The sequence below is a fragment of the Martes martes genome (genome assembly GCF_963455335.1).
Source record: "Martes martes genome assembly, chromosome: 1".
NCBI classification, from domain to species: domain Eukaryota; kingdom Metazoa; phylum Chordata; class Mammalia; order Carnivora; family Mustelidae; genus Martes; species Martes martes.
In genome coordinates this window covers 119,001,060-119,241,241 of record NC_137888.1, presented here as the reverse complement: position 1 = coordinate 119,241,241, position 240,182 = coordinate 119,001,060, and the positions used below count along the sequence as shown (strand labels likewise).

Here is a 240,182-nt window from a genome sequence, read left to right as displayed (position 1 = left end):
GTTTTCATATTCTTGGGTAAATAGCCAGCAGTGGAATAACTGAATCATATAGTATTTCTACTTTTGATTTTTTTGAGGAATCTCCATTCTGTTTTCCGCAGTGGTTGTACCAGTTTGTATTCCCACCAACAGTGCACAAGGGTTCATTTCACATCCTTGCCAACATTTGTTTCTTGTGTTACTGATTTTGGCCATTCTGACAGATGTAAGGTGTTATCTCATTGTGGTTTTGATTTGCATTTCCCTGATGTTAGTGCTGTTGAGCATCTTTTCTTGTGTCTGTTGGCCATCTGTATGTCTTCTTTGGGAAAATGTCTGTACAAGTCTTCTACCCATTTTTTAGATTTCTCTCTATGTGTGTAGAGCTGTAGAAGTTTTTCTTATATTTTACATACTAACACTTTATCAGATATGTCATTTACAAATATCTTTTCCCATTGAGTAAGCCATCTTTTAGTTGATTATTTCCTTTGCTGTGCAGAAGCTTTTAATTTTGATGTAGTCCCAGTAGTTTATTATTGCTTTTGTTTGCCCTGCCTCAGGAGACATATCTAGAAAAATGTTGCTAGGGCTGATAGAAAAATTACTGCCTGTTCTCTCTTGTAAGGGTTTTGTGGTTTCAGGTACTTAATTTATTTTGAATGTATTTTTGTGTTTGGTATAAGAAAGTGGTCCAGTTTCATTTTGCTATAAGCTGTCCAGTTTTCCCACCACCATTTGTTGAAGAGATTTTTTCACATTGTATATTCTTGCCCCCTTTGTCAAAGAGCAAGAGATCATAACACTGAGGGTTTATTTCTGGGGTTTCTATACTGTTTCATTGATCTATGTGTCTATTTTTGTGCCAGTACCACACTGTTTTTATTATGACACATTTGTAACATAACTTGAAATCCGGAATTGTGATACTTCTAGCTTTGTTTTGGGGGGTTTTGGGCTTTTTTTTTTTTAAGATTTTATTTATTTATTTGACAGAGATCACAAGTAGGCAGAGAGGCAGGCAGAGAGAGAGAGGAAAGCAGGCACCCCGCTGAGCAGAGAGCCCGACGTGAGGCTCGATCCCAGGACCCCGGGATCATGACTGGAGCCGAAAGCAGAGGCTTTAACCCACTGAGCCACGCAGGTGCCCCTGGGTTGTTGTTGTGTTTTTGTTGTTGTTGTTGTTGTTGTTTTGAGATGCTTTGGCTCTTCAGGTTATTTTGTGGTTTTATACAAGTTTTAGGATGTTTTTTCAAGTTCTTTGAAAAATGATGCTGGTACTTTGATGGGGATTGCATTAAATCTGTAGATTGTTTTGGGAAGTGTGGCCATTTTAATAACATTTGTTCTACTAATCTATGAGCATGGAATGTCTTTCCATTTCTTTGTGTCATCTTAAATTTCTTTCAGTAGTGTTTTATAGTTTTCAGAGTACAGGACTTTCACCTCCTTGGCTACGTTTGTTTCTAGGTATTTTCTTATTTTTGGTGCAATTGTAAATGGGGTTGGTTTCTTCATTTTGCTTTCTGTAGCTTTCTTATTAGTGTATAGAAATACAACAGCTTCTGTACTTTAATTTTGTATCCTGCAACCTTACTGAATTCATTTATCAATTCTAGCAGTTTTTTGGTGGAATCTTTAAAGATTTCTATATATAGTATATCAACTGCAAATAGTGGAAGTTTTACTTCTTCCCTACCAATTTGGGGACCTTTAATTTCTTTCTGTTGTCCGATTGATGTAGCTAAGACTTTTGGTATATGTTGAATAAAATTGTTGAAGATTTTTGCATCTATGTTTATCAGAGATACTGGCCTGTAGTCTCTTTTTTGAAAGCATCTTAATCTGCTTTTCATATCAGGGCAAAGCTGGCCTCATAGAATGAATTTGGATGCTTTCCTTCCTCTTCCATTTTTTGGGATGGTTTGAGAAGAATTTTAAAATATTTTGTGCAATTCACCTGTGAAGCCATCTGGTCCTGTACTTTCATTTGTTGGGAGTTTTTTGATTATTGATTCAATTTTATTGCTGGTAATTCAGTTTTTGGAGGCTTCTCTGTTTCTAGGAATTTTTGCCCCCCCCCCTTTTTTTTTTGGATGAGTCTGGTTAAAGGTTTACCAATTTTGTTATCTTTTCGAAGAATTGGCTCCTGGTTTCATTGATCTGTTCTGTAGTTTCTATTTTGTTTATTTCTGCTCTAATCTTTATTATTTCCTTACTTCCGCTGGTTTTGGGTTTTGTTTGTTCTTTTCCTAGTTCCTTTAGGTATAAGGTTAGGTTTTTATCTGGGATTTTTCTTGCTTCTTGAGGTAGGCTTGTATTGCTATAAACTTCCCTCTTAGAACCACTTTTGCTGCATTCCAAAGATTTTAGACTATTGTGTTTTCATTTTAATTTGTCTCCATGTATATTTTTTATTTCCTCTTTTATTTCTTGTTTGACCCACTCGTTGTTTAGTAGCATGAATTTAATTTCCATGTATTTGTAGGCTTTCCAGATTTTTTTTCTTAAGTTTGATTTCCAGTGTCATAGTGTTGTGATCAGAAAGGATGCATGATATGACCGCAGTCTTTTTGATTTTGTTAAGACTTGTTCTGTGGTCTAATATGTGATCAATTCTGGAAAATGTTCCATGTGCACTTGCAAAGAATGTTTTCTGCTCTTTTAGGATGGAATGTTCTGAATATATCTGTTAAGTCCATCTGGTCCAGTGTGTCATTCAAAGACACTGTTTTCTTGCTGATTTTCTGTTTGGGTGATCTATCCACTGATGTAAGTGGGGGTGTTAAACTCCCCTCCTATTATATTACTACTAATTACTTCCTTTTTGTTATTAGCTGCTTTATGTATTTGGATGCTCCTATGTTGGGTGCCTAAGTAGTTAAAATTGTTATATTTTCTTGTTGGATTTTTCCCTTTGTGATTATATAGTGTCTTTTTTTGTCTCTTGTTACAGTCTTTGTATTAAAGTGTATTTTGTCTGATATAAGCATTGCTATCCCATCTTTCTTTTCATTCCATTTGCATAATAAATGCTTTTCCATCCCTTCACTTTCAATCCTCATGTGTCTTTAGGTCTCAAATGAGACTCTTGTAAGCAGAATATAAATGGGTCTTGCTTTCTTAATCCATGTTGTCACCCTGTGTCTTTTGATTGGAACTTTTAGTCCATTTATATTCAAAGTAATTATTGATAGGTATGTACTTAATTGTCATTTGTTATTTGGTTTTTGGTTGTTTTTGTGTTTTTCTCTGTATTTTTCTTCTCTTGCTCTCTTCTCTCATGGTTTGCTGGCTTTCTTTATTCTAAATATCACTATTTTTATTTTATTCTTTGTTCTAAATATCACTATTTTTAGAATAAAAATATTATTCTTTATTCTAAATATCACTATATTTTTATATATTTATATTTATATAAATATTTACATTATATATTATATTTATATAAATATAATATATAATATAAATATTTTTATATTTTTATATATTTATATAAATATATTTATATTTGTATATTTATATTTATATAAATATATTTATATATTATGTATTATATAAGTATATATTTATACTATATTTATATTTATTCTAAATATCACTAATTGCTTTATGTGATATTATAAATAATATTTCTTTAGTGATATCCTATTGTATTCCTTTCTCTCTTTCATTTTGTTTTGTTTGTTTGCATATTGCTGGTCTTTGTTTAGTGATTACCATTAGGTTGATATGTAACTTCTCATGTGTATAGCAATCTATATTAAGTTGATGGTTATTTAAGTTTGAACCCGTGCTAAAAGCACTAAATTTTTGGCGATGTTCCTAGGAAGAAGTTGCTGCGGTTGAGGTCAAAGAGGTTGCTGCCTGCATTGTCCTCAAGGATTTTGATAGATTCCTTTCTCACATTGAGGTCCTTCATCCATTTTGAGTCTATTTTCGTGTGTGGTGTAAGGAAGTAGTCCAATTTCATTTTTCTGCATGTGGCTGTCCAATTTTCCCAGCACCATTTGTTGAAGAGGCTGTCTTTTTTCCATTGGATATTCTTTCCTGCTTTGTCGAAGATTAGTTGACCATAGAGTTGAGGGTCTATTTCTGGGCTCTCTATTCTGTTCCATTGGTCTATATGTCTGTTTTTGTGCCAGTACCATACTGTCTTGATGATGACAGCTTTGTAATAGAGCTTGAAGTCTGGAATTGTGATGCCACCGACTTTGGCTTTCTTTTTCAATATTCCTTTGGCTATTCGAGGTCTTTTCTGGTTCCATATAAATTTTAGGATTATTTGTTCTATTTCTTTAAAAAAAATGGATGGGATTTTGATAGGGATTGCATTAAATGTGTAGATCGCTTTAGGTAGAATAGACATTTTCACAATATTTGTTCTTCCAATCCATGAGCATGGAATATTTTTCCATTTCTTTGTGTCTTCCTCAATTTCTTTCATGAGTACTTTATAGTTTTCTGAGTATAGATTCTTTGCCTCTTTGGTTAGATTTATAAGCAAGGGCAAAAATGAACTATTGGGATTTCATCAAGATCAAAAGCTTTTGCACAGCAAAGGAAACAGTTAACAAAACCAAAAGACAACTGACAGAATGGGAGAAGATATTTGCAAACGACATATCAGATAAAGGGCTAGTATCCAAAATCTATAAAGAGCTTATCAACCTCAATACCCAAAGAACAAATAATCCAGTCAAGAAATGGGCAGAGGACATGAACAGACATTTCTGCAAAGAAGACATCCAGATGGCCAACAGACACATGAAAAAATGCTCCACATCACTCGGCATCAGGGAAATACAAATCAAAACCACAATGAGATACCACCTCACACCAGTCAGAATGGCTAAAATTAACAAGTCAAGAAATGACAGATGCTGGCGAGGATGCGGAGAGAGGGGAACCCTCCTACACTGCTGGTGGGAATGCAAGCTGGTGCAACCACTCTGGAAAACAGTGTGGAGGTTCCTCAAAAAACTGAAAATAGAGCTACCCTACGACCCAGCAATTGCACTCCTGGGTATATATCCTAAAGATACAAACGTGGTGTTCCGAAGGGGCACGTGCACCCGAATGTTTATAGCAGCAATGTCCACAATAGCCGAACTGTGGAAAGAGCCTAGATGTCCATCAACAGATGAATGGATAAAGAAGGAGTGGTATATATACACAATGGAATACTATGCAGCCATCAAAAGACATGAAATCTTGCCATTTGCGACGACGTGGATGGAACTAGAGGGTATCATGCTTAGCGAAATAAGTCAATCGGAGAAAGACAACTATCATATGATCTCTTTGATATGAGGAAGTGGAGATGCAAGGCGGGGGGGTTGGGGGGAGGTAAGAAAAGAAAAAATGAAAAGATGGGATTGGGAGGGAGACAAACCATAAAAGACTCAATCTCAAAAAACAGACTGAGGGTTGCGGGGGGGAGGGGGGACGGGAGAGGGTGGTGGGGAAATGGACATTGGGGAGGGTATGGGCTATGATGAGTGCTGTGAAATGTGTAAACCTGACGATTCACAGACCTGTACCCCTGGGGATAAAAATACATTATATGTTTATTAAAATAAAAAAAATTTTAAAAAAAAAGCACTAAATTTTTACTCCTCTCCTTTCCCTGTTTTGGGTATATTCTGTCATATTTTACCTCCTCTTATTTTGTGAATCCCTTGACTGGTTTTATAGGTATACTTAATTTTACTTCTTTTGTGCTTCCTACTTTTTTTTTTTTTACTCTTATTGTCTTTCCTTTCCACTCAGTAAATCCCATTTAACATTGCATATAAGGCTGGTTTAGTGGTCTTTTGTTTGTCTGGGGAACTCTTTATCTTGCCTTCTATTCTGAGTGATAGCCTTGCTGGGTAGAGTATTCTTGGATGTGGGTTTTTTTTCTTTCAGCTCTTTGAATATATCATGTGACTCCCTTTTGGCCTGTGAGGTTTCTGCTGAAAAATTAGCTGATAACTTTGTGGGGTTTCCCTTGTATGTAACTGTTTTATTTTGCTTTTAAAATTCTCTCTTTATCACTACTGTTTTGCTGTTTTAATTACTGTGTGTTTTGGTGTGGACCTCCTTGGGTTGACTTTGTTGGGGGCTCTCTGTATCTCCTGGATCTGGATTCCTGTTTCCTTCCCCCAGATTCAGGAAGTTTTCAGCGATTATTTCTTCATATAAACTTTCTTCCCTTGGTGGGAATGCAGGCTGGTGCAGCCACTCTGGAAAACAGCACAGAGGTTCCTCAGAAAGTTGAAAAGAGAGCTACCCTATGACCCAGCATTCACACTACTGGGTATTTATCCTAAAGATACAAAGGTAGTGATCCAAAGGGGCACATGCACCCAAATGTTTATAGCAGCAATGTCCACAATAGGCAAACTATGGAAAGAACCTAGATGCCCATCAACAGATGAATGGATTAAGAAGATGTGGTATATATATACAATGGAATACTATGCAGCCATCAAAAGAAATGAAATCTCGCCTTTTGCGATGATGTGGATGGAACTAGAGGGTATTATGCTGAGCGAAATAAGTCAGTCAGAGAAAAACAATTATCATTTGAGCTCCCTGATATGAGGAAGTTGAGAGGCAACGTGGGGGGTTTGGGGGGTAGGGAAGGAAAAGATGAAACAAGATGGGATCAGGAGGGAGACAAACCATAAGAGACTCTTAATCTCACAAAACAAACTGAGGGTTGCCGGGGGGAGGGGGGTAGGGAGAGGGTGGTTGGGTTATGGACATTAGGGAAGGTATGTGCTATGGTGAGTGCTATGAAGTGTGTAAACCTGGCAATTCACAGACCTGTACCCCTGGGGCTAATAATACATTCTATGTTAGTAAAAAATAAAAAAATAAAAACTTTCTTCCTCCTCCCTGTAATGCAAATATTATTACACCTGGTGGTGTCACTTGGTTCCCTAAGTCTATTTCATTTTTTTATTATTATTTTTTCTCTCTCCTGTTCAGCTTGATTGCTTCCCATTACTCTGTCCTCCAGATTGCTAATCTGTCCTGCTTCCTCTAGTCTACTATTTATTCCGTCTAGTGTTTTTTAATTTCAATTAAATTAAATTTCATCTCTGATTGGGTCTTTACATTCTCTCTTTGTTGAGGTTCTCACTGAGGTCCTCCACTCTTTTCTTAAGTCCAGTGAATATCTTTATGACCATTACTTTAAAATCTCTATCACACATATTACTTATCTCCATTTTGTTTAGCTCTTTTGCCATGATTTTGTTCTCTTCTTTCATTTGGAACATATTCCTCTGTATCCTCTTTTTTTCCAACTTTGTTTCTGTGTGTTAGGAAAGTCAGCTATGTTTCCTGCACTCGAAAATAGTAGCCTTGTGAACAAGAGGTCTTACAGTACCCTACAGTGCAATGTCCTGTATTCAACAGAACCTGGAGCTTCAGGGGTGTCTCCTATGTATGTTATGTGCACCCTGCTGTTGTGGCTGAGCTACTTTGGCCTTCAGTCCCATCCTCAGTGATGTCTCTCTTTGCCTGTTGTAGGCAGGATTTGGTTCCTGTGTTGTTAGTGGGCCAATACAGGGTGCCTTGGGCTTGAATTGAATCAGATCATTTGTTTGCCAGAGATGTGGTAGCCATGAACTGCAGGGTGCCTTCTCTTTGTTGTTCCTTGAGAAGCTTTCTTTGGTGGGCAGGGCCGGTAATCAGACCAGATGTCTTCCTTCAGCTCACTGCTGGGGCTACAGTCAGACTTTTCTGTGTGGTTATCTGCCCCTGTCCCTGGGGCAGGAGTCACTTTGGAGTGGTGCTAGCCCCTATCAGAGCTACTTGCATAATGCTGGGCTTGTGGCACTGTTTTTGATGGGCTCCAGCCAAGGGCATATTGGAAGGGACAGGTCTGCAGGAGAATGCCAGGGCTGTGTGTCTGTGCAGTGTTAGCAAGGTTTGTTGGGTCTCTTGTGGGAGGAGTCCTGGAGCTGAGGCCTGACTATAGGGGGACCTGTCCACAGAGAATATGGGGGAAGGAGCACTGTTAGCCAGTTAGGTGGAGAGCCAGTTAGGTGGAGAGCATTGGTTCCTGAAGGTTTCTGTGTCTAGGCTGGGAGTTGATGGTGGGGGGAAATGGCACCCACCACCTATTTTGTTCCTGGAGAATTCTCCTAAGGATCCCTGCCCCTCCACCATGTGCTCTGAGATTATTAAATAAGTCTCCTCCCCATACACCCCAGGCATTTTTCAAACTGCTCTTTCTCTGCTCTGTCTCCTTAGGGCTGTTTGTTATGCTATCTCTTTAAGAATGAGGACTCAGTTTCCTATAGCCCTCCAGGGTTTCCCAAAGCTGATTTTTATAGTTCTAAGTATTAAGCTGATTGTAAGAACTTGCAAAATTAGGCCCTCTGATTTTCAAAGCCAAATGTTATGGGGAGTTGTCTTGCCTGTGCAGTTTATCCATGTATGGGGTTCTTGGTGTGAAGGTCTGTTTCTTTCCCCTCTCCAGTTGGTGGCATACCTCCCTTCCATGGATACTGCCAAGGGTTATTTAGCTCCTGACCATGTCTTCATCCTTCCTACCCTCTTCAGTGTGACCTTTTCTCTACATTTAGTTGTGGAGAGTCAGTTCTGTCAGTTCTTGGGTAATTTTCTGGGTTATTTATACTGATCTTGATGTTACCTGGTTGTATCCATGGGACAAGGTGAGCCAGGATTTTCCTACTCCATCATCTTACCTAGATGTCTTAATTTTTTAAAAAATATTAATAGCATCCTGTCTTTGTGCCTTGGATATAATGTTTTCTTCTATTTCTTTGATGATATTAATTAACGCTTTTTCTCTTCCTGTATAGTCTTTTTTTTTTTTTAAGTCCTTTTTAATGTTTGTTGCCCTCTGTCTTTTGTGTTAGAGACTTGCCTCAGATGGTTGCTGGTATTTAGTTGTTTGTCTGTATTTAAGAGTGAGGTACTAAAAACAAGTTTGTGTCTCGGTGGGGCGTGTTTAATGTGGGCCTTCCTGTAAAGTGCTTAGTCACTAAAATGACCTGAGAATGATCAGACAAGTCCATGATATGCAGAATTCAGTAGGATATAGTTTTAATATCTATAGCAATGTGGTCCTACCAGAAAGAAAGCATTTTGGGATTCTACCAAATCAAGAAAGGTTTCAATACCCTGAAGACTCCTAAGGATTAAAAAAAACTGACTTTGAGTATCCATATAGGTAGATGGGAAAGATTTAGATATCTAAGGAAAAGTAAAGAATGTTAAACCAGTGAAGTCATGAAAGAAGTAAGATACAATCTTTCAGGTGGTACAGACTTTCAGGAATAAAGGAACATTTAGGACTTAAGCCCAAGAACTGGATTTTAGAGTTGGGAACATAGTGACTATAGAAAGGGACTTAACTTGATCATCAGAGTCACAAGAAATATCACCAGGGTGTCTTAGAGTTCCAGGTCTTATGACCCATTGAAGTCTAGTTAAAAAGTGCACTCAGTTGAGAGGCAGGGCAGGGGGTTTGGGGAGTAAGGAAGGAAAAAATGAAACAAGATGGGATCGGGAGGGAGACAAACCATAAGAGACTCTTAATCTCACAAAACAAACTGAGGGTTGCTGGGGGGTGGAGAGATAGGGATAGGGTGGTTGGGTTATGGATATTGGGGAAGGTATGTGATATGGTGAGTGCTATAAAATGTGTAAGCCTAACGATTCACAGACATGTACCCCTGAGGCAAATAATACATTATATGTTAATAAAAATAATTAATTAAAAAATGGAAATAGCATATTGTGAATTAAAAAAAAAAAAAAAGCACACTCAGTCAACGGAGAAGGTAGTGTTCTCCTCACCTCGGCTTTGTTCAGGGCTGTAAGCCTGGTTCAATATCCACAAATCAGTCAGTGTAATACACCATATCAATAAAATGCAGGGTAAAATTCATGATCGTTTCAATGGATGCAGAAAAAACATTTAATGAACTTCAATATCCCTTTATGATAACTCAAAGAAGTGGGTATAGGAGAAGTTACCTCAATATAATAAAGCCAAATATGACAAGCCACAGCTAAAATCATTCGCAACAGCGAAAAGCTGAAAGCTTTTTCTGTAAGATTGAGAACAAGACAAGGATGCCCACTCTCTCCCTTTGTATTCATCATAATTTTGAAAGTTCTTGTCAGAGCAATAGGCACGAAAAAGAAATAAAAGTCAATAAATGGTGTTGGGAAAATTGGACAGCCACAGACAAAGAATAAAATTAGAACACTGTCTCCTGAAACCATAAAACTAGAAGAAAACATAGGCCATAAGCTCCTTGATATAGGTATTACCAAAACAGTAATTTTGAATCTGACACCAAAACAAAAACAAAAAATAAATAAATGGGTTTACATTAAACTAAAGAGCTTCTGCATAACCAAGGAAAGCATCAATTAAATAAGAAGGCAGTCTACTAAATGAGAGAAAATATTTGCCAATCATATATCTGGTAGGGGGTTAATATCCAAAAAATATAAAGAACTCATGTAACTCAATAGCAAAAATCCAAATAATCTGATTAGAAAATGGGCAGAAAATCTAAATAGACATTTTTCCGAAAAAGACGTACAGATAGCCAATAAGTACATGAAAAGATGCTCAACATCATGAATCATCAGGTAAATGCAAAGCAAAACCATGGTGAGATTTCACTTCATAACTGTTAGAATAGCTGTTATCAAAAAGACAAGAGCTATGTTGGGAAGGATGTGGAGAGAAGGGAACGCTTGTGTACTACTGGTGGAATGGAAACTGGCATAGCCGGTATGGAAGAGTTTTTTGAGATTCCTCAAAAAATTTAAATTATATGATCTAGCAATTCCAATTCTGGGTATTTATCTGAAGAAAATAAAAACACTAACTCGAAAAGATCTATGCACTCTATGTTCATTGCAACACTGTTTATGATAGCCACGCTGTGAAAACAACCTAAGTGTCCATTGATGGATGAATGGATGAAGAAATTATCTTATAGTTAAATAACGGAATATTATTCAGTCATAAAAATGCATGAATTCTTGCTATTTGCAACAAATGGATGGACCACAAGGGCATTATGCTAAGTGAAATAAGTCAGATGGAGAAAGGCAAATAATGTATGACTTCTCTTATATGTGGAATCTTGAAGAAGAAAAAAAAAAACCCTCATAGATAAGGAGAACAGATTGATTGTTGCCAGAGGAGAGGGTGGGCAATGGGGGAAATGTGTAAAGGAGGTCAAATGTTAAAAAAAAAAAAAGTGAGGGGGCGCCTGGGTGGATCAGTGGGTTAAAGCCTCTGCCTTTGGCTCAGGTCATGATCCCGGGGTCCTGGGATCGAGCCCCGCATCGGGCTCTCTGCTCAGTGGGGAGCCTGCTTCCCCACTCTCTGTCTCTGCCTGCTCTCTGCCTACTTGTGATCTCTGTCTGACAAATAAATAAATAAAATCTTTTTTTAAAAAAAGTGAGTATTACATCTTGGTAAATTTATAAATCTACCAAATCAGATCTGGAAACTGAGTTTAATAGTTTAAGGAAGAACTAGGTTTTAAAATTTGCCACACGAATAGGTAAAATATTAATTGGAAAAAAACAAAAAAACCCAGAATGAGGTGCCTGGTTGGTTCAGTGGGTGGAGCATGCAACTCTTGATCTTGGGTCCAAGAGTTCAGGCCCCACACTGGTCATAGAGCTTACTTAAGAAACAAAAACAAAAAACCCAGAATGGTTTCTAAGTAATCTTTTTTGTGCACAAAAATCACCCTGAATCATTAAATACCAACACTGATAATCTGATGAAAATTGAGCTGTTTTATTTTATGAAATTCCTGCATGACAGCATGTGTGGGTCATCTCCCCAGGCTATCCAATTTTTCAAGAAAAATGCTCCAACCTCTCGCCTGTGCAGGAGTACCCTGCAGCAGGGCTGACTTCATAGGTGCACACTTGTGTAGTCACACAGGGCCCCACACTTAAAGGAACTCATGCTTGTTTTAATGCCCTGCTGTCACTGTCTTGAAATTCTTAATACTTTTTTTTTTCCCCCTGAACAAAGGCCCCGCATTTTCATTTTGCACTGGGCCCTGCAGATTACGTAGCTGGTCCTGCCTGGCAGCCACACAGGGGAGAGGGCTGGAGTTCTGGGGTTCAGTGTGTAGCTTTTCCTTGAGACTTCTGTTTTCTGAGTTGCTTCACTCCCATCTCAGTTGGACCTGTTGTCCACCATTCCATGGCCCCTCTAGTCTAAGTTCAGAAGATCCCCTTTTCTGCCAGAGTTGGGAAAGGGACTGTAAGAGGGCCATATGGGCTAGAGGAGATAGAAGAGAGTCAGTCTAATCCCTCTACTTTTGCCTAGTTCTGTGGTAGGACTCAGCTTGCTCTTTGAGGCTTTCTCTCCTGCATCCACTTGCAGAGCGGAAAAAGGACAAAATTAATTACCAGTTAGTCTATCCCCCAATTTTGTCAACACTCAAATCTACCATATCACCTCTCTCATTTTTTGTCCATGTAGGTTCATGCCATTGTCCTTTTACTTTCATTTCAGTGAGGTTTTGGGAGACAGGAAATAAATGCCAAGTGTTCAATCTGCCATTAGCCACTAGTCTTCATTCAGTTTCCATAGAAACAACCGTTTTTCCCTTTATCAACCAATTTTTGTTGGCTTATATAATAATTAAATTATGTTATTACAGTTACAACTGGAATAAATAAGTTTAAGAACAAACTCAGTTGACTACACTCAGAAGTATGTGGGCATCAGTTTATTTTACAAAGGAGTGAAAATTGCGGTTAAGTTGGGCAAGTATGAAAGTTAACTGAGCTTTTTTTTTTTAAATTTCTTTTCAGCATAACAGAATTCATTGTTTTTGCACCACACCCAATCCATGCCCTCCATTATACCCACCACCTGGCTCCCCCAACCTCCCACCCCCCGCCCCTTCAAAACCCTCAGGTAGTTTTTCAGAGTCCATAGTCTCTCATGTTTCATCTCCCCTTCCAATTTCCCTCAACTCCCTTCTCCTCTCCATCTCCCCATGGCCTCCGTGTTATTTGTTATGCTCTGCAAATAAGTAAAACCATATGATAATTGACTCTCTCTGCTTGACTTATTTCACTCAGTATAATCTCTTCCAGTCCTGTCCATGTTGATACAAAACTTGCGTATTCATCCTTTCTGATGGAGGCATAATACTCCATAGTGTATAGGAACCACATCTTCCTTATCCATTCGTCTGTTGAAGGGCATCTTGGTTCTTTCCACAGTTTGGTGACCGTGGCCATTGCTGCTATAAACATTGGGGTACAGATGGCCCTTCTTTTCACAACATCTGTATCTTTGGGGTAAATACCCAGTAGTGCAATTGCAGGGTCATAGGGAAGCTCTATTTTTAATTTCTTGAGGAATCTCCACACTGTTCTCCAAAGTGGCTGCACCAACTTGCATTCCCACCGACAGTGTAAGAGGGTTCCCCTTTCTCCACATCTTCTCCAACACACGTTGTTTCCTGTCTTGCTAATTTTGGCCATTCTAACTGGTGTAAGGTGGTATCTCAATGTGGTTTTAATTTGAATCTCCCTGATGGCTAAAAACAGACACATAAACCAGTGGAACAGAGTAGAGAGCCCAGATATGGACCCTCAACTCTATGGTCAAATAATCTTCGACAAAGCAGGAAAAAATATACAGTGGAAAAAAGACAGTCACTTCAATAAATGGTGCTGGGAAAATTGGACAGCTATATGTAGAAGAGTGAAACTCGACCATTCGCTTATACCGTACACAAAGATAAACTCGAAATGGATAAAAGACCTCAACGTGAGACAGGAATCCATCAGAATCCTAGAGGAGAACATAGGCAGTAACCTCTTCGATATCAGCCACAGCAACTTCTTTCAAGATATGTCTCCAAAGGCAAAGGAAACAAAAGTGAAAATGAACTTTTGGGACTTCATCAAGATCAAAAGCTTCTGCACAGCAAAGGAAACAGTCAACAAAACAAAGAGGCAACCCACGGAATGGAAGAAGGTATTTACAAATGACAGTACAGACAAAAGGTTGATATCCAGGATCTATAAGAACTTCTCAAACTCAACACACACAAAATAGATAATCATATCAAAAAATGGGCAGAAGATATGAACAGACACTTCTCCAATGAAGACATACAAATGGCTATCAGATACATGAAAAAATGTTCATCATCACTAGCCATCAGGGAGATTCAAATTAAAACCACATTGAGATACCACCTCACACCAGTTAGAATGGCCAAAATTAGCAAGACAGTTAACTGAGCTTCTATTTTAAATAAAGATGTAAGACATCCATTAAGAAGGTTCATTATTGAAAGTCTAAACAATTTGACTTCTTGGACAACCAGTGTGAAGGAGCTTATCTGTCTTTAAAACTGCTTGAGCGGGGGGCACCTGGGTGGTTCAGTGGGTTAAGCCTCTGCCTTCAGCTCAGGTCATGATCTCAGGGTCCTGGGATCAAGCCCTGAATCGGACTCTCTGCTCAGCAGGGAGCCTGCTTCCCCCTCTTTCTCTCTCTCTGCCTGCCTCTCTGCCTACTTGTGATCTTTGTCTGTCAAATAAATAAAATCTTTAAAAAAAAAAAACTGCTTGAGCGGGTCACCTGTGCGGTTCAGTCAGTTAAGTGGCTGCCTTTGGCTCAGGTCATGACCCCAGGGGCCTTTGGCTCAGGTCATGACCCCAGGGTCCTGGGATCAAGTCCCATGTTGAGCCCCATGTCAGGCTCCCTGCTCAGTGGGGAGCCTGCTTCTCCCTCTCCCTCTGCCTGCCACTCTGCCTGCTTGTGCTCTCTCTATCTCTCTGTCAAATTAAAAAAGGAAAAAAAGTCTTAAAACTGCTTGAGCAAGCAAATGCCTTTCTAGGACCAGGCTGTTTTCTGCACTTTCTGGGTATTATGAATGTGTTCAGACTGACTTCCTGGACTCTGGACCTTGGTCTGTTCTAATTCCTAGCTATTCCAACTACCTCTGTCTTGATCTTCTAGTTGGACTTTTGACCTGCTTTGACCTAAATGACCTTGGTTGGCATCTGTGAGTTGATACCTTACATTCCCTTTAAGGATCCCCTTCATACATACCTGGTTCTACCAGTCTCTAGCCTTTTAGGGATTCTTCAGGGCAAAGCTGACCTGCCTCCTATAGCTTCCTTCTCTGCAGGAAGTCTGGTTTCAGCTTCTGTGCTCTAAGTCAGTTACCCACTCATTTGTTTGATTTCTGTCTTCCAAAAATCTGGTATTTTTCATTTGTCTTCTCCCATATTTATCTCTGAAGGGTTTACGGCTTTTAAAAAATTATTATTCCTTTACTCCCAGTTTAGCATGGTTTCCAAAGAGAGCAGAGTGACTGCTTATTTTCAGTATGTCCTCTTTGGCCTCCACTCCTGCCATAATAGCTTCTCATTTTCTAAGTCCTTGGTATTCTGCTTCTCCAGAAAATAGGCCCCTCTAGACAATTGAGCTCTCTAGACAATTTTTAAAAAGGTACCTACCCAGCCATTTCCCGGGACTGCTTAACAAAGCACTCTTTGTTCTGTGGCTAATATGGAGTCAGGTACAAGTCAATGGGAATTAGCTTTTGTAAGTATCAATTAAAAATTGGGAGTTTATCCATCTTTTCTGAGTTATCCAATTTGTTGGCATATAGATCTTCATAATATTCAGTTACAATTGTTTGTATTTCTGATGTTGTTTATTTTTTAAAAGATTTTATTTATTTATTTGACAGAGAGACAGCAAGAGAGGGAACACAAGCAGGGGGAGTGAGAGTGGGAGAAGCAGGCTCCCCACCGAGCAGGGAGCCTGACCTGGGGCTGGATTCCAGGACCCTGGGATCATGACCTGAGCCAAAGGCAGCCGCTTAACGACTGAGCCACCCAGACACCCCTCTGGTATTGGTTGTTATTTCTCCTCTTTCATTAGTAATTTATTTGGTTTCTCTCTCTCTCTCTCTCTTTTTTTAAAGAATATTGCTAGAGGTTTATCAATTTCATTGATCTTTTCAAAGAACCAGCTCCTGGTTTCATTGATCTGTTCTGTTGGTTTTTGTTTTTCTTTTTTAGTTTCTATGTCATTTTTTTTCTATGTCATTTATTACTGCTCTAAGCTTTATTTCCTTCCTTCTACCGTGTTTGGATTTTGTTTGTTCTTTTTCTAGCTCCTTTAGATGTAAAGTTAGGTTGTTTATTTGATATTTTTCTTCTTGAGGTACAAAGCTTTGCTACAAACTTAGCTCTAAGAACCACCTTTGCACATCCCAAAGATTTTGGACCGTTGTGTTTTCATTTCCATTTGTTTTCATGTAATTTTTAAATTTCTTTTTTAATTTTTTGATTGACCCATTCATTGTTTAATAACATGTTATTTAACCTCCTTGTGTTTATGCTCTTTAGAGATTTTTTTCTTGTGGTTGATTTCTAGTTTCATAGTGTGTGGTCAGAAAAGATGCATGGAATGACTTCAGTTTTTTTGAATTTGCTGAGACTTGTTTTGTGGCCTAATATGTGATCTGTTCTGGAGAATGTTCCCTGTGCACTTGAAAAGAATGTGTATTCTGCTGTTTTAGGATGGAATGTTCTGAATATGTCTGTTAAATCCATCTGGTCTAGGGTGTCATTCAAAGACACTATTTTCTTGTTTATTTTCTGTTTGGATTATCTGTCCATCAATGTAAGTGGGTGTTAAAGTCTCCCATTATTATATTAATAATGATTATTTCTCTTGTGTTTGTTATTAACTGTTTTGTGTATTTAGGTGCTCCTATCTTGGGTGCATAAATATTTACAAATATTATATCCTATTGTTGGATTATCCCCTTTATTATTATGTATTATCCTTCCTAGAAGGAAGCATTGGCAAGAATGTGGAGAAAAAGGAACCCTCTTGCACTGATGATGAGAATGTAAATTGGTACAGCCACTGTGAAAAATAGTACAGAGGTTCCTCAAAGAATTAAAAATAGAACTACCCTACAATCCAGGAATTGCACTACTGGATATTTACACCCAAAATACAAAAACACTAATTCAAAGGGATACATGCACCTATGTATATTACGGGATTATTTCCAAAGGCCAAACTAGAGAAGCAGCCCAAGTGTCCATCGACAGATGAATGGATAAAGAAGATATTTTATAGACACACACACAATGGAATATTACTCAGCCATAAAAAGAATGAAATCTTGCCATTTGCAACAACATGGAGAGAGCTAGAGAGTATAACGCTAAGCGAAATAAGAGAAAGTCAAATACCATACGATGTCACTCATATGTAGTTTAAGAAACAAAACAAATGAGCAAAGAAAAAAAAAAAAGAAACAACCAAGAAACAGGCCATTAACCATAGAGAACAAACTGATGGTAACCAGAGGGGAGGTGGGTGGAGGGATAAGGGATATAGGGGATGGAGATTAGAGTATACTTACCATGATGAAAAAAAAATCAAATGAGCTATTATTGTAGGAATGCTTTATAAACTGAAAGTTACCACCAAAAATAAAAATTATTATTACATGAAAAAAAGAAAATGAAGTTAAGATTTTTTTGGTAATTATGAATCTGTGTGTATATATCCATAATACACTCCTCATTTAGTAAATTAGATTTTAGTTATTTTGCCACATGTTACCCCCCTCCAACTGTACCTGTGTATAGAACTGTTGATCTTCACAATGTTTTTTTCATGGAAGTTAATGTTACTTAAATGGCAAATAGATCGAAGATAAAGAAAATGGGGAACTAGGGCACCTGGGTGGCGCCTCTACTTCTGCTAGGGTGGGATCTCAGGGTCCTGGGATCGAGCTCTGCATCGGGTTCTCTGCTCAGGGGGAAGCCTGCTTCCCTCCCTCTTTCTGCCTGCCTCTCTGCCTACTTGTGATCGCTCTCTCTCTGCCAAAATAAATAAATAAAATCTTTTTTTTAAAACGGGGAACTCTTTAGAATAAAGGTATAGTGCATTTAAAGTCAAGCTGAGTCAGAAATTTCCTCTTAATTGCAAAATAAGTCTCATAAGGTCAGATGAGCTTTTCTCTTGTGACTATGAAGAGGAGAGTAGTATTAGGAGTTAAAACTTTGCCTTAGAACAAGTGGGCAGTTGTAGCATTTCCTAAACTCACAGCAATTATTTTTTGTACAATTGCATGGGCGCTTTCAGATTCAAAGATCCTTTTCTGGGACGTGGGTGAGCTTAAATAGTTCTTTTCATCTTTCATTAGTATATAACTTTTTCACATGTGTATTTTGTTTCTGCAGGAGTATAATCAGTTCCTTGAGAGAGGATATTTCTGACACATCTTAGCATCTCTGACTATCAGAGGAATAGGGGCTTACTTTCAGGAGCAGGTAATGTGCATGAGCTTATTTATTTTTATTTTTATTTTTTAGGGGTGCCTGGGTGGCTCAGTCAGTTAAACATCTCTTGATTTTAGCTCAGGTCTTGACTCTTGATTTCAGCTCAGGTCTTGACATCGGGGTCATGAGTTCAAGCCCCGCACTGGGCTTCACATTAGGCGGGGAGCCCGCATTAAAAAAAAAAAAATGCATCTTTTTTTATTTTTGAGAGCGAGCAAGCATGTGTGCACATGCTAGCATGAGCAGTGGGGTGGGAAGAGGCAGAGAGAGAATTCTAAGCATGCCCAACAGGGGGCTTGATCTCATGACCCTGAGATCATGACCTGAGCTGAAATCAAGAGTCACGTACTTAATGGACTGAGCCACCCAAACACCCTGAGCTCATTTAATTTTTATAACAACCATGAGGGAGGGGCTATTGCTCTAATTTTATAAACGAGAAAACTGAAGCACAAACTACACAGCTCCAGTAGGAGGTGCAGCTGGAACTGACTCCCCTTGGCTGATTAACCCGGTTTGCTAAGCCCTACCCTAGTCTCCTGTAGCGTTTGTCTTCAGTGAACAGGTCAGGTGCTTTCTGGAGAGAGATCTGGGACTTCATGGACCTTACAGAATAGGTTGTATGTCTACTTGCTAATAAGTGCTTGACGAACCTGGCCTGAGGCTCTCTTTCATTTTAACATAGCACCTGAAATAAGGTTGTGGAGGAGCCGTGTAACTCCACCTCTCTTAACTACTGGAGGCTGCTAACGTCTGCTCAAAAGAAGCTAGTAAGTGTGAACGACCAAACCGACAGGTTACTTTATAATTTTCTTCTTTCTTAGTTATCTCCAACTAGAAGAACTCTAGTCCCAGAGTCCAATAATGTGAGGATTTATTACACACTTCCACATGGTCACCACTGGGGCAACAACAGTCTCTGACATGAAGCCCTCCCTGCAGAATGTCAGCATTTGGAACACAGCAAGGTCTGTGGGCTAAGATTTCAAACAAGCAGCGGTTAGAAATTTTAAGGTTGTCTCCAAACATTGTAGGTCTCCTGGCTGTCTCCAGTTCCAGTGATCAAAGCCACTGAAGGTAAATGATTGTAGCTGTCAGAATGGCCCCTCCCACTTCCCTTTTGGGTCACTGTCAAGGAAATCCTACCCTAGTGACCCTGTCTCTCCTCTGCACCTATCTCAGATGGCCCCATTGGATTCTCTCCTAACTCAGGTAGCTCCAGGTTCCAAAAACACCCGAGATTGTTGTCCTGGCTGGTTGTTTCGTATCACAAGTAATCTGGTAATTGCTTCTGAATTGCAGGTCTACTTAGATTTGGTGGTGAGGAGCATAGAACTGGTACTTTTAAAATGTCTTAAAAAGTGGAAAATATGTGTGAATATAAATGGCTAATCACAAACTATAACGTAGGTATTGAGTTTATAGTATCAATGTAATTGGTGAAACTATGAACCGTGCCCTCCAGACTGATTTCACAACATTTGTGAAACTTAAACAAACATTTAAGTTTTAATTTCAAACATTTAAGTTTTAATTTCACTGTAATTTGAAAAGTAATATGCATGGTTCAGGTAAAATTTGGAGTTCTTGTTTTTCCTTAGTGCATCTGGAACAGCGCTGATAGAACTTTACAAAAAGTTTTAACCTGTGCTGTCTGATCAGGTAGCCACTAGTCACATGTGACTACTGAATGCTTGAAATGTGGCTAGCACAACTGAGGAATTGAATTTGAAAATCTATTTATTTTAATTGATTTAAGCTTAAATAGTCACTTGTGACCATGGCTACCATATTAGTCATAATGGACGTAGAATTTGATGATGACCTTATAACAGGATAGTCTCTTACATTGCAGCCACAAAGTAACCTAAAATCTTGGTGATTTATAAGAACCAAGGTTTATTTCTTACTTGTGTTATGTACCCATTGGGGGTTTACTGGGGGCCCAGGCCGATAAAGCAGTCACCATCTTACATGTTGCCAGTCATAGGGGAGAGCCTTACACTAGCACTTAAGTGCTCTGGCCCAGAGGAGACACCCATCACTTCTACTCACAGCTCACTGACCGGCATAAGTCACAGCCCCATCGAGCCAAGGACCCATAATGCTGTGCCAGGGGGAAAAGAGCCTCCTTGATGACTAGCAAGGATGTTAGCCTCCCTTTCAAAAGACAGTGAAGAGTTCCTACAGGGTAAAGACAGTAGTATTACTTGTATTTTCTTGAAAATTGGAGAATTGAGTTTCTTTAGAATTCAATTATCCTTAATCTCCTTGATACTTATTAGCATTGATTTATTAATAACCAGTAAGATGTGAAAAGCAAAATTCAAAACACTTTGATTAAAAAGTAAAAGAGACTATATAAAGTTAGAGCTGACAATAGTCATCGTGTCTTTTTAATTATATATAGAAATATCATTTAATATGAAGTTCTGCAATGTAAACAGCAACTAATGAATTTTTATGTGTTTGGAATGCAAATGGAATGGGAGAAAATGTCTTTTTTCTCCTGGTGCAGAATATGTATAGTCAGTTTTTCCCTAGCAAAGAATAAAAAGTCCTTTTCTTTAAAAATAGTAATTTCCTGGGCGCCTGGGTGGCTCAGTGGGTTAAGCCACTGCTTTCGGCTCAGGTCATGATCTCAGGGTCCTGGGATCGAGTCCCGCATCGGGCTCTCTGCTCAGCGGGGAGCCTGCTTCCCTCGCTCTCTGTCTGCCTGCCTCTCTGCCTCCTTGTGATCTCTCTCTGTCAAATAAATAAATAAAATCTTTAAAAAAAATAGTAATTTCCTCACTAGGAACACTTGTAGATTGTGGTTGCCTAAAAAAAAAAAAGAAAAAAATTAAATATTTATTAATTGGACAATGGATTATTTCCCTCCAGACTACATTGTAGAATCATAGAATCATCTAACCAACATTAATTAGTATGCCTTGATTCTTTCTAGAGTATCTATAATACCGTTTGAATACTCAAGACATACGGGCTCACCATCTGATAACAGATTTCCGATAGAGCAGGAGGGTTATCAGGAATTTCCTCCTAACAAATGTTTCAATATCAAGACACAGAAAGATAGCACTTGATTGCCAATAACAAACCGTAGCAAAATTACAAATGAAAGCCAAGCCCTAGTTAATAACATTAATGATGATGATGTTTTTGTCACATGCCATAAATGTCATATAGATCTCAGCATTATGAAGATTTGTTAGATGTTGAATGTATGCAACTTATCTGTAGAATTGAACCAAACTGATGCTCAAGAGAGATTTTGCACAAAATTTGCAAATTAGGCTACCCAGTGTGAACAAGATCTCTGTAAGTTGTTCTGTTCCGTAGTGAAACATAACCATCTCAGCCATTCATACAGCACAGCTTTTGTTTGTCGTAGCCAGGAGCGCTCTGGGTAGTCTCCAGCTGGTGGTATAGAAAGAAAGAGAAGGCTGCAGAGACTGAACAAACAGCATGCACTGTGGTATCCTTTATTTAAAAACTGTGAGCTAACTACAGTCGTAGTGTTCTCATTTACCATTCCAATGGCATAATAAACTGGGAGAACATTAACACAATTTCAAGACATTAAAAACCTGTAGCAAAAACACACACCACACATGCGCACGCACGACAACACACATGCACACAAAGATTATAGTCTAGACACAGCTAAGTGAAGAAAAGCTTCAAATGCTCTAAATCAAATTTTAAAACCCTTTATTATAAACTGTGGCAATACTGTGGCTATTATGAAAAAAATTATTTAACTGCTTAAAAAGCAAAAAAAAATACTGGCAAATTTGAAACTAGCAGCAAAAAGCAGATAAAAATAGAATGGAAGGTAACATAAGACTAATATCAAAGTTCTAAAGATGATATTGTGTAGGGTTGCACTGAAGTCATTTCAGATTGGTTCTTGAGGAACTATTAAAAAGTCCCTTGAAACATGAAATTGCTGCACTTTACAAACAGTGGAAAAGAAAAAAGTATTTGGAATGTTACACACACACGCAGAGAAATGTATTAGGCATATCGGCTTATAGTCTTTGTTTATGACCTTCAAAAAGTTTATAAAGAAAAATTTAAGTGCCGATGTAGTGAAAGAAAAATTCCTAAAGATGCAAGTCTGAGTGCATTTATCAGGTCTAAGGATACATTTGAAGGTTGGGGGCAAGGCCTGACTGATACACGTTCAAGAAGAGAACATCGTGGAACCCATAAGGTAGGTAGGGTTCTCTGGCGATTGTGTAGCATGGAGGGTGTGTTAAACTCAGACTACCCTGAAGGAGATTCCAAAGTACGTGCAGTTCTACAGCCCTTCATCAGTTGAAATCTGTTTCATAGTGGCCAATAAATAATTCAGACTAACTTTTCACAAACTGATTTTTCATACATTCAAACACAGGAATCCTTACCACACATGCAGAGCTGATATTCTGTAACCGCACAAATACGAATCCTGGTTTCAGAAGAAAAGCACATTAGCAAGGATTTTTTTTTTCACGGGTTCTTACAAAAATGTCTGAAGCTGCTAGACATCTGCAAAGAGGGGATAAGTTTAGATTTCCTACTGATTTTGGAAGAAAAGAGATTCTATTTGCCTAAGGAAGCCAGCCATCCCGGAGCAGGGGACCAGTCTTTCAGCACCTAAGAAGCATCACGTCCTTAGGGCTTAAACTCCTGGCAAGTTCAGGGCCAGCAAAACTGGCAGGTGGAACAGGGGAGAGAAACGAAAAGTTTGCGTGTCTACAGTATACTTTGGAATCAAATGGGCCTCATAAGTTAGAATGGCTCAACTGCTTTCAGGATGAAGTGCTGCAGGACTGGAGGAGATACCGTTCTCTGGAGTGCGGAGCTGGGACAGACACATCTCCATCTCCAGGGACCTTCTGGGCTGAGCTGTGAGCGCAGGGCCTTATTTTTCACAAGCACTTTCAGCTAGGGAATTTATGACTTTGCCCAGATAAAGATTTCTTTTGGGTACTTTCTAACATCAACTGATCAGGCAAGTTACTGGTAATTTCCCAAAATGAAATCTGGCTGTGCTAGTATCTTAAGGGGCCAGCTAATTCACATTAATGCCCATCATTAGCTGCTGCTAGGTACCAACTGCTGTTGCTGAACAGTCAACCCTCAAATGACCTAACTAGAGAATCTATCACACTAGGTGCTTTTACTATCTTGGATTTTTTGAGCTTTAGAGAAATAGTCTTTGTAAAACGACTTAGAAGCTGCTACTCTCTGGCTTTGTTTCACTCTTCCTCTTCTTCCCCTTCTCCTTCTCCTTCCTCCATGGTCTCCACAATGAGCTCCGCTGTGCAGGTGGCTTCTCCCAGACTGTTGACGGCCTTGCAGGTGTACTTGGCATCGTCATCCCCGCAAACATCGCTAATGATTAAAGAGCAGTTCCCATCCTCGTCGTAGTCTATCTGGAAGTGGCGGGACTCCCGGATTGACTGGTCATCTTTGAACCAGACAACTTCAGGGTCTGGGTATCCTGCAGCACAGGGTGAGGACACAAATTGCAGAAACCGTTACTCAAAGTTTCATATCAATTCATGCAAGCAGCTCCTAAGCAGCCTCTGTTGATTAAAGGGGACAGGAAAAAAGTCATGATGTTGGCTTTTGGCATCTCTTTTTGAGATTTACATTTGGACATGGGCATATATTGTAAACAGTAATATGTGAAACCCCGACAAAAGGTACTTTACAGGCATGCCATTTGCCATTCATGTGGGGGCTGTACTGTGTCCCACATTTACACTGATCTAGAGTACAACCTGCAACACAGCGCTGACTCTACGCCTACAGTAAACCTCTCCTTGGATGAACAGAAAATTTATCTTGTATAAAAGCTGAACTTAAATAAGTTTAAGTAAAAAATAAGAGAACAAATGGGCACAAGAGATTTTTTTTTTAAAGATTTTATTTATTTGACACAGAGAGTTCACAAGTAGGCAGAGAGGCAGGCAGGGGTGGGGGGGAAGCAGGCTCCCTGCTGAGCAAAGAGCCTGATATGGGGCTCGATCCCAGGACCCTGAGATCATGACCTGGGCTGAAGACAGAGGCTTAACCCACTGAGCCACCCAGAAACCCCCAGGCACAAGAGATCTTTTGGGGGTGATGGAAATGTTCTAAATTGGATTGTGGTGATTGTAAAATTCTGTAAATTTACTGAAGATCACTGAATTATACACTTAAAATGGATAAATTTTATGTTATGTAAATTATAACTCAAAGCTGATGATAAGCTCTATAATACATAAGTTAGAGGAGCTGGTAATATTGCTAAAAAAAAAAAGGCAGTATTTATCTTTGTCTGATCTGAAGATGGATAATCTGCCAACTGTAAATAACTGGAAATTTACCACATTGGTCAGTGTCATTTTATGTTATTAATCATGTTTCTGGAAAGTTCAACATGTAAAAATGTATTTTATGTATATATATATGCATCATATGTATTATGTATAGGATATATTTTTATAGGAAAAAAAGTTACAGCCCCATCCAGAATAAAAATTACACTTAAAAATTTAAGAATTCAGGGGCGCCTGGGTGGCTCAGTGGGTTAAAGCCTCTGCCTTCGGCTCAGGTCATGATCCCAGGGTCCTGGGATCGAGCCCCGCATCGGGCTCTCTGCTCAGCGGGGAGCCTGCTTCCCCCTCTCTCTCTCTGCCTACTTGTGATCTGTCTGTCAAATAAATAAATAAAATCTTTTAAAAAAATTTAAGAATTCAAACATTCTTTTCAAGTAGATTTTGTTTTTATCAAAATTGCAGCCATATGCCTTAATTCCTCCTTAGTACTTTACTCAGTTATGCAAATAATGAAGGAAATAATCCCAAAGAGAAAAGTACAAAAATGATAAACAGTATGCTATAATAATTTTTAAAAAGGAAAAAGAACTTCAGAAGACCCAAAGACAGTGGTGATGGTGACAATTCTGAGCACTGACCCCAGAGCTTTCAGCAGTGTCCCCAAGCGGTGCACTTTCACACTAGCAAAGGCAACACATCTACCTTTCTTTAACTTAATATAAAAAGGAAAGATGATTATAGGCACTGCATTTACAAGGCAATTCGAGATATAATGAGGCGGGAGAAAACTTTTTTTCATTCCTCACTTTGGGTTACTTTACCTCAAAGTCATTATCTAGTCACATTGCTGGAGAATCTTACTTAGAACATGGGAGGCATGATTTGTTCTGACTGCTGTCCTGTGCTATGCAGCCTTGAGAAAGTTGCTTAATGAACTCTTGTGCTTTATTTGGTCAGACTGAAATGGGAGCTAACCCTCCACTTGGGTTGGCACACAATAGTCACAGACTTGAGACAAAGAGCCCTGCCTTTTCTTGTCCTTATCTTTCTGGAATGTTGCCATCTGGAAGCTGAAATGCTTTGTGTCACCAACATTGCTCACTTCTCAGGTGCTATGCTAAGATCCCTTAAGTTCCCTTGAGCACTAACAACTCACAATTCTACGGCCACATTATTCTTGGCAGGCAGAGAAGCATGGGGAAGGTGGCATAGGCACCTGGAGCCCGGCTTCCCTCCATCTGGAGTAACATGGCGTTCTCACTCTCTGCACTTACCAGTCCCACAGCTTTTCCCTTGACTTCATGACATTTTGAAAGGATTTAAAGGTTCCCCCTTTTCACATACGTCCTCTCACTGCATCCCCAGAGCTATGCAGGCATTAGATGTCATCTTAAGGTTAAAGGCCTAAGGCTCAGAAGAGTTAGATCACCAGCCAAGGTCACACAGCTTGAGGATGAGCAACAGGGCCACCGGCTCCCCATCCCATACTCTTCCTTTGAAGACTCTTGTGGACAGTTCACACACTTCCCAGAAGCTTGCAAAGCTCATTGCATTAAGTGTGTTCCATAGCCAAATAGGTCCATGATAAACCACTTTTAACTTGAGTCTAGTGGCTGATGTAAGGATGTGAAATGGCAAAGGTGTCCTAGGTGAGTCACTGAATGGCACCAACCTTCAGGAGGGGAAGTGGGAGCAGTAGGCCAACTCCTCGCCCACTTGTCCTCACAGCCTGGCTGCCCAGAATGGACATTTTGCCTGGGGCACGCAGCAGGGCTCACCAGTCCACCACACCCCTTTCATAGTCAAGGGAAGAAAAAGCTACAACTTACCTTCAATCTTGCAGTCAAATCTAGCAGCGCTTCCCTCCACAACTTCTAAATCACGGATGGTCTTAGAGAAATAGGGTTTTACATGGGGCTTTTCCTCAGCAACAGCTTCAAGGAAAGCTTGAGACACATCTTCTAGGAGACAGGGAAGGAAATGCGATCAGTTCTTCCTTCCCCGTTCTCTCTTCTTCCCTCGTTTATAAAAGCTTTTTGGGAGGAGCCTGGGTGGCCCAGTGGGTTAAGCCTCTGCCTTTGGCTCAGATCATGATCTCGGGGTCCTGGGATCCAGCCCTGGGTCAGGCTCTCTGCTCAGCAGGGAGCTTGCTTCCCCCTCCCCCTCTGCCTGCCTCTCTGTCTACTTGTAATCTCTCTCTCTCTGTCAAATAAATTTAAAAAAGTAATAAAATAAAAAATAAGCTTTTTTTTTTTTAAGTTGCTAAAATTCAGCAAATAATGCGGCTTAGGGGACTGAATCAAACACACCTTTCTCCTGGGGACAGGTTGGCCTGCTGCCAAAAGCTTTTGGCAGCAGAGAGAACTGTGACCAAACTGCGGAAATGTTTGAACTCCCCCCTTCCCTTATGCTGACACATTGAAAAAGGAAATAATCTTTAAAAAGGATCTTTGGCTGCATTCCATGCTGTTTCAGGATTCAGTGGAGGGTATTTAAGAAGGACAAACCACACCAGCCTTCCCGTTCTCTGTCACCCCTTTGCCCTCCTCCTGCAGCAGCAGGCCTGCTCCTTGGGAAGGAGGAGCTGGGTCCTGGACGCATCTTCAACCCGCCCGGATTTCTGTCCTCCACACTTACACTGCCTTCCTATTGTATGACCATGGACCAGGGACTTAGGATTGGTCCAGGGAAAAGCTGTACTTGGGTGGGGGGGCTCCTGTATCCTCTCTCTTCCCTTCAAGCTATTTCTGGATCATCTGGGGAGCGTGGGTCAGGAGGAACCAGGCCCGTGTGTTGCACACTGTATCCCTGACTCCCTCAGAGCAGCCCAGCAAGCAGCCTCACCAGTTACCCTGCTTTTACACACAGAAGGGATCTAGACTCAGCTTCTCAACTTTGGATACCAAAAACACCAGGCAGCAGGAGGTAGGGGGTGTCTTTGGCAAAATGAGGCACCTCAAGAAGATGAGGGCCAGACCCTACATGCTTCTGGAACAGGAAGAGGCTGATCTCCAGGAGGAGCCCCATCATGCACAGTCTACCCTGTTCAAATGACATGTTTCAGCATCCTGAAAAATGCCAAAGGAATGTGGACTATAGTTCATTTGTTAAAAGAAAAACCCAAAGTAAGAATATGGAAGAATATTTTTTAAAAAGATACTATATGTGTTTTTTTATGTTTACCTATCAATATACAAATATCACTTTTGTAATGAGAAAAAAGAAAGCTTTTAATGAAGTCTTCACTAATTCTTACGTAAAATATAGGGAGGAGAATAGCAGAGGTCATCTCGTTCTATTAGACAAATAACTTTCCCTCTGAAAATAGTTAAACTTAAGGTGGAACAATTAAAGAATAACTAGTAGACTTAGTAATTGTTGTCAGGGCAACCTAAAATTAGTTCAGACTTTAATCCTTGTAGTTTATATTATATTATTTAAAAAAAACAACAAACCAACCCCCCCTCCCGACCAAAACCTCAAAATGTCCCTCCAGCCCCCAACCCTTCCTTTCTCACCAGCTGGCTGGAGAAAAATCCTCCTGGAGCTCCTTACCTTCAGATTCTAATTTTTCTGCATTGAGCGGGCTGGTTGGTGACCCTGTTGAGGATTTCCTGCCACTGAGCCCTGAGATCATTGCCATAGAGGACAGTCTTCCAATGGCTCTCACAGCATTGCCCGTTTTCTAGAAAACAGACACCGGGGTTGGACTCGGGCGGTGTCCCCGGTTCCAGCTGAGCAGCGGGGTTCGGGGAGAAGAGCCTAGCCCAGGAGAGGCAGCTGTCCCTGAAACGAGGGCCTCCCAAGTGCCGAGGATCTGCCGGAGGAGTGAGCCCAACCTTGCTCTGCTCAGCACTATCAGCGTGTCAGAAGATGTTCGGAGAATGGAATGGGGCCTGGAACCAATGTGTGCGTTAATGTGACTAAACAAGGTCAACATGAGACAAAAACCCTTTTCATACTGTGCTTCAACTCCCATAAAAGGGATAGTTTATATAAAGCAACTGCAGGCTGAGACAGCTCCAAAGACTTATTGCTGATGGGGCCCAGTGGGCTGTTTCTCGTAAAACAATACTAGTGATAGGAATTTAATTGGTCAAGAGAAAGTTACTACAGATCCCACAGGTCCTGATGTGAAGGGGAAAAAAGAAAAAAAAAAAAAAGCCTTCTATTGACCTTGGGCAAGTTCCTTAACCTCTCTGGGCTTCAGTTTCCTTCTCTGTATAAGGAGGGGGTTGGACAAGATGATCTCCGAGGTCTCTTTAGTTCTGTTTATGATTCAGATACTTGAGAGATTTTGAGAAACACTCTGACTGGCCTGTGAGTCTGTGAATGCACAGTGAGGTTCTAGAGGGCTGTTCCTCCCTGATGTACTCCCAGGCATCAAAAAGAAGGACCCAAAGAAATGAAAGGCAGAAGCACTTTGCTTTTCTGAGATGAGAGACTTTGAGAGAGGACAGAATTTCTGTTGAAAAGGATGCCAGAACTTGAGATGAAAACCTCCTTTGCATTGTGAAAATTCTGCCAAGCATAAGAATTTAAGTCAGGAAATCCCCGATAATATACAATAGTGTCTATGCCTCTCCTTCACCGGCCTATTCCACGGGTCCTTGAAGGTTTCACCTCCAGGTGAAGTTTCTTGTCCTTTTTCTAAGGTCAGTGGAATGACAATGTAAGAAATGAAGGCATAAGCAACTCTTCCCATCTCTGTACCCAAAACATCTTTTCAGGCATCCAGATGCTGTGTGCTCAGGGGGCAGACGCCACCGCAGACTGGCTCCTGAGAGAGGAAACAGTCTGCACACAGGCCAGTGGCTAGCACTCACCCTCTGGGCCATAAACTGCACCGGCAAAGCCATTCCCTCCTGAACCAACTTCACACGCTCAAGCATTTCAGTAAAGCCTCACGATTTTGGACTTTCTGGAAAGCCAAGATATTTCCATAAAAAGATCATTTTGGAAAGTAAAGAATCACAGTGCACTAAGGACTCATAAGGGTGTGTGTGTGTGGTTTAAGCTGAGATCTGCTATGACCACCGCCACTTTTCTGTTTGTCACATGCCATCCTTGTGGCTCTCTTCATGCACTTTGGACAGACATTCCATCCTGCTCTGTCCCCTGGCCACCGGCCCTCTTGCATACATCACTGTGGTGTCGTTATGTTTCTGGCCCTCTGTCAGCATGGTGAAGCTGCGTCCCTCTGAACAGAGTTCTGGAAGCCCCAGGTGGAGATGAAGTGGGGGTGGAGGAAGAATGTGAGAGAGGACAGTGGACCAACTTAGCTGTGTGCAGAGGCCCCGTGGCTCTGCAGGCTCCAATGTACGTGCAGACTGAGCCCACGTGGCAGTCTTGCATGCTCTGCTGGGAAAGGCTATTCCTGGTGACATCATTGACCTATTTGTTGTGCTAGCTGGGGAGACCCAGCTCGTCCCATGGGAGGTCATCCTGACCTCAGGAATGGGCAGAAAGAGGAGGCACCAGCCACAGCAGCCCTCCCTATGGAGTCAATGTCAGACCAGACTATTCCCAGGTCCACCAAACTCTCAGACCCAGTCCTTCTGGCTCTCGATTCCCTTTATCCAACACAGATCGGTTTGCCTGGGCCAGGAATCACTGGACTCAAGAGAGTTCGTTCTCAACAAAGGGACGTTACTATGTAAATCAGTTCCCCTCTGTGGACCTCATGTTCTTGAACCAGAAGATTCGAATCTCCCTATAGCTCCAGTCTTCTGCAGAGAGACTCTGATTCATACATGTGACTGTGTAGCAGGAAACACTCCCCGTGAGCCCATGGGTTCCCTAATTACAAATGCCTGGATTGTGACTGATCACGACTATCTTCACTTGTGTGGTGTCGAATAAGGAAGTCTCTCCTCTTCTATTAACAAAGTGACTAATATGAAGTTGCCAGAACAAGGCAGATAAAGAGTATTTTAGAGAAGGGAGCCAATACACATTAACACACATATAGGCTACCCATAGGGGGAAATTTTTTATCAGAGTATTACGGCATAGAATTTCTAAAAACAGGGAGAAAAGAAGTGCTTAATAGGGAAAATCTCAAAAATAATCTATGTCAGATTCAATCTTTGGGAACTGATTTATGAAAAAAAATCAGCAGAGAAATTGTCACAACTGAAAAAGAAATATATCTGTACATTCGAGTCTTCCGGTTTCATGCCTTTGAGCTAAAAATTGGTTGCTGTTTTACTAAGACTTTTAGAAATTTTTGGAACATCAAGAAAGAAAGTTTCAATTCCCTAAGTTCCATCCTTGCTTTGAGGAAGTCTTTTTCTCGTCTGAGGGCAATTTCCAAGTCTGGGTTCCTGTGCTCCAGTAGGGCACTGTTTGTACTGGTCTCCCTAATGCTGCACAGACTCCCTTCTTGAGAGAGCCAGTGAGGGTGACTGACCCTCCTGGGTTTCCCTAGAACTGAGGGCTTTCCCAGGATGAGAGTCTTTCAGGGGGCTAAAGCTGGGAGGTCCGTGGCACAGTGGGGCAAGTTGGTCACCCTAGAGCCAGCCAGCCATCACAGACCATATATATATATATATATATATATATATATATATATATATATATATATATATCTCAACAGCTCTGAGACTCCAGTGTCCCCTGACAAGTACATAATATCCAAATGTGATGGCCAAGAGTACTCTCTGCTATCCAGAGTCAAAACTTTCTTCTCTATGGGCCTATGGACCATACTGATGGAGTCTTTGTGGGTCTCAGAAAATAAAGATGGCTGCCCACAGGCCTCTAATTCCCAGTCCTTCACTTCCAGTTTTACAAGCAGCAGCCCCGTTACCCTGTTCAACTCATCCTCAGTGCTACTGCTCACCATGTCTTTTTAAGATTCTTTTTCATTTAAATAAAAAACGTACCTTCTTCCAGAATAACTTCCTTCTAAGATCAATGACATGAGTAGTCATCTACAGGTTGCCTTACTTATAGGGATTTGCTCTCATGTTACTTCCTTCTTCCTGGGCCCTTTATGGAAACCACACCAGAACGATAGCAAGGAACCTTCTCTTGTGCAGCCATAGAGATTTCTGGGCCATCCATGTCTGCCCTGGCCCTTCCTTTCCACCACAGCCCACCCCATTTTATTCCACTGCACTTTGCTCTGCCCACCCCTCCCTCCCCCCAACACAACCTCAGCTGCCTGAGAAGGCCCTGTTCGGGGTGTGCTAAGGTCCTTGTATCTGGGATAAAAAATGTGCATGCATAGATGCAACTGAGCCATTATCAGAGAGTTTACGCTTCAGGGACATCTTGAACCGTGTGGGATTTTCTAGACTACTTTTGTGTGTATGTTTGTGAGACCTAACCGCTATTTTTGTGGAAAACCCATTTCCAAACGCTGCTACCTATATGAAGATATGAAATTAAGATTCCTCCTCTGAATTCTATCCTTTTCTGTCCCTTCTCACTTCTGGAAAACCTTACGGTTAGCTACACTGTTAACAAGTAGAAAAAAATTTAAGTGATTTAAAATATCAGCACAGACCGTTTCTCTGACCCATCGGACTAAAAAATTCCATTTATTTCCTCTCCCATTTCCTTTTCTCTGCCCCTGTCCCCTGGGTTCAGATCCTTCCTGGCTTTGGTTCATCAACAGATGTGTCGATGCTCCCAGAGAGCCTGAAGTGATAAGGTTGCCTCTTAACCCCACACTGTTGTCCAAGTGAAACCCAATGGGACTCCCTGCACGTAGGACCACCCCACCCCCACACCAGCCATAGGATCGTTAATAAAGCCAACTTTGATTTTGTGGACTCCTTTTTGTTTTAAGAACATTAGTTACTCTGATTTCACGGGATCCTAATGATACCGGAAGGTAAGTTAAACAACACAGGTGTTCCAAGTCACCTGGCACTTGAGGGAGCCAAGAGGTCCCCCTAAACCTTCACCGGGGGCTAACCAGGAACTGACTCTCATTGTGGGGGGAGTCCTGGCTGAGCCACTCAGGGGGGCAGTGGTCCCTTAAACCCGCATACCCTAAGCGCCGCCCCCTTCGCCTCTGCTCCTTTCCACCTGTGTGTGAAGTTGTACTTTTTGAGGGTTTAGTGACCACGGTTTAATCATGCTGTATGGCAAATTACAGATCTCTGAGTTGTCCCTAAAACAGAGATTTCCTTCTCCGCCACGCAGACCAGTTTTAAATGCCCCAGTTCCCCCGGCTGCCCAACTAAAGGACACTGCTCCTATCAGGGTGAGGACCTCTGCACCTTCTCTCCCATCTATGCTGTATCCCCTCTTCTCTTGTTGGAGCCCAAGTTCCATGACCACTTTCAAAGTCCTGCCCCTGGCAGCATTTCCTCACAACCACATCCAACACTGGGGTGACGGGCTCCCTTCTCCCATCTACACTCACGTATATGGCCATGGGAGGCTATACTGATAGTTTATGATTCTTGGTGTGCATTATGTCCTTTTATGTCCATTTGCTTCAGTGCCCCATTACACTAACATTCCTTGAGTATAGAAACCGTGCACCGGAGTATGGAAACCATAGCCCAGAAATTTTGTAATGCTAATAGTGATAATAAAAATAACATAGCTGATGACAAGTTCTCTGTGGTTTGGATGACAATTTCATCCAGCTGCTATTAATCAGAGGCAATTTTGTGCCATTGCTAAGACAGTACTTTGGAGCCAGGTTCTGTGTTTGAATCCTCTCCCATTTACTAGCCACGTGATCCTTGGTGACTTTCCTAACCTTTCTCTGCCTCAGCTTGTCTGTAAAGTGGGGAAAATAATAGTACCTGCCTCCCAGGATTAAAAGACTGTATAGAAAGTGTTCTGAATGTTCCCTGACATGGCCAGCCCTTCATATGAGCTACTGGTATCATTTTTGAACACTTAACTACGTGCCATGCAATATTCTCAAGGCCAGATGAAGATTACTTCATGTAATTCTCCCAACAATGCTATGATGTTGCTACCACTATTATCCCCCATTTTACAGGCGAGAATACGAAGGCATGGGAAGGTAGTCACTCACCCAAGGACACATAGTATCACACAATCTCCCTAGGTGGTGGGGACCTTATCTCTCTTTGTAGATCCTGTGCCCTCCTCCTTCACTACAAAGAAATGTAAGGCCATCATACTGTCTTTAAGGAGGTCACATCCTCCAGGCTTGCCATATAGTCTTCAAGGTGATGTTGCTCAACCCTAGCCACAAAGACATGAAATGTCAGTCTTGGTCCCAGACTATTTCAGAAACAGATGTAAATATTTTTGGATTGCGGGTAGCTCCAATAAAGCAAATGTGAGGGGCAACATTCGAGTCCAAAGCGACACCCTCATTACCTGCCATTTCCTTCTTGCCATGTACTTCTTCATCCGGTCCTTGGAGAGTTTCTTGGCCTCCATGTTCTTGGTGTCTTTCATTAGCCATGGATGCTGAAGGCACTGGGTGCAGTCCAGGCGGTTTCTGATGGAGGCAGAGATCAGAGGATTTCTGAGCAGGAGGGGACCTTAGAGACTGCTGGTCAGATCAGAAATGGGAGGTCACCTGTCCTTGGTCACACTGGGCAGAGCCCGGGGCTCTCTCTGTTCCCAGTTCATCCACCACGATCAAGGTCACTGTGCTCCTGGCCTTTTTCCTCTCTTGGTCTGGGCTACACTGACTAGACCCAGAACAGGTAAGTGTTAAGGCCTAACCACCAAATAAGCAACTGGAGTCTCATGACCTGCCCTTGGGGTCTAAGAAGGGTAAGGGCAGACACATCTGAGAATGATATTCTAGGGTGGGGTCATTCTACTGGTCACAGGGGGTCAGGGGGCTGTGGACTCTAATCTTTCTGTCTCCTTGTCTGGTGGAGGGAAGAGTGAAACGTTAGAACAAAATCGCTGAGAATCACTGAGCTCTCATGTCTTATGGTGTGGTTGAATATCAGGTTTTTCTTGTTAAAACTCAGAAGTATGTCCTACATACAACCTATGACTTACAACAACCTTAGAAACTGCACTCAAACTCATTTAATCTTTCTGAAAGCTCTGGGATTCTAGAAATAATTCAGGGCCATCACCTTAATTGTAATAGGACTAATAAAGCCCAAAGAACCAATGTTAACATACATAGAAAAATGAGTATAATTAAATTTGCTAATTACAGCAAAATGCAGTGATCTTTAGATAAAGGGATTATGGATGGTGGATTTAATTTTCCTATATTCAAATTTTCTACAATTCACAAGTATTGATTTTATAATATAAAAATATTTTTTAAAAAGTGTGGATAGGTGGAGATTTCTGGTTAAAGAGATGCTACATTTAAGAGTTTATGGGACTCGAGTATCTTGATAATTTGAAATCAGTTCTTTGGCGAATCCATTTTATGAGCACCAAGGGGCCAAAACGGGTGTGTGTGTGTGTGTGTGTGTGTGTGTGTGTGTGTATATATATATATATATATATATATATATATATATATATAATGCCCCATTTACCAAATCTTCAGAGAATGAAGCTTGATGGACAAAGGCCATCCTGGACTAGTGTTATTAGGAAGGAGGTCTGCATCTCCACGAAGTACCCTGAGAGTGAGGATCACTTCCACTGAAAGGGAATCTAGGGCCCCACGACATCCAGATTCTACCTGGGTCATGCCTACTTCTGCTACAAAGGCTGTGAAAGCAAAATGCCATGATGATCTCACAGAAGGAGTGGATGTAGCTTCTAGAGGAGTTTGGCCTGAGGTAGCCCTAAAGGACTGAGAGGTGGACACAGAACCAGAAAATCAGAGCCATCTGAGAGAGTCTCAACTCTGTTCTTTTAGCAACCGTGATCTTGGTTCCAAACGGGATTTCTTCCGGGGGGGGGGGGGAACAAGATAACTGGTAGGCTCAGGGGGTCTGTGGGCCACGCAGACAGGGTGGAACCTGCACCCCATAGTCTGTCTGTGGAGTCAGGCCACCCTTCCCCTTCTCATCCTCTGGTACCCCACCTATTCAACACCACCCTTCTAGGGCAAAGCCAGATGCTAGTGGCGGGGTGGGGGGGTGCTCCTGGAGCCAAGCCCTGCCTCATCTGGCCACCTGTTACAGAGTGGGCGAGGCACCCAGTGAGCCAGTTCTTCCCACCTGGCAGCCGCTGCTCCCTTCCCTGGGGCAGGCCAGCTTTCCCCACACACACAGCCTCCCCACCTCCCTGCTGTCATCTCACCAATTCCCTCACCTGGAGAGTCCTCACCCACGAATTCTGCTAACCACACCCGAGACCTCTGCCCTAGTCTCCCCAGCTCCACTCCTCTCCCATGGGAACATGTACAGAGCACCTGGTGTGTCTGACCTGCTCTCACGGCCTCAGGCCATCCATGTGACCGAACACACTGGCCTCCCAGTGGTCACTACGGTTTTATGTGTCCCTCCACCGACCACATGGGCAGCTCCCGGCAATCCCCATGGCAGAGGTGAGGAACTGCACAGTCTGCACATTGAGGGGGGCCAGAGGCCACGCGGGAACAAGGCTGAGCCAGCGGTCTGAAATCACAGCCTCACTCGGACCGGTGGGAGAAGTTTCCTTGTTCAGGCCTGTGGTTCTTAAGTCATTGAGATATGGAAAAAACACCAAGCCAGATTAGCCCGGGAGTATGATCAGGGGCCTCAAACAGGATATTTCCCGAGTAACCCCTGAAGAGGGGCTGAGGTTTCGGCCAGGCTACAGCCACACTTGCACACAGAAAATGAAAAGGACTGTCATTATTCACACACAGCAAGCTATTCCTCTCCCTGCAACATCTGTCAAGGGCTGCTTTTCGAGTGTGGTTTCTGTGCTTCTAAAGACCAGTGGGGTGTCTGGAACTGGGGAGCAGGGGGCCTAGGAAGACCCCTTCCCCTCCTTACTACTTGCAGTGCCTGCCCTCCCTCCCTCCTCAGGGGAGAGGGTAAAGGAAGTCCCTGTTTCCGGACCCCAGTCCAGGGAGTGGAGAAGTGGAAAAGATGGAAATGTCAACTCATTACTTCATATCTTTCTTCAGCAAATTGCTGATAAAATCCTTGGCATCATCAGAGATCTCATCGAACGCTTCATCATCGAAGTCCCAGGTGGCTGAGGTAACGTTGGCTAGGGTTTCATTATCGTTGTCACCCATGAAGGGGGAAAGTCCACTAACCCTGGAAAAGAAGAGTGGGACAGCAGGTGAATGGGTGTGGGTGTTGGCAAGGAGGGCAGGGTGGAACGATCCCCCCCAAGCGAGTGTCACTGAGGTCAAGAGAGAGGGCCCGCAAAGCTGTGCGTCCATAATACCCTTGTGTCTGCCTCTCTTCCTGCCAGAGAAAAGGAGAGAGAGTGTGGCTTCCCAGGCTTTTGTGGCCCTGACTCTCCTCAGGGCTCACTGCACTTCTGGGGTGTCAATGCCTCTTGTCACCATCTGCCAGTGAGGCTGAGGGGAAGGAATTTACTTCAGTTTACGGTTTTATCAGGACACAGCAGGGCACCTCCTCTCTGTCCTCTGTTCTTGTCCAAAGCCCAGAACCTCCGCCAAGGTTCCTGGGTAGAAGAGTCCCTTCCTCTCTGGGCTGGTGCCACCCTCACCAGGGACCAGTCACATGGTACAGCACTCATCACGCACCAGGCTGCGCCTGCTCCCTTCTACCTCTCATCTTCCTCCCTGTCAGCAGCAGTGACAGGGCCCAGCACACCCGGGGTGCTTAGCAAGCACAGACGAACAGCAGACTTCGAACCAGCAACATGGGTTTGGTGATCCGCCTATACCAGTGAGCCTGAGGCACTCAGGCCAAACCAAAAAACTTCCCTAAGAGATACTGAGGCTGAGGAAATGGCACAGTCTGTTCATTTTCTGGGTGATCTGGGACAACTTCCTCATCTCTCCGTGCCATGTTCTCCTCCTCTATATAATGGAGAACCTACCACTTAACTCTACAGTGGTCACCACTTTTACTTATCCTCCTTCTCCTCTTCCTCCTTCTCCTCCATCAACAGCACCATGGCGGCAAACATTTACTATGTGTCAGGCACTGGGCGAACAGCTTAAAGTAGATGAACGTACTCAATCCTAATACCACCCCTATCCCAGGTAACTCACTGCTTTAAAAGATGAGGAAACGGGCACAGAGTGGGGTTAAGGAACTCACCAAGGATTCGATCAGTGAGATCTGAACCCAGGCATCTGTCTCTAGAGCCTAGATCTTAACTGCTCCTTTAATCAGTATTTCTATGCCGATGAAGCGATCCTGGCGTACAGCTCTGGCACGAGGCCTGGTCCGTAGGAAGGAGCTCTGTTCATGACTGCAGATATTACACAGTTCTTCCCCACTGCCTCACCAATCTGTGACCTTGGGAATGACACATTTACCAGTAACAAATGAAATATGTCAGGCCAAGTATCTCAAAGCCAAGTAGGACAGGTTTACAGCTTACCGGCCTAATCTCTCACTTCTGTGTACCTCATCTTCATACCAACCCTCCCCCTGCCATTCACCCTGACCTAGGGTGACCTCATGGGTGGGTCAGACCTACGCAGGTGCACAGGGCCCCACCCTTAGAAGGTCTCGCTCTTGGTTTAATGATCTGCTGCTGTCATACTGAAAAAGTAACGTTTGAGCAAGTCACTCCACCATTTCATTTTGCATGGGACCCTACAAATTATGTAGCTGGTCCTGCCCTGACCTCACTTGAGTCTCAGGAGATGGATATAGGGCCTTCTTGTCATCAACCTTCCAGATGAAGCCTTCACTAATGTCCCTTTCCCCCAAATCCTTAAGAACCCATTATCATAAACAGTCACACAAATCCTTCTGGAGGCGTCTCTACGTCCAAACGGACTCAGCTTATGAAATACAACAGCACCTGCAAACTCAGTTTTGCAAAACAAAACCCACTGAAATATTGTGAGGCAGGCTTGCCACGGAAGGAACCCTTGGACGATACCTTTTGTAAAAAGAAGAACGCTTTTGCAATGTGAGTTATCTCACATGTATATTTTGTATATATACAAAATATATTTGTATTTTAGAATAACAGAGTTTTGCCGATGGCATTAAGATGTCTTAAAGCAAAACACCAATTTCCGTTCCGTTTGAAGAAGGCATGGGCTCATTATACATGACAACAAAGGTAGTGTGGTAGCAAATCACTCCCAAGTCTGCACACCTATAGGCCATTCTGCCCTGCCTCCACACACACACAAACACACACACTCTTTGGGCCTCAGTTTCCCCTTTTCCCACCAAGGGTGCTGGGTTAGAATTCCTAGGGGCTTCCAGCTCTCCTCATGTCTATGCAGCCTGATTCTTGCTTGTCGGCTGGGTGCCTCCTTCTGTCTTTACATTTTCCATTTGAAACAAAGGGGGAAAGTCCTGCAGCATTCCAAAGACTGCCAGAAGAGCAGACAACCCTGCTGTGGAATGCTGCACCGGCCCCTTCTGTAAACCTCTTTTCCTAATTAGGGACTGTAATCCTGCAAAGATAGGGCTTAATCTCTGTAAAGTCCACAGCTGGGGAGAGTGTCCTCGCCTCTGGCACTCCTCCTTTCTGGCAGCCCATCCATCTGAAATACCCCCAGCCCTGGCTGGCTCCTTGCCTGCCGAGCTCCCACAGAATTCCTGTTAAAGAGTACGTCTCTAAAATAAAACTTGCCATATATGCAGAGCATGATGACAAAGACAGTGTCGGAATTTCCGTGATGTTTTCTGGTGGTGGGATTTGGCAGGGTCTTTTTAAAAAAATTTTCTTATTTGGGCTTTTTATTGCTAAAATTTGCATAAGGATCACATACGGTTGGGTTGATCAACCCAATCAATAAACATAATAACATTAGCATTAAAAACACAACTACCCACCCCTCTTCCTAGTTTTATCTCATTTTTTTAATTGAAGGGGATCAGAGTATGTCACTCCGAAATATGCCACTTTGGTATAAAGAATGTTTTGAGCTGAAGGCAATTAGCTCTTTGCCCTCCCTTTCAATCTAAAAGCAGGACATACATTTCTCTTTATTAAGGTAACATAAATTTCCATTTGTAAATATGTTCTCTCCCCTCCCAGAAAGACGAGACTCATCTTCATAACAGACCTTGCTAAACAGCCCTTACTTACTACACATTTCCTAGTCACCTTCTCACAACTTTCCTCCTCCAGAAGCCCCAAACCTCTTTTCCTTGGTCTAGTTATTTCTCTATAATTACTTGCTTGCTCTCTTTAAAATAGTATTTAAGCCCCCAATTCTAAACACCTTCTTGAATCATTTCTTTGTGAACTCCTATGCATATATACATAATTAAATCTGGTTTTTTTCTCTTGTTAATCTGCCTTCTGTCAGTTTGATTTGCAGGCCTCCAAGAAAAGAACCCAAGAGGGTAGAGGAAAGTTTTTTCTGCCTCCCCAAAATAAACAACAGATTTATCTTTTTTTAAAATTTTATTTTATTTATTTATTTTTTAAACAAAACTGTAATCACTATGGGCAAACTTTTGGGTGTTCCACTTTTTTGTCACTTGACATTGTCTCTCACAAGTGTATACAAAGTCTTCACATTCAATTTTAATGGTCGCTGAGGAGTCACAGAGGTCATGACTGCAGGCAGTTCTTAATTATTTTTTTTAAGATTTTATTTATTTATTTGACAGAGATCACAAGTAGGCAGAGAGGCAGGCAGAGAGAGGTCGGGGGAAGCAGGCTCTCCGTAGAGCAGAGAGCCCAATGGGAGGCTCGATCCCAGGACCCTGAGATCATAACCTGAGCCGAAGGCAGAGGCTTAACCCACCGAGCCACCCAGGTGCCCCCTGTTCTTAATTCTTAATCTCTCACTGAAGCAAAACTTCAGGCAGGGAATCTTATGCAGAAGACCATTCTGCATGCAGGGCAGAACATCAGAAAAGAGAAAGATATAGAAATGCCTCTTGCACAGTACTCTCCTCCTGGTGTTTTTTGAGCAGCAGATGACCCTCCTGCAGGAATGGCCAGTGAAAGAGACCACACATCGGCCAGCAGAGCTACTGAATGCTTAGGAAGACGTTAGTTTTTTATCCCATTTGCGCCTTCAGACACACATTCCTCAGGGTGGTGGAAAGATCTGAGAGGGCTGGTTAGGTCCCAGAGGAAGAAATGGGTATAGTTTTGTGCAGTGGCCGAGAAAGTGGACTCCCTGGGTTAGTCACTCTAGCTGCAGCCCAAGTCTCTGAAGAGTGAAACCTACAGGTAGTGGCTGGGTCTGGGTCTGGGCTCAGGGCTCCTGGAGGCTACAGGAGCTGGAATCAGACAGCATGTCTGGGCTCAGCAGTAGGGAGGGCGAGGGCAGCCTTTAGTGGGGCTGTTGGATTCCTCTGAAGAACCCTGTACCAAAACCCAAGTCTGAGTAGGCACTTGACACTTGGGCACTGGGCCCTCTCCCTAGCTCACTGGGCTGATATCTCTAGATGTTAGGTTCTGGATGGGGATGGTTGTGGTGTTCTGGACTGTAGTAGATGCTCAAGAAATGAGCTGAGGGATGCCTGGGTGGCTCCGTCAGTTAAGCGTCTGACTTCAGCTTGGGCCATGATCTCTGGTCCTGGGATCAAGCCCCACATCAGGGCTCCCTTCTCCTCTCCCTTTGCCCCTCCCCTGAATCATGCTCTTTCTCTCTCTCTCAAATAAATAAGTACAATCTTGAGGAAAAAAAAGACAAATGAGCTGAAATGATGAGCTCATCTTCCTACTGTTGCTGAGCCCAGTAGGAAGATGGTAGGGAGAAGGCAGAGCAGTAATTGCCCTTTACCTTGCCTTGGAGCAGGGGAGGGAGAGCAGGAATTCTGGAGTAGGGGTGAGAGAAAGGCATAGAGAAGGGTTCTGGCGTCCCCACAGGTGGTAAGGCAACACTAAGTCCTCAGAAAACAGAGGAGAGGAAGGCAGGAAAGGAAAGGAGGTCTTAGGAGGTAAGGCTTAGGACATCATTAATGTGTGGCCTAGATCACTCCCGTCCTCTCTCCTCCTGCCTAAAACCAGACATTGCTAACACCAGAAGAATCTCCAGGAAATTCATGAAATCTACCATTTCCTTCCAGAATCAGGGATGAGAAGGTAGGGGGTCCATAATCCCACCCACTGCATCTCTCCTGTGCCTGGAAGCGAGGCCAGGACTCCAGGTCGGGACAATATCAGTCCTGATCTCCCTGAGGGGTTAGAGGAGTTGCTTCAAGAAGTTCATAACAACCTACAGGGACAGAGTTGGTCACTTAGGAGGTATTCACCAACTATGTGTTAAATAGTAAATGAGTTATTACGTATTTCTCCAACTCCCTGGCCTCCCCTTCTCTCACCGGCCCCAGAAAGGAGATGGGGGTTCCTGTGGTACAAATGTGGAAGGTGGCCTTGACAAGGATTATCAGACAGACAACGAAGCTCCAACGAGAGGGATAGAGGGTACATGAAGACTGCCACAGCACTTCTTCCAGGAACTTCCAGCAGCTGCTGCTCTAGAATTTTGCACAGCAGGGTCTGAAAGGAAGGGCCTGGCTGGCTCCCACTTTTGTTTTGGGTCGCACGTGGTCTGCTGAGAGCCCTCACTCAGGAGGGGAGCTCCCAGTCCTTTCCCCCTTGCAAGAGCCAACAGGAAAAGCCCCAGAGGGCAGAGCAGCCCGCTGCGGTATGTGCAGGAGCCTAGACATTGGGGGGATGGAGCTGACCTACGTCCATCGTGCCTGGCCCGCACCGGTCTCCCTGGCACACACACAGCTCTTCCCGCTCCATACACCCTGCTGGCCAAACACCTTCCGCATGATGGAATTATTTTCTCCCCATTTCAAAACGTCTTCCCTATTTCTTGGTCTTAGCCTTAAAAGTAATCTGGTAAAGCAATAGAACATATTATCCAGATTATTATGTTCCTCCACCTAAAAGAATTGGCATTTTAAAATAAAGTGCTCTTATGGCTCAATGATTCTAGTTCTAGAAAGTACACCCAACATGCACCAGAATACTTGGAATACCCACCACGGGCATCTGTTAAAACCCAGTAGTGCAGACGGGACAGACCGGATGAGGGTCACACAGCAGAACGCCACACAGCGCCGAGCACCAACAATCTAGCACCACACACAGTGACATCAGTGGGTCTCACCAACAGTGCTGAGCAAAGGAAGTCGGACACATCTTCCCATAGGATTTCATTTATACAAAGTTCAGGGACAGGCAAAACTGCTGCAGGGTGTTAGACCTGAGGACAATGGTTACCTCTGAAGGGACAGTTGATCTGATCTTCGTTTGGCTTGGAGGTATCAGGGCCAAGGAAGTCCACGTGGCTGCCCACTTCCCACAGTCCTGGAGGGTGACCAGCCTTCCTGGTTCACCCAGGCCTGATGGGCTGCCCAGGATACGGGACTCTCAGTGCTACACTGGGGAGAGGCTAAGGGCGCCTGGGTGGCTCAGTCGGTTAAGCTTCTGCCTTTAGCTCAGGTCATGATCCCGGGGTCCTGGGATTGAACCTGCTTCTCCCTCTGCCTGCCACTCCCTCTACTTATGCATATTCTCTCTCTCTCTCTCTATCTCTGACATATAAATAAGTAAAATCTTAAGAAAAAATAAAGTGAGGATAGTCTGGGAAACTAGGACAGCTGGTCTCCCTACTGGTTAGGGACTGCCCTTAAATTTTTACAGTGAACACACCCATGTAACCTGTCCCCAGATGCAGAATGCCCACACAGCTAGGGCCCCTGCATCCCGGGTCACCTCCAAGCCACATGAAGGTCAGATCCCTGCCACAACTCCCTCCCAGGCTTGCAGTGAGGATCAAATGGGAGCCCCTGTGAAAATCTGTGAGGGACCCAGGGATAGAGCCAGGCCACAGGACAGAGGGGTCTGAACAGAACGAACTGAGCCAGCCTGTTTCTCAAGTGCCAGGTGTCTGCCCCAGGGCCAGAGCTGCCGTGGGAGCACGTGAGCACCATGCAGACTGGGGCAGCCCCCAGAGGGGTGGCTGGGCCCACGGCTCTGCTCTAATTCCCTATCTACCAAGGGAGCCAAGAGGACAGGGTCACTGCAGCTTCCATTAGCCGTCAGCTCCCTTTCTCCTGCGGTAGGGTAGGGGAGGGGGAAACAGGCATATGCGCTCCTGGCTAGGGAGCTTCTTGTCTGCTGCTTTGGGGGAGGTGGGGGGACCCCGTGCCTGGAAGAAGAGGACTCTCTGGGCTATAGAGCCCACGACCCAGGTATTACTGAGGGAGGCTGTCCTAATAGGCCACAGTGAGAATCAAACTCCTGAGCAGGTAGAAAAGAATGAAAACTCCTGGCCCTGGGGAGGAGGTGTGTGAAAGGGGGACACATGTTACGTGAGGAGTAATCTTGGTCAGTTCATTCTGCACACACACAAAATCACTCCATCTCTGCTCAAGCTTTTGTACCAGTGATTCCTGAAGCTGGCTATGCAGCGCAATCTCCTAGAGCCGTTTGTCAGTGGGCTCGGAAGACCCCCGGGGGCAAAGAAAGCTTCCTCGGTCCTCCTCAAGTTTTCTATGAGGACATTAAACTTTTCCTTTTGCTTTAACAACAGAAATATGTTCACTTTTCGAAATGAACGCACACCTATCTGCATCTTCAGGAAACCATCCCATCACTGTGTGTTGCCCCGTAAACCCAGGGGCTGCCTCTGAGGCTAAGGACTGTCTGCAGCCTGGGGTTTCGGAGACTAAATCAGTGAGAGCCCCCCAAGGTGTGTGTTCTAGAGCCTGCTACTCAGAAAAGTGTGGTCCTTGGACCAGCACTACCGGCAGCCTGGAAGCTATTAGAAACGTGGATTCTAGGCTGTCCCAGACCTCCCGAAGCAGAATCTGCTGTCTACAGAGAGGCCTAGGTGATTCGTGTCTAGGACTGGTCCCAAAGCTCTGGTGGGCATTCTTGCCATCATTAACCAAAGTGGCTTCATATTGTCCACCTGATTCCACAATTCCGATTCCTGCGTGGCTTTCTGTTGTCTGCTGAGGGCTCTCTCATCAGAAGTGCTTATAACGGGCTCATATACTGGACTCAGGGATGAGGCTGGTTGCTGGGGTCCCCCTGCCATGAGGATGGGGTGCTGTCTTCTGAAGACAATGATGATGCCCACAGAGGTGCACCTGCGTTCCCTGCCTCCTTCTCCATGGACCTACCTACACAAGCAAGGGTAAATTACGTGGCACCAGCCCCACGCCACCCTCCTGACTGAAGACCCCAGCCTGGTCAGCATGAGGGACAGTGACAGGCCCAGAATGGGGTGTCAGCGTCAGCGCTAGCCACCCCGACAGGAGTGCAACAGGGGCTGCTGACTCCACTGGGCAAACTGGAGTGGGGCAGGCTGGTGGGAATGGGATAGGAGCTGCTGCCCTCCTGACTCTGAGGTGGGCTCTCCACCAACACCCACACTAGCCCCTTCAGTGGCAGGGCAGCCCAGGACCCTCCTGTGGGGCTCTCTGCCCCTCCCTCACGTGCCCAAGACTCACAGGATGTAGCAGATGACTCCGATGCTCCACATGTCTGTGGCATAGCCAATGGGCTCGTAGTTGATGACTTCAGGAGCCACAAACTCCGGGGTGCCAAAGAGGACCTTCAGAGACCCCGCATTCTCTGTAACCAGGATGGAGAGGGATCAATCACCAGAACATTCAGGAGCCAACCCATGATAAGTGAATGCCATCCGTGTGCACGGGAGGGACACAGACAACACCTGGCTCTTGGATGCTCTCCCCTTGAGAATGGCACGGGGACACCTGGCCTCCTTGGGAATTGGTTCGACAATGCCCTGGTGAAACTGACAGACCATGTACTCCCTGTCAGTGTCAGGGGAGGGGTGGGACGGGGAAAGGAGGCCATGGAAGCCCCTGCACCCCACATGGTTTTTCTTTCTTTTTTTTTTTTTTTAAGATTTTATTTATTTACTTGACAGAGAGAGAGAGAGAAAGTGAGCAAGCAGAGGGAGTGGCAGGCAGAAGGAGAAGGAGAAGCAGGCTCCCCGCAGAGTAGGGGAAGCCCGATATGGTACTTGATCCCAGAACCCCGGGATCCTGACCTGAGCCAAAGGCAGTGGCTTAACCAACTGAGCCACCCAGGCGCTACCAACCACCCACCCCCAGCATGGTTTTTCACATGTCTGTCTCTCCCAAGCATTCCCAGAAGGGACAGTGACTTGTGCTTGGCAATAATCTCTAACATTCTCTATGTCCTCTGTACCCTGCTGCCTGTTTCATAAGGACTTTCCTGTTCAATATTCTCAACGATCCTGAAGGCGGCATGACATCCTTGTTCCTGAGGAAGAAAGGGAGGCCCAGAGTAGGCAAGCGGTTTACCCACATTTAACAGTGGGGGTCAGGACCTAAGCCCAAGTAGTCCCACTCCTAAGCTATACTCCCTTGCCCCCACCTGTCTCTCCTCCCAGGAGCTACTAGGGGGAGAGTCAGGAAAGACCTTAACCCCAGGCTGCTGTCACTCAGCCAGAAAGGACCAGAGATGCCCAGTAGGATGTCCACTGCACAGTACCATCTCCTGGAGGATCTTGTCCACAGTGGGGGGTGGCAGACATTTAGCCTGTGGGCCACACCTGCTCTGCGTCACTACAGAGCCGCAGTAAATGCTCGAAGACAGACCACTGAACAGCTTTCAGATGCAACAGCTCTGTTCCACTCCAACCTGAACCCTTCCAGTTACACACTAGCCCTTCCCAGCTCTCCAGGCCATGGGAGACATGCTATCTCCACGTATCTCTCACCGCGGGAGCCTGCACGTTGTGTCACTGGGGCTCTAATGCTACCAGGTCCTGGGGCCAGAAGCACCCTATCTGCTCAAACTGTGAGTGGTTCCTGCCTGAAGGTGGGCCCTGTGCACCACCTGCTGCCCCCACACCACGTCTTCAGCAGGCGGAGCACAGCAAGTCAGCCTAGCAGAACCTCGCTGCCTCAGTGTCCTCTTTGTAATGGGGTGCCCTGGCACCAAGTGCCCCGGGGGTGGTGAAAGGCCAGTCTGTGCCAGCCCTCGGCTCCTTGGTGAGAGGACAGGGGTCAGGGGATAGAGGGTGAGGCTGTTTTGTCACTTAGTGGGACATCAAAGAGTGAAGCAGGCAGGGGGCACATGCGTAGGGCATGAGGCAGACATCACAGACCGAAGACAGCTGCAGGGCTGGACGCGAAGGCCCCTGGCACCTGTCCCCCAGCTGAGGCAGGAGTAGCAGTGGGGCCCCAGGGAACATTGAGCCAGGTCCGGGGTCCTTGTTCCAGCCCCAGCACCTCTCCTGGCTCGTGGTGGGACCTGCTGGGCAAAGCTACTGCTTCCTGGTCTTTAAACCAGGGCTCCGAAAATCTGCCCTGCCGCTCTTGCAGGGCTGCTGTGAGAACCCAGTGCAAGTATGTGAAAGTGCTCCGGAAATCATTGCGAAAGATACAAATGGGAGCAGGCACCATCACCAAAATGAGTGGCTGCCGCAGGCCCCAGAGTGAAAGCGCAAGAGGGGAGAGTGACAACAACAAAAGTCAACAGCGAATACCTACAGAAGGCTCACTGTGTGCCAGGCACCACTTTCATCACTGCACCTGTATGAATGCCCCTGACCCTCCCCTCTCCCACCGCTGGAGCAGGTGGGGACTACCATTAACCCATTTTACAGATAAGGGATAGAGACTCCAAGCCAAGCCTAGTGGGTGGCCGGGGCAGGACAGGAGCCTCAGCAGCCCCCACGACCTCTGACTTTAGTTCCAACCCAGCGCATTCCCTCCAATGCCCAGTGCATTGTAACACAATCACTGTCTGTGGGTGGGCACAGGACAGGTGGGTGGCCTTACCCAGCTTTCTGGCCAGACCGAAGTCGATGAGCTTGATTCTGGTGCCGGTCTTATTGACACACATGATGTTCTCGGGCTTGAGGTCCAGGTGGACGATGCCCTGCTTGTGGATGTACTCCACCCCTTCTGATATCTGCCTCATGTACTGAATGCACTCCCGCTCCGTCAGCTCGAAGTCCTCGTCGATGATGCGCTCGAACAGCTCACCCCCCGACACGCTGCAGGGGCGGGAACAACAGTTAGCTCCCAGAAGCATGGAGAGCAGGCTGGCAGGGAGTCTGGCCCAGGGCAGTCTAGGGCAGGAGCAGCGGGAGTGGGGAACAGGCAGCAAAGCCCAGGGTAGGAGGGGGGCCGGGCACTTCTGAGTTCTGGGCCCCTGCTCTGTTATGCTGATCCTGGTTTCCCCTGTATGAGGAGGGCCCGGGCCTCCTGATTTCCTGCTGGGGGTGGGGGGCACTCTTCTTGCCCACTAAGCTGCTGGGGGACTCAAGGAAGCATCCGGGCTGGGCAGTTTCAGAGGCGATCATGAGCTGAGTGAGTCAGACATAATCTCCTCGGCTTGACAAAAAGGGTAACCACCAGGCGGCCTCCTTCCCCGAATGACCACAGATGTGTAAGGGCTCGTTCTTGTGCCCCAGCTATGTCTTCTAGTCAGGGAGAATTGACGTTTGAAAGACTCACAACACTCACAGCATTTGTTCCACACATCCAGAGACAGAAAAATAGCTTCAGGGGCACCTGGGTGGCTCAGTGGGTTAAAGCCTCTGCCTTCGGCTCAGGTCATGATCCCAGGGTCCTGAGATCGAGCCCCGAAGCAGGCTCTCTGCTCAGCAGGGAGCCTGCTTCCTCCCCTCTCTCTGCCTGCCTCTCTGCCTACTTGTGATCTCTGCCTGTCAAATACATAAATAAAATCTTAAAAAAAAAAAGAAAGAAAGAAAAAAGCAAAATAGCTTCAATAATAAGGAGCCCCAGCACATTTTCTGACATTCATCGGCTGCAACCCATTACCCATTACCCTATGGCATCAGTTACTCCTTCCAGCCACAACTAACCGTCTTGCCTGCTCCCTTGCTCTGACTGCATAGACTCTGGACCCTGACCCAGGTGTTTCTGGGGCCCCCAGTGGGCATCTTCCACTAAGAACTGGCCCAGAGGCTACAGCCAGCAGCATACTGCCCTTCAGTGCAAACGAATGGCCTTGCCACCTGAGTGACATGGGTCCCTTCCGTTCCCCTGTCCCAGCCCTCTGACCCACCTTCCTTCCTTGCCGCTCAGATAATTTAAAGCATTTCCCCGGTGACTTTTACAGCATGCAGACATCAGTAAGCTCTGTTCTGCAATGGCCTGTATGTCCACCAGCTGAGCAAGGCTGGGTAGGTTTTGTTCTGGGCCCATCCTCTTCCAAGGGCCTTCTCTCTTCTAATGGGAGCCATCATGAAGAAGGGAAGAGCTGCATGTGGATCCTGTCTCTGCCTTTTACAGGCTGTGTGACCTTGGGCACAGTACTTAACCTTTCTGAGCCTTGCTTCCTTTATCTGTCCTTACCTCATAGAGTCGTTAGGATCCAAGGAACTTTTGTAATGCATCAGGCCTGACACGCAGTAGGTGCTCACCACATATTAATTACCATTTCACAACCTGTGGTGAGTCCGTGGATCTTGGCAGTGACCCTGAGGGAGGGACAAACAGGGGCGCAGCATGGGGCCCAGCACACCACAGCCTGTGTGGGCCTCCATCACCAACACTTTCCAGGAGGGCTGAGCGGGAAAGGTCAGTCTGCACCAGTGGCCGCTGGAGGCGCTAGAACGGACGCTCTCGCACCAACGGAGCGGGGGAGGGGGGGGGGTTTCCCTGGGCGGCCAGCAGGTGGCGCCTGCGTCCTCAAGCTCTCCGTTTCCACAGCTCTGCTCCAAGGCAAACTTGAATTATCCTTCTCAGGTCTCCCTCGACCCTTACCCCCTCACAGGGCTGCTGTGACGACTGAGTGAATAAATACAGGTAACGTGCTTAGAAGAGTGCCTGTGACATAGTAAGTGCTCAATAATTATCTTTAAAAAAAAACTAAATTAATTTAAAAAAATTTTTAAAGACTTTTTTTTTAAAGAGCCTGTTTTTTGTTTTTTTTGTTTTTGTTTTTTGTTTTTTTTTAAAGAGCCTATTGGGGCTTTTCTTGAAAATACAGACTCTCAAGGTCTTCCTCTCTGCAGATTATGATTTAGAAAATCTTGGGAGGGATCTGAGAATCCATATACTACATAAGCCCCCCAGGTCATTCTTAGGATTGGGACAAGCTTGGGAAATTTAACTGAGAAAGTCCTCTGAGAAATCACTCCTAATTTCCCCAGAGGAAATGATCTTTCCAGTCCTGGGTTTCGTCTGTACTTTTTTGTATCAGATCTGCCTTGGCTCAAAGTTGTTTATGAACATGTGTGGAAAAGGTCTGGCTCATCTCTAGAACTTTATTTATACCTGGCAATATGTGGCACTGACAAGGTATCTCAAAATGTGTGCTTCTAAATGCAAAATATTCTGGAAAAGTAAGCAACCATTATTTGCAGTGCCCTTGGGAATGTCTGAGGCAATGAGTAGTAGAAATCTGAGCCGTAGAGGTAATTACTACTGCCTTTCTAGAAGTAACCTATTCAGTGTAAGTTGAAATAGGTTCAATCTATTAAAAAATAGTTAATGCATTTTGAAAGCTGTTCCTGTGGTCCATCTCCTAGGATGGAAGAGGTTACAGAAACACGATTAATGGTTCTACCTAGGTTTCTCTTGAAAATACTCAAGACTATGGGTGGAAAGGAGCTGCCACCCACAGAGATGGGATCATGCCAAGGGCCAAGATTGGGCCAGAGGAAATGTATGCTTAATAAATGAACAGTGAGTGAGTGAGTGAGTGAATACCATCTAGCAAGGCTACTTAATCCCAAGGGATCAAATTCATCCACTGCCCCCCCACAAAGTGTAGACCTTGGCCAGCCCTCACTGGCAGCCAGTAGGCATGGTGTTTCAGCGGACTCCAGACCCAGACCCTCTACTCCTTGTCTCCTGGCAGCCAACTGAATAGTCTTTGATAAATTTAGCCAATGGCAACACAGAAGTGAGATGGGCAATGAAAGACCCAGCCTAAATGGTACTGCTTCAGTGCTGAGGGTCTCACCACCACTTGGAAGGGCCTGAGCGCTCCCCAAGGACAAGCCGAGATTTGAGGCCAGGAGCCCAAGGGAAACCCTGTGTCTGGGCAACAACACCCAATAAAGATGGGAGCTTGTGGCTTGTCCCATCATCAGAGGTCAGAAAGGCTGAAGACACATTGCTTCTGATTTGTCACTGTGTTGGAGGTGGCTGAACTGAAGGAGGGGACCCTGGAAGACATTTTCACTTCTCTACATCACTAGGCCTTGTCCTTCTCTTACTCTTAGTATCTCCATCAAAAAAGGGCAATGGCAAATTGTGCCACTGAATGCCAGGCTTTACCCTCTCAAGGCCAAGTCTGTTTAAGCTGGAAGGGAAGTACAGATGGAGCGTGAATGTGCTCCCACTTCTTTGGTTGAGCTCCTATCAAGGGGCAAGCTCCTTACCCCAATTGCAGAAGACTGGCATCTGTGACTGCCAGACTTGCTCCTGGCCACAGGGGAGGTGCGGGGAGGAGGGACGAAAGCCAGGCCATCTGAAGCCTTCTTATGTTTTCTCTCAACATTTTCCATCCAGCTTGCCAACTCCCAATTCCACGCTAAGTATGGTGTTCTGCCCACTGGTGCTGCTGCCCAGCCTTACCCAGGCTTGGCTGCCTCTTACCCCCTCCCCGCACCTTCTCCCAACTTGCCCAAGGCTTAACTTCTAAACACAAGACATTTCTTCCCATGTCCCCACACGCCCGCACTGGCTGCACCAAGCGACTTGTTCTGGAATAACCGTGAAGCACAGAGCCCAAGGGCTAATGTGAGGGAGTGATCGTGAGGCCACAAGACATGGGCCGGCCTTTCCTGGAAGTGGGCAGGTAAGCTCAAATTGGGGCCGAAAACAGATTCTAAGACATGAATGCAGACTTTCTTGGAGTAGTTTACAGTTCCACGGAATTGTCGAGTTTTAGAACCAAAAAGGGAGTCTAATCCCAATATGCCTCCTCACTGGAAGGATTTAATAATGACAAAATCACAGCTCAGCAGTAATAGGACCTGACTCCAGGTTTCCTGAATAGGAAGGTTTTTGTTCCACAACACCTCGGTGTGTGTTAAAATGCTCATGGAAGAATTTTAAGTGGGAAAGAGACCCCAACACGGAGAAAGTCAATGTATCATATGACTAAGAATAAGTCCCAATTAGAGAGCACTAGGCCTGAACACGTGATTCCATTTAATCCTCACGTTATTCTTGGGGCAGCTTATATCCTCCTTTTACCAATAATAACACTAAGAAATTAGCAAAGCTGAGTAACTTATTCAAGGCTACACAACAAGTAAGAGGCAGAGCTGGGATTGATGTGAGACTTATCAGACTCAAACTGTATTCTGAGTCTGTGCTTTTAAGCCCCTCTAGCTTTTCCAGATGTGCATAAGCCGGAAGGAAACACCCCAAAGCAATCAAAGAGTGAGGGGAGAAAATCACACCTTAAGCCCGGGGAGGCCTCACCTTTCCTGGGAACAAAGGTGTTGAAAGGATCCTCTCCAAAGGACTAAGATCCCTGAAGCTCAGGACAAGCAAGTAAGGAAGCTGAAGGCAGTTTCACGAGATTTCTAAAAATTTCAAATGCACATACGTGCACTTTGATCTTGCATAACCACACTTCTGGGAATGTCTCCTACAGATGTGCACAGGTATGAGTGAAGAGATGTATGGACAAGGTTACAAACACTGTTTGGAAGGGCAAAGGCCTGGAAACCCCACAACGTCTTATCCAAGGAAGACCACTCCAGGAGACTGTGGTTTCTGCATGCAAGCTAATCCCACGGAGCAGGGCGGATGGGAAGCTCAGCAGCCACGGAAACGTTCAGAGCCCTTCGCACCAAGACGAACTGCTGAACAAAAGGAAGCAAAAATATAGAATAGGGGCTAGGAGGTACCTTGGTGCTAAAAGGTGGGAAGTATTTTTTTTTTAAATCATATATGCTTGTATTTTCATAAAGAAAGTTTGGAAGGATACAAACAAAACCAGTAGAAATAGTTACCGGTGTGAGCGGTAGTGGTAGAAACAGGGTGGATGAGGGACAGGGGTCAGAATGGGAACTGATTGTTGTGTATGTTCTTACAGTCACAATTTTTTTGATCTGATGGTATCACACTGAAAAAAAACTTCTCATGAAAAATAGGAAAGAAAACTGAAAGACACAGACCCCTCTGCAGAGGACATCTGGCTGAGGGCAGAACGCGCATGTGCGTTCGTATGTGTTTATGTGTGTGTGTGTGGGTGGGTGGGTGTGAACCTGCGCATGTGTGCGTGTGCGTGCCTGCCAGCGGCTTGGGGGCTGAGGCAAGTGGAGGAAATGGCGGATTCCGGGAAAGCCTTGGCTGGAGGGCATCTGATCTGTCCCCTGTGTGTGGACAGCCCAGACCAGAAAGCACTACCTACCCTCTGGTGAGAAGTCAAAGCACAAACGAGCACACGATGGGGGACTGCAGAGCACAGGGTTGCACCCCCACACCCCAAGCCCCCCACCCTGGGTCCCTCTACTTTTGAAGGCCAGTCAGGAAATTGCTCTGTCCCTCCCTTTCTCCTCCAAAGCCACCTCCAAGTCAAAGCCCCTGAATCCAGCTGCGGAGCCTAGGAGTAACCTTGGCACGTTCACAGGGAGGTGGGGGCAAAAGGGGGGCAGGGGTCCTCAAAGATCTGCCAATCTGTTATATGGAAACAAGTGAAGGCTGCCATGGGCTGGAGGTCAGTGGGTGAGGGCCACTCCTGTGTACAGATGTGGTGTTCTAGGGGGTGCCCCCCGGCCACTGGGGGTGGGGAGGCTCTTTCAGGCTACAGCTCTACCTGCGATGCTCCCCACCTTGGGGCAGAGGGGCCTGGGTATGGACAGTGGGAGAGATGCTCGAGGGGCTCCTGGGCCCGCAGCCCACCACTCACATCTCCAGGACCATGACGATGTTGGCCTTTTCTTCGAAGGCGTCCACACACTGGACCAGCTTGGGGTGGTGGAGGCAGTTCATGATGCTGATCTCCTGCCGGATATTCTCTTTCTCTTTTGCAGAATATGCCTTGAAGAATTTCCCTGCCCAGATTTTTCCAGTTTTCTTCTCTACAAGTCGAAAGACCTGTCCAAATTTCCCACTGCGAATGAAAGGAGGAGGAGAGAAAAGGCAGATTGAGCCAAGCTTTCCACTACACTGGGGCTGACAAGTGATGGCCTGTGGGAGAAATCTAGCCCACCTCTTTTTTGAAATAAGATGTTATTGGTGCATAGCCACGCTCGTGCGTGTGCATCTTGCCCATGGCCACTTTTCTGCTTCGCCAAAACCTCACCTAGCCATTATCTGGCTCTTTATAGAAAAGTTTGGCAGTGCCTGCCCTTGATCATGGGGTGCCCCTCTAGCTCAGACAACCCTCCTCTCCTTCACCCGCAACCTCGTGGCCGGGCCCAGCCGGCATCCCCACCCAATCCCCACCCAGGCCCGCTCCTCTGTCTGGGCTGAAGCCTTCATCTTGGCTGATGGACTTCTCTCTCCTTCGCCAAAGATGGACCCGTGACTTCAGGTGGAGCGAGTCCTCCCCAGCTACAGAGAATTTCTGAGTGGCTACTTCCTTCTGCTCCAGTGTCCACGCTGGGGCCCTGGAGACAGCCCAGGAAGGTCCCTGCTGTCCACGGTGGGAGAGAGGCGTGCGGTGTTCCTCTGACCCAGGTCCCATGGGCAGGGCAGGCTCCTTGTAGGCAACTCTGATGAGGTTGGTGTCACCCTTTTATTTCCCAGAAACCTCCTGGAAATCAAACCTGAACCCCACCCCCTTGGCCTCCACTGGGCTTCTCCAGGGATAGTTAGTGGGAGACAGGCAGCTGTGGTGGCTCCTGCTGGAGGGGACGGTGTGAGGGCTCAGGGCTGGGGTGTCCATACTCCAGGGGACAGCCAGAGCAAACAGTGCAGACCAGGTTCCTAAAGTGAGCAGTGGTGAGCAGCTGTGCCTTTCAAGGCTGTGGGCTTTACAGATGCACAGCAGCTGAACAGCGAGATGGCTCAGATTTGCCTGACTCCTGCCGATGACACGGACGGCAGCCTCAGACAGTCCGACCAGACCCTGGTGGCGCCCTGTTAGCCCGTGCAGGGGATGGGGGGAGAAGGCACAGGAAAGGAAGGCCTTGCTCAAGACTCTCCTGGAGCCGAGCCAGCTGCACCAGCAGTAGCTGAGAGGGCCTAGGTGGGGATGCCCTTGTGGGTTGCTGACTGGGTCTGCACCTCCTCTTTCTGCAGGGGGTCTCGGCATGCGAGGTTGGCAAAACCCAGGAAAAGATGGGGACACGAGGCATGGAACTTAATGACGGGATCTGCACCACCCCAACCCTGGGGGCCTGAAAGACACTTCCCGTTCCACTTACGAGCCTAGTCTCTCTTCGATGTCATAGAAGTCAGACACTTTTTGTTCAGTGTTGACGGTCACATTCCGGTAGTCGATCTCAGGTTCCTTCTCATCTGCGGGGTGGGGGTGGGGTGAGTGTGAGCCGTCAGATTCCTCTCTCGCCCCCCTCCACCCATCCCTCGAGTCTACCTGAGGACAGGTGGCCTGCACTCACCATCATCTGATGCCTCCACTTCGTCCTTTGGCTCTGGAGGGAGACAGGGAGGAACACAGAGGACACAGCGATCATTTGTGAAGGACCATCAAGAATGAAACATGCTGGGGGCCTCATCAGACTTCAGGCTTCCCAGGCCCAAGACCACGAAGCCCAGAGCACTGGGAATGGCCATGGGGATGGGTCAGTCCCCATTGCACCCGGGCCATGGACACACCACAGGCCCTCCACAGCCTACCCAGCAGCTTCTTCACAAGTGCTCACCTCCATTCCTTGCTCTGTAACCTCAGGATCCCCTAGAAATACCCTCCTTCACAGTGCTCCCAGGCTCTCCGACTTTCAGAACCGACACAACTGTGACAGCCCCTTTCTGCTCGGCTCGAAAGTCAGCAACTTAAATTGCTCCGAGAATCAAATCTACTTATCCATTTAACTAGATAACGGTACCTGGAGTTCCAGCCGTGTACCAGGTATTATACAAGCTACTGTGGGTATACAAACAAAATACACAGAAGGCATGATCTCTCCTTCCTGGAGCTTACAGCTGAGTTGGGGACGGAGAACTACATCCCCCTGAAATCCCAGCACATGACATCACAGCACAAACTGAACATACAGGGCAGGATGCTGACACAAGACAGGGCAACTGTAAGTCAGAGGAATTATTTTGGGAAGAAGAAGCCCTTGAGTTGGGTCGTAAAGGAAATGCTGGAACACAACGGGAAGGTGGGTGAGGGCACACAGTGAAGCCAGCAAGGTGTTTGAGAGGTGTGGTGAGAAGGGACATAAGCAGCCCATGCTAGCTGCTCACATGGATGTGTCAGAAGTGAGTTGGGGGAGGCATGAGGGGACAGTCAGTGTCCGTCAGAACAAATCCACATCAGAGTTCCAGGCTTTCCTTTTATTTTTACTTAGTTATTTATTTATTTTTAAAGATTTTATTTATTTATTTGACAGAGAGAGAGAGAGAGACAGTGAAAGAGGGAACACAAGCAGGGGGAGGAGTGGGAGAGGGAGAAGCAGGCTTCTTGCAGAGCAGGGAGTCCAAAGTGGGTTTCGATCTCAGGACCCTGGGACCATGACCCAAGCCGAAGGCAGACGGTTAATGGACTGAGCCACCCAGGCGCCCCTCCGGGCTTTCCCTTCCCTAGGCATAGCTTTGTCCCTGTGGAGCCACTATGTTTTTTGACCTTGGCTGAGAGCCTTTTCCTTTCTGGGTCCCTGTTTCCTCTTCAGTAAAAGGAGGGAGATGTATATTTAGGTGATTTTAGTGTCACTAGCTAGCTCTAGGTGCCATATTTTGTGATGTTCTCTGTGCTCCTTAGTCATGATGTGGGCTATGTTTCACAGACAGATGGAGACAAGGCAGGTTTCCTGAGGAGACAGAACAAAGACCTGAGAGAAGTCAACGAGGGAGGACAGAGATTTTACAAGAGCGTGTGTGTGTGTGTGTGTGTGTGTGTGAACCAGACTTGGGGGAAAGGGTGTGATAAGGGACAGCACTCATCCTATGGATAAGTCTTCCAGGAGCAAGAGAGGCTGCAATTTGTTTAGAGTCTTTTTTTTTTTTTTTTTTTAGTTTTTATTTTTATTTTTTTAAAGATTTTATTTATTTGAGAGAGAGAGAGAGCATGAGCAGGGTAGAGGGGCAGTGGGAGAGGGAGAAGCAGACTCCATGCTGAGTGGGGAACCTGACTTGGGGCTCCATCCCAGGACCCCGAGATCAATGACCTGAGCTTAACGGACCAAGCCACCCAGGAGCCCCTTGTTTAGAGTCCTTAAAGTGCTGCTGAGGAAATGAAAAACTAAACATAACTGGGACAGGGAAGAATATTCTATCACAGGAAAGCAAATGCTCTGGAACCATAAAAAGGATAGGAGAGATGGGAACTCCCCGGTTAGTGGTGGGGGTTTCATAGAGAGCTGCAGGACAGCAGCCTAACCGAGCAAGTCTTCTAAATCACACACTTGCACTTGAGAGTGGAGAGTGACCTTGTCAGTTCAAAGACCATTAGAATGCCCAGGGAGCAACACCTGGAAGGCAGCAACGGAGTCACACATTTCAGGGAGAATTTAATTATTCAACCTTTAGGGGTAAGGAGCCCTAGGGCGGCTAGTTAAAACCCAAACATGGGAGCCCCATTTCTCAGCCTTCTTATTGCCCTGGCCAACAGAACGCCATCAAGGCAGGTGGAGGGGAAATGTGCACTGGCCACAAGCAGGTATTCTTACTCTGCCCCCAGCAGAGCCGGGGGTCGTCCACTGCTGGAACTGGGGCCGTAGGCACTTAAGAAGTCACAGCAGGGCTGGGGAGGCATGGAAAGCCGCTGAAAGGAAGAGCTGCCGTGGGGAGATGAGCAGACATGGTTAGGCCTCCCTGGTTGGGGAAAAAATCTAAAGTGGAGATTTTTTTTTTTTTTTAGAGGAGAGGGGCAGGGGAGAGGGAGAGAGAGAATCTCAAGCAGGATCCACGTTCAGCATAGAGCCCCATGTGGGGCTCGATCCCAGGACCCTGAATCATGACCTGAACCGAAATCAAGAGTCAGACATCCAACTGAATGACACACCCTTACTTTTTAACAATTCCAATGGCCAAGGGTGAGATTAAGGTTACTGATTTTTTTTTTAAAAGATTGTTTGATTGATTGATTTGACAGAGAGAGAAGGAGAGATCTCAAGTAGGCAGAAAAGCAGGCAGAGAGAGAGGGGGAAGCAGGCTCCCTGCTGAGCAGAGAGCCCGATGCAGGGCCCAATCCCAGGACCCTGAGACCATGACCTGAGCTGAAGGCAGAGGCTTAACCCACTGAGCCACCCAGGCGCCCCAAGGTTACCGATTTTTATCAGCTAATCAATACCGTAACTTGAGAGAATGATCTTGTGTGATTCCTCACACAGGAGGAAGGCTGTAGGCATAATAACGCACATCTCCAGATGCACCATGAGAATGATAAATAGGGTCAGCAGGAGTTTAGGGCACTTCGGATGGGGCTTTAAGGAACCAAGGGGTTCAAGTCCTTCACAACAGCTGCTGTCACTGGCTGGGCCCTGGAGACAAAATACTAACAATAATAGCGACCTTTACTGTTGGGGAGGCCTAGCGTCCTGGCCCACGGTACCCGCCTCTGAGAGAGTGTTCACCCAATGAGGCGTCCCCTTTTCTTTTCATTCCCATGCCACTCGTCCTGGTGTGGAATGAGCAGCAGGACAAGAGATAAAGGAGAAGGCGGGCTGTATAGGCCCGGCATCTTTAGTAAGAACTGTCTGTGCTTCCCTAGTGAGGGGGCAGCAGCAGTGTGTGGGGCTTTCCAACGGCCTGGCACCGGGGGGCACCCTTCGGGGAGTCCTGGAGAAGGCATGCCGTTCTAGAACTGGCCTCTTCCCAGTGTTAGAAATGACAGGGCTGGCCTTCTGGCCCTCACTGCAAACACTACATCCACCCTTCACCTCTGCCTTTCTCCCTTGGCAACTGAAACGCAGATGGCTCTCCTGATGCTATGGTTGTGGGGACCTAGAGCCTTCTCAGAGAAGTCATGCCCCACTCGGGCTCACTGTTCCACCACTTTTCCTCTGTTTGAAACAGACCAAGACTCCAGGCTGAGAGGTTTCCCTTCTTCCCTTTCCTTCTCGTTCTGCCTCTACTCTGCTTGGAGGGGGATGTGGCCCTGAGGAGAGGAGCAGGGTAGGAGTTGGGGAAAGGCCACAGTTGGATTAGCCAGGCCTTCAAGAATAAAGGGCTGTGGTAATGGGAGGGGTGACCACTCAGTTTCCATCTTTCCGCCACAGAAGAAGCTGAACCACACAGCAGGAGGGATTTCAACAAGAGGTTTCAAAAACCTTCTATTCAGAAAGAGCTAAGACATCCACGAGCTAAGCACAAGAAGTATTTGGAAGATGGTTCTGAGCTCTTTCGGCAAGCGGGTAAGTCTCATGCGCCTGGAGTAGTGTTTGGGACAGGACCAGTTGTGCCCTGGGGACTCTTATGCAGCATGCCTTAGGCAGCTCCCTGGATGGAGCTCTCCAGGGCCGAGGGCTGTCCCATGCCCAATGGGCACTAGAGGGCACCCCAGCCCCAGAGAGCCCTCTGCAGCCCCAGACAAGGCCAGCCACCCAGGGAGGCTGATCTGTAGCCCTCAGGGGCTCTGCATCTCTAACTGCCCTCAGGCTTGCAAGGAAGCCCTAACTCCTCAAGAAGCCGTCCTCCCTGCTGATTCACTAACAACTATATAGTCTAGAACAAATTAGGATGGGGCAAGGATAGAGTGGATTGAAGAGTCAGAGCAGGGGTAGGGTAGGGTGGAGATGAAGGCTTGGCTGGGACGGGAGAGATGGGTGTACTGGGCTAGTGGCTCTGTTTACCCAGGTTTGGGAAGACAGGGAGGGGAGCTAACTGGGTTAGGGATTCTAGTGTGAGGGGCGGCTGTCGCATAAGGAGGCCACTAAAGCTGGGGTGGAGGGAAGGACACCGTGCTTTGTCCTGTGCCAGCCAAACGGTGCCTGAACACAGGAGCGGTGCAGGATACATTGGGGGACTGAAAGTAGGGCGGGGTTGGGGTGCTTAGCAGGGTTAAAATGGGGAGATCAGGATGAAGAGGAAAACCCAAGCTGCTAAAGCACAGGCAGGAGGGGTCCTGGTGGCAGTGGGGAAGGTGACAGCTGACGTTAGCTGGGCTTAGTGGAGGGAGGGTGAGTTGGCACTGCTGTTTTGATGACCACCACAGACCACTGGCTCCATGGAGAGGAGCCACCAAAACCCCCCTCTCATCCCTCCTCTACCTACACACGCACCCATGCACACATGCAGTTCACATGCGTGTGCAAACATACCCCACTTCTCTGTGAGCCATTTCCCTTTTAAAGTAGACGGATGACCTACCCAGGTTATAACAAACAAGCATCTGACCCGTCCACGGGGGGCTACACTTGGAACCCCCACCTCCCTCCAGCCCACCTTCCCAATCCCTCCGTCCTCTGCCCCTCAGTCCTAATGCCCTACAACTCTTCTGCCCGCCCCTCCTCCCCGGTAATCCAGCTGGGCCTGGAGGTGGGAACAGCTTCCAGTGTGGAAGCTCTGGGTGGCCTGGACCCCTCCTTGGGCTTGCAGGCTATTTTTGCATTTCCTTTCATTTGCTCCCAGCCAGGAGGGGCCCTAGGAAGAGAGTCTGAGGACCACAGCAGGGGCTTGGCTTGGCTGCAGGGAGGACGGGGAGGGCAACCTGCCCAGAGCCCAGCAGTCCTAGCCCCTGGTCCCCACAGACTCTCCCTCCAGCCCTGGGCGCTTCTGTCTTGGCCTCCTGGGAGTCACGCCTTACAGCACTCATGGCCTTCATCTTTTGGGGTTTATCGGGAACTCTACAGTTTCTCTGGGTTTCCTCTAGAGACGACCTGGAAGAGCTCCTTTCCAGCTAAGGAACATCTTCTCACGGCCCTGTCATCTCTTTCCTTCTCACTTTTCCAGAGGTGGGGAGTACTCTTCTTGAACAAAGCAATATGCTAAAAACATAAAACTGAGTGCCTGGGGGCGCCTGGGTGGCTCAGTGGGTTAAAGCCTCTGCCTTCGGCTCAAGTCATGATCTCAGGGTCCTGGGATCGAGCCCCACATCGGGCTCTCTGCTCAGCAGGGAGCCTGCTTCCCCCTCTCTCTCTGCCTCTCTGCCTACTTGTGGTCTCTGTCTGTCAAATAAATAAATAAAATCTTAAAAAACAAAACAAAACAAAACTGAGTTCCTGATCTGGAACTCCCACTGCCCCCAAGCTAACCTGCCTATGCCAGCTCATTTTGAAGGGGGGCGTCAAAGGGCGGCAGATAGCCGTTCTGTTACCCGGTTCTCCCAGCATACATTTGCAAGCAGCTAGTGGGCAGGAGCCCAGGAGCCCAGGACAGCTGCAGGGAGGCCCAGTGGGCCTGTCCCAGGGGCTGGGATCCATGCCTCCATATTCCCTGGCTTGCCAGATAAAGGCCCCCAAGACAGGGCTGTATCTGCAACATTATAAATCTGGTGTGTTTTCCACTGGCATCCTCCAGTTTCTTTCTGGAGCCCTCATTTCATACGAAAGTAAGGTTTGAATATCTATTTTATATCTGATTTTCTCACCAAAGAAGGACATCAAACCGTCATGGCTGTCCCATACTCAAGAGGCCTCTGGTCCGATGGTGACTTCAGACAGGCCCTGTCCTTTACTCTCCCTTCTCCTCTCTGCCTCACAACCTGAAGCTCACCCTCTCCCGGTGCTCTTTCCCTTGGTGTCCCTCCTCCCCACCCCCAGCCTCTTCTCCACCTTGAATTCATGGCAGCCTTTTGCTTCTCTTCACGCCGAACTTCCTGAAAAAATATTCTACACTCTTGGCCTTTCTTTCTCCCACTTATTCCTTATCCCGGGGTAACCATTTTCCACCGCGTGGAAACGCTCTGCTCTTCACTCTCAAAGATGGCTGCGTCTCGAAGGGCTAAATCCAGGAGTCTTCATCTCCTTCTGTATTTAGTGCTGGTGGCTGTTCCCCGAGACCTCTCAGTGACTCACAACTTCTGTGTTTCTTCAGCTCGGCTCCAACTTCTCCTGGTGCTCTCCCTCTCACCTTTCCTTCTGGTCTTGCAGGTTCCTTCATCTCCGTATATCTGTGGTGACTTTCCTACCACCCTCTTGGTGACCTCACTGATACTCGTGGCTTCAATTATCAGTTAAACAGTGAGACTCTCAAATCCTTAGCTCTGACCTAAGACTTCTTCTGAGCTCTAGATTCAAGTCAATTGTCTGAGGACACTTGGATTGCCCTCAGTCACCTCAGTCACACAGGACTGAGAGGACTGTGTCTTCTCTGGGACTCCCCACTGCCTAACCTCCGGTCCCTGGGAGGCAGCCTGACTACTCCCAAAGGAATACAGGCTTCAGGTCAGACAGCTCTCCATTTACATTACAGGCTCTGTGATCTTGGGCACGTAGGTTTGCCCCTGTAAACCTCATTTCTCCTATCTGTAAAATGGGGGTAATAATGGCAGCCACTTCACTGAGATAGGTGTAGGAAATGATGCACGTAGAGGGCTGACCACGCTGTTAGCCTATAGCAAGTGCTTGATACATGTTAGCCACCAAGAACTATAATAATAAATGGTTCTTAAGTTTGTGTTCGGGGCGCCTGGATGGCTCAGTCAGTTAAGCGTCTGCCTTCTGCTCAGGTCATGATCCTGGGGTCCTGGGATCCAGCCCCGCATTGGACTCCCTGCTCAGTGGTGAGCCTGCTTCTCCCTCTCTCTCTATCCCTATCCCTGCTCATGCTCTCTCCCTCTTGCTCTCTTTCTCTCAAATAAATAAAATTTTAAAATCTTAAAAAAAAAAGCAGTGGATTTTTAAACAAACAACAACAACAACAAAATAGAAAATTTGTGTTCAGTTACTTAAGCCAGGAGCTGGGAGTCATTTTGTACTCTTCTAATTTTTCCTTCAACTCTACCCAAAAAGTCACTGAGAATGGTTGGTTCTATCAGCTGAGGCCTTCATTCATGGCCGGACCATTTGTCACCTGAACTACACCATAGAGGTCCCACTGGTATCTTGCCAACTCCAGTGTCATCCTTTCCCCAACTGCCACATGCATCTGAATCCATGGGGTAGATCATGTTGAAGTGAGGGTTCAGATGGGACCAGGGGTGCGGAGGGGCCAAGAGTTTGCGTTTCCAGCAAATGCCGAGATCCCAAGACTGCTGGTCCAGACTGCAGTTTGGGTAGCAAAGCTCTACTCTTCCTCTAATTCTTTTTCTTAAAAAAAAAAACCTCACGTGATCATATCAGTCCCCTGCCTGGAAATCTTGGATGAACTTCACAATGTAACCTACACCGCCCTTTGGGTTGCTTCCTCCTGTCCTGACTCACACAGCATATACCCCGGCATAAGCGTCTCAGAATGCCATGCTTTTCCATCACTTTGCACCTTTGCTCATGCTGTTTCCTCCATAGGGAATGCCTCTCCTTATCTTCCCTGCCTCTTGGAAGTCTGTTCCTTTCCCCAAGACTCCACATGAGTGTCACCTCCTCTAGGAAGCCTTCCTCCACCTTCATGGCAAACTTATTCATGCTTTCTGCTGTGTCTCCTCCTCTTTTTGTTTATACCACTATAATTGCATGTATCCCATCTCATCATAGTGACTGTCTACGCAGCTGTCCTCCTAGTTAAGATTTAAGCCCGTTGTCTAATCTGTCTTTGTGTTCCAAGAACTCAACACCGAGTAGACAGTGCGATAGGAGCGCAAGAGAAGGAGGGAGGTGGATGCAGGGGAAAGTTAAAACTTAGGTCCCTAGGAGCTCCTGCCTTCCAGGACTGCGCTCCTGATTAACACACCATCGCCCCCTGGTGGCAGGGTACCAAAATTGCTGGTCCAATATCTGGAAGGGTCACACCGGTAACCTCTTTTAAAGCACTGATCAGCATCACCACCCTGGAAACCAAGATCCCCAAAGACTCTGCCAGCCATCATTGACATCTCCTCGGTTCTCCGTACTCCTCTCAGTACAGGTTTCTACATACACAAGGAAAGCCATGCACACATATTTCAAGCCAGCGATAAAATAAAGGCAGCCTACCCTCTGGTTTCTCTCCCACTGCTGTGAGTTCAGACTCCTGGCTCGGCTCACTGGTTCCGTACACATTGATGGCACGCACACGGAATTTATAATCTCGGTCAGGCAGGAGGTCCTGGACGTTAAAAGAGGTGCTGCGGCATGTGGCTAGCTCCTTCCACGTTTTGTCCACCGAGTCCCAGATCTCGACGCTGTAGGACTGCACAGCACTGCCCCCGTCGTATGAGGAGCCATACCAGGACAGGGTCAATGAGGAGCTCCGGATGTCAGAGGCGCAGGGCGTGCCGGCTGGGGGGTCTGGCTTATCTGGGGACAGAGAAGCACATCACCCACGTCTTCAGAATTGCAGGAAAAGAATGTTTCTGGATTAGCATTGTCTTGGAGGAGAAGCCCAGAGAACCTGAGCCGACAGCCCTGGTCCTGGCTCTCTTCTCCTCACCTACACGGTCACACCTGTGTACAAACACGCAAACACGCAAAGCCCCGCAAATACCTATTTGCTCGAAAGCCCCCCCTTTTTTTGGCTAGTTTTCCAGCCTACAAGTCATGATTTCCTGTACTTTGCCTCAGTCCTAAACATATTTCTCTGAGTAAACAGATCTAGGAAGCTGCCCAGAAGGCGTGGACTGCTTCCCATCACAAATATGTTTTGAGAGAGAATTTAATGTGTGCGTGTGTGTCTGTCAGGCCCTAGGCCAGTGGCCTGTGACATAACGAGGGTCAGTCTCCACTTTCTCCGGGACTTGGGAAACGCCTGCCCCATGGAGACGCGGAATAGCACAGTGAGCTCTGAGGTCGGAGAGATCCGGGTATGAACATGGCTCTGTCTCCACTCACTACTTGTTAACCTCTCTGTATCTCAGTTTCCTGGTCTGTAAGCAATGTGGAAAATAACAGTGACTGGATCACAAGGCAGCTGTGAGAAGTTCCTGGACAAGGGGCTGGCGTGTACTGTCATCACTCTCATTTTGGGGGGAGTTTATTTCTCACTTTGTAATATGTAAAACATTACTTCTACCCCACCTCTCTTATCCTCATAGGACCAAGACAAAATGAGAAAGACTTTCAAAAGCAAACCACAGTAGTGAATCACAACCGTCCCGGACTAGGCCTGGAACGGGAGCAGGCTGCCTTCCCACTCAGACCAGTGACGCCACCCACTTCCAGGCAGATCATGCCAGCCTAGATTTGGTCAGGCCTCGGACTTTTGCTGATTCTGTCTGCCACTCCTCTGAACAAAATTCTCCTGTTTTTCAGATTTTTGTTTTCATAGGTGGCTGATTCAGCTATAGATACCAGTATTCAGTAACCTCTATCTCCCCCACCAACCTGCCCCCGCCAAGGCAGTCTGAGGTGTAGGGTTTCCCAAACCAGCAATTAAAACCATGCTTTTCATGCTGTGTCATTCTTATAAGCTATGTGACCTCGAGCAAATTCCTTGACTTCCAAGGTTCCAGACTTCTAGTTCCTCTTTTTTATTTGGACAATGGTGCTAATGTGTATCTACCTGGTAGGGGTTTTGTAAACATCCGAGGAAGCAAAGCCAGGTAAAGACCTTGACTCCTACTTATCCTCCCTTCAGCAAGGCTGGAAAGCCGAAGAGAATTCTTGTAAATGACTTTGTGCAGACAGAGGAGAAAACAAACATTCCGTCGTGTGTGTGTGTGTGTGTGTGTGTGTGTGTGTGTCACACACATGTACATACACATATCCGTATTCACCCTCCCTGGTTCCCGGGGCCCCACGGCTTCTCCGTCCTTCCTATGGCTGCCTTGCCCAGAGACCGCCCATCCCCGCACAGCCCCCTTGCATGGAGTGTTTCTGGGATCGTGATAGAACTACCTCCCACCGTTGGCAGTCACTCTGGAGGCCTCCTGGGATGGAACCACTTTTGCTCGTTGTTTAAAGTGTTCTCTTAGAAAAACTATTTGTTCTGAAAGATGTATTGGTCTTTTTAGAAATATTTCTGGTGTTGGCTAAGATGTTTATTGCTCTAAACTCTTATAGAGGCAAGTGCTTCAAGTCCTCTCAAGACCCAGCTAAGGAAGTTAAAAAAGCCCAAAGAGGGATGAAAGACAGACTCACTGCTTCCCCCAAAGAAAACTGCCTGGGAAGTGTCTTGTTGGACACGTTTAGAGTCGTGTAGGTTTATAAGACAAATGCACATACACTCCACTGACTGATTTTTCTCCCTTCTGTGTTGGTGAAGCCAATGTTGAGAAATGGGTATTGCAAAAGAGGTACTACTTGTACCCTACCCTGTTCCAGATGTCTCTTGGCTGAAAGGGTCAGAAAGACTGACATATGATATGCATTGCCCCCTGTCGCACAAGAGAAGATGAAAAATTTAGGGAGGGGGACTTTCATTCCTAGTGAAGCTTCAGTGCTTTCAAGGAATTTGATTCTGAATTAAGGAGTTCAGAGAAGGCTCAAGTCTGGAGTCTAGGAGCCTGGGACAGGGACCCTGGGCGTGGCCTGGTGAAAACAAAGCAGGCTCAGTGTCTAGAACCCTAAGCTCCATGCTTCCTTGGAATTCTCCTATCGCTCCCTGAAGACTTGACTAACAGAATGGGAAACAATGAGTCTAAGAGTCTCTAGTGGCGTCAACCCCAGGGTTTTCTGTTCAGTCTCGGGAACTGGAGGCTCTCCTCTCTACTATCTCTCACTCAAGTAACTGCCTGGGCAGGGTCTCATGGGCCTGTGTGTCTGAAGGTGATCTGGGTCATGGCTCATCGCACCTGGACCTCTCTTCACTGTGCCTCAGCAGCCACCTGCAGCTTGAGGGGGAGGGGTTGAGACCACCCTATCACCAGGGTCATCTACCTGGACGATCCTGGCCCTTGAAAGCTAAGGCACTTTGCTTGCTAAGAATACCCAGCTAGTAAGTGGCAGAGCCAAAAGGAGACTCCAGGACATCTCCAGAGCCTCGTTCCAGGGGCCTGCTTTTTTATAAGCTATCAGGCAGAATAAGATCAAGAAGCATCTTGCTTAAACCCACGCCAAGCATCACAAGGGGAAATCTCCTGCCCTTAAAATTCATGCAAGTTCCAAGCTCAGAGTAGCTGGGGATTACTGGGTATTTGGAGATTCTCTGGACTTGGTTTTTCTCCTTTAAAGATATGCAAAGTGACCTGTTTTTCCCCTAGCTGGACAAGTTACTGGAAGGAATGCATCTGGGCCAGCGGCTCTCTGGGGCCCCTCCCTCCCTTGCCCCGTGGCAGAGCTGGAAGGGCCATTGTGGCAGAGGCTCTCAGAACGTCACCAACTCCTGTGCTGCCTTTTAAAATAGTTAAACATCACTCATTCAAAGGAACCCAAGGAAAGGCTACTTTTTATTACCATTTAAAAAAAACAGGAGTCATAGCCTCGATGAAAAGAAAATGGTATTTTTAAAGGACAGACAAGAAGAGAAGTTTCCTGCTAACCAGTGGAAGTTAAGTCGGCCTCCGTCAGCCAGCCTGCAGACGGATGCTTCCAGAGTGCTCGAAAAGGGTCTGGAGTTGCCCAAACAATTCCTGTTTCGTCGTCCCATTTCTATCTGACATCTACTTAATAAGCCCTGATCAGATAATGCCCAGATGCCCCCAGAGCCACGCAGGGAAATCTGGCCCTAAGCCAGGTTTACTGTGGACTAAGGCTAAATCCACGGGCTCTGAATGAATGCGGCTTTGCTGGGTCCATCAATGCAAGTTCTCCATTTATTGAGCCGTTCTATTCTTAGCTCTCCGAGGGGGAGGCAGACAGAAAGCCCGTTCCCCTCCATTCCATTCCCCTCCCAGGACAGCATTTAACATGCTGCTCCCGCCAGCTGGCGGGCAGCCACACCAAGGCCCTGTCAGCACTGGCCGCGGAGAATGAGAAACGAAACCATAAAAGGCCAGAAGCACAGCCCCGCGGTGGGCCTGGGGGTGGGGCGCGTGTGGCACCGCAGAGCCAGTCAGAGTGGAGGCAGGGGCGCTGGTCATGGGAGAGCAGTTCAAAGGAGGTGATCCCCCAGGTTCCCCAAGCTGGGGCAGATAAGAGAACACCAAGGAAAATGGGAAACCGATGCTCGCTGATGCGGGGAGAGGGGAGCCAAGTCAATACTTCAGGTACACGTCTCAATGTGTAGGCGATCTGGGTCACTAGGGCCAATTTCCCAAGCCCCCAAATAGTCTTGACTCCTGGGGAACAATCATCGAAATGAACATCTGGAGTCACCAAAGAGAGAAAGAGTGAGAAAAATGTGTCTCCTGTCTTTATAGATGAGAAACCTATTCCCTGACCCCTTAGCACACTGGCCTTCCAGAGTTAAAACTCCTGATCTACAGCAGCAGAAAAAGGGGATCAGATCAGCCACCACGAGGCCAAAGGCCTTTATGCACACAGCCTCTGATGGCCACAGGTGCGCAGGCACACGGCCTGCTGTCCACCTGCCCAGTCCTCGTCTGCTGTTCCTTGGCCGTTCCAAGTGCCCGCCATGTCAGGGCTCAGGGACCCCAGCACAACCCACAGTGTGGGACCAGTTAGCAAGGTATTTGGACATTTCAGGAGACAGTCCCCCAGGGCATGAAAGACAGTGACTGGGATGGAGAGGAGAAAGTAAACTTAACAATCAGTCTGGAGAGAGATTCAACTCCATACGGCAGGAGGTGAAAAAGGAGTGGAGGTAGGATTGGGAGGTCACCGTGATCTCGGAAGGGTGGTCCCAGAGGACTCACGGGGGTGGGAGGGAGGCCTCAGGGGGGCAAAGAAGCAGGATCAAAGTGGAAACTGGCCCCGGTGAGGGGGCGTGTCTGTGCAGATGGCAGATACGTGGCAGGGCGGCCAGAGTGAGACAGGATCCTTCAGGTGTACATGCGCCTGCGTGTTTGGCTGGGATGGGAGAGCCCTGGCAACATTTCCGGGAGAAGCAGAGGAGGTGAAGACGAAGCAAGGGGCACAGATATCAGACACCTGTAGGCGCGGGCCACGAGGCGGTGAAAGCTCATGCCTGCCACCTCCAATTCCTCAGGGAAGCCAGAGAATCAGGGAGGACACTGAGCCGGCTGACACTGGCGAGGGCAGCACTGAGTCTGTGGCTCGTGATCCTCTTCCTGCAGTGCCCCCAGAACCAGGCACAGGAGGATGTGGAAGGCAGCACGGCCTGAAGACGAGGACTGGCAAAGGGCATGAGTGGCCGGGGAGAGGGAAGGGGTGGACCACAGCGACAGGGAGCAAGGTACCAGAGCAACGGGTCTGGGGTAGTGTAGCTCAGGTTTTCCAAAGACTAGAGAGAAAGAAGCCAGGAGGGGGTTCACAGGAACAGGAAAATGCTGCGGGTGTGCAGTAAGGTCTGGGCTTCTCCAGAAGCACGAAGTCCAGCCAGAGAGAGGGGCCAGGGAGAGGGAACACGGGAGCATGTAAGGCTGTGGGCAGGGCGCCGAAGGAGCAGGCCCCGGGGAGATGAAGCCCAGAGGCCCATCATCCTACTGTCCTCTGACCCCCAGGCCACCCCATCCCCAGACTCACCCACGACAGTGAGGTTGACTTGGGCCTGCCTGCTGCCCAGCTTGTTCTCCACCAGCAGAGTGTAGCAGCCGCAGTGTTCCTGGCGTGCGGCCACGATGGTGAGCCTGCTGCCATTCTCGCTGTTCTCTACCTTGATGTGCTCGCTCTCCTGGATCTGGGAGCAGAGAGTGAGACAGGCGCTAGAGACTTGGGCCAGGAAGGGAAGAGGGCTCTGACCTCCACTCCCCACCCTTAGGGAAGGCTGCGGACAGGCTGTATGGGGCTCCGTCTTGTCTAGACCCCGGGCTTCCCCTTTAGGCCCCTCCTCTCCCGCGTCCAAAGCCAAGCCTCCCTGAGGGGTTCCAGCTCTGGGGTGAGCGGGGAGCATGGCGAGCATGGGCCGACAGATGAACTGTGTCTGCCCTTGCTGCCCAACCCAGAGCTGGGGAGGGTCCCATAGCTTCAGGGCTTTGGGAGGGAGGGCAGGAGAAGCTGTCTGAGCAGAGTCACCTAACCCCAGTGTGTTCTGACCTCTCCTATGCTAATACTGGAGCCACCGGCCACATGTGGCTACTTAAGTTTTAATTAAGTAGAAATAGCCCAAAGGTCCATCAACTGATGAACGGATAAACAAACTGTGGCCTATCCAGACAATAGAATATAATTCGGCCAGAAAAAGGAATGAAGTACTGATTTATGCTACAACATGGATAGGCCCTGAAAACGTTATGCTAAACAAAACAAGCCAGACACGAAAGAATACATTTATATGAAATGCCCCCAGTAGGCAAATCCATAGAGACAGAAAGAAAGTTAGTGGTTGCCGGAGCTTGGGGAAAGGGAGGAATGGCTGCTAATGGGCCCAGGGTTTCTTTTTGAGATGATGGAAATGTTCCAGCATTAGATCACTGTTATGGTTGCACGACTGAAATGGTTGAAAACCACTGAATGGTACACTTGAAAAGGTCAAATTTTATGGTGTCTGAATGTTATGGTGTATATAACAAAGCTGTTATAAGGATTTTAAATTAATTACAATTTCAAAGTCTGTTCCTCAGTTGCACTAGTCACATTTGAAAAGCTCAGTAGCTGGATACGGTGGTGGCTACGATATTGGATAATGGATACAGAACATATCCATCACCAGAGAAAGTTCTTTCGTCCCCAGCGGGGACCTGGCCAAATGTCTCTGAAAAAGGAGAGAGTCCACCTTCCTTCAGACACCACCAGGCCAGAGAGAGCACAGAGCAAGCACCCTTTGGGACAATAAGGCAGGCTTCTCAGCTTCATCTTTTGAGACCAGTCCTCCATGCCTCCCTGGTACTAGCCTCCCATCTCTGGGCCTCAGGGCAGTTTGAATGGTTTGGAATAGAGCAGCAGAGAACTCAGAAGAAATCTTCACATCCTCTGCAAAGTTCCTGATTCAGTACCAGCCACTGCCTGGGACCTTTGTCGGTCACATGTAAGAGGCACACACCACCCATATGGGCCCAGTGGAACCGGTGGGCTCCCCATGTCCTTTTAAGCTGGTTGTTCAGAAATTCAGACCCTTCTTTCATAGGATCCTTATGAGAAACGGTATATTTCTGGGCCAGTAAGCCAAGGTTCTAGTTAATGTACAATTTATCTATCCAAATAGTTGGATTCCCTTTTATCCCTTCAGCATCGGTAAGCTGAAGTGGTTACCACAGATAGGGTTCAGTGGGCTAGCCCAGAATCACAGAAGGTTCACAGGGTCTGAGAGGTCCTTTCAGTCAGTGGTTCTATTCTCCTGACTCTGAGTAGAATTCTAGACTAAAATATCAAAATCAGGTTGGGGGGAACATGCATGATTTCCTTTTTTTCCTTCATACTGTTCTCTGTCACCCAAAGGGTCTGTAAAGCAGGTATTAATGGTAGATTCAGAAGAAAAGGTTATTAAGAACTCAGATGTGGTGGGTGGGGACAGGTGGGAGAGGAGCTCTCCCATTTCCAAGGCCCTGCTGATCAAAATGCTGCTGCCGCCATGATGGCATTTCTGGTCCCTTTCCGCCCAGGGGCTGGGAAGGTCATTCTTTGGCCACTCCCCTCCCTCACTAACCTGCTTTCGGAACTTCATCCAAGTACAGGTGATAGGCTGGGTGCCTGCCACTTTCCCAAACAGCTCCACAGACTCTCCTGCGCGCACCTTCTGGTCCTCGGGAAATTGGATGATCTGAGGGGGCATGGCTGGGAGAGGACAAGTGACAAGATGAGCAATTAGGAGGGAGCCTCAGACAGACTGATCTCACTCAGTGCTGCTGTCCACACTGGTCTGTTCCTCTCTCGCCTTCTAGAGCCTTCAGGGTAACACTGAGAACAGCAGCCTTTGCTCCAGAATGTCCAACTGATGGGCCTGCTAGGTTTGTTCTTGTATTTATTCTTCAGAAATGGCCCATACCATCTACATGGCAGAATTTTCCAATTGCCAATTGCTCTGGAATTTGTATCTTACCCTAAATTTCTTAATCTACCTGCTCACTCCTTTAATTTTTTAAAGGATTTTATGTATTTATTTGACAGAGAGTGAGAGAAAGAGAACGCACAAGTTGGGGGAAACGGCAGAGGGCATAGGAGAAGCAGGCTCCCCACTGAACAAGGAGCCGGACGTAGGGCTTGATCCCAGGACCCTGAGATTACCACCTGAGGTGAAGACAGATGCTTCACTGACTGAGCCACCCAGGGCCCCCCTGCTAACTCTATTAACTAAGCCACACCTTGCCTTCAAGCCAATAGGATCCACCTCCTCAAATGTCTTTCACTGGGAGACAGACAAGGCTCTACATGACAAAGGCATACAGACCAGAGCATTAAGATAGCACACAATGGATCACCTCCTTAAATGGCAGCATGGAGGGCAGAGGGTTAGGCAGAATTTCGCAGCAGGGATGGGAAAGTCATAGTATTGTATGATACCATATGATGTCCCTATAGCTAGGGACGCTACAGGGGAAGGAGAAAAGACAAGTAGTGACAGAGGGTAGGGGACCAGGCTGTGCAGAGGCTCTTGGGGAAAATCTGGCCTGAATAATACAGGGCTTGAATCAGGGAGGGGCAGCAGTGGTCTCCTGGGACCTTATGTCATTGCTCAGTCTAGCAGAACAAAGGAAAAACACCACATGGCAGATGACCCTTGCCCTCAAATGTTGCTTGTGACCAATTACCTGCCTTCGGAGGCGTTTTGGGGGCAGGTTTCTTTTTCACAGTTGCATCACCTGAAACAAAGATGTTCACAAGTTATTTTCTGTAAATCCTGGCTTTTCATAAAGCTCTTGAATCCTAGGAGACTTGCCCACTGCGCCTGCCCCAGGCAGAGCCCTCATTTAAATATGTCTCACTTAAATATGTTTTTCAGGAGATCTTGCACTCCTGTAGAGACAACCTCATGACTGAATGAATATCAGGTCTCGGGGGGCCTCTGGAGGGGCCTCCAGAGTGACCACTGGGATAAGAACTCAAAAATGCTTGAGTCTCTGTTGTCCATTTCAACGATGATGACTCCACACTTGCTAACTATTCTCTCACCCAAACTTTAGGAAGCTCAGCAAGGAAATTATGTCAGATAAACCATCTAAAATTAGCCTTTGGTGTAGATCCAAGGGTCTCAGGCTTCCTTTGGGTCACAGACTGTGGACTAGTGGCTTTCATTTTTTAGTGTTGGCTGAATGGATCAATGAATGAATGAACAAATGAATGAACCCACCAAATGGTTTCTTCCCTTCCTACTCCATTGCTTCCACTCTCTCCAAGTAACTCAAATAAGAAAAATGACACAAACAGACCAATTTCACAGCACAAACCTACTCATTTGGCTAAATAACAGTATGATGAATGCCAAAAATAGCCTCAGCGATCTTCATGGCTTGTCTTCATCTTTCTTGAAGGTCTTTAATCAAAACCTATTAATCCAAGTGGAATATCTATACAAATATCTATACGTGAATGGTTATGATGGTTGTATTTGTGATTGCCAAAAGCTAGAATTTACCCAATTATCCCACAACTGGAGAATGGGTGACCTGTGGTATAGCTATACGATGAAATACTACTTATCAAGAAAAAGGAACAAACTACTGATACACAGAACATAGATGAATCTCAATGATTCATCTATCTCTAAGAAAGGCCAGACTCAAAAGGCTATGACCAGTATAATTCAACTGATATGTCTCATTCTAGATAAGGCAAAGCTATAGGGGCAGAGAACAGATTAGCAGGGCGTGGGGAGAGGGGTCAACCGTTAAGGGGCACAAAGACATGTCTTAGGGTGGGGGAACCATACTTTGATTATGGCAATAATTATATGACCATATGCAGTTGTCAAGATTCATAGAACTGTGCCCGAGAAAGGGTGAACTTCACTGTATGTAAATTAGACCTTAATACAAAAAAATGGGAAAGGGTCACTTAACCAATGAGATCTTCCCTAAGCACTCCATGTCCTACAGCAACCCCCTGCCCTCAGCACTTCTCCTCTCCCTTATCTCACTTTATTACTCCCCACCGTGGCACTTAGCACCAAACTATGTTATTTACTTGTAGATTTACTGCCCGCCCTTCCCCTATCTCTAAAGTAAAAGGCTTTTGAGGGCAGAGACTTATCTTTTTTTGCTCACTGCTGTATACCCAGTGTGCCTGGAACAGAAGAGGCACTCGGTAACTATTTATTGAAGGAATGAGTGGTGGTGACGTTAGCAATTAGTCACCCCCAAAGCTTCACCCCTGCAGATTATGGAAAAGCAGTCCCGTGTCCTGGCCTGGACACTGCTGTGTGCCCACAGGCTGGTCAGCTGACTTTGTAGATTATCAGCTGTGCATGTGGGAAACAGAGAGTAGTGCGGCTACCCACCTGAAAGCCGCACAAGGACTGTGTAAGGAGGCGATCTCTGAGATCACAGAGCTGACCACAAACAGGAATGTGCTGAAGCTCAGGGCGAGGCCTGCTTCCGCCAAACGCACCCTGGCTTGTCACCATTATCGACCCATCTGTCCATCTCACAGAAACTTACCAGGCAAATGCCAGTCAGCACACACTCCTAACCTGGGAGCTGAGAGGAAAACCACACAAATGTGAGAAATCAGAGCTTGTCCTCAAGGGCTTAAATGTCAAGGTGTGTGGCCTAGAGGAAAGGCTTCTTTTTTTTTTTTTTTTCCTTTTGTCATAAAGGATATTGATGGGACAACTGGCAAAATTTGCATAAGGTCAATAAATTAGATGATAGTATTGTATCAGTGTTAATTTCACGTTTTGATCACCAAATTTGTTTTTATAAGAAACTGTCTTTGTTTTTAGGAAATATATACTCAGATATTTGGGTGTTGAGGTTACCATGTGTACCAACTTACTTTCAGCTTCTCATAAAAATTATATGTATGAATGTGTACATACGTGCATACGTGTTTGGAGAGGTGGAAGGAAGGAGAAAGGGAAAAACACGTGATAAAGCAAACATGGTAAAATGCTGACATTTAAGGAATCAGAGTGAAGGGCATACAAGAATTATTTGTACTGTTTTTTGCAACTTTAAGTCTGAGATTATTTCAAAATTAAAGTTGATAGAAAGTTTTTTTCAAAAGGTTTTATTCAGGGGGCTCCTAACTGGCTCAGGCCATAGAACATGAGACTCTTGATCTTGGGGTGGCGAGTTCAAGCCCTACGCTGGGCATAGAGCCTACTTAAAAAAAACAACAACAACAAAACTTTAATCCACCGAACACAATGCCGTTGTTCAAATGAAGGACAAAGACTGTAGGCGGAGGGGATAGCTAGGCAGGGCTGATGGTGGGACACAGGACAGACCTGAAGGCTACGAAATATGTGAACTGGAGACAGGGGAAGGGCCCCATGGTTCAGGAACAGAGAGTGGCTCAAGTTGAGGATCAGGGTGATGTCCAGTGGAAGCTGTCCAGAGTACAGGGCTAGGGTTAGAGAACTCTGGTGGGAAGGCAGTGGGACAATTCAAATTAAAGAAAATAAAGAATTCAGTTCCTTGGTCACAGTAGTCTGGTTTCAAGTGCTCAACGATAGCCACACATGGCTCGTGGCCACCATGCTACACAGACATGGAACATTGCTGTCCTCACAGTGCTGGTCTAGAATCCCAGGTTTGAGGGCTAGATCTTTGTTGTGAGTGAACGGGGGCATCCTCACACAAACCGCAGTCTGGCTGGGCTTGAGGACCCCGTGGAGGTCTCCCTATCTCCTGGGGGACAAGGCTGTCCAATTCAGAGGCTATTGCCATCCTTTGGGGAGGAAGTGATAAAGGTCCAGGCTTGGTAAAGGCAGCAGAAAAGAAAATACAAATGAGGCAAAAGAAAAGTTAAGACAATTTAGGGGCTGAACAAGAGGGAGGTACAAAGATTCCTTAGAGATTTCTGGCTTGGATAAATGGGGAAAATGGTGGTGACAGAATACAGACTTTGGGAGTGAAAGCTGAGGCATTTGGTTTGGTCCAAGTGAATGTGGTAGATGAAAGAATTAATGCACTTGTAGGCTAGAAGCCCAGGATCAGAATTCTAGAGGGAGGGTGGTGGAGACTGGAAGTGAAAGACTCCAGAATCAAACCTGCAGTCATAATGGAAACTTCGAGGATGGGTCAGTTCTTTGGGGGAAAGAATGCAGTGAAAGATGGGAGGGGACCAGGGTCTGAACCTACGTGATGCCCACAGTGAGGAGCTGGGATCAAAGAGAGGGCTGTGGACCTCAACAGATGGAAGGAGGACTGTCCCTGCAAGCCAGGATGGAGGAGAACGGGCGCTGGGAAGTGGGGTTCAGGTGTGACCAGCCCTGAGTGACGGGTAAGTTGTGAGAGGGCAGGCGGCATGAGACGGTAGGGTCAGAAATCACTCCAGAGGAGATTCTCAAGGAAACAGGTCGGGAGTCAACTAACCTGACACGAGTTCTGGAGTTGAAGGGACGAGGAGAAACAGGGTGATGGAAGGGGAAATGTCAAGCAAGGTTTCTTTCCAGGTGAGAGAGGAGCACAGGTTTGAAAGCAGAAGGCTGGGGCTCGGGGAGGAGGGAGAACCCTGAGATGGAACCGCAATGGCAACCCCTTGGAAGCAGGTACTAGATGGGCTCTGGAATAGCCACGACAGGCTGAGCCAAGCAGCCCTTCCCTTTACCTAGCGCTGCTGGGAAGGGAGAAGCCCTCCAGGGAAGACGAAGCGCTGCTACCACAGCCAGAATCTGACCTCCTGTGGAGAGCAAACGCCATCTGTGTAGAGGAGCTGTGTGGAGCTGCTGGTACGGGCTGAGCTGCATCCCCCCAAAATTTCTATGTTGAAACTCGAGCCTCCCAGTACCTCAGAATATGACCCTATTTGGAGATACGGGGTTTAAAGAGGTAATTCCGTTATGGTGAAGCCATGGGGCGGGGGTCCTAAACCAAACAGACTGTTGTCCTTTAAGAAGAGAAAATTTGGACACACAGAGACGCCAGGGGTACTCGCACAGAAAAGGCCACATGAGGACACAGTGAGAAAGAGCCCATCTGCAAGGCAAGCAGAGAGGCCTCCGAAGAAACCAGATCTGCCAACACCCTGCACTTGGACTGCAGCCCCCAGAACCGACAGACAATACACTTGGGTTGTGCAAGCCTCCGGTGTGTGGAACTTTGATGTGGCAGCCGTAGGGATGAAAACAGCTGTGGACAGGCTCTGGAGGCTGCGAGGGAGTGCCACCGGCCCTGGCATGGTAGCCAAGAGCGAATAAGGACGAGGACGGTGGCGGCACACCATGAGATCACATGACCCCGAAGTCCCGCTCCACACTATTCTTGGCAGCCCTGGTAAACCTCCGTGGCTAGAAGTAGAGCCTGAACTAGTCCACCTTCCTGTGTCACTGGTAAATGGATCTAAGGCCAAAATTTTATGTTTGTTCTACGCATTTGCATCTTCCGCTGTTTGCATTAGTTAGCATTTGAAGCTGGTTTGGTTCCTATTAGTAAAGACAGTTTTAAATGTTAATGAAGTTCTATATTCTCTGCCATACATATTTTATACAAGCATCTGCTGAAATCCATTAATTGGGCACAGGGCTCAGAAGGACATACTTCCTGGGTCGGAAAGCAGAATCCCCGATTCGAAAACCTGGTTTCTCACAGAGAGCGGGGCTCAGCGCTTGCAGCGTTAACCCAGGATCTCACTGTCCTTTCTCCCATTGGGTTCTTTCCCCAACCAAACACCAGCAGGGCACCTCACACGGTTTCCAGGTCACGGGAAAAGAAGGAGATTCCCAGGTGATTCGTCAGGCTCATAAAAACCAGATGTGGCCAAGGTAGAAGCAGGACCTGAGCCCCCCGCTGCCCAGTGTGTGGCTACCTTCTCCCTGCTGCTTCCGTTCCAGCTCACTCTCTGCTCCATCCCCAAATCCAGGCCCTCGAGACCCTTCTCTGTCCCCTTGCAGCAAGGCAGTGCACAGAGGCTCTGGAGCTGGGCTTGGGTTTAAATACTGCCCTGTCGTTCCCTGAGCTGTGGGACGTAAAGCATGTCCCTCAGCCTTTCAGGGCTTTGGTTCCCCCACTCCCAAGACATGAAGGGGAGAAGGAAAATTCACTGTAAAGCATTAAGCTACGTGGTAAAGAAGTTACAGGACAGAGTGCACACTTGAATACCAGCCCCCCACCCCAATACCCCTCTTCCCCAGATGGACCCCCAGAGGACTTCTCATTCATTCCTTCACCTATTCAAATGCCACACTGCGTCAGCTGAGCTCTGTACCCACACGGAAGTGCTCACACTGCTCCGGGAGCTCCTTCTCCCAGGGTCCTCAGTGGAGGTAACACTCTTGCTGGTCCAGATGCTTACACTCGCAGCTCTCCTTGGGTTACTAACTAGCTTCCTCTCCTCTGTGGTCACCCATCTTATGATCTTACTATTAATGTCTTATTATTAATGTCAGCCCTGTGTCTCATTCCCTTCTCCAACACCTTACACTTTTGCACTAGCCATTGTCAGAGACGAATATCCTAGAAGGAAAATAAAATCCAACGATCTTTGCAAATCCGCGGTAGCTATTGGCCGCATGGTCAGGCTAGCAGCTAACATCCTCCAGCTGCCTGCCCCCGGTCCATCCTTCTGAGGAGGAAGGAGCTCAGTCCCCTCTTCCAGACAGTCAGCCCAAGGGAGCAACCCCGCCTGGCCTAGCTCTGCTCCCCGAACTCTGATGCCCTTGGGGTACTTTGTTCACTGTTGCTCTCAGAATGCCTCTTTCTATCCCTCTCTCTGCTGGCTTCATTTTACCTGGAGCCCAGGCCTCTCTCCTCAGCTCACCTATACGTCCCACTACCCTGACTCTCCCCTCCCCCGACACATAGGGCAAACCCAACATCCAAAAGCGAATCCAGGATCTTTTCCCCAAACCTGCTGCTTGCCCCTCCCAAGAGCCCCTCCCTACCATCTCCTGTCACTAACATCTGTCGATTCCATCCCCTAAATACCTCCTTGGTCTGCCACTTTCCGCATCCCCACTGTCAATATTCTAGTCCCGACAGTACCACCTCTTTGGCCTCTGGGCCCCTGTCCCTGCCCTAATACAGCCATCATTCTGAGGCCAACAGTTCACTGTTTAAACCTCTCCAATGCCAGCCACTGCCACTGAGGATCGAGTCCAGCTCATCTCACAAGGGCCTTCGAGATCCGTCCCCAGCTCTCATCCCATCTTTTTTCTTACTCTTCCCTCTTGGGGATCTCGGTCACCCAGGCCCTCAATGCTCAATGTTGGTGGTTTTCCAAATCAAGTGTGCATTGTGAGCACCTGGGAAATTGGCTAGAAACATAGCTCCTGGCTGTCTGGGGCATGCTGATGCTGCGGGGCCCTGCCTCACCCTTTGGAGGGGGCTGTGCTATCCCCCACACCCAATGCCTTTCCATTTCTGTAGCACCGGCCTTCTGGCTTCAGCTCGTGACTGTCGACTCTGGGACCTTCTTCTGGAAGCCCTCAGCTCACGCATCACTAGGTCCATGCTGGGCTCCACGCCCCTTTGAGGCGGTCGTGTGTCAGAACTCATCAGAGGCATCACGACTGCAACATGCAGACCCCACATCAAGCTTCCCGGGGACAGGAACAGGGCCCATTTTGTTCATCATTCGTACACCCAGTGCCTAGCACGGTACCTGATACATGCTTGGAAAGCTATTAAAGGAATGAGCACAGCTCCTGAGGATCTCTGTTAACCTGGAAGTTCCCAAGAATGCTCTACCCCAGCCCTGCAACTCTGACCCTGGGAGAGAAAGCCGTGGAGCTCGAGTCCCTGTGCAACCTTCCACGAGAAGGAGCTACCTCCTTGCTCTGTCACCAACTAGATCAAAGCTGGTGGGTGCTGAGCCTTCCACTCTAAAGAGGAGACTGAGACTGGAAGACGTGAAGCAGCCCAGTGAAAGCATCGTGAATCAAAGCCCGAACTTGGAAGCCTGCTGGGAAACCAGGGGCAGCCCTGGGGAGGCCAGCCTCCTGACTGAGCAACCCCCAGACTGCTTCTGCCCCAGCCTGCCCAAGCCCTGACTGACTCCTGGCCTGCTGAGCCTTCCTTTCGCACCGGCGCAGGGGAGGAGGTCGGCGTCCACAGAAGTTTCCAGACTGCTCTGTCTGAAGGTACAGGAGGGCCTCTCCCATGAATCAGCGGGGCAGAAGCCCTGAGCAAAAAGTTAGGAGATATTTACAGGGCCTGAAGTGTGGGTCTCTCTGTGTCAAAGGGTCTGAGACAATGGAAAGCAAAGGAGAATGAGGGAGGTAGCAGCAACAGCCTCGGGTACATGGAGGTCCCTGGGTGTCTGCTTCTCTAGGGACATTTCCTTTTTTAGGTAGCTAACTAAAAATAGACATCAAACCCTTTGCAGTTCCCAAAATCAGCATTAACTTTTCAACCACAGGCTCCTGAAGGTGACGCAGGCTGGGTGAAGGACGGAGGGAGCACTCAGGCACAGGGCTGTGTCAGGGAAGGAGGGTGGCTGCGGGGACCCAAGGAGGGAAAGCCGAATCCCACTGCCCTGCACTCGGGCAGACGCAAGCTCTGGGACAACCCACAACTTCCTCACCAATGGCACACACAGGGCCTCTTCCAGGACGTCCTTATAGACAGACCTATGGAGGATTATGGGTCACTTCCCCAGAATTAACATCTCTGGGCAAATTTCCTAAACACATCCCCTCGTAGCAAAGGCTGTCACACAAGAAATTCCAGAGGAACACTGCTCTTCTTGTTATGGCAAACACTCATCTCCCAGGACACAAAACGCCAGGATGGTTGTGCAAGAGGCACCCAGCATGGCCAGGACAGCAGCGCCAAAGTCCTCCCACTTCATGGGATCACGGGAGACAGGGGATGACTGGGGAAGGAGCTGGAAGCAGCGGCCCGGAGTGGGGGGAGGGGAGTCACAAGGTCCATGCCTGGCAGGGTGGGGTGATGATATTAGGCACTGTCCCTCCTCACTGAGCAATATTTTGGTAGAGAGACATTAGGAGTTGGTGCCAGCTTTCAAAGGCATGTGTGGAAATACCCCAGGTTTTCTTCCAGGAGGCCCAGTGTCAAGCAAATCTTGATGCCAGATCTCAATCTGTCCAGTACTTCCTTCCAGCTCTTTGAATCCTATTGTGGCTTAACACTCCCCATGACTTTGGGACAATATTTAAAAGAAAGGTGGGATACTGGGGGAATCTTTCAGGAAAACTGGGCACTAGTCTGGACATCCAAAGATGCTTTCAAGTTGATCTGACTTTTTTTTTTTTTTAAGATTTTATTTATTTATTTGACAGAGAGAGACATAGCAAGAGAGGAAACACAAGCAGGGGGAGTGGGAGAGAAAGAAAGCAGGCTTCCTGCCAAGCAGGGAGCCCAATATGGGGCTCGATCCAAGGACCCTGGCATCATGAACTGAGCCGAAGGCAGATGTTTAACATCTGAGCCACCCAGGCACCCCAAGTTGACCTGACTTTTGGTTTCGGAGAGACACACATAAGGGAGGCCAAGGCAAAGGTATCTAAAAGCATAATCTGGGATGGTCCGTCACAGTACTGAAGCCAAAGTGATGAATGTCAGGCCAGTGCCAGGCAGGGAATACAAAGGGGTGTCCAGTTTGCATCATCCCCAGATCCCAGAAGTACAAGAGAGGCAGGGACCCTTAAAGCCTGGGAACTCATGAATCTATTTGAAAAATCAAACGCTTATTATCTCTCTACCACAGGCTAGGCATGGACATTTCAGAAATGAACAAGCTCTAGTTCCTGTCCTTAAGTTATCAAAGTAGCCTATGCTCATTTATCTCTTTTCTAAAAGACCATCAGCTCTACAGACTGATAGGAGGAATCCCTGAGTCCATTACCAGCAGGCACTGCCATGTCTGTATTCTCCAGAACCAGCTCCAAAGTCCCATCAATGCCTCCCTCACACAAAACACTATGCAGCTGGGCTACCTGAAACCTGGACCTTCTGCTTCAAGCCTCCTCTCCATCAGGAAGTTTCTGCTACCGTGTAACACGAGCTGTACTCGCTGAAGCTTCGACCCATCCCACAGCAGATGATATAAAGGGGGGTCAGCGGACCTCATCTGAACTGTGTCACTCGACAAAAACAACAACAACAAAGGCATTTCATTGAATGGACTGATGTCAGAGCTGGAAAAGCCTGAACTCAGTTGGAGACAGTCCCCATCTGACAGGCCCAGAGACAAATGGCTTTGACCAAGGCCACATGTTCAATCAGAGGCAGAACCAAGACATTTGTCCCTTGCTTTCTAGCCTAGTGGCTTCTCTGGCTATGTCTTGTGTTCGAGCACTGTCCCAGAACCGGGCATAGTAAAGGGGCGTCTGGAGGTCCAACGAGGATGCTTCCATCTCCCCATGCCAACTCAACTCAAGCAGAGTCTTGGATGCATCTCCCCTCGGCCCATGCACTTCTTGTTCTTTCTCCAAAGGTAGGAGTCAATCACTCTGGACTGGAAGAGTGGATGGGAGTGTTCCAGAAGTATGACAGTAAGTTCCCATAGAGGGGTGAAAAGTAGCATTAAAAGGAAATCATGACAACTGACAAAAACTGAATATAGACCATGCATTAAATAGTAGTATGGGTTTAATGTTAAAAGTCCTGATTTTAATAACTGCATTGTGCTTATGCTCTTAGGAGATACACAATAACATGTGTGGAGATCAAGGGCATGATGCCTCTACTTTATCCATACATGGTGTATGTACATCTAATCTATATGACGCATGGCAAATATGTGAATATAAACATAGCATATCTATATCTGCATGAGAATCTGATGAATGGTGAATAAATTCATATGAATACATACATAGGGACAACGGAACAAAACGTAAATAATTGGTGGATCTAAGTAACAGGTATACAAGATTTCCTTGTACTATTCTTGCAACTTCTCAATAAATCTGAAATTATACCAAAATAAAGTCATAAAAAAATTCCTCTTGGGAGGCTTGGGGCAAACACCCTGACAGGTCTAGGGATCCCAGCAAGCATGGCAGGGGTCCCCCTCCTCATCCCCTCAGCTCCCATGGCAGCAGACCCCTACCCTCGTGGGCTGGGGGGAACACGGCCCAGGTGTGTGTGGACAGTACAAAGTATGCCCCTGAGACCAGCAAGCACAAGGCCCTGCAGCAGGAACGTGGATCAGGGTTGGCCTCAAGGTTCCAGATCTTATCAGCCGTCAGACCCCAGGTGGGACCATTTAGTGCTCTAGGGCTCAGTTTTGCTCCTCTGTAAAATGGGAACAACTACTTGTAGCTCAGCTGAGTGAGCCCGGCCTGAAGTGACAGAGCCCAGGCACCTGACCTGACACCTGTCACACGGAAGGTGGGGGTGGGGTGTTGCGCAGGCGCTAAGTAAGCACCTGAGTCGGTGGGGGCTGGGGGCGTAGGTGCCCATAACATTCCTTCTGGCATCTGTGTAGTTCCTCCCTCCAGCCTTCCAACAATGTTACCATTGCACTTCAACCACACCAAATTCCTCTCTCCTTCCTAACCTGGCCCAGAGTTCCCCTCGTCCCAAATCACCGCAAATTGCCACCCCTCGCTCCTGGACTTGGGACTTGGTGTCTGGCACGTTAGTTGTACTTCTGTCCATTTCCTCCCATCCCGCCGCCTGGGTTGGCCAATGGAGTTGGTTTTCCCCTCATGGTCCTCAGCAGGACTCCTAGCAACTCCCAGGCCACTGCGTGGACACGGGCCATCTACCCTCATACCTGACAGCTTGCGCTCAGGACTGAACAACACGGCTGAGGGCGGGCGGTCATGTGGGGAGGGATCTGGCTATGATCTGTTTGACAAGAAAAACACTTGGCTTTCCCTCGGTTACTGGCAGCAGAGATGGATTTCCTAGTTAGATTAGGTATTTCCCAGTGCTTGAAAAAAATGAACACACATATACAGCCAGAGCTCTCGGGGACAGGAGAATCTGGGCTTTTTCATGGGATCAGAGACATCTGGGATGAGGGATGGCTATGCTAAGAGAAAAAGGCAAGCTGCAGAGGTGTCCAGAATGCATGATGTATTTACATCTTATATGTAAATGCTCAGAAAGAAACAACTGTGAACATAATTGAGGAGGTGAGTAGAACCGGGGGTAGACAAAAGAGGGCTTTCATATTGTCCCTGGAACATTTCTATACTTTTTAGCATGTTTAAGGAAGAATGCATGCATATTTAACATATGTAATTAATAAATACTATAAATTATCCCCAAAAGTGAGAATATAATCGCAGGTGAAGGTCTAAAAGACACCTTCTCTATTTCCTATCTCTGAGCAGCTGCCTTCTCAGGAGGCTTCGGGAAGGAAGCTCCATGGTGTTCTAGAAGCATCCAGAGAACTCAACAGGTTTCTGAGCACAGGTGTGTAAGCGGGTGGAGGTAACCAGAACTACTCTGCTAAAGCTTTCAACGCCGAGGGGATGATGGGTGGGGGTGGTGAGAGGCTGGGAGGATGGACCATTCAAAGTGGTCATTACTGTACATGGAGACACACTTTTCCAGTCCTTTGTGGGGTAAGACATCTGTCCTGTCCATAACCGTGACACAAAGACTAGAGTAAAATTCCCCTTCCACACACAAGCAGTGTCTGCTGGAGTTTATCCAGTCATGAACATGTGTATTTGCTATGGAAGGAGGACAAGAAGTTTCCTTCAGCCCTGCCCCTCCCCCTAAGCAGTACCACTGACTGAACACCACTCCCCACTCCCTCGAGAGGGGTAAGAACCTTGGCTTCCAGCTCTGCTTCCAGCATCTTGCTCCCTCCCTGAAGAGTAGAGACTGGGTGCTGGTATCAGAGATGGTCTGAGGACCTGGGCATAACGGGCGCCAAGGCAGTGCCACACTTAACAGAGGCAGGAAAGGAGAACACCCCCCCCCCCCGCCCCGCTTCGCAAGCCCAACAGTGCAGGCACGCTGTGCTTCCAGCCTGACCGACCACACGCCAGAATGGCCCAGGAGCTTGAACAAATACTGAAACCTGGATCCTACCCCCAGAGATCCTGATTTAACTGAGCCGGGGTGCCCCAGCAGCAGAGGTTTCAAAAGCTCCCCAGGTGAATCTAATATATAGCCGGGGTTGAGCTATATATCGTCCCAGAACTGGATGATGACAACTTGATCGGCCTTTCCCGAGCCTTCCCACCTCCAGCACAAAGGCCCAGCTCTCAGGGCCCAGCCGCTCCCCGTCTCCAGCTGTATTCTCCCGCACGACTCTCCCCTTAACCCACACCTCACTTCCCCCGGGATCTGCCTGGAAAGGGTGTCCCGGAGCTGAGGACTGGAGGCCGCTGGTGACCCCGCTCAAGCTTCCCGAGCTCCTGCTTCTGCCCCCAGGAGGGGTGAAGGACGGACTCGGGCCCCTATGTCACAAGCAGCCCATGGTCTTCTAAGATCCCATTTTCTCATAACTCATAGAGCACAGGCCCCAGTCATCCTCTTGGAAAACAGAATCACCAACCCATTCTTATGAGGTTTTTCTTACAATTAGGCGTGCATTTCTAGCAACTCATTAGATGTCCACTCCTGATCATCTGAGTTCCTCATTTTGGCTAAAAATCCATTGGACATTACAGTTCCAGTTCAGCTACGCCATGTGCAGAAGGCTGAGCTTCCCCCCCACCCCGACAGCTGGCTGGTATGTGTACCGGGAACCCAAGCTCATCGTTAGTAACGTAAATATGTAGATCAGAAAGGAAGAGAATAAAACGAAGTCACAGAACTCGGCCTTGTCATGGAAAATGAGACTCAGCCTTTGAATTAATCAAGCTCAATCACTTTGCCCTATTAGTATGGGTAATTAAGAGACTGCCTTCTTCTTCTTCTTTTTTTTTTTAAACAGAGGGTATGGGGGAGGCAGCGGGTATGACTGGGTGGTGATGAGTGTGAGGCTCACTTGTAGGGACGGCGGCCACAAGTGGTAAGGTCAGAGCTATAGCTTGGAAAGGTCTACCCAGCAGGAAAAACTCACCTGGGAGGAACTGGAAGAAGGAGTCTTGGTGAAAAGTACTGAAGGCCTGAGAGAGGTGGCAAGTGGATGTGGACGTGCGGAGGCTGGGAGAGGTGGGCCGTGCCAAGTGGCCCCTGGCCTGGGCACGGGGACTTAATGGGGCTCGCCGGGGTGCAGGCAAGGCGGCGGGGCTCTGATGCTGGCCCTCAGTGCTGGGCCACTGAGGAGCTGAACAAATACTTACTCTCTGTTCCTAGCACAGGGGGAAGAGAGCTCTTGGGCCTCCGGGCTTTCATCTCCGGGGCCTTGACATTCTCCTTGGTGGGAGCATCTGGAACAGAACAGGTAACCACAAACATTAGTTGGCTGCTGCCCAAGAAAATGAGCGGAGGAGGCATCTCAATAAAAAAATCCCACCCCGACCAAAATTAGAGCTCCCCCCCGCACTGCATCCTGCTCCCCATTCCACTCTGGGGGCCCTCAGTGCCCGCCAGGCAGACGGCGCCTGCCATGAGGCACCTTCCTCCACAGGAGCACCAAAGAAGGAGCGTCCACTCCACTGTGCTTATAAATCAGGTGGAGAGAGCACAGTCGCCTAGGCAAGACGGATGGACAGGCTCTCCTGGGAGCTAGTTCACACGTTCCCCTCTGTGGCAGGCACATGCTGCCAGGAATCACACCCTGGCAGGGCTGGAGCAGAGTCGGTGCCCTCTGCTTACCTCTCTCCCCTCTGTTCCCTTCACTGGGCCTTCACTCACTTGGGCGCACCGCTCTGCATTTCCCAAAGCCTGCTCTGCACAGAGAGGTCTCTCACACAGGAGAAGGAGGGGACGGGACCCATGCCCTTGGCTCACAGCCTGAGAGGTGCCTGCACCTTCTGATTCCTCAGACTGCCTTCTACATGTGGCCACTGACAGACCCCCAGACCAGATGGAGGCCTCGGAGCAGGCAGCCCGCACACCTCCCCGGCCCCTGTGTGGAGCCTTGGACCCATTATGGGAGCTTCTATACTCCTCGTCAAAGTAGATCCCATGAAACCCTGTGGAGCTGTCAGGGTAGACCTGAAATGGGATATGCATGGGTGCACGATTCTTTAAGCTTCTCCTTCACCTTCACCTTCCCCATCCACATTCATGCCAAGTGTGGACAAGGCCAGGGGAAACTCTCCCTTGTCAGGGCAGCAGAAAAACATGGCACTGGGCTGGGCATAAAAGGCCTTACCGGGCCCGAGGAGACTGGGCTTCAGGAAGTTTTGGGGAAACCACCCAGGAACTTGGATAAGAAGCAGCTGGTTAAAGAGCTATCACTATGTTCCAGCATTTTCCCCAGGAGCATTTTCCCCAAAGGGAACGCTCTTCAGGGATGGCTGGGAGCAAGCCTCCCCCTCAGAGCCCCTTCCTGCCATTCCCTTTCCTGCTCCTAACAGAGGAAGCTTAGAGGGAGGAAGGAGGGGGTGGGACTTTCCAACCATGCTTGGGCCGCATTCCTGTGGCTTGGCTGGGGAGGAAGGGCCATCTTGCTGTCCTGCCTCCTAGATGGGGCAGTCCTAGCTGCTGACACATGCCCTCTCCCAGGCTGGCTCCTGGGGGTTTGCGGGGTGGACACATGCTGCACAGAACTAGGGCCTGGGGACGAACCCTTTCCCAGCACATGGACTCCTGATACTCACATCTGGATGCATTACTCCTTCTAGATGGATGGTATTTGTGTCTCTTTTCTGCCCAAGTAAATCCCCCGACAAAGAGTCAAGCTTCCTTCCTAACTGAAAGCCTGCCCACTCCTGGCGACAGCTGGGTAATCCAGGGACAGAGGCCTGGTGCAGGCACTGTCCAAGCTCGCCGGCAGCTCCGAGGCACATGGGCCTCTGGGGCTGGGGAGACTATCTCCAACGGAAGTCAGCCAAAAGCTATACACGTCACTACAGGAATGATGAAGCGTAGGCCTTAAGAAGAGATTCCTAGGGGTACCTGGGTGGCTCAGTGGGTTAAAGCCTCTGCCTTCGGCCCAGGTCATGATCCCAGGGTCCTGGGATCGAGCCCCGCATTGGGCCCTCTGCTCAGCGGGGAGCCTGCTTCCTCCTCTCTCTCTCTCTCTGCCTACTCTGTCTGATCTCTGTCTGTCAAATAAGTAAATAAAATCTTTAAAAAAAAAAAAAAAAGAAGAGCTTCCTAGCAGCCAGTGTATGACAGGGAATGGTCCTGAGGGGACACAGCTGCAAGAAGTCCTTTCAAGAGCACTTGATAACCTGGCCCCCTTCCCTCCCTCCGTTCCTCACTGTTATCCTCCTGCCGCCTCTGTTAGAGCAAGAGGAACCCCAGACGGTGAGTCAGGGGTCCTGCCTTCCACCGCTGACACTGCCTGTGTCCGGCCTCCTCAGCAGGTGGCCCATATGCCTGGTTCCATGTGCATAAAGGATGGAGGAGCAGAAAGTCCCACGGGGAGGGGATGGGATGATTTCACTTCCTCACACTAGGTGTTTTCCCCAGGCCTAATGGTCATTCCCAGCTACAGAAAAATCCTCAGTACACATTTGTCAGCCTCTGTGGTCCTCAGCGTGGGCTGCCCATTAGCAGCACCTGTGCCCAGGTATCTCACTCCCCAGATCCCGGTTTCATTGGTCTAGTTAGGGGCCTGGGTGTCAATAAGATCCAGAAGCTCCACAGATGATTTTAATAGGGCACTTGTCTCTCTCTTCAGGCCATGTGTGTGCACACGTGTCTATGTGTGCATACATATGTGTATGTGCCTGCATGTCGAGAGGTGGGGGTGGGGCCCAGGGAGGGTCTTGGGGACTAGTCTAAGACACAGGAATGCCGACCAGAGCTTCCCCTGATGTCTGCAGATCATGCCATACTCTAGGGCATGGGAGGGGTCTAGGGTTCCCTTGTTTAGGGCCCTCCAATCAAGACCTGACAGGCACCAAGGATAATTTACAGAGAACTGCACCCCAAAATGTGTTTGTTTCCCCCTTTTTCAAGGAAGAGGAGGAGAGAGCCAAGTGTGCACAGAGTTCTACGTTCCTCGGCTTGAATATTCCCTTTGCCCGTCTTTCTTCTGGTGAGTTCTGGGACCTCACAGGAGGGAGATAAAGAAGGATCAGGGTTGTTGTTGTTTTAACTGATGCATAACTGGAGGCATAAGCCAGCAAAGGATGAGAGGCCTAGTGCTCCTGGGTCCCTAAAGAAGGGATGAGAGACTGAGTTCCCTTCTCCCCTCACAGGGTTGTGTCGGCCTTCGCCTCCAAGCATCCTTAGAGCACAGACCCAGAGAGGAGGGTTCTAGTTTTGGTTCTGTCACCAGCAATCTTGGGATCACAAGCAAATCATTTCAGCCACTCTGGGTCTCTATTCCTAAATCTGTACAAAGGAAGTAACACCTATTTTCGCTACCGCACAGTGTTAAGAGACTCAAAGGACAGAACGTATCCAGTAGTGCTCAGAAAAGGAGAAAAGTGATCATTTACCTACTAACTCATTCCTCCTGCTTACCACGTTTCCTCACCTCCCTCCGAGTCTGCTTTAAAATTCTCTACCTTTCAAACGCCCTGGCTGACCAGCCCCCACCCGCATGTTGCCCATTTCCCGCCTCTGCATCTATCCTCAGCTTCTGAGTGCTAGCCTGACACTGACGTTGAGTACACTAAGCTTTGTTTTTAGAAGTTCTGTGCACTCTATCTTTCCATCTGACCATGAGGAAAGGGGCTCGAGTTTCCCTTTCAAGCCAGGCACACCCCCAGACTTGGAGCACCCCCCCACCAGGGGTGGGCCTGGTCCCCTCTTCCCTTGGCAGTCCTCCCGCCCTGCGGGGGCTGTGCGAACACAAGCCACTAGCCCTCCGTGAGAACAGCAGCGAGGGGCAGGCTGGAGGGACTGTGCGCTTAATCAGAACCAGCTTTATGATTGCACGGCTACCCAGGGGATAAAAATAATAGTCACACAAGTCTAAGAGCAGCTTGTATTTTCTATTTTAATCAGTTGGTGATGAAACCAGACTCCATTTCTAGATCGGGGCCCCAGGGCTGGAGTTCGTGGCTGGCCTGGTTGTGCCCCCAAAGACAGATGGGGGAGGAAGATGGCAGTATGGAGAGGTGGGGGGCCTTGACATGGAGTGGAAAATGTGTCCTTATATGGGCAACGGCTCACCCCTTCCACTCCTGGGCTAGCTCCAGACCCAGCCCTCCTTCTGTCTTCCCCAACAGGCTGGTTCCCTGAGATACAAACCCAAGGAAGGGGGCTTCTAGAAGGGGGTCCCAGCTTCCAGGAGCTCCAAGAGGGGGCAGGGCAGAGGGCCTGGCCTCCTCCTCTGCCCGAGGGCAGGCAGCAAGCTGGCATCAACAGAAAAGAGGGTGCTCTAGGCGGGAGACAAGCTCTTCTCTGGCTCTACCGTTTGGGGCCTGTGAGCCCTTGGGCAAGCTCCCTGACCTTTTCTGAGCCTGACCTTCACCAGGAACACAGGAATCACACCCCAACAGAGTGAATGGGCTGGGTTACTTAGTTGTGCCTGGCACGATGCTACGTGCTTTAACCGCTTACTTCAGGTTGAACCACAGCTGTGGCAATACTCAAGTGTCTTTGGCCCACCGGAACAGCAATTTTATTTAGTTCAGTCTAATGCATGTTAGCTGCCAGTGACGACCGGAAGGACAAATGTGAAAGTGGGAGCAAACTTGTTACTATGGAGGACTCAGGCCAATGAAAGAAGGGTGCATCGAAATCTGCTCGGTCAAGATCAGAGGTGCCTGTCACGGCCGCAGGCGGCGCGGTAGTGAGGCTCCACGGCTTGTGTTTAAATGCCCAGCCAGCTAGTCATTAGCTGCGTGGACTTTAGCAGGCCACTCAGTCCCTCACGCCTCGATTCAGGCTTTTCTACTGTTACCCCACAAGCCCCCTTGTCACAGTTACGAATCACCTCTGGGTTGCCAAACCCAATGGCCAGTGCTCAGACTCACCTTACTCTCCTTGGCAGCCACATCTGATGCACTGATTCCATCATTGCTTTCTTATTGAAGTGGCCACCGTTTGGCTTCGGGGACACCTCTTTCTCCGGGATTTCTTCCTATCCCACCATGCCTATTCCTTCTTGGTCTCCTCAGCGGACCTCTGTCCTGCCCTCCTTCTCTTCCTGCCCCCTCCATCCACATCCACCCTAGGGACCTCGTTCAATCCCAGGACACTCAGTGGCCTCTTGTGTGGACGGCTCCCCATATCCTGCCTCCAACCCCGACCTCCTGACCCAACTCCAGGTTCATCTAAATGCCTGCCTAGGGGCACCTGGGTGGCTCAGTGGGTTAAGCCTCTGCCTTCGGCTCAGGTCATGATCTCAGCGTCCTGGGATCGAGCCCCACATCGGGCTCTCTGCTCTGCGGGGAGCCTGCTTCTCCCTCTCTCTCTGCCTGCTGCTCTGCCTACTTGTGATTCTCTCTCTCTCTCTCTCTCTGTTAAATAAATAAAATAAAATCTTTTTAAAATAAATAAATAAATAAATAAATAAATAAATGCCTGCCTATGTGACATGCCCACCTGGACATCTGAGAGACATCTTAAACTTCACAGGGGCAAAATTCTTCATTGCCCTGCCCCTTATGCGCCCATCCAGAAAGTAGTACCAGTGTTATCTGTGCTCCCGCATGAAAACCAAGTCACCTCTCACTTCCCTTTTCTCTCTCCACTTCCAATTCATGAGCAAATCCTATCAGCTCTTACCTTGAGAATAGATTCTGAATCTGATCACTTCCCACCTCCTGCATGGAGTCTAAGCCTACATCAACTCCTGCCTGGGCCATCCCAGCAACCACCCAGCTGGTCTCCCTGGTCTCCCTCTTACCCATCCTGGATCTGGTCACCGTGGTCACCTCTGGTCACAATGTCCAGAGCTGGCCCACCACACTCAGAATAACATCCGGTCTCCTGTCACAACCCAAGGCCTTGCAGATCTCACTGCTGCTCCCCCCAACCTCACTTCCCACCTCTCAGCCACCGCTCAAGTCTTAGCCCCCCAGCCCTTCTTGCTTCTGGGAATGCGTCAGGCATAGTTTCCACTCAGAGCTTCTCTCTCACCCTTCCCTCTTCCTTCCAGACTCCTTCTGTCTTCAGACCTCTGTTCCACCGTCACTTCTTCAGAGAGGCCTCCCAACCACCCTCTCCAACAGTAACATTCCCGTCCCCACACCCTACTTAGCTTCCTTCGTAGCACCTACTACTGCCTGAGATTAGATAGACCTGTTCATCTGTATTACTGTTTCCCCCTTACTGAATGTAAAGTCCCTGAAAATAGGAATCTCCTTTTTGTTCTCTGCTTTTAACCTAGCCCCTAAAGCAGTGCCTGGCACTGAGATGAATGATGGCAGGGATGGGCCCACTGGAACGTCACCTCCTCCCACACATACACACAGCCCTCCCTGGTCACAAAGCCCTCAGTCACAACGGTAGCCGAGGCCAGTTGCCCTCAGCCAGGGTGATTGGGGAAGGACAGCCTAAACTGCCCTGTCCTGGGATTTTGGCCTACGAAGAGTTTTGTTTCCCCACCTCTCACCTGGGTCTGAGAGGGAATGGGCCACTCAAGCCAGGTTCTGTGTGTGGGGATAGGACTGGGGACAGAGAGACAACCAGGCGAGCAGCCCCTCCTGTCGGCCAAGGGCAGGCTGCAAGGAAGGATGGAGGGACTTCCCAGCGGGAAGGGCTGTGACTAAGGGAGACCCACATGTCTCAGAGCGCGTACACTGACATGTTATTCACTAGACAGCGAGGCCATGCCAGGCGGTGGAAAGGGTAGGCTCCAGACCCAGACACACCCAGGTGTGAGTCCTGCCGAGGTAACTTATGTTCTAACTCCCTGCACACAATGGCTCCAAGCACACAGGCTTTGGGATCAGAGACACTCAGAGTCGTCCCCCCACCTCCCGCCCTGTGAAAGTCAGTACAACCTGGGAAAGTTGCCAGCCCTCGCCGAGCCTCAGTTTTCCCACTGAGGGATACCCTGCCCAACTGTTGTATAACTCCAAACGCACGAGGGTCTCTGGCCATGGCACACTTGGAAGGTGAGCTCTTGGGTCAGTTTTCTGGCAAATCCTTCCCCACTCCGGGCTCAGGTGGTTTTTGGGTGTATGTTGACACTTGCCTCCTGCTATACTTGGAAGGAGCACGGGTGGGACCAGAATTCAGATAGAGCAAAAGAACACCCTTTCCCTTGGGTAAAAGACCCCCACAACACCATGAAGAAAGCCGGACATGATGAATTATAAAAGCTACCGCCCTCTGTCTTTACTATCAGTGGGAAAAACAGGAGTACGGCTAATACTTCGGCTAATGAACCAAAGTCCTCTTTATGAGGCCCTGAAATGTATCATTGCATTGGCTGCAGGTGGATAGTCTTAATGGTGTTTGGCGCTGGCTGTGTGAGTGATAGCTCGTGACCATCAGGGGGCAGGGCCGGCGTGACGTCAGCATGAGCTACAGCCCCCTCCTCCAGTTGAGAGGGACCCAGTCCTATCCAGAGGCTGAGCAGGCAGCTGGAGTTGGAGAGAGACAGGGAAGACCCCACAGCATGAACGAACTTGCAAATTCAGTTACTCCCTAGGGCAAAGGGTTCTTCCATGTACTTTAATGTATGACTTCTTTCGAGAATTTGATTAAAAACTATTGGCTCTCTCTTCAGAAAAATGCTCTAATCTACAAATGCACAAAATTCTGTATATCATTTCAAAGGGTGCATGGACCGCCCCCACCCCCGGCCGGGATCTTTAAGTGAGGTACAATGGCCTTGCGGAGCAGGGAGAGCTAGAAGGATCAGGGGATGGAAGAAGGACTCCTCAGCCTGGCTGAGGAGAGCCCGGGAGGGAAAAATGTGCTGCAAGGTAACAGGGAAACTATAGTCCTTTGTCTAGAGGTGGCTCGTGAGGGAGAACTAAAGCTGGATAGGGTAAGAAGGCCACCCACATGTGGGGCACTAATACATCTCCTAGTCCAACAACAGGGAAAAGAGTGGGTGTGAAGGGGGCTGCCCCTTTTCTCCTTGAAAAACAAAAACCAATTAACTGAGAGTCAGTCCTGTTATCTCAGCTGGTCTCCCTCCATTCCCTTTGCTGGCTCTTCTCTTAAGACCCAGCCCCTAGTCCGCAGCCCTAGGCCAAACTAGAGATAAATAACGGTGATCAAGATTAGGGAGAGTACAAGGGAATCTGGTAGAAGGAGACCAGCCTAGGGGCAAGAAAAGTCCCATAAGTTGCAGAATGAATTCCCCAAACCTTATTAAAAAAAAAAAAAATCCCCAGATGTATTCTACAGGGAAAAAGAAAATTTTATTTTGAAAACAAAGTTTGCTTTTAAAAAATAAAACGTTAGCTGTTTCTCAAAAAGGTGCTGACATTTCGCAGATAAGGAGAATGAATTACTATCCTTCCTTTAGCTAGCCATGTAAATAGGGCCCGAAGAGTCCAGGGATTCCAAAAGCAGATACCCTCGGGAGCAGGCTGGGCTTCCTTCTAGATTGGTCGGATGCAGCAAGGGTCCCAAGTGCAGCCTGGTAGAAACAGGCTTTGGGGGTCACGTTCCCAGAAACACTTGTTTTTTTTTTTAAACTGTGGCACCTGTCTTAAAAGAAGCAGGAATCTGACCTGGGAGGGTGACAGCCAGGGCACACACGGGAGTATTGGACAGCAGCAGCCCCTACCTAAAGCCACGAAACACAGGTTTCGAGCCCCACTCTGAACAGACCATACGTGGATTTACCAAATCTGCTCCGGAGACTCAGAGCCCTGGTGACAAACCTGACACAGAACTCCAGGGAGACCCACACAATCCTCTACCATCTCAGCTTTGCTGCTGGCTACTGACTACTGAATTTGTTTTACCACTGTATTTTTTTTTCAATGTCTCTTTTCAAGGCTCTTTTTTCTTAAAAAAACAAAAAAACACAGATTCTTCTTCTTTTCTCCCATTCCTAATCGATCACAAATCTTGATTTTCATGGCCAGGAAATCTGATTCTAAAGCTGAGAACAGGGACTCAGGGTCCATATCTTGGGGAATGGCAGGGAAACAGGATGGGACTTCATAGCCCAAGTGATTATATTCCGGAGTCGGAAGAATAACAAAGCCTTTGAGTTGCCTTATTTGGACGCTCGTTTTTCACGTGTCACTCATAGTTACTAACCAGGCATTTCAAGGGCAAGAAATTATTTCCCCCACGCTATCTTTTTCAACAGTTCCAGGCAAGTAATGAGATAATAAGGAAGGGATCAGAAGGCCCAAGATGGGGTTCTGGCCCTGGCTGGACCTCTGCTGGACCAGGGAACTTGGAGCAGGATGCTTTCCTTCTCCACGGCCTTGGTCTCCTACACTTTAAAGTGAGGGCGGTAGCCTCGATCATCGCAAGGCTGGTTCCACTTCTGAGGCTCAACTGCTCAACTCCAGACCCAGGAGAGAAAGAAGAGTCATGAACACAGTCTGGCCTCAGCCTTTCCTCACTCAGAAACTCCACTCAGACCTGGGAGCCCTTGGCCCCCACGTGTCTCCTCTTCTCCCTCTGCTGAATTAGGGCGACTTTTTCTCCTCACAGAGGTGGGCCTGCCCCCTCTACCCCAGAGACGCGGCCTCAACTCACCTCCTCGAGGAAGTATCCCCACATGGACCTCCCGCCACTCCGTCCTCACCGTAGGGCTGACCTGCCGGCACGGACACTGGCTTGTTGCCGCTTGTGAAATACTATGTAGTCATTTTCCTGTGGGTGTGTCTTTTCTCCTCCTGCCCTGTGCCTGGCTTCCTACTCAGCAAGGCTCTACGTGTGGGGGTCAGGACTGGGGACGGGGTAGGGGGGACAAGCAGGTGGGTAGCCCCTCCTGTCGGGCAAGGGCAGGCTGCAAGTTCACACAGGGCCATCAAGTGGTGCTCCCCATTCTCCTTTCTGTCTCACTGTTTGCAAGTGATGGCTTGACCCCACAAAGCGAATGCCTCCAGGAGGGACTGCAGTCCTGGAGGCAGTTCTGTGAAGGCATGGCTGTCAAGGGAAGGGCTGAGGAGTGGGACTCTGTGTGTGGCAGTGAGGGGTGGGTGTGACCTACCGTCCACGGTGACTTGGCAGGAGCACTCAGCCTGGCCGGCGCCATTCTTGGCTATGCACTTGTATAAGCCTCTGTCCTCGGGTAGTGCCTTCTCGATGGAGACAGAGCACAGTGAGCCTAGGAAGGAAGAGGGAGAACGGTTGATGGGAGCAGGTACAAGCCCGATACTGGCACCTGGAATGTGGCGGGGGAGGGCTATTCACACGGACAACCTCTAGAAGCCCAGAAGTCAGGGGTCCTGTGGGAACCAACCCTCTCTCCCTCCCAAAGGTAGGGTACTTTTTGCTGATAACCCAGGTCCAATATATTCCTGCCCGGGACCCTCTTCCTGCCTCCCAGAGAGCTCTCTTAGGGAGACATCATGGAAAGGTGCCGAAGAAGAGGGTGGGATCGTGTCTGCCTTGGGAGAGCCTCCCACGCAGTGGAAGGAGCAGATGGACCATGAGCCTCAGACTGCGATGCCACCAAGAGAGACGAGCGGTCGCCAGGCACAAGTTTACGGACCTGTGTCAGGAAGAGTGGCAGGCACAAAGGCGACACCCAGTTACAGCAGTTATTCTGGGAACGCATCTTAGAGACACGAGTTCTGAACAAAGAGGTGGGTGAGGGAAGGCAGGAGTCCCTGTCCAGCAAGGGTACTGACCTGGGGTGGGGGGGGGGGTCTGCTGGGAGGAGAGGGTATCTATAGCCTGGCGTCCTGGGGCTGGCTTCTCAGGAATGGTATGTGAGCTGAGAAGCATGGCCAACCAGGGGCACTGGTCTGAGAGAGCGGCACTCTGGGGTGGCCTCCCTTTAGGACACCATCTTTCGGTTGCCTCAGAGAGTGGTAGCGAAGCCTTTCTTCCCTCACGGGTCTCCCCACACCCAGCTTCTGTCCTGGTTGAGGGGAAGGACGAGTCAGGCTGGGCAGGCACAGGAAGCGGGGGTCTGGCTACTTCTGTGGGATACCCCCTGGGGGGATTTCCCTCACGGTGCAGGAAAGTCCAGCTGAGGGCCAGGACCGCTGGGCCAGCCAGGAGGGCAGTGGCACCCTAGCTCCTGCCTTCAGACACACAAACAAGCCAACAGCAGGGCGCTCTGCCCAAAGCTGCCCCTGTTGTCAGGGCAGCAGTCATCACACAAGGAAGAGGACAGAACCAGGGCCACGTGCAGCCTGCTGCCTGGAGCTACTGGCTTCGGCCACCTCACTCTCCCCATCTCCTACTCCCCCAGCCAATGGCTTGGCACAAACTCTAGGCCTTGGGTGGGCTGAGCGGTGTGAATCCCAGGTGTATATGCGGGGCAGCACGGCCAGAAGGGAGGCCAAGAGGCACCGATCTCAAAAAGTACCCTCACCCCCATTAGGCAGATCCCCGGACTTGACCAACAGATACAAGGATACTCAGAGAACCTCACTAAGGCCAGAAGGGAAAGCAGAGGCATACTAGTTCCCTTTGCTTCTTGGCACTTGGGTAGTATCCTCAACAGGGAAATGTCCTACCAACCACCTCCCTCCTACTTACACAGAGCCCATTTCTCAGGAAAGGCCTCCCTACGTTCTCCCACTCAGGGGGGCATCGAGTCTCGATCTCTGCTCACTGCCCTTAGGAGACAGACTTTGCCGATGCTGAACCAGAAAAGACTCAGTCTGGATTTTTAGGAAATCCATCATGGGAGTGAGACTGTGAAGCACAGGAATCTGGGTTGGAGGGAACTGTCCTCTCTAGAGAGAAGCTTCTACTCATCTGGGAGGGCAGGAGGATGCTAAGATGACCTCTGGTCCCCGAATTTGAGGCTTAGAGGAAACGTACCCCCTCTTGTCACCGCCCTTCAGTCTGAGGCTAAGGCTCTGTGAGCAGACACTCCACTCCTGGTGAATATTCTGCTTGAATCCCTGCCGGTTCTTCAGTTTCAGCCCCCGCCCCCCAACCCACCCCAGCCCCGGCTTCAGCCTTAAGCCCAAATGGCACCAACTGCAGAGACAATGGTGAGCCCACCAGGAGTGGGGCATTTAGACCACAGCTCTCAGCCTCTCAGCTAGGAACGCAGCAGAGCCAGGAGCTCTTCCCGCTGCCCAAAGCTGGGACCCCTGGCCACGTGCGTGGGCTGGGGGAGGGGCCCCCGGGCAGGCTAGCCCAGATTGAAAAATCTGGTATTTCCTGTGGGACAGCTTATTCCTGACCTCCAGGAAAAAAACCCTTTCCCAGAGTTGTTGTTTTTTTTTTCCTTTTTCTTTTTAGAGAAGTCTCAGCCTGGTGGGGAATTTTGAGAGGGAGGTGAGGGGGATGGGAGCAGGCAGCATAGAATCAGAGATCCAATAAGTGGCTCAGCTTGAACTGTCCCTGGGAGAGCCTCTTGGGGGCACAGGGTCTGAAGATCTCCCATCTTGCTCCAAGTGTGTGGGAAGAGGGGTGGGTGGGAGGGGGCAGGGGGGTGAAGGTGGCTCAAAGTCCTGAAGGTTATGCTCTGAGGAGGCCCTCAGTGAGCAGTGCCTCCCCAACCTGGTCCCCTAAGAGGCCTGGACAGCACAACTCAGCTCCAGGTCACCTCCTCAGGGTTGGTGCCTTCCCTGTCACCCATAAGCATCCCCAGCCACAGATGGCCCTCTTCGGTGCCCTGAGTTTCCCTTTATCCAAACATGTCTCCCAAGGCCATTGCTGAAATGCATGTCTGTCTCCCCCACTAGTTCTCAGAGGGCAGTGACTGTGTCTATTATGAATGTTTTTCCTGAGCCTGGAATGTAGTCACAGTAAAAAAAAGAAAAAAATCTGCCATTCTGAGAACAACCAGGGCACATTTTTTATAGCAGGTGATCTGGGAAGATCTATGCAAGAGAAAGTCAGGAACATTTAGTCACATATAACCTACCATTGAAAAAGACCATATAGGGTTTTTTTTTTTTTTTCTTTTGAGAGAGAGAGAGAGAGTGTGAGAGGACAAGCTAGGGAGAGGAGCAGAGGGAGAGGGAGAAGCAGACTCCCCAGTAAGCAGGGAGCCTGATCCCAGGACCCTGAGATCATGACCTGAGCCAAAGGTTTAACCAACTGAGCCCCCCAGGAGCCCTGACCATAGAGTTTCTGAAAGGAAACAATTCCGACCTCAGAGTTCTTCAAGAGGATTATGCATACACAATACTGCCTTGCACATAGTAGGGGTTGCATAAATCCTAGTGTTCTACAGAATGAACTTCCATAGGTTTTTAAAAAGTCTTTGCCAGATCCCACACTAAAGTGATTAAAAATGAATCATCTGTTGACAACAGCAACAAGTGAATTCTCATTAGAGTGGGAGTGATGTTTGCCAGCGAGAGAAGCCTGGCCTGGGGACAGGAAATAGGGCATAAAGATGAAACTGCTTCTCAGGAGCAGCACAGAGTTCCCCTTGGCTCACTGGCCATCCCTCCCACTCTTCAGTCAAGGCCAAGGCCAAAGCCTGAGGAGCTCGGATGCAGGGCCCAGAAGGGCTTGGTACAGTCCCCACGCAGGCCCAAAGGGCAGGCCAAGCCACTGTAAGTGGACACCATATACCCTGCAGCTCTGGGAATGCAGAGAGGGAAGGGTATCTCCATGTGCCCCCCGCGCCCCTGCAAATTAGCAGTCCATTCCAGCCAACTCCTGTCACACCTCTTCTGCTCTCCTTGATGCTAAATGGGGTGGACATGACCATGTTTTGGGGGGCCTGCAGGCTATGAGCCCTATCCAAGCTACAGGGTTCCGAGAAGCCTCGTGAACCTGTAAACAGCGTCCACCAGCAGGAGGTATGTGGCTGTACATGCGATGGGTGGGGGAGGGAAGTGCAGGAGTCTCTCATGGCCAAAGGCTGGTGACAACAGTCTGGCAAGGAGACCGGAAGTCAAGTTTGTTCTTAGACCAGCTAACAGCACAGGGCAGTGCACTGAAGCAAGAAGGATTCCCAACCGAGGGGTGGGGGTTGGTGGAGAGGGTGCCGAGAGCGGTGTGAGGACGGGGAGACCCCCTTAGCTATCTCCTCCACCTTCCCCTCCAGACCACCTCAAACCACCAGCTGACTGCCACTGATACCCCTAGAAGCATGACCCCAGTCACCCAGACACCGGCACGCAGGGGTCTTCCGCTCCTTTCTCTTCTTTATCCGCTCCCTGCTCCCAAGCCAGGCAACAAGTTCTCCTAACTCTGTCCTTGCTTCTTGAACTGGTTGTTTCCTATCTGTGCCATGGCTACCTTCTTAGTCCAGTCCCCTTTACTCCCCCACCTCTTCAATAGGCTCTTTGCTTGTCTTTGGGCACGGGGTCAATCAAAACCCCTAACCCCCCGGCTTTACGTGCACTGCTCCTCATTCCAAGCTTTTACATGGCTGCCTAGTGTCTCCAGAATCGAGCTCCTTAGAGTGACCTGGGATGCTGTGGGCCCTGTCTTCTTCTCCAGCCCTCCTGTTGCTGTGAGCAGGCCCACCTCTGCTGCTGCTGGAGCCCCTGCCTGGGAAGCCCATAGGTCTCCTGGAGTCCCGGCCCAGCTCATTCAGCACCAGCCTTTCCCCAGCACTCAGCTCCCTCTTCTTCTACACCTCCCAGCTCACCTTCGGCACTTGGCTGGAATAGGTTTATCACTGGGAGTGTGTGTCCCCTCTTTCCAGATCTGTGGAGAGCATATCTACTCACACCTCTCCGCGTGCCCGGCTCCCTGCAGGGGGCCTGCTGAAGAGGTCACTGATAAGGCTTCCAGATGGGCTTTCTCCCTGGGGTCCGGGTCTAACCCAGGCTCTTGAAGACTTGGAGCGTGAGGCTCCGGAGAAGGGACGGACAGAAAACGGGGCTGGTATTTTCAGACAAGGTACTCTCCCTACTGTGGCAAGGCGGGCCGGTCCCTGTCAAGGCCTGCGTCCTCCACTACAGTGAAAATACCAGAAACTTGGCAGGCCCAGAGGGTCCCACCACTCTCCCAGCCTCTTCACAATACCGGCAGGGTTGAGAAGCTGACAGCCATGAGTAGTTTCCCCGGCTGGACAACGCTGCCAGTGAGCGGGTCCTGAAAGCTCTCTCAGCCGCACCAGTGTGCGGACATCTGACAAAAAGGGGCTAAGAGGTAATAGAGCTTAGTGGTCTGGACATCAGAACTCAACTGCCTACGCTCAGATACCAGGTCTGTGACACCTAGCTGAGCAGCCTTGGGCAATATAGTGCACTTCTCTGTGAAATGGGCGGGATGATATGAGTGAGAAGTGTCAGAGCCTCAGACGGTGTCTGGCGCACAGTGTTCAATTCACGCCAGCTATTCTTGGTTTTCAAAGGAGAATTACAAATATTTAGAATATTTTTTAGGAACTGAATTCGGGGCTGTCTCTCTGCTCCTAGTCCTTCCCACATCCTCTCCTTGTGCTGGCCTTCTTTTAATCATGTCTTCTTCCTCTGATTTGGACCTAAACTGCCCCTTTGAGCTGGTTTCTGTGGGAGGCGATACTGGAATAGCCCTTGAATGCTCAGTGGCAGCAGATGCCACAGACTCAAGGCCATGCTCAGGCGTGTGTTGGAAACCAGGGCTGAGGTCTGCTCCCACTGCTCAGCCGAGAGGATGGTTTATGAGCAGCTACGAGTGCATCTACAGGCCCCACACAGGTCTCATGGCAGCTGCATGGCTCTGGGCACTGTCCTCAGCTGTCCCAACATCAGTTTCCCCGAAGAGGGTGTAAGCACAGTCCTCCCTCCCACTGTGCATACGTCCCAGGGATGGGCACCTGCCTACCATTCATCCTACCTGGAGAGCACCATGGGGTAACCTGGGAGACGCTCCCAGTCAAAGTCTCAGACTGGTTCTATCAAAGGCTTTCCAACTGCGAGGAGCCTACAGGGGTGACAGGGAAAGTGCGCCATCCACGGGCCCGGACAGCTCACCCCACTGTAGCAATCCCCCATGCCCACCTGTGTGTGGACCACAGGGAGGCTGAGCTAATAGAGGCAGGGGGGAGCATGGTATGCCTTCTGGAGGACCCTACCAATCTGGAGATATAGCCACACGAGAAAAGTTCTCCTATAAGCACAATAGCAGAAAATAAAGCCTCTTCTCTCTCCTGGTCAATTTCCCCTGGATCTTCTAGCGCTTAGATTCAAATGCTAAGCTCTTCCTGATTTGCTGTCTGAGTTGCAGAATGAAGACAGAAATTTCATCGTGGGCTGAGAGGGACAGTGCTCTCTTCAAATGCTTCCTTTGGGTTTCAGGAGGAAGGAAGGAAGCCTGATGAAGGAGGGGAGGTGGGGGGTGCAGTCAGCAGACAGAAAGGGGAGCAGCATAGTGTGGGGAGTTTCTGACAGCTCAGCTGATCCCGACTGCACAGGACCTGTCCACTTGGGCCTCTTCTTGCCTGCCGCCCTCTACCCCTTAAGGGTTAAATGCCACCTCCTGGGGAACTTTGTACCCTGCCCTGTCCAGAGCCACCAGTGACAGCCCCTAGCTCAGGCCAGGCTCTGTTCCAGAGCTGGCCACCAGAGTGGGGTGTGGGAAGCCTGCCGGACAGGGAGCTCCCATACAGGCTTGGGATGCTTGGTTGAAACATTTCAAACCAAATTGAAGGTCCAGGGAAAATGCCCCTCTTATCCCCATCTCTTCTCTAGGTATAAACTAGCCCATCTGAGAACTCCAGACCCCAAAAGGCCCCAGATGTCAGCATTTAGTGGCCCCCCCTTCTCCCCACAACCCAAGAATGTGAAATACCAGCAAACAAAAGTCTCATCCAAATTAGGAAGCAAGTGGCTCTGTTCGCCCAGGAGAGTGTGCCGTAGGGGCTGTTTGGGGTTTCGGCTTTCCCCCACAGATCCTTTCAAACCCACAATGTTATCAAGACTTAAGTTGTTGTTGACCCCAAATCACAATCCTGTGCCATCCTGTCACTGTACACCTTCTCCAAACTTAAAATCCCGCTGCAAAAGCAGCTCTCAGCTCTGAGCCCTGGGTGGGCTCCAGCCCCCCGGCCCCCTTGTGCCTGCAAACAGAGCCCCTTCCATGTCAGAGCCGTGGAGCCCTAGCTCAGGCCCAGGGCTTCTCTGAGGAGCCACAGCTGGTGCTGTCATGAAGCATCTCGCCAGACAGATGCCGAGGCCCAGGCATGTGCCATAGGACCAGACACCCACCTCTCACTGCCCAATGATGGAGTGTGTGCCCGAGGGCCCGGAGCAGGGCACCTCTCCTGTCAGGGAGGGGGCACAGAGGCTGGCATTCCAGCCCAGACTCTGGGCTGTGAGCGGCAGTTCCACAAGCCCAAAGCTCCAGGAGCCTACAGTGGACCTGGTACAGAGCCCACTTCTCCCCAGCCCTCGCCCTTGTTACCTTCTTGGGAGAGGATGATGAACTTGGTGGTCTTGAGTGTCTTTCCATTCAGTGTCCAGGTGATGGTGGCTGGGGGGTCAGAGGACACCTGACACTGGAGTAGCAGCTTCTCGCCTTCTGTCACACGGACATCTTGTAGCTTCTCCTTGAAGGTTGGGGCTGTCCCTTGGTTCTCTGACCTGTTTTCATTATCTGTGGCTCCTGCTTGCCCCTTCCTACAGTTCACATCATTCTTAACCTCCTTCTTGAGTTCTTCCTTCCCAGCTGGTTTTGGAGTCTCAGCAGGCTTGGCATTGCCCATGGGTTTTGGGGTCTCAGCAGGCTTGGCGTTGCCTATGGGTTTGAGGGTCTCAGCAGGCTTGGCATTGCCCATGGGTTTCGGGGTCTCAGCAGGCTTGGCGTTGCCCATGGGTTTCAGCATCTCAGCAGGCTTGGCATTGCCTATGGGTTTTGGGGTCTCAGCAGGCTTGGCATTGCCCACAGATTTCGTGGGCTCGGCAGGTTTGGCATTGCCCACAGGTTTTAGGGTTTCAGCAGGCTTGGCATTGCCCAAGGGTTTCAGGGACCCTAAAGGCTGGGCATTGCTCACAGCCTTGGGACTTTCTGCCGCCTTGGCATTCAAGGTCTCAGCATTGTTGCTACCATTCTCTGCCGGTAATTTCTTCTTGCTGCCTAACACCGAGCGGAAATCTGGGGTGGCAGGTTTGGGAAGCGGTGCCTTCTCAGGCACCGGGGTCTTAGGAGTCCCCTTTTTGGCTAGGACTGAGCGGAAGTCGACCTGCTGAGGGCTGTGCACCTTCCTCTCTTCCTCTGACACGGTCTTCGGCTTCACCTGCCGCTGCAGGTTGGCGCGGAAATCCATCTGCTCAGCTGGGATCTCCTTGAGGTCTTCTTCTGACACGGTCTTGGTACTCACCTTCTTCCCCAGGAGGTCACGGAAGTCCAGCTGTTCCACCTCCTGCTGGCGGATGGCCTCCTCCGTGTGCTGCCGAGTCTCCACGCGCCTCTTCAGCACCCCCCGCACGTCCTCACCGTCTTCCTCCTCCGGCCAACCCTGCCCTCTTGCAGGCCAGCCGGGCCTCAGGGTCCCATAGCAGTCACCGCCACCACCATCGGCACCGGCTCCCTGGCTGCAGAGGCCCTCACAGCTGGCAGGCTCCCTCCCCCTGCAACCAGTGAAGGGAAAAAGGAAAGTAGCAAGAGGAAAAGGGGCCGGGTAAGAAAGAACGTCAGGGGAGAGCAAATCCCTGAGGGAGGGAGGGTAGAGGGGAGGGGGAAGGGGAGGTTGGGGCTGACCAGGCTGTGTTTATAGAAGGGAACATTGGTGAGAGGCTCTTGCTTGCTTACTTGGTTTGTTACATCGGTAATGACTTCAGTAGCCTTATAAGGGTGTGTGCAAAAAAAATAAAATAAAATAATAATTCACCCCCCTCTCCTCCCCTGCTCTCCCTCCCTCATTCCCCTTCCAATCTCTCCCTCTTGGCTCAGCAGCCTCTGCTGGAGGATACAAATAATCTGGGGCTGCTGGGCTGGGCCTGCAGGGGCCAAGAGGAAAGTGGAGGGGGTGGATGGCCTGGGGGCCTGGCCAGGCACCTCCTGGGGGCACTCACCGCAGTGGGGCTCTGGCAGGGTTGCTCTGTAACATCAGTGACACCTGGCAACTGCATTCGCCAACCCGGTTCCTGAAGGATTTGAGAGATCGATACATATCAAGAGGCTCTGGGGCCAAGGGCCTGCTCAGCCCAGGGCTGCAAGGAGGGCGGGGCAGGCAGGAACTTGGCCAGAGGCTGGCCGGCTTACTCCAGGAAAGAGGGGGCCATGGGCTTAGCTGTGACCCCAAATACCCACACAAGACCTCGATCTAGGGCAGGCCCTATCCCGCTTTGGTCACCCTCCTAACCACCCCCATCTGTTGTATAAAAAGGAAAAAAAAAGCCTTCTGAACAACAGCTTAGATGGACATGCTGAAGTAGGAATACTTTGCTCTAAGTATATTACAAAAATAATCCAATCACTCAATTTAAATACAATCATTCAACACTGAAGTCTAAACCTGCCAGGGTGCGATGGGGCTGCTGGTCTAGTCCCTGCAGCCCTGGGTGGTGACCTGAGTCTGACTCCACGCTCCCTCAATACAGAGGTGGTTCTGTCCTCTCTGCACAGGGTCTCCCCCCCCCCCCCACCCGCCACCACCACCAACTGCTCCTTCCCCTGCTCGAGAAATGAAAACACTCTTCCACCCTTCCACTCTTCCAGCTAAAAACCAAACAGGTGTCTTCCTGCAGGGGTGACCCTTTCTCTCCTTCCTTCAGGTGGGGAGGGCTCTGGAGTCTTCAACCCACTGTTAAAACATTAGTGTCCCTGTGGGGTGTGGCTAACTGAAGCCCCTCTGCTCCTGCTCAGGGAGTACTATGGCCTGCTTGGGTGCTGCCGGGACTTAGAGCCCTCCAACCCTGCATGGCTGCCATCTGCTGGTGGTTCTGAGCTCTGACCAGCCAAGGTTGTCCAGGCAGGGGGAAAGTGGGGGGTGGGAGGGTGGGTAGGACCAAGAGCCAGAGGCGACTCTTCATGGTGATAACCTCCCATTAGAGACAGGGCCCTCCACCTTTTGTTTTTGTGCCTACAGTGCACCAGTGAGGTATGGAGCACCATTCTGTCCATTTTAAAGGTTCAGGAAGGAGACTCAGGAGTTTCTCTGAGGCAGTGCTGGGGCTCCCAGGCTCTCCCACTCATTCCCCACTGTGTAACCATCTTACTGGCGCTGCAGGGCCCAGCACGTGCCTCAGATCCTACCACAGACGAGCCAAGCTCTGCAACAGGTGCCTTATATAATCTGTCTCATTGCATCTCATGACATCTCTGGGAAGCCAGCACTGGTTTTATAAGGAAAACAAGGCTTCTAAAGGTTAAGTCATTGGCCTCAGCTCACAGAGCCAACCAGCAGAAGAAGGGGTTGACACCCAGGTCTCCCTGAATCCCAGAGCTGTAACCCTCCCCCCTCCGCCCTGCAGGGCTCCTCAGTAACCAGTCTGCTGTGGTATGTGTAATGTGTGTGCGTGCGCATGCACATGCCTCTGTGTGGACGTGGCCATCAACTGCACACGTGGATATGTACAGATATGGGGCCTTACCTGCTGGCCAACTGCACCTGCAGGGATGCGTGTGGGAACATGTGCACAGGCACTCTCATCCCTCCATGGACAGCCCCCCAAGCATGTGTTCACACAGCCTTGCTGATGTATGTGGCTCTCTACCTTGCCTGGCCTGGCCTCCCTCCCTGTGGAGGGTGAGGTCCAGATCACCCACTGGCAGCCCACGGCGCAGCAGATGACTTGCAGGGCATCTGGAGTAGGGGGATTGCTGCTCATTCCCAGGCAGGGAGACCCATTTGAAACAAGGAGAGGTTGATCTGTGCTGTCCTCCAACCCTCCTCTCATCCGTTGGGGTCCCCTCCTGGCCACCTTTGTCAAAGCTCAGGCTCTCAGGGGGCATCGATTCAAGGTTCAGGGAGCCTCAAGGTCTGGACAGTTGAAAGGGGCCCGAGGCTGTTCCTTTGCTCAGCAAACAGCAGTCAGGTGCCTCCTCGGTTCCCGGCCCTGGGAAGGCTAAGAGGCCCTCAGGACATCCTGAGCACCTGGCACAGAAGGCTCACGGGGCTTTGGGTCAACTTGTAGAATAAACACAGGAGGTCATTTGTGGGTGAGGCCCAGCTCCCTGGCACCCCACTTCTGCCAGGCCGCTGGCCAGTATGAGGCCATTCATTCCCTGCTTTTCTTTCAAACACAGGGTGTGGGGCCCACGATTGGTGAGAAGCAGAAGGCCAGGAGGCCAACGGCCGCGTTTTCCCCGCTTGTGCTCTCCAACATTGCCCCAGCCGAGTTTCCTCCTGCCACAGGTACGACGCAGCCGGATGCAAAAATCAGGAGCAGACGCCAACCAGATGGCCACGCTTTACCCCAGCCGAACCCGTCAGAGGCTTTAAATGGTGGGGCAGGCAATCCCCTGAGCTGGAGTGAGCTCTAGCTCCCCATGGGGAAGCAGGGGAGGGCTTCTGTTGCTGTCCATCGCCAGCCCTTAAGGAGGGAGCACAGGTGGCTTGCTGTTTGACCCATCTCCAGGCCTCAGCCTGTGGCACCTGGGGAAGTCTGAGGGGCAGGCAGAGGTGGAGAACTTGGGATACCATGGCTGGCCCACTAAGGTAGGGTCACCTTTCTGCAGCCATAAACTTAAATCTCTGTTGGGCCTTTAAGACAAATCATGGGTTCAAACAGGGTCTACCCAGGTCAGAAAGGCCTTTGACCTGGGACCCGCATACCAGATAATCTAGCCAGCCAAACAGCCTCTTGAGACCATCTTTGGGATCTGTATCAACATAGTCAGTTACCAAGTCGGGCTTGGGGCTGAGGATGAGGCCCCATGCCCAGCCCAGGTGCTGCCAAAGAGGATATATGGGGCCAAGACCCCACAGGCTGCACCTTTTACAAAGTAACGAAACCCTTTCCACTCCTGCCTCCCAAATCCTGAATGAGAAGCCCACTCTTTTGTTACAAAGCCTTGGACCCTGTCCCACTCTGAATCACCCTCCCCTGGAATGGGTTTTACATGTAAAATTAAAGAACTAATTTCCTGGCAAGTCTCAATCTTTCAAATATTTCAGCTGGAATTTGGAACTGGCTTTTTGACATTTCCTCTTTTAGTTCAGGAGACAAGCATTAAGGCAGGGGAGGCAGAAACCATCCAGCCACAGCTGTAGCAGGGACAGATAAGACCCCCCCCCACCCCACCTTTTCTTCCCAGCTATCTGGTCTCCCTCCTTGAAAGGCATTCTGTCCTGGGTCTAGGGCTGATTTCTGTCAGGATGAGAAAAGCTGGAGGGGAATGGGGCCCCTAGCAGACCTGGCCCATATTCCCCAGGAGAACTTTCCCCTGACTTGCTTCTCAGCTGAGGACAGAGCCAAGGCCACGGCAACAGCAACCCCAAGGAACGAAGAGGCTGGACGTTGGGGAGAGGAGAGGAGCAAGGGCTGAGTGCATGGGGACTCCAGGGCAACCTCCTGGGTTCCCCAAGTTCCCATGCACTTCGGAGATAAAAGGAAAGGGAGAGAATCTGATTAAAACAGATGAGGGTTCTAGTCTGGGCTCTGTGACTTGCTTTCGGGCAGCCACGAGCAAATCCATGATCCTGAGACCTTGGTTCCCCCCATCATTAAACGATGAGTCGGCTAGATAACTTCTGAAGTCCCTTCCAGCTGGGACAGCATAAGTTTTATGACTGTCCCCAGCTGGGCCCAGACAGTCTGCCTGCCGACCTCCCAGTGCAACCCTCCACTCTGGCCTGGCAGACTTCCCACAGCCCTTGCTTTGCTCTTCCCTACCCTTTCTGGCTCAGAGCTTCAACGTGCCCTCGACAGCCAAGCCTTTACTCATTTGCTGAACCTCTGCCTATTGTCCTCAAAATCCCACAAGGAGCTTCTCTCACCTAGGATGTTTGGCTTAAGTAATGTGAATATTGTCCCGTAGCACGACTCCTTCCACGCAGATAAGCTCCAGACTCATGTGTCATCTGTTTCTACCATTTGTACTGGCTTAGGGGAGGAAGAGTGTGTCTCTTCTCTATTCTGAGGGCAGATGTGCCTTCCCAATACTAACTGGTTTGGATGTAAGGCAAAGGCTGCTGGTGTGTTCTGGGCACACTGCTGACGGTAGCAGGATGACCAGCCAGTCCACAAACCATCTCCACAGCAGACTACATACACGGCATTAGCTCAGCTGAGATTTGCCAAGCCTTACCCAGCTAGGCAGAACTTCCTGGTACATCTAAAGAAATGATAAATGACAACTTTTTTTAATAAAGCCACTAAATATTCGAGTATTTTGTTATGCATCAAAAGCTAACTGATACAAGCATAAAGCGCATACCCAGAAAGGACCCAAGTGGCGGGACACACCCTGGGTTTTGTCATGATTATAGGAACAGGGCTCAATCATGGCAGTAGCTTTTACATGGCACGTAGCTCAGAGCCTCGAACACGATGTGCTGAGTACAGGGAAATGATTTATCCAGGGGAGCAAGCTCCTTGCAAAGGGGCCAGGCACCTGAGCCAGGGCAGCTCCAAACAGCTTTGTCATGGGGCACCACATCCTGTTTGCAGGGTCAAGGTCAGACGAGCACTCTTCAGTGCTTACAGCAACCCGAAGGGCTGGCGCTCTGTCTCCGTCAACCCAGGGCTGGCATGGGATTTTAAGAGTTAGAGCATTTTCAAGGTAGAAGAACATTTCTGGATCACTTTCATTTAACAAACTGTGAAGGCTGACTCTGGGCAGGCACTGTTCTAGGCACTGGGAACAAAGCAGTGTATCTTCATGGAGCTTACCTTCCCATATAATCTAGAAACCCTTAAACAGGAAGTGGGGGGGGGATGGGCATAGTTAACCTCCCTATAGTGGTTTTAAATGTCTACAAATTCTTTGATACTCCCCTCTCCAAGAGATGGCACCTAATATGGCTTAGTGACTTACTTCTAGCAAACAGAATACACAGAAGTAATGATGTGTGACCTCCAAGGGGAAATCACAAAAAACACAGATAAGCTGCAGATTGCAGCTTATTCTCTCCCACAATCATGAGCTCTGTGGAAGACAGTTGCCATGTCATGCAGTCATTCAAGCAGCTCTAGGGAGAGGTCCACACGGCAAGGAGCTATGGCCTCAAACCAACAGTCCTATGAGGTAGCCATCTTAGAATTGGACCCTCCAGCCTCGGTCAAGTGTTCAGAGGTTACACTCCCTACCAACAACTTCCCTGTAAAAACTGTTCACCAAAGCTACGTCCAAGTCCCAACCTACTGAAACTGCGAGACGATAACTGTCATTTTAAGCTACTTGGTTTTGGGGTAATTTGTTACACAGCAATAGGTAACTAATACACTCCCTCAATCCTACTGCTTTCCTGATTTTAATCCATTCTTCCCTCTTTCATATTCTCCACAGACCAGTTGGAGTTTTGTGTTTTATGACTGTCCCCAGCTGGACTCTATATAGACAGTCTACCTGCTGGCAGGAAGTCTGTCCATATAGGGGAACAAAAGCCAGGATGGAGTAAGACAGGGGACTCTGGGGAAGTGAGCTCAGGAGCTCAGTCAACACCTTCGTATTGAAGTAGGGGAAATGAAAGCTTGTTGGCAGCACCGGGCTTGCCCTTTCTTTCCCTTGAAGCCCAGCCCCACATTACTTTTGGGTTTCCACGGGCTTCCTAATCCCGGGTGGGAACTTTGACAGGAGGGAGGGATGTTGGGGGCGGGTAGTGGGGAGGCTGGATGGACGCGAGGACTCACTTGAGCAGGATCTCATACTGGCCAGCATGCCAAGGCTGCACGTTCTTTAGAACCAGCGTGAACACGCCCTCATTCTGTAGCACCTCGAAGTGGCCAGTGTCTTTGGAGAGGGCTTTGCCGTCTCGCAGCCAGTGCACAGTGGGGAAGGGGTCCCCAGCGATGGCACAGGAGATGAGGACACTCTGGCCCAGGGAGGCCGTCACTGAGCGAGGCCTGCTGATGAACCAGGGCTGGGTACCATCCTGAGGCTCTGGAAGTTGGCAAAGGGTTGAATTAGAGAGGAAGGCCTTTCAGCAGACAGGGTCCACTGGGCTCTGCCAGCCGGTAAGGGTCAAAGACTGCACATTACCCAAATAACAGCTGGTCCAGAAATCACTTTTATTGGATATACAGTTACAGCACATTGTTCTCATGGCAAATCTATCTTGCTTATGTTCTCTGAGGATAACGCTGACAAGACGGTATTGTATATCTGAAGCCAGGGGAGGTAGCCTAGCTCACCGGACTAGGGGTAACTGATCTACAATGAGATGTGCATAATTTTGAGTTGATGTTTGCTTTATGTATCCTTTCCTGGTCTCTCTTCTTAAATACAGGTTCTCTAAAGGCAAGGACCCCAAGGGGCCACAGCTCACCTCAAAAGCTATCACTGTGCTAATGTAACATTGTATGTTAATGATATTTCTATAAAGGGGGGAAGAAGCTCTCACTCCCTAACTGTTAAGTATATCATAAGATTTCTCTCCTAGCACTCTATGCAGCTTGTCACCAATGACCCAGAGAGGGCAAGGACTTCAGAAGGCTCCAGGGCACAGCGGTGCTACTCAGCCAGAGCCTGAGATGGAGCCGGGGAGCTAACCTTGGGGGCTGGAATGGGACCAGAGGAGCACAGGGGCCGTGGGGGAAACCAAGTAAGCTCATGTGGTTTCCTCACCTCCAAGGTGCCTTTGGACAGCCTGGCCTGCTATGGCAGCACCACGGCTTTCCCACCCCCACCTGCCCCCACCCCCAACAACCCCGCAGCCTCACCTTGCACCATGAGCACCGCCTGGGTGCGGACCTCTCCGGCGCTGTTCCACGCTTCACAGGTGTACGTGCCTGTGTCCTCTGGGAACACTTCTTGGATACAGAGGCTGTGCTGAGTGCCTCTCTGCTCAAAGTGGAAGTCCTCTGACTCCTGGATCTCATTCCCATCGTGAAGCCAGATGACCTCAGGGGGTGGGTTCCCTGGAGGGGAGACAGGGCAGGCAGACCCGGCAGAGGTGGGTTCCCTGGGACACGGGGCAACTTTGCCCTTAATAGTGTGATGCTGTACTAAATACAAACCTCTCTATGTCTCAGTTTCCCCATCCGCAAAACAGTCTAACCCTATCTTCTTCATAGGTTTGTTGGGAGTATTAAATAAAAAGATACAGCCCCCCAGAACAGCCCACTAGAATAGCAGATTAGAGGGATGCCTGAGTGGCTCAGTTGGTTAAATGTCCGACTCTTGATTTTTGGCTCAGGTCAGGATCTCAGGGTCGTGGGATCAAGCCCTACATCAGGCTCTATGCTAAGTGTGAGTCTGCTTGAAGTTCCCTCTCTCCCTCTCCTTCTGCTCCACCAACCTAAATAAATAAATAAATAAAACCTTTAGCAGATCAGAAGAGCATCTGGCACAAGGAGAGTGCTCAATGCATATTTATGATAATTATTTAACAGCAGATGTGCGGAAACCAGAAAGGATGGGAAGTGAAAAAATATCAGAACTCAAGCTGCTCGGGAACATGGTAACTGGCTCTCTGGGTGTGAAGTGCAAACGTTCCCTGCTCTGCCCCGCCCCACACAGCACGCGCACACACACACATCCAGGCAATGCCACGGCGACCTCGTTGTCCCTTCTCTGTCAGTTGTCACCAGGAGGTGACAACTTAGCATCTCATTTTGCCACCATACAAAGGTTGCCTCTGAGGGTGGTCATGGGCGCCAGCTCGCCCAAGTTTGCAAACACAGCTCAGGGTGAAGAGCATTTTCAGGTTTTATCCGTCTGCTCTCCTGGGTAGATTCTAGCAGTTTGAGGGGGCACATAAAACAATGGCCACCTGAGAGAGCTGCCCCTGTGGTAGCATTGCACTCTGCTTCCTGAGGTGGATGGAGGCTGTGTGGTGTCAGGCTCTCTCTTGAGGAGAGAAAGAGTGGGGTCACCTCTGATGGGTTAGCCAGCATGGGTATGGAGCCCAGAAGCAGAGCGCCTCTGATTCCTGTCAGTTCGAGGAGTATGGACAGGGGAGGCAGCCAGGCCTCAGCCTGGGACTGTAATGGGGATGCCTCAGGCCTGCAGGTGTGGGGGGGTACATGAGGATCCTGAAAGGGGGAGCCCATTGGTTTCCCCACTGCTCATCTTTATTATTTCTGCAGCTCAGGACAAACTAAAGCCCAGGAGAGTGGCCTCCAGACTGATCAGTAGTCAGCAATGAACAGGACACTCTGGATATGCTTGGGCATAAGCTGGTTTAGTAAGTCTGTGCCAGCAGAGTCCCCAGGCTTCTCTTGCTGGCCTCTAGCGGGAACTGAGACAGCTCACACTGAGCTGCTGGTCACATGCTCTTGTCACCTGGTGGTTTTAGAAGGATCTCTGCTCTATCTTCTCACCTTAAACTTGAACAGAGCAACAGGGTATCTTCTACGATCTGGGAAGTTCTCATATCAGCTGGTTTTGGGCCAGTGTTCGAAATCTTCCAACTATGGTGACCCCATTATGTTTCCCCACTAATCACCACCCCGCTAGCTGTGGTCATCTTCTTCCTCTGGACCACCTTGAATTAACCTTGAATCCAGAAAATCCTGCCCAGAGGAAGCAGAAAAGAGGGACCAGCAGGCTCCACTTCTTTGGGTCCACCGAGAGTCCTGTGCTGACTTTCTGGTAGGGAGATGATCTGAGCAGGACGTAGGAGAGCAATGTGTACACGGCAACCATGCCCGTTTTCACATCAACCCCGAGGAGAGAGATGCAGAGACAGACCTGACACCTGGACTGTCATGGTGACCTGGCTTCCATCCATGACTTTGAGGTCGGAGAGGCCCTGCAGGAAGACCGGTGCGACGGGCTTGCTGGGAGCTGCGGGCAGAAGGGACCCGCTCTTTCTGTCGCTCTTCTTTTCTGTGCAGCAGACAACAGAATGGGGGGTGAACAGTCATTTATTCATTCGACAAACACAGACTTGATGACTGTCGGGCAACCAACTATGTCGAGGCTCAGGCTTCCCCCAGAGGCGGAAGGTGCTACCAGGTGGGGCACGTGGAGAGGGGGTGGAGATCATAGGAAGGCAGTGAGCCCATTTCTCTGCTTGGTGTGCCGGTCCCCGGGGCCTGGGAACAGGGAGAGGAGGGGCCTCTGCAGGGCCAAGCCTGGCCAAGGCTCTGCTTCCTCCGGAGAGTTTCAATACCTGCCACCTTAGGAGATTTTTTTTTTTTTAAATTTCACTCACCTTTTTTAATACATGCTATGCTCCCATGGCACCAAATTTTAAGAGTACTAGAGAGCGTGTGTAGTCTCCCTTCCACCCACCCCTGACCTGTGGCCATCAGGCTCCTCTCTCCCCAGAGGCAACCTATTGTCAGTTTCTGGTTCATCTTGCCAGAGATGGTCTACGGATATAATACACACAAGCAAATAGGCATACTCTTCCATTTTCTTCTCTTATAGAAACAATAGTGCACTCTATGCACTGATGGTCGTCTTATTTTTTCATTTACCGGCGTACCTTGTTGCCTCTTGTAAACCAGAAGCGAAGAGCTTCCTTGTCATTTTCTATGGCTGTGTGAGACTCCACACCCTCCCATGAGATTTTAAGTCCCTCAAGAAAGCCAAAAGATACTCACGAGAGGGACACAAATTAAAAAGACCAGCCACCCCCAGCCCTGGTGTGGGCGAGGATGTGGAGTGCCAGGACCTCTCACACGCTGCCCTCCCACGCACGGGACACACCCTTCTGAAATCAGCATGGCACTTTCTTAAAAAGTTAAACATGCATTTACCATACGATCCAGTCCTTCTACCCCTGGGTATTTGCACAGAAGAAATGAAAGCGTGTATCCAGACAAAGACTTGTACACAAACATTCATAGCAGCCTTATTTCTGACGGCCCCAAACTGGAAACAACTCGAGTGGCCATTGACAAGTGAGTGAGTAGAGATTGAGCCGTATTTATGCAGTGGGATAGGACTCAGCAGTAAAAAGAAACAGACTAACAAGAGACACTACAACAGACAAATCTCACAAAAATGACCCTGAACAAAAGAAGCCAAAGGAAGAGCACATACTGGATGATTCCATTTATATAAAGTTCTACAAAATGCAAAACCTAGAGAGGGCAAGCAGGCAAGCAAATCTGTGTTTGCCTGAGGCTTATGGGGAAGGATTGTAAAGGGGCACCAGGAAGCATATGAGGTTGATGGAGAAGTTCATTTCTTAAAATTGGGTGAAGTTTTCATGAGTGAGGGTTTCAAATTAAACACCATGAATATATGCAGTTTGTTGTACATCAACATGATCTTAGTAAAAACTGGGGAAAGAAAATCTCAGAGGGAAGGTGGAAGTATACCAGCTAGTCCAAGAGCTAGAATAATTCTCTGGGTTCAGTGTTGGCCCACTCACCTGTTTCAGTTCTCCAGGGAGATGGGGTCACAAATAGGCTTTCTGTTGTTCTTGGAATGCCCCCCAGGCTGGGCTTGGACCTGCCTGTGTGAGCCGGAGGGGAAGGGGCAGCAGAGTGGCTGAGCTAGCGTCACCCACACAGGATGGCCCTGGTGCAGGACGAGCTCGTGGCTATCCAGTCTCTGATCTTGCCCTTTGCCCTGCGAGCCGAGTGGCTTTGACCTTTAATCATTCTGGAGCTTTTTTGTTTTTGTGTTTTGGCAAGGGTAGGGAGGGAGAGGGTTCTCCTCTAATCTCCTCTAACAATATCTCTAACTTAAACTCTAAGTTTTGGGGGAAAGGGACTCTGGTATTTTGGGTTCTTTATTAGCAAGGGCCACATAGACCAAATTTCCGGAAAGCCAGCAGCCATGGGGATACATCTCCACTGTGCTTTATACACCTGAGAAAAATCAAACTCCACATTTGCCACTGAGTTTCTATCTTTTGGCACAAACAAAACAGGGCCCACTGCAGAGCTCTCCGGGTGCAGCCTCCGGGAGTGAGGATGGGAGAGGCTGAGAAGGCTCAGGATGCTGGAGGGAACCGTCCCCAGAGGCAGGTGCATTGTCAAGGGCATGGAGACAGGGTAAACCCAGAGTCCAAGACCAGGGATGTGCACTCAGGTCCTGGTGCTGCCTCCACCCCAGCCCCCAGCATCCCTGCCTCTGTCAGAGGGGCAGCTAGGCAGACTTGCCCTTGACCTGAGGCCCTGGGAGTGGGCTCAGGGAGGCCCAGAGCTGGAAGTACAGACATCTCCTTTCTCTGCCTGGGCTGCAGCGGCCAGGAAAGCAGGATGCCTCAGGAGAGTTGAGAAATTTCCTGTCCTGCATGGACTAAGACTTGAGGACAAAATGTTTCTGCTTGTCTAGATCCACCCCCTCCCCCACCCCATTCCTGCTCCTCTGTTACCTCAGCCAGTCCCCAGTTTCAGAGGTTCACATAGATGGGCATTCCTATGTTCCTACGTGCTGCAGGAACATCAAACACTCCTTTGAGCTGCCGGCGCCCCTCCGTGGCCCCTACCATCTCTCAGATCTGGCCCCGGGCAAGTCACTACCTCTGTCTTAAACTCAACGGCCTCACCTGTGTTGAGGGTAATAACAATATAATCCCTGGGCTTTGGGAGCTTTAAAGAGAGAAACTGGGAACACACTTTGTAGGTCTACTCAACATCAATGAGACCTTCCGTATGAAGCTGGCACAGGCGCTGATTCAGTCCTACCCTACTGGGCAGCATTATTGTGGGTTATCAGCTGCAAACAAACAGAGGTGGGGCCCTCACCCAAGGACTGCAAACTTGTTTTGTTTTTACATGACCCGAGGTAAGTACTGATAGGAATACAGATGCATAGCTTAAAACTCTCCTGGGATATATGTAAAATAATTTGAGAATAACCCGGTGGCAACCCCTCCAGGAGAGAGATGAATGGGAGGACTGCTCCGTGGGCGCCCGGCCTGGGAGACATGGAGTCCCATGGCACCACGGTCCCAGACCTGCCCTGTGATCCCCAGGCCCCAGGCCTGGAAGGAGGGTAAAGGGAAATGATGGGGAGCAAGTGGGCAGAATGAATCTGACCTCAGACCTACAGACTGGGGTCACGTGGGATCAGCGTGACTGAGTCCTGGCTAGGGAATGGCTGAGTCATGCCTAGCATTCAACCACCCCAAATTCTTCACAGGGTGAGAAACCAACCAGCCCTCCCACAAACACACTTTGCACTGGGATTACGGAGCCATGAGCCATGAGAAAAGCAGTTTTCAGGAAGTGACCTGAGAAAAGCAGCCCTCACTAGCATCCTGAGGCCCTAGTCCCACTCCCACCACCCACTCTCCTGAGAGGCCATAGCGTGCTCAGGTAAAGTGACCTGCTCGAGGTCACAGAGCATCATAGGCAGACCTAGAGCTCGTACCCAGGCCTTCTGACGGGATGGCCCAGATGTCCTGGAGACCATCTCTTGCACGGGAACCACGCTTCTCTGGCGGCAAACTCCCGACAAGAGCAGAGGTCTTATCTGCTGACCCACAACCTAGACTCTTGTCAGGGGAGGACAGCTAACGCAGAGCAAGGCCTAGCCAGTGGAAAGGGCAAGATGTGTGGACTGCACTGAATTTCAAAGCCAAACAAATTAATGTGTCTCATCTGTGGCCTACGCACTATGGTGTCCACTCATGGTCACTCTTGAACAGACTTGGAGGAAACCAGAAGACAGATGAAAGGTGGTGCTCTGAATTTGGAGCTCTGGCAGTCTGACATGACACAAGCTCCTCAACTCACAGTCTATCAGGTCTGGATGCTACTATGTTGATAAGCGTAACGTCTACACCATCACTATAATGCATGATAAATACCATAGGGTTGTTAGATGATTCAAAGCAGCAACCTATGTAAGGCAGCTAGAACAACGTCTGACACATAAGAAGTATAAAAATTCATGTTTTTTTTTTTTTGCCTTTCCTGACCCAACTAACTTTGGTTGGGTGCACTCAATGTGGCCGTACCTACAATGAGAGCCATCCTCCAAACCAGGACATTGCTGTTGAACCAGACAGCTCTGGAAGGACATAGAGCAGCCGCCACCAAGGGGACATCATCACAATGCCTTGCAGGGTCTGGCACTTTAAGATTCTGAACGACGCTCGAAGACCATTCACCATTATCCTCAACATCCCCAGAGGTAAGGCAGGTTGTGTCCCCACTTCTCTGAGGCTCAGAGAAGGGAGCTGTCCTGTGCTAAGATCCCAGGGCTGACGTGATCCCCAGGGACTTGGTCTGGACACACTCCCCTGCTGTCCTGAGAACAAAGGGCAGCCACCCAGATTCCCATGGGAGCTCTCACTCACTGTTTGTCCATGCCCAGACTCGCCAGTGCCCCTACAGAGCTGCACCTCTAGGCTTCAGCTTTGGAGGTTGTCTGGCGTAGTCCTGGTCTGAAGCGGGGGTGGGGGGCAGAGTCTGAGGCAAGAGGTCCCAGGGAACCCAGGGAACCACCACTGGGAGCTGCCTTCATCTGGGTAGGGCAGGCACTGGCCGTGGCACACAGGTGGCAAGGGAGGGGTCCCCAGGACCCAGAGACAGACGTCTCTGCTCAAATGGGGCCAGACTAAGTATACCCCAGGTTTCCCCACAGCTGTGCTTCCTGCCACTCTGCCGAGACCAAGCCTGGAGAGAACCTGCTGTCTGGGATTCAGGAAGGGCCAAGCTCCCTTGATGTATCAGCCCAGAATTAAAGATGGAATGTGAACTCACCTGGGGCGCCGGTAGGCGGTCCCCTGGCCAGTGACTCCGTAGTCACTCACAGACTCACTCTGTCATTTAACTGAGTAGCTAGCTACTGGGTGCCCTGTTCCACCTGGAGAGAAAGGGAACAGACCAAGCCTGCCCTCCATGGAAAGACAAGACCTGAGATCAAGAATACTTTGAAGCAGTTTGCTGACAGCAAGAATGATGCCATATCCAGTAAAGCTGGGGATGGGGAGCAGCAGCAGAGAGCATGGGGCAGAGAGAGAATTGATGGAGGGAAGAGGAAGGACCCTCCCCATGCCCCCACTGACCCTCTGATGTCTTTCTCCTTGGCCACTTTTGCTCTGTTTTAAATCATCAGAAACTGCTTCTGAAGACCCCCACATTAACTTCTTGCTCTGGGGAAGCAGAAGCATCAAACGGAGAACCTGTCAGCGTCCCCGAGACCCAGCGGGGACCGGAGTAGCTGTAGGCCTGATGCGGTGGGCAGCCCCTAACCTCTGAGCACGGCTGCTCTCCACCTGTGAAGTGGAGGTCATTCACAAGGGGACTTGTGACGGGAATGAAATAACTGACAAGTCAGCTTTTCTAACCCATTAGTCGTTTTGTGTCAAAACAACGTTCCTCATTAAAAACACTGATGGTTTAAAACAGTCACATGAACTGGTATTCAGTCAGTATTTCGTTTCTGAAAAGCTCTTAATTAGAGAAAGAGTTAAATACCCACCCAACAGGTGCACTTTGTTACCGTTCTCATTGGCTCCTAGGCAATAACCGTTATAAGCCATTTCTCAAAGCTGGAGATACGAACGAAGGCTTTAGCTTCTCTTGGGCTTGAAATTAAGAGGCATCTTTACAGTCTCTGTCCCAGGGGCTGGCCGTGATCTCAGCCCTCCTTCGACACTACAGTGACCCTCCTGTTCCTCCCTTTGGGTCCTTCCTTCCCCTTCCACGGGTTTAGCAGGAAAAACACTTCGGGGTTTCTCCTTAGAAGCATTCTCTCCACCTGTCTCCTTTTATCAGCCACCCTGATCGGATCCGAGCTTTCATTAAATACACATGTTTACACTTTGAGTAGCTTGCCTTGAAAATGGCCCTCTGCAGGCTTCCAGCTCAGTCAAAACTTATTTCAGATTAGAATAAGAAATTGTGGGAAAGAGCTTAAACAGATGACACAGACACATAAACAGAGGGTGTTGGTGGGAAACATCCTACCATCCAGGAGCCCCCTGCTCCCAGGACTCTCCCTATAGAGGGACCCCTGCCTGCTGTCCTCAGGGCCATTTACTAAGTCCCACTCTTAGAGCCTCAGACCCTGTCCTTCAGCAGCTTGCCTGCATCCCTGGATTCGCCAAATGAAAATGGTTGCGGAACGGCTCCCCTACTTCCTAACACCCTCCCCCCTTAAACCTCTCATGCACAGACACAGACCTCTTGCAAAGGCACAGCTGGAAACCCCTGCTGAGCTTTTTTGCTTAGTCATTACAACGCAAAATACCATTCCAACAGCCAATCTGGTTCACTCCAAGCCCTGTTAGGGTATGGAAATTCAGTAAATCACCATCTGAAGGGGAGCTCTGGAAGCACAGTCCTCCCTTCTTTCTTTATTTGGTGCTCAAAATCCAGCACAGCCCAGGGATCAGAGACTATCCTCCTTTCCCTACATGCCATGACGTGACCATTGACTCTAGAGAACTCTAGAGCACTCGTCAAAGGAAGCTTACCTTCACCCAGCCCCTTCCTATTAGCGGGGCATTTATGCAAGGTGTAAATCCCTAGTACTCAACTTCTCTTCCAATAAAAGTCTCTCCTAACCAAATAAACCTACTTGGTGATTCCGCAAAACTTCTACTTCTGTGTCATAAAAAGAGCTTTGGTCTGTTGGCTTTTCTTCCCTCCCACTGACTTCTCTAGAACCTGAGAAGCAAACGGGAATAGAAGTGTGCAAAGAGAGAACAAAAAGAAACAATGACGTAGGACAGTCCCCAAAAGATCTCTGACCAGTAATGGCAGGGGTGCTGGATGGGAAGCAGGAATCACTGCCACCGCAGCCTTCTGACTGACTCAGAAGTTACAACCCAATGCTCAACATAAAGGTACTGCAGCCAAAGCCCCCAGCGCTCCTTCCTAAGGAGGGCCTGGAAACCACCATCGCCATCATACAGTCATAGCATGGATCACATTTTGCTGTTAGGGACACAAAGCTGTAATTCTGGATGGCATTCTTGACCAAAGCCTCCAAGCAAGCAAAGGATAGATTCGGCCAACAGTGGGCTGGACAACTAGACAGTTCTGCATCTCTTATAGTCCAGTTAGTAAACCGAGGCTCCAGTTCTGTGATATGGACACACATGTACACGCATACACTCAGAAATCTTCCTGTGGTGCACGACCCCGTTTCTGCTGTATTCAAACTACATTAAACTAGAATGTTGGTTATAAAATAATTTAACATTTATCTGCTTGCTTTCCTAGAATTTAAAAGATTTCTGGGACAGATGTGTGGATGGGCTAAGAGTCTTCGAAGACAGACCAAAAAAAAAAAAAATTAAAACCAAAGTTTATCCTTCTTCAGTACATTTCTCTTTAGCTAATGTAAGTATTAGAAACGTTTCCAGTGCTTGAGAGTTTATCGAGGGGAGACACCACTGGACAGATTAAACAGTATCCGAAATTCCCGAGCTTAATTTGGGAGAGAGGTGGGGGTGGGAGGCTATCAGGGCTCCGAGCTGCCCCACTGAACACCTGTCACTAACCTGAGAGTGAACTGGGCTTCTACTAAAGCTCTAAGTTTCATCTTTTTACTCTAGATAGCAGTTTCTTAAAAAACTTCCCCACATTTTATGTCCTTAGGTGCCTTTAAGAGGCCCAGCAAGCCTTCAGTTAAATAAACACCATTAAGCTGAGACACTAAAGTCAAAATGGGCACTGTTAGCAAGTTAGTAAATCTAGTCACTTAAGAATTTTAGCCTTGACAAAGATACTCCAGGGGGAGATAAATTAAAGTATTCTAGCCTGAGGAAGTCTCCCCCTGACCCCAATGACTCAGTCCAAATACACTGAAATATTTACTCCCCTCTCGGATCTTCCTAGGCTCTGCAGGAATTTGGATTAATCATCCTTTAGTGTTCATCTTGGGCTGGGTTGGTGGGGAAAGGCTTTCATTGCCTGGTTAACTATTGGGGATTTTTTTTTTTTTTTTTATGCTGGGCTGGGGGGAAGAGAGAAGGAATATTGGTTGAGGGACTCTTGAGAGCTAGCAGGTGGGTTTCTGGCACACTCCAATGAGCACTGAGCCCCCAGGGAAGTCAAGAGGTAAAGTGACATTCTTCTAGAGAGGCTGTCTACCGCTGTGTGCTTTCAAGCATTCCCTGAACACCAGCTCACAGAGGAGGCCCCGATCCACAGGCAATAATGACTAAGAAAGGGTCCCTGCCTGCAGGGAGCTTACAGTCTAGCAGGGAAGACAATTAAACCAGCAATTAGAGTGAAATCCCACAGTTAGAATAAAATGTGGGCTCCTTACCCCTAGAGGCCCTGCATGAGGTGCCCCTGCCTCTCTTTCTGAACTCCTTCTCACCTTGCTCCAGCCACTCTGGCTTATCTGCCTGTTCCTTGAATAGGCTGACCTTGCTCCCAATTTTAGGGTCTTTGCACCTGCTGTCCCGCCGGCCTGGAGCCCTGTTTCTCCAGCTCACTTAAGTTTCAGCTCAAAAGTCCCCTCCACCTAGAGCCTTCCTTCACCGCCCAATGTCCTCCTCACCCGTCCTCCAGAAGGATCCCTTCCACCTTTCTCTGTCAGTACATGATTAAACTAGGTGCTGATTATGGCGCGTCTCCCCATCAGAACGCATGCACCCGGAAGGCCGAGTGTGTCTGCCCTGCTCACTGGGGCCTCCCCAGAATGATATCTGGCCCAAAGCAGGGGCTTGGGACAGATTTATTGGCAAATAAGCACAATATAGCGGAGGTTCAGCTAGGCAGAGGACTCACTCTGGGGTTCCCGGGTGGGGGGGCTTCCTAAAGGAAGGGACACTTGCTGGGGAGAGAGGCAATTTTGGAGAAAGGGGTTGCAGAGAAGAGGCAGAGAAAGCTGGGTAAAGTGGCCGCAGAAATCACATCAGAGTGCTGGGCCAGCGATTTCTGGATGATTGCAAAACCTTGGCAGAAGGCTAACGAGGTGAGAAAGAGCACCCACACCTGGCGTTCCGCGGAGCATATGCGGGCTTCTGGGCCGAGCGTGCCTGCAGCACAGCCGCCCTGGAAACCGCCTCCTCCCCGGAAAGAGGATCGCAAGGGCGCCCTACTGAAGGGCGCCCTCTCGTGGCCAGAGCCCCTAGAATGGGGTCCTCCTCAGTCTCTAGTGTCTCTGCCAGGTGCCTCCCTCCCTCTAGAATTCCGATATTCTTGCTCCTTCCTAAAAACAAACGAACAGGCACACGGATGGACAGACAACCGCCGCCCACCCACGGTGGCAAAGTTGGTCCTTTTGTAAAACCGCTTACACTTGGCATCTTGAATGATTTTACTGTGCGTAAGGGTTGGGGGGCAGTCTGTTGGTCAAAATTGCAACAGCGCACATCGAGCCCTTCCTCTGTTCTGAGGACATCCCGTGTATTCGTGAACTCAATCCTCAGTACTGCAGACTGTGACTATCGGTGTCCCCATTGCACGGAAGAGGAAAGCGAGGCCCTGAGGGTCGAATGGCGCCCCCGTGGCCAGGCAAGCTAGTGGTGCACCAGGATTCACTCCAGGCCAGTCAGCTCCCTGGCCAGGGTGGGACTGTGGCTCGTGCCACACTGAGGGTTAACAGAAAGGCCAGGCCTTGGGCAGCTAAGGAGAGGCTGGAACCACGCTCGGTGCAGTGGGAACAAATGTCTCTCCTGCGGTCCCCCAACCCCTCAGACGCCCCCAGAGACCTAGAGCTCCAGGAACTGCCAATAAAGTAAGAAAAAACTCCACAGCTGAGGATGGGGTAGGACACGGCTTTGAGCTGCCCGACCGCCCAGGGCAGGGAGCCAGGGGTGTCCCTGTGCCAGGCTCAGCCCGCCTGGCTCCTGTGCCGACAGCCCAGCCCTGCGGCCCGCGCGTGGCCGCGTCTCTCAGCCTGCTTCACCATTTATGGTATCTGAGCCTCTGTTTGGCCTTCACAGGCCAGCAAATCCCCACACCGGGAGTTCGTTCTCACTCACTCGGGGCTGTTCTCAGAGCAAACCCCAAAGGCTCTTGGCAGAGCTCTTGCTGGGGACGTGTTTCTGCTTTAAAACATGTGTGCGTGGGCAGTCACCCAGACCCCACTCCTCCCACAGACCTGGGGACAAGGAGGACGGCCCCAAAGACTCCTTGATCCTTCATCTGAGGACCCCCACCTCCAGAAGAACTATTAGCTCAGCTGGGTCTCTTTAATCCAAACTAAACCCAGGCAAGTGGGGACAGGCACAGGATTAGCAAGGCCACTGGCTGAAGCCAGTGGGGAGAGTCTTGGGCAATAGACCCATCAGATGTCACTCTGGTCCTCTTGTCCCTTACTAGGCTTTGGAGCAGGCCACGTGGACTTGCAAAGAGAGCCCCCCTGTTGAGAAGGGGAGGGTCACTCCTCTGGCCCAAAGAGATGAAGCTCAGATCTCTTCTTATTTCATTATCACAATTTCCTGAGGCCCTTCAATGAGCCATGAAAGGAGATCTGTAAGGACAAAGCCAGAATTCCAGCTGACAGATTCCAGGGGTGGGGGTGGCCAGAGTCAGGCTCCCTCCTGGGTGTGAACGGCTTCCTGGAAGGAAGCAGAGGCCAGGTGGTGACTCCATGCGAGCGCCCTTCAGGGAAATTGGGGAGTCCTGGGAATGGGCCCCTTCTTGGCAAAGAGCCCCACAGAGCACCAACCCCTAATCCTTATGGGGTGACACTGCCGGGCCTACAGGGTCCAGGCTGTCCCCTTGAGCCAGTGAATGCACACCCTGGAAAAGGGCATAGGACTGAGCACAGGCTTGGAGTCACGAGGATCTGGGTCTGGAAGCCCAGTCTGACTTTACCAGCTTGTGTGCTTGGGCGAGTTGCGTAAGCTTTTTGAGACCTCCAGACCCTTTGGTCTAAAATAAGGGAGAGCGCGGGCCTCCCCAGGGCTGCTGAGGTCTAAATGAGAAAGTATTTAACACAGTAACCAGCATGTGATTTTCTCCCCTTGCCCTTTTCAGTGGAACCAGGTCGTGCGGCCTCCCAGAAGGCAGCTGCTGACTTTATAGGGAGCGCCACACCATGCCCCCCAAGACCTGAACCCTGGGGGGCAGAGGGAAGAGACATGGTCTCCTGCTAGTGTGCCGGGGAGCGGGATCTCAGGCCCTGGAGGAGGAGGGGGGAGGATAAGGAAGCAAGCTTACCTGGACACCCCAGCCCCAGGGAGCATTCCCCCGGCACCATCACCATGCCTGCCGACCCCACAGCCCAGACAGTTCTGTCTCAAGTGCCGTGACTCCCCTGGAACTTCCTGGGACTAAGGGCTGGGTGCGGATCAATGGATGAGCGTGGTAATCAGATTACTGGACACCAGGCCGCTGAAGTATGAAAACCAGCCTAGGCTGGTGGGGAAGAGCAGGGTCAAGGAAAAGGGGGCCATCCTGGGACCCTCTCGAAGCCCCCAGCGAGGAAGGTAGCACTTGTGAGACCCCCTGAGTCCTAAGGAGGTATGCGAGTACTCCTCCTGGGGCACCTTTCCATGTGCGGGGGCTTCTTCTTACCACACTGGAAGTTTCTTGAACCAAGGGAGCCCTTGCCTCTTTCCACTGCATCCTCCCTCAGTCCCACTGGGGTAAGGGGGTGGGGAGGGGGCCTTTGCCTTGTGACTGTGGACCTCTAGAGGCCATTTCCTCCACCTGCCTGCCTTCAGGTGCAGTGTGCTCTTTCTCCAAAGCAGGTGTCTGCAGCAAAGGTGCTTCTAGAGAGGCGCCCAGAGGCTCCTACCATGGACAGTGACCCGGGCGCTGCAGGACACCTGCCCCAGGGTGTTCTTGGCCAGACAGGTGTAGATGCCGTCATCTTCCGGCAGGGCGTCCTGGATGTGGAGCTCGGCCACGCCGGCCTCACAAGAGGAGTGAGCATACTGGATGGGCTGCTCTGTGGAGGGAAGCACAGGAAGGCTCAGGCCAGGGGTGGGGGGCTCCCCGGTGTGGGGCTGCAGCTGTCACGTCACCATGCTTGCTCAGATGCACTGCGGGCTGACGACGTGTTTGGCCGGCCCCTAGCCAGGTGTTAGGGAGGGAAATGAAGGAGAGATAGTGATTGTTGGGGTGCAGGAGCAAGACTGGGGCTGGAAGGACTGTGGGGAGAGATTCTGGAGGCATTGCAAATGCAGGAGGGAAGGGGGCATAGTTCTGTGCATTTTGTTTAAAGGAACAGCCCCAGCATCCATAGCCTGGACTTCACAGAAGTCTGAGCCTGGAAAGAATCTTACAGGGTCATCTGGCCCAGAGCCCAGCCTCAGGCACAACAGGCCTCACCCAGACAACAGGAGGCTCCTGGCTCCTTTTAGACGTCTCCAGAAATAATGAGTCCATTTCCCACTACAGATATTCATCAGAAAGCAAGTGAGTGACCTCAATCTGATGCTGCAATTCGGTGCATTTTGGTGCATTTTAGGGTTCATGGAAAAGATAAATATGGGAGACTAAAAATGACTCTGGCCCCTTCTTTCCAGAGTCCCTGCCATGAGAGGCCCTTTATTCAGGACACATAAAGTCCTGCATGGAGATAGAATGCGTGCTATGAACGTCAGTGGTTTCCTTAGTGCTATACGTCCCTGGGACTTTATCATTCCAGGATGTGAGCTTTTATTTCCAGGGGGGAAAAAAAATCTCATCACTGAAGATTCTGGCCTCAGAACAGGAATGTGTCTGCTCACCATATAGGAAGCAACTGTCAGTTGCTTCCCTTGTCAGGCCCCAGGGTCCTGGTTTGCACTTCATAAAACTGGGGGTGGGCAGTGGGGGGGAAGGAGAAAGTGCGGAAAGAAGTCCTCTCCCTGCAGTCCAATGTTTTCTTCTGTACATAGCAACACCTCGTGTCTCCATGACAGTCTGCAGAGACTGCCAAGCAAGCATGCCATAGGGTGGGAAGGAAGAGAGATGGCCCTTCATAAAGGTGGGGCTGGGATCTGGGGAAAGGCAGGGGCCAGGATTGGGCAATTGAGAGGACTGAACACTGCTCTTGGCTTTTTGTGGGAAAAAAAAAAAAAACCTCTCTTCCTTGAGAATACCAGTACATTCCATGACACCTATCAAAGCACCTCTGCTGTCGAAATGTGCCAACAAAGTGTTTGAGATCTCTTTTGTTACTGGAGCATAACTCACTTTGGCTCTACACACATGGGATAGAATGGTGGCTCCAGAAAGGAGTTGCGGGCTCGGGGCACTCAGAATTGGGAGACACGGAACTCTCCCCACCAGGAGACTGGGAAGACCAGCTGGTTAGCCGCCCAGAGAACTTGAGCATGATCGCCCTCTAGTGGTAATAGTGTGGAAATGCCAACCAAAATAAAAAGGTAGGGTGGCTTTTCCAGATCCTGAGGGGTATAGACCAGGCGTCCGCAAACTACTGCTCATGGGTCAAATCTGACCTGCGGCCTGTTTTTGTATAGCCTGAAAGCAAAGAATAGTTGTTACAGAGTTTAAATCGTTGAAAAAAAAATCAACAGGAAAATATTTCGTGATCTGTGAATAGTGTATGAAATTCACATTTCAGTGTCCATAAATAAAGTTTTATTGCAACACTGTCATACTTATTCATCTACATATTGTCTCTGGCTGCTTTTCTGCTGCCACAACAGCAGAGTTGAGTAGTTGTGACAGAGACAATATGGCCAGCAAAGCTGAAAATACTATCTGGCTTTATGGAAAATGTTTCTTGACCCGTGGTCTGGATTCTGAGCCAGAGGGAAGTGAAACTCTCTTACTCAGATCCATTACTAGTCTTTAAAGTCCGTGTTCTGTTCCAGTTGCAAAGAGGCTGCCTCTTTGTAGTCAGTTCCAGGATCCAACAGAAGCTCTGTCCATAGCGAGGGGCGGAGGGAAGGGTGACTTCAATTGTCACTTATTTGCCCAAGAATATGACACATGGGAAAACTATATTCACCTTTTCTCACTGACTAGAGATAATCTCTAGCAAAGCCTAAGCAAACTATACCAACTAGGGAGGTTCACAAGTAACACGTCAATAGTGTAGAAACAGCTGGGGGCGAGTTGGTGCATAGCTGACAGGAGCCACTGTCCGAAAGGAGCCTGTTCTATCAGCCCTGAGAGGTCTGGGTCCCAAACCTTCTGTTTCAGCCCATCTCCTCACCCATAAAGAGGCTGATGCCCGGAGAGGTGAAGAGGGGTGTCCAAGGTCCCCCAACCCCTAGATGGCAGAGAACTAAGTGCCCTTGTCTCCTGACTGGCAGCTCTTCCTTCATCCTCCCCCTGGATCCCCAAACCAGGGGGTCCCAAAGCAGACCCCGTTCAACGTCAACAACTTGATGGACTATTCTCAGTTCTTTTTGTTTTGTTTTGTTCTGTTTTGTTTTTAAGATTTTATTTGTTTATTTGACAGAGAGAGTGAGAGAGCACAAGCAGAGGGAGCAGTAGAGGCAGAGGGAGAGGAAGAAGTAGGCTCCCCACTAAGCAGGGAGCCCAATGCAGCGCTTGATCCCAGGAACCCAGGATCATGACCTGAGCTAAAGGCAGATGCCTTTATGACTGAGCCACCCAGGCACCCCTGTTCTCTGTTCTAAAATTAGAGTTCTCCCATACTTTTGGAATCAAAAGGCTTTTTTACCAAGAGAAGAGTGATAATATATGACAGCAAGTTTTTTCAAAAGACCTTACTTGGCAAAAAAAAAAAAAAAGTTGGACTGTCTCTATAGGACTATAACTTTAAAAAGAATTGCTGGTCTACAAATCCCAAAACCAACTGCCACTAAATAGAAGGCGAGGTTCAGGGATGTCTGGGTGGCTCAGTTGGTTGAGCGGCTGCCCTCAGCTCAGGTCATGATCCCAGGGTCCTGGGATTGAGTCCCATATCTGGCTCCTTGCTCAGCAGGGAGCCTGCTTTTCCCCCTGTCTGCAGCTGCCCCTGCTTGTGCTCTCTCTGACAAAGAAATAAATAAAATTTTATAAAAATAAATAAAAGGTGAGGTTCCACGAGTAACTTCTAGTATTGTTCATTTATTTGTTAATTTGTTTACTTATTGACTCAACAAATATTTATTGAGGACCTACTGTGAGCCTGGACAAGTTGGTTGTGCACCCACGTACATTAGCTGTTTCATATAAAGGATCTAATTCACTTCACAGCCCCCACCCTGGGAGGCAGTTGACATTATTCCTGAGCTCCTGCAGGAGCTCAAGGCTCAGATAGGAATAGCAACTTGCCTGGCGTCCCCTGCCAGCCAATAGCAGACTCCACGGTCCCGTGAGCTCCCTGTACCCTGCAGGTTCATGCCAAGCCAAGTGAGAAGGCAGGCAGGGCCAAAGGGCCCAGGGGGCTGGAGCAGGGGGAACTCACCATTGAGCAGCCAAGTGATTTGGGGGACTGGGGTCCCCTGCACTGAGCACCGCAGCACAAAGTCCTGGCCCTCAACGACAGTGCAGTCCTTCAGGACTCTGGAGAACGAGGGTGCCACCTCCGGCGCGGCCAGGCCTGCAAGGACAGAGAACACACGGGCCGTCTCAGACCACAGCCGGCGGGCACAGGCACTGGGCTTTCTCAGGAGCCTGGCTTGGCCTTAACCTCTGTGCATGCTTGGAGGCAGGCTGCACCACAGGTGTGGAGACCTGGGGCCAGAGACAGAGAAACCAGCAGTGCTTATTCATGGTCACAGAGCAGCCCAGGTTCACAAGCGCTCAGGACATGGGCCTGCCCCTTCCTCTGGGACTCAGGCTCCTCCTCTCCTGTCCTCGATCACCCACAGAGCTCCTTCTTCCCTGCTTTCCTGGTCCCCCATTACTCCCCAGCGTCCCTTCTCTCCTTTACACATCCCACTGGACCTGCACAATCTTGAAAATCTCTTTGTATCTGTAGAGACAAACATGCCCACTGGGGAGGACATTTCAATTTTAAAGTGTTATTTTTTCCAATCCCAGGATAGGATCAAACAACAAAGACTCACACGTGTCCTAGTTTTCCAACCCGAGCCAATGGCTCAGGACTGCTGGGGGCCTGGGACTATGCATTCCTAAGTTCCCTCAGGACTCAGGCATATTTTCATTGAGAACCACTGAGCTAAACTTTCCAGAAGCCCTCAACAGGTGGACTGGGGAAGCATTTTGTAGATTGTGGGGGGTGGGGTGCTTAACTAAGAGGAATAGGGATAGATGGTCTCTTCCACAAGCAGAACATACTGCAGAAATGTCAAAGTGGCTGAGAGCCGAGAAGGGGGAAGGGATTTGGTGATTAGAAGAGGCCTCCCCAGTGCCTCTCAGGAGAAGCTATTCCATGCAGCAGTAAGAGGTAGGCTATATTGTAGAGGATTAAGGACGAAAGCTGGTACATGAGGGCTTACCACGTGCCAGGCACCTTCCCACATGAGACTGTGACAGTGCTATGAGATCGTTTTCTTTGGCTCATTTTATGACCTGGTTAGTAGTTTGTCATAGTCCAGCCGGCGAAGGCAGGCTTTACACCCGGCTCTCTACCTCTGCCTCTGGACTCCCTCCTCCACACCAGAGCTCCCCTATGGGGTGAGTAGGCCGTGGGAGAGCAGCTAAGTCAGAATAATGGTGCATCTGACTGGGTCTGGTGCCAAGGGAAGGGATGGACCGACCACCTCAAGGTGTGGGCACCTCTATCCCTTTCCTCAGCTGGCGTCACATTCCCTCACAGGGAACGGCCTTTGGGAGCCATTGTAAAAAACATGGACTTCATGTCAAGCCAACATGAATTAGAAACAGGCTATCTTTTATAAGGCCTGTGACCTTGGACAAGTCATTTAACTTCACCCATCTGGAAAATGGGTGTGACTACAATTAGCTCCTCGGACTGCTAGGATAATAACTAAATGGAACAACAGAGGTAAAGCGTTTAGCACAAAGCCTGCCACACTGAACAGGCTTTTGTGGGGTGTTGGCTGTTACCATCAAGGAGAAGCTACACATCGAGACGAGACATGCAGCGAGTCTGGGGATGGAAGACAGTGGAGAGATGGAGTGGGAGCTTAAGGAGCCACTGAGCAAAAGGCAGATGTTCTTTCCTTTTTCACCAGAGCATGCTTGCAGGGAGAAGGGAGAGGCCTCTGCATGCGGGCAGGGGGACAGATGGAAGAAATGGTGGGAGAGTGAATCATCACTAAGTAAGATTTCTGGGGAGCAGGGAAGGGATGGTCAGAGAAGTCCTGGTAAGGGAGACAGAGTTTTATGTGGTACCAGGAGAAAACAGAGAAAGAAGGTGACGCCAGAGAAGCAGAAAGAACACACACCAGGGGACTTCTTGGTGAAGCTGCCCAGAAAGGTTTTAGAATACTCAATGTCTCCAAGGGGAGAGGGAGCCCAGAAGCACTTTTTTGCAATGGTAGAGTAAGGGCTCCTGAAAATCTGCTCCTCCACACAAGCAACAAGAACACTGGCCAAAACAGTCAAACTCCACTTTTTCAGAACTCCGGAAATTAACCAAAGGCTTACAACATTCTGAAGGGCATGCGTTCAAAAACCAACAGCTGACCGTTGGTAAGAAGAGCCGGCTTGGCGGCATGCTTAATTCCTGCCCTGTTTGTCCCGGGTTCTGTGGGAGCTTTGAAGACCACATTCTCTTTCACCCCAAACTTGCTGCAAGTATAGTCTCAATGCACGGCTTCCATTTCGTAATAACAGCGGCCACTCCAACAAAAGCCTGTGGGTTTTTAGCCTTTGCTGGACATGATGCCGTGGGTCCATCCCCTGCACGGAGCCTTGGATGAGGAGGCTCGGGCTCTTGGACTTGTGAACTCTAGAGGCACTCCCACCTCCAAATGGAATGGAGACTCTTTCTTAAGAAGAAATTCATGGACACAGTGAAAATGCCAATTAAGAAGTAAATCAACAGGGCACCTGGGTGGCTCAATGGGTTAAAACCTCTGCCTTCGGCTCAGGTCATGATCCCAGGGTCTTGGGATCGAGCCCTGCATTGGGCTCTCTGCTTGGCATGGAGCCTGCTTCCCTTCCTCTCTCTCTGCCTGCCTCTCTGCCTATTTGTGATCTCTGTCAAATAAATAAATAAAATCTTTAAAAAAAAAAGAAGAAGTAAATCAACAATATGCATGTGGTGAGAAGTAAGACTACTCCCCACCTCTTCCTAAGCATCCCCAGTTTCCTTTCCTTGAGGCAATGTGTGGACCCTTCCAGAAATGTTTAATGTACGCATAAGCATCTCTTTGCACATATCTACAAAGATTCTCTTCCTTTTATGCAAATACATATGACACCTACGGCTCTGCGCTTGGCTCTTCTCCCTTCCTAGCATCTTGGACATGTTTCACCATCACAGTCTGTAGGTCAGCCATACTCGTTTTACTGGCTGCATGGAATCCCACTGTAGGGATGAACCACTAAGTTCTTCTCCTTTCTTTTTTCGGAAACGTTTATTATGGCAAATTTCAAATATATACACTAGGAAAGACAGCAGTACTGTGGATTACCATATACTTGTTTCTCAAATTTAATGTTTATCAACTCATGGCCCCTCTCATTTCATTTATAGCCCCACCAGCTCCCAGTACACACGGATTATTTTGGAAGCAAGTACATCTATAATTTCCACTAGTAAATAACTCATTTTATATCTCTAAAATACACAGGCATTAAAAAAAAAAAAAGACTGCCATCCTATCTTAAAAATGGCACTAATTCCATTCTATCAAATACCTTGTGAATGCTCAAATTTTCCTGGTGTTCTCATTAAACAAAGTTTTTAAAGGTGTCTCTATCAGGAGCCACACAAAGTCCATGGATTGTGATTACTGATATCTCTTACGTATCTTTTCACCTAAGTTTCCTATTGGTTGTCCCTCCTTTTCTCTTTTTCTTGCAATTTATTTGTTGAAAAAAACAGGCAAAGGTCATTTATCCATTGAACTTCTAAAAGCCTGAAATTTGCTGACTCTCTCCTTGTAGTTTAATATGTTCCTCGATGGGTCAAGGGTCCCTGAATAGCATTTAAAATAAGAAGGAAATTTTGTAGAGAGACAGATGGGTACAAAGATATTTATCACAGTTTTGTTATAATAGCGAAAAAATGGAAACAATCAAAATATTTAATAGTAAGAGCAAGTGTAATCAGATACACGATTCTATGAAACATTATATGGCCATGAAAATCATGTTTTTGAATAATATTAAGTGATGTAGAAAGAAATCTATAGAACAATGCTCATGTAACATGAGTAAGGTAGAACAGAAAGCAGTACACAAACAGCACAATGTCAATTTTGTTTTAAAAACATTAAAATATCATTTATTTCTGAGTCATAAAACTGTATTGTGTTTAAATCCCCACAAGGAACAGGCACAACTTTCATAAACAGATATTACAATAAACATAAAAGATGCAAGATCCCACATCATCTCATATGACTCTCAACGCGTATATTTAGTGAATGTTTGATTCTCTGTGGTTAGAAAAGTGAGTCATGGCTCTCCGTAGACAGCTGAAGGGCCCAGAAAAGGAAGCTGTCGCCAGGGCTGGGCATGCTTATTCTGAGGTGACTCTGATGTGAACTCCCTGTCAGGAGTCACCTGTCCTGGAGCAATGACTTTGGGCTTGGCATGTGGGTGGGGATGATGCTCTTATGGGCTTGTACACCCTGTGTGGGGGCGGAAAGAGGCGACACTCCTGCATGGATGGCCGCCCCAGAGAGAACCCAGGGTGACTGGAGACTTGTACTCACGTTTCACCAGGAGGGTCCAACCACAGGACACCTGGCCCCGGATGTTGGAGGCCGTGCAGCTGTAACTCCCACTGTCCCTGGGCCGCGCTCTCAGCAGGCAGAGGTAATGGTGTCCGCCTTCTTCATAAATCTCAACCACGCCTTCTCGTCTCCTCACGGGGGCACCTTCCAGGAACCAGGTCACTTCAGGCTTTGGGGTCCCTGAAACTACAGGGCGAGGTGAAGCATGTGAGGCTCCCTGAGAGTGCACTGTGCTTGTGGGGCAGGTGGGATGCTGGACCCAAGGGAGAAGGTCGTTCTGGTGTCAGCTGCCCTCCCCCTGAATAGGCTCTCTTACCTACCCCCCCCCCACCCCGCACTGTGCACGAGTAAACATCTCAAGAAGGAGGCAGGGTCTGTGGGGAAGAGGGATGTAGGGCGACAAGTCAGGTCTTCAGATCAGCCAAAGCCTGCAGAAGGGAGGAAAGAGCAGGAGCCGTGTGGTTTGTTTTTTGATCGTGATGGTGATGATGGCTTTCCCCTCTAGGGTGGTAAGAATTAGGAAACAGGGCCGATGCCACATCCAACAATGAACAGTGGGCCACTGTTGGGTGTTCCTGCAGAACAAGGTATGTTACTAGACTGAGTGCTTCCTTTAAGGTGGCTTCTGGGTGGGCTGGGTTCTAGTCCAAGGGGCTGGGCAGATACCACTGCAGGCTGGTGGAGGGAGTGACCTCCCAGGGGCTACACTGGTGGGGCGGGTTGGGACCTTGACTTTCCTTAGCTTTACTCACCCTTGCATCTGAACTTGACTGTCTGATCTTCACTGACTTCCTGGCTTTGGGGCTTGCTCTCAAATTTGGGGAAGGTAGAGTCCCTCTGGTTCTCTATGGGGATTTTCCTGGAAGCAACCTTGCTCATCACCTCCTGGCTTCCCAGACCAGTCTGCCTGGTAGGGTGAGTGGCTGCGGGTGACACAGCTGGCCACTCCCTCTCTTCTCCAGAAGACGAGAGGGTGCTCGAGACCAGTGTTCTGGGTTCCGGTTGGACTTTTGCAGCCTGCAGGGTGATGGTACTAGAAGTCTTCTGTAGGATGGGGCTCCTCATGGCCTTCCTGGATGAGTCCTCGGACGGCTCTGGCTGGGACTCCTGCAGGGGCTGAGGCTGGCTACTTGGGGCCCAGGTCAGGGAGCTCCCTCTCTGGGTGTTGGAGCAGTTCCTTCTTTCGGTGGCAGACTCCAGGCTGTCCACTTTCGGCCCCTGTGTGGTTCCATTGGTCACTTCCTTCCTGTTATCTGAACTGGGCACCTTTGTTCCTCTCACCAGTGACCTGTTTGGTGGTGGTTGGGAAGGGCAATGGGAAAGAGTAAGGGGAAAGAGAATGGTTATCTGGTAACTCACAAGCATTACTCATCACAAGCATGGATTCCAGGGATCACAAAAGCCCATGAATGAAGACAGCGGGAGCAAAAGTCTCTCTCTGCAGCTTTCTCAGCTTCCCAAGCCACCATTCCTGCCATTTCCTTGCCCCTCAGCCCAATCCAGAGCCTGTTCTGTCTGCATCTATCTAATCTGCCTTTATTCTCCCCACCAACCCCTGAGCACCACCCCAGCTTCCACCATGCAACTGCCTCACCCCCGGTCCCGGCTGCCCTCTCTGACCCACGGCCTGCATGGCAGCACAGCCGACCTTCACTGCAGTGAGAATAAGACCGAGCTTCTCAACGGAGCCCACGAGGATGCCCTGAGTGAGCCCGTTCCCGCCGCCTCTTGGACCTCGCCAGACTGTCTCCGCGGCCTGACAGGCTGCCGCCACACCGGTGGTCTTCTGGGGCCCCTGGGGGGCCCACCTGGCTCTCATCTCCCTACTTTCACACATGCTACCGCCTTGCTGGGAACACTCTCCCTGTGCTTTTCCTCACCTGGCTAATATTCCCCTGCAAGGGCCTGAACTCAAACATCAAGCATCCAGGAAGGGTTTCTCCGACCCTCTAACCTCCTTCCTCTGCCTCGGACCTGCCTCAGCTTGTAACTCTGGCTTCGGGCAGCTCTGCCAAAAGCCCTTTCCCTCCGCCAGGCGTCTGCCCACCCCACGGACCCGGCATCTAGCCAGTGCCCTTCCTAGTGACAGCTAACCGGGACTGTCCAGACGATGAGAAAGAGGACAGCACTGTGTCTCCGAGTCTCACAGTGCTGGCAAGCCTGCTCCAAAGCCTGTGTGGCATACCACGGCAGGAGAACAAAACCAAGCCTAACAAGGGCCCCGACTGTCAGCCCTCCCTCCTGTGCGGGGACTCAGAAACTCAGGGCATTTCTCTGTTACAATCTCTGTTTTCTTGCAGGGCATGTCAAGACAGAAACAGTGATGACAAAGCCTAGACATACCTATTGGCATTGTCCAAACCTGGAAGAAGGGAGAAGGGGAGACTGTTAGTGGACTATCTTATGTACCAAGAGGAGACAATGATAAGACAGCACTGGTTTTCATTTCTTTTTTTTTTTTTTTAAAGATTTTATTTATGTATTTGGCAGACAGAGATCGCAAGTAGGCAGAGAGGCAGGCAGAGAGAGAGGAAGGGAAGCAGGCTCCCCGCTGAGCAGAGAGCCCGATGCGGGGCTCGATCCCAGGACCCTGGGATCATGACCTGAGCCGAAGGCAGAGGCTTTAACCCACTGAGCCACCCAGGTGCCCCTGGTTTTCATTTCTTAGGGAGCACTCACCTCCCCAGCTTCTGCCTGGCCCCCATCTATGCTCCTCCCACCTTCCCTCCGCAACCCTGGTGCTGAACAGCTTGGGTTAACTGGACAAGCTGGGAGCTGGTCAGATCCCCAGCTCTGAGACACCGTCAAGGCCTCCACGGCTGCCCTGGGCCTTCTCTGGAAGTCTCCGTGACCATACCCTGTGCCATGGGACCTGTCCCGTTCACCGGCCACAGAATGAAACCAATTGAGGGACAAACCAAAATAAACATCTGGAAATTTCAAACCCAAACAGTTTAACTTACTTGTGGCCCTCAAAAACAAACCTTCCCAAACGATCAGTTTTGACAAATACCTGCTTTAAAAATGTATGGGGAAAGTGTAATTGGATTCAGTTCTTCAAAGAAAAAAAACACACTATATATATTTTTTCCTGATGCATCATTTTTAAAGATTTTATTACGGAAAATTTCAAAATGTACCAGAGTAGAGAGGATATAACCAACTCTGAAAGCCATCACTCAGATTAAGGAAGTAGCACCATTTTGCCTGTCTTTTTTATTCCTTTTTGTTTTGGATTTCAGAGCAGCTTCTTCTGGGAGTTATTTTAAAACATCCCAGGCAGCATATCATTTTGTCATTAAGTACTTGGGAAGGGAGCAGTTCTTAAATTCAGAGCTAGGGCAAGTCAGGGGTGTGGCTTGACCATTCTTCTCAATGCCTAACAGCGGGTCCGATCCCATGGTGAGCTGTGAAGTCTCATTCTTGGGTCCAGACCAGGACTTTCGGTGGTGTAGAATGAAACAGAGAATACCAGTGTACTGTGTGTGGTACAACTCAGGACTGTTTTAACGGAAACAATATGTTTATATACATATATATGGCCTGTGTCACAACACAGAACAAAACTCTTTGGGTTATGAAAAACACTCCAGACAACGGTGGTAAAGAGAGCAAGGAGGAATAGTTTCTGAAAAATTGAAAGGAATGTGGAAGAAAAAAATCACAGGAGAAAGAAAGGTAAGAAAGGGGGAGGAGAGTGAAGGTGAGTGAAGGTTGTTTCCAAACTTCCTGCTTCTTCAAACTCCACCTTGCTCAAGGTTCTCGCTCGATAGAGTGATGTGAACCCCCTTCCCCACCCACACTCCTGCTTCCACAGGCTGGACTTGGCAGAACCAAGGGGAATGTAAAGAGGAGACAGATTCAAAGAGATTTCCAGGGAAGAACTGACAGGGCCGGATGCCTACAGCAAGGAGGAGGCAAGGGTCAAAGGAGATGCTGAAAGTCTGGTCCAGATGCGGAGGAAAAGCAGAATCCTGGGGTAGAAAGAATTTAAAGTTGAGGGAACGCCCGATGGGAAGGACAGAGAGGATGATAAGTTAAATTTTAGGCAGGTTAAATTTGGGGTGATGGCAAGGTATTTGGAAAGTCTACTCTTCTGGTGGCAATCAGAGGTACAAAAAGGAATGTGAGTGAGAAAAAAGACACTGAAGACACAGGTGTGGGGCACCATGCCGGGACATGAGTTCGAGATCCTGGCCCCGGGGGAACAATCGGGGAGGGGGGTGGATCAGTGGAACACGGATCTGTAACAAACAGCAGGGGATAGACACCAGGCGGGGGCATCCTGTACGAGCCCCCCACCACTTGATACCTTGGATAGAAAGCTCGGCTGACATGGAGGCCTTCCCTGACCCATTCACCACCAGGCACGTGTACACGCCCACATCATCGCGGCTGACCTCGTGGATTTCCAGAACTTGTACCCCATTCTTCTCAGACATAGACACACGGGCACTTGGCTGCAGGGGAACCTCTCCCTGTGGATGGCAAGAGGGCAGCTGGGTCAGAGAAACCTGCTCACTTCGTGGCACCCTCCAAGCCTGGCTGGGATGGACACTGGGCCTGGGCAGCACAATCCTCTGCTCTGGGCTCTGTCAGTGTGCTCAGAGAGTAGTCTTTGGACAATCCATGGGCCCTGACTCGAGGTCTGTGTGTGTGGTGTGGCGTCAGGTCCGGCTCAGAGCAGGTGTGTGAGCTTGTTTCAGAGATGCCCTAGTTCAAGGTGGGGAGCCTAAATTCCTCACTTTAGCTCTGCTTGACCACCCTCTCCTTTCCTCTTTTCCCAGGCTCAGTCCAGCAGAATTAGGAAATAGGGAAAAGGTGTCCCCTCATTCATTTTGGTCAGGGGCTCCCATCTGTGAGAAAGCTACTCTCACAGGCCTCAACCCCAAGCTTTCCCCAAGGTTCCTCCCTGCCCTGCTGAACACCCACCCCACCCCTCACGCCCCCTGCTGCTGCCACTCCCCTCCTCCAGCCCTTTTGCTATGACTTCACACCACCCGGCCCCAAATGAAATACTCCCAACAGTATTCCAGCATCATCTCTGGTCTCACAGATACGGACACCAATGTTCCAAGAGACCAAATGATTTGCCCAGCATCACATGTTTTACAAACGAGGGAGCTGTGGCTTGAAACCTACTCTCATGACTTCAAATTCCACTCTCTGGAGATGGTCAGGTCTGTTCTGACTCAGAAATGTTATGCTGTTAGGGGAGTGTGTGTATTCTAGGACATGGCAGGCTGAGTTACAGAGGCAGAGTGTGCAAATAGGGGCAGGGACAAACATGGTTATTGGGCATACAGAGAACCCTGGAGAACAATCTACAGTTGAGCAGAAGGGACTGATCAGACAGACAGACACCCGTTGGTCCAAGGGCCTAACCCTCTACATTCAGGGTCCCCGGGCTGGGGCCAGAGTTGGGGCAGATCAAATCTCACCTTGAGCCAGGTGACCTGCGGTTGGGGCCGGCCAGTGATCTTGCATGAAAACCGTCCCATCTGTCCTTCTCGGACTATGGCTCGGCCCAACTTGGTAGCAAACTTTGGTGGGCACTCTCCCCAGATGCTAGGACGAGTCTCCACAGCAGGGGCAGCGAATCTGTCCCTAGAAAGAAATGAGCAGAGAGTCCAGCTGCAATTCAGATCTCTCTGTCCCCACCCACGTCACTTGAGCTGGGTCAGATACCAGCAAAAGGCAGCCTTCCCAGTCCTGTGCCTCATGCACCTTCTGGAAAGGTCTGTGGGACCAAAACCTATTTCCTCTACCCCCGATCACGCAGTGAGATTTCATGTACTAGCCTCCTTTGTGGTAAGGTACACCTGAAGTCTATTGAGCTCTGGCCCAAAGCCTGGGTTTGGGCCAATAGGCCATAAGCGAAAGTGATGTGTGCCACCTCCAGGCTAAACCCATAAAAAGCCCCTGTGAGATTCTCCACGCTCTGTCTTGCCCATCCTTCTGGCTGAATACAGACGATCCAAGAGAGGCTCCAAGGCCAAGAGATGATGAAACTGCAAAAAGGAAGGAGCCCGGGTCCCTGAACGATGATGGCAAGGTTCTCTGACTGTTCTAGAATACCTAAGTTGACTGCTTGAGCAAGAAATAAACTTTCCCTGTGTTAAACTGTTGCCATTTGGGGGCTGGCATGTTATAGCAACTACTGTTACTTATCTTTACCAACAAAGGTTTCCTTTCCCTAAGAAGTGCCCCATATGGATGGCCTCTTCCAGGTCTGCTTACTTAAATCTGACTATTGCCTTGACTGTCAGTGATCCCTGCAGACTACGGGCGCACAGTACACTCCCTCAGCGTGTAGCAGCTAGACCGCTCAAAGGGGCTATCCCCACAGGCTAGCGGGTCAGGAGGCACTGTGCGATAGCCACATCATATCCCAGGGGGCTTTTGCTTTACAACCCAGGATGCCCAGGAAGACTTATGCCCCAGACCTGTTCTGTCAGGTCAGCAGAAAAAGCTAATGCCCCCCTTACCCTGGTTTGAACATCCCACAACTTACCCCAAGGTTTTAGAAACAGCAGGCTGACCATGCTTCTTCATAAAGCCCCCTGTGAGAAAGAAACAGAGAGAGAGGCTTCAAGAGTCGGGTCTGAGCCACCAACTTGGAGCAACAAAGGTCAGGAAGAGTCAACCACAGAGGGAGGGTGGGATAATGCCGGGAAACAGTTCATCTTCACTGAGCCTGTCCTGGGCCAAGCAGGACACCAGGGTGGACACCTGACATGCATCACTTAAGGCTGGTACTAAGTTGTCCTTCTAGTTCTTAAACAGATGAGAAAAAGGAGTCATAGAGCCAGTATTAGTGCAGAAATGTATCCATGCACACCTGTTCTAGATCATTCAAGCATTCTGCTGAGCCAATGGACCTTTACTCTGGGGATTATCGGTGGTGATTCAGAACCTCTCTAGAAGAGGACCCTGGCAGAGGGAGGGAGGGAGATGCACATACATCTCTCTCACCGGATCTATTCACGCTGGATACAATCACCATTCCATCCTCCCACATGAGGCCCAGCAAACAGCAAGATCTGTCCTGCTGGCGTGGAGCAGACCCCTGGTGCTGGGCTCACCAGAACCTGCACCAGCAGCTCTGTGGACACTGCAGGTCCTTGGTAAGGTGCTGTCATGCCGGACAGGATGTGGTTAAACAGCAAACCCAGTCAGATGAGGGCATGCAGAGGGACCATTCCTAATGTGACCAGGAACAGGAAGTGACCATAACGTGCAGGGGGAAAGGAGGACATTTCTGAGATAGTGATCAGCCTGGGAGTTGTTCTCTTTTTGCCACAAGCTGGGAATGTTTATAAAACCGCACCCAAGGCACACACAGAAAGCATGGAAGTCATTCCCTGAATATCAGCAGGCAACTGCAATGGGAAATTTGCAGGGTGTTTACTGGAAAAGGGTAAACTTCCTTAAATTCCAGCACCCATCGCATCTGTACGAATGCGTAGGAAGATGGGAATGGGGGCTGCGTGTTTTCTTTGGTGTATCTGGCTCAAGGATTAAAGAACCTTAGTGAGAAAGGATTAATAGCAAACACCAGCATTACATGTAAGCTAGGGTTCCAGGCCACTGACAATGATTATACATGTATCTCTATTTAACATCACTCTGTCATGAGTTGTGTATGGTTTTCATTCCATAATGTGGGTTTGGTTCTTGTCACTCAATAGTGTATTCAAGGTCAAAAGGACTTCTAAGCAGATAAAAGGAGAAACTTGTGCCAGGAGGTCCCAACCAACCATCACCAGCAAGATGCTGAGGCCCCTCAGACGATCGCCCTCCAGATGCTGGAGGAAGGACCAGCCAGTCAGTCCTTTTTGAAAGTATTGGAGCTGGGGCACCTGGGTGGCTCAGTGGGTTAAAGCCTCTGCCTTCGGCTCAGGTCATGGTCCCAGGGTCTTGGGATCGAGCCCTGCATTGGGCTCTCTGCTTGGCATGGAGCCTGCTTCCCTTCCTCTCTCTCTGCCTGCCTCTCTGCCTATTTGTGATCTCTGTCTGTCAAATAAATAAATAAAATCTTAAAAAAAAATTGAAAGTATTAGAGCGAATGACAATCCTAAGCTCTAAAGAGGCTCTGGTCTTAGACTAGCACCTTCCTTTCTGGGCCTCAAAATCAAAGGGAATGATGCTAAAAGTAGAAAAGAAAGTTTACAAAGCTGTTCATTTCAGTCTTGCTGGTAACAGCAAAAATTAGAAACAGTGCAAACGTCACACAGTAGGAAGAATAATAAGGAAAGTATACCATTAAACATCTTATTCTGCCATCAAATCATGTTGAAGAGTCTATGAGACAGGCAGAAATAGGTCACGATATGACAGTGTTTGCTCTTCAGCACGTTCCACTTGGCCAGTGAGCCTCTGTACTCCCCTGAGCTTGTCCTGACCGCCATCTTGCCGGACCTAGTGGGCAATCCCGTCCCCCGGCACTCAGATGCTCAACAGCATTTGCCGTGGGGCCATTCCACTCCCAGGTACCTTCTCCTCCAGCCTCTCCTGCTCTCACCAGGTGCCGATTCTTCTTCAACCACCTTCTCTGTTCCACCTTTGCATTTGGGAGTGCCCTGGGGCTGAGACCTGGGTCCTTGCTTTGCACTTCGTATTCCTGCCCCATCCCCCCAACCCCAGGAGGTCTTACATCATCCAATCACTTTAAATATCACCCATAAGCTGAGGACTCCCAAACCATGTTCCCACCAGAACTTCCTGTTAATGCAACAGAAGTACCCAGAAGAGTGCCCAAATCCTTACAGGACTCCAATCCCTGTGAAAGAAAGGGATTTTTATGAAAAGAAGAGCAGGTTACAACATTATCTATTCAGTGGGATCTTAACTAGGAAAAAACAAAATAAAGTATCAAAACACAGGAAAGCAACCAGAAGAAAATGCATCGAAATTTATTAGTAGTGATTGTTTTGGGGTGGTGGGACTATGAGGAATTGGTTCAGCTGTATTTTTTAAAACCTATAAATATGACAGTAAAGACAAAAACAAGAGGAGGTCTAGTTACCAAAAATAAAGAAAAAAAGGAGGGGTGGGCAGGTGAATAGGGCCTCTTGCACCTGCTAACACCAAGGCATCAGCCACACACCCAATCGCTGAGGCTCCCTCTGAAAAATATCTATGTACCATTCACGGCATTTATCATGCTACCTTTTTTTTTTTTTAAAGATTTTATCCATTTATTTGACAGACAGAGATCACAAATAGGCAGAGAGCCAGGCAGAGAGAGACGGTGGGGGGGGGGGCAGGCCCCCCGCCGAGCAGAGAGCCCGATGAGGGGCTCAATCCCAGGACCCTGGGATCATAACCTGAGCTGAAGGCAGAGGCTTTAACCCACTGAGCCACCCAGGCGCCCCTTATCATGCTACCTTATCACTCACTTCACATCGGAGCAAAGATTTGATAAAAATTAGACTGATCATCTGATGAAGGGATGAACAAAATGTGGTCTATATATACAATGAAATATTATTCAGCCACACAGAGGAATAACATTCTGACACATGTATCGACATGCAAGAACCTTGAGAAAATCTGCTAAGTGAAGAAAGCCAGACTCAGAAAAACATCTGATTCCATTTTGACGAAATGTTCAGAAGAGGCAAGTGGAGAGAGACAAAGTACATCAGCAGTTGCCAGGGCCTAGGGGAGGAGGCAGATGGGGAAGACTGCTCAGTGGGGATGGGCTTCTGTTCAGGATTATGAAAAGTTCTGGAACTAGATGGTGGTGATGGTCACACGACTTGGTGATGTCACTGAACTGTATACTTTAAAATGGCTGCAGTGGTAAATTTATGTGTGTTTGAACTACAATAAAAAACAGACTAAGCATTTTTAAGATTCTTGGGAGCTGAACATCTTAATCCAAACGCTAAAATTCTTTTATTCCTTAAAAAAAAAAAAAGCGAAAATATGGCACTGCCTAAAAGAAGAGCAAAAGAACACTGCTCGAAGGTACTTCTGTATCAGGGCGAGAGCAGTTTATGACTGATCCGAAGGTAACACAGCAAGCAGTCATCTAGCAATGAAATGGGGTGCTTATTTTAATGTGAGTTAACACCAGCGAGTTGACATCAAAACGAAAAGAGAATTTGAGCTAAGATAACTAACAAGGTCTATTTATAGGCAAAAATTTGAAGTTGCAAGTTGTCAGATAAGGCAAAATTAATTTTGTGAAACTATGAAAATCTGGCAGAACAGTAAGTCTATGGAGAAAAATAAGTGGAAAGGGGATTAGGATGGAAATGCCAAAAATAGAAGAGTAAGTTAAGAGAATTGGTGAAGACAGGATCGAGTTAGTGAGGGGGGAAGGAAGGCCAAGGCACTGAAAGTATTTAAACAGTTCTCTTAGGTTTTTCAAGGACGAGTCAAAGAAAGTGCTGGCAGGTTTTAGGAGTGAAAAGTTCAACGGCGGGGGAAACTAGCACTTTTTGTTAAAGCATACAGAGACACTGGGTTGGGACAGAGAATGCTGCCGACAAGGGGAATAATGGGATCAAGATGGTAGGAGACCAAATGCTTCCAAAATACGTGATGATATAACTCATCATCCAAATAGGGACTCTTGACACTGAAAGGGACATAATTAATCATTCTCCCGGGACAATAGGAGTAAACCAGGGCTGTTTCAGGCAAACCAGGGAGCAGTCACCCTGCTTGCAGCCAACTTCAAAGTGAATTTTAAGGATTTCTTAAAACAGTGGTTTTAATCAGAAAAAATGCCCATTTTTTAATTACAGATAGTAATGTACCCGTGCCAGCCAGGGAGTTCACCGCTAACCACCCATGTACGATCGCAAAAAGAAAATAAATGTAAAGCCCTAACTAAAATATTAACAAAAAATAAAAAGGAAAGTAAACTATAATAATACTTATTTCAATCTGTAAGTGTTCAAGCATGACTGTTTCAGGATGTAAATGCTCAGGTGAGCGAGAAGATATGATGACACTTGCCCTGACTCATGGCCATTATCTGGATTTAAAAGCAAGTGATCAAGCCATGCAAGGTACTAGAAGTCCAGGAAAATGAAAGGAGATAGGTATTCATGTGGACACTTAAAAATAAAAAGAGTTGAAAAAAAGAACTATTTCTCAATAAAGAGAGAAAGAAATTAAAAAGAAGAAAAATATTAAGATAGCCTAAAAAAGGGTAATGTTAAGATCAATAGCAAAGTGGACATATGATAAAAAAAAAGAATGTACAAGGGGCACCTGGGTGGCTTACTAGGTTAGGTGTCTGCCTTCCGCTCAGGTCCTGATCTTAGAGTCCTGCTCAGCAGGGAGTCTGCTTCTCCCCCTCCTTCCGCCTGTCCCTCCTCCTGCTTGTGCTCTCTCTCTCTCTCAAATAAAGAAATAAAATCTTTTTGAAAAAAGTAAAAAATAACCTTAAAGTAAGATAATATAGCAAGACAAGTTATAGAGCACTGGGATACAGAAAATGAAAAACAGAAGACCGTGTGGAGTGTGTGTGTTGGGAGGGAGGCAGTGTCACTAACTCTCTCCCCTCTCCTCCGATTTCCATCTTCCTGATCCTCGTTTAGATCTGACTCGTTCTTCCAGGACTAGCCCAAGTTCTTCCTCCAAGAAGACATCACAGACCATCTCAGCCTCCAGAGGTCTCCTTGTCCTCTGAGTTTACAAGCCCACATGTGGATTGTTGGCCAAGAAGCCCACGCTCCCTTGGCTGGAGTTGCGCTTTCTCTTAGCTTTTCATGTGCCAACGTCCTATCTGACCAACCAGGTTCCTGCAGAAAGGATTCAACCAAGTACTGTGTCTCCCACACAACACTCCACACAGTTACCACCTCATAAATACATCCGGATGTTGAATCTTAACAGCAATATAATAATGAAATGTGAGGTGAGGAGAGTCAGTCTCTTGAGGGCAAGAACCAACACTTGCTGCCCTTCAAGCCCAGCAAATAGCACACTCACCACCCTCTGATGAGTGGAGAGGCTGGAACTGGGAGCCACTGGTTAAGGGGGGGAGGGGCCGAGGCATGAGACCAGGGAGAGTGGGGGTGAAAAGCCATAGCATCCACAGTGACGACCAGAGTGGGGCTGGCCAGGGGCACTGGAGGATGCAGTGGAGTACGGTGACTTTGGGAGTCACCCTCCAGGAACCGAACGGGACCAAGGGACCCATAGCTGGCTCTTCTGTAGAGCAAGGAAGACATGAGACTTTTGCCGAGATGGTCTTGACACGCAAATATTTCATGGGCAAGAGACCCATGGGGCACAAAGAACGATGTTTATTTCTAACACATTTTTACTATTAACTTTGACGAGATAGAAAAGGACAATGACTCAGAGCATTTTACAATTCTGACTGGATTGTTTAATAGGGCGCAGGCCCCTACCAAAAGGAAGGGGCGTCAGAGAGTGCTAGAAACTGAGAAGAGTTTATACAAAATATCAATGGGTAATAGAATTACAGGTCTGTAGGAAGGTGGAGAATGTAGATTAAAAAAAGGCAGTAAAAGAGAAATAAGAGCACACACACTAGTACGTGGAGAATCACAACAGACATTCCCGAGGTAGACAATAATTGAAGACTCAGCCACTATAACCAGACGTGGGCTCAAAATCCAGAATCTCATTGATCTAATCCAATGTGAAAATAAAAAGGATCTGAGAAATCTGTCCCTGGGAAAGGGGAGCAGCATAAAAGGTGGCACAGGAGAGTTTCCTACAAATCCCAAATCCCCCAAGAATGCTGGTGTCACCCATGTCATCCCGGCTATAACCAGTATAGCCAGGATAGCGGTCCCTAGGGCCACTCTTTGCCCTTATGTTCCAAGACATGGGGTCACTCTCCTCCCCAGGCTTGCTGGCTGACCCTTTCTCTCCCACAGTCAGGGAGCCCTGGCTTGTAGGACAGGGGTTTCATGGGGGTGTAGAGAGTAGATGCTGCAGGACAGGGGTGCCTGGGGCCCAGGGGACGTGTGCTTGGGTGGACAATGTGCAGGAAGCCCACCTTCTGGAAGAGGAGTGCCGGGCCGACCTAGCGGGAACACAGGCCTTGTTTGGAACAGGGGCAACTAAAAGGCAAAGCATAAAACCTATATCTCTTGCCATCCAGTGGTGGATAAAGGACGAACAGAGGAAAATCTATCTTTCTGGAATAAAGGAACAAAAGCAAAACAAGGGAAGCAGTGGTGAGGGGGCGGAGGTGAGTTGCTTCCTATTGTTCCACTGGCCAATGTGCTGTTGTTAAAAGATACAACACATTGATCCCTCTGGTTTGGATCTGGGACATGCCTTCTACAAGGAGATGGAAACAACCATTGCTCAGTCAATTTCCAGGAAATCGATGCTTAAAGACAGGAGACTGATGGCAGCGCCCTCCCCCCACACACTTTAATGAGATATTCTGCCTAAGTCAAATCATCTCATTCTCTTCCTTGATCCCCTCCAATGGCTTTCCATCACCAGGGTCTATACCCTGCCTGCCTCTCCAGACCTATTCTTACTCTGCTGACCCCACTAACTCTCTCACTATTTCTCACTCTAAATGATGTCTGCACAAAGACCCATAACTCTTTGTCTGGACCTTTATTTCTGGTCTCAGGAGCAGACTCAGTTCACACAGAGGGCAAGCCAGGGTGATGGAGAGCTCATGTCTCAGGAAGGAGCCCTCAAGTGAGGACAGACGGAGATCTGGGATGGTGGAGTGGTAAACACTCCCCGCCTTCAATTAAATCCGATTTCCTGCGGCTACTCTTCTCCCTTAAATCCCACGATGTGAGATCCTCCTTCCTCTTGCTATCACAATCCAGGCAGTCGGTTACCGGTTGTCTTTCTCACGCATAGTCAAGGAGCTCTTAATTCTACTACAAAAGTTATACTTGTTCCCTGGTTAGAGTCTCTCTTTCTCAGCACGAAGTAGATCTCAGGGGGCAGGGACCCTGTGTGAACCACTCTGCTCTGTCGCCAGGGCCTGACCCAGAGAGGAACAGAGCCATGAATAGGGCGATGGATACAGGAATCTGCTCTTCACTCACTGGAGACATTCTACGATGAGGGGGCGTATCTTTGGTTTGTGGCAGAGAAAAAGTGGGCAGCCTCAGAACCCTTCACCTCCAGTGGTGGGGGGAAGCTGGGGAAAGAAGTCCATAGTCAGGGAGAAGGAGGATTCTGCTCGAAGGCTAGAGTACGTAACAGAGTGAGAAGAAAGAGTGATGATGGCCAACGCCAGGTCCAGCAAGGAGTGTGTGTGGGGTGAGGGGGGCTAGGTTTTTGTCCCTCCTATTTATTTCAAAGAAAACTCCCTAAGTGGAGGGACCTCCTGTCCAAATCTACTCCCCAGTGAATACGTATTCATTATTTATTCATTATTTTATAATGAATGCGTATTCATTATTAAATTTACTTTAAAAAAATTGTTCATTGCATTCTATGCAGAGTGGTTAATGGCTTGGAATATGTTTTTCAGAGATGAAAATAACCTTGATCCACATCCTCTGAAAGTATTGCTTTCACTACTCCTCTCCCCCTAGAATACGTCACTCCTATAGCTTCCTCACTGCTCAGGGCACTGGACATGTCAAGCACGGCCAGGATAACCATGTAAGTTATTATCTAAACTGGGATCCTTCTGAAAGTCAAAGGAGGCTCAATTTATCATGACATTGGCAGAGTAGGCATAAACCAGATAAACGGTTACCCTAATGATACCCGCCATGACCATAGGCCTGCAAAATGGGCAAGCACCTGGCAATCACATTTTATGCTCATTGCCATGCCCCTTACAGGTGCAGATGGGAACATGGTTGTACCTGTCCTCAGGATGATCAATCCCAATCTTGCCAGTGACATGGAGGAAGGACTGGATACAAGCTAGCTCTGGTTGTGTTATACCCGTTCTCTACATATCTTCTCCTGGTTTTGTGGCTGCTTTCTGGCAACTTGTGTGCACATGTTCCCATTCTGCCTTTCCAGTCCATATCACATACCACTGCTAACTTTTACAGCTGCTCTGTGTTAGCTGATATTCCAAATGGATAGTTACAAAAGGAGAAATATGTCAGTCAGATTGCATGAAATACTTCGGGGATATTCTAATAAAGTATCTAGCGCTGGTTAATTTTATGCAGCAATTTAACTGAGCTGTGGGGTGCCTAGATATTTGGTCAAACGTTATTCTGGATGTTGGTGTAAGGGTGCTTTGTGTTTTTTTTTTTTAAGGTTTTATATATTTGAGAGAGAGAGAGAGAGAGAGAGAGAGCCCATGCAAGCAAGGAGGGCAGGGGTGGAATGAGAGGGACAAGCAGACTCTATGCTGAGTGTGGAGATTGACCTGGGGCTGGATCCCACGACCCTGAGATCATCACTGAAAGCAAGGTGAAAGCGGGAGTCAGATACTTAACCAAATGAGCCACCCAGGAGCCCCTGCATGAGGGTGTTTTTGGATGAGATTAACATTGAACTCAGTAGATTGAGTAAAATAGATTGACATCACTAATGTTGGTGGGCCTCATCCAATCAGTTGAAGACCCAAAGAGAAGAAAAAGGTGAGGAATTCCTCCCATGTGACTGCCTCTAAGCTGGGGCATGGGTTTTTCCTTTGTAGTTGACTTAGACTGAAGCATCAGCTCTTCTGGTTTTGGAGTCTGCCGGTCTTTGCACTGAAACAACCCCATCAACTGTCTTGGCTCTTGGGCCTTCGGACTTGGATTAGAACTACACCCTTGACTCCCTTGGGTCTCCAGCTTCCAGACTACAGATCTTGGGACCTGTTAGCCTCCATGATTGTGCGAGCCAATTTCTTGTAATGAATTTCTTTCTACATATATAGGTATGATCTATTCTGTTTCCTGGAGTTCCCTGATAGTCAGCATAAGCACTAGCCCACTGGTTCTTGAAGCACTGGTACCCATAGGCAGCAGCAGCAGCATCACCAAGAAACTTGTTATAAATGAAAATTCTTGAGCCCGTCTCAACCTACTAAATCAGAAACTCTGGGGCAAGGCGTAGTGTGTGTGGTTCCGGAAGCCCTTCAGGTGATTCAATATATGCTTACATTTGAGAATCACTGTATTGGGCTAAATGTATCACATCGGTCATTGAATCCTTCCTTGTTCTCAAAGTGTGATGCAGGGACCAGCAGCATGGGCATCACCTGGTACTAACTGCAGTTCTAACCGCAGACACTCAGGCCCTACTCCAGACCCATGGAATCAGAATCAGCATTTTCAACAAGATTCCCAGGGGGATCTGTGGGTCCCTGCGTTTGCACTCAGCAATCCTGTAATGTGAGTATGAGCCATCCTGAGGCCTGGACCTCTTCTGGGCCTGGCAGTTTAGCTTACCCTGGGCTCCTGAGCTCAAGTCTTAGAATTTGCCTTCTATTACTTAAAATGACTTAAGTGACCCCCTGGTCCCTGGAACACAAAGGGCCTTCAGAGACTCAGACCATCAAGTCTGGGGCACACCTGTCACTTCCGCCCTGCCCCTCACTGCACCCGAAGTTCTAGGCTCACTCTGTGGAAGTGACTGCCCAGGACCACTCACCACCTTCTTCATATACGTGGATTTTCTTTTTTCTCTGTGTAAATCTTGTTTATCCCTATTCCAGTGGGACCTTCTAGAGCTATGCTGTCCAACATGATAGGCATTAGACATATGTGGTCACTGAGCTCTCAAGATAGGACTAGGCTGAATCTAGATGTTGCTGTAAGTGCAAAATATTTCCCAAAACCTGAAAAACATAAAATATTACCTTAATAATTTTATGTTGATTCTATCTTGGATATACTGGGTTAAGTAAGATATTTTATGAAAACTGACTTCACCTGTTTTTTTTAATGTGGCTACTATGTGGCTAAATTTAAGATTACGTATGTGGCTCACATTGTGTTTCTATGGACAGCTCTGCTGGAGAAAAGGCCTGTGGCCCCTCTATTAGAAAGGAAAGCCCTCAGAGGGCAGGTCCCATGTCTCTTTTTTGGTCTGTACCCAGTCTCTGTGAGCAGCACCCTGGAGGCGGGTGAGTGTCGGGACTGGCCACAGAGAGCCCTTCCAGGGCTCACTGTAGGGCTGCACCCCAGCATCTAAGGCGATGAACAGTCCTGTCATTGAGGCACTCATGCTCATGAAGGATGTTACATGTTTCCTGGCCCCAGTTACCAAACAGGAAATCAGACGAGGGAATATATTCCTCTATTCTCCATGCAAAGATTTCTCTCTGGACGTAGTCCTCAGGATATTAACAGCAGGTTCAAATACTACAAGGCCTCATTTACCAGGTACCTACTATCTGCCAGTGCTGCACCAATCCTTACACAACCCATGGGGCAGCTGTGGGTTCCCATTTACAGAAAAGGAAATAAGGCTCCAAAAGGTGAAAGTTCCCCAGAGTTAGAAATCAGTGGAGCTAAAATCCAAGACCATTTAACAATAGTGCCTTCCGGTCTGAACCACTAGGGCATTGAAAGTGGTTCACATATGAATTATACTCTTCATTCTAGGGCCTCTGCTCTTTCTGAACAAGGAGCACAGCACAGAGTTGGTGAGCAGGCAGGTGGCTGCTAGAGCCCCTTTGTAAGAATTCACACTTCCTTCCAGGTCTGCGGTCTATGGGGTGGTCTTAAGCCACACACCACCTGAAACTGGCCTTTGGTGAGGAAGCAGAATGCATACAGGCCCATTCACATTTAAAGATGCTGCAGCCTTTAGGCCATTCTCTGTGTCCTAGGATTAGAAGACATGAAACATCTTCAGTGGTCTGGGCCTGAGTCTCCCCACATGAAAACCAAAGGAGAGGGCACAGGGTTGGGAGCCTTCTTGAGAGCGCTCCTGCCTTCTTTCCTCCCTGTTGCCCATGTCTCAGCTAAGCAGGAAAAATTTTAGTAGGTCGTCAGCTCTAACTTCTTCAATAATGGCAACTGAAAGAAATATTCCATATTACCTGGGGTTTATATACCTCCTCTGTATGCCTAACCCATTCCATTCCTTTAAAACGGATCACAGAAAACAAAGGCTAGCACAGTCTACCAACACCACTGAATTTAAACCCTTGATCTGCAGAAACAGAGGTCCAGAGGTTTAAAGTTACACATATGATTGGCAAACGTTGGGACCCGCACCTTGGACCCCTGACTCATAATTCCCCATTTCCCCAGCAATAAACAGAAAGCCAGAAAAGGGGTATTATAGACTGAATTTTTATGTCAGCACCCAAATTCCTAACCCTCAGTGTGACTGTATTTGGAGACAGGGTCTGGGAGAAGGTGATAAAGGTTCAATGAGGTCATAACTGTGGGGCCCTACTCTAGCAGAGCTGTTGCCCTTGTAAAAAGAGGAAGAGACACTAGAGTGTTCTCTCTCTGTCGTTGTGAGGACACAGAGGCCATCTGCAAGCCAGGAAGGGAGCTTGCACCAGAAACCAGACCCCAGCTGCACCTTGACTTCAGACTTCCAGCCTCTAGAACTATGAGAACATAAGTTTCTGTTACTGAAGCCATGTAGTGTACAGTATTTTGTTATGACAGCTTGAGTTGACTAATACAGGGGGGAAAGTAATTTTTCTTTGTGAGCCTCAACTCAAAAGTTTGGATATTGAAAAGTACAGGGGAAAGCACAATACCGGAACCGTCCTAGGTGAGGGCCATTCAGAGACTCTGCTCAGGGTCCACTTTCCATCTGGAATGCTCCAGCCCACAGGCAGTTGAAGGTCATTGAAAGGAATGAGTCACTCGGTTAAAGAATTTGGGGAAAACATCCAAACTATGTACATTCTGTTCCGTGAAACAGCCTGTCTGTCTTTCCATGATGTAGAGAAGCAGGGAAAACATTGACCCAGGTGTGCCTCACCCCTTCTGGAACCTTTCCTGGCTACCTTAATCCTCACATACAGTGTCCCTCAAAACCAGGCTGGGAACACTGTCCCCTGAGAGAGAAGAAAGTGAGACGGGACTTCTGGCTTATTAGCCCTTAGAAAGGCCTGGAAGGGTCGAGGGAACCTTGTCATACCTCTGAGGGTCTGACAAACCCCCATGTCCTTTTGGACATCAGGCCTTTAAGCAGCAGCCAGTGGCCTGAACTGGAAATGGTCCCTCCAGTGGTGGAGGGGTGGCCTTCAGTATGTGGGGGTTACACTAGGGGCAAAAGAAACAGTTTTACTGGTGGTCAAGTATTTTTCCTGAAAGTTTTAAAGTTAATAAAGTTGACAGAATCTCTTCAGTACACGGGGGGGGGGGGGGGGGGGAAGACAAAATAATTAGTGTTAACACATTGGTATATTTATCTCCTATATATTTTTCTGAGTTTTACAACATTTGTATAGATAGGCGAGTATTACTTTATAAGGAGGATAAGAAACACTGTTCGTTCATTCTCCAAATATCTCAGGATCTATCCTGTGCCGGGAAGTTTTCTAGATGTTAGAGATACAACATAAACAATATCAAGAGCCTCGCCTCCTAGTTTCTAGTTAGAGGTGAGGGTGGAGGAGAGATTAAAGAAATGAGAAGCAGGAAGAGAGCTAGAAGAAACTATTGAGGGAGAGTGAGAGGATGGAGAATCCTAGGGTTGAGGAGGTCAGAAAGGGTCGACTAAGGAGGGGACATGTGAGCAGAGACCTGAAGGAGGTGAGGACTGTGGACGGAGCTCTTGCTCTGAAAGGGAATGGCAGGGGAAGGCTCTGAGGCTAGCTCAAGGAAGGGTAGGGGGCCTGGCCGGGAGTGGTGGATGGTCTAGAGAGCCAGGCGGGGCAGTCTGGTCTCAGCCTCAGTGTGAGGGGAAGCCATGGGAAGGCTGGGACAGCAAAGTGAGGTGACGTGAGTTTGACATGACTCCTAGGGTGTCTCCCTCGTTCCCCAGAATGTTTCTCCCATTAGATTAAATGGTCCTGAGTTTAAGGATGGGTGTGCTTTCTCTTGTGTGTTTCTCTTCTGCCCAACAGAGGGCAGAAGCAGGAGCTGCAGGCCTTGGGCAAGTGGATAGCTCATCTCCCACCACGGCTCTCGCTTCCTAAAACTCACCTTCCACCGTCAATTCCACAGTCACCTGGCGGGCACCACTATCATTGGTGGCTTCACAGGTATACTTTCCTTTGTCCTCCTCCCGGACAGCACGAATCACAAGGCTGAAAGCTCCCCGGATACCGCAGTCCAGCAGGAAGCGGCCCCCACTGGTGATGGGTTGCCCATTTCGGTGCCACGTCACGTGGGGCTCTGGGTAACCCCGGACCTTCAAGGAGAAGAAGAAAGGGTAAGAAGAGCTTACACTTCAGGAGTGGTTCCTATGTGCCAGGTGTGATTCTGAGTGCTTTACACGTCTTAACTCCTCATTAACTCATAACATTCCTTGAAGCAGACAGGACTCCAGCGACATAAAGAAACGGAGGCACAGAGTGTCTTGTGGTAGATTCTCGAGGTCTCCAAGGTAGAGAGTGGCAGAACCAGGCATCCTGGCTCCAGAGCCCACTACACAGGTGATTCAAGACTGGTTGCATATTGGAATTCCCAGAGGAAGCTTAAAAAAAAAGCCACTGCCCAGCTCCTACCTTGGACCAATTAAATCAGAATCCCAGAGGATGAGGACTGAGCGTGAGCATTCCAGACCAGTGCTTCCCATTCGGGCATGCCAATAAATCACTTATTAAAATGCAGATTCTGCTTCTCTAGGTCTGGCGCGGGGCCCAAGATTCTTCAGTTCAGACAAAATCTCGGGCGATGCTGATGCTTCTGGTCTCCGGAACTCACCTTTGAGTTGCCCAGGATGGAAACCACGCTAGCCACACGTGGCCGTGGAGTCCTCCAAATGTGGCTGGTCCTAACTGAGCTGTACGGTAAGTATAAATGGCACACCGGGGTTTGAAGACTTGATGAAAAAAAGAATGTAAAATTCTCTCGACAATTTGAAAATATGGACTACCTGTTGAAAGATCGTATTTTTGACATGTTGGGTTAAGTGGAATATGTTGTTAAAATTAATTTCACCTGTTTTTTTTTTACTTTTTCAATGGGGTACTAGAAAAGTTACAACAACCTCGTGCGTTTGCTTGATGTTTTTTGGGAGCAATGAGGCTTTAGACCACTCTGTCTCCAATACTAGTCAGCAGCTAACATATGTTGAGTGCTAAGTATTAAGCACTCTTGTAAGTACCTGACACATGTGAGCCTTTCCGTGACTTGTTTGGAGAGAAGATATTTCCCCAATGAGGAAAAATTAAGAGAGATAAATTCCAAGAAAAGACATCACCTTGAGTTTCAGACAAAGAAGTTTCCTTTAAGCCCTGAAACTCAACAGGCCCATGAGAATGGGCAGATCTTCAGAGGAGTGGGGTTCAGACTGGCCCATCAACGTGCAGCCTGGGACCCAGAATGAAGAGATTTTAGCACTGGACAATGCACAGCAGATAACACAGAAGTCTCCTGAGAGAGAAGTTGTTTGCGTTATAAAATGGTGGTAGCAATAGCTTTTACCTGTGTATCCACTGCAAGATAAGAGACGGCGAATATGGATGGAACAAAACCAAAATTTGCTGGATGACCCCAAACGGAATTCACAAAGAAAGCCTTCAATGACCCCCTCACACCCCAGTAAGGTCAGCAAAGATGCTATATTAGCACAGGGGAGAGCATCCAAACTTGGCATCCAAACACAGTGAGCTCCCTGAGCACGCCAGTGCAGAAACAACTGCGCTAACAATTTCAGGGGTCATTGTTGGACTGTTCTCGCCTCCCTTCCCAGGCATCCCGCCTCCAGCTCTTCCTCAAACCCATTTCTCAGTAGCCAGGATGCAGATGTCTTCCTTGGGAAGGAAGCCCGGAAACACAGGGTAAATCCCCAAAGTGAACAATCCCCTCTTTGGTTATTCCATAGTCACCCGTCAGCACAACTTTATAAATCTCACAAGGCCTGCCTCCCCATCCTCACTAATTAGTAGTAAGGCTTCAATTTTAAAAAAAGAACAACAACAACAATAACAAAAAACCCCCAAAAAACAAAATTCAAAACTTCAAATCAATATTGCCCATCTTATTTATAAATTCTGGAAACAAAAAAATCCCTTTCCTATTAAAATCTAAGCCATATTCATGACAGAGACTGAGTATCTGTGAGGGAATGCTGAGATTCTGAAGTCTATCCCTTGGAAGCAGTCAACAGTGTTTGTCACCAAAGCACTCATACCCTCTCTGAGGTGGGTGGTGGTGAAGCATCCCCCTTCACTTGGACAGATAAGCTCTGACATCTGTTATAATATGAAACAAAGGGTTACTGGTGGTTGTCTCTGGGTCCCTACTCTTTTTCTTTACTGAACAATTATTTTCTGGTATTTCTGCAAATAACATACCTGGCCTTTGTGAAATTAAAAAAAACGTAAATGAAAATATGTGTTTCCTTTTTTTTTTTTAAGATTTATTTATTTGAGAGAGAGAGAGAGAGAGAGAGAGGTGGGGGAGGGGCAGAGGGAGAGACTCTCAAGCAGACTCCACCCTGAGCGTGGAGCCAGAGATGGGGTTCCATCCCACAACCCATGAAATCATGACCTGAGCCAAAACCGAGTCAGCCGCCCGACCAGCTGAGCCACCCAGGCATCACATTTCTTTTATATTAGCATGTATAATGAACGTACAGCACATCCATTAATTTGTTGAGGTCCCCAAGGGCTTCCATTCCATACAATGGAAATAGAAGCACTCTACAAATAAACACTGTGCATCTTTGATGGTGACAAATGTTGTGTACCCATATAAAATCATGTCATCCCGTGATGCTATCTTGGCAAAGGTTCATATAGGGGAACATCAGAAAACAATTACTTCATAAAAGCATGTTTTTAGAAAACAACTAAGGAAAGATACACTTTCCTACAAAAGGAAGCCCTCGGAAGTCTGGTGCTATCCTGAGTTTGCGAATCACCGTGATCTTCTCCTCCACCACGTTAGGCATAACCAGCCTAACCTCCAGAAGATGATTACACAGCCTTCTGTGAGCTTCAGAGAAAGGGAGCGTAGAGCATTGTAATGGGAGGAGAGAAATCATTAACTGCACCAAAGGCATGGTTAGCATTCCATTAGCAAGTACTCTGGCCCCCTGCAGCAGGGTGGACTCTGGTGGCCCACAGGCCTGGGGGCATAAATGATTAACTGGGGACATGGCAAGTGTTTCCTGTCCTCAGGAACTGGGCTCCCTCCTTCCTCTGAATTTTCCTCTTGCTTTCTACACCACCCCTTGCTCCCACCAATTTACCTCTGAGATGCCCTATTAAAATAAATTTTAGATTTTTAAAGATCCTGAAACTGGCACCTCTTAGAAAGTTGCAGTTTCTAGTGGGACTTTTCTACCACCTTGTAGCTGAAGCACAGGCAAGGGTTTCTGTGACCTTGCTTGGGTTCCCAGGTCTGAAATGATTTGCAACTCCAGTTCTTCTCTTCCCAATAGGAGAAAAACTTGTCCAACCGCTACGTAATATTACCTGAAGACAATCAGCTTCACAGAAACCCATTTTTACTGTCTGCCCACTATCCTGGGCTCCTGGGTGGGGAAGAGAAAGAAGCCTGGGCTCACACCACTGGGATGCAAGACAACAGCCCTGTGTTTCCTGGGAGCGTTATCTGCCTTCATCACAGGCCTTCAGCCAAGAAGTCACAGCGAGCATTTTTATGGTCTAGTCCAAGGCCACATGGAAAATCCCACTGATATTTAGTTTTTTTTCAATTTTTTTAAAAATTTCTTTTCAGCATAACAGAATCCATTGTTTTTGCACCACACCCAGTGCTCCATGCAATACATGCCCTCCTTAATACCCACCACTTGGCTCCCCCAACCTCCCACCCCCCGCCCCTTCAAAACCCTCAGATTGTTTTTCAGAGTCCATAGTCTCTCATGGTTCACCTCCCCTTCCAATTTCCCTCAACTCCCTTCTCCTCTCCATCTCCCTATGTCCTCCATGTTATTTGTTATGCTCCACAAATAAGTGAAACCATATGATACTTGAATCTCTCTGCTTGACTTATTTCACTCAGCATAATCTCTTCCAGTCCCATCCATGTTGATACAAAAGTTGCATATTCATCCTTTCTGATGGAGGCATAATACTCCATAGTGTGTATGGACCACATCTTCCTTATCCATTCATCCGTTGAAGGGCATCTTGGTTCTTTCCACAGTTTGGCGACCGTGGCCATTGCTGCTATAAACATTGGGGTACACATGGCCCTTCTTTTCACTACATCTGTATCTTTGGGGTAAATACCCAGTAGTGCAATTGCAGGGTCATAGGGAAGCTCTATTTTTAATTTCTTGAGGAATCTCCACACTGTTCTCCAAAGTGGCTGCACCAACTTGCATTCCCACCAACCATGTAAGAGGGTTCTCCTTTCTCCACCACCTCTCCAACACACGTTGTTTCCTGTCTTGCTAATTTTGGCCATTCTAACTGGTGTAAGGTGGTATCTCAATGTGGTTTTAATTTGAATCTCCCTAATGGCTAGTGATGATGAACATTTTTTCATGTGTCTGATAGCCATTTGTATGTCTTTTTTTTTTTTTTTTTAAGATTTTATGTGTTTATTTGACAGGCAAAGATCACAAGTAGGCAGAAAGGCAGGCAGAGAGAGAGAGGAGGAAGCAGGCTCCCCACTGAGCAGAGAGCCCGATGTGGGGCTCGATCCCAGGACCCTGGGATCATGACCTGAGCCGAAGGCAGAGGCTTTAACCCACTGAGCCACCCAGGTGCCCCCATTTGTATGTCTTCATTGGAGAAGTGTCTGTTCATGATATTTAGTTTTTAGAGGACCTTCACATATAGAATCTTATTGATTCTTACAACTCTATGAGGGAAGTGTCTTGGGTTGGGGTATCCTGATGCAGGACCTGAAATAAGGGTTCGGGGAACCCCATCTGCAAATCCTCAGCCAACACAGTTGCTGGGAATGGGTTTACTGGCCTGGTGAAGGGGGTCTAGGTGGGCTCCAACAGTGTCAGTGATGGCATGTGAAGTCAATCATAGTATTGAACCCAGAGAACTGAGGAAAGAGGCCCAAAGAAGTTGATGATTAGCCAGTAAATGGCAGATTAAGTGGAGATCTGGGACCACAGTTTTGGTCTCCAAAGTGACTTGATTGTCTATTCCTCATTGTAAATTCATGTTTTTGGTGAGGCAAATACTGGAGAACCTAAAGCAGTGATAATTGTCATTCCCTAAGTGATACTAAATCTCTTCTAGGTTAAAGCAATATCTGTTCCCCACTTTGAGAAAAGGCCAAAGGTTTCATAGAAGATACGGCCATGCCGTACTCAAGGCTTGGGTTGTTCCCCCAGAGTAACGATAGGGCAGTGCTATAGACTAAATACTTGGGTCCTTCCAAAATTCCTAAGTTGCAACTTAACTCCCCATGTGATGGTATTGGGAGGTATTAGGATAGGGCCTTTGGGAGGTGATTAGGTTGTGAAATTGGGGCCTGCATGAATGGGATTAGTGGTCTTACAAGAGCTATGCTAAAGAGCTCCCTCACCTCTTCCACCATGTGAGGACACAGCATAAGACAGCTGTCTATGAACCTGAAAGCAAGCCTTCACCAGATACTGAATCTAGTGGTGCCTTGACCTTGGACTCCTAGCCACTAGAACTATGAGAAATAAATTTCTGCTGTTTAAGCCCCCAGTCCATGGTATTTCTGTTATGGCAATCTGAACAGTCTAAGATGAGATGCTTAGTGCCATACGTGTGCCCAAGACACTCCTGGGATGTTCAGTGTGATAAGGGAGGGACGCTTGAGGGCTGGGCCCAAGTCCTAGGACTGGCTTGGCTTCCTAGCCCCTTCAGGTTGTAGTTCCTTCTTTCACTGAAGAGAAAACAGCTTCCCGATAGCTAAGGGGGCCTTGGGTAGTATACTGAGGTAACATGCCTCTGAATGGTGACCCACTTAGCTTCCCCTTTTTCCCTCCAGTCTCCTCTGGGTCCAGCCCACAGCCTTCGTACCCTCTAATCCTCCATACAGGAAAACCAAGTGACCACAAGGAGACATGCTCATGGACACGAACAGGCAGCCCTGACTTCTCACCATAATGAGTTTTTGGAAACAGCCCCACAGAGGGTCATTCTAAGGAGAATCGTATTTTTGCCACAGTAACCACATTTAATTGGAGGTTGTGTTCTTGAATAAAAGCCTGGGACCGAGTAAATCAAGAGCATAACCAATAACTTGTCATAAAAATAAAGTTACAGTAACCATAACCCCTATAATAATTTAAAATAGTAAAACTGTGCTCCGGCTCCATAAAATGTCCTCAAAAACCTTTACGTCCTCAAAAGGCCTTTAAAGGGAACGGGGGCTCATTGTGCACGTGTTAAATAATGAGGAGAAAGTGGGCAGCCAACTCAGCTGCAATGACACCCACCTGTCATATTTGAGAGACATTTTCTTCAGAAGCTAGTGTGGTTTTGAGATTTACTTACTGACTGAAAGTGAGACATTCTTAAAAGCACTAAGTCTCTTGGTTTTTCTCTGATGTGTGTGAAGGGCTTTCAGCCTACTCCAAGGTGCCTGGGACAGGCTACCACAGGCTGAGCCCAGAGCAGTGACAGATTCCCTGTCTCCACAGCCCTGGCAGGACTCAGAGTAACACATCCACCATCTTAGCTTGATGAGAGTATGAAGTGGGGGAGGGGACGATGTTGCTGTTTTTGTTGTTGTTGTTGTTGTTTTTTAAGATTTTATTTATTGATTTGACAGAGAGATCGAGATCAGAAGTAGGCAGAGAGGCAGTCAGAGAGAGGGAAGCAGGTTCCCTGCTGAGCAGAGAGCCCAACACGGGGCTCGATACCAGGACCCTGAGACCATGACCCAAGCCGAAGGCAGAAGCTTAACCCACCGAGCCACCAAGGTGCCCCGATGTTGCTGTTTTTGATGATCCCCTACAAGTCCTTTGTTTCTGGACATGCCTGTCCCAGTATGCGTCCCGCAATGCCAATGTATCAGCCAGGTGGGGCATGAGATGGTCCTGAGGCTCTGCCCACCTTGGAGATGGAGGGAGACCAGGGGGAGAGAAACCAGGACAGCACTAGGGCCAGGGTGAAAACAGGCAACCCGGCAGGATGCTGGAGAGCTTCTCACAGAGAAGCTGTGAGCCATAAGCGAAAAAAACCTCAGGGTGGAAAACAGCAGACTTGAGGTGTTGCCAAGGGATATCTGTTTTGAATCTTGTTAAGTCACTGAATCGATGGCGGGAAAGGCTGAGCCCAGCAGATGGACATTACAGAAACCGGTTAGGAGGATGTCTCCCGTGAGCTGGAAACGTCGATGCTACCACACGACTGTCTACCTGCTTATAATTCTCTGACTGCCTACAGCACATGACTCTGAACTTCTTACCCCATTTTGAGGCAGCTTCCTATATAATAAATAAATTCCCTTATGATCAATGATGACTAGATCAGGGCTGGTGATTTGAAAACTGAAAAAAGAACAGGAAATGGACCAATGGTGCCGCGGAGGTAGTTGAAGAAGTCTCTGCCCCATCTGTAAGTCCAAGCTCACTCAGATAATAAACGGATATGATGCCCAGAAAGGAGAATGAAAACACCAATACCCCAAACAAATCAGACCACAAAAAATGTCTATAAAACTGACGTCATGGGTATATTATGAGGGTGAAGACTGAAGGGCAAGCCGTGGGCATGGCATGACCACGCTTAGGGGCCTGAGTCTGTGTCAGCAACTGGCACGTGGCCCTGTAGACAGGCAGGCACTTTGAATTATCCTGTTGCCAAAAGTCAAAGGCCTTAACTGAACACACCGAATCCATCAGGAAGAGATCAGCCTGGCCAAAAACAGCAATTAGCGAGAGGCTGAGGCTGCTGGATGCGGCCTGCCCCTAGCCCAAGTGGTGAAACGAGGAGGACAAAAGAGGGGCCATGAGAAATGAAATCAGAACGTCAAAAACCATTCCTCAAACTGGCTCAGTAACAACACACATGTCCTCAGGGGCTGATGCTGAAAGTCTCCCTCTGTGATCACTTTCTACAGTGAGCTTTCTTTTCTGTGGACCAAGACACAGGCACCTCCGCACCCCTATATCTGCAAGTCTGAGAGCGCCATGTTTCTTCCATTGAGAGCACAAGGCAGGTGATGTCTTGGCAGTCTTGGATTACACCAGGCTCTCCTGTATCTCCCCCCCGCCCCCCAAATTCTATTTCCTTTTATTGAGATCAAGCTTATCAATGCAAGCATCTTTTTTATTTGATTCCCTTCTAATGATACAAGCACGTAAAAACCTCGGAAGCCATCCAACGAAGAAACAGAATCCTAAGTGTCATCAGACACCTGTCACACTGATGATTTCCTAGTTCCTCCAAATTCATAGTTTCCACATAACACAAGCGTACTCCTATTTGCACTCGAAGTTCCTCTGGGGCGGCTGGGGATTATTCGAGCCTTACCAGAAGCCTCTCTACACAAAGCCCTGGGGTTCTGGCTTTACTAGCTCTCATGATGGCTTTCAAGGACATGGTCTTTCCAGTGGTGAGGCTGGCCCGGGAGCTTACCCTTTCTGCTACTGAGTTGAGGCATGCTCTCAGGTATATTCAAATATTAATAGGAGGCCTGTGGCATCATAGAGGCTTACCAAGTGAATGCTCTGGTTTGGTTTTGACTTGCTCAAGGTCTCCTGCCGCACACCCATCCCCCTTTATCCACCACATGTGAGTCAGGTGGGAATGCCAGTCAGCTGCTTCCTGGATGACGTGCATGGGCCCAAAAATGGACATGTGGTCCGAGCCAGCAGATCAGAGCTCTTCCCTGCAGTTTTCAGTTAGAATAAAGGGAGACCAAAGCTGTCTCTTTTCACAGAGATCCCAAGCTGGGCAGATGAAAGCCTGAAGCTGTCTGGAGCCGTCCTCTCCCATCCCTGCCCCCCATCTTCTTGCCCCCTCCCAAGAGGAGGAGGCCATCTGATGAATCAGACGTCACAGACACAGTAAAGAAAAGAGATAGGGACTTTGCCTGCCAGAACTGTGCTGCACCCAGGACCACTTGTACAAGACAGCACATCTCTTCTGCTTACCCCAGCTGGAGGTGGTTTCCGTCACTTGCAGACCAGAGTCTTGATGAATCCGGCCTCTGGAATCAGACATACCTGTGTATGGATAGTGTCTGCCCCAGTTACCAGCTGCCTGACTGTGGGCGAGTGATTTAACTTCTTTGGCCCTCAGTTTACACAGCTGAAGGAAGGGATGATACCAGTCACCACTTGCACGGAAAGTTTATGACCAAATAAAATAAGCGCAGGTATGACAGCCATTAATAACAACTAAAGGTCAGAGCTTCTCTCTCCTCCTCAAAGTAATTCTTCATAATAAGGTACCCCAGAACCCACTCAGCTCCCAGCTTTATTTACAGTGCCAAAATGCCCTAAGAAATATTAGTCCTTTAAACTTCTGGCCTTGCCAGTCCCCGTCCTATACGATTCACATTCTTAAAGACAACCTAAAGGTATTACACTCTCTCCACTGGATAAAAATGACACTTTAACTGAGAACACCTCTGCATTAGCTGAATTGGCTCATTATGTTTACTGGAGAGGTGAACCCTGCTTGAAAAGAGATCACTGTTTGTTTGTTTTTTATAAGATTTTATTTATTCATTTGACAGAGAGAGACACAACGAGAGAAGGGAACACAAGCAGGGGGAGTGAGAGAGGGAGAAGGAGACTCCCTGCTGAGCAGGGAGCCCAATGCAGGGCTCGATCCCAGGACCCTGGGATCATGACCTGAGCCGAAGGCAGACGCCTAATGACTGAGCCACCCAGGCGCCCCTGAATCATGTAACATCACAAAGCACATTTTGAAACGAATATGCAGCATGTGGTTTTGACTGCCACATTCATCCCCTCCTGTAATACCACGTGCACCTTTGAGGCCGAGACGATTCCCTGCTTTCTGCCTCACTGACTAATGCGGCCCTGGAATTTCAAGGGCATGGTGAGTATCAGAAAGGAAATAAATCTGGGATAACACATCTGGAGTCTCTCGCTGGTCATGGTTGGACCTGGAGACAGACAGACAGACATACTTCACAGGCAGAACGGGAGCAGCAGAGAACGGCTCCCCAAAGAACACACACGCTATTTGGCAGTGCCTCCTTACCCCTTAAACAGCAGACCCTGGATCCCACGAGACTCTGAAACTGGCCACAGAGTATACTGGAAAGGTCCTCTATGATAAGGACTCTCTGAGAAAGGGAGGTGGTTCTGTTTAAAAGCAGAGGTGGGCAACAATGAGCCGAGGGTCTTGAACCCCCAAAACCTCTTGACTTGGCCCCTTTGGCTTGATTTCTGAGTTTTGTTCTCTCCTGGCTGAACCTCTGACCCAACACCTGCTCCCCACACACACTACCACACAAAGCACGCATTCCGCCTGGATTCTCCCAGCTGGCCGCTGGGGTTTGGGACGTGGGGATCTTTCCTGCCGCCTGCATCAACAGGGCCAGGAGAGTGTCTCTGGGATGCTGTCAGATGACGCCTAGCGCAAGAGGCAGAGAGCAGCCATATGAGTGTGCTACTTTATGGCACGATGTCGTCTCCAGGCTCCAGCTGTCCCAAAGCATCCTGATCTGCAGAGAGAATCATGCCAGATGCAGAGTCAACAGCTGCTTCTCGTGCAATGTCAGCATCTGACTGCCCGCCAGGCCGAGAAACACAATCTAACATGCTTTTTAAAAACTGTTTTTATTCTCACCAAGACAATACATGCACATGGTCAAAACGTCCACTGGTACCATAAATCATAACAACAACAAAAAAAGCTTCTGCTCTACCCCTCCCACCCCAAATTCCACTTCCTTGAGAATGTCATCTTCAACTCTTGCCGCCATTTCTGAAAGTGTTTCTTTTCTTCCATGTTTCTAAACAATAGCCCTTACACAATGACTGCTTAATTCTTTTTATTTTTAGACATCATTTCCTAACTTCTCTGTGTGGAACCTGAGCTTTTAGCTCTCCAATCTCTCTCCCTCCATAAGCCCTTTCCCAAGCCATAATCACTACATCACAATTTTTATGTCAATATATAGTGTTTTTTCATTTTAACTTTGCTCACTGCCAAGCTGCAGAATATGTTACAATTCAATTTCTTGAACTTTTCCTTTTTTCTGGAGTTAATAACTACCATACTTTGGTTTTCCTTCGTTCTTCAAGAACCTCAACTTCTTAGGAGAACTATAAACTTCTCAGCAATGGTCAAATACATCCCATAACTAATTCACCACTCACTTTTATTTTTTCCTCCTTTGGAGATAGATCCCTTCCTGGGACACTCTGTCTTCCTCCTCCAGTCTATGCTGGATGCTTTCCCAGCTTGATGCACAGTGGTCCTTCACCATCTCTGGGGCATTTCCTAGTGTCTGTCACCATTTTGGATAAACACAGCCTCTTCTAGTGGTTTCTCAAGAATGAATGCATAGAAGATTATAATTTTAAACCTGGCATTTCTGAGTGTCAATATTCTAACTTTATACTCAACATACAGTTCATCTAGGAATGGAATTCTAAACAGAAATCCTGTTTTCCTTTGGCATTTCGAGGGCATTGTTTCATGGCATTTGAAGGCAATGCTGCTGGGATCCATGTTGCTACTGAGAGATATAATGTCAGATGGATCCCTCACCTCTCACGTGCTGAGTGTGTGTGTGTGTGTGTGTGTGTGTGTGTGTGTGTGTTTTAAATTTCCAGACTCTTCCTTTTTCCTCTGACAGTCTAAAATGTCATGATGATTTGCCTTCATTTAAGTGCCCTCTTTGTTCCCTTATCTTATTGGCTCTTTGGTTATAGGTCTTCTCATTATTGGTAACACGTCTTTCATTTCTTGGAATTTGTGTGTTTTGACAATTTTCTCTCCACTGTGGGTTTTTTTTTTTTAATTTTCTTTTTAAAGAACTCCTGTGAATTGGCTATTAGCCCAACTAGATGAGCTTCTGCATTTGTTTTCTCACTTACTCTTCTCTCCCTTATTTTTGTTCTCTCCAGGAGCTTCTCTCATTTTATCTTCCAGTTTACTGAAGCTATTATTTTGGGCTCTCATTAACTTCAAAAACCTCTTTCTTTTTTGGCTTTTCAAAGCTGTTTTGAATAACATCCCCTTCTTGTTTAATGGAAGTAACATCTTATCTCTAAAGTGAGATCAAATTTCTTCAAAGTTTTCTGTTTTCTGTGGTCTCTATTTCTACTTGGTTCCTTTTCTGATTCTTCTTGTCTCTCTCACAACAGAGGCTTCCCGTGAGCATGTGATGACCCTTCACTGATTCTTCATAAGTAAAGAACTAAAAAAGCTCGATGCACACAGGCGGGGCCTTGTCAACTCATGGGACCTCCCAGCAAAGGGACTGGGTAAAAACCCTCAGCGACCAGTATCAGTGGATGTTTTCTCTTGAGATGATCCATTTCCACAAAGAAGACTCTTGCTGCTTTTCGTGGTGGTGATGGGGACACAGTAATTACATCTGTCGACGAGCATTTAGGATTCAGAGTGAGGGGAGGCCATGAGGCTCTTATGCCGACTTGCCCTTAGCCCTCTCTCTCTCGATTACAGCTGCTCACCTCTGCCTTCGTTGTAAGTTGTGTCCAGGAGTTGAGAGCTGGTCAGGTTCAGTTTCTCCACAGAAACATAACAGTCTTTCAGGGTGTTGGGGAGGAGCAGCTGCCTGGCACATGGGGCAAAGAAGGGGGCCCGGGCCTAACGGCTCCTTATTAGACTTTTTTTTTTTTTTTTTTTTTTTTAAAGATTTTATTTATTTATTTGACAGCCAGAAATCACAAGTAGGCAGAGAGGCAGGCAGAGAGAGAGAGGAAGGGAGGCAGACTCCCTGCTGAGCAGAGAGCCCGATGTGGGGCTCGATCCCAGGACCCTGGGATCATGATCTGAGCCGAAGGCAGAGGCTTTAACCCACTGAGCCACCCAGGCGCCCCTCCTTATTAGACTTTTAATCAACCCTCCAGCTTTCAGCTCCACTCCGCAACCCAGGCCTTTGAAAGTACTTGATGCCTCCTCTTGTTAGCCATTTAGGAACTCTCTGGCACAAGCTGACTTCTTTTTTTCTTGCTGTCCATTCCCCAAACCACAGACCCAGCACAACATAAGATGCCGAAACCCAAGCCCGCCAGTCATCTATTTCACTTTCCACTGGCCACTCACCTGACATCTGCTATTTCTGTTGTCATAATTTCATAATTTCCAGCTTCTTTTTATAAAAAGACATTTTAAGGATGGTCATTCTTTAGAAAGAAAGAAAGAAAAAAACAGAAAATAACAAGTCTTGGCATAGAGAAACTGGAACCCCCGTGTGCTGCTGGCGGGAATGCAAACTGGTGCAGCTATTGTAGAGAACAGTATGGAGGGTCCTCAAGAAATGAAAAATAGAACTCGCCTATAATCCAGCAATCCCACGTCTAGCTCTACACCCAAGGAACTGAAAACAAGGCCTTGAACAGGTATTTGGACACCCACATTCACAGCAGCATTATTCAGAACAGGAGAAAGGCGTGAAGCAAGTCAAGAGTCCATGCAGGTGAACGTAGAAAACGAAGTGTGGTACGTATGTCGAATGGAATAGGAGTCAGCCTTAAAAGGGAAGGAAATCCTGACACACGACACAGTGAATGAGCCCTGAAGACCTGATGCTGGATGGAGGAAGTCAGGCACAAAAGAACAAATACAGTTTGATTCCACCTTTCAGGAGGTACCCAGAGTAGTCAAATTCATGGAGACAGAAAATAGAATGGTTGTCTTTTGGTGGGTAAAGTGCGGAATCACTATCAATGGTAAAGAGTTTCAGTTTCTCAAGGTGAATAAAGTTTGGGAAAACGGGTGGTGGTTGTGGTTGCACAGTGGTGTGAAGGCACTTGATGCCCTTGAACTGGACACTGAAACATGGTCCAATTTATGCTATGTATATTTTACACATTAAAAAGAAATCAATCCATTTTTTCCTGATTAATCTCTGAATTCTATTTTGTTTCAAATACCTGTAAGTTTTCCCCTTTGCCAAACACTACATTGCTTATCACATGATGGCTTTATGTTAAGTATTAAAATCAAGAAATAAAAGTTCAAAAAAATGTAATTCAGACCAAAGTCACTTCTCTATTTAAAAAATTTCCAGTGGCTTTTCATTGCACTAAGAATACAATCCAATGACCATGGCTCACAAGGCCATGCGAGACCTGATCCCTGCCTATGTCTGCGCACAGCGCTCCTGCCACATCGGCTTTCTCTCTTGGCCAGAAAGTAAGATGAACATAGCAGGCTCTCCACTCAGGAGTGGCTCCCGGCCGCCTGGATGACAGGGGTACGCAATCTGCCAGAGCATACGATCAGCACCACAAATGAGGCTTGTGTGGAGGACTGTGGGAAAGTGGTGGGGAGGGAGGAGCTCTGTGGCTATGCTGCTGCCGGCTGAGTGGGAGTCCTGGGCCACCTCCCAGGACAGCACTCTGACCCAAAGGAGCTAGGCCCAGGGACTGAGAGGGCTGGGTTCCTGAGAAGCAGCCATTCAGGCTTAGAAAGAAGATGGCTCCCACCTTTTGGTAGCCCTGCAGGGACCCCATGCTGGGATGGGCCAGGAGAGGGGACTCCCAAGCCCAGGAGGATGCCAGGCAGGGCGGTGCAAGTGCAGGCTGCCAGAGCCCTGGGGCCCCCTCTATTCTCTGAATCTCTCCCCACAGACAGTGCCAGCGTAACCGGGGCACCCCTCCTTAGCCACTTCTGCTTGATCTATTCTGCGGTGATGTTCTTGCCTAAGCCATTGTTCAGGGATTTTAGGGCAGGGCTCGAAGGGACACAGGAAAGAAAGGAGAAACAATTGCCAAGACCCTCAAATGAGGTCCTCTTGTGAGCAAGCCCATGCATATGGTGCTTCTCTGGGTGTTTGCTGGTGGCTTGTGGGGGGCAGGGGAATACCAAAGGGGTTTGAGTCCTGGTTTAAAATACACATTTAAAGCACATTTAGACTTCTCAGTGCAAGCCATTGAAATTTCTTTTCTGAAGAAGCATCTGGAAAAAATGGAGGGAAAAGCTGCCCAATTATTTAGTAAAAACAAAACTCAAACTTTCCTCCCCACCCCCTCCCACCCCCCAGTCAATGTCCCTTTCAACTATGTGATCCTCAGGGACCCACTGGGAACCGGGGCCCAGCTGAGCTGGTGCCGAGCATGTTCATCCCCAGAGGAGGCCCGCCCCACAAATGGCAGCTACAGTCACCCACTGGAAGGCTAGCGTACATCCTACTCCCTGGCGCCTGTGAACAAGGTCAGGCGAGCCTGCTTTGGCTTGATCATCCCCTGGCTGGTGCAGGGGTCTTCAAAGCCAGTCCATCTCCCAAACTATTATAAGAGAAGCTCAAGGGTTTCCTGTGCTGGGAGCTCTACAGCCCAAATAGGCCTTCTCGCCCCCTACCCCTGGAATGTCCCTAATTGAAGGAGGATGGTGAACAGGCCATCCACAGAAAGCCTGCTCTCCTTTTCTTGTCATAGAGAGCTGGAAGGAATGAGGAAGGGGCCGCCATTAGATAAGAGTTCTTGTTACTAATCTGGGTCAAGGAGTCTTGACCCCAAGCAGCGCTTGTCCCCACCTCAGTGTGGGTAACTGCTGAGGCTGCCCAGCTCAGAGAACCCAGGTGCAGCTCCAGCAGCTGTTAAAAATGGGTGGGTGTGCTGCCAGGCACCAGCGTTGCCCTACATAAGGCCTTGACCGAACAGCTCTAGGCACCTCCAGGCCTGAGGGGAAGAGGGAAGAATGGGTGGTGTCGGTCCCATGGAGAGTGGCGGGAAGTGGCAAGAGAAGCAATTTCTAGGGAAGGATGTGTCCATGGGATCCTTTTGGGGGAAGCAGACTCTTGGGAGTGGTCCTGGGGGCTCCTGAGCAATGGTCTGGTTCATACTTTCCGTTGTTTGCTTAAAAAGGTCATCTTCAGGTTGGGTCTGGGAAGGATCTGTAAACTTGTCATGTCCCTAGAAAGTCCACTTTAGCCTAGAAAAGCTTAGCTCCTTCTGCTGCCACCACTCACCTTCTCAGGGAGGCCCCCAACCCTGGGAATTCCTGTAACACGCCCGGCCCCTCTGCCGACACTGGTGCCCACCACAGCCTGAATGAGTTGGGGGTTCTTGCCTCAGAGGCGGAGGAGGGGAGCCAAGTCAGGCTGCAGCCCAGAGGGAACGGGCATGCCTGGGGCCCAAGCGCTCCTGGCCCCCAGCAAGCGGCAGGATGCAAGCGCAAGAGCAGTGTTTATTCCAAAGCTGCTTTCTGTTTCAAGAGCCTCACAGCTGGGTCCAGGGCCAGGGTCCCATTTCCAAGGTTGGTATTTTTTCCTTCCTCTTGCTGGACAAGGAGAAGTGGAAAAAACCCATATTCTTTGGCTCTCAGCTCCTTTTGAACTGATTTTGCTGCCCCTGGCAGGGTTTGCCACCGGGGTGCAAGCCACAAACACAGGCCGTGGCAGAGAGAATTCTCAGGTCGTCTGAGGCGAAGACCCATGGAACAAAGGGAACCCTGCCCCAGCATGACTCACCAAGGCCTGTCCTTAGGTGAAGACCCCTGATAGCACTCAGGGCTCAGGGCTCAGGCACTGCTGCTCCTGACCCCTGGCCACCAGAGGGCCTAGTTCTCTAAACACAGCTGCAGATTGGATACTGGGGACAGAGCTCCAGGTCTAAGCAGGAGCCCAGAAAATATCCCAAAGTCAGAGCTAAATGCTAATACTACCAAGTCTCAGTTATCTCCCTCTTGCCAAAGGAGATGATTGTAGTTTTATCTCTATTTGTCTATAGACAAATAGACAGACCTGTATTTGTCTATTTCTATTTGTCATACAACTGCCTTATCGTCCTAGTTTTGTCCTTTGAAAAACGCTCACCAGACACGGTTAGGTGAACAGGATAGATGCCCTAGCATGACCAGGATAGATGAGCATGACCAGGGGAACCAAGCGAGAAGCAAATCCAAGACACTCCATCCTTTCGCCCTCTCTGCCACTCCCCCAGGACTGCTCACTCCCTCTGGAGAAAGCCTCTCCAACTACCCAGCCCCCTCAGACCTCCCCCACCTCCCAATATCCTGTACTTACACTATTATCCAAAGTGACGACATTTTTAAAACCAGCAGACACTTAACCAATCACAATACAGACTGTTTAAAATCAGGCCTGCCTCAGAAAATCTGGGGCAACTCATCACCATTACCTCACCCTTCAGTTTTCCTTCGGCCCTACAGCAAGCACAGGGACAGTATTTTCCATAAAACCAGGACACGTTATCTGACAGGAGACTTATGGGCAGCCTCCAGGTGCAAGAAGGAGTTGGTGTTCTGAAAGTTTCAACATCAAAATACTGGAACTCCAAGGATATTTGGATGACTCTACTGGAAAAAATGAGACTATTTTCAGTCAGAACGGCTCACAACAATCTGGGATGACAGCACCTACACTGCTAGCACGGGTTACACTTCTGGCCTTTCCAGGCACGTTTGGTACAACTCCCTGTGAGATTTGGAGTTACTCGAGAGGGGGAACTAGACATCACGCCTCTATGCCCAGCATGGCCACTAAATCCACTATGGAGTGGATGGCTGGCCTAAGGGTCATTCAGAGACACCTTCCTTGGTTTCCCAAACAAGGTCATGGAGTTATGCTCTCCTGGCACTCTGTCTTCTTCCTTCATAGTCTCCTCACAGTTTGGAATTCATTCTATGCGTGGTTGCTCTTGTCTGTCTCAGCACCAGCCGGCATCTGCCTATGGAAAGAACTATAATGGGTTGGCTTACCAGTGAATCACCAGCTTGGCACCCTGCATGGTACACAGTAGATGAGCAATAGGTATTTTTAAATTAATGACACAGTCCCTCTGGGAGGGCCCAGGACCCCATGTTTCTCCTCTGCTTCGACATTCTTTCTAATGACTTAAATGAAGATGGCAAGTCTGCTCAAGAGAACTGGAGTTGGCATCAATGCCGCGGGGCATAAGGTGTTAGCTCACAAAAGCAACATTCTGAAGGAACAAAAGCCCAACTAAAAAGACACAGGAAGAGGACAAGTCACGTGAAGTTCCTAAATTCTCAATGGGACAAAGTCTGAGATGCAGGGAGCTCACATGTAAAGGCAGCTGGGCAAGAATCTCCTACAGAAACATTATTCACTCCCAAGCCATATTATCAGAGTACAGTGTCCAGATGAGGAGAAGGCTATCCCGTTCGGCCTCACCACCACTGACAGAATGCTTCCAGGTACATGTGCCACACGTGAACAGGACACTAAGGAAGGGGCTCACGGATCTGTGAGGTGATCACTGCCCAGCTGACACCTTATGGGTACTCAGCAGGTAGTTACTGAAGGAACATAAAGATTAGTGGATGGAAGTAGGTATGCTTAGCCTGACGTAAAACACACCAGAACGGCGTATCTGTCTTCAGCACAAGGAGAGTTCTTGTATAGAAGACTCTGTGTTGTGTAGCTTCAGAAGTTAGAACAGGGATGTATGGTTCCAACATCTAGGCTCATACAAGGAAGGATCACAGTGCCTGAATAATCAGGAAAGGGACCAAGCATAACATGGCAGATCCCCATCCATGGAAGTGTCCATAAGGAGGCTAGAGAATCATCTGGCTGAGATGTCGTTAAGGGGTAACTTCCAATCCCAATCCCAGTTTTCTAAGAATTTAATAGAACTGAACACATTAAGGTGAGAGAGAACATGAAAGAAATATTCCATTTATACATAAATAACCTTCATGCTACAAATACTGAGCTTGGAATGATGTGTTTCTTGGAGGGTTTTATAAATTTACTCACAAAACTGTCTGGATCTACCATGTTTTCAGGAGATACTTCCTCAACCTTTCTAATTTCTTCTACTAAATTTTTCACATTCCCAATTTCTTCTTTAGTCTTTTTGTGTTTTTCAATTTTGGCAGCTCCTATTTTCTTAGAAAAAAATCTTTTTCTAAGATTTCTTTCAAGATTTTCAAATATATTCTCAAAGTTGAACATGAAAATCTCATTTTTTTGTCAACTCTAGATCAGTGGTTAGAGTCTCACTTCTAAATTTTATGTTTTTCTTTGCCTGGCCAGGTTGGGTTTGCCTATTTCCAAGACTATTCCTTAAATGTATTAAGATCATTTTCCTACTTTGTAATGAACTTATTTCTGTTCTTATATAAATATCTTGTTTCAGTTTTCCTTTGGTTTGTTTTATCCGTTGATTTTGTGAATTGAAAAGTTGGTTCATTAATTTCTAGTATTTTTTATTCAATAATAAAAGCATTAAAGGCTACACATGTATCTCTAATATTGGCTTTAGCCTGTTATAAACTAACCACTCAAAAAGTAAGACTGTTTTCATATCCAGTAGCTATTACCAGTTAGAAAAAGTATACACACATACATACTTCATCCAGGAATAAACTTACAAAGTGCAAAGTTCCCATGTAATGAAAGTTTAAAAACTTCCTAAACCACATATGAGAAGTTTTGAATAAATAATGAAAAGTACTCTGCCCCTGGATTAAAAGTGATCAGTGGTATTATGCTATTAGGTATGGAAATGTTAAAAAGCTACAATAATTAAAACCATTTTGGGTCTGCTACGAGTATATATATATATGTATATATACTTGTAGCTGTATACTGTTTTATTAACCTATATATATATGTACATATACATATACATATGCATATATATATTAACCTATATATACACATATTGGTTATATATATATGTGTGTGTGTATGTATCTATATCTATATAAATACATATATATACATATATACATATATATGTGTGTATATATGTATACATATATATCTATATATGTATATATACATATATGTATACACACACACGTATATACATATATGTATATACACATATATATATTGGTTAATAAAACAGTCCAGAATATCCTAAAATAAATTACATACATGAGACTTCAGTATATGATAAAAGTGACTTCAGATGAATAGGGGAAAATGTATTATTAAGTACGGATCATTTGGGAAAAAATCATATTTAGGATCCCTACTTCATACTATACACAGAAACATCCATTTTGATTAAATATTAAAAGTAAAAAAAAGCTAAAAGAAAAACAGATATAATCTTAGAGATTCCAAGCTTGACACTAATGGCAGAAGCCATAAAGATATGTAAACTCATAAATGTGGAACTTTGTGCAAAAGTAAAATTATGATCAAAATTAAAAGGTAATCACACTAAAAATATCTAAATTATATACAGAATATAAAGGTGGAGATTCTTAATATGTAAAATGTTTATATGACTGAATAAAAAGAACACATAAATGAATAAGCAAAGGATATAAACAAGAAGTCATGAGGCAGACAAATATATAAAAAATGTTTAAAAGTGACAAGCAAATGTAAAATAAGATGTGATATCTTTCATTAAAGTATGTTAATAGTTAAAGTGATTACTAGCACTTATAAGTGTAGGGGAAAATAAATTTTTTTTTTTAGATTTTATTTATTTATTTGAGAGAGAGAGAAAGAAAACACAAGCAGGGAGGAGGGGTACAGGGAGGAAGAAGCAAACCCCTGCTGAGCAGAGAGACTGACTCTGGGGTTCAGTCCCAGGACCCTGGGATGATGACCTGAGCTGAAGGCAGACACTTAACCGACTGAGTCACTGGGCACCCCCAGAAAATTAAATTCTTAAATGTTGCTGATGTGAGGGTAACAATCTGAGCTTCATTTCTCTTACCTATAAAAATTAGCATAGTAATGGTGATCTTATATGGCTATCTTAACAATTTGGAAATAGCTATCAAAAGACTTAAAAAGATTCATAAAGTCAAATATCTGTCTTAGGAATTATTAAAGATGTCCATGATCATGGATATAAGTTTAAGTTATTTAAAAGACTAAAAATTAGAAATCCAAAGCCAAATACAGTCTATTTAAAATACAACACAATAGTAAGATAAAATACTAAACAGTATTAAAAATTATAATCTTGGGGCGCCTGGGTGGCTCAGTGGGTTAAAGCCGCTGCCTTCGGCTCAGGTCATGATCCCAGCATCCTGGGATCGAGCCCCGCATCGGGCTCTCTGCTCAGCAGGGAGCCTGCTTCCTCCCTTCTCTCTCTGCCTGCCTCTCTGCCTACTTGTGATCTGTCTGTCAAATAAATAAATAAAATCTTAAAAAAAAAAAAAATTATAATCTTGAGACAGGTAAGAAAATGTTCATTAAATAATAAGCAAAAAGGGAGCTTACAAACCATAGTTTTTTAGTATGTATTATATGATATTTAATAGATATATACTTTCTAGAGGAAAGTCTGGGGGGCTCAGTTGGTTAAGTGGCTGCCTTCAGCTCAGGGCATGGTCTCAAATCCTGGGCTCAAGCCCCGAGTCCAGCTCCCTGCTCAGTGGGGAGTCTGTTTCTACCTCTCCTTCTCCCTCTGTCCCTCCCCCTGTTCAAACTCTCTCTCAAATAAATAAATAAAATCTTTTTTTAAAAAAGTTGTTTAAAAAAAAAGAAAAAATCAGAAGGAAATCTACAAAAATGTAAAAGCTGTTATCTTTAGTAGTGGGATTGTTTGCATTTCCATGTTTTCTGTATTTCCAATTTTTATTTTTACAACGAATATATTTTACTTTCTTGAAAAGCACCAAAACAGTCGAAAAACTTAGTGAGGTTTGAATTATGCAAATTTGCTAGGAGCACATTTTCATGAAAACAAATAAAAAAAGATACTCGCTGTGCCTCGAAGTCCCCTCAGAAAAGAAGGCTGAGAGAATGGCACGCCATCTTTGAAGAAAATTCGGCTGAAGTCGGCATGGCTGGGGACCAGCTGGAGTAAGGCCAAATGGGCTGTGGCTGTCTGTAGGAGAGCAGGCAGCAGGCTAAATGGAAGGCCCTTCCCAGAGAGCGGGAGAGGCTTCCACGTGGGTGCTTCAAACCATGTCCTCGAGCCCTAGCTGGAGCCCAGTGGGATGGCTGAGAGGACTTCAAAGGACAACGGAGTCCATCTGCCACTTGGCTGGCCGGCAGCCTGTGCCTCTGCCCAGAGAACCTCATAACAGTTAACTCATCTTGCGAGGACTCGAGTCAGCGGTTACCTCCAAGCCCTGGAAGAAATACTGACGGGCGGTCCCGGCCAAACCCCCCTGGTTTAACTGGTTTCAACCTTGGAGCTGGAGTCTGCAGCTGGGCAGAGCCACCGCCCATCCCCTGCTGAGGCTGCCAGGGCCCTTGGCAGAGTCCTGGGGCTGAGCTCCATCCACAGAGCGAGACAGCTCTGGGGCATGGAAAAGCAATGGGAGGCTGCGCGCCAGCCTCCTCCCAGCTGTTTTCAATAAGGCTCCACTTCTGAGGTTGCTGGCAGATCTCTGGAAAGATCTGAACCAACCTCACATAATGTTTTCCATCAAGCCCACAATGAAGTGATATTCTCTTAACTCATGAACTGCACACAAAACCTTTTTCCTGTCACTTCTCAGCTCCTCTCCTAAGCAACCTATGAGCACGTCAGCCTGGGGTTACAATACTTCTGCGGGGTCGCTGGAGACCACAGGAGCGGCCTTCAGAGGCAGTGGACTCCTGTTCCGGCTACACGGGACAAAGGAGATGGACACTCAGCCTCATTTGTGCACATCACTACATTCGATCCCCCCAGTAGCCCTGGAAAGTCAGCATCACTATGCTGAGTTTACAAGTAAGAAAAATCAAAGTCAAAGCCAGTTAACAATTCATTAGTACAGGCAAGAAAGTTCCAGATATCAAAAAGCTACTCCAATACCACCTAGTCTTTTGACAAGATTTTTCACCTTTGCCCCCTCACTCCCAGAGAATACTCTTGAGAGCATAATTAAGCACCACATCTTATTTTGTGATTGAATACATTAGTGAGCTCCAGAACAGCCTAAGTTGGAGCCCACCTTCTCTGTGAGGTCTGGGGAATGCTTCTTGCCTCTAGATTTTGTCACATGTTTTATAGGATTTTATACTCTGACCACAGAGCTTAGGGTTTTGCTCACTAACTGATGTTTGCTCGTTCACTCACTTGACAAAGGCTTATGGAGCAGCCTTCCCAGGTACTGTGCCACACTTGTAGAAGACAGAGAGACAATGAAGGACTAGTCACCACTCAGAGAGTGCCTACATTTACGGGAGGAACAGAGAAGACGGAGTCAACTTGGCAAGTCTTACACAGAAATGAAAATTACGTGAAAGTTACATGTGCGCACACAGCATCACCTCAGTCCGGCTGCCTCAAAGCGAAGACCAAGAGTCCAGTCTTCAGTGTTTCCTGCCCCACAGGCCCTAGCCCATGCCTGCCGCACACCGATGTCAGAGTCAGCACAGCAGACACAGCCCCTCCCTTAGGAAGCGCTCTGTCTCATGGGCGGGGGGCAGTGTCCACAGCTAAGGGCTCCTAAGCTCTGAGATCCAGTGAAGACACAGTGACAGATACTCTGAATAAGGAGGTGATTCAAACGGAAATATTAAAATTAATGAATATGTAGGTCGGGATTTGATGTGCAAAGAAGAAAAGAGAAAAAGAAGAACAAATTGTAATTCAAGACTTGACCCTGGGTGGCTAGAGGAATCTCTGAGCTTGAAACTACAGCAGCTATGCCATCCCTCTCTAGTCAGAGTCTGACCCCAGGACCAGGAGGCCAGCACCAGGAGGTTACGCCAAAGGACCGCGGCACACCAGGGCCCAGGGAAGGAGTCTGGCTCCGAGAGCAGTTGGGCCGATCTCAGGAGAACCAGACAGTAAGCTGAGGCAGGAAGGGAGGGCACGCTGTGTGGACAGACTGGGTATGCGTGTCACAGACCCAGGAGCACGTAGACCATGAAACTGGGGGCCTCTGTCTCATCCTTCACTGACGGCAGAGCGAGCCAAAGACTAGCCTTTTGGAAAGTACTTGAACTTAAAAACACCCAAAGCCTTTATTTATTCCAGTAATCCCCCTACTATAAACTAAGCAAACCCAAGAAAATAATATTAAATAGGGGACTGAGGCTTCATATTTAAAATTTATTTAATTTATAAAAGGAAATATCACAAATCATCTAAATGACCACCAGTGCTGGAATGACTCAGTACATGGTAGTATATCAAATTTAATGGAATATTAACCATTAAAATTATGTTAACAGTGATTTGAAAAATGATATGTTGGGTGAAAAAGGCAGGATACAAAACAGTATGAATGATTTTAATTATGACTACAAGTTATTAAGCACTTATTTATATGACAATGAAGCAAATATGCTTTCTTTAAACAATGCCACAATATGGGTAGTAGTATTCCTATCTTATAGATGGGACAGGGACTTTGGAAGTAACTAGGCAAGTTACCCAAAGTCACAGCTAGTACAGGAGGGGCCTGGATTCAAGTCTGACCCCTGCCCCTATAAATCCTACAGTTATTCCTACATTGACAACAAAAGAAATCCCCAGCTTAGCAAAAAACCACAAGAACTATCAGACAAAATCACCATAGTGATTGTGGAGCAAGGGAGAACCATATGCAGTCTGAACCTTTTTTCTACTTTTGTTTTTCTAAGTTTTCTTAAATAGCATATTGTATTTTTTTCTTGAAAACATTCTTCGAGCAAGACTCTTAGTGTTATGGCAGACCAGTGATACTGATCCTATGACTAGTATAATTCCTATCATTTTATCAGGCAGCTACTATGTGCTGGCACACTTCTGCTATGGGGCTAGGCCTCCCTCCCAATCAAGCTGTGATTTAGGTCTTACTATCAAGCTGTGATTTAGGTCTATTCCCAGCTCATCTATGAAGCTTCGAGAAGTTAGTAGAAGCAATTCAAAGCCAGCTCTCCTGGCTGCAAAGCCTGTGTTCTTTCTACTCCTTCCACAGCTCCACTGCACAGAGGTCTGTACACAGGTTTTTGGTAACAGGCCTTGATATCTTATGACCGTTGGAGCCCTAGCAAGCTCATGTTTATTAAGCACAGGACTATCCATCACTCCCTGAAGAAGAAGTCAAGGTGAACTGGGCCTCCCAGAGGCACCAATGCATCTTTGGCCACAGCTGGAGTCCTGTCTACTTACCCGGCTTCTACCCTTAAAACCTGAGACAGGTCAAGCCTCTCACCTGGCTGGGAGCTCTGAGAGGTCCAGGGACCATCAGCGAGTATCGAACAGAGATCTCAGGGCCACAAAGGAGAAGAGGTGAAGAAAAACAGGTGAAGGCCTGACCCAGTTTGGGACAAGCCAGTTTGAGTTCTGGGGTGGAGAGGATCACAGGGCAGAGGACCATGAAGGAGGCAGGACCCTCTGCTCTTCTGTCCCAGTAGCATCTTTCACCACCTTTAAAATCTAGATCGCTCCCCTTTTTACACACATATCCACTGGTTCACACCACCTGGAGAGCTCCTACTATTTATGTCCTGTCGTGCCATCTCCCGAACAACTGGTTTCCTTTTTAAGGACATAATGGTCCTTGCACCTGATCACGATTTTTGGGAAGGGGATAGTCAAACTGACAGCCCATCTTTAGCAACTATACAGAATGTAAACACTCATTTCTGTGTGTAATTCTTAGCCCGTATTTCCCCCTTGCTCTTTTCTGATCCCTCACCCCCGTCCCAGTAGAGGATTTTAACCATCATAAAACTTAATCTAGTGTGGGGGTAATATCACTCCAGGCGGGTGAATCTGGGGTTGGGGAGGGGAACTGGGGCAAAAATCCTTTTATGTACCAGCCCTATGCTTATACGCTCTGTATCTGCTTACGCACTAAATGTACATATAGGCACCTTAGCAAACACAGAGCAGATCTCTGAGACCCACTGACCTATGTACTCCAGCAGCCCATCAGTGAAGAGAACACCTTCCTGATCATCAGATACATCTTCCCAGAAGACTCTACCTCCTTGTCCACGGCTCTGGCCATTCCCACGTGCTCCCCAACATGCCGCAAAGCCTGCAGCCATAACCTTTGATTGCAGTGGTCTTCCTTGGTGGCTTAAAGAATAACCTGTAGAGGACGTGGGTGTAGTCAGATGCAGATTTCTTGGTCTTAGTCCAGTGGGTTCAGAAGGACCCCTTGTAAGGAACGATTCTACACGGTGTCTCCACTGACCCCGGGACCTGGGTGTCCGGATTTCATCTGGAACTTGAAACAGCCACACCCTGACTGCTGAAACTGAAGGGGTCGAAGTGGGGCAGCGGCTCACTTGATTTTATTATAAAAGAGCTTTGCCCCAGGTGAGTCACCAGTCCAGTGCCAGAGCTCCTCAGACATGTGTGGGGCTGACCAGCATGAGGTCATTACACTCACTCCTCCCAGAAACCGATGTCTCCGCTCTCCTTCCTGGACGTAACCTTGGCAGGTCACCCCGCCCTCTGGCATTCTGTGCCGCATCATCTGTCCCCGAGGAGCCGGGCTGTGGGGGCCGCAAGCAAGGGATATGGTCCCCACAGCCTCAACTTCCCCTCGATGCTCACAGATGACACAAGCCCCGCATGACAGGCTGTGGAAAGTATGTTCAGGTGCTTGGCTCCTCTCAGCCTAATGCCTTTTAAATCAGGATCCAGATTTGATTTGCTTTTCCTTGCCTTCCTGGCTCCAACCCTTCCAGCCTCATTTTTTTACTCCCCTGTCAGGCGTGCCAGGGTTTGGGGCTGGGTGAGCCAAGTCCTTCACACTACGCAGGCAACCCTGCCTCCCAAGCCTGTGCCTGCCATCTCAAACACCAGCCCTCAATAGTCACCCCCTCCCCGCACTGCCCATCCGCCCTGCCCTGCTCCCACTGCCTCTGGCCTGCCCTACACCCTGCTGGAGTCTTCTGGGAGGGGTGGACCCGCATCTCTCTGGAGTTGCTCAGGGACTCAGCACCAGCAGATGAGAGAACACAAGGGGCCAGTTTCCTCCTTACCACCACTCAGACAGCTCTGTCGGGACAAAGGTGTCCATTCCCTGTCATTGTGCCCCTGCTTCTTTTTCTGTCCATAGTGCTCTAGCAGCGGCAGGAGACAGAGATCCAATGTGAAGGAGCCCTCAGGTGTGACAAGCAACAGGAGAACTCACTTCCTACCTTCCCAGACAGTACACCAGTGTTCAAGGGCGTGTGGGGTGGGTTTGAAGGGGTGCGTGCGCAGCCTCAGTTGTTTGAGAATGTGAATCCCTTGAATATAGGGACAGTCTCTTGGTCCTCTCTGTCATATTTTCATCCCAGGTGTACCAGACAGCCTACCTGTAACTCACGTTTCCTCAACTGAATTAACCAGCCAGTGGAGTGGAACTTCCTAAGTGTCACAGCTTCACGGAGCACGGCGCACACTCATGAAACCATGAGTCGTACCCTAAAACCTCATTTAAGTTTTATTTTTACAGCAGAAAGAGGCTTCAGAATCTCCTGGTCTAACCTCCTTGTTCAGAGATGAGAAAATGAAAGCCCAGGGCCAGAGAGATTTAAAAGCAAAGACCCAGGCACTTGCCGGCCAGCCCAGCCCTCCTACTGTCACACTGGTCCTAAGAGAAGCCAGTTTCCTATGACAACCAGCAAATTGCCAAGAGAAGACGTTTGCAAAGGATGAAATCTGAGCATCACCAGGCTGACTGCAGTGGCCCGGTGTATTTAAATCCGCCCTTATTAGCTATAATCTATCTAAGCATTCCTGAAAACCTACCACGGGCAGGGCACCATCCCAGATGCTGTGAAGAATACAAACATGAGTAAGAAATCACTCTCAAGGGGCTCTCTCGTTCTAGTGACAAGCACAGAAATAACCAGCACATAAAGCCAAAGATATACAGTGTAAGAAAGGCTCAGGTGACTCAGAAGGAAGACCATAAGGAGCAAGGAGAAGCAGGAGGGTTCCCTGGAAGAAGCAGAGTCAGGGCGCCTAGGTGGCGCCCCGACTGGGTGGCGTCAGTTAAGTGTTTGCCTTCAGCTCAGGTCATGATCTCTGGGTCCTGGGATCAAGCCCCAAGTTGGACTCTGCTCCGTGGGGAGTGTGCCCCTCCCTTTCCCACTGTCCTCTTTCTCATTCTCTCTCAAATAAATAAATAATATCTTTAAAAAAATTTTTTTAGAAGAAGCAGAGTAGAGTCTGGAGAGTGCTCTTATAGATTCGGGGTCCAGACTACAGTAGAAAGATGACAAGTCAGAGAGGCGACGAACGCCCAGGTCCTAGGGCAGTCAGGAAGAACACTGGACTGACCTCGCACTGTGGAGAACAATGAATGTCAGGAAGGGAGTACAGACTCAAAACCATGGGAGGCTTCTGGGCTGAGAAGTGCTCAAAGAAGAACCTCCCAGCCGATGAAGCCTGGCGGGGGCTGGGTGGGGAGGGCCTGGGAGCCCTGGCAGGTGACCCCAGCCCCGAGGGCAGGAACGTTCTTCACTTCTACTGCCCACTAGTGCACGGGCTGATTTAACCCAGGAGAGGTGGTTAGAAACTTGGCCAAATCTTCCGTGTAGGTCTCCCTGAGAGCGTTCTGCTCTGCGATTCACCGGGCCTCCATTCATACATTTCATTCCATTTAATTCTGCCTACCTTTGCCCAGCTGCTTAGAAATGAGAGCTGAAATAACTAGCACTTTCTACCCTCTAAGAAACCCAGAAGGGCGTGTGCACTCTAACATGCTATAGAAATGTATAACATATTATGAAAACTAAGAAGTTCCACTGATGGGTGAGTGGATAAGGAAAATGTGGCACAAATATATCAGAAAATATTATTCAGCTATAAAAAAGAGGGAAATCCAGTCATTTGTGAAAACACAGGTGGACCGTGACGGCATTATGCTAAATGAAGTCAGTCAGACAGAGAAAGAAAATACCATAGGATCTCATTTATATGTAGAATCTAAAAACAAGCTCATAGGTACAGAAAACAGACTGGTGGTTGTCAGAGGTGGGGGGTGGTAGGTGGGTGAAGTGGGTGAAGGCATTCAAAACGTGCAAACTTCCAGTTACAAAATAAATAAATCATGGATGTAATGTACAGCAGGGTAACACAGTTAATAATACCATATCGGATGGCTCAGTCGGTGAAGCATCCCACTCTTGATCACAGCTCAGGTCTTTATCTCAGGGTCATAAGTTCAAGCCCCGCACTGGGCTCCATGCTGGGCAAGGAGCCTACTTAAGATAATAATAATAATAATAATAATACCACCGTTTATTTGAAAGTTAAGAGAGTAGATTTTAAAAGTTCTCATCACAAGAAAAATAATCTTGTAACTACATATGGTCATGGATGTTAACTAATCTTATTGTAGTGATCTCTTTACAATATATCTAAATGTTGAATCATTATGTATACCTGCAACTACTATGACATGATATGTCATTCTATAGCAACTTAAAAAGTAAGACATGATTATGGGGCGCCTGGGTGGCTCAATAGGTTAAGAGTCTGACTCTTGGTTTCGGCTCAGGTCTTGATCTCAGGGTCATGAGACTGAGCTCCATGTCGGGTTCTGTGCTCGGCACGGAGTCCACTTACGACTCTCTCTCCCTCTCCATCTGCCCCCACCCCACTCTCTAAAAAAAATAAATCTTTAAAAAAATAAGACATGATCAGAACAAATTACAAAGAAAACTTCAACACCAAGATGTTGGAACTGAATAAAATAACAAAACGTGGGGCGCCTGGGTGGCTCAGTGGATTAAGCCTCTGCCTTCAGCTCGGGTCGTGATCTCAGGGTCCTGGGATCGAGCCCCACATCTGGGCTCTCTGCTCAGCAGGGAGCCTGCTTCCCTCTCTCTCTCTGCCTGCCTCTCTGCCTACATGTGATCTCTCTCTCTGTCAAATAAAAAAATAAAATCTTTTTAAAAAAATAACAAAAGATGGGAACAACTGTCAAGATGATTTGGTCCAACTCTTAACCTGATTTGTAGATCGCAAATACTACAGACCTCACAAATGAGAGTCCAGCCTCTTTGAACACTTCCTGTTCTAAACTGATACAGTGCCTGGCTCAGAGTAAAGTGCTTCATAAACATGAGTTAAAAGAAAACATGAGTTAAATGAATCAAACTCAAACACTGGAAGTCTACTGCAAATAAAAGCAGAACATTAATGAGGTAACAGATTAAAATTGAGAAAATTCATAAGCTGAACAAATAATCTTTCTTTCCTAGGCACCCACCAGGAGCTGGGACTTAAGTGTGTTTTTAACAAACTGACATATGAAGTAAGGAACACACCCGACAGTATATGGATCATAGAATTTCAGACTGCAAAGGGCCTTAATGGACATCTAACTTGTGATCTGATACAAAGGAATCTGAGACTCGGGGAGGCTGAGTGGTTTGCTGAAAGTTTTAAGGCAACTTCAGAGAAATGAGAACCCAAGTCCAGTGTTCTTTCCAAACATGTTATGTTAATCATCTAATTAAATTCTAAATTGTAGAGTGCAGAATACAACCCTTCTAGAACGTGGCAATGGAAAAGAACACAGGGAGTTGGAAGAAGCTTCAGAGAAGAGAAAAAGTCTAATTTTCTGTAACCAAAATTGATAATCCATTAGTTGCAAGATTGCTGCTGGTGGGGATCCCATTTTATTCTTCTGTGTAGTCCCAGTGTCTGGGCTACACGGAGAGAACTCGACTCATGTGAGTCAATTTTTAAGAAAGCAGCATCTTCATTATTAAAGTTAGAGGGAGGTTGCGTATTATAAGGAATGTGAACATCTCAGGTCCTGCAGAAACTGTCTCTGCCTGGCCATACTGATGTTTCCCATGACTCGGTCTGACGAATGCCAAGCCTGGCACTTCACACCTCCTCCATCGGGCCACCACAGGCACACAGAGTAAGAAGAGCCTGATCTGGTCCCTCCATCTCTCATTGCTCATCTTGCCATAGAACTTTGTTTCCATTTCAAGCAGACCGTCGAGATAATTGGAAACATGTTAAAATAATAGGTGCCTAAAAGCCTCTTAGGAAGGAGACGGGTGCATCCATTAGCACCAGCCTTTTCTCTTGCTCCCTGACAGGTAAACTATCACTGTAAAATTTAAAAAATATAGACACTTAGGGGCACCTAGGTGGCACAGTCCAGCAAGTGTCCAACTGTTGGTTTCCGCTCAGATTGGTGATCTCAGGGTCATGAGATCGAGTCCCCCATGGGGTTCCATGTTCCGTGCAAAATTGACTTGAGATTCTCTCTCCTTCTCCCTCTGCTTCTCCTGCTCATGATTGCTCACACGCATGCTCTCTCTCTCCCTCGAATAAATAAATCTTCAAAAATAAGTCAATAAATAAATTTTTAAAATAAAAACTACAGACGCTGAAAGAACTTACAACAAAAAGATGTCTATTTACATGGTTCCAAACACTCTCCCAGTTTTAGGCAGTGATCACGTAGATGCTTTTATGTGGTAGGATCGGACTGTGCATGGTGTCTTTGCTCCACTTCTCTTTCCACTTTGTATCATTCATACACATTCCCACTGATGGATATCGCTCCCCAAAATGACAAGCATATGATTATGCGATATCTGCCATATTGACATGTTTATTTAATCATCTCCTTTTGAGCAAAAACCCGTTCTTTTGTTTAAATAGTGCTCTGAACATCTTTGCACCAATTAATTTTTCTTCTCCATTACGGGTAGAATATGGTGTTAAAAGCAGAATTCTTGGCAAAACATCAAGGGTTTCGTTGTCCCTGTAACATTCTGCCAGTCTGAGCCCCAGAAAGGCTGAGCCAAACGGTGCTCCCAGCAAAGGAAACCTTCACTTGTTTCCTCTTAGGCCAACAGTGAGCTCTCAGTGTCGTTTACAATCCTGGTTTTCAGGTACATACATACTTTAACTTCCATTTGTTTAATTGCTCGCACTGCCATGCAATGTATTTTGATGCAGAGCTATACACTTTTTGACACCCAGACTTTGCCTGTTTCTTTTCATGTAAACTGTGTATTCACCTTTGACCACTTATCAGATGGTATCTGAACACAAGCTCAGATAGATACACCAAGCCAGGGACACCTGGGTGGTTCACTTGGTTAAATGTTTACTTTCAGCTCAGGTCATGATCCTAGGGTCCTGGGATTAGGTCCTGAGTTGGGATCCCTGTTCTGTGGGGAGCCTGCTTCTCCCTCTCCCACTCCCTCTGCCCTCCCCTGCTCGTGCTGTCTCTCTCTCTCTCTCCCTCTCTGACAAATAAATAAAACCTTAAAAAAAAAGATATAACAAGCCAATTTTATTGTGCTTTTTACAAACTGCAGAAGTAATTTCCATCTATTGTTTAAAAATGCAAGCAAAAAAATGTGTCTAAAGTAGAAGGTGAAAGTTGAGGGCAAAAAGTTTCTTTCCCCTCCCTGCAACAGTATCACTCTCCAGATAGAACTGCTGAAGTCATCTTTCTATTCTTATCATTCTTATCTGTAATTCTAGATAGAACACTGTGTCTATTTCTTGATTTAGGATTTGAGATAGCATTTAGCAGATTCCCACTATGAAGGATGAGGAATTTTGCTTACACTGCCTCCCCCCACCCCTCCGCCAGTCCTATGTTGATTGTTAAACCTTCCATTGGATGTTGATGGCCAGATCACAAATTCAAATGCCTATTGGAGTCTGGGCAGGACACACAAGTACAGGAAATGGGTGGGGACAAGAAGTGTCATGAGGTCCTCTCTGCCCACCTTTCACTCTCCCACTATTAATACCAACATAGCTAGGGAAAAGACAAAGTCACAACCGGCAACAGAGTCTTGGCCGTGTGTTGGGAGAGGACTAGGAATGGAGAGGACCATAGCAAGCTGGCAGAGACTCCCTTAGATGCAGGCGGTGGTCCCCAACATGGAAGCACTACCAAGTCTTACTTTGTGAGCAAAGCCATTCAGAAATGAAGTGTTTGTGTGTAGGCTTTTCATTTGTACATCTTCGCTCAAATTTTTGGAGAACACCGCTGGCCAAACACAAAAGATCTCTGTGCTGAATATGGCCGTCTGGCTGACCATTTTTGGCCTCTGTCATTATGGTTTTAAGTCATGGACTCAGACTTATTACTGGGTCCATCTCCTCTAGATGGCTTCTCCTCACCTCGTACCCGGTAAGATGAGGACATTAGCGTCCTTAGTTTTCTCTTCCTCTCTCTTCCCACCTCTACCTTACCAGTCACCATTCTTTTACGTTGGGTTTTCCAGAGCTTACAGAGTTTGCTTCCTGTTCTGTAACCATGACTAACACTTTTGAGCTTCGTTTATGATTTTAAAAACAGGACAATTTTCTGGATAGCCGTATTATGTTGTATAAATATTTTCTTCAAACTTCCGGTGGCCATGAGTGAACTGTTCACAATCTGTAACTGAAGAACTCATTTCCAAATGTAGGAAGCTGGTGAGAGTTTGCCATTCCATGGTTATAGTCCTGTCTCCCCAAATGAGGGACCCGAATGCAAGCTCAGGGCACCTGAGCGGGACACACCTACTGGCAGGCTTCACTAAGAATGTCTGGGCAGACAACACGGCCAACCATTTCACCTGATGGCCAAGTAAAAAGACATTCTTCTGAAATACCAATATCCATACCACGAGCTTTAGTTTTCTCCATACGGATAGTAAGTATACATCTTTTAACCACCCTGACCTCTGTCCTACAGGCCACTCTTTGTCTCCACAAGCTTCCACCTCACAAATGGGGCTCTCGCTTCTGCTGAAGCCTCACCCCTCAGACGCAATGGCAGGCAGGGCTGGGAGAAAACCACTCACCCATTCACATCCCCTCCCCTGTTCTCAGTAGAGCTCTAAATCAATTCTCTTTGTAACCTTATATGTGCATATCAGTGGCATACTTGGAGGGAGGAGAAGTCAGCAAGTCTGTTGAGTCTGACGTCCTGAGCGAGAAGTGGCCACCTGCTAACAATTGTAGTAGCATCCGCAATGCTTGTCCTGTCATTCTCCATTCTGCTGCTTTCCTGGTGAGTCCTGCAGAACTCTGTAACAACCCACAGCCCACCACCGGACTCCTTGCCATACAAATTTCTGAGTTACCTGGAATGGACAGCTAGGGAAACTTTGGGAGCCCTTCAATTTGGCCCAGATACCAAGGTCACTATTCTTCAAGAAAAATGGAAGACAAAGATACTTTGATCAAGAGATTACATTTTCCTTTGAATTGAATCTTATGCCCTAAGTAAATGCTCAAGAATTTAATGAATGGATAAAGAAGATGTGGTATGTGTACACACACACACACACAATGGAATACTACTCAGCCATCCAAAAATGAAATTTTGGGGTACTTGGGTGGCTCAGTGGGTTAAAGCCTCTGCCTTCGGCTCAGGTCATGATCCCAGGGTCCTGGGATCGAGCCCCGCATCAGGCTCTCTGCTCAGCGGGGAGCCTGCTTCCTCCTCTCTCTCTCTGCCTGCCTCTCTGCCTACTTGTGATCTCTGTCAAATAAATCAATACAATCTTTAAAAAAAAGAAATCTTGCCATTTGCAATAACATGGATGTGTCATTACAATAGAGTGTATTATACTAAGCAAAATAAGTCAGCCAGGAAAACACAAATACCGTATGATTTCACTCATATGTGGAATTTAAGAAACATAACAAAGGATCATAGGGGAAGGGAGGGAAAAATAAAACAAGATGAAATCAGAGAGGGGGACAAACCATAAGAGACTCTTAATCATAGGAAACAAACTTGAGGGTTGCTGGAGGGGAGGTGGGTGGGGGGATGGGGTAACTGGGTTATGGGCATTAAGGAGGGCACTTGATATGATGAGCACTGGGTATTATATAAGACTGATGAATTACTGACTTCTACCTCTGAAACTAATAATACACTTTATATTAATTAATTGGATTTCAATTAAAAAAAGCAAAAGAAAATCAGTCAGCTGTAAAAAAAGAAAAAGGGACATTGAATATATGTCTTTGTAACTAATGCAACAAAAATATCTCTGAAAGATTACATGTTTATTTATAAGTGTTCTAAGTGTTTATTTATAAGATGGATTAAATAAATTTGTAAAACTTCATTTTAATTAAAAGTATTTTTTATATTAAAAAAGAATTTAATGTCTTATTTCTATTGCAAATGGAATGCTACTTTCAATATATCTTCTGGCTGTGGGTCTCTGGTTTACGGGAACTGAGTTAAATGGAAGAGCAATCCTGATCATGCCTGTCCAACAGCACTTTCTGCGATGACAGAAATGTTCAATAATCTGTGTGGCCCAACCTGGTAGTTACTAGCTCCACGTGTATAAGGAACACTTAAAATGGGATGGCATGGCTGAAGAACTGAATCTTAAATTTTATTTAATTGTAATTAACCTTAACCTAAACTGAAATAGCCACGGGTGGCTACCAGCCTTCCAACTGGAAAATACAGCTCCTGACCTTGGTAACTCATTCTCACGGAGAAGCAAAAGACAATCAACAACAACCGATAAAACTGTAATCTGATCAAAGTAAAAATGAGTCATACATGTAAGTATTAAAGAAATCCAGAGAAGGGAATCACAGAGTGTTACGAAGTTCATGTTTAGATCTATGACGTAGATGTATGTGCCAATATGAAAAATAAATGCCAAAAGATGTGAAGCAAAAAGGCCAAGTTGCAGACCAGTATACGTACATGGGTCCATTTGTGTGTGTGTGTATATATATATATATATATATATATATATATATAAGCAAATGCAGATACATGCTTTGTGTGCATTGAACATTTCTGGAAGGATACCCCAAGTGTAGACAATGGTTACCCCTGGAGAGTGAAGTATGTGTCAAGGCAAGGAACTTGTTTACGTTTTTTGAATTTTTGTTTTACAAATAGTTTAACATTTAAATCATTTTTTCTCTATAACAAAATTATTTTAGATAATTAACAAATAATATATTTTTAAAAGGCCAAAGTAGACAACTCTTTCCTGTAGTTATTACTCACAAGTGATCTTATATGATTATTGGGAATATTCCACATCCTATGATCATGGCTCTTCCGTACTCTAATAAGATGCTTTAAAAAGAAAGCATCCTTAAGGATGAGTAGCCTGAAGGAGGCAGAATTGAATTTGGACCCCTACGCTGGATGAGGTGGAGACGAGGAGAAAGGGCATTCTTGATAAAGGCACAGCCTGAGAAAGGGAAAGGGGCAGGGATGCAGGCGTGTGGGTAAGCAGTGAGGGCTCTGGAAGGGCCAGACAGAGACTGGATGGGATAAGGGGAGCTAAGACCCTATAACAAGCAGAAGACCAAGTCCCTATGAACTTGACTGGCAAGAGGTTTGGAGCTTTAGACCCAACCTGGTTCTTGGGGGGCACCCAACATGTACTGAGCACACTTCAGGCGGCAGGGATCAGGCTACTCCCAGGGCATGATGATGAGTAAGAAAAAGAGTTCCAGAAACCAGATGAGACATGAGACAGGAATGGCATCATATAGTGTAAGAAATACAAGATTTGGACCCCAAAGTACTGCCTTTATCACTTACTGACATAACCTTAACATGTTCTGTGATCATTCTGAGCCCCCCGGTTCTTCCTCTATTAAAAAAAAAAAAAGAAAAAAGGAGAGAAGGTCACCTTGCCATGAGGATGAAATGACTACCATTACACGTCTGACCCCACAGGACACCAATAAACGTTACTTCCTATCACACTCTGTCCCCATTCCTAACCCCAGCTGGAGAGGAAAGATAAAATACTTCTTTCCCTTTCTCCTCAAAAGTGAAAGCAGAACAAAGTCCCCGTTTTGTGGGCTGTGGGCTGGGTGAGCGGGGCTAGGGCTGGCTGTGTTCGCGGGAGGAAGGCAGGAGAGCAGGACAGGGCTGGGCAGCTAGGAGCTGACTGCAAAGGCCTTGTAGGCAGCCTGAAGAAGTCCCGTGCAAGGGGGGATGTGAAGCAGGGGGCGGCCCAGTCAGACCTGCACTACAGGAAGGACAAACTGCAAGGACAGAAGTCGGGAAGCAGGAAACCCAAGCCACCGCAAACCCTGTCTTAATCTCCTCTAAATTCCTATAGTACAAGCAATTTGTTCAACTATTTCAAGCTTCTAATTATACACTGTCATATCCTACTGTTTTACATACACGCATTTTCCTCCAGAACTACACCAAGACTCCTGAGGACAGAAAGCACCCAAGTTAGCAGATACTGCCCTCGAATTTCTCACAGTGGCTGAGCACTTCCGGGTTAGAAGCGAACTGGGAAGAAGTCAGTGTGGGAGGGATACTACTGTTGGCTAAGTGGAAACTGAGGAAGTGCTCACGCTCTCGTGGGTCAGGTCTTCTCCGTTCCCTTCCTCCACCCTCCACGGCTTCAACAGGGACCCCCGGAGGAGGTGGGGCTGGCCCTTTGTCGTGAAGCCCACTTCAGTAAGCACCAAGCCCCTCGGTCTGGAGGGAAGCCCCATTTGGGCCGGACTTCTCAAGAGACACTGAAGTATCAGCTCATTTGACTTATAGCACAGCCAGGTCCTATCACTATGTTTGCTTTTTCTGATAAGAATGAATTCCAGTGCGGAGGGGAAGAAATCTCCAGTCATGTCAATATATTTCCCCACCATCTTGCTCCTTTCCTATTTGACTCGGTGTCGGGAGAAGCAGCCTGTGGGTGCTTTAGCCGCCCCTATGGGCAACAGAAGGTGGAACAGTTTCCGTCAGCCCCTGGCATTGGTGTGGCCCCAGCTATCATGCAAGGAGGCCCCAGAACCAGGGCCCAGCAATGCTGACCCATGGTGGCAGTCTGGCATACTACTCTTCTCACCTTCATGGCGTCCTGCACTGTGGGGGTCCCCTTATGCATGTGGGCAGACAAGAGAGCCCCACATCTGAGTTACGTCTATTGTCTAGCTCCCCCAAGAAAACAGCTGCCCCCAGACCACCCTGCTCAGGCCTAGCAGGCCGTCTCATGCAAAGAGGCCCACACAGGCATTGGAGTGGGTTCAGGGCCATTTGGTAGACAACTCTGGGATCCCAGGTACTCAGAACCTGGGGGATAGTGTGCCTCCAGCAGACACAACCTTTAGGCAGATAGATCCCCTGCTGTGAGGTGAAGATACAGCCAGATGAAGGAACAGGGGTTTCTAGAATGTGGGCTCAGGTTGCCTGGGTCTAGAGGTGGTACTGATGAGATACAGATCCAAAGTTTTATGAGTTCTTAAAAATATAATCTCCAGTTGACAGACCCAAGAAAAAATTTTAAAAGGTAGGCAGCTTTGGCTACATCAATAGACCCTGATTGAATAGTGGTTTTCTATAATGACATTATAGAAAATGTCATTAACAGTTACATGATATTAACTCACCTCCTAACCCCATATGGTTGACTTCCTCTCATAGATCCTAGACTCTGTCAGTTCAGGCCAGATGGCCAAAGCCAGGGAGGAATGAATTCTTCTAGAATGCTTTAAGGGCTGGGCCACCTTCAACTCAGAGTAAGGTACTCTCATCACTATTGGTGGATTTGGTAAGGGTCTGAAAGAAGGTTTTTTTTTCTTTTTCTTTTTTTATTGCAATATAACTGACCTATGACATTATGTTAGGTTTGGGTATATACTAAAATGTATATATTGTGAGATGATCACCACATTGAATCTAACATCCATCAAAACAGTGATAAATTTTTTTCTTGTAATAAGAACTTTTAAGATCTACTCTTTTAGCGAGTTTTAAATATACAACAGCGTATTGTTAACTACAGTCCCCGTGTTGTACATGACATCTCCATGTCTTATTTATTTTATAACTGGAAGTTTGTACCTTTCTGCCTTTCTCCATTTTGCTCACACCCCACCCCTACCTCTGGCAACAACCAATCTGATTCCCTGCATCTCTGAGTTTGGCTGTTTCTTTTTCTTTCTTTTAGATTCCCCATATAAGAGAGATCATACAGTATTTATCTTTCTCTGTCTGATCTGAAAGTTTTTTCATTCTTTTCTGTGCTATGTCTTCCCTATTTATTCCCATCAACTAAAGAGACAATAACTCCACAGGCATCTCATTGGGAGTTTATCAGTTAGGAATACGTTTTTGTAAAATTTCCTGTATGAATAACCACAGCCAAAGATCCTATCTAAAAAAACATTTAAGTCCTAGGATTTTTTTGTCTCTTAGTTGCTAGTGATTATGTTCCCTCTACTGCTGTACCCACAACCCATGCCCACCCCAGCCAATCCTCAATGTTTGTTGCCTCATGGTTTTAATATGGCAGTTGAGCACCAGACATCATACCTGCATTCGAGGCAAGAAGCAGAGGAGGGGTGGAACATGAGAGGACCAGTGATTTTTTTTTTTTTTTTAAATCAGAAAAGCAAGAGCTTTCCTGGAAATCAGCCAGAATGTGTCACTGAGCCACCTCTAGCTGGAAGGGAAGCCTCTACAATGGCTTCTAGAGGAGAACAGGTCAAGGGCAAAGGGAATTGGTAATGGGTTATGTGTTGGCTGTCCAAAAGGTCTGCCGTAAAGTGGAAAAGCCATGATGGATGTGAGGTACTGAGACTGAACATCTCACAGTTTCGAGCTTCTCAGAACAAGACATGAGCCACAAGGGTGATCTGTGGTCCCACCTTAATGTCTCCCAAGTCTTCTTGATAGAAAGAAGGGCTTTATTGGAGGAAAAGGTTCATTAAGTCCTTAGCCTATAAATATAGGTAAAATAAGGAAATGACAACAGGGCAGCAACCATTTTATCTCTTTTAGAAATAAAACCAAAAAGCATAAATTTGAACCCACTTCTGATTACTGGCTTCAGAAGGCAGCAAGGAGCAAACCTTTCTAACTTTCTCACATCCTGGTAGCCACTGCGTTTCTCTGCAGTGATGGGCAGGTCCTTCTGCTCTGTTCAGAAGAAGCTGGGACACCCCAGGACCCACCACACCAGGCGTTAGCACTTGGGCTGGTGGTGGCAACTTTACAGAGGGGAGTAGACAGAGCCCCTGTGGTTGCCACAAAGAAGAGAGGGCTATGCCTGCTGCAGTGGCCACCAGCCTGGGCCTAAGCAGCTACTCATTCAAAAGAGATTCTACATGAGCCCAGTTAATGAAGAGCTGAGAGCCTGAGGTGGCTGTGACAGAAAACCAGGGCTGATTTGGTGCAGAACGAGCATCTGAACAGGACGGACCCCAGCACCTGGAGGGACGGGTCTGCTGCAGGCAGGGTCAAGCACTGCAGCAGTGGAGGGTACCAGGCACCGGAGGCAGAGAACCACTGGCTAACAGTCAGTGGGTAACCGTGTTCGGAGCTCAGTCTTTTATAACAGCAACTCCCACTCAAAGCCCTCCAGGTGAACACCACCTTACTTCTCTCTCCTCTGAGGGCATCAGATCAGGAACACTCCCTGTTCAACTGCATCTCTGGTAGTGAAACAACCAGCGTCCTCATTCTGGAATCTTCTGAGATGGCTCTTCCCTAATGCAAAACATCCCTCTGTGCCTTTTGCTATTGTGATCACATACACTTGCGGCATGCTCATTTAAGAGCACTTTTGAAGACAGCCTCTCCCTCTGTGTTTCCATTTGCAAGCTCTTGGATGGAACCAGACACACCATCTAAGATCTCTCTGGAACTGTCTTCTGCCAGCATGCTGCCCAGGTGTTGTTCTGCATGAATTCGGGCAGGCTGGAAAGGGTAAGGGAGCTCTGCAGGCTGACTTTCAAGGAAGGCATTCATTTCAACATATAATCCACATGCAACATAGAAAGTCAACTTTCATCAATATAAGCAAAATAAAATTCCCAGAGAATGCCATACTTTCAGAACACTGCAGTCAACATTGTGAATGCATTCAGTCCACTGGGTTGTTTATGATGGTTCAATTTATGTTATGTGAATTTTACCTCACTCAAAAACTACAATGTTACTCTACTTTTTAACTTTGGGAAGTGGTTTTACCATTTTCTTCCTCACCTCACTTTCTTTTCACATTCCCGGAGGCCAGAAATACAGAAACCATGAGTTGCGTCTTCTCAGAGAAGGAAACCCAGGCCCATGGAAGGTGTGAAGCCACTGGGAGGGTGGCCGAGCTACAGAGAGCTCAGTGTGCTGATGCCTGGGCCAACGCTCATTCCACAAGATTCCAGAGCAAATAACTCAAGGGCATGGTCCCTTCGTGACCTCCAAAGGCAGCAAAGGAAGCAGAAGCAGTGCCATGCTACAGAGGAAGATAAGTCCTCTCTTCCTCCCCGTGTCTGCCAGAATTCGAGATGAAGTTCATCTCCCCAAGACAGCAGGGCAGGAGGGAAGGTACCAGAGATGAGATCAGTTTTGCTAAGCCATTATTTTCAAGTTCATTTTTTATATTTTATCTTTTAAGTATAAAGTCGGTGTTGTATAACACCTTCACAGAGTGGTCAAGCCACCATCGCCATCTCATTCCAGAACATCTCCATCATCCCCAGGGGGAATCCTCCAGCCATTAGCGGTCAGGCCCCATGCCTCCTCCCTGGCCCCGCAACCACAAATCTACGATAGCTTTGCCTGCTCCGGACATCTCATACCCACGGAGGCATTCAGTGTGTGACCTTATGGGCTGGCTTCTCTCCCTCAGCAGTCTTCTCGGTGTGCATCCAAACCACAGCCTATATCACTAGGCCACTCCTTCCAATGGTGTAAGCCATTTCTAAGTCCTCAGGGATTCTTCTGCTGCTTCTTTCCTGCCAGCTGCGGGAATGTGGGACCATAGTCAGGGCAACAGAAAGGAGCCCTCATTCTGGCAGGGCCCGGAAAGAGGACAGAGACCCCTCAGCAGCGTTAGCAACATTCCCCACCATCTTCTTCTGGGGGAAGGTGTGACAAGGACTGTTACGTCAGCCCTGCTGGCCAACAGTCCTCACTACAGGACCACATGGAGCACGCACCACAGTGCGGCCCTGCGCTCTCCCGATGGCGAGGGCCATCCCACACAAGGCCAAACCGGGTGCTTCAACAAAGGCAAGGCCCAGTGCCATCTTGGATGAGGGGTGTGCTTGAGCCCTTGCTTCTATACTCGTGCAGGGGCCTGCTCTTCAGCTGTAGATTCATAACACCACCTAGCTTCCACAGTGTTTCCTGGGGTAGGTCCCCCATGTCTACCCCCAGACAAATAATACTTGCAAATGTCCTTGATGTCTAAGTGCCTCTCCATGTCAAGCTGACGACGTGACTTCCCGGTAACCTGAACAGCAGCTTGAGACAAGCCTCTCCACGTGGGCCTAACCTTAGTATTCTTACAGCTGTTCTTCCATGTCCCCGTCTTCCTCTCCTCCTTTCTAGCACAAGGTAGACAAGGGATTACCAGACCCAATTTGCAGAAGAAGAAATGGAGGCCCAGTAAGAGCAAGAGACTAGTATTCATTAGCTGGTTAAAGTGACCGAATGGACAAGGGGTCCCACCTCCCACTGCACTGCTCTGGATACGCCAAGGGGAATACACGAGAGGGCTAATTAATGAAACACTCCTTGGAGGGAGGAAGTGAAAGAAAATTGACAGTATGTTCTCAGCTGTCCAGATTGGAGGGCACATATGTCGACCCACGCTGCCACCAGACCGTGTCATCTTCTACAATTAGACAGCACTTACCCAGAACATGACCTATGTTAACAGCCCCATTCCATCCCCGAGTTCTCCAACACCGACCAAAGTCACCATAAACCAAACAAGTCAGGGAAACTGACAGATAGTCCCTTTATGTGTAGGTCCGAAGAAAACCAGGCTTCCACAAGATCCAGCCTGCCAGGGAAAGGGGTGCCGAAGTAGGGATCACCTTGCCCCATCTCCTCTCCAGCCTCCCCTCCGGCCACGCTTCTTACCCTCCCTTCGAACTTGGCGGTGGCTCCTTCTCTGATGCAGAGGTTCCGAGGGGGCACAATGAAAGCAGGGGCCTCAGTGAGGGGCACGGAACCGGCTCTCGAGTGATCCACACTGATGGAGGCTTTAGAAACCTGTGCTGAGGCAGCCAGCTTCACATCCCCCATGGTCTGCGAACAGGAAGGAAGACTAGGTCAGATGAGAAAAAGTGCCGCCCCTCATCCCTGTGCATGGCCAGCATTCCCGGTGCATTTGGGAAGCTCCTCCTTCCCCATCTTTCCAACAAATCCCTTCTCTGCTAATAAGAGCCAGAGTCTCATAGGGAGGTCAAGGCTGGGAACAGAGGCAGAGATGAGAGAAGCAAGGTGGTCAGATCCCAAGCACTCAGTGGACACCCACAGCCACCACTTGGAGTGCATCCTAAGTTTCCCTGCCCCAAGTTGCAGGTCTAGGAGAGAGACTCACCAGGCCAGACCAGCTCAAGACAGGGGACCACGTCTTACTCGCAGTGGGACAGTGGTATCAGGGGCATGCAATTAGTTTGTTTTGTAAAAGGACACACTCCTGTCCGACAAACCCAGATTTCTCTTTGGCTGGTAAGGTATTAGCAATGCAAGCAAAATCTTTTCCAAATGATAAGACTCACAGGTTCACAGCAGTAGATAACAATATAAGCAAAACTTCTGTAGCACTTCCTATTCCCCAGGAACTATTCTAAGCACGTGTAAACAATAGCTCATTTGCTCCTCATATAAACACTAGGGGACAATCTCATCATCCCCATTTTATGGATCAGAAACAGAGGCACAGCAAGATTAAGAAATTTGCTCAAGGTCATGGCATTTAGTAGGGGCCAGAACTGCCACTTGAACCCAGGCGTCCCGCGCCAGAGCTCCTATTCCTAACCAGGGGCTCTCCTGCCTCCTGTAAATAGTCAGAGCTGGCCAGTGGCAAGGGTCTCTGAGGGCAGAGAAGCCAGTGAGGGAGCTGCACATTTACATGTAAAACTGAGGTTTTCTGCAGGTCAAAACATACCATCAACAGCACCGAAAGATGGATGGGATAAAGTGTTTGCAGCAAAAACAAAGGACGGGAATACTTCACAACTAAGAAGGAAACAGCCCCGCAGATAGATGGACGGAGGCTATGACTAGAGCAGTTCACGGAAGACTGACTGACGAATGGCCTCTAAACAAAGGGACATGGCCTGGCCTTGGTGAGATCCAAGAGTACAAAGTCAGAACAAGCCATTATCTTTTCTAAAAAACTGACCACACCGACATTTAAAAAGGTAACATAAAATGTTAGTAAGACTGTGGTAAGGTGGCACTCTTGCCTGGGGGGGTGGGTGAATATCAATTGGTGTGATCTCTCTGGAAAGCAATTTGGCAAAGAGATTCTGGGAAAAAAATCCATCTCTCCTCCCAGAAATCCTACATTTAGCAATTTTTTTTTTTTTTTTTTGAGGAAGAGAAAGAGAATGAGCAGGGGGAGCACTGGAGGGAGAGGGAGAAGCAGGCTCCCTGCTGAGCAAGGAGCCTGATGTGGGACTTGATCCCAGGACCCTGGGATCATGACCTGAGCCGAAGGCAGACACTCAACTGACTGAGCCACCCAGGGGCCCCTATTAATGTATTATTAGGGAAGAAATCGGAGATGCAGCACAAAATTTATATCTAAAGAGGCTAATCACATTATTTATAGCAGGAGAAACAAAAATAATCCTGGGAAGTAGAAACAGAAAGAAAGGCCCAGCGAAGTGTCTAACAGTGAGAACTGGTGGAACACAGTGGAGCTATCCAAGTGTATGTTTACAAGGAGAATAATGATAGGAATTGATATAGAAATTTTAAATTCAAAATAAATTTTATTTTGGAAAATTTCAAACATACCGAAAAAACAGAAAGAATGATAAAATGAGCACCTTAAGTATCCATTGCCCAACTCCAACAATTACCATCTTGCCATATTTCGATCACTGTGTTTGTGTATGTTTGCACAATCATTTTAAAGTCATCATGATATTTTAATGGAAAAAATCAGGATATACTCATTCACTCAATTAAAATAGATTTCTTGAACACTGATCATATGCCAAGCTAGGTGTTTGAGATACAGTAGTGAATAATCATATGCTTGTGGCAAGTGTGGTAGCCTGGTAGTAGGGAAGGAATGGGGTTCTCAAATCCTGCAGAACCCCTAGGACCATACCCTCGAGGGAACTCTGCTCCCTTTGGCCTCCTCCAGGACCACAGAGAAACTCAGCATGGGGTGGGCTCAGAGTGAGGGCAAGAAACATGAGGCTCAGACCCTGCCACAGATCCAGCCATGAGCTGGAAGGTACTTCCAGTCTCTTGGCCTCTGTTTCCTTTTCTGTAAAATGGGGGTGATAACCTCAGCCTCAGAAGGCTGCAGGGAGGATCTGAGTGAGAGCCCACACAAAACACACAACACAGCGTGAAAGGGGTTCAATCAGTAGTAGCCAATCAACATTGTCATCATTCCGTTCCCAAAGAGAAGCGGGTCTCCCCACCCTGCAGGACCCAGGCCCTCTTCACCGAGGACAGTAAGGAGCCCAGTTCAGCCCCATCACCTTCGGGGCAAGGGGATCTGAGTGGGATTACTGTGACCAGCAGTGGGAAGCAGATGGCCGAACTCCGTGAGGAGGCAGGGAAGGCAGGCCTGAGGCCCACAGCAGCCTCCCTCAGCACTGTCGTGTCTGTTCCAGCAGCACAACTGACTGAGGGCAGTCCCCACAATACTGCAAGGCATTTCTAACTTCGCTCCTCTCACAAATGACAACACCGAAGCTCAGAGATAACACCTGTCCAAGGTCACAGAGCTAAGAAGTAGAAACCAAAACCAAGTCTGACCTCTGTCCTACCCTGTAGGCCTCCTAGAGCACCCCCATGACCCAGACAAGGCATTTCCTACTGTCCCCAGTCAAGGGAGATAAAACAGGCGGAGGCTTGGGAGTCTCACAGAGGATGGGGGACAGGCAATGGGCCTCCGCTTCTGCTTTAGACTTGGGTTTGAAAGACACAAGACTCTTCCCCCTCTGCTTTCTGGGGAGCCGAAAACTAGAAGTAGTGACATCAGCCTCAGGACCCTCTCTGCATACCACCCCATTCCAAGATCATCGGGGTTCTGTCTAAATCTCCCGAAGGTCCTGGATGCTAGCATCAAAGGGAAAGTGCTTGGCTTCAAGAACACAAAAGACAGAAGTCATCTACCCTCAGGGGAGGTCTGGCTTCATGGGTAGAAAAGGAATAGGCAAATCAATCCGGCCAGGAGACATCCAGTCCCCTACAAGGTGGTTGTGGGGGTAGTTAGTTAACTATCAGGCGAGCAGGACCAGAGCCCAGGCCCAGGCTGGCCAGAGACACCAAACAGCTTCACTCAGCCCATCGCCCCGCCCACTGCCATCAGCAGCATAAACAGAATCCATCCACATTGGCAAGTAATGGTTACTGACATAACTGAGATGTTTCTCAAAAAATAATAATAAATGAGGGGTGCCTGACTGGCTCAGTAAGTGGAGTGTGTGGCTCTTGATCTTGGGGTTATGAGTTCAAACCCCCATATTGGGTGTAGAGATTACTTAAAAATAAAATCTGTAAAATAATAATAGTAACAATAAATCAAACCAAACCATCCTTATTCCCTTTTAATCTCTTGTCCAGCCTGATGACCACATTCCAGTCAAGAACACCAGAGGGGCTGGGTATCTTCCGCCGTAATTTCTCTACTGGCAGAGCCGGCCTCAGTGGCTGGAAACACACCCAGCTTGGCGGTTCATTCAATCAATACCAGTTAAACGCAGATCAAAGGATGGAGAATTAAAAGGAGGAAAAAAATGGAAGACGGAGGTCCAAGAGAGTTGGAGGCAGCCCCCTACACACAATGCTCGGACCAAAGCTCACCTCCAAATAAGGTTTTCGCAAGTAACATAATTTGTTAATCATCCAAAGCGGCCCAAAGTTAACTTGACCTTAATGTGATCAAAAGCATTTTAAATTGTTTCTTGAACCCAGAAAAGAACATTTTCAACTGTGGCCAAAAGACGGTGAACTCTGAGGCAAAAAGACTCAAAAGAAATGTTAAAAATTAGGGATGAAGTTATATGGCAGAACAAGTTTAGAGAAACCAGCTGTCCTCTTCCCTACCCAAAATGCACACATTTAAAATGATCGTAGTCTTTAAGCACCTGACCCTGCAAGCAAGGCATCCTGGAAATTGCACGCCTTCCCTCTAGGGCTGGGCTCCCAGCAGGCTCTGCACTGGCAGCCAGCCATGAACCCACCTCCCACCTCCCCGCAGGCAGAGGACGCAGCAAACCACCCAGGCGCAAGGGCCCCAGGCAATGACAGCTCTGCTCTCCCACCTTCATCTTCTCTCTGCGGTGCGCTCAGATCCTGACCCTTTCCCTGATAGTGCCTACTGCCCGAGTGAGCAGCTCCTTGGCTGCCGGCTGTGCCAGGTGGCCTTGCTGTGACCCACAGGGGCAAGCTGTGGGGCAGAGCCATACGCCCGAGAACCGATGTGCCTTACCGTGGCCTCTTCCCCAGGCAGCTCTCCCATGAGTTGGGACACACGGGCAGCCACGCTTTACCACTGGACTGCAGAGAATCGGTCCGTCAGAGGAGGAAGACCATGAAGGAGAGCCAGGGACGCGGTGGAGCCCAGGGCTAGACTGCAAAGTTAAGGGGCGTCTGCCTGACTCTGCTCGCAGATGTTGCAACTTGCCTTCTGCCTGGCAGCCAATTTCACTCAGTCAGGGAGCTCTGTTGTTCTAATCCGCCCAGCTGGGGTGACCTTTGAAACCCCTGGCTGCCAGCTGCAGAGGCTCTCCATGGAGTCCCGCCGAGACCAGGAGTGGAAGCTCACAGGTTTTTCCTCGTTTGGGGCTGCGGAGGCCAATCTCAGTGCGGAGCAAAGGGAGGACACTGTCAAGCAGAGAGCTGAACCCCTGGAGGGGCTGGGCACATCCCCAGCTCCACATCTGGCCTGGAACGTCACTCACCCCTTGGCACATCTGGGATTACCACACAGGGCTCATGGGATATGTGCCTCCTGAGACCCAGCCCTTTTCTCCTTCAGCTAAAGAAGCCCAGCTTATGATCCCTGCAGTGGGAGGGAAGCCCAGAGAACAGACGGATGGGGAACTCCCGTGCTGCAATTGTCTTAAGGAATCTGGGCTGCGATCTGAACCAGGCTCCAAGCATTCATGTTGCGCACAGGACCCAGCAGCGCTCCTTCTGACCCCTGGGGAGCTTCAGGAAGGGTCCTTGGTGCATACCTCTAAAGTATGGTAGTACGGTGATGCCCAGCCCAGTCCTTCTCCTCTGGGGGAGAAAAGGATTTCTGTAGTTCCAAAGGGATCTCTCTTGCTGTGGCAACTCACACCACGGGACAAACTGTACATGTCTGAATCAGGAATGACTTGGCTTTAAGCTTTTCCACGGGGCTCTGTCTGATCCTTGAGAAACTGGTATTCATTCTTCTAAGACCTGGGGGACCCTTTACTCTCTAGCTTAGGAGTTCTCAAATTTTTGGTCGCAGAGCCCCTTTATGCTCCTCTAAATTAGTGAGGATATCAAAGAGTTTTTGTTTATGAGTTATTGCTAACAATATTTACTGTATTCAAAATTAAACCCAATAATTCATTCAAAAACATCATTAATAAGCCATTGTATGTTAACATAAATAACACTTTTAGAAGAAAAAATGTATTTTCCAAAACAAAAAAGAAAGCTTACTAAGAATTGTACACTTTTGTAAATTTCTTTAATGTCTGGCTGATAGAAGACAGCTAGATTTTCAGATCTGCTTCCACATTCAGTCTACTGTGGTATCACTGCATTTGCAACTGCTGGGAAACTCCACCGGAGAGAGAAAGAGATTGAAAAAGGTGAATGCCATCTTATTACAAAGATGATTTGGACCTCTGGGCTCTTAAAAGAGTCTCAGGAACCCCAAGGATCCCCTGGGGACACACTTTGAGAACTGTTGCTTTAACCCATCCCCTCTTATCCCTTCACCATCTGCTCTCATGTCTGTCCTCCTAACAATTCACAACTAGAAAGCGAAAAGTGGTTTTATGAGAGTAATGGAGTGTGGCTTTGAGGAATGGGTGAGAAGGAGGGTGAATTGGTACCTAATTTGGTTCTACCTTTTCTTCCAAAGAGAATGCTTTAACAAACGTGTACCTGAGAGATACGAAGCTGAAACAGATACTGATGAAGAGAACAACTTTGAGTCAATTAAGTCCTTGGCCAAGACAGAATATAAACCCAGACCTCTGGAAGACATGGTAGATACTTGAAAATCTTATGGCTAAGAAAGGAAGAAATAAATCCAAAAAACAACTCTGTTCAACACTGAGGAATGGAGTTGAATTCAGATCTAAGTCTTCTTGGATGGAGGTCTCTGGTGGTGGAACAGGACTGGAGAGTCCTTCTGAATTGGATAGAACTAAGGACAACCATGTGGTCAAAAACATGGGAGGCATGTCTATCAAACCTGTGGGTTACACCAAGCAAGTAGGAACAGCTAACATGCTAAACACAGCTAGTGTGTTAAAATACAGCCCTGAAAGATCAGCAAAATGGACCAGAGCTTGAGAGGAAACTTAAAAGAACAATTTTTAAATCAAATACTTGGGCTTTGGAGCAAAAACAGGGGTGCCTGGGTGGCTCAGTCAGTTGAGCATTGGGCTCTTGGTTCCAGCTCAGGTCAGGATCTCAGGGGTGTGAGATGGAGCCCTGCATCAGGCTCTGCGCTCCACTCTGAGCCAGCTTGAGACCCTCTCCCTCTGCTCCTCCCTCCCCGACGTCTCTCTCTCAAATAAATAAATAAATCTAAAACAAAACAAAACAACACAATTACCCAAGTCCAAAACGGCTGATTGGAAATGCTGCACACAGACCTCTGGTCCTGCAGAGATTAGGCTAGTCCCATGTTAGCAGCACACACCAAATCCCCTATCCCTCTTTGTCCCACAGCTCACAGTTGAAAGTCACGGAGTTGTGTGGTTCTATGATTAACATTCGTCTCCCCGACTGGAACACAAACTCCCGCGTGTTTCACTAACTGCTGTATCCCCAGTGCCGACAATACTAATGAACACATGATAAGTTCTCAACAAATACTTGTGGGGATACATGAATGAATAGAAAGTTGGGCTAAAAAGGTATTGAAAAAAAACTCTTCAGAATGAGGACACCACTTAACTTTATCGTATCGGGAATCCTGAGAACATTAGAGAGAGGATGTAAGGCAAGAAGCAGGTGAACAGGTCCCACTAATAAAAAAAATCCACCCCTCTGCAGCCTATAGGAATTTGGCTCCAGACACAAGGGTGCCAGTCCGGCTTTAAACTAGGCATGTTAAAAAAAAAAAAAAAATAGGGGCACCTGGGTGGCTCAGTCGTTAAGCGTCTGCCTTCAGCTCAGGTCATGATCCCAGGGTCCTGGGATCAAGCCCCACATTGGGCTCCCTGCTCAGCAGGAACCTTGCTTCTTCCTCTCCCACTCCCCCTGCTTGTGTTCCCTCTCTCGTTCTGTCTCTCTCTGTCAAATAATAAATAAAATCTTTAAAAAAAAAGAATAAAATGTCACTTTAAAAAATAAATAAAAATAAAAGTAAAAATAAACCAGGCATGTGATTCATGCATCCTTTCTACGCTGCTTCTCAGTCTTCCAGTGTATGAAATGGGCGTGATGATGTTTCAGTCTTGGTGCCCTGGATGGACTGAGTTTCCTGCTGGCGTTTCCAGGTGACTCGGATCCAGGTCCCTGGCTTCCCAAGTGAAAGCACTCGAAGACAGCTCCCTCTGTCCCCCCCAGCTGATTTCTGCCCTGAGCCCCAAGGCAGGTGACTGTCCCCTGGGCTTCCTGGGCCTTTCCTCTAGAAAAGCACATTAAAGGAGGGGCTGGGTTTTCTGCAGGCAGATGAGCTACCCACGTCAGCCCGGCCACATCAGCAGAACAGCAGACCACGGGCAGGAGGAGGATGCCGGCTCAGCAACCCGACTCCAAGTGCCCACAGCTTTGGCAGAAAGTTATTTTTAAATTTTCTTAAAAGAGGACACTGACATATACGCACACACACACACACAGATCAAATCAACACACCCAACCGCACACACAGTGTGAATGAGAGAGGCCTGGTCTCCTGGAGCTGCTCTCTTCCTGTTGGGATTCTTGCTTAATTTGGGATTTAATGAGTACAGGCTGAGAGAAGCTTTTTTTTTTTTTTTTTAAAGATTTTATTTATTTATTTGACAGACAGAGATCCCAAGTAGGCAGAGAGGCAGGCAGAGAGAGAGGAGGAAACAGGCTGTTTGTGGAGCAGAGAGCCTGATGCGGGGCTCGATCCCAGGACCCTGGGATCATGACCTGAGCCAAAGGCAGAGGCTTTAATCAACTGAGCCACCCAGGTGCCCCTGAGAGAAGGTTTTTGCAATAAAAGTAACATGCAAAAAAAATCAAAGCCAGAACCAGAAACCCTGATTATAACTAAATTAGCAAAAAGCACATTTCCATTACAATTAGCAACAATCCTAATGTTCATTCACTTTGTTACTAGGAATTATTGCTACAGAAGTAAATGTGGGGTCCCCAGTGTGTTGATCCAACCATCCCCTTCTCAAACACCATGGCTCCTCTCTCCATTCTGTTAAGTCACACCAACTGAGCCGAGTTTTTTAAACCCCACAAGTGATCACTGGGATACTCCTGTAGGGGTGGCCCCCACCATCTTCAGTCTGTGGGGGCCCCAAAAATCACCTCGGGGAATAGAAACCATGTTCAGGGTTCCCATCCCCAGGATGCCTCACAGAGAGGAACAGAGCGCTCGACAGTCAGATGTTACATTCTCCCCCACTAAACTGTGTGGCCTGAGCCAAGTAAAAACCTCTGAAAGTCTTAGTTTACGTATATGTAAAACAGGGCTCCTGCTAATACCCCACTACCTGTGAGGCTGCCACGAGGGTCGGCAATGTGTATGAAAGGAAGCCCAGCCCTTCTCTGGCAAGAGTAAGTGGTCAATCCGCAGCAGCTGCTGCGGTTAACATCACTGTTGTTTTAAGATCTCTCTCAGAAGCTCAGAAGATAGAGGCAGCCTTGGCCCCAGTGGGGGCCACTGGAGGGTAAAATGGCTTCAGAGAGATAGTCAGCAACCCTGGTACTCACTGTGGCTGCGTCCTGGCCAGCCATGCTATCTTAAGAAAGTCACTGCCTGGGGCGCCTGGGTGGCTCAGTGGGTTAAGCCTCTGCCTTCGGCTCAGGTCATGATCCCAGATCCTGGGATCAAGCCCCGCATCGGGCTCTCTGCTCAGCAAGAAGCCTGCTTCCTCCTCTCCCTCTGCCTGCCTCTCTGCCTACTTGTGATCTCTGTCTGTCAGATAAAAATCTTAAAAAAAAAAAAAAAAAAAAAAAAAGAAAGTCACTGCCTTTCTCTCCCTACGGTCCTCTTTCTGTGTGGCCTGATGGGTCTCTCTGGACACTTCCTGCCCAGGACACCTGTGTCTCAAGCCTCCATAGGACACCTGGGCAGGCGGGAAAGGTTCAGCAGAGGGATCCAAGCCCAGAGCAGGAACACAATGCAGGACACTAGGGGAGGAGGAAAGAAACTTCTGTTCCCAGCCCACCATGCAGGGCTTCATAGGCTGGGCGGCTGAATCAGACAGGAACACCTGTCGCCAAGGCACACCTGCAAGACGCCAGCACCTACCATGAGGACAGAGATGGAGCCAATGCTAAGCATGGGCACTAAGTGATCATTCCAGCTTTACAGCCTCTGGCCGACTCCCAAGCTGAGCCTCTGATTCCATGAAGTCCGTCCAGAGAGAAACTAGGGCTGAAAACACTGAGAGGAAACCCCAGGGGGTAAGGAGGAAAAAGAGGGAACCAATAATAGTTACTATTTAGTAAGCGTGCACTAGGCGTCAGCAGTATTCCTGGCGTACTTAAGGTGACTTAGCTCACTGAATGCCTTAGAAGGGCAAATATTAACAGCAAAATTAATGGGCAGAGTGTGGGGGAGTATCATTCATAAAGTAAATGGAACATATTCCTTTTCTTTCTATTCCTTTATTCTTCCCCCGCCCCCCACCTCAGTCCAGCCGACATTTAGTAACTTCATGACATAGGGAAGAGGGAAGATCTAGAAAGGAGAGGGACAAGGGGTAAAGGAAAGGTCACCACTCTGTACCATGAGTCTGCCTGCCCCTCCTCTCCTGCTCTTGAGAGAAGCCTAGGAAAGCTCTGGAAAAGAAGGCCCAGGAAGGAAGTGAGCCTCATGACACTACTGACCACTCCCAGCCCCAAAGGGGGCTCTGAACAGCTTCTCTAGCCCCAGACTGGCATGTTCCATCCCTTCTTTCTGCGTCTGCCTAAAGCACATGCTACCCACTCTGCTTTCTGCAGGGAGCTGGAGTGTGGCAATGAGCTGAAGGGACAGGCCTAAGGACTTAGGTTCTAAGAACACGGATGCACACGAAGGATGAACAGAGCTTGCCCACGCCTGGCTGCTGAACGTGGCCCCTGCACTCCACACACAGTTTCGGGAAGATGCCAGCATCCCCTGGCCCATTCCCCCTGGGAAAATAGCTCTGTGGTTGGATCAACTTCGGGCTGAGCAGAGGAGAGACTGATGTGAGGAGACAGAATGAGGAGGACCCCTTTGTGGGAGTCCTGCCTTTCCACACTCGAGCCTCAGGCACTGGGCTGGAACGGTGTCTTCCAAGGAGCGGGGCAGCAGAAAGGCCCGCTGACAGGAGGGGCTGTGGAGATTCGGAGCACTGATGAGAACTAAGGCAGAGTCTGAAGACTCTCTCCAGCCTTGAGCTGTCCACAGCCCCTGCAGGACCTCCTGGGGCCCGGGGCAAGGCCGTCGCCCATCTGCCTCTGGCATGTGCGTGCTTGGCTCAGGCTTCCCTGACTGAGAGGCCTGGGGATGCTCCTCTTGCAAATCCTCTCCCTCGTGACACAGCACAGGAAAATGAGGCACGGGCCAACCTGATGTGTCAGCTCCCATGGGCCCCGATGTGAAATCCAAGTTTGCAGCTGGTTTCTAATTACCCCCACCAACACAATGTCTCCTCTGGCTGAAGCCAAAGGCCTGGCAAACTGCTATGGATTTCTAGGGTTCCTTCTACCTTTACTAGCACTGAGACGAGAGGGCAGGTGCGAGAGAGGCAGAATGAGGAGGGAGCCAAGGCTGGGTGTCTCCAACACGCCGGAGGCGGGAGGGTGCTAAAGCCAGCTGGGTTTTCCCTGTGAAGATTTCAGGCTGGCCGATGCGGCTAGAGAGAAAGGACCAATTCCTCCTCTGGGGTCAGGCCCAGTACTGTATCAAAAACACAGCTGGGGTAATCACCAGTCCCAGGATGAGAGTAACAACAAATTGGCAATTTAAGAGCAAGCTAGGGGGTGACAGCCAGACAATGGACGTCGGCAAGGGGGCTCAACACAGGCTCTGTAGTCAGACCAAAATGGCTGCACTTGAACCTGCCTCTGGTACTTAGTAGCTGAATGACCTTGGGTGATTTACTTAAGCTCTCTAAACCTCAATTTCCCTGTCTGTACATCTGTTTTGTGGGGCTCTGTGGGGATTAGAAGCCACTTCTAGTATCTAACCCAGAGTAAATACTAGGAATACCCAATATATGGTAACTGTAACACACAAAGAAACTTCTAACAACGCCAGGCACACAATCCCTCCCTCGGTAATGATTATTAAATAGTCGACCATTCTTTATCAATTGATAGTCAATTATTATGAAGAATAAGACGTATCACATTTCACTTCAATGTTCTAATTCAGTTAGATATTGCTGTAAGTACTGCCCTGCTGCAAACAGCGGATTATTAATTCACGTTTCCGAGTGTTGAGTTGTGTGTTTCAGTTACTTGTAGACAATTGCATTGCTCTCACCCTCCCAAGTTCTGGAACGCCGAACGTGAGGGCTGGAAGGGGACCTAAATCATAGTCCAACACCCTTTCCTCTTATTTAACAGATGAAGAAACTGGGGCCACATAGGTATCCGCACAGACGGGTGCGGGGATCTCTGAGGTTTGCGTGGCCTGGCCCAGGGCCTTCGGGGCAGGTGAGCCCCGCAGTAAAGAGATGTGCCAGAAGTAGGGAGATGATCATGCATGCCTGAAAGCAATGAAATGCATCTGAAAAAGGGCCGTTTTTGAGTTACAAAGGATGGTTTGAGTTAAGAGAAGTTTAGAGAGTTACAGTCTTTAAACTGATGGAGACTCGGTTACCGGGGCGTGTAGAGGATAGCAATGTTCTTCGCTGATGCTGCCAAAAAGGTTTTTGTTGAGAATTAACATTAAGCTACTGACGACTTACAAAATGCTTTTCCAATCCCGACCCACCTCCACTTTGCCACACGCTGAGGTATGTTCTAACCCCATTTATTGCTGGGACTAAGACCAAGTGACGTGTCTGAGGTCAAATAGCTAATAAAACAGGAGTAGAATCCAATCCTTCTTAACTCCAAATCCTAGCTCTATGTGGGAACATGCTCGGGAGGAATTCGTCAAGATAGGTTAAATCTGATTATCATAATGAATACCATGCCCAACAGGAAATTGCCAGTGTAACAACTTTGGTGATGTTCTCTGAGATTTATCGGAATGCTATCTGATGGGTATAAATCTGACTAATGTAGTCAATCTCTTGGCCAGGGAAAGCCCTTTATATTTGTCCTAAACAAATGGGTGACTTCATTTCAATCCCTCATGCCTCAGAGAGGATCCAGGCATACTGGCTAATCTCTAGCAAATCTATGCAGGGCCTGGACTAGCACCCGCAGATCTGCCTCTCCCCTCCGCCCCCCACCGCCTCTTCCACACACACAGATGTTCTCTCTTCGCATTCACAGGCCAGAAATCTGTGTTCTCCCCCCAAAGCCTGCTGCTCTTTTCCAGGATCTCCACCTCTCTCCTCCCATTGGCTGGGCTCAACCCCAGACCTTGGCCTTGGGTGCTGCCTCAGAACTACTAGGAGGATGCCTTGGCAGTGTGACAAGTCCCATGTCTCCACATGCAGCTCACCCCTTGCCCTCACCCGCCCTCCTGTGATAGGAGGGCCCATCCCCAGCACAGCTTCCAGGTGCAGAGGAGAAACAATGGCTTAGTGTTTCCTGGAACTTACCTGGGGTGATGGAGGGCTGCCAACCCAAACCAGCCAGGTCTATCAGCCCACAGGCCAAAAGTCAGGCTCAGACACAGCCCTGCTCCTCCAGCCTTCTTTGTCCTCATTTGCAGGGGCTACATCTTCTCCCTCCTTTCTGCTGCTTCCACCTCTACCTAACACACCCCCTTCCAACTAGGGGCAGGGGCCCAGGGGAGACTGCCCTCCAAGGGTCCTTCATGGTTCTCAGGTACCACTTACCTTAGGTGGAGCTGGGAGGGAGCTTAGAAACAATGCAATCCCACCTCCATCCCCACAGGAGCCCCTCTGTGTGCCCTTTGGGGACACTTGAGGCCATCTTACCCCAGAATATCAACTATACTCAAAGATTTTGGGGGAGGGGGTTTATATTAAAACCAATGCATTCTGGAGCACCCGAGTAGCTGTTAGTGAAATGTCCAACTCTTGGTTTTGACTCAGATCATGATCTCAGCATCGTGGGATCAAGCCCCACAGTTGGGGCTCCTTATTCAGTGGGGAGTTTGCTTGGGATTCTCTCCCTCCCCCTCCCTGTCTGCCCCTCTCTCCCTGCTGTCATGCTCTTCCTCAGGTGACGTGCGCCCACTCTCTCTCAAAGAAAGAAAGAAAGAAAGAAAGAAAGAAAGAAAGAAAGAGAAAGAAAGAAAGAAAGAAAATAAATGGGGCTCAGTCGTTAGGCATCTGCCTTTGACTCAGATCATGATCCGAGGGTCCTGCTCAGCTGGAAGCCTGCTTCTCCCTCTCCCACTCCCCCTGCCTGAGTTCCTTCTCTCACTGTGTCTCTCTCTGTCAAATAAATAAAATCTTAAATTAAAAAAAAAACCAATGTATTCACATTATGGTATAAAAGGACAACTATAAGTAGACTTACAAATAAATGTAGGGCGGGGCGCCTGGGTGGCTCAGTGGGTTAAGCCTCTGCCTTCGGCTTAGGTCATGGTCTCGGGGTCCTGGGATCGAGCCCCGCATCGAGCTCTCTGCTCAGCGGGGAGCCTGCTTCCTCCTCTCTCTCTCTCTCTACCTGCCTCTCTGCCTACTTGTGATCGCTGTCAAACAAATAAATAAAATCTTTAAAAAAACAAACAAACAAACAAATGTAGGGCTTCAAAGAAATGTGATGCTTTCCACAAGCTGCTTCAGGCTATGCCTCCAAGCCCCTACCCCTGAGCACGTGTTCTTTCTCCACTTCCCCATGGGTCCAAACTGACCCTCCTGTTTCACAGAAATGGAGCCTCAGGTCCAGACACATGAGGTGACTGTGATGTACAATACCTATTGTTCCAAACAGAAATAACTCATCCATTGAATGCTTGCCAGGGGCCAGCTACTGCAGTGAGGAGTTTACCTACTTCCATTTCCAAGGCAACTCTAAAGATAGGCATTCTTTTCATTTTGAAGAGAAGACTCAGAAGTTGAACATACATTCAAGGTCACAGAACTAACAATAACAGCTACTTCTTATCAGCTGGCTTTAAACCCATGTCTCTGGCTCTAAGGTTCAGACCTTTGGTAACAGTGTCAGGATGTTAGAGATGCCACAGGGAGGATCTGGGAGGAGGTTGGAGTCCAAGGTCCTGGTGTCTTGTCCTGGCTCTGCCACTAGATTACTCATAGCCACAAACACGAGGGGACGTTTGCTGACTTTTGCAGTCTAGAGATAAGAAAACCAAGGCCCCGAGAGAAGGGCTGGCTTCAGACTAGAGCCACCAGATGGCAGGGACAGGATCTGCTAACAGTGGCCCCTGGGAAAATAGCCTAACCTCTCAGGGGTTAGAAGACCTATAGCATCCCTCCTGGCTGTATGTTATCTGTCTATACAGATGTCCATAATTTCTAATCTGATGTGCACATCCCATCTCCCTCTGTGAGCCCACGCACCTGTGGGGCCCTCCCCCACTTTAGTCTGCAGACAGCAGCTCAGGCCAGCTACCCTTAACCTCTCTTCTCGGGGACCTGGATGCATGTGTGAAGGGAACTTGTGTGAAAATCACCAGTCACTTCAGGTTCTGAAGCGATTAGCTAGTCTGCTAGTCATTAGGTAAGTCTTGTACACAAGGCAGCAGAACATATATCCAGTAGCCAAAAGCCACAGCCACAAGCATGCACACCCCTCTCAAGCAAGGAAATTCCAGAAGTTCATTCATTCCTGTGGTTCACATCTATAAGAATCTTCTTCCAGATCCCAACTTCTCAGGCCCCGGATGTTTGCCTGCAAAGTCTATTCCACAGCTGGATGAGAGCACGTGGACACGATGCAATGCCCTCTAGACTCCTTAGAACCTTGACATTAACGGGGCCACATGCTGATCATCTGGGCCAATCAAGCCAGGTTCATCAAGTTTGTGCTCCCAGCAGAGAAGAACCCCAGCACAGGATCAAAATGCACAGTCTGTTCATACCCCACCACTATGTGTTTCTATGATAGCCGCTACAAGCATAAATAAGGTGAGAGGTTAAACAGAGTGTACTAGACATTACGTCCTCCCCAAACGATGACAGAAATGCTGCAGGAAGAGTGAGGAGACACCCTTCCTTCTGCCCTCACTCTGCTAGTGGCCTCCATTTGTTCCCACGATCTCCCTCCCTCACCCCTGAGTGCCCTCCCCACCCCTGCCCTGCCTCTCCTTCCCCACTGAAGCGGCCACTCTCTGGGTGAAGGGCTCAGTCTGCAGTCCCTGAGCACTGCAGGTGGATGGGGCGTCCTGTGGGTCTGGAGCTGGTGTTGGCCGAGCCTCGGCCTCTCTGAACCTCAGTCTCAGGTTTAGACTGGCAGTGCGTCAGCGGGAGCACAGCCAGCTGTGACTGCCCTTCTGGAGAGAGGAACCTCTGCTCAGAGGTGTCAATTCAACAGGCTCTCCGTGGGGGAGAGAGAGCATGTGCCCCTCCCAACCCTGTCTCAGAAATGGAGACACTCACATGCAGGGGGGGAAAGCCCTTCCCCACAGGAGGCCCCATCCGCTGCCAGAGGAGGAAGTGCGAGCAACAGGAAGATCAGTGGGCCACCGCCAAGGACTAGCCGCGGGAGCACAGAGTTCGAGGACCAGGACCTCGGGGTCCTCTTGGAGAGGCCAGATTAGCAAAAAACGATAGAACCACAGGGGCCAGGAACAGGGGGTTGGAAACAAAACAGCTAGTGGAGCACTGGCCTGTTCACGGGCCCTAAAACCCTCCATGGTTTTGACTCCCGAACCCAACAATTCTCCACCCCATATGGGACACTCAGCCAACACAAAAGCACCACTTTGTTCCCAGCATCAGCACAGAGGGGAACACAGTCCCAGCATCTACTGGGTGTTAAACGTTCTCTCCTCCCCGGGGAACAAGATCGGCACAGGACTCTGATGAGAAGTACCTGTCTGCGATCACTGCAAATGGCCATTCTAGTTGTGGCAACGTTTTCTTCTGAGCAATTTAGGTAAGCTTCTATCCAGTGGGCACAGCAGCCAACCAGCTAGATATGGCTGGTTAGGCCCAAAGCAGAGCTCCCCATGTGCTTATCCGTACCAAATACAGCTATTAAGTTAACAATGTACTTCTGATTACTAAGCTGCATTCCTAACAGTTTTATAACATTTAACGAAATGCTGTCATCTGGAGCTTTTACCACTAATGCTTAATGCAGAGAATCAGTTTTGGCTCTCAGTTTGGGGTTTTAGCATTACCCAAGATGACACTTTTCTTGGAGAAAGCAGATCCTGGGACTTCCCTGAGCCCCAAGTCTGATGCAGGGAGATGCGGGACATGACGCTGAAGAACGCTTGCCATCAACTCTACTCCGCTTCATGCCTATCAGTCCGGGCTGGGTTCCATTTGTCTAGTGGCCTTGTCCCTCTTGGTTTCTGGGCTCAAGTGAAAAGCAGAACTTCTCTATTGATGGCGCCTGCTCCCTGGGGCATAGGTAGAACGCAATGGCATGGTAAGGAGCAGAACTGTCCTGTTTGTACTAGTTTCCATTTAAGCCTTCACAGTGGTACTGTACTTTCTCCCCCATGAGAAGGCTACCAGACCACTCTGGGAAGCTGGGCTTTGAGATGAGCACCTGCTTGCTCAGGCGTCCTCTCTCGACGGACCTCTGAAGGTTCCTGACAAACACGGACAGCCAGGTCTCTCTCTCTTAAGGGAGGCCACACTTTTCATTTTCCCTGTCTTACCTGAAGAGTTAAAAGTATCCAGGTGCTAAACCATAACTTCTTGCTGAAGTCCAAGAAAAGTTAAAGAGCTTGTCCCCACACTCACCACTTGTATCCCTCCACCAAACATCAGGACCAAGGTCTAGACACCTCCTCACTAAGGCAATTCCTAAGGCATTTATCTGTTTGTTCATGTACAAAATGAGCTACATCCATCTGGCTCCTCCATTGTCAGGAACGCCTCTGGGCTGAGACCGTCTTCGACGAGGTGAGATGCTGCCTAAAGAATCTCCTGTGCCTCTTCCGTCCCCATCCCATGATGTCCATCAGGCTGGGCCTACCTAGGCCTTAGGGAATCTTAATTCCCGCACTCATCAGTGCTCGAGGGGACTAGCTGAGCAATTATCATCAACCTAGAATGGACTTCTCCTTCCTTTTCAACACCTAGGGTGATCACGTGACACATTAGCCAAATCAGGACTCTTTTGATGATGACAAGGGATGTTATTAATACGCTGGGATGGTCCAGAAGAACCAGGATGGATGGATGGCTCTCGTATTTCCACGACCTCCCAGTCTACATGTGAGACAAGACTTCACAGATGTCTTCCCTGGCCACATTCACCCTATCCATGCTTCACCTGCCCTCAGTCCAGGAAACCGTTATGTTAGTCACACACTGGGTCATGTTTGGACATGTTCTCATAGGTCTCCTTCCTCCTTCCCAGCCAGGGTCTTGACTGCTGACTCTCTGCATGAACTTTGACCTCACTCTGGGCCCCATATTCCAGGCTCTTCTTTGTTCATAAGCAGCATCTGCTGAAAATCTGGTTGTGCAAAGGGTTAGAGATGACTTTTTTCCTGACACAAATATCATTTTTCCAATCTATTTCTATGTAGGTACTTTTTTAAAAACGATTTTATTTATTTATTTGAGAGAGAGAGCGCACGCATGAGCAAGAGAATGAGAGAGAGCATGAGCAGTGGGGAGGAGCAGAGGAAGAAGCAGAGAGCCCGACACGGGGCTCGATCCCAGGATCCTGGCATCACAACCTGAGCTGAAGGCAGATGCTTAACTGACTGAGCCACCCAGGGGCTCCCTATGTAGGTGCCTTTCAAAACACAATCATATTTATGCATTATTACTGCCTTCATTTTCACGCTTCTCTTCAGGCCAAGCCACAGACTTTTTCCTGGTTATGGAACACTCTTTATAAGTCTCATTTTTAATGACTGTGCAATACTCTGCCAAGTGGATGAACCATAATTTACCCAATCACGCCCCTGTTGTTTGCCATTTAGGTTGCTTCCAATTTCACTAAAACAGATGACATCACAAGTCATAGTTTCATGAACATAACTTTTCCTTCATTTGAGATTATTCCCCAAGATAGACTTCAAGAATTTCAATTACTGAGTCAAAGTGCATGAGATTTTTATGGCTCTTGAATCTGGATCCTCCTGATTCATGTCAGCCTGCTCCCTGGGCTGACTCATGGCCCCCCCAAATATTCTTCTCTCCTTCCTCAGCTCTGGTTTGAGCTTGAGCTCCTTGATCTGGTGCCAGAGCTCGGGCAGGAGCCGGGCCCAGGGATTCCTGCACAGTTTGGAGGGATGGGCACTTAAGACACCCAACCAAGTTAGGCAAAGCTTGGGAAGTAAGGCAAGTGTTGAGCAAGGCAGGAGAGGATCCAAGTCCAAGGAGTCATGAAGTTCAAAACTGCTGTGATGGAGCAAACCATCCAGGCCTTCTGCCCTCCCCTATAAGATGTTGCCAGTGGGGCAGCCCTGGAACGCCACGGGGAGTCTTTTCCATGCAGCTGCATCCTGCTCTAATCTCAGAGTCCCCACTGCTCGGGGAACTTGCCAGCAGTGCCTAGGACATGGGCTCACTAGCTCCCACCCAGGACCAAGTCCCCACAAATCTGTGACAAAATACAACCCAAGGAGGGTGTGCGGATTCTCACATACTCAGTGTGCGTAGTTTAAGAGACGGTCCTTCAATCCTCAGGTCATGCCCTTCATACTTTGTGGTCACGAACATATTCCCTCACTTCTTTGTAAAAATGTCCATGGCTTTGTTTCATCAGCAGTTCTGTTCATTCACCACATACTTTTCTGAGAGCTCACTACCTGCCTGGTGTGAGTCCTAACCCTGGAGATGGCGGTGAATACAACGAAGGCACCCTTCTCAAAAGCACTTGGACAGTCAGCTTTTCTGACTCTAATGTAAGTGCCTGACATTAAGCTTCTGATTGCCCAGGCATCCACCTCAAAGACATCCATCTCGGACAGTTGCATGGCCAGCTACAGGACGAGATGAAGAGCCAAGTTGCCCCGCCCACGAGGTTCCCTTTTTAGAGAGCTGTGGTTGACTTACACAACTGGCCCTTTGACCGCTTGCTTCTCCCTTCCCACACTTGAATTTCTGCTCTTATGTTTTAAAGTCACCAGTAAAGAGTGAACCTATGAAGCCTTAAGCCCCCATCTTTGGCCCCAAGAAAAGCAGAAGCCACAAGCCAGCTCCCTCTCCCTCTCTCTCTCCCCCCATGACCTTGCTATGTGGCCCCAAGCATACCATGTACCCTCTAAGATATAAATAACAAACCTTGTCTTTTCTAAGTTCTCAGCTGGTTGTTGCTGAGGGCTGGTCCGGCTACAACATTGGGTCTAATCAGGGAAACTCTGTGGGGGCTCGCCACTAGCAGTATGGGCCCAGGTGAGTGACCCCATTTGTATCTCTGTATCTCCGTAATAGAATGTCCTTCCTGCACAGCAAGTTCTTGCAAAAAATTTGCGGAGGACAGGGCTTTAGAAAGATAGGAGCACTTCCCAGAGGGTGAGTGGGGATCATGGCTGCATGCACAGCAGGGGGCCCACAGGCAGGATGGAGCGGGTGTGAAGTCAGCCAGCTGCCTGCCTTCTAACCCCGGCTCTGCTGCTGGACCTTCAGCAAATTCTTTCATCTTTGGGTCCTCGCTTGTGAAATGGAGAGTATGGTGATGGTACTTGCCTCAAGAGGCTATGAGGACTCAAGGCCCCAGCCAGCACTGGGCACACCAGAAGCCCTGCAGAAACACGACCTACTTGTGGCAGAAACGGTGGCCTCCTTTGGGGGCTAAGTCAACCAGCCGATCGTCTGGACGTTAAGTCAGGTGAAAAGGCCACAGCCCAGAGAACCAAACTGAAATCCAAGATGCACCTCACAGGTCAGAAAAGTTAAGGATGAAACAGAGAAAATTAAATTTATATATGAAGAATGGGGGGGGGGAGAACTAGCCAGACCTGCTCTTCCTCCCCCATGGATGTCAATGATAGGAACTGATAAAATTTCGTTTATGTCAATAATAGAAACATGAGAAAAGGCTCCTGCCAAACCCAGGTCTCGCCAATGGTGGACGCACGCCAAAACCTAACCACAAGTGGCCGAGATGAGTTGGGGGAAGTAGAGCTCGGATACACAGTTCGGGGACTTTCCTAAAGTATGGACATTCCACAGACAGATCATTTCCGGTGCCACAGAAAGCTCTGGAATTTAAGAAGTCTGAGGGTGGGCGGGGTAGGGGAGAAAACAGAGCGTTGGCCACCACCAGCCGAAAGCCAAAGGCCCTCGTTTGCCGAGGTTATTCTTCACTCTGGGACTGAGATGGAATGCTGTAGAGATTGAATAGCAGTGCTGCAGATAACATAATGTCAGCAGACTGGATAATTAAAGATTTCTGGCTCACTCCTTCACCCTCTCACTTTCTGGAGGGAGGATAAGAGAGACAGGAGATGGGTCCAATAAACCAAGAATTCCTCCAACTTATGAGTATATTTTTAGTTCCTCCTGACATCTGGGGTAGCAGAGACATTATTTCAGGATCGGACCTGATCGTGCCCTTTACACGGGGCTAAACATCACTCTCTAAAACACTTTGATGAAAATGTAATTATTTTAAAGACATACACAGGCTAATTGAGACCATACTGAGGAAGTCTTCAGCTTCCAAACGAAGACGTTTCTGGCTGAGTGGAACAGATGCCATTAAACCACTTGCCACCACTCACTCCTCCCCATCTTCCCAAATCCCTCCCCGGACGTGCATCAGGACCAGACCTGTTCCACTTAGGATTGGAGCTGCCCAAGACAAGGGAGTGACCACGGGGTCACAGCCCAGCTCCTTACGGAGCAGCACTGGATCCAAAAACTTGTTCCCACTTGCTTTTTAAAGCACAGGCTATTGACCAGGGAACAGTGAATCACAGGGCCACAGATGGAGTTAAGAGACCACAGAGATCTTCTAATTCAACCTCCTACCCAGTATAGGAATCCTGTTCTGTCCCAAATTGGGCAACAGTGGGCCTGGTGTGGACACTTGCTAGGGCCTAGCCACACCAGGAGGCTGACGATCACAGGCTGGGAGATGGATGGAATCAAACCCAGCAGAGTTAGAGGCAGGACCGAGCCAAGATCCAGGCGGGTCTCTCCATGAGACAGAGCAGGCCTGCAGCGGAGCCAGACTCCTTCAGTCCCTGAGGGTGGACCAGATTCCCCAGTCAGGACACGCTATTTCCATGCACAAATCCCCTCTGGGCACGTCTGACAGTGGAGAATTCTCAGAAAGGGGACAGGAAGGGATGGCAAGGGAAGGAGTTCGGGTCACTGTGTTCAGGAGGGTCTGCTCTCTTAGGAAAGGTCTAGAGCACCTCATTAACCTCCTCCTCTACCACCTAGCTTCTGTCGAGAATAGAAACAGAGGTGTCTACCAGGGGCCACTGACAGATCCTAGCCAGGGCATCCCAAAAGGCAATCTTCCAGAAAATCCTGCAAGAATAATTTCCCACACTCACAAGCAGCCCATTCTATGGTGGGTTGAGCTGTGATATGCCTCCCCCTAACTGGACCCCATTCTGCCCCTGAGGGTCACATAGAGTAACCTGGAGTCTGCTATAAGACATATCTACAAGTATTTGAAGATAGTCACCATTTATCCTTTATCCTTGCACAGAAGGACACACATGGTCCTTCCACCCTTCCAACCAGGCATGGTTTCCAAACCCTTCTAATATCCTCAGGGCACACGTTAGTTTCAACAGGACTCCCCCAGTGTGACCCCAAGGACTGAAGAGAGCATCCTGGGATGCTTGTCACTCTTGCCTCACCCTCCACTGAGAACACTCAGTGGGCCTCTCATAGTAACCACCTCACCCCACAAAAGGTGGGGATGCTTGGCCTGAGGGCCATGGCACAGCTGAAGGTCAGCGGGACGCCAGCTGGCGTAGTTCAGAAGAAGAGCTAAGAACACCACTGACGTCATCCTGGGAAATCTGGCCTAGAGCTGCTGTAGCTGCCATGAGAGCAAGCTGAGGTCTAGGCAGGCAGCTGGATGAATGGGGCAAGGAAGTGGAGATACTACCATCAGTGTGTTCTGGACTCACCTCAGGCACTCAAAAAAGAACACAGTTGGGGATAACATTATGAAATACCATGTCAACTCACCCCAGGCGGCTTAGTGGGAGGCCGGTAGATATGGAAGCTGTCAGTGGTTCCAAAGCTTCCTCACACACCATGGGATGTGATCTCTACCCCCTTCCCCCCACATCACTTGCTCACATCAAGGATTCATGCGCCTTCTAGCTTGTAGATAGCTTTTGGTTATTCAGCTAAGCGACCAGTGATCTTTTTTTTTTTTTTTTTAAGATTTATTTACTTGAGAGTTGGGGGAGGGGGAGAGGGAGAGAGAATCTCAAGCAGACTCTGTACTGAGTGTGGAGCCCAAGGTGGGGCTCCATCTCACAACCCTGAGATCATGACTTGAGCCAAAACCAGGAGTCGGGTGCTTAATGGACTGCATCACCTAGGCGCCCCATAAGCTACTGGTGATTTTTACAGGTTTCTCCCTTGGGTACTTTCTTGCATTTTGTAATTATCGTACCTCTCCACTACAAAACTGGGTATACATAGGTCTCAGAATCTGATATTAAGTTATAACTTAGTATTCTTTTCTAAAATAAACCAACAAATCTCTTGAACTATAATGCTTTTCCCTTATTCTTCTTTCTAAATTACTGTCTAAAGATTCCTTACAGTATTTTTAAGCATGACAGGGTGTCCCAAGATGTCCACATCTGGTCATACGTTAGTTGCAGAACTGTGGCATAGTTTTCTTTCTTTTGAAAAATAATTAATCTGTGATAGTTTTAATGGCTATTGAATGAATAAAAAGAGCTTTTATCTTAACATAATTTTAGCAGCGCACTTGGACTTTATCAGGTACCATGATCAGGATCGCCTGGAAAAACTGAGTAATTAGGTTCCCAGGATAGTTCCAGGGGATAGACCCTTGACTCGCAGGCTTATTACCAGTTTAAATTCTGCAGGGCCAAGGATCTTCCCTCAACTCACAAGCAGGGTCTCCTTTATGTTGTTGAGGGCTCTCAACTTCTGGGCCCATCTCCTCGAAATGGCCTCCCATCTCTTCAAAGCTCTGTGCCCCAACCACAAACTATTCCTATGCTTTCCTATGATCGTATGGGTCCTCTGGTTTTGCTATGTCCCAGATTCCCGATAGCCAGAAAGCTCAAGTGCCTGCCCCAGGGATGGACAACTTCACAAGCAGCTTCTACAAGGAAGTGTCCCTCACTAGACGGTTCAGCCACAGCTTTAAGTGGCTCCAAGTGCAAGCAGGAGAACATTGAACTAACCCCTGGCTTTGGTGAGTTCCCACTCTAATAGGGGGAAGAAAAGGCTCACAGGCACATAAGAACCCAGGCAGTCATCCAGAGGACACTACTCCCAGCCTGATAATGCATTTAATGCTCTCAGCTGTACCAGCATGGTCAGTCACCTCTCCATCTGGAGAGACTCTCTTCTCTCCGGATGGGGAGAGGGGGTGTGCTCTCTTCTCTTTCCTCCTACTCCCTCTTCCTGGTCTCTAAGTGATGGGCCTGCTCATTCCTCAGGGATCAACTCAAGTTCCATGGTTTTATATGCCTTGAGAGGCCAGAGATTCCCAAACATATCTCCTGTCCTAACCTCCCTGCCAACCTTCAGAATTTTATATCCAAATGCCTACTCCACATCCCACCGGTTTAGAAGATGTAACAAGATCTCTCAACGTTCTCCAGCCGAATGTGCTCCTCCTGCAGCATGCCCCCCAACCCCAGACCAAAGGCTTCATCAGCCACCTGAACCCTCAGGCCCAAGAGCCATCTCCCACCCTCCCTCTCTCTCCATCCAATCCATCAGCAACTCCCACTTCATTCTGATCATGCCTTGTCACCCCTGTGCCATCTGCCATCCAAGCCACCAGCAACATGTCCTTCGACCCCTACAGCAGACCAACTACATGCCCATTGCCACACTGCTTCCCTATAGTCAGTTCTCCATTCAGCAGCTAGATCATGACACTCCGCCCCCCCCCCCCCACCCCGCACAGCGCCCTCCAGTGACCACCCATTACCCACGGACTAAAATCCAAACTCCCTACCACAGCCTGTAAGGTCCTACCTGACCCAGGCCTGCCTATTGCTCCAAACTCTCCTGCTGTCATGCTGTGTCTCACTCTCCTCTCCAGAGCTGGCTGGCCTGCCTGCTGTTCCTCCAACCACATCAAGTCCACACCTGCCGTGACGCCTTAGCAATGGCCAGTTTCTCTGCCTTGAATAGAGTTCTTCCTCCAAATCTGGAAATTCACTTTCCTACTTCGTTCTGTCCTCTGCTCCCATCTCACCTCCACAAAGAGGCCCTCCTGACTACTTGGTGATCCTATGTAAAATAACCCTCTGCCCTAATCCCTCCATCCCCTTACCCTGCATTACTTTTCTTCATTGCACTTCAAAATCAATTCCAGACAGGGCACCTGGGTGGTTCAGCTGGTTAGGCATCTGCCTTCCGCTCAGGTCATGATCCCAGATTCCTGAGATGGAGTCCCGCATGGGGCTCCCTGTTCAGCAATGAGCCTACTTCTCCCTCGCCTTCTGCGCAACAACCCCCACCCCCCCAGCCGCTCTCTCTCTCTCAAATAAATAAAATCTTTTAAAAAAAATAAGAAAAATAAAAATCAATGCCAGACATTATTGTCTTCCCTCTCTCCCTAGAAGGAAAACTACCCCAGAGCAAGGACTTTGCCTCCCTTATCACTCAAGGACTATCTGATAAATGAACAAATGTCCTGTCTGATACATTAATCACATCAGTGTTCACCACATTGACATGGATTATGTACTTTTCTTGGGAAGGGGACCGAATTTCTCACAGAAACAATGGTATAAGGGATGGTTACAATATGAATCAATTCCTTGATGCCCAACTTTTAAAGAAATATGATCAAATCCAATACCTAATTACAAGTTACATATCAAGCACCATAAAGCTTTCTAAAATACATGTGCTTTCATTAGGAGAGTCACAATGTAGCCTTTATACATGTAATATAATGTGATACAGCATCAGGGTTCAAAGTAATTTTGCCAAAAGCAGAAAGAGCATCTTCATTAAGGGCATGGAATTCAGAAAAGAGATATTTCCACAAGCATCTCTGAAAAAAATGTATGGACGTAACTAACAATTACTTGCCCTTCTGAAAACCTATCAAGTAACGTTTGTATCTTGCTAAAGAGCCTGGAATGAGCAGCCCATGAGCCTAGACTTTCGGGGACTCGCAGAGCCCCAGCCTGACTGCACTGACCAAGTGTGTCTCTGCAGCCCATGAGCCTAGACTTTCGGGGACTCGCAGAGCCCCAGCCTGACTGCACTGACCAAGTGTGTCTCCGCAGCTCTGCTCTCGAGTCCCCCTTTCCACATCAGTACAGGGAAGGGCGGGCTGGCTGATTTCTGCAGTCCTGTTTGCTCTAGGTTTTACAATGCAACTTGGACTGTCTTCTTTTTCTCCTTGCAAATTTCTCTGTCATGTGCATAAAATTGGAAACTCCACTGAAAGGGCTCCTTGCATAGCCCACTCCTCAGCACCAGCCGCTTGGCCTTCATCCTGATTTTAGCCAAGGTAACACTGCCTTGAAAATAAAGGGACTTGCATTAATTTTTACATCCTTTGATTTCCCGCTTCTGCTGCTGCGCCATGTCAGAGTGCCTTAAGGCTTTGCCTCTCGAGGGAGCCAGGCTCATGCATACACAGGATTCACTTTGATCCAGCTTCCCTTGAATCCTAACATAATACCCCCCACCCCAGCCACACGTTCTGTATCTTCTTTCAGGCGGTGGTAGTAGGACACTGCCTTCCCCTTTATCTGCTACTTTAGAGTCCAAACTGATAGTCACTTTTTACAAATTCCTTTAAAATTACAGGATCTTTTTTTTTTTTTTTTTCACAGAAGGACAGAACCCACATACTTAGTTTTGTTGCCAAAGTAGCTAAGAAGGTATTCTCCTACTTTAGTGACGGCGCCATGCTTCAAAGCAGCCTTAAAACCATGGAGGAAATAATCAGTGTTATAAGATCATAGGCTATGCTTCTTCACACTAACTCCTCGTACCCCTTCCTCCTTCTCACTTTCTCAGCTTCACTGAATTGGTTGGGGCCCCATCAGCCTCCTTCACAGTGAGAGTAGACATACTGCTCCCAGGCTGATGGGGGCCAAGCACCCCCACAATGCCGTAATCATGAGACCCTAAGGGGAGGGTGGAGGGTGGCAGAAGGAAACCCATCGTACTCACTAGCAAAAGGTACAGAAAACAATGGACCCCCACCCCCGAATTTCACTCAGGAAATCCCAAAGGACCACCCAGACTTTTGAAATATTATCGAGAAAATTGACCTCTGTATAGCCACCCACAGAAGGCACCGTCATTGTGACGCAGACTCACTCTATGCCTACTCTCAGTGGGATTTCTCACTGAACAGAGTGCTGATGATCACGTCTGTGGAAGGCCAGTGGGGGCTCTTGACCAGGACCTGGAATAACTCGGTCTCACAGTTAACACAGAATTTGACCTGTGCTCCCACCCCAGCTATGGCTGCTTGCATGGAACCAGAGACTCAAAGGGAAAACCAAAACCAAATGCAGTTAACCAGAGCAACCTCCTAGGGCAGCAGGAGAAAGAAGTTCTGGGACAGTCTGGAAGGATGGAGGACCAGTTTGGCAGGATGAAGTTTCTGGCAGAGGCCAGGGCACCCAGCAAGACACTTTATCTTGTTTTCTGGCTGGCTCAATGACAGTTCCCACCACCTTCGCCAGTTCTAGAATTCTGACCAGCGAAGCCAAGGTCAACAGATAATGCTAAAGCATGCTGATCTCACTCCCACCTGTTTGGGCCCCTGGCCAGGTGTCATCTCACCTTGTGGGCACTGGTCTCTCCGGCTACCCGGTTCCCCTCCCGCCATCTCCTCAGGGTGGGCTGAGGAAGAACGGTCGGCAGCACAGTTTTAATCCTGCTTACTCACCAACGTCTCCTCTGCTATTTGTTGTGGCAACTGGGCTGGGAGCACAAGACAGGATGTCCTGGAGGTGCGCCTCCCTGTGGGCTTGGGGAGCCCCTGACCAGAAAGCTCCTGAGGTTGCTCCGGACCGCAGCAGGGGTGGCCGCCTGGGAGCCTCTTGGCCGGTGCCTGGTGGGAAGGAGGAAAGGAAAGCCAAGTCAAGGGCAGACATGCACAAGGGAGCAGGAGTGGCTGGCGGAAGCACATCACTCAAAGAGGCTGTGTGGGAAGGTGGAAACGTCCCAAGGACCACAGGTGATTTTATTACTGCGTGTGGGGGGTTGTGGGTTTAGAGTTCAGGAATAATAGTTACCAGGAGAACAAGAACTAGCTGCTTCCTTCCTCCACACAGGGCAGATGCCGAAGATCTGAGGGTGGGACTGTGGTGAGGTCACAGGGTCAAGGGAGAGGCCCTGGCAGGGGTGAAGGAGGAAGGCCAAGGCCACAGAGCAGGTAGTGGCTGTTGGGCCCTCTGGAGGGAGCTGGCACCTGGGCAATCAGGGGCTGGGCTCTGGGGACAGAGCCAGGGTAAGGAGGAGCTAACAGAACAGGGAGAAAGTACCCAAACCTGGGAATGGACTGTTCTCAGAAATGAGTGACTCCCCCATACTGCCCAGGGCTCACCCTGCTCCCCCAGAACCCACACTCAGGCAGCCCACAGGGCCCATCCCTCAACCTGCAAAGGTTCCTAAACTTCACCCCATCTCCTCCCTTCAGAAGCTTCCGTTTCCCTCCAGCAGCACCCCTCAAATACCTCAACTGGTAAATCCATTCTCTCAAATGATTTGCTACCTTCCCAGAAGGTGTACCGATTTGTAAAGGATCCTTTGTAAACCCAAAGGGAATCAACCTCTCACCATGGAATGTCAATAGAGAGACTTCTAGACTGAAAAGTCCTGACACATCCCTTCCTTACACAGGAGATCTAGAGGGCGGGCACCCTCAGTCCAGCGTGGTGGTCCCCAGACACTTGGAGGCATACTCCGAAGAGGAAATGGGAGTAACTGGGCCCGCAGAGGAGTGGTGGAAGGGGTGGAGCCCCGTCTGAACCCAGTTGCTCCTGGAGATCTCTCTGGCCACAGAACCCAGCGGGAACCAAATCAGGACAGTGTTCCTGTAAGTAATGGTTTCTGCTCCTCTTGTGGGCTAAGCCAGTCGGTCCAGGCAGAACTTTTCTAGACCCAGCAAGCTCCGTCCCTCTGCTGCAATGACCCTTCCACCTTGGTGAGCACTTAAGGATACCTGTGGCTCTTTGTTCCCCTTTCAGCTTGAGCACACCAGGCACCTCATTCTCCCCAGTGATCTCAGTTGCTGCCAGCAAGAGAGCCCCCCTCGCCTGCTGCTCCTCCTGTGCCTCTGGCCCACGACCCACCCGGTGTCGCCATGAGCCCGGCTGCTCCACCGTATGACGCTCACTGGGCTGACTGGGCCACTCATGCCTATAATCCTTCACTGCTCAACCTGTACCAAGCACGGCTTCTAAAGGGAACTGAAGTCACTCACCGGAAAATGCAAAATTAAGCTGCTGATTATTTAAAAGTTAAAACTGTATAAAAGCTGATAATATATGCAAAATGGTTTTCTGTGCTAATTTTTCAATCCTATCAAGCATTATATCTATCCCTGACCCTCATGACCAAAAAAAAAAAAAAAAAAAAAGAAAGAAAAAAGAGAGAGAGAAGAAGAAGGAAACAGAATGGGTCACAGAATTCTCCTTGGCAGACAAGGAGGCAAAGCCACTTCGTCAGGAAACAGGGGCCCTCTGGTGTGTTTCTCTACAGAGAAGGGACTGAACATCATGATGGGCAATTCCACCCATAGGGTTTTCAGAAAGAAATACTCATGATTCAGTCGCTTTTTAATATCAACATTTAATAAGGCAAAGAAAATATTAAAACATGACTGAGGATTTTTGCAGGTTGCTAAGGCAATGTGGCTTGGTGAAGGGTCTGATAACAACACAAGCCACGGTGTTTTTCAGGGGAAAGCTGTGCTGCTCTCATCCCATTCTGCAGGGAAACTGGAAAGGGGAAGGCTGCAGGAGGGGGGCACTGGGATGTGTGGTGGGATTACTGATAGCCACAATGACCAAGGACAGGGAAAGGGGGAAAGGATGCTGAGTATCCCACATGAAACAGTTCTCATTATAAAGAATGGTCTCATCTAAAATGCTAATAATGCCTCTGTTGAGAAGCCCTGGGAGGTGAATCAGAAATTGGCATGACTCTTGTAAAACCCGCTCTTAAACACAGATTAAGTCTTCACAGACGGCTGACAGCAATGGCAGCAGGGATGTCTGCTCTGGTGAGTCCAGACGAAGGGGGTGCAGGCTTACGATAAGTCAGTCCTCTTGGTGGTGACACACATATCATCCTACAAAGGGGCTAGAGCCTGACAGGCACTATTGGCTAGACAGACAGCTGGACACTGGTGAGCAAGAGGCACGCCTGTGGAAAGGGCCAAACCTCTCCTGTTTTTTTTATTTTTTCCTATGTCTAAATGAGGACACAGCAGAGACACCAAAACTGGACAACACGTCACAGGAGAAACTATTTTAGTCCAGAGCACCAGTTCTCGAAATGTGTCTCCAACTCACCTCACCTGGGAACTTGTTAGAAACACCCCAGACTTGTGAGTCCGAAACTCTGAGGGTGGGACCCGGAACCCATGTTTTAGTAAGCCCTCCAGGTGAATCTGATGCAGGCTCAAGTCTGAGAACCTCTGGTCTAGAAAGTTCGGGACTAAAAATGCCAATCAGTCATGAGAGACAGGTTAGAAATGCTACTTCATCCCTGTGTAGCATTTCTATGACACTCTGAGAAGGAGGGGAATGTTGGAACATGTCAATTACTGGCAAATGACTAGACATAGAAGGCATGAAGAGGGAAGATCTAAGTGAGGAGAAATGAGGGAAAAGAATAAATTATTCAGGGCCAATCCAAGTATCCAGTTTGATTAACCACCCCAAAAAGATTCTGTTTTTACTCTAACTTGTATTCCTCCTTGAAGAGCCAATGTAATTATATGGTTCAAAACTCAAAAGATACAAAAAGTTACGGAGTGAACAATCTTACACCTGCCCCTTCTCCTAGGTAACAAGCTCAGAGTCAGCCATGCCATCAATATCTTCTAGGGGTATGTTATGAAAACACATTTTTTTTTTTTGAGAAGGAGGGAGGGAGGGAGAAAGGGAGAGAGAGAGAGAAAGAGTCAGGGGAAGGGGCAGAGGGAGAAGGAAAGAGAGAATCTTAAGTAGGCTCTGACAATCCTGGGCTGGATCTCACAGCCCTGACATCATGACCTGAGCCAAAACCAAGAGTCAGATGCTCAATTACCTGAGCCACCAAGTGCCCCAATACACACACATTTTTATCTCCACTTTTTCTTAAATACAAGTAACAGCATATTATACACACTATTCTAGACTTTGCTTTTTTTATTAAATATTTTTTGGATAAATAAGAACCACTGAGAAGACTTCTGAGCTCCTGGAAACATACAATGCCCCTGGGCACACATGTGTTCACTGCAGAGATGGACCATCTGCTAGGACATCATGGGATTCTTGTGGATTTCTTGGTGAACCCCCCCCCCTCCACGCAGGGAAACTGTCCTGAAATTCTCAGCTTGGAGAACTTGCCCCAAGTTTTATAACAGAAGGAGGTGATGCGCAAACTCTTAGGTCACTAAAGTCCAAAAGTGACACTGCCAGATAACAGCAACACCTAGTGGATTAGGCATCCTAGAGTACACAGTGGAGGGGAAGTTGAACCCTGGAGAGAACTCAAAGTGATAAGAGGACTTGGAACATTTTTATCCATAAGACTAATAACCATAAGTCACATTTTATCTATAGGAGTTAACAAAATGCATAAAAGGATAAAGACAGGAACTAGACAAGAACATTCAATAGAGTCAGTTCTTAACACTTAGGATCAGATCTAGAGCACAGAATAGAATAATATAATCTCTATCCTTCTACCAGTTTGAGTTATGGTAACATTTCCTTCAGAATTACTTTTTGGGGACGCCTGGGTGGCTCAGTCGGTTAAGCGGCTGCCTTCAGCTCAGGTCATGATCCCAGCGTCCTTGGATCGAGTCCCACATTGGGCTCCTTGCTCGGCAGGGAGCCTGCTTCACCCTCTGCCTCTACTTGCCACTCTGCCTGCCTGTGCGCTCACTCGCTCTCTCTCTCTCTCTCTGACTAATAAATAAATAAAATCTTTAAAAAATAAAAAAATAAAAATAAAAAGAATTACTTTTTGTTCTTTCACCATCAGTAAGATGTCTTGTTCCTCCTGATTCCCTTCTGATTTTTATCAATGTAGCCTTTAAACCTAAACATGAAGGTTTCTTTTTAAGAACAGCTTTACTGAGGGGCGCCTGGGTGGCTCAGTGGGTTAAAGCCGCTGCCTTCGGCTCAGGTCATGATCCCAGCGTCCTGGGATCGAGCCCCGCATCGGGCTCTCTGCTCAGCGGGGAGCCTGCTTCCTCCCTTCTCTCTCTGCCTGCCTCTCTGCCTACTTGTGATCTGTCTGTCAAATAAATAAATAAAAAAAATCTTTAAAAAAAAAAATAAAAAAAAAAAAAAAAAAAAGAACAGCTTTACTGAGATATAATTCATACACCATATAATTCGCCCACTTAAAGTCTAAGATTCAGGGGCATCTGGGTTAGATCTAACTTAAACTGTTTAGCAAACAAATAGGGACCTAATTCTTCTCTTACCTGAGAGGATGCATAATGTTCAAATTCTTTTCCAAATATGCTAGGTGTATTTTTATTAAAAATCCATATACTGGGGTGCCTGGGTGGCTCAGCTGTTAAGCGTCTGCCTTCGGCTCAGGTCGTGATCCCAGGGACCTGGGATCGAGCCCCACATTGGCCTCCCTGCTCAGTGGGGAGCCTGCTTCTCCCTCTCCCTCTGCTGCTCCCCCTGTTTATGTTCTCTCACTCTCTCTCCATCAAATAAATAATAAGATCTTTAAAAAAATTTTAAATAAAGCGTATGATTCAATGGCTTCTTAGTATGGTCACAGAGTTGTGCAGCCACACCTCAGTGCACTTTAGAACATTCTCATCAAACCACAATCCCCTAAGCCCTAGGCAGTGACCAATCTCCTTTCTGTTCCTGTGGATGAAGAACAACGCAATAGGCTCATTGGCAGACTTAACACAACTGAAGAAACAAAATCAGTGATCCTGAAGATAGGTCAAGAGAAATGATCCAAAATGGTACACAAAGAAAAGAGTGTGTGTTGGGGGTGGGGTGGGGGAGGAGAGACAAACCATCTAAAAGCCACAGAATACTATGAAATGGTCTAAAATATGTGTAAGTGGTATCCTAGAAAGAGAAGAAATAGACAATGGTCAATACTTGCCCCCAAAAAATAAAATATATCATATCACAGATCCAAAAAGCTCAGAGATTCCAAGCAGTATAAATACAAAACAAACAAAAACAATCAAATACACCTAGACACATCATATTCAAATTATTGAAAATCAAAGACAAAAAGAAAATCTCAAGTGTAGTTAGATGGAGAGGGGAACACTACATGCAGGGTAAGAAAGACTAGTATTAAAGCACATTTCTCATCTGAAATGATGCAACCAGAAAATAATAAAATAGCATCTTAAAGGTACTGAAAGAGGGACGCCTGGATGGCTCAGTTGGTTAAGCATCTGCCTTCAGCTCAGGTCATGATCCCAGGGTCCTGGAATGGAGTCCCACATCAGACTCCCTGCTCAGCGTGGGGTCTGCTTCTCCCTCGCCCTCTGCCCCTCCCCCTGCTTATGTTCTCTCTGTGTCTCTCAGTCAAATAAATAAATAAATTCTTTAAAAAAAAAAAAAAGTACTGAAAGAAGAAAACTGTCAACCCAGAATGTTACATCCATGAAACTATCTCTCAAAGATGAAGGAGAAATTGCAATGTTTAAAAATAAATGAGCTTGAGAGAATTCATTACTAGCAGACTTGCACTACAAAAAAACTATTAAAAGAAGCTCTTAAATCAGAATGAATACACTGAACAGAACTAGAATCTAGATAAACTAAGATCTCTAGAAATTATTTTTTTTAAAGATTTTATTTATTTATTTGACAGACAGAGATCGCAAGTAGGCAGAGAGGCAGGCAGAGAGCAGGGGAAGCAGACTCCCTGCTGAGCAGAGAGCCTGATGTGGGGCTCGATCCCAGGACCCTGGGATCATGACCTGAGCCGAAGGCAGAGGCTTAACCCACTGAGCCACCCAGGTAACCCTAGAAATGATTTTTAAAAAGATAAATACAAAAGATATTCCAAGAAACAGACTTTTAACTATAGAGAACAAACTAATGGTTACCAGAGGGGAGGCAGGTGGGGGGGTAGGTGAAATTGGTAGGGGTTAAGGAGTACACTTGTTGTAATAAGCCCGGGTGTTGTATGGAAGTGTTGAATCACTATATTGTACACCTGAAACTAACAATACACTGTATGTTAACTAACTGAAATTTAAATTAAAACTTTTTAAAAAGTTTACCTACAACCCTATTTTATTCACATCTATTCAATTTACTTGTTCTTAACCATTATGCTTAGGCTACCTCCCAAAACTTCATGAGGTATTAGATAAAGTCAACCATTATTCTCCTTTTTTTCTAGCAAATTTTGGAACACAAATATCATGAACTTATTTGACTTTTAGTAAGCATAAGCAAAATAAAATTTTATTTTTAAAAAATAAAATAAGGGTAAAAATAAAAGACATTTAAAATGTTTCTGAATTGCTCAAAAAAAATAATTGTTTTAAAATAGTGGTAACAGGGGCGCCTGGGTGGCTCAGTGGGTTAAGCCTCTGCCTTTGGCTCAGGTCATGGTCTCAGGGTCCTGGGATCGAGCCCTGCATCAGGCTCTATGCTCAGCAGGGAGCCTGCTACCCCCCATTCGCCTGCCTCTCTGCCTACTTGTGATCTCTCTCTGTCAAATAAATAAATAAAATCTTTTAAAAAAATAGTGGTAATATCCCATGGGTTTATAGGATACATAAAAGGAAAATGTACAATACAAAAGTTGGGAGAGATGAACTTGGAATATGATGTTCTAAAGTTTTTACAACAGACATGAAATGGTATCATATTATTTGAAGGTAAGCTGTGATTAAAGGATGTATGTTGTAAACACTAGAGACAACATTAAATTTTTAAAAATAAGTATTAGGAATAAGTAAGCCAATGATGGTGATAAAAAGAAATAACAAAAACTCTCAATTAATACAGAAGCAGGCAGAAAAAGATAAAAGGAAAAAAAGGAGATGAAACAAAACATCTAGATCATAGATTTTAGTCCAACCACATTGATTATGACATTAAATGTAAATAAATTAAACATACCAATTAAAGATTGTGATATTGGATAAGAAAGCAAAACCCAATTATATGCTGTCTACAAAAAAGTCCACTTTAAATATAGAAATTGGGGGGGAGGGTGCTGCCAGGATGGCTCAGTCAGTCAAGTGTCTGACTCTTGATCTCAGCTCAGATCTTAATCTCAGGATGGTAATTTCAACCCTGCACTGGACTCCATGTTGGGCATGGAGCCTACTTAAAAAAAAATTTAATAAATATATAGATTGGTTAAAAATAAAAGGGTTTTCAAAAAGGCATAAATGCAAGTAGTGATCAAAAGAAAACTAAAATGGTTATATTAGTATCAGACAAAGTAGGTTTCAGAACAGGGAATACTATCAGGGATAGAGAGTAATTTCATAATGATGAAAAAAATCAATTCACTAAATATAACATTCCCAAATATGTATGCACCTAACAACAGGACTCCAAAATACTTTTTCAAAACTCTTAGGCCTGAAAGATGAACTAGGTAAAAATCCATAATTGTAGCTGGAGACTTCGACACTTCTTTCTCAGTAATTAATAAAACAAGTATGTAGAAATAAATAAGGATGTAGAGGAGCTAAACACCACTATCAACTAACTTGACCGAATTGAAGTACACCCAAAAATGCAAAACATACATTCTTTTCAAGCGCACATGAAACATTCACCAAGACAGACCATATTTGGGGCAACCAAACAAACCTGTATCAATCTTTAAAAAGTGAAATCATACAGAGATGTTCTACAATCATAATGAAACTAAACTAGAAGTTAATAACAGAAAGACATCTGAAAAATTCCTTAAATAAGGGGTGCCTGTGTGGCTCAGTCAGTCTAGCATCTACCTTCAGCTCAGTCATGATCCCACAGTCCTGGGATCCAGCCCCACATCTGGCTCCCTGCTCAGCAGGGAGTCTGCTTCTCCCTCTGCCTCTCTCCTGCCTATACTCTCTCTCTAATAAATAAATAAAATCTAAAAAAAAAAAAAAAAAATTCCTTAAACACTTGGAGACCAAACAACACACTTTGAAACAGCCCATAGATCAAAGAGGAAGTCATAGGATATTAGAAAATATTTCACATTTGGGGCCCCTGGGTTGCACAGTCAGTTGAGTGTCTTCCTTTGGCTCAAGACATGATCTCAGGGTCCTGGGATCAGGTTCCCACATCAGGCTCCCTGCTCAGCGGGGAGCCTGCTTCTCCTTCTGCCTGCTCCTCACCCCAAACAAAACTTAAAAAAGAAAGAAAATATTTCACATTGAAATATGAAAACACAATGCCCCAAATTGGGGGGGCTACAGCTAAAGTATAGAAGGAAACTGACAGCATTAAGCTTTTTTTTTTTTTTTTTTGGAGAGAGAGAGAATGAGTGGGGGTAGGGCAGAGGGAGAGGAAGAAAGAGAATCTTAAGCAGGCTCCATGCTCAGCATGGTGCCTGATGTGGGATTCAATCTCACAACCCTGAGACCATGACGGGAGCTGAAATCAACAGTTGGACACTCAACCAACTGAGCCACTCGGGTGCCCCAGCATTAAACACTTATACCAGAAAAAGGGGAAAAATCTCAAATCAATGATCTAAGCTTCCCCTTTAGAAAACTAGTAAAAGAAGAGCAAATTAAATTCAGATGGATCAGAAGGAAGGAAAAAATAAATATAAAAGCACAAATCATTGAAATTAAAAAGAGAAAAGAGTAATAAAGCCAGAAGTTTGTTTCCAAAAATACCAATAAAATTAATGAGCCTTTAGCCAGGCTGAGAAAGAAAGAGAGAAAAGAAAAAGAAAGAAAGAAAAGAGAGAGAGAGAAAGAAAGAGAGAGAGAGAGAGAGAGAGAGAGAGAAAGGAGGAAAGAAAGAGAGGAGAGAAGGAAGGAAAGAAAGAAAGAAAGAAAGAACAAATTATAATAGTCAGAAATGAAAGAGGTGATATTACCACAGATCCTACAGACATTAAAAAAAACAAGTAAATATTGGTCACACTCCACCTACTGGCCATTGGTCCCAACCAGCCAATTGTCCCTACCAGGCCTCTGGTCAAGGTTTCAACAGCCCTCATCAAAATGCCATCTCAAATGGAACTTGTCATGGAAACTATAATGATCATGTTTCACAAGTTTGCTGGGGATAAAGGCTACTTAACAAAGGGGGACCTAAGAGTACTCATGGAAAAGGAGTTCCCTGGATTTTTGGAAAATCAAGACCCTCTGGCTGTGGACAAAATAATGAACGACCTTGACCAGTGCCAAGATGGCAAAGTGGGCTTCCAGAGCTGCTTCTTGCTAATGGTGGGGCTCAGCATCACATGCAATGACTATTTTATAATACACATGAAGCAGAAGGGAAAGAAGTAGGCAACATTAAGCAACACTCCCACCCAATGAGAGTTCTCCTGAAGGGTCTCTTAAGGAATCTGTGCCACAGCTTCCCCCTGTATAAAGGATTCCAGGAGAAGATTGGGACCTTCAGAAAATGTACAAATAAAATCCAACCTCCATTTGAGAAGCAGAGAAAGAAAAGTCAAATAAGCTTTTGATTTTTATTTGCTTGCATCCTCTTGCCCTCAAAAAACAAATTCTTTTTTAGTTACTCAAAAAAAAGTAAATATTATGCATGATTCTATGCCCATAAATTCAACAACTTAGATTATATAGACAAATTCCTTGAAAGGCACAGATACTAAAACTCAACCAAGAAGAAATAAATAACCTGAATTAAAGAAATTTTATAAGGCCAACATCACTTGATATGAAAATTACAAGAAAAGACATTACAAGAAAAGAAAACTACAGGCCAATATTCCTCATGAACAAAACCCAAAAATCCTCAACAAAATACTAGCAAATCAAACTCAGTAGTATGAAATAATACATCATTATAATGTGGGGTTTATCCTGCAAATGTACAGCTGGTTGAATGTTTGAAGATCAATAAATGTAATTCATCATATCAACTGATTGAAGAGGAAAAACCACAGTCATTAAATGATAAAAACAAAAGCACCTGACAAAATTCAATTTCCACTAACAGTTCTGAGCAACCGCTTTATTTTTTTTCTTTTGTGTGTGTGTGTGTTTTCTGCTTTATTTTTTTAAAGATTTTATTTATTTATTTGAGAGAGAGAGAGAGAGATTAAGAGAATGAGTGGGAGGAGGAGCTGAGGGAGAAGCAGACTCCTTGAAGAACAGGGAGCCGGATGCAGGGCTCCATCCCAGGATCCTGGGATCATGACCTGAGCCAAAGGTAGACGCTTAACCAACTGAGCCACCCAGGTGCCCTGAGCATATGTTTTACTAAGAATGTAAAAAACTGGGATGCCCTGATTAAAAAGGCACAAGCTACTTGAGGGATCCAGAAGAGCTCTCATGAGAAAGGTCTCAGGTGCTGTTAGAAGGTGAGTGTGAGGGGCGCTTTGGTGGCTCAGTGGGTTAAGCCTCTGCCTTCGGCTCGGGTCATGATCTCAGGGTCCTGGGATCGAGCCTCCAATCGGGCTCTCCGCTCAGCAGGGAGCCTGCTTCCCCCTCCCTCTCTCTGCCTGCCTCTCTGCCTACTTGTGATCTCTGTCAAATAAATAAAGGTTTTTTAAAAAGTTAAAAAAATATATATGAATAAACAAAAAAAGGGGGGCGCACCTGCGTGGCTCAGTGGTTTAAGCCCCTGCCTTCAGCTCAGGTCATGATCTCAAGGTCCTGGGATCGAGTGCCACATTGGACTCTCTGCTCAGTGGGGAGCCTGCTTCCCCCTCTCCCTTTGCCTGCGTCTGTGCCTACTTGTAATCTCTCTGTCAAATAAATAAAATCTTAAAAAAAAAAAAAAAAGAAGGTGAGTGTGAAGAGACAGATATATGTAGAGTCTTTAACGTGTAATGGAATCACATTTAGCTTATAGTTTTTCCAGAGAGAGCTGGTTACATTTAGGCAAATACCTACTGAATAAAGGAAGAGCTTCATTATCATCAGACCTCTGGGCAATGGCAGATGCTTCCCATTTGAGGTGGTGACATTCTAAAACCACAAGTGTTCTAAATGTCCTAGACAGCTTTCTGTCAGGAATGCTGTAAAGTCTACCTTAGATGGTAAAATGTACTCAATGACACTGAAACTTCTTTCTAGTGCTAAGACAGAGTAGGGGAAAAAATCCAGTTGTCTTAACTACTGTTCGTTAAGAGTCAGGTAATGTAGTATGAGGTTAATCTACATTTTAAAAATCATTCTGCTTATACACTAGTAATTTAGTAGAGATATATATTTCTATAGTACACCACATAAAAACATCTCTTTTCATACATTTCTCTCTCCCTGGTACTTGCTCTAAAAAGGCTAAGTGATAGATTAGTCTTGAGCCCATGAATATTTTCAACCATTGACATTCTGTCAGTTCCCTTCTCTCTGCCTCCAGACATCCTTTCTTGAAAAAGACCCACAATTAGACCTACTGCTCTTTCCAGCTACCACCCTATTTCTAGACTTCCTTTCCATTTAAACGTTTTCAGTGAGTCATCAACACCTCCTGCCACAATTTCCTTTCTACCCACTCTCTCTTTAACACTCTGCAATCCCCCAGTTCTTAAATGCAACACATGCATGGTCAAAATGCTGGGGATTAGCGGGGACTAAGAGTATCATCAGAAAGACACAGCATTTGCACTCAAAGAGCTACCCAGAAAAAATCAAGATAATGCTCCAAATGTCCATTAGGCAGAGATTGGAGGAAGGAGTTGGAAAAGAGAGCTGACATTTATTAGGTATCTTCAGTACACTGTGGTGTCAGATTGTGTCCCATAATGGCCATCAATAATTTCTCCTTTCCTGTGCACTCATTTCACTCCAACTCAAACTGTATCAGAAATAACAATAAATATAACTGGACCAAATTCACTAGTTAAAAGATATATACACTCACTAATGTAACAGTTATATGCTTTTACAAGATGAATCTAACACACAAAGAAGTTGAAAGAAATGGATGGAAAAAAATAAGAAAATACGTCAGGCAAAAACTAACCATAAGAGAGCTGGAATAGTAAAATTAATGTCAGACAAAATTGACTTTAATGTAATTAGACAAGAGAATCACTATAAAATGATAAGAGGAAAGAGATAAAAATATAGAAGATATTCCCACCATTGGCTTTAGGAAAAGGGTCCAGTAAATACAATAGCTCAGAATCAGAATTCTACAAAATTTAATTCAATCCCACAATTATTTGCATAAAAGCTCTCAAGTTTGTTACCATGAGCAACAATCTTGATCTAACAGACATATGTAGAACTTTATACCCAATGGTTATAAAATATGCATTGCAAGCATACCTCATTTTACTGCCTTTTCACACATATTGCCTTTTTTACAAATTGAAGGTTTGTAGCCACTCTGCATTGAGCAGCAAAGATGAGGACACTGTCTTCTCAACAGCATTTGCTCACTTACATCTCTGTGTCACATTTGGTAACTCACAATATTTCAAACTTATTATTTTGTTACAGTGATCTGTGGTCAGTGATCTTTGATGTCACTATTGTAATTGTTTAAAAGGTGCCACAAACCACACCCATGTAAGATAGCAACCTTAATTGATAAATGTTGTGCATATTCTGACTGACCCATTGACCAGCGATTCACCTGCTTCTTTCCTTCTCTTCAGGTCTCCCTATTCCCTGAGTCACAATATTGAAATGAGGTCAGCTAATAATCCTACTATGGCCTCTAAGTGTCCAAGTGAAAGGAACAGTCACAATGTCTCTCACTTTTAATCAAAAGGTAGAAATGATTAAGCTTCATGAGGAAGGCATGTCAAAAGCTGAGACAGGCCAAAAGCTAGGCCTCTTATATCAAGCAGTTAGCCAAATTATAAATGTAAAGGAAAACTTCTTGAAGGAAATTTAAAGTGCTATTCCAGTGAATACTCAAATGATAAGGAAGTAAAACAACCTTATTGCCAATAAGAAGAAAGTATGAGTGGTATGGAAAAATCAAAACAACCATAATATTTCCTTAAGCCAAAGCCTAATCCAGAGGAGTGCCCTAACTCTCTTCAATTCTAGGAAGGCTGAGAGAGGTGAGGAAGCTTCAGAAGAAAAGTTGGAAGCTAGCAGAGGTGGGTTCATGAGGGTTAAGGAAGGAAGCCATCTCCGTAACAGGGGATGCAGCAGGTGCTGATGGAGAAGCTGCAGCGAGTTCTCCGGAAGGTCTAGCTCAGATAACCCATGACGGTGGCCACACTAAACAACAGATTTTCAGTATAAACAAAACAACCTTCTAGTGGAAGAAGATGCCATCTGTGACTGCCATAGCTAGAAAGGAAAAGTCAATGCCAGCTTCAAAAGCTCAAAGGATATGCTCTGTTGTTAGGGACTAATGCAGTGAGTGACTTGAAGTTGAAGCCAATGTTCATTTATCATTCTGAAAATTCTAGGGCCTTCAAAAATTATGCTAAATCTACTCAGCCTGTGCTCAAAAAATGGAACAACAAAGCCTGGATGACAGCACATCTGTTTACTACATGGTTTATTGAATATTCAATATTTATTGAATATTTTAAGCCCACTGTTGAGACCTACTGCTCAGAAAAAAAGATCTGATGGAAGAGGTACAATGAGGTTAATGTTGTTTTCATGGCTGCCAACACAACATCCACTCTGTAGTCCATGGTGTGAGAGGTTATTTTCAAACAAATTTCAAATTTCAAATTTCAAACAAATTCCACAGAAATACAAACAATTATAACAGAATGTTATGAAAACCTATATGCCAACAAACTGCATAACTTAGAAGAAATGGATAAATTTCTAGAAACATATATCCTACCAAAACTAAAGCAGGAAGAAATAGAAAATTTGAATAGACCAATTACAGGCAATGAAATTGAATCAGTAGTTAAAAAACTCCCAACAAAGTCCAGGACCAGATGGGGCAAATTCTACCAAACATTTAAAGAGGAACTAATATGTATTCTTCTCAAACTATTCCAAAAAACAGAAGAGAAAGGAAAGCTTTCAAATTCATTCTGTGAAGTCAGTATCACCCTGATACCAAAACCAAATAAAGACACCACAAAAAAAGAGAGGTATAGGCCAATATCTCTCATGAACATACATGCTAAAATCCTCAACAAAATACTAGCAATTCAACAATACATTAAGAAAAATCACACCCCACAATCAGGAGGGATTTATTCCTGGGATGCAAGGGTGGCTCAATATTCACAAATCAATGTCATATGTCCCATCAATAAGAAAAAGAATAAAAACCATATGATTACTTCAAAAGATGCAGGAAAACCATTGAACAAAGTCACTTTTTAATACAACTTTAAGTCTGGAATTGTGACTCATATGTGGAATTTAATTAGTCACAATTCCAGACTTAAAGTTATATTAAGAAGTGACTATAATTAAAACAGTATGGTACTGGCATAAAAATACACAGAGATCAATGGAATAGAATAGAAAACCCAGAAATAAACTCATAATTATATGGTCAATTAATCTTTCACAAAGGAAGAATGAATACACAATGGGAAAAAGATAGTTCAACAAATGGTGTTGGGACAACTGGACAGCTACATGCAAAAGAGTGAAACCAGACATCTTTCTTTCACCATACACAAAAATAAACTCAAAGTGGATTAAAGACCTAAATGTGAGACTGAAACCATAAAAATCCTTGAAGAGAGCACAGGCAGTAATTTCTCTGACATCAGCTATAACAACATTTTTCTAGATATGTCTCCTGAGACAGGGACATAAAAGCAAAAACAAACTTTTGGAAATATATCAAAATAAAAAGTTTCTCCACAATGAAGAAAACAAACAACAAAACTAAAAGGCAACCTATGGAATGGAGGAAGATATTTTTAAATGACGTATCTAATAAAGGGTTAGCATCCAAAATACATAAAGAACTTATAAATCTCAGCACCCCAAAAATAAATAATACATTTTAAAAATGAGCAGAAGACATGAACAGACATTTCTCCAGAGAAGACCTCTAGATGGCCAACAGACACATGAAAAGATGCTCATCATCACTCATCATCAAGGAAAGGTAAATCAAAACTAGAATGAGATATCACTTCATACCTGTCAGAATGGCTAAAATAAAAAATACAAGAAACAGGTGTTGGCAAAGATGTAGAGAACAAGGAAAATCTTTGCACTGTCAGTAAGAATGCAAACTGATGTAGCCGCTGTGGAAAACAGTATGGAGTTTCCTCAAAAAATTAAAAATAGAACTACCTTACAATCCAGTAATGACACTACTGGGTATTTGTCAAAAAAAATACAAAAACACTGAACCAAATGGGTAAATGTACCCCTATGTTTATTATAGCATTATTCATAACAAATTATTAAAATCTTGCCATTTGCAATGATATATACAGAGCTAGAGAGTACAATGCTAAGTGAAATAAATCAGTCAGAGAAATAAAATACCATATGATCTCACTCATATGTGGAATTTAAGAAACAAAACAAAGAAGCAAAGACAAAAAAAAAAGAGAGACAAACCAAGAAATAGACTCTTAACTATAGAGAACAAACTGATGGTTACCAGAGGGAGGTGAGGAGAGGATGGGTGAAACAGGTGATGGGAATTAAAGAGTACACTTACCATGATGGAAAAAAAAAAAAAAGCCACCCCCAAACTTTAGATCAAGCCCTATTATGAGCTATCATGGTGTGAGTAAAAAGCATATGGAAAAAATTTAAAAACTTAGAAATAAAAGACTGGTTGACAATCTTCAAATTATTTAAAAAAAGAAGTAATTTCAACTTTCAAGTCTTATTATTTAAGAAATACATTTCATAAGGCTATTGCTGCCATAGACAATGATTCCTCTGATGGATTTGGACAAAGTAAATTAAAAACTTTCTGGAAAGCCTTCACCATTCTAAATGCCATTAAGAACACTTGTGAGTCATAAGAAGTCAAAATAGCAACATTAACAGGAGACTGACTCCAACCCTCATGGATGACTTCGAGGGGTTCAAGACTTCAGTGGAGGAAGTAAGTGCAGATGTGGGGGAAACAGCAAGAGAACTAGAATTACAAGTGGAGCCTGAAGATGAGGCTGAATGGCTGCGATCTCATGATAAGACTTTAACTATGAGGAATTGCTTCTTATGGTTGAGCAAAGAAAGTGGTTTCTTGAGATGAAATCTACTCTTGTTGAAATGACAACAAAGGAATTAGAATATTTAGTTGAAGGGGCGCCTGTGTGGCTCAGTGGGTTAA

General features: G+C 47.5%; 2 protein-coding genes across 3 annotated transcripts; one reads left to right on the top strand and one right to left on the bottom strand.

Moving 5' to 3' along the window:
• Nucleotides 1-21,801: 21,801 nt before the first annotated feature.
• Nucleotides 21,802-200,457, bottom strand: MYLK (myosin light chain kinase). Of its 2 annotated transcripts, XM_080799769.1 has the most exons (32): nt 200,382-200,457; nt 195,833-196,000; nt 153,120-153,327; nt 139,631-139,679; nt 138,558-138,723; nt 137,429-137,594; nt 135,460-135,478; nt 133,869-134,404; nt 133,096-133,302; nt 128,745-128,879; nt 125,169-125,321; nt 113,295-113,432; nt 111,323-111,520; nt 110,294-110,543; nt 104,570-104,641; nt 102,960-104,125; nt 95,686-95,802; nt 85,874-85,960; nt 72,363-72,413; nt 71,261-71,388; nt 69,202-69,355; nt 63,715-64,017; nt 55,141-55,173; nt 54,946-55,039; nt 53,484-53,687; nt 47,417-47,634; nt 45,089-45,212; nt 36,641-36,793; nt 33,987-34,110; nt 28,221-28,350; nt 26,495-26,626; nt 21,802-23,842 (listed from the first exon to the last, which is right to left on the bottom strand). In XM_080799769.1, exons 1-32 carry the CDS (start codon nt 200,409-200,411, stop codon nt 23,598-23,600), a joined length of 5,958 nt encoding a protein of 1,985 aa, XP_080655895.1. In that variant the 5' UTR covers nt 200,412-200,457; the 3' UTR covers nt 21,802-23,597. The 2 variants fall into 2 exon arrangements, with proteins under 2 accessions (XP_080655895.1, XP_080655896.1); XM_080799770.1 differs by lacking the exons at nt 125,169-125,321; nt 128,745-128,879; nt 133,096-133,302; ... (6 more) ...; nt 195,833-196,000; nt 200,382-200,457 and adding an exon at nt 114,931-115,070.
• A 32,551-nt stretch (nt 200,458-233,008) lies between these two features.
• On the top strand, nt 233,009-233,299 carry LOC308351847 (protein S100-A10-like; the record flags this gene model as incomplete). Its single annotated transcript, XM_080817797.1, has 1 exon — nt 233,009-233,299. One exon carries the CDS (start codon nt 233,009-233,011, stop codon nt 233,297-233,299), a length of 291 nt encoding a protein of 96 aa, XP_080673923.1.
• Nucleotides 233,300-240,182: the final 6,883 nt, after the last annotated feature.

Bases quoted from the DNA above. Each gene is read 5' to 3' on its own strand.
- MYLK (XM_080799769.1), bottom strand. From the start codon at position 200,411: ATGGGAGAGCTGCCTGGGGAAGAGGCCACG. The intron at 138,724-139,630 runs GTAAGTTGTGGG...ATTTCTTTCTAG, and splicing joins GCTGTTTCTAAAACCTTGGG to GGACAGATTCGCTGCCCCTG. The intron at 137,595-138,557 runs GTGAGATTTGAT...TGCCATCCACAG, and splicing joins CGCAGGTCACCTGGCTCAAG to GGAGAGGTTCCCCTGCAGCC.